Genomic DNA, 246,444 nt, shown 5'->3' on the forward strand with positions numbered 1-246,444 from the left:
TACAAGGCTATAGCATGTAGGCCCAAGACGTAATACAGAAGCCAAACTGAAACTAACCTGTGAAAGTTGAGCAAAATTTGGGTCTTTCAGGCGTGTTCTCCCCTATCTGGTGTAATGCAGCCAAGTGATTTGTCATTATACCATCAAGGAAAGATTGTCAAGGAAGGCCATGTGCCCAAGAAGAAATGACCAAGCATCATGCAAGCTATGACACCTCCTTTGCTCTCTACCAGATACGTCTTCAATAAAGTAGAGATATAAGCCTCTAAGTTGGAAGGATAATGAAAGAAGGAATGCATGAACATCCTGCAATTATAAAATGTTTTAGACCTTTAGTTTAAATTCTTGCATCTGGTATTGTCCATCACCAATGTTACTAAATCCCACTACTTGCTGGCCAATAGTACGAAATCTATAGTAGCGGAGAACGAATGCTTATGGCAAAGAAAATTATTTAATCTTCACAGTTGTGATCAGCAGCCTTGTTGGAGGCCTTGTAAGAAAAATGAGCCACAGAGATACCAACTCAGAAAGAGAGAGAGAGAGAACTGACAAGCCAGACATGAGAAACCATTTTAGACCCTACAACTTCATAATTCAGAACAAGATGTCTGGAATCTTTGAAATATTAGCTTAAAAGCCTAAACACTGTATTCTTTGGTATTTTACTGTTACACACTGAAAAGGCAAACAAACAAGAATTTAAAGAAATACTTAAGGTGGATGCTTTAAACAATGTATAGAACAGTTTCATCATAGCTCTATATGCTAGTTCCAACTGCCAGTAATCACTTCTACAATAAAGTATATATGTACTTACCTGGTGAAAGCATATTCATCTTAATGCAATCTGTTTCCAAATTTTTCACACGTTTTCTTTACCTTGTCCCCGTCTAAATGTTGAAAAATAAAAAAATGGTTTACAGTTTGCAAGTCAGTATATCCCCAGAAATTATTGTCATTGATTTGAAAACTGGTCAGTTGTCAAATATCTGTTCTTATATCTCATCAACAACGGCTTCAATGGTTTGTGGAAACCGTAAATAATAAGGTACTTGGCCAACTATATCAGGTCATCATAGTGTGGCATAATTGAAAGAACAGATCAAGTTTATAATGGCAAACCTAATCATGGAATTGAATTCAGGTAGGCACATTGGATTAATGACAACCCAGAACGACCAATTAGCCTGAAAACCATTCTGTCTGGTTCCTTGACTCCTCCATCTTACATCATTTTCTCAGACAACTATGGCTTTCCTTCATGCAGACAGAAAAGTCAACAGAGTAAAATTTCATCTTCAAATTGTTCAACAGCCAAGTGAGTCTCCTCTTGGTAACCACCAGCATCGACATTTACATCCCAAATACAATTTACAGCAGAACAATCATTCCAAAGCTGCATGTCTGAATATTCATACATATAATATGATAATTATGCATCACATTCAAAACTTTTTACATTTTCTGAGGAAAAAGAGAGCTGCTTTCTCCATGAAAATTGAAATACATTTATATTTTGGAAGACCAAAACCAAAATTACAACAAAAGTTACCTCTATATATATTTTTCTTTATACTATTGTTTATGCTTAGTGCATCAGATTTCCACACAGCAGCCTGACTGGACAAACCCAGAAAACTCATCAGGCACACTGATCTTCTCCAATTTTCCGTTTTGCCCTTCCTTCATTTCCACCATGTACAACCGATGTGGTGCACCTTGATACTCCGACCCGGTGACCAAGACTCGACCCCCAAGCCTAACCCCACATGCTCCGACCCTTACGGCAGGGTCGAGCTCTGCCCAATTCAACAATTTCCCATCTTTGCCAATCCCAACACTCGATCTCGGGCACCGACCTGGTTCCCAAACCCCTTCGACCCGTCTCCATTGCCCCGAATTGAACTCATACACGTCAGAACTCCCGTCAAATTGACCTTGACTCTCCGTTCCGTATCCGCTCACAACCCAGAACTCGTCTTCCCCTGTCACCACACCTTCACACTCGTCTCGCTCCTGACTCAGCTCGCCCAACTGAGTCCACTCGTCCTTTTTCAAATCATAAACCCAGGCGTTTCTCGACGCGTTCTTGTTCTCGTCATGCCCGCCCGCAATACAGACCCGACCCGAACATGCTCCGATTGCAAAGAACGACCTTTTTGCCGGCATATCCTTCCCTTTTCTCCATTGCTGAGTCATGAAATCGTAGATAAAAACATCGGTAACTGGGTCGTAACTCACAGGGTCCCACCCGCCCATGACCACAAGCTTCCCCTCACAGCTTGCCAATTGACAAAACAAAGGCAACCCACTTGAGTAAGTGGGAACCGGGGTGAGTCTATCCCAACTCCGACTCACGGAGTCAAACACAGCAATTCCATAACTCGGTGACTCACCCGGTTTTTTAGGTCCATTCACGATCCCACCACTAAAGGCCTGAACCAAGCAAGCAACTTCCTGGGTGTACCCTAATTTTTTGCGGTGGTAATAAAAATCTTTGCTTCGAAGCAAATCTCGCCATCGGTGACAAACTCGGGAGGCGAGTCGGTGAGCAGTGTAAGGTAACCGACTTATGCACTCAAGACCGAGTTCTTCCGGTAAACCCGGAACCAACTCAGTTGAGAACTCGACACGTTCCATTTTCTCAAGTTTCTAGAAGGTTTTCCCTTTGTTAAAAGCCATGGCAGCATTAGAACCAACCCCTCACCCACTTATTTATAACAGACAGTTGGATAACGGAAACGGCCACCGCTATTCGATTGAACGACACGTGTACTTTCACGGAATATCATATTACTTGAGGAGATATTTTGACTGGTTGTTATGACAGAACGGATAAGTGCAAACCAAGGGATTACACGTGGCATTCTTTCGGTCACCGTGATTTATGTTAGTGGTTCCCATTTTACATTGGATTGAATCTTCTTTCTTGATTGATCAGGTTAATAAGAGATCGACACGTGGTGATGACGGGGAATAAATGTCTCTCGTATATCCTGACGTGACCCCCCTCGATCAACGTGATGAGAACGAATGGATACTGTTTTCATCAGGTTGCATACTTTTTAAGATAACATCATGTCACGTTGTGATTATGTTTAATGATAAGAATTAATTAACCATAATATTTAAATAATTTTTTAAATTACATATGAAATTTTAAATAAATTTTATTTGATTTAATATAAAAATTTAAGTGTTCTTTTTAATGCAACGACAGATTGAAGCCCATTTTCGAGAGGTTTTTTAAATATTAAATCCTAACTTTTATATCATTTTAATGTTGTATATGACTTATATTTCATTAGTCTGAATGTGAGATTAAATCATTTAGTTATACAAATTATTTACGTAAAATTTTAAATTAATTAAATATCAAATTATTACTTTAAAATCAATTAATATACATTTAAAAAAGTATTATAATTAATTCACATGATATTAATATAAGATTGATTTAAAATTACACGAGCATAATGCATATGGATACATAATTAAACCCAATAATTAATTTATTAAAACATCAACTAAATCAAAAATTAAGTTATGAGTTGTAATAAATATGGTTTAACATGTAGTTTTCCAAATTATTTTAATTATAAAAATAATTAAATAATTTGGAAAAGTGTTCCATTAATGGTGGAAAACAAGTGAAATATTGAATAATTCAAAAATAATTGGGTGACATGTTCTTATATTTGACTTAAAAAGCAATCAATTTGCTCCCACTTGTTGCTAATTATGATATGGATTTTTCCACATATTTTTTTCATCTTGTCCAAGATGATTGAACTTCCTGTATAGAAATTTTCCAGTCCCCTGTGTGTTTTTCTTTTCCTTGTCGATATCCAAACCTTATCCTTGACAAAAGTGATAATAAAGCAAAAGAATTGGAGAAAGGATATGGGCTGGCTGCGGACGTTGTGTAACCTTCTAGACTAGGATAACAAAGACATGTTACACTCCAAACCAAGATAAAGACCTGAATGATTCCCCACTCTCTTTTACTGTCAATAAGAGATAGAGTGAGTTTTTTATATATAAACATTGATCTTCCTTTATCTATTAAATATATTTTTTAAATTAAAAATTTGAATCCGTGATAAATGGTATCAATGTAAATATAAAATTACTTTTGATATGGGATCTTCATGAAAAATGCAAAAATTGAAGTAGATCTGGACTGATGAAAGAGTCCCTCTCAGACCAATATAAGAATTCCTCTATCCTCTCCTCTATGGGTAAAAGAGTTTACTCGAAGTAGATTTGAACTAGTTTCAAGGTCCTCTGCTCTATGGGTAGAAAAAAAACAGTACAACGAGAATATTACGTAATTCGATACGTAAACATAAACTTTCTTTCAATCTATTAATTATGCCTTTTCATTTTAAAACATGGGTACGTAGATCATTAAAGTTCAACCATTATTTTTTAAAAAATTAAAAACAAAATCAAACTATTAAAGATAACATTGAAATTCGATCAAACGTCACTTTTCTTGAAATTTCATATTCATATGTTTCTTTGACAATAAGTTTTATGATTCATAAATTCTTACTTTTGTCAAAATCAATCAATTTTCGAACACTTATAAGAAGCAAAGTAACACTTTAATTTTGTATCAAACTCGTTTGAATTTTTTTTTTTATTCAACACTGGTGTCCATTTTCTATCAAATCGAATGAATAATTACAATGACTAAAATCAAGAAAAACCAAGAATAATCAAACCACAAATGAAAGAAAGAGTAAACTTTACATATATTTCTTATATTTATATATATATATATATATATATATTATAATCATTATGCTCTAGAATGTTTCAAATGTAGGAATTGGGGAGTAAGATTTTAACCCAAAGTCATAAATAATATAAAGAACAGAAAAATCAATGCCATGTGCTTAGTGACAGTAGCTTGCGAAGACTAACTCTATGTTTATAATTTCTTTTGTTTTCTATTCCAACAACTAGTCATCACAAATTTTGTCGTGTTGTGTAAATGACCTTTCATTGTGTCCTCATGAAGCCATGAAAGACTACCTTTTTTTTCCTGTGGCTTGTGCCTTTCGGCTAGAAAAAGAACAAATCACATCACACGTACTGCACAAAGGCTAAGTTTATGTCGGTGAATTATGACCGTAAACCGATAATTAAAAATGAATTAAAAAATAATTAATAAATTAGATGTCCAAAATCGAATCAGGACCAATTCGGTTAAGACAAACAACCTTACTGATTAATTAAGCAAGTCTTTTAACTTGAAGAAATGTCTTTATCATTTATATAAGGAATAAAAACAAAAGGGGCCCCCCAAAGCCGTCGCGGAGTGCCTGCCTAACTACTTTAGTCTCCATCTGGGGCCTTTATCCATCACTTTTCTTTTTCAACCTTGTGGGGGAGTAGTCCTTGTAAAAGGAAAATAAAAAAATATCAATTAATAATCCACTGAATGATCATATTCGAGATTTAATTTATTGATTGATATATAATTTTTTATTTAAAAAATAAAATTTGAATTTTATTTTTTTAATTTAAAAAAAAATCCACCAAATGGTCTCATATTGAGCTAAGTTGCTTTCAAAATAGGTCTTCTAGAAGCATTGTAGAGGTGAAGAGGAGGGAAAGTTTACCATATGATTAAAAATAAAAATATAAAAATATAATTAAATGTAATAAAAAAATAATTATTAAATTTTTTTAAAAATATATTGTATCTTTTGACTTTAGGCAAATTGTGTATGTTTTTCATTTTTTTTATTTTATTTTCCCTCTATTTTTGTAAAACATCACTATTAGTGCAATTTTTTTTTTAAAGTATGTTGGCTTTTAATTTTGTACAAGAAATCAAGGGCCACAAATATGACAAAGAATCAAATGGGATTTATTGTAAAGAGAAATATAATTATCAACTATTTTTCTTCATTTATTTTACATTTTGGCTAGCACTTTTTCCATCCCATTTCTGTTTCCACCACTTCTTTAATCTTCATTAGCAATGCTGCTTGTCTGCCTTTTGTGTGTGCGTTTGTGTTTTCCTACCAACAAGTACAAGGAATAATCTACTTGCAATGCTTGGAAGCACCTGCCAAACAATTTCTTGACATGTGCATCAGAACCAAGCAAATGCTGTGCATTTAAGTAATTCATCAAGCCATGAGTACTGGAATCCCCAGAGAAGAACTTACAGCTGCATACTCATTTTCGATGCCCTGATGATGCCATGAGAACCGCCACAGCCACAATGAACATAAACAACATGCTACCGAGCAATATATATGTTCTTCGGGATGATCTTCGGTATTCTCCAAACAAAAGTATGCCCCAAAATGTGCTCACAAGTGGAAGTGCCTGGTATCACCGATCAAGTCTAGATGAATTAAGCAATGAAGCATACAGTAAACATATGAGCAAAGGCACATCTGTTAGCCCAGAAGCCTTGTAAAAGAATCAAGGTATCGATAAATCGTAGATAATTTTCTTATGCTATGAATGAAGATCGATGTCATGTATTTTTATGGTCTTAAAGATGAACAGAAAGTACCTGAACAGCATCTGCTGCTGCATATCCTGCAGCTTGACCTCCCATAAACTGGAGACCATTCCCAAACCCACACAGTAACCCGGCCAAAAAGGCCCAGCCTCTGCCATTCCAGTCATTGAGATAAGCCTTAAATGATGATCTGGGCAAGTCTAATACAGGGCGGTAGAGGAAGGTGATATTTAGGATGAGGGCAAGTACAAAACAGGAGACTGAAAAGTAAAAAAATGCAGTATAGACAACCAACTTGGGAACCCCTTCCTTCAAAGTGTGCCATTGATCATTAGTTGCCAAGTTGAATGCTGGTGAGAAGAGAGAAAAGCAAACACCAGCGAAGAAAGTTATGGCCAGCCCAACGAAAGTGCTCTTCCCAAACACCTGCAAAGCGAGTCAAACCAATTGTTAGAGAAAGATTTATATAGGATATAATATATGCAAGGCATTATGATCTGTCCACTTTAGTTGCCTTATAGTTCACTTGAATAGCTGTCAAATTGTATAGCTTTCCACATTACTACATAAAATTGCAAGAGTAGAGGGACATATTTTTCGCAGTTCTAGACCCTTGAATGAAGAAAGCAGAACCTCCAACCTTAATTGCTCTTCTGTTCTCTAGCTCTACAAGGAAGTCAGCAGTTCCTGCCTTTGCCTTCTCTGTAGTGCCATTCGCATTCTCCAGATCCTTTAATTCTGTTCACTAATAAAAGCAGTCTTAGAAAACGAAGTGAGCACTAAGTAACAAGGTAGGATACTAAAGCCTTGTACCCTTATTTGTAGTTGCCTCTTTTGATGCGGAGGGATATCCGGCCCTGCAAAAAGAACAATTTTGTCGAGCAAAAAGAATATAATTAGTAACTTGTACACAGGCACTAGAGGTTTTAAACATGACAAAGTGTTCTATATGGTTCTTTCACATTACTTATTATAGGATAAAGGACAAGTGAATTCTACTTCAGGTGAGAGTCAAGTATTTGGATTAATGAAGTATTTAATCCTTGGAGATGACACAGTGTAGGCATCTGGGGATGAAATTGACCAGTAGAAGGCTACCATTTGGGCAAAACAACCTAACGGATTAATTTATTCTACTTGGAGCGCACTACACTGACAATCATCTTCTAGACTACAAAAATCTCTAGCTAGGGCAAAACATGATGCACCCTAAGTTGCACATCATCAATGCTTATCCTTCGTTCTTGTGTCAAGACAGAAAACCTCAACTTATCTCATACTCAAAACGCCATTAAGGGTCCTGCTCAACCTTGTCTGCGAGGTGAGCTTTTGCTGATGCAGGACCTTTGCAAACCTTGTTATTAATAAATCATAATGGGCAGAAGTTAGATGGTATAAGCTCAGGCATACAAGCAAACGACATGGGTTAAAAAGGGCATTTGAAACTTGCAAAAGCAAACTGGTTTTGCAAGCCATGATTAGTTTCACTTCTGATTAGATTCATTAGCTTCCATCAAGAACAAAAGCAAAAAGAACTAAAAGAAAGCTGACTGTATGATTAATCACTGGATCCAAAATGCTGCAATGTTTTTGGTCAAATAGTTAAATCATTTAACACATTTAGATATTTATTGAGAAAGAGGCATACTCTCTAAGCTCGATAAGCTTTGCTTTATTATCTGCAGCATTGGACGAGTGAACGGCTGATCCAAGACAAACAGCTATTAAGAAGCAACCGACACCTGGGAAAAGGATTTCAGCTCTATTGATTTTGTCATCCAAGAAATAATTCAAGGTTGTGCCTGTTCAATCAAAACAAAGTAACTATAATTAAGAAATTCAAAAATTAAGTTTTGTTAGCATTCATTAAGAACTTATGCACGCATAGAGACAAAGACCTATAACAACAGTAATGCTTGCGGTGATCACTTCTGTCACTGACAAACCAACAAAAGCCCAAGCATACTGTGTAGACAAATTTCCAAGGCTAAGAACCACCCCACCGGCCATTGCAAACAAAACAGAGGGCCAATTATCCTGCATTAATCACCAATGAAGATTCAAATCCAGTTATAAGCAATAAAATACCTTTGCTAATGATAATCAAGTATGCTGTAAGGCTATATCAATCACATCAGAAATACTCCTTGCCAACTACAAATTTACTTACGAAATGTGCAAAGCTACTAATTCTCTCTCTCTCTCTCTCTAACTCAGACAACATCTTATTATCCATCTCTCTGCTTGAAGATTCGAACTTTATGCTACTACAAACACTGAAATTCCGGATTCTAAGTGATAATAACATGAGGACAATTTGTTCGTTACCTAAACATTTTAAGTTGTCTTTCATCTACCCATTAAGTATTCAATTAAGGGCCATCTATCACTTTAGCTAGGCTACTGAATTTGCAAGTGTCGCTACTATTCACAGTTATATAAATAGTTTTGTCATTATTAGGTAAAGACAGAGGTGAAGGGAACAACAGGGCAATTCATCTTCTGTTATCCGCATTGAATAAAAATCCAACTTTACATTTATATTCAAATAACAGATTTTACCATCTTTTATATATTCAAATATTTAGTTCGATAGTCTAATTTTTTTCTGTTATTGCTACATTCATAGTCTCAATTCCACCCTTAATATGAAGGAAACTCACCTGGGAAAGTTGAGCAATAAAATTTGGCTGCTCTGGACTGCCCTTGCCAATTTCACCAAATGTTAAAGCTATAACTATAGCAGCCAAAAGATTTGTCAGAGTATAATCAAGATAAGTATGTTGAGGAAGCCGACCTCGTCTTTCTAGTAGTGTCATGATCGCAGGCCATGTGCCCAAAAAGAACAGAGCAAGCAGCATGCAGGCTATGGCACCTCCCTTGCTTTCCACCAGATACATTTTCAAGCCACTACAGATAATCCTCTCAGTTGGCACGGAGATCACGGATGCAATGCCTGGAAAATCCTATAACAAAGAAGAAGTCTTGGTATCTTACATAGCCTTTTGTTTGGTCAAATTTAGTAAATTTACTGGCCTGTTAAGCCCTATATGGAATTTCTCTAAAATCAAGGAACCCCAAAACTACACACCAAAGTGAGACTCCAAGCAGCTGGCATTCAATCAAGATAACAAACTATTCGAAAACAAGAATCCTTCATCTAAGCAAGCAGGTAAAAACACAGATATGGAGAGGGCAGTCCACTCAGTAAACGTAGATTGGCCACCACAGAAATGACTGGTTGAGAGCTCATATTTCAGAAAATAAGGCAACAAAATTCCCAGAAAAGAAAAAACCAATTCAGGGAAAGAAATGATATAGAACGTGCAAGCAAAAAGACAGCATAGCCAGCATAGCCTGGGGTAAAATAGATCCAGAACAAGAATTCAAAAGTCAACTGAGCAGAAGTCCCACAGCAAACTCAACATTTTCCGAAGTATAAACATCATATTTCTTCAAAATTACTCACTCACCATATGCAAATAACAGAGCAAAGCAAAGAAGAGAAAAAAAGAATCCTAAACATAGGCAACTAAAAAGTTAAAGGGTACAAAAACAAATAACCAGAAGGAACAAATCCTTGTTACTTGCCATCTCCGGTCGCCCACCACCAAAAGCAACCCTGGAGATACGAAATCATATTAACTAATAAAGAAAAGCCAGTAGGCCACACACAGTCACACATCACAATCAGAAACCCAACAGTCCAAAAAGCTTGGAAAGTATGAATCTCTTACCTTAAACAATTTATTGCGTCAGAAACTTTCAGACAGCTACCGCAAAATGAAGCCTGCAACATTTGCAGACTGAAGGAGACCTTGGAAAAAAAAAAAGAGCAAATAACAAAGAAGCAGAGACGGGTCAACAATGGGAAAAGGCTGTAGTGTGGAATCTTGGAAAGAGATTCTCTTGGATTCAAAGCTCAGTTAAAGCAAATCATGGATCCCTGCACGTTGGTTTTCCATGGTTGGCTGGTGAGCTGAAAGTCAGCCTGTCGTTAGATATTGAATAATTGGTTGGTTTGCGCTGTCCCATGCATTGAATTACAATATTGAATAATATAACATATTCCGTACTTATATTTAAACAATTAATTATTATTTTTTCCATAACATGTGGCATGATTAGGAATTTTTTTATTTCAAGAAATAAAAATTTAAATCTAGTTCTCTGAACGAATATATATACTAATTATTTAGTTAAAATATTTATACGTCAAATTAAGATCAATTAACGAGGATAATTTTATCTCATGCATATGCATTGAATTAGAATATGGAGCAATATAGCATGATCACAAGATCAAAATTTTTTTCTATTTTGAGAAATAAAAATTTAAATCCAATTCTCTAAAAGATGAATATTTATTAATTATTAAATTAAATATTTATATATCAATTAAGAAGATAATTTTGTACTGGTATCCTCGTAAGGATGGAAACATAGTCAACATTGTTGACAAGCTATAGCCTATAGGTTTGATTATCAAGGAAATGTGACAGTGAATATGGAAGTACTTAAATTATCATGTGATTACGGCAACGTGATGGTGCATGCTTTGACAATGACAGAGAAGGGATTGGTGTATGTAAAGGGGGTTCTTGTGATACGGAGAGGAAGCGTTGCAAATAAGTAAAATGATGTGCCAAAAACAGCAAAGAGGAAGATTGAAGCAGTTCCTGAAGTACTAAGTGCTGTGGCAGGTGAAAGACAATAAGAAGAGACTTAAAGAGACTTAGAGAGTACAAGATAATTAGAGAGAGAATTTAGAGAGAAAAGCTCTGAAGTTGAGAATGTGTTAGATTGGAGGGGGAGAAAAGAGTCCCCCAAATAAATTGTGAAGCTCTATATATAGTGCTAAAAGTGGCGATTACATAACAATAGGCTTTAATGTGTCTAATGAATGACATTATTATGAAGAGTATTAATGTAAGTAACCGTTACTGTAATTAGATGTAGTAAGACTTGTTCTCAAGTAAAGGTAATAGAAAAGAAGTTTATAAGAATAGGTACAAAAAAAGAAGCTGTACGAGAATAGGTACAAGAGAATAAGCTGTACATGAATAAGTATACAAGAACAAGGTAAGATGGTAAAACACTTGTACTTCAGGAAAGGGTTAAGAGGAAGACCTCTTAACTACCTCCATATCTGAGTCACCAAGCCAAACTCTCTGGAACATCCCAAGATGAAAGTAACCCATGAACCCTGCCACTTATTCTGAGTTACTTTCACTGTCATCCAAGTGAAGTGATTGTTCTATTCAAAGTGGTTGTTCTACTTGTATTAGTTGTTTCATATGGAGTAATACTTTACTTTTTCTAATTGTTCTGCTTTAAATAGTACTTGAAGTAGCGCTTCACTTATTTTGCTTGAAGTAACACTTCACTTGTTCTGGTTGTTCTCTGTACAACATTATGTTGTAACATAATTCTTTAGAGTAACAGTATTAACCAAAATCTAGTATCTATATTTTGCCCCCTGCATAATAATTCATTGTTAAAAATAATTCTTATATATTAATTTAAAGTATAATTTTTTTTTTGTACTATAACATATTGTACTGTATCACTTTGAACAGTAATACCTTGGGCAGTACTATTTTAGACAGTAATACCTTAGCCAGTAATGCTTTAGGTAGTAACACGTTACTGCCTTGTGTAAGGTGTAATATCAAATTTTTTTTTGTAATGTCAAAATCTTTTGTAATATTTGATTGATTATGCAATAATATTTAATAACTTTCGTAATATTTGATTGTATTTTTTTATGTCAATATCTTTTGTAATATTTTATTGATTATGCAATAATATTTAATATCTTTTTTATAAAAAATCTTGATTCTATTTGTAATATTTTATTGATTATGTAATAATATTGAATATCTTTTTCATAAAAAACCTTGATTCTATGTGACTTATAAATATCAAGTTATTATGAACAATTTTCTTCATTCATATTCAAAGTAAAGCAAAAAAATTTCAGAGTAAAGTCGATTCTTTTGCGAATCTTTTCAAAGAAGTAAGTTTTTCTTCTTCTTGTAATCTTTTTTTTTTTTAATTTTGTTTTCAATTAATTAAATTTAATTGAATTTCTCTTACTTGTTGCCCCCTGCATGAATTTTTTTTTTTTTGAAAATGAGAAAAGGAAATTTTTCATGCATAAGATGAGATTTTATATATATATATATATATATGTTCAAAATATAATTATTAAACAAACAAAATTGAGAATATTGTTTTTTTTTGTTAGATATAATTAAGATCCTTATGAAATTGGATTATTGTAGATAAATTTTAATTGAGCTTAACATTTTAATACTTTTTTTTAATGAATATTTTGACTCAAAAATAATGTTTTAAAATATATATATATATATATATTTGTACTTGTACCTTTAGATGAGAGCCTTCTAATTCATCGGAGGAAAGAAAAAATAAAGAGACTTAGCCTTCGATGGAATATTTTTTTTTAATACATAAGAAGACAAAAAGATGAAGAAGAAGTCCAACTAAAGTTGAAAAAGATATGTAAACAAACTATTCTTTTGTTTGCCCGCCATACACACTTGTGTTATTATTATTTTTTTATTTAATTGATACTTTTTTTTCTTACCTTGAAACTCACAACTGTAACGGCACTTTGTTTTAGAGTTTTCTTTGAAACTCACGGCACAAGCATAAGTGTAAAAGAGGATTAATTTTTTTTTTATTTTGTTGTGTAGCCTTAGAAAAAAGTTAATAAAAAATAAATAAAAGTTAAAATAAAAGGAGCAAACGACTGACTTATCTAATCTTTTTTTTTTTTTTGTCTTTGTTTTGTTGGCAGCAAAAGTTGTAAGTTGTAGTTTTTTTTTTTTTATATATAGAGAAGAGGGCTTTGTACTTTGGAGTAATTTGTCGACATCAAAAGCTGAAAGTTGTGGGGTTTTTCTTTATATATATATATATATATATATATAAAGAAGGGCTTTTTCAACATTGAAAGACACAAAGCTGCAGTATCTTTTTTTTTTTAACATATATATTGTTTTTTAAACATGCTATACTTCAACTTTTTATTTTAGAAGGTTTTTGCTTTGTAACTCGCGGTATGTGCCGCGAGCTTTTTTAAGTAGAGCTCGCGGTATGTGCCTCGAACTCTTTTAAGTAGAGCTCGCGGCATAAACCGCAACCTCTTTTAAGTGAGGTTTTTTTTTTAATTTAATATTATTTTATATTTTATCTTAAATGTTTTTGTTTGTTTTTGGATCGTACAGCTTTTAATCATAGGCTCTTGATTTAATATTTTTTTTAACTATAATTTATTATTTTATTTTTTATATATAATGTTTAATAAAAAATATTAAAATAAAAAAAACAAGAACAAGCTAAAGTGTAGGAAGCCGCATGTCAGCTTTTGATAGAGAAAAACACTAGAATAATGAAACAACTAATAAATAAGCACATAAAAGCTAGTTTGTCTTAAAGTTGCATGCTCTTTCTTGTTTTTTTTCTTTTTTTTATATAATTTGACTTTAATTTTGACTTTTGTAGTGTCTTTTATTTTAGTGCTTTGTAGTGTTTGAGAGCTCCTTTGTACTTGAGAGCTAACGCAAGTCGTGAGCTCTTTTAAGGCCGTGAACTTTTTGAAGTGTGCCGCGAGCTTTCAATTTTGTAATTATTATATATATTTTAAATATTATATATATATATTTAATTTTATTTATTTGTTATTATTATTATTATTATTATTATTATTTAAAGCTGTAAATTTTTTTTTTAAGTTTTACTTATTTATTACATATATTTATTTATATTGCATATAAAAATAATAATAATATCAAAATCTATAATTTTGATAAGTTTTATTGTTTTACTTTGTGGTTGTGATTTTTTTCATGCATAGTAAATAAGTAAAAATAAAAAAATTATTACGTATGTATACTTATCTCTTTTTTAATGATCATGTTTGTAGGCAGCTTTTTCCATCATCCTCTATGCCTAGGACGCGTGTCCCTCCGAAGATCAATTATGGTGAGCCTGGAAGAGTTGCAACAAGGAAGAAAATCACTGCACATAAAAAGAAGAATAGTGATTCCAAATTAGTTGCTCCCAAGAAAATTAGAGTAGGAAAGAGTGGTGAAGTTCCTCCTGTTCTTGAAAATTGGGAAGATGAAATTATTAGAGAAAGAGAAAAAGATCGTTTTTAGGAAGAAGTTCGTGCCAGACAAGTTGACGAACATCCCTCTGAGTCTGTTGGATATGATTGGAATCGTTTATGCTCAGAAGCACCTCCTCATAGAAGAAGTGGTATTCTAGGACCATCTATTCTGAAATTCAGGTTTGAACGTGGTGAGTTTCCCCTTTCTGCTACTAAGTTAGGCTCCAATTCTCAATTTGTTCATGGTTAGGATGAATGGGTAACTAAGGTGTTGAAGAATCCTTCTTATGTTAAACTTTTCTCTTCTGCTATGATACTTGATGCTATACGTATCACTTCCAAGCTCAATATTCGTAGAGAAAAAAAGATAGATGTGTGGCATGCTATTCTTACGAGGTGGAGTACGTTTTCTCATACTATGATTATTGCATGGGAGGAATTTACCTTCACTTTGGAAGATGTACGTGTTCTCTTGGAACTTCCTTGTATAGGAAATGATGATTTTCACTCTATTAAGCTTTCTGAAGAAGAGGTATGTACTCGAGAATTTTTCTTTGATCTACTTAAGAGTCTGAGTAAAACTTCGAAGGTTGCACAATTTTTCAATTGGGTAGGGGTTTTTTATAAAAAGTTTAATGCTAAAGGAATTGAGATTGATTCTCCTGAGTACCCAGACCATAAGCATGAGCTAGTAGCTTTAATAATTTTTTGGTTGGCACGACACGTACTCCCAGGGTGTCCAGATAATGGTATCTCCTCAGCAGTTATTCCTTTAGCAATAAAAATTGTTAAGGGAATACGCTTTCCTCTTGCTCTACTGTATTTAGGATCCCTTTATAAGAGATTAGACTTATACCAACTCAAAATTATTGAGTCAGCTGGGCGTTACAAGGTTTTGACTTATGTGGATGTTTCCTTCATTCAGATGTGCTTATGGGAAAGGTTTGGTACTTGCGCTCCCATGCCTAATGCATATCTTTTTGCATCTTTTTCTGTGAATAACCCTTTATCCATAAACAACTATAAAGCTTGGGCATGGCATGATCGACTACAAAGGGGTAATGTTCTCGAAGTGATGGATGTTACAAAAGAATTCAATCCCAAACCTTATGTGCAGCCTATAAATGGATTTGGTGATCCTACAATTTATTATGACCTTCATCCTCTACAGTCTGGAAGAATGAGCTCACGAGGTATTAACTTTTGTATATGGGTTCATAGTTCCCATTTGCCTTATATGATTGAAAGTTCTAGTTCTGGTGGAGATAGAAACTTGCGTTCTGTTGAAGTGTATTCTCCTTATAGAGTGGCACGTCAATTTGGATTTGATCAACCAGCTCCACCTGACTCCTCTTCGCCTATCAGCTTTTCTTCTTACGTTTCTCCATTTCTCATGACAGGACTTTCACTCAATTCAGATAAACTTAAGAGTTGTACTATCCCAGCTTTTGATAGAGTTGGTATCCATACTTCTGGATGGTTTGCTTATTGGGGAGAATGTATTGGAGAATGGAGATCTTTTACTGTGCCCTTAACTAATCCCACAGCTCGTCTCTACACTCCTCATGTAAGTAACAATGATGCATCATTGCACTTGATTCCTCTTAGAAAGAAGAAATGCATGACTGAAGAAAAAGATACTGTAGTTCCTGCTCCAATTCGTCAAACAAAAGATAAGCATGCCTATCGAAAAGTAAGTTCATTTTTTTTTTCTTTTATATATATATATTTTTTTTATTTCCTCATTTTCATCATTTTTTTTAGGGAGAATTAACTACAAGAGTAGAACTCAATTCAGTTGAAGAGGAAGAAACTTCTGAAGTAGAGACTGAAGAAGAATTATGTGACTTTGAACGTAGTGATGAATCTGATGATGAATCCATTGATGTTGATAAAGTTAAAATTGAGGGTGGGCCAACCCCTTTTGATGATTTCATTGATTTAGATGTTTTATTTCCAAATCATGTTCATAGTTCTACCATGAACCAGGTATAAACATATTGCTATATTACTCTAATTGATGTTGTTCCATTCCCCCCCCCCCCCTTTTTTTTTTTTAAATTAAGATTGTTCTTACTCCCCAGGCTATTCGAGATGAGGTTGTTTCTGACACTGAGACTATTCCTGCTGGTGAAGTTGTTCCTGAGGTTACTCCAAATATTGAGGTTATTCAGGATGTTAGAATTGATACTGATGATGTTAGAGCTATTCCAATGACTCCTCGTGCTTATTCCTCCCCAGTGCCAGAACATAGAGATACAAGTAATGCTTTTAGCACTCAAATAGCACATACTGAACAAAGTGGTAAAAAAGTTGACTTCCATGGTTTTCAAGTTTCACTGGAATATGCGACATACTTAGAACAGATTTTCAACATAGAGGGAGAGTTTTGTAGTACCTCATTTGTAAAGAACGTAGACGTCATTTGCTTAATGATGGACGTATTGGGTAGAGCTTTAGTCATTTCTCATGCTCCATTGATAAGTACTTCACCAGAGGAATTGCAACAGATGTTACAAGATTTCGATGATACTTGTAACTTTGGATTCAAGCTTGAGTGCCTCAATGATTGTAGATCAAAAGCCAAGATTTTTCTCAACAAGTCTTCCTTGGAAGATGAGTTAAAAGACATTGCAGCGAAGATAACTTCATTAAAAAAATGTGAAGCTGAAGTACGAGAACAATTAGATGTATTTGCCAATAATAACTCTTCTCTATGGAATATGTAATTGGTTAGTCTTTTACTTTTCTTTGACTCTTTTTGAAACTCATTTGAGTCAGTACTTTGCTATTGATATATCACATTTCTTTTTCTTTTACAATAATAATAATGCTTCGCTTGTTGCGTACTTATTTACTTTTTGTATCATTGAATGCGGCCGAAAGGTAATTCTCAACTTTTCATCAAGGAGATTAACTCTAACTTGACGTGAAAGAGATTATTTCATCCTTTCAAATAAGCAAACATAAGAGCTGTGGCCAATTTGTGAGTAATAAGGTAAGGCCAAAGATGAACGATGAAGCTTACGGCCAATAACATATTATCATTACAGCCAAATTATGAGCAATAAAGCTAGCGGCTGAAATGTTAATGATTAATTATGGTCAAATATTGAGCGATACAGCTTGCGACCAATAATATTATTGCAACCAAGATATAAGCAATGAAGCTAGCGGATAAATTATAAATAGTAAAACACAGCCAATATAAAAGCGGTGAAGCTGCGGCTAAAATGCCTTTCATTGCGAAAGAGTAAATCATGTATTTTGCATACAACAAAGAGTGGAGTTAGAACCTCATACATGATATTTCTTTATATATTGAAAATTGATCCGTGCAGTGATGGCGTTGTTCTTCGGATTTATCAATTTGCAATATCCACTTTCATTCACCTCATGAACAATATATGGTTTTTCCCATTTTGGCTTGAATTTAGAAGATGGTGTTCATCTTCTAATATGCTCAGCTGCGCGTAACACTAGATCTCCCTCTTCAAAATTCCTCCTTTTCACTAGCTTGCCATAAGCTCTACTCAACCTTCTTTGATAGACTAATAAATTCTTCTTTGCTCTATCTCTTCTTTCTTCTAATGCTTCCAATTCTAACATTCGTAAATTATCATTATCAAGTTCAGCGTCTAGAGCTAATCTTGCAGACGGAACTAGAATTTCAGCAGGTAGCATTGCCTCTGTTCCATATACTAGTGAAAAAGGAGTTACCTTCGTAGGTTCACACTTGAAAGTCCTATATGCCCATAATGCTACTGGAAGTGCATCATGCCACATCTTTGGTTCTTCATGCACCATTCTACTAAGCACTTTAAGTAAAGTCTTGTTAGTAGCTTCAGCTTGACCATTTCCTTTCGGGTAGTAAGGAGTAGACTTCACATAATCCACATCGTAAAGAGCAAGTAATTCCCTTACATTGACATTAATGAACGGAGTACTATTATCTGAAAGAATACGTCTAGGTATGCCGAACTTACAAATGATGCTTTCCTTGATGAAATTTGCCACAGCTGGCCCAGTCGCATTCTTCAAAGAAATAGCTTCCACCCATTTAGTAAAGCACTCTGTTGCTGCTAATATCCAAGTATATCCTTTAGAAGAAGGATTGATTGGTCCAATCAAATCAAACGCCCAAGTATGGAATGGCCATGGAGTAATGATGCTATGAAGTTGTACAGCTGGAGCATGTATATCATTCCCATAAATCTGACACGGATAACACTTCCTTGCATAATTCACTGCAACTGTTTCCATAGTAGGCCAATAATACCCAAGATCCAAAAGCTTCTGATAAAGTTTTCTTCCATCTTCATGCTCTCCACTACTACTTACATGCACTTCTGCTAACAATGGATTGACATCAGCTGGGGAAACACATTTCAATGATGTTCCTGCAAATGAGAGCCTAAATAAGTCATTTCCTTTAAGAAAAAAAACGTTGAGCTCTTCTCTTGAGTTGTCTTGCATCTTGAAAGTTAGCTGGTAAAATTCCATTTTAGAGAAGATCAATATAAGGCCTACGCCAATCACCGGCACTTCCCATAAAATTACACTCTTATACATCTGGTGGTTCAGAACATATAATGCAAGCCTTTTGAAGTTGTAAAGCATCTTTAGACATAGATGGCCAAAAATATCATGTTCTTTGGATTAAGCGATGTAAAGGTGGTCCTTCCTCGCCACACCATTGTTCATGGGCTATTCTCAATCTTTCTTTTGCCTCTTCCTCAGAAACGCATCTTGCGAGAACTCCATTACTTTCTTTGTGGTAAAGTGTACCATGAATCAAAATATAGTGCTTTAAGTGCGAAATAGCAGTAAAACTAGGGTTAAGCAGCTCTTCTATGATGGATTTTCGCCAATCCTCTTCATCATAAATTGGAGGTCGTAATAGCTCACTGGATGGACATGAGATAGTCCTCTTGAGTACAACTATAGGAATACTTCGTTCTTTCTCCAGAATACAAACTTTAGAAGCCAAAGTAGCAAGAGCATCTACATAACGGTTCGTTGTTCTCGGAGTATGTTCACATCTCACCGTTTGAAATTTCTTTAACAAAGACTGAACAATAGTCCTGTAAGAAGCAAGTATTGGTTCTTTCAAAGAAAACTCACCATTAGTCTGCTTTACAATAAGATTAGAATCCCCATGGATGTAAAGATTGCTTATTCCAATTGTTGTTGCCGCATACAACCCTAAAACTAGGGCTTCATACTCAGCTTGATTGTTTATGCATGGGAAATCTAGCTTGAAAGATAACGAGATAGGTTCTCTACTTGACTCAAAAGAGTTTAACTCTAAACATGAAATCAAGAAATTCCCATATTCACTAGGTGCTTCCAAGACACGAAGACCTTTTCCCTCTAAAGAGATGTGACCTCTACTTAAATGAGAGACAACTAATTCACAACTTTGTACCGCAGAGTTATCTTCTCTACTCGGAGGAATAAGAACTATTCCGGCACCTCCTCCAAAATTGTTTGAAGAACCATCAAAGTATAAACTCCACTCCCCTTCTTCTATATTTACTACGCACACTTCTTCATGAAATTCAGCTGGAATGGCATCAGGAATAATCTCTTCAAACTGAGATGGAAAATATGCTAACAAATCTGAAAGTGCTTGAGACTTTATAACTTTTGGCTGAACAACTGATACATCAAATTCTCCCAATAAAAGAAGCCACTTTGCTACTCTTCCAGATAGAACTGGCTTAGAAAGTAAAAACTTGATGGGATCAGACTTTGTCACGATTATGAGCTTGTGTGCCAAGAAATAGTGCCGAAGCTTTTGAGTTGTATAGACTAAAGCAAGACAGTGCTTTTCCATAGGTGGATAATTCAACTCACTTCCGTGTAAGCATCTACTAATGTAGTACACAGGTTTTTCTTCTCCATCCATTTCTTGAACAAGTAAAGCACCAATTGAGTATGGAGTAGAAGTCAAATACAACATCATTGGCTTTCCTTTGATAGGCATGATCATCGTTGCAGGAGAAGTAAGAATCTTTTTAATCTTCTCAAATGCTTGTTGTTGTGGTTCACCCCATATAAATGGAACACCTTTCTTAAGCAAGGCTTGAAAAGGCACAATGATTTCTCCTAAAGCTGGAATGAATCTCCTAATATAAGAGACTTTTTTCAACAAGCTTTTGAGTTGTTTTTGATTCACCGAAGATGGCATAGATTGAATAGCTTTTATTTTTGCAAGATCAACATCTATACCTTTTCTGTGAACCATAAAACCCAAGAATCTTCCAGCTGTTACTCCAAATGCACACTTTAAAGGATTCATGCAAAGATTATACTTTCTACACCGTTCAAATACTTTTTTCAGATCTTCAAAGTGATTACAAGCCTTATTGGATTTCAATACTATATCATCCACATAATCTTCCATACAATCATGCATCAGGTCATGGAAGATAGATGTCATGGCACGTTGATAAGTTGCACCTGCATTCTTTAATCCAAATGGCATTATAGTGTAGTAAAAATTTCCAAATAGAGTTCTAAAAGTTATTTTCTCTGCATCTTCTCGTGCCACTTTATTTGATTGTATCCACTAAACCCATCCATGAAGGAAAATATCTCATAACCAACTGTAGCATCCACTAAAGTATCAATATTAGGAAGAGGAAAATCATCTTTTGGGCATGCCTTGTTCAAATCTCTGAAATCTACACACACCCGAATTGTTCCATTCTTCTTTTTCACTGGAACTACATTTGCTAGCCATGTAGGATAATGTATGGGTTTGATGAATCCAACCTTGAGAAGCTTGTTAATCTCCTCATTTATCTGGCCCTCTATCTCATGATGAAATACACGAGCATGTTGTTTCACTGGCTTGCTTTGTGGAGAAATATGTAACTCGTGAGTAATGAGATTCTCATCCAGTCCAAGCATCTGCTCATAAGTCCAAGCAAACACATCTTCAAATTTTTTTAACAACTCAATTAGCACAACCTTTTGTTCACCAGAAATACTCTTGCTTATAAAGAGTGGCTTACTTGTCTCTCCTACTTCTGCCATATTTATTTCTTCCAACTCATCCCCTTGAGGCTTGGGTTGATCTGAAAGTTGTTCTTTCGTGGGTAATACTTCCTGTACTTTTTTCTTTTATACTTCTACTTGAAAACATGATGGTGATGTATCTAGTGGCTTCCAAAGTTTGGGATCGGGAGAAGATGTTTCCCCAAACCCCGCGTCCCATCATAAGCAATACACAATCTTTCCATCTTCACGTGCATAGGAAGTTACCCCATTAGACTTCTTTTCTTCATTTACTTCTTTGTATGTGGAAGTGTTTTCCCTTCTTCTCTTCCCACCTCGTTCCTTTTTCTTGCCACTACTCTCTGTCTTATTCCCAACATACTTCTCCCATTGTGGAAATGGAACACCGATAGGTCTAACAATAGTTGTTTCTTTATCTGTTGCTAGATCTTCAAAGAAAGAAGCTTCTATATAACTCACCTCATGCCGTTCAAACGGAGCTTTAGTGGCTGGAATGAAAACCTCCTTCTCCTTTCAATATCCCTTAATACATTGATGACGTGAGGAAGAGATGATATTGTGCATATGCAAGAACTTTCTTCCAATTAGAGCATGATAAGCCACATTTGCATCTATAACATGGAAACATGTCTGATCTTGAATCGGCCCCATATTAAAATTCACTGTCACTTGCCCCAAAGTCATAATCTCCTTGTTATCAAAAGAAGTGATGGCCATAGGACGACATAAACTCTTCAAATCCATGTTTACAGCTTTCAAAGTGGATAGAGGTATGAGATTCACAAAGGAACCATCATCAATGAATGTTCTCCTAATAGGATATCCATTGATAGTACTTTCCACATAAAGGGGTTTATTCTGATAAGGATGAGGTGTACACATGTCTGCCTCTGTAAACACAATAGCGTTCTTATATGCACCAACCATCTTCCCCATAGGTCGTCCTACTAAGTTACATTCTCCATACTATTCTCCAGCTATCTGAACTAGGGATATAGCTGCTTCTTTCCTTGCTTTTTTTGAAAACCCAAGTTGGTCAAAGAAATGTCGGAAGCTAAGAGTCTTCATGAGTGAATTAGCAATTGAAGAAGTAACCCTAGTAGCTTCATTTGCATCATTGAATTGGGTGTTTGAAGAGGAAGGGTCATCATGGTGAGCATGAATTATTGCACGTACTTGTCCGCGAGGATTTGGATGAATGGGAAGAGGGTTATTTTGGACTCTGTTATTTCCAATCAATACTTCTCCTGCTTGCACTCGTCGATGGAACATTTTTCGAAGGTTTCAACATTCAGCAAATGGATAATCGACTGTCCGATGATAATCACAGTACCTTGGATTAGCCTTTTCCTCCGCTGTTGGTGGTCGTGGAGTGTAAGGTAAGTTTATCTGTCCATCCCTAACCCATTCTTGGAGAAGAGCTCTCACTCTATCTAAAGGTACTGAAAACGGTGGAGAAGAGTCATTCTCCTCATCTAGCCCTTTCCTAGGGACATCTCTTCTAGGATGTAAATTTACTCGAACTGGACCCCTTCTTTCTCTACCTCTTCCTTGGATGGCATTCACCGTTGGGTTATTCCTTCTACCAAAGCGAGTGAGTCCCTTTTGTCTAAGAACTGTATTATTGGTCCTTCATGCAACTTCCACTAATGTAGCAAAGGTTGGAAGAGGTAGATTCTCCAAGTGTAACCTGTATTCATCAAACATCTCCTGAATACATACTTTTACCAACTCTTTCTCATCATGAGATTCTTGTATGTCTAGCACTCTCTCTCTAAAACATTGGATATACTCCATTAAATCCTCCCTAGACTTTTGAAACTCTCTTCCAAGATCAACGAGAGTAACTTTCTCTTGAGTAGAAAAGAATTTTTCTCCAAACATCCTACACATCTGATTCCAAGATTGAACAGAACCAAAAATGAGATTAACATACCATGTATAAGCCTTCTCAGTGAGAGACTTGGAGAATTCTTTCAACTTCAGGTCATCATCCAATCCAGTTACTCCAAGAGTCTCCACAAATTTCATGACATGTTCACGTGCATCACTAGTCTTCCCATTAAATTGTTTAAACTTAGGGCTAGTATAGTCTTTAGGGTATGGTTTTACAGCTACATTGGCCGGGTAAGGCAACTTGATATCAAACTCAGAAAAATTCAAGCTCTTGTTCTTCTGATCTAACAACTTTTGGAGCTCTTCTAGTGTCACAAATCCTTGAGTAGGAATAGATGGGATTACTGCAGTAGAAGTAGTAGTTAGAGTAACTGCAGTAGTGGTGTTGGTAGGGTTAGGGTTTGTAGTAACTACTACATCAGCTGCACCTTCTCCATTGCCTCCATTGTCCTCAATGTTTGAACTAGATGAGTGACTCCAACAGGTGCACTCTCATTAAGATGCACAAATTGAGCTTGAAAAGTGGTGATAGTAGAGGATGCAAATTGAGATATAGTGTCCATCATTCGCTTATTATTGTCTTCCAAAATTTGCATCCTCTCTTGGGAAGTTTGAATCATTCTCATCAGATCCTGAATGTAGGAAGGAACAGGTGCATCCTGGTTGCCAGTGGAACTCTCCATCTTTTTCGAAAACAAGAAATTTCAGCAGTAAAAGTCTTACTTAATGCAATCACTCCTCCCCAGTGAAGTCACCAAAATGTAAAGGGGGTTCTTGTGATAGGGAGAAGAAGCATTGCAAACAAGTAAAATGATGTGCCAGAGGTGGTAGAGAGGAAGATTGAAGCAGTTCCTGAAGTAATAAGTGTTGTGGCAGGTGGAAGACAATAAAAATAGACTTAAAGAGACTTAAAGAGTACAAGATAATTAGAGAGAGAATTTAGAGAGAGGAGCTTTGAAGTTGAGAATGTGTTAGACTGGAGGGGGAGAAAAGAGTCCCCCCAAATGAATTGTGAGGCTCTATATATAGTGTTAAAAGTGACGGTTACATAACAATAGGCTTTAATGCGCCTAATGAATGACATTATTATGAAGAATATTAATGTAAGTAACCGTTACTGTAATTGGATGTAGTAAGACTTGTTCTCAAGTAAAAGTAATAGAAAAAAGGTTTACAAGAATAGGTATAAGAGAAGAAGCTGTACGAGAATAGGTACAAGAGAATAAGCTGTACATGAATAAGTATACGAGAATAAGGTAAGAGGGTGAAACACTTGTACTTCAGGAAAGGGTTAAGAGGAAGACCACTTAATTACCTCCATATCTAAGCCACCAAGCCAAACTCTCTGGAACATCCCAAGATGAAAGTAACCCATGAACCCTGCCACTTATTCTGAGCTACTTTCACTGTCATCCAAGTGAAGCAGTTATTCTATTCAAAGTGATTGTTCTACTTATATTAGTTGTTCCATATGGAGTAATACTTTACTTTTTCTAATTGTTCTGCTTTAAGTAGTACTTGAAGTAGCACTTCACTTATTCTGCGTGAAGTAACACTTCACTTGTTTTGGTTGTTTTCTGTACAACATTATGTTGTAACATAATTCTTTAGAGTAACAGTATTAACCAAAATCTAGTATCTACAGTGTATATGGTTGGGGCTTTCATGGCTGTTTTGTACCCCAAAAATAAAAAGTAAAAATATTATTGCCAATTTATTTTTTAAAGAATATTCCTAAATATAAATAAATTAGGTAGTTATGGATTGAAAATATTTTAATAATGTATTAAGTAAAAAAAATATTCACAAAATATTAATTAAAAAATATTGACAGATGATAGGGGACGATAATCTTTAATTCTTCGATTATTTCATAAATCGTGATGAACAATACAAGTAATTCGAAGAAAAACCAATGAAGATATTGATAACAGAAACAAAAAGGAAAAGAAAACCACTACACTTTATAGATTAAACCACTGAACAAATGTAAAAGACTATCTACCTTTACTTTCTGCTAACCAAAAGCATTATCAAGAATCCCTCCCATATACTAGTCGAGTAAAAAGGATGATTAACCAAAAAATTTTTTTTTGTTATATTCTATGTTATGTATAAGGTGTATTGACCATTTCACTTCATGGCATTTATTGAAACTTAAGCATCTGACTTTAGTTGCCTCTCCATGGCCACCTGTCGGGACGCATTCTGAAGGAAGTTGCCAAGAAGCCTTTGATCCATAACCATATTGGGAATCTGCAGAACAAAAAATGAGCCAGACTCGCAGAGGAAGACAGTGAGACAAAAGTGAAAAAGATCAAACCTTGTCCCCGAAGAAAATCTTTGTATTATAAGCAATGGCCTCGATGAATTTGAGTTCAAGAAATTCTGGGGTCAGCTTCAACTTGTTTGCTTCAGCTTCTTTCATTACACTGAATAATGGAGAAAAGGGAGCAACATCAACGCCTGTGCATTATTATGTCACATATTTCTTCATCAAAGTTAAAAACAATAGAAGTAATTAAGATGATTTCACCGGTAAAAATCAGCATCTGCTAGACTCTTTTCACGAGCAATGTACATTTGGTTCTCAATTTCCTGCTGCCTCCTAGCACTCTCCTTCTCCATCAGCTTTTGTTCCATCAAGATCTTGCTAACAGTGGCAGTCTTCTCAGCTTCACTAATAGCCATCTTTTTTTGTGTCTCTGACTCTTTTTCAACTACTTTTTGTCTCTCAATAGATATTAATACCTGCGCAACAGCATTATATAGATTGATCATTGATGTAAATCACAAAATTATCAGAAACATACTAAGCAAGCAAAATAGTAACATTATGTATTAGAAGTTACAACTGTTATTTAAAGAAGCATGAGTTGTTGACTGTAATGGAAAACAGAGTATTAGCAGGACACGTGTAATTTTATTAATTATAGGCTTAGATTGTTGTTTTACTAGTTACTTTTACCACATTACTATAATTAGTTAAAAAGTTAGTTGTTAGTTGTTTTCAAAGTTAGTTATCAGCTTGTATAAATATGTCTTGTACTAACTGATTTAGAGAAGTGAAAAATCATTTTTCCTCTCAATTGTCTCTCGAGCTTCCTCAGTTTTCAACTGGTTTATCATGTTTCTATTGATTTTATCATGGTATCAGAGCAATCAGGTTAGGGACTCGAAACTCTCATTATTTCAAAAATCTTGTTACTTGTTTCTGATTTCCAATAGTTCTAGCATCATTCTTGATGAAATTTGCTTGTTGAATCTTGCTAATCATTCTTGTAATTTCTAAGTTTGTGATGGAAGAAAGTACAATCGCAAAGTCTGTTGTTTCTCCCGTTCAAGATCCATTATCACCTTATTTTAAACACCATTTTGATCATCCTAGATTAGTTGTAATTACTCTTTAACTTAGCACAACAAATTATGTTCCATGGAGTAGATCGTTACTTTAGCAATTTTGATTAGGAACAAGTTAGGGTTCTTGAATGGAACTATTGCTAAACCAACTATAACAGATTCATTGTTTGATTCATAGACAAGGTGCAACAATTTAATCGTAGCTTGGTTATTAGAGTCAATAACCCCTCCTATAACTTTTACTGTGTTCTACATGGACTTTGCTGTAGAAATTTGGAGTACTCTGAGACAAAACTTCTTATAACCTGATGACACAAGGGTATGTAACTTGCAATTTACTTTGGGGAATGTGTCTCAAGGAACAAGATCAGTAAATGTTTATTTCATCGAATTAAAGGGGATTTGGAGGAGATGAGGAACTACAGACCACTGCCACAATGTGAATGTGAAAAATGCAATCTTAATTGCTTTAAAAGGTATTCAAATCAATACCAGAAGGATATGGTCTTTAGGTTCCTGATAGTTTGAATGATTCTTACTTTGTTATAAAATCGCAAATAATTTTACTAGATCTTATTCCTACTTTGGATAAGGTATATAGTATGGTGTTGAGGGAAGAAGCACAAAGAAACCTGCTGATACAAGGTCAACTAGTGCTGGATTCTTCTGTTATGGCTGTTGCAACAGATGACAATAAGAGATTCAACAAAGATGTCATTTGTTCTCATTGCATTAAGAATGGCCATTTGAAAGAAAAATGTTATAGGTTAATAGGTTTTCTGAAGGATTTCAAGTTCAACAAAGGAAGAAATGCATACAAGAAAGACAAGTCAGTGAATAATGCTACACTTATGGAGGGAAAACAACCTGCACAAGATAATGAGGTTGCTGGAAATAGCTCCATGTTCCAAATGTCACCCATTATGCATCAAGTCAGCAAGCTGATAAATCTTCTAAATGAGAATGGCATTAATATTGATGATGGTAAGGAAAATCCTACTGTTACTCAACAAGGCAAACATTCTTTTGTCAATTCTACATTTGCAGGTATCATTTTTTGTCTCACTTGCTTCAGTAATTCTAATAATCTTCTTTCCAAATATCGAAATGTGAATGCTTTCATGATTAAACATAATTCTTGGATAGTAGATACAAGGGCAACATATCATATTTCTTATACTTTGAACAATTTTGTTTCTGCTTAGCTTGTGTCTAATTGTTTTGTGCAACTTCCAAATAAGGCTAGAGCTTTAATTTCTCACATTAGGACTACAAACTTACTTCATCTCTCACCTTAAATAATGTCTTATGTCTTCCTAGCTTTAAGTTTAATCTTCTTTCTGTGAGTAAGCTTACTAGTTCAAAAACAAATTGTGTCTGGTTTATTGATGAGATATGTGTTGTTTAGGATCTGAATTCATGCAAGGTGATTGGGGTAGCTAAAGTCATTGCAGGTTTATACTTCATGCAAGTTAATGAGGATGAGCAAGATCTGTCCAAATATAGTTTCAATAAATCATTGATTCTGTCAATGTGACTTCAATTTTCAGTAGCATAGTTACACCTTTTAACTTTGATTTGTGGCATTTTAGATTAGGTCATGCACCTTCAGAAAGAATAAATGTAATTCATGAGCATTGTTCAGAAGTTCAAAGTTCAAAAAATTTGATTTGTGAAGTTTGTCCTATGGCTAAACAAAGAAACTCCATTCCCTATTCATGTGCAAACCACTGTAAATCCATTTGAAATTGTACATGCTGATATATGGGGTCTTTATGAGATACCTACCGTTTCTAATCAAAGGTATTTTCTTACTCTTGTGGATGATTTTACACGTTTTACATGGGTGTTTTTGATGAAATGTAAATTAGATGTTTCAACCATCATCTCTAACTTCCATAATTTCGTCAAAACTCAATTTAATACTTGTATCAAAGTTTTAAGGACAAATAATGGTAAAGAATTTGATCTTATTGAATTCTATGTCAGGACATGTATTGTTCATCATCTAACCTGTGTTGAAACTCCTCAACAAAATGGTAGGGTTGAAAGAAAACATTAACACATCTTAGTAGTAGCTAGAGCTTTACTACATTAGTCTCATGTTCCACTTCATTTTTGGGGACATGCTATCCTTACTACCATTCTTATTATCAATAGAATGCCAAGCAGAATTCTCTATAATTTTACTCCATATGAGCTTTTTTATAGGAAACCTCCATCTTATGCTCATCTTAGAGTTTTTGGCAGCCTATGTTTTGTTTCTACTCTTAGCCAACATAGAAAGAAATTTGATTCGAGGGCTAGTAAATGCATATTTTTAGGCTATCCTAATGGTGTCTAAGGTTATAAGGTTTATGATCTTCTTGCCAACAAGATTCTAATATCTAGGAATGTAGTTTTTCATGAACATGTGTTTCCATTTCAATCATTTGGCACAAATTCTTATGATCATGCATTTTATCAAACACCTCATGTGCATGACATAGATTTTGATTTTTTGGATGTTGTACCTACTTCATTTCCATCTTCCACACCTCCATTTGCTTCGACACGTTCATTGCAATCTTCTACATCCTTAGATAACACAGGAACATCCAATTCAATTGATTCTGCTATAAATTCCAATGAACAGTTTGTTTCTAGCAGAACTATTGACCCTGTAGTTGACTTTTCAGATTCAACCCTTGTTGACAATACTTCCAATCCTAGGAAATATTTAAAGAATACTCGAGTTCTCACTTCAAATTGAAGGACCTTGGAGAAGTTAAATATTTCCTAGGATTGGAAGTAGCTAGATCAACAGAAGGCTTTTCTATTTGTCAAAGGAAATATGTTTTAGATATGCTGGATGAGCATGGTTTTATGGGTGCAAAGCCAGTATCAACACTAATAGATTATAATCATAAACTTGAAAAGGCAACAGATGAAGAGCAATTAACCAATGCTGTTGTTTATCGCCAACTCATTGGGAAGCTTTTATGCTTAACCTTCACAAGGCCAGACATATCCTATGCTGTTCAAACACTTTCTCAGTTTATGAATAAACCAGGGCATATTCATCTCATGGCAGCTTATAGAGTATTAAAGTACTTAAAGGGTTCACCAGGACAAGGAATTCTTTTGAAATCAAAATCTTATTTGCAACTGATTGCATATTCATATAGTGATTAGGTTGCTTGTCCAAATACACGAAGATCAATAACAAGATTCTGTGTTTTTATTGGTGAATCACTGGTAAGTTGGAAGTCTAAGAAGCAATAAGTTATTGCTAGGAGTTCTGTAGAAGCAGAGTATCATTCTATGGCTGCAACCTACTGTGAAGTAATGTGGTTGAAATATTTACTCTCTGATTTTGGCATTGAACATTCTACATCCATAAAGCTCTACACAGACAATCAATCAGCTATTCATATATGTAAAAATCCAGTTTTACATGAGCGAACAAAACATATTGAGATGGATGTTCATTTCATTCGTGATGAGGTAAAATCTGGATTGATTAGCCCCATTCATGTCTCAACAGCATTATAGGTTGCAAATATATTCACAAAGGCTTTACAGCCAAAGGTTTTCCAGAGACTCCTTAACAAGATGAATGTGCATAACATACTCAATTCATCTTGAGGGGGAGTATTAGAAGTTACAGCTATTATTTAAAAAAGTATGAGTTGTTGACTGTAATGGAAAACAGAGTATTAGCAGGACACATGTGATTTTATTATAGGATTAGATTGTTATTTTACTAGTTACTTTTACCATACTACTGTAATTAGGTAAAAAGTTAGTTGTTAGTTGTTTTCAGAGTTAGTTAGAAGCTTGTATAAATACATCTTGTACTAACTGATTCAGAGAAGTGAAAAATCATTTGCCCTCTCAATTGTCTCTCGAGCTTCCTCTTTTTTCAGCTGGTTTATCAGGTTTCTATTGATTTTATCATTATGTGCATTAGAAAGCTATACCTTCGTGCGTTCCTCTTCCATTTGTTCATAATTTCTTCTAATGCTCTCAGGTATGGTGGGCTTTGTAACGCGTACACTAAGAATTTCAATTCCTGGTGCATAGCGTGTGCAATCGCCCTGAAGAGCATCTTTCATCTTTTCATCTATCTGAAACAATCAAAGATATGATTTGGCTGATTAAACTTTAAAAGTTCACTGAACTAATTCTAACTGAAATGAAGAAAAAAATTATTACAAGCACTGGAATGTAAAACAAAGAAAAACGTTTCATGCAGCACAACACCATTGACAACTCAAGGTTATTAAACAACATAAAAAATAAGCTTAAGGTACTTTAACAGCTGAAAAATAAGTCCTATTTTTTTTGAAAAAACAGATAATATCAAACTCCCAAAAAAGAACTCTTCAATGGGCTTAGGATTCTGTGATGCCTTAAGTTGCATCATATATGTCAAAGAAAAATGGCATTCCAGTTTAAATACACTTCATGTATCATGTAGTGCATGGGTGAAAGGAACTGACCACCTCAAGCCTTAGAGAGTATAGTTCAGTTTGCATCCTTTCTTACCTGATCAAACACATCTATATAAACTTGTTGAAGAGTATGAGAGCTGCAAAACTGATTGATCTCATGATGAATCTTGTCATATATCCATGTGTTGTCATAATGAACACCATAGTTGAGCAGCGTCTCATACACATATTCTTTTCGAAGCCGATTGACAACCTAAACAGATGTAAATTCAAGCAAATATCAATGACGGGAAGAAGGTCGGAACTTAAAACTGCTCAACTACTATGAATTAAGAACAGTACAAAACCTCACCTCTATCTTTTCAAAGTTGATCATGACACCCCCTTTAGTACCACAGGGGATATCCCTCACCTAATTTTTTTTAAAAAAAGACATGAGACATTATTATGAATTAAGTCCAAATGATACACCATGTTCACAATATGGGCAAAAAATTTTTACCTGATCTGTTTGAAGGGTAACTAGAACAGGCTCATGCTGGGTTATCAGAGGCATCTTCAAATGGAAACCTGTTTATAGTGTATATATATATATAAGAAAGACTGCACATGCCAGCAACTAGCTATTGTAAAATATAAAAAAGAAAGACCCAATCCTAACCTGGCTCTGTTATTGTCTTTAGAAGAGCACCTCCCCTCCAATACACACCTACATGACCTTCTGGGACTTGATGCAAAATGGATAAGGTATTTTTAATATTTGAAGAAGGAGGAATCATTGCCTGGAAATCTCATTGTTACACCACATGAATTTCGGTACTAAAGTGATTTTTTTAACAAATAATCTTGCAAATTCATTTGAGGTTTCTACAATCTAAGAAGCAAGAATTCTCCAGTTGAAGAGCCTAAAGGAAATTGTTGCCTTTCATATAAACTACTAACATTGATGTTCAGATCATTGTGCAATTCTCAAGAATAAATCAAACTGATTCAAGTCAGGCCTCACCAATCTTAAAAGAAGGAGAATGTTAAAGCAATTATGTTTGTATGAGAAGTGTGCCAAACAAGGAATTCACAAATAATTAGTTAAGTCAAAATTTCTCAAAAAAAAAAGAAAGCTCTAGGCTAAATCAAGCAAGGGCTTGAAAACAGACTTAGTACCAAAAATAAAAGAGCTTAAGATTGTGAAGTGATGTTATATCACGTGGATAAACTTATGTTCACCATGTCAGCTACGGTTGAATGCTTAGTAGAAATAAGTAAATCAACTCAAAAATACATTCAAACTTGATTGAATCAATGAACCGATCAGAATCTAATCAAAAACTCCATAAACTTTTTCCGGCATTTACTTGGATCGATATAGACGAGAGTATACGTATAGAATTAATGCGGAGAGAGAAAGCGGTTACCGAGGAGGCGATAACAATGAAGGCAAAGACGATCACGATGATTGGAAACGAATAAACACTTTGAGCTGGACGAGGCGGAGGCGGTGGCCGTGACGGTGTAGCTGCTTCTCTCTGTTGCTGTGGATCCATGGCGGTTAGAAAAATAACCGTATAGTAAACAAAATGAGAACTGAATTTGATTATTCATAGTATATATATATATATAGGTGAAGCTGCCAATACATGATCAGATTAATGCCGACCGTTGATGGTGCATACGTGGAGAGATGGTAGCTTCGGAACATGGTCATGATATGGGTGAAGACGAAAGCGTTAAGAGCATCAGATTCATGGGATTGGACAGTAATGTTGAATGTTGGTTCCTTTCCTCTCGTAGAAGCACCGAACTTTAGAGGAAAGTTTCGGGGCAAGGAAAGGAAAAAACAATAAAATTTTCTTTGTTATAAAATAATAAGTGATTTTTAATTAATAATAATTTATTTAAATTTTTAAAAATTTTTAAATATTATACTAATAAAGATTTTGAAAATATTTTTTTTACTTAGTCCAAAAAATTGGATAATTCAGATCCCTTTTTCCCTATAAAATGTAAATAAAATTAAAGATGCAAATGAATTAAGTTAATTAAGTTAATTGTGTTCATTTTTTACTTAAATAATAGTCAAGCTCAACTTATTTATTATCAAGTTGAGCTCGATTTAAAGCCGTTTGAGTATAAAATCGAGTTGAAGAATTCAAACTCCTTAAAATTTTTTGGATCTTTTCTCGATTATAAATAATTAAATTTTATCAAATTGAGTTCAAATAGATGTATTATTCATCGAACTAAATTTAAAATAAAAAATAATAATAAAATTAAATCAAACTCAAATATTGTATCGACATTGGATTCGAATCATATTCGTATTTATGTTATTTTGATTTTCCAAATAAAAATAAGAAAGTTCCCAAAAAAAAAAACATAATACCATTCTTTATTCAAAGAATGGAAACGTCCTTCCTTAACCTGCTCCACAACACAAGCACTCAGAAACAACATGGTAGAAGAAAAGGGCTTGGATCCAATTCCAATGACTACTGTATTTGGACCAATAGGAAAGAAGAAAATTTAAGTCGGACCCAGAATTAGGTGGAAACGATTAATGTAATCCAAGGCAATTTCCTTTCTTTTTTTCATGAAGAAAATGTATTAAATTTTGTTCTTTTTCGTTTTTGGTGAAGAAACAGAGGAAAACAGAGGAGATATAGTATTCGCTTGAACTTGCTTCATTTTTGCGCGGGATGTTCCTGGCATTGACCACTACTTAAAAATGGAAATCGTTAATACACGCGCCTTTGACTCGCGTGAGGCAAATGTTCCATTACCAAATCTGTTGAAGTCAGAAGAGTCAAAGGAATGGATTTGGGTTTAAGTTATGACAGTTGGGATTGTTTAAGTGGTTTGATTCATTTGGAGTTGATCTTGATTTTGTCGCCTCTAGTTTTAGTCTACATTGCATGGTTGTCAGTGTGTGTCGGGTATCAGTTACGAGCATGCTCCACCACTCACTTCATAGAGGAGGGTGAAGAAAAATGCCGACACTCACGGCCAGCCCCTTGCGGACGTTGTTTCCAAAACGCAAAACCCAACGGCGGCGCCGATTCACCATTCTGGCGGCGGATGAGTTCCCTCCTTTTCTACCGAAACAAGTGGAACAAATCAAAGACCCGTTTGCTCGAAAACTCGCCACCCGAATCGAGAGACTGCCCGTCAAGGTTAGCTTCTCGGAAAGTACGATTATGAGTAGTTGTGTGAAGCCATTGGTTCAGAGCGAGCAAAGTCCATTGGTTCTCCTCCATGGTTTTGACAGGTCTCTCTCTCTCTCTCCTTTTTTCTTCTTCAAATATACTTAGTTTAGAATTGAAAATCAGATGAAGTTTAATTAGTTTGTATCTGGGATTCACCAATTTTCTTTATTGCTATTCAGTTCTTGTCTAGAATGGAGATACACATATCCATTGCTTGAGGAGGCTGGTTTGGAAACTTGGGCTGTCGACATTCTTGGCTGGGGTTTCTCTAATTTAGGTTTGTTTTGCTTTGTTTGTGTGTTATTGGACCTTCAAACAACTTATGGCTCTGATATTGGTTTCTGTTTTTTCTCCCATTATTTATTTTTATTGCTAGAAAGACTTGGGTCATGTGATGTGCAGTCTAAGCGTGAGCATTTCTACCAGGTACATCTAACATCTTGTTACCTCAAGAATGTTTTCAATTCATCGAATGACATAGGATTAAGCAGTAAGATAATTAACATGGGGTAACGTTATGTAAAAGTGGTAGTTGTATTGAGATTGGAGTTCAAGAATAACATGCAAGATTAATGAGTTTGTTGGTAGCAATGCAAGTGTTAGCATAAAGAATCCAATATGTTGAGACTACACTGGATCTCTGCTATACAGCTTTGGAAGTCATACATCAAAAGGCCGATGACATTTGTTGGACCAAGCCTGGGCGCTGCTGTTGCAGTTGATTTTGCAGTCAACCACCCAGAAGCTGTGAGTGTCTTAGACAACTGTGCTTATGATTTATGCTCCATTAGATTAGTTGGAGAGTAGAGTTATAGTTTGATAAAAAAAATTGCTAATTAAATGCCTCTGATGCTCCATGAAACTCATGACCATTAGTTACTTTCTTTTCAGGTTGAAAATCTTGTTTTGATTGATGCAAGTGTATATGCAGAGGGCACGGGAAACCTAGCAACGCTACCCAGAGCAGCAGCCTATGCTGGGGTTGGTCTTCTTTGCAACTCATAAAAGACTTGAATCTCAATTGTTATAGCAAATCCAAGCTGTTTATAATTGTCTGTGTCATTTGGTTTTCTCCAGTTGAAATGTTTCTAGGACCACTTTGTGTGTTGTGAACAAGCTTTTCCCTTGTTAGAGTGTCAACTAAATTGTTTCGGAATTTCTTTTTGTTCATTGTGTCTCCTCATTAACTGAATCTTTCATCTTTGTGGTAAAGACAACAAAAGGTTTTATTAAACTTCTAGTTTCTGTTGTTTGAAAAATAACAACCATTCTATGCGATACATGCATATACTTTACAACAATTCTTGTTTGTGCCCTTTTTCTCCTTCGGGAGAAGGGGAAGGGCATGCTAAAGAGTTATTAGATTGTACATTAGTGCTATAACCATAGATTTTTGTGAATTAGGCATCTTTATTGAAGAGCTTCCCGCTACGCTTGTATACAATCTTTTTGGCATTTAAGGGTACATCATTCAGCACCAGTTTGGACTGGACTAATGTAAGTTCTCCTTGCAAAATGATGCTAAGCAATGTAATGCTTATTCCTGGAAACTAGAACATTTTAGGATTTTGAAGGTTGAAGAGGAACCTAATACGTATTCCTTTCTTGTAATCCTGTCCAGATTGGTCGTTTGCATTGCCTGTATCCTTGGTGGGAGGATGCAACTGTGAATTTCATGATTAGTGGTGGTTACAATGTCAGCAGACAGATAGATCAGGTCTGTCTATTGGGGCTATTTTGCAGGGATAAATATGAGTATTGACAGGCTCCTAGTATTCAGTTCTATTGTTTAGTTTAATTTCATTTGAGTAAATTTTCAAATCATCTCCAAGAGGGAATGTTGTGCGACAGATATGACATATGACCTTGATATCAAACTGCACTGATGATAGTAATGTAGCCTCCTCTTTTGTCTTGTCATCTTTTCTATAACCCCACTTCAGAAACTACTCTGATACACAATCAAAGAAAAATTCATGAGAACAAATAAAACAGATGGTAGCTCTTGCCAATTTTATTGATTTCCTTATAAGGAGGGAGTCATGTTGGATGTTTCCCAGGTCCTCTAAAGTGTTATATGCATTTGATGAATATGAAAGTAAAGGATATATCTTCGTTTTGAGTTTCGTTAGCAAATGCTTAGCAATCCTTCTGAATAACAAATAAATGACTACAAATCTGCAGGCTTTTCATGCAACTTATGTAAATTTCTTCTACAGGTAAAGCAGAAGACACTTATCATATGGGGTGAGGATGACCAGATTATTAGCAACAAGCTAGGAGTGGTTAGCAACTCAACATTTTGTCAAAATTTTGCTTCATATAGGCATGAGAATACCATAAAGAAGTGGCCAATTCTATTCACTTTTGAGACGTGATTGAGAAATAACACAGTGAAACTCACCCTTGATGCAGTTAGAAAGTTAAAAATGACTTCATTTTTCCAATTGCTTTGATGCAGAGATTGCATTGTGAACTGCCAAATGCAATTATACGCCAGATACCTGATTGTGGTCATCTTCCTCACGTGGAAAAACCAGATTCTGTTGCCAGATTAATCTTGGAATTTGTGCAGGATTACTGCCAAAAAGAGGCTCAGTTTGTCCCTATGTAATGAAGGTGTTTATTCTGTCTCTCTGCTTCAACCATATTTAGCTTGGGTTACCACTGTAATGCTTAACCTGATGCTTACATGCAGTTTTAATGGTCATAACGTTTGTCACTTTTGTATCGGCAAAGATTATGTGAGATGAAAATTTCATCTTAGCCGTTTTGCTTCCTAAGTCATATGGCTTGACAGAAATTGCTGTGTTTTGGCAAAAATCATTGTTCACCTGTGATTTCATTCATGTCATGACCGTTTGCTTGCTTCTATCTAATGGTTGGGTTACCTAAAGAATCGTCCGATATGAAATGCAGTATCTAACAGGCTCGACACCAAAATTCCCTGGGAATCAGATACTCAGAAAAAGGCAAGCACGAGATCAGTTTCTTTTCTTAACCCATTAGGCCTTTTGTCATCACTCCAATTCTTTCAGTGTGCTTGTAACCGAAAGATTGGTAGGTGGTTCACAAGTCACAATCTCAAGCTCCCACCCATGGCCTAGAAAATACATTAATAAATCTACAAATTTTGGCCATGCACGTCAAATGTCCAATAATGCTGCTTCAGGTACAATCACTATCTACCAATTCAACAGAAAACACCAGTCTTACTACTTATTCAGGTACATTCAAACATCCTTTATTTAAAAAACAAATTGGGGTCACTTGGAATGATCAAAAGTGACAGTAGTAGCTGTAGTTTTTAACCAGTAGATGAGAACCCAAATTTTCATTAAATTAAAGAAAAAAAATAGTGGCTCTCTCTAGATATACAGAAAGAAAGAAAAATCTAAAAAAGCAGTGATCAGGTTCTTCTACTACTACTGCAATAGCACTCATATCACTACTCAAAAGGAGGAATCAAATTCCAAAGCATTTTTCACATAGGCCAGGAGGAAAGAAACAAAAAAGAAGGAGAAAAAAAGTCCTAGTGGGGAGTGGGGTCTGATTCTAGTAGATGATCCCTACCTACACCAATGTGAATCAACACTGTCCTGGCAAAATCTCATCCGCCCATCAACAAACCCTACCACTCTCCCCTCCCGTCTCCTTTTTCTACCACCTTCAAATCCAAGACAACCCTACAATCCAAAGGGTCATAACAACAGAGAAGAATAGGTTAGTGTTTCTGAACACAGACACTGCATCACTTGGCTCATTGATGCCTGTGGTTCCTGCTGGGCCAAGGGTGGTGCCACCAAAAACTGTAGGAGTCCCGGTGGTTGTGCCGGTTGTTGTGCCTGTGGTTGTCCCTGTGGTTGGCGTGGTTGAAGGAGTTCCAGTTCCAGTTGATGGAGTGGTACCTGTGCTACTGCAAAATGTAGCAGAAAAAAATAGAATGTTTCAATACTTGACTTTTAAAAAAAGTAGCCCTGAATCTGATGGATTAGATAATTTTTACAAACCCACTAAAGCAAAAAGCAATCATCCAAAGGAAGCAAAATGGAAACATACTAACATGAGAATATAACAGATGTCCAGCTGAGATTTGGGATAAAAAATATTTTGATTTTGATAAGAAAGAAGACAAACAACTTCTGAAATATCAACATCATGACAGCTCACAGATGTATAATGCAGCCAGGCCTCCTTGTAAAGAAATCAAAGAAAAAATGATTCAGCTATTTGGAGGGGGGGCCGGGGGCTAGATCTACCCTTTAATCAATATCTAAGTTATTTAATAAAAATTGACACAGTTGCCGTATTCTGCAAACTGCTTCTTAAAGCAAAAACCAGTTCATATCTACCATGTCGGTTGTACCAAACAGAGAAATCCCAAAGCTAAAACAAAAGAGGAAAAACTTGGAGGAGAGTTTGATTTTTCATCAAAGTGGCAGATTCTAGTTTTGACATGCACAGGTTTATGGAAAAAGGGTTCACTGGAACATATCAGGAGGAAACTTCATTAGATGTGAAAGTGATTTTGAAACCTCACTGCAGAATCAACAATCTAATAAACATACCTTGCGGGAAAGTTACAAGTAGAAGCAACATCTGCAAAACACCAGAAAGAAAAGTTGTACCAAAAAGAAAATCAGGAAATAAATCGAAACAATGAAAGGAATGAGGAAAGAAATACACTAGTATTTAGAAACAGAAGGGATAGGCTCTTGGACTTACTGCTTGGAGGATTGGCACTAACTGTAGCAGTGCCTGAAAAATCACAGCTTCCTGTAACTTGACCTTTTCTTTGGAAATAACTATTGACAGCATAGTTGCAGTGGCCTTTCACAGTGTTGGGATTATAGCAACCACCATTTTGAAGGATTGCAGTACAATCAGCTCCAGCTCCACAAGCATAATCCAGGGTCTTTTGGAGAGCTTGGTCGCCCAACCCATCTTTACATAAGCAATAAGTAGCACCTGTAGAAAGAAAACAGAAACACCCCGAAATCATAAAAAGTTAGCTTCTAACAACACAAGCAAAACCAATCAAAAGCTGAAAAGATTCTCTATGAAAAATGGATTTTCTTTTTGAATTGAAACAAGAAAAACACTCAAAAATATTATCTATGAAAATTCTTTACAATGAAGATGGAAAAAACTTAAATCTTTAAGAAACCATCTGTACATTTCTGAAGCAAATAAGAGAACCCATCTTAGAAATCTTGAGTTATGACAACTCAAAAACCTTACAACAAATCTAGAGTTAAAAAAGGAGAGAAAAAGGAGGGGAAAAATAGAAAGAAAATCACAAAAACCAAGAAGCTTACTTGAATGGCCAGTCATGGCCAGGAAAAGCACTAGCCAAATTAAAAGAGCCATGATTGATGCAAGATTTGGAGGGGAAATTTTGAAGAAATTAACTGACTTTTAAGATAGTTGGTTGAACTTGAAATCAGGAGAGCAGAAAGAAAAAAAAGGACAGAAAGAGAGAGAGAGAGTGTGTGTGTAGAGAAAAGAGAGAATGGAGAACTCTAGACCAAACAAACTACAAGAAGGAAAGTATGACGGTGGGTAGTGAGTGGTGATAGCGGTGATAAGGCACTTTTTATTACACTGAACATTTGTCTTAAAAAACAGCCTGGTATTTATTGGATATTTTAAGTGTTCTGGGGAACTGAGCAAAGCCATTAAAAAAAAAAAGCTTTTTGTCTTTTATTTGACTGTTTTTTCCCAGCTCTTTTATGTATCAATGTGCCATATATTGCATAAGCCCATGCTTTTCCCTCAAACGGTCATAAACTCATGTGAAGGATCAAAACTTAACTTAACCCCCAACCTGGTTTAGGTTGGTTCTGTGAAAAGTGAAGGTGAGGGCTGAGGGGTCCTACCGTTGGGGGACCCTTTTCGCAGATCTTTTATCAATGTACTGTCACCATTACTGTCCTGTTCCTCCTTTTTCAGCTTTATGAGCTTTGATTCTACCTTGTACATTGTACAGAGCTTCCCTGGTTTCTCATCCTCCATGAACTCCCATGGAGCCATGTTTAAGCATAAACTGTTGCTAAATGAAGATAAACATGACCATAGACATATAGTTAGTAAACAGATTAGAAATTTTTCTTGCATTATTGGTGAAGTTCTTGCAAGCTTTTACTACATGGCCCCATCAACATTGATCCTGGTTGATGTATGGAGCAGGCAAAATTTGACACGACAATGATGTTCCACAGGCTTTTTTCTTTTTGCCTAGTAAATTAGGCACATGATTGTTGGGGTTTCAAGACCGTGGAACTAGAACACCAAGCGTCCTAGGATCACATTCATACTCTCTACAAATCTTAAGATTTGTTCCTATGCAAAAAAATAAATTAAATTATTAAATATTGAGGAGTTTTAAAGCTAACTTTTGCATTACAAATTCATTGAATTATATGTCAGCCCTACGTTAGAACCTTTTGACCAAACCACCGTGCCATTTGGCTTTTACCATCAGCACTATCACACGCCACCGCGAGGCCAAGCAATGAAGAAAGATCAAGAAAAAATAAAACTTTACTTGTTCGGTACAAAGGAAAGCGGATGGGAAAAGGAAAATCCAAACGATCTACCTATGACAACGTTTTAATAACTAATAAGTAAAAGAAAAAAAATGTAATCAATTTTCTTATTTTCTTCCCCGAACACACACACACACACACATATATATATATATATATATATATATATATATATTTAATGTAATGAAAAAATAAAAATTGAGAGAAAAAGGCAAAAAAAAAAGGATTTTCCAATCTTTCAATGTAATCTTGTTTTTATTTTTATACTATCAAATATGATAATAACAATCCGATTAATTCAATTTATCATTTTATATTTTTTTTAAAATTTCAAATTATTTAATATAATAATTTAATAAGTACATGTCAGAGAATACACATGAGCGTAACTCGATTAATGCTGATAAGCAATTAGAGTACTTTTAAAATATTGAATTCTTTTAGGTACATGGCTTCAAAATAACGACTCAATTTTCTTTAAATAGAAACATTTATATATGGTATGGTAGTAGGGTACTCTCCATGTTTGGTGAGATTTCAAAGCTTGTGAGCTTCAATGGATTTAACTTTTCATTGAAACATTTGTCTAGGAATCAACCTAGATTATTAATTTCCCTTTGCCATGTGTTGAATCTTTAGACTATGATTTTTTGTTTATTTTTTTATACCTTGTCGGTTATATTATCACCTAATCACGAAATATCATTTCATAAACGTATCAAACAATAATATTATAAATATTATACATTAATAATACATCAAATATAAATCTAACCACTTTTATTATTAGTTCTATGAACAACATTTCTTTCTCTTTTACTTCCATTTTCTTTAAAGTTACAAATTTTTTGTTCCATTTAACAAATTGCACTACTTTTTGTAATCTTATATGTTGCTTTCCATACCCACCTTTAATTGATTTAACTGGAATTACTATGTTGTTTATGATGGGCAAGAAAGTGATTTTGACAAGGTTAGGGGCCCAAATCAATCCTTGATTGAGTTAAAATGAAGTTTTAAAATTGACTTAGTTGCATAACTACTAACATTGGTGAAGAGATTTGCCTTTCGGTTTCCTTTTTCTGATATAATGAAAAATTGTATATGAATATTTGATTCAATGATATAATTTATCGTATATGTATATTAATTTTTTCTTTTTCGAATAAAATAAGTATAAAGAGCCGAAGAACAATTTTTAATCAAAAACATTTTCTTCTTACAGCTTAAAAACTAAATATCGATACCTTGATCTCAATCTCTAAATCAAATGTTCAAATATTAAGTATATTTATTAAAAAGTTATTCATGCATTGGATAAATTTTAATTGCTTTTGATCATGGGTTTTTTGTGTTTAATTTTTTTTGCAATTTGAGATACACTAAAAAGTGACTAACACTTTTTAAAAGAATATAAAAAACCTTTTGAAAAGAAAAAAGACTAACAATTACAGTTTTCATAATGGATAAGAAATCTTTCAAAGGTAAAAAAAAGCTAACACCAACATGCTATTGCTATATGTACTACTTTATTTTATAGAAAAAATAAAAAAAAAAGAAGAAAAATGGTTTTTTTACTATAAAGAAAGTAAAAGTAAAACATAAAAAATCATGAACCTCCAATCTTTGGTTTGCCTTTTATTACCGTCCATATCTTGAATCCTCCAAACAATTATGGTAATGTCTGTTCGAGATATAGTGCTCATATAATGCAATGATTTTGTACAAATCAATTACAAAAAGAGATAAAGGGAAACGTAATTGAATTAAAAACAATTATTATTTTTTATTACCGATGAAAATTCATTAGACTTGAATTACATAACGAGATGTACTTATTTCGCATTTAATAAAATTTTTTGTCTCTTAATTTACTCTCTTTAATTTTATTTTAAAAAAGAGTATCCGAGCTTGATCTTAGGAGTAAAGGATAGACATATCTATCACCGAACCAAATGTTCGGACACAAAAATAAATTAAACCTTAAACTAGTTAGAAAGATTGCCAGAAATAATTCAAAAAAGGTGATAATACTTTATATAGTAGGACCCTTGGGACCTTGGCTAAACAAAGTTATAAAAGGCAGAGAGTTGTTGACTTTTCAACCAGGTGATTACTGCTAATAATGAAGGAATAAGTTGATAATCAACAAGAATTGATGAGGGGGAGGGAAGGGATGGGGAAAATGTTGCCTATGGTTTCATGTAACGGGGGATGGGAAGAAGCAAACAAGCAGGTTCGGTGGGTGCGAAAAGGGGAAAACACTTGGCATGAGGGAGGGAAAAGGGAATGGAAGATGTAATCTTTTGAAGTTTTGGGTGGTTGCTTTTAGCTCACTTTATATGATCAGTCTATAGAAATGTTGATTGGGGCATTGAAATTCCTTACCAGGCCCAAAAGGGAATCATTGGACCAACACAGCACAAAGAAACACTTTTAGCCAGATGCTTTCCACATCTCTCTCTCTCTCTCTCTGGCCTTTGCCTCCCCTTTTCTCTTTCTTTGTGTGTTTTTGTTTCCTAGACAGCATCTCCTTGCCCATCTGCTTTCATTTTGATGAGGTTTTATCAACAAGATTGCCCTTTTGCAGACTGGGGAATCAATCTGCCATTTCAACTAATCAATACAGGTGTTTGGGTCATGAGAATTTGGATAAACAACCTAAATTTGACTCTTTATATCACTGTTTTCTTATATAAAAAAACAAACAAAATCATAGTACACGTAAGTGTCACGGTCCAGAAACTGTTATCAATTATGCGTTAGAGTACGAATTGGGTATTTAAATGTTCATATAATTTTTACTATGAGGTATTTTTTGTGAATCAAAATGGACAATATCTTACAAGTTGGTGTGAACTGTGACAATTAGTATTACATTCAACTCTAAGATACTAATGATGTGTTATTGAGGATAGTGGATCTTTATTGACGTAGGAAAAGATGTCATGGTTTGTATATTGAAGTACGAACTGAGTGTTTGAGTGTTCACATAATCAACTTGTGAGGTTTATTTTGTAAGATAAAATTATGAAATCTAACGAATTAAAATTAATAATACTTTACAAGTTGGTGTGGACCGTGACACTAAGAATTGGTATCTTTTGATTATATATAAATGAGATATTAGAACTTACATAATTTAGCTAACTGCCTTACTAGGGAAGAGATTAACTAATGAAAGAACCTCGAATTAAACAATTCCAAGTACAGAATGCATGGTAGGCTAAAGAGACAGCAAAAATGTTTAAGACACATCAAAACGTGTGCTGATGTATTCTAATAATTTATGAGTGTAGATTATTCCCAGCTTTTCTGCCAATGATTTGGATTTTTAGCTAGGATTCTTAGGGTTGGCTTGTTGAGGCAAAGCTGTACCAACCGACCACACAGCTAAAGCCACTTAAGTTGTCTTTCTAACCAATTTATAACTCCCAAGTGACACAATTATATGATCTGGCTACGTTGATTTTGCCATACAAATTTCATGAGGTTTCTCTTTGTCGGGTACTGGGTTTAACTTTTCAGACAAGGTTACCTTCCAAATTTTGAGACTCAAATCATACATCCAACAGGGCAATCTGATCAACCCCATATCCCAAAATCCAGTCAAGAGTTGTCTCTGATCTAACATTGAACTTAGACAAGCATGCAGTAACAAGAAGGGTTTGATTTTATGAAAAGAATCACGAATCTGCTGACCTGTTCTTACCCCCCATAGTCCCATTTTACAAGTTTTCATCATATAAAAAGAGAAAAGATTGTTGTTATATATCATTATAGCAAACTTGTGTTTATAATATAGTGATTATTATCAGAAGGTTAAGTCTCAGAGGATCATTTTTCAGACTTGGACCAGGGACCAAATAAGGGAATTCACCTTTTTTTGCAAACAAGGACAGAATTGTTTGAGATTCAAGAACAGCTGCTTTATGCCTTTACAAAAAGGTTTTCAGCATCCATTGCATTGAGCTAGCTTCTCTCTGAATTTTGCAAATGAGATTGTATTCCTCCATGATGCTTATGATGATTGGTAAGTGGTTTAACTTATAAATCATTCTTGTAAAGGTATGCATAATTAGTTAAAAAGTTAGTTGTTAGTTGTTTTCAGAGTTAGTTATCAGCTTGTATAAATACGTCTTGTACTAACTGATTTAGAGAAGTGAAAAATCATTTTCCCTCTCAATTGTCTCTCGAGCTTCCTCAGTTTTCAGCTGGTTTATCATGTTTCTATTGATTTTACCATGGTATCAGAGCAATCAGGTTAGGGATTCGAAACTCTCATTATTTCGAAAATCTTGTTACTTGTTTCTGATTTCCAATAGTTCTAGCATCATTCTTGATGAAATTTGCTTGTTGAATCTTGCTAATCATTCTTGTAATTTCTAAGTTTGTGATGGAAGAAAGTACAATTACAAAGTCTGTTGTTTCTCCCGTTCAAGATCCATTATCACCTTATTTTAAACACCATTCTGATCATCCTAGATTAGTTGCAATTACTCTTAAACTTAGCACAACAAATTATGTTCCATGGAGTAGATCGTTGCTTTAGCAATTTCGATTAGGAACAAGTTAGGGTTCTTGAATGGAACTATTGCTAAACCAACTATAACAGATTCATTGTTTGATTCATAGACAAGGTGCAACAATTTAATCGTAGCTTGGTTATTAGAGTCAATAACCCCTCCTATAGCTTCTACTGTGTTCTACATGGACTCTGCTGTAGAAATTTGGAGTACTCTAAGACAAAACTTCTCACAACCTGATGACACAAGGGTATGTAACTTGCAATTTACTTTGGGGAATGTGTCTCAAGGAACAAGATCAGTAAATGTTTATTTCATCGAATTAAAGGGGATTTGGAGGAGATGAGTAACTACATACCACTGCCACAATGTGAATGTGAAAAATGCAATCCTAATTCCTTTAAAAGGTATTCAAATCAATACCAAAAGGATATGGTCTTTAGGTTCCTGAATGGTTTGAATGATTCTTACTTTGCTATAAGATCGCAAATAATTTTACTGGATCTTATTCCTACCTTGGATAAGGTATATAGTATGGTGTTAAGGGAAGAAGCACAAAGAAACTTGCTGATACAAGGTCAACTAGTGTTGGATTCTTCTGTTATGGTTGTTGCAACAGATGACAATAAGAGATTCAACAAAGATGTCATTTGTTCTCATTGCATTAAGAAAGGCCATTTGAAAGAAAAATGTTACAGGTTAATAGGTTTTCTGAAGGATTTCAAGTTCAACAAAGGAAGAAATGCATACAAGAAAGACAAGTCAGTGAATAATGCTACACTTATGGAGGGAAAACAACCTGCACAAGATGATGAGGTTGCTGGAAATAGCTCCATGTTCCAAATGTCACCCATTATGCAGCAAGTCAGCAAGCTGATGAATCTTCTAAATGAGAATGACATTAATATTAATGATGGTAAGGAAAATCTTACTGCTACTCAACAAGGCAAACATTCTTTGGTCAATCTACATTTGCAGGTATCATTTCTGGTCTCACTTGCTTCAGTAATTCTAATAATCTTCATTCCAAATATCAAAATGTGAATGCTTTCATGATTAAACATAATTCTTGGATAGTAGATACAAGGGCAACATATCATATTTCTTATACTTTGAACAATTTTGTTTTTGCTTAGCTTGTGTCTAATTGTTTTGTGCAACTTCCAAATAAGGCTAGAGCTTTAGTTTCTCACATTAGGACTACAAACTTACTTCATCTCTCACCTTGAATAATGTCTTATGTCTTCCTAGCTTTAAGTTTAATCTTCTTTCTTTGAGTAAGCTTACTGGTTCAAAAACAAATTGTGTCTGGTTTATTGATGAGATATGTGTTGTTTAGGATCTGAATTCATGCAAGGTGACTGGGGTAGCTAAAGTCATTGCAGGTTTATACTTCATGCAAGTTAATGAGGATGAGCAAGATCTGTCCAAATATAGTTTCAATAAATCATTGATTCTGTCAATGTGACTTCAATTTTCAGTAGCATAGTTACACCTTTTAACTTTGATTTGTGGCATTTTAGATTAGGTCATGCACCTTCAGAAAGAATAAATGTAATTCATGAGCATTGTTCAGAAGTTCAAAGTTCAAAAAATTTGATTTGTGAAGTTTGTCCTATGGCTAAACAAAGAAACTCCATTCCCTATTCATGTGCAAACCACTGTAAATCCATTTGAAATTGTACATGCTGATATATGGGGTCCTTATGAGATACCTACCGTTTCTAATCAAAGGTATTTTCTTACTCTTGTGGATGATTTTACACGTTTTACATGGGTGTTTTTGATGAAATGTAAATTAGATGTTTCAACCATCATCTCTAACTTCCATAATTTTGTCAAAACTCAATTTAATACTTGTATCAAAGTTTTAAGGACGAATAATGGTAAAGAATTTGATCTTATTGAATTCTATGCCAGGACATGTATTGTTCATTAACTAACCTGTGTTGAAACTCCTCAACAAAATGGTAGGGTTGAAAGAAAACATTAACACATCTTAGTAGTAGCTAGAGCTTTACTACATTAGTCTCATGTTCCACTTCATTTTTGGGGCCATGCTATCCTTACTACCATTCTTATTATCAATAGAATGCCAAGTAGAATTCTCTATAATTTTACTCCATATGAGCTTTTTTATAGGAAACCTCCATCTTATGTTTATCTTAGAGTTTTTGGCAACCTATGTTTTGTTTCTACTCTTAGCCAACATAGAAAGAAATTTGATTCGAGGGCTAGTAAATGCATATTTTTAGGCTATCCTAATGGTGTCTAAGGTTATAAGGTTTATGATCTTCTTGCCAACAAGATTCTAATATCTAGGAATGTAGTTTTTCATGAACATGTGTTTCCATTTCAATCATTTGGCACAAATTCTTATGATCATGCATTTTATCAAACACCTCATGTGCATGACATAGATTTTGATTTTTTGGATGTTGTACCTACTTCATTTCCATCTTCCACACCTCCATTTGCTTCTACACCTTCATTGCAATCTTCTACATCCTTAGACAACACAGGAACATCCAATTCAATTGATTCTGCTATAAATTCCAATGAACAGTTTGTTTCTAGCAGAACTATTGACCCTGTAGTTGACTTTTCAGATTCAACCCTTGTTGACAATACTTCCAATCCTAGGAAATATTTAAAGAATACTCGAGTTCTCACTTCAAATTGAAGGACCTTGGAGAAGTTAAATATTTCCTAGGATTGGAAGTAGCCAGATCAACAGAAGGCTTTTCTATCTGTCAAAGGAAATATGTTTTAGATATGCTGGATGAGCATGGTTTTATGGGTGCAAAGCCAGTATCAACACTAATAGATTATAATCATAAACTTGAAAAGGCAACAGATGAAGAGCAATTAACCAATGCTGTTGTTTATCGCCAACTCATTGGGAAGCTATTATGCTTAACCTTCACAAGGCCAGACATATCCTATGCTGTTCAAACACTTTCTCAGTTTATGGATAAAGCAGGGCATATTCATCTCATGGCAGCTTATAGAGTATTAAAGTACTTAAAGGGTTCACCAGGACAAGGAATTCTTTTGAAATCAAAATCTTATTTGCAACTGATTGCATATTCATATAGTGATTAGGTTGCTTGTCCAAATACACGAAGATCAATAACAGGATTCTGTGTTTTTATTGGTGAATCACTGGTAAGTTGGAAGTCTAAGAAGCAATCAGTTATTGCTAGTTCTGTAGAAGCAGAGTATCATTCTATGGCTGCAACCTACTGTGAAGTAATGTGGTTGAAATATTTACTCTCTGATTTTGGCATTGAACATTCTACATCCATAAAGCTCTACACAGACAATCAATCAGCTATTCATATATGTAAAAATCCAGTTTTACATGAACGAACAAAACATATTGAGATGGATGTTCATTTCATTCGTGATGAGGTAAAATCTGGATTGATTAGCCCCATTCATGTCTCAACAGCATTATAGGTTGCAAATATATTCACAAAGGCTTTACAGCCAAAGGTTTTCCATAAACTCCTTAACAAGATGAATGTGCATAACATACTCAATTCATCTTGAGGGGGAGTATTAGAAGTTACAGCTATTATTTAAAGAAGTATGAGTTGTTGACTGTAATGGAAAACAGAGTATTAGCAGGACACATGTGATTTTGTTATAGGATTAGATTGTTATTTTACTAGTTTCTTTTACCATACTACTGTAATTCGGTAAAAAGTTAGTTGTTAGTTGTTTTCAGAGTTAGTTAGAAGCTTGTATAAATACATCTTGTACTAACTGATTCAGAGAAGTGAAAAATCATTTGCCCTCTCAATTGTCTCTCGAGCTTCCTCTTTTTTCAGCTGGTTTATCATGTTTCTATTGATTTTATCATTATGTGCATTAGAAAGCTATACCTTCGTGCGTTCCTCTTCCATTTGTTCATAATTTCTTCTAATGCTCTCAGGTATGGTGGGCTTTGTAACGCGTACACTAAGAATTTCAATTCCTGGTGCATAGCGTGTGCAATCGCCCTGAAGAGCATCTTTCATCTTTTCATCTATCTGAAACAATCAAAGATATGATTTGGCTGATTAAACTTTAAAAGTTCACTGAACTAATTCTAACTGAAATGAAGAAAAAAATTATTACAAGCACTGGAATGTAAAACAAAGAAAAACGTTTCATGCAGCACAACACCATTGACAACTCAAGGTTATTAAACAACATAAAAAATAAGCTTAAGGTACTTTAACAGGTGAAAAATAAGTCCTATTTTTTTTTAAAAAAAATAATATCAAACTCCCAAAAAAGAACTCTTCAATGGGCTTAGGATTCTGTGATGCCTTAAGTTGCATCATATATGTCAAAGAAAAATGGCATTCCAGTTTAAATACACTTCATGTATCATGTAGTGCATGGGTGAAAGGAACTGACCACCTCAAGCCTTAGAGAGTATAGTTCAGTTTGCATCCTTTCTTACCTGATCAAACACATCTATATAAACTTGTTGAAGAGTATGAGAGCTGCAAAACTGATTGATCTCATGATGAATCTTGTCATATATCCATGTGTTGTCATAATGAACACCATAGTTGAGCAGCGTCTCATACACATATTCTTTTCGAAGCCGATTGACAACCTAAACAGATGTAAATTCAAGCAAATATCAATGACGGGAAGAAGGTCGGAACTTAAAACTGCTCAACTACTATGAATTAAGAACAGTACAAAACCTCACCTCTATCTTTTCAAAGTTGATCATGACACCCCCTTTAGTACCACAGGGGATATCCCTCACCTAATTTTTTTTAAAAAAAGACATGAGACATTATTATGAATTAAGTCCAAATGATACACCATGTTCACAATATGGGCAAAAAATTTTTACCTGATCTGTTTGAAGGGTAACTAGAACAGGCTCATGCTGGGTTATCAGAGGCATCTTCAAATGGAAACCTGTTTATAGTGTATATATATATATAAGAAAGACTGCACATGCCAGCAACTAGCTATTGTAAAATATAAAAAAGAAAGACCCAATCCTAACCTGGCTCTGTTATTGTCTTTAGAAGAGCACCTCCCCTCCAATACACACCTACATGACCTTCTGGGACTTGATGCAAAATGGATAAGGTATTTTTAATATTTGAAGAAGGAGGAATCATTGCCTGGAAATCTCATTGTTACACCACATGAATTTCGGTACTAAAGTGATTTTTTTAACAAATAATCTTGCAAATTCATTTGAGGTTTCTACAATCTAAGAAGCAAGAATTCTCCAGTTGAAGAGCCTAAAGGAAATTGTTGCCTTTCATATAAACTACTAACATTGATGTTCAGATCATTGTGCAATTCTCAAGAATAAATCAAACTGATTCAAGTCAGGCCTCACCAATCTTAAAAGAAGGAGAATGTTAAAGCAATTATGTTTGTATGAGAAGTGTGCCAAACAAGGAATTCACAAATAATTAGTTAAGTCAAAATTTCTCAAAAAATAAAGAAAGCTCTAGGCTAAATCAAGCAAGGGCTTGAAAACAGACTTAGTACCAAAAATAAAAGAGTTTAAGATTGTGAAGTGATGTTATATCACGTGGATGAACTTATGTTCACCATGTCAGCTACGGTTGAATGCTTAGTAGAAATAAGTAAATCAACTCAAAAATACATTCAAACTTGATTGAATCAATGAACCGATCAGAATCTAATCAAAAACTCCATAAACTTTTTCCGGCATTTACTTGGATCGATATAGACGAGAGTATACGTATAGAATTAATGCGGAGAGAGAAAGCGGTTACCGAGGAGGCGATAACAATGAAGGCAAAGACGATCACGATGATTGGAAACGAATAAACACTTTGAGCTGGACGAGGCGGAGGCGGTGGCCGTGACGGTGTAGCTGCTTCTCTCTGTTGCTGTGGATCCATGGCGGTTAGAAAAATAACCGTATAGTAAACAAAATGAGAACTGAATTTGATTATTCATAGTATATATATATATAGGTGAAGTTGCCAATACATGATCAGATTAATGCCGACCGTTGATGGTGCATACGTGGAGAGATGGTAGCTTCGGAACATGGTTATGATATGGGTGAAGACGAAAGCGTTAAGAGCATCAGATTCATGGGATTGGACAGTAGTGTTGAATGTTGGTTCCTTTCCTCTCGTAGAAGCACAGAACTTTAGAGGAAAGTTTCGGGGCAAGGAAAGGAAAAAACAATAAAATTTTCTTTGTTATAAAATGATAAGTGATTTTTAATTAATAATAATTTATTTAAATTTTTTATAAAATTTTTAAATATTATACTAAAAAGATTTTGAAAATATTGTTTTTACTTAATCCAAAAAATTGGATAATTCAGATCTCTTTTTCCCTATAAAATGTAAATAAAATTAAAGATGCAAATGAATTAAGTTAATTAAGTTAATTGTGTTCATTTTTTACTTAAATAATAGTCAAGCTCAACTTATTTATTATCAGGTTGAGCTCGATTTAAAACCGTTTGAGTATAAAATCGAGTTGAAGAATTCAAACTCCTTAAAATTTTTTGGATATTTTTTCGATTATAAATAATTAAATTTTATCAAATTGAGTTCAAATAGATGTATTATTCATCGAACTAAATTTAAAATAAAAAATAATAATAAAATTAAATCAAACTCAAATATTGTATCGACATTGGATTTGAGTCATATTCGTATTTATGTTATTTTGATTTTCCAAATAAAAATAAGAAAGTTCCCAAAAAAAAAAACATAATACCATTCTTTATTCAAAGAATGGAAACGTCCTTCCTTAACCTGCTCCACGACACAAGCACTCAGAAACAACATGGTAGAAGAAAAGGGCTTGGATCCAATTCCAATGACTACTGTATTTGGACCAATAGGAAAGAAGAAAATTTAAGTCGGACCCAGAATTAGGTGGAAACGATTAATGTAATCCAAGGCAATTTCCTTTCCTTTTTTCATGAAGAAAATGTATTAAATTTTGTTCTTTTTCGTTTTTGGTGAAGAAACAGAGGAAAACAGAGGAGATATAGTATTCGTTTGAACTTGCTTCATTTTTGCGCGGGATGTTCCTGGCATTGACCACTACTTAAAAATGGAAATCGTTAATACACGCGCCTTTGACTCGCGTGAGGCAAATGTTCCATTACCAAATCTGTTGAAGTCAGAAGAGTCAAAGGAATGGATTTGGGTTTAAGTTATGACAGTTGGGATTGTTTAAGTGGTTTGATTCATTTGGAGTTGATCTTGATTTTGTCGCCTCTAGTTTTAGTCTACATTGCATGGTTGTCAGTGTGTGTCGGGTATCAGTTACGAGCATGCTCCACCACTCACTTCATTGAGGAGGGTGAAGAAAAATGCTGACCCTCACGGCCAGCCCCTTGCGGACGTTGTTTCCAAAACGCAAAACCCAACGGCGGCGGATGAGTTCCCTCCTTTTCTACCGAAACAAGTGGAACAAATCAAAGACCCGTTTGCTCGAAAACTCGCCACCCGAATCGAGAGACTGTCCGTCAAGGTTAGCTTCTCGGAAAGTACGATTATGAGTAGTTGTGTGAAGCCATTGGTTCAGAGCGAGCAAAGTCCATTGGTTCTCCTCCATGGTTTTGACAGGTTTCTCTCTCTCTCTCTCTCCTTTTTTCTTCTTGAAATATACTTAGTTTAGAATTGAAAATCAGATGAAGTTTAATTAGTTTGTATCTGGGATTCACCAATTTTCTTTATTGCTATTCAGTTCTTGTCTAGAATGGAGATACACATATCCATTGCTTGAGGAGGCTGGTTTGGAAACTTGGGCTGTCGACATTCTTGGCTGGGGTTTCTCTAATTTAGGTTTGTTTTGCTTTGTTTGTGTGTTATTGGACCTTCAAACAACTTATGGCTCTGATATTGGTTTCTGTTTTTTCTCCCATTATTTATTTTTATTGCTAGAAAGACTTGGGTCATGTGATGTGCAGTCTAAGCGTGAGCATTTCTACCAGGTACATCTAACATCTTGTTACCTCAAGAATGTTTTCAATTCATCGAATGACATAGGATTAAGCAGTAAGATAATTAACATGGGGTAACGTTATGTAAAAGTGGTAGTTGTATTGAGATTGGAGTTCAAGAATAACATGCAAGATTAATGAGTTTGTTGGTAGCAATGCAAGGGTTAGCATAAAGAATCCAATATGTTGAGACTACACTGGATCTCTGCTATACAGCTTTGGAAGTCATACATCAAAAGGCCGATGACATTTGTTGGACCAAGCCTGGGCGCTGCTGTTGCAGTTGATTTTGCAGTCAACCACCCAGAAGCTGTGAGTGTCTTAGACAACTGTGCTTATGATTTATGCTCCATTAGATTAGTTGGAGAGTAGAGTTATAGTTTGATAAAAAAAATTGCTAATTAAATGCCTCTGATGCTCCATGAAACTCATGACCATTAGTTACTTTCTTTTCAGGTTGAAAATCTTGTTTTGATTGATGCAAGTGTATATGCAGAGGGCACGGGAAACCTAGCAACGCTACCCAGAGCAGCAGCCTATGCTGGGGTTGGTCTTCTTTGCAACTCATAAAAGACTTGAATCTCAATTGTTATAGCAAATCCAAGCTGTTTATAATTGTCTGTGTCATTTGGTTTTCTCCAGTTGAAATGTTTCTAGGACCACTTTGTGTGTTGTGAACAAGCTTTTCCCTTGTTAGAGTGTCAACTAAATTGTTTCGGAATTTCTTTTTGTTCATTGTGTCTCCTCATTAACTGAATCTTTCATCTTTGTGGTAAAGACAACAAAAGGTTTTATTAAACTTCTAGTTTCTGTTGTTTGAAAAATAACAACCATTCTATGCGATACATGCATATACTTTACAACAATTCTTGTTTGTGCCCTTTTTCTCCTTCGGGAGAAGGGGAAGGGCATGCTAAAGAGTTATTAGATTGTACATTAGTGCTATAACCATAGATTTTTGTGAATTAGGCATCTTTATTGAAGAGCTTCCCGCTACGCTTGTATACAATCTTTTTGGCATTTAAGGGTACATCATTCAGCACCAGTTTGGACTGGACTAATGTAAGTTCTCCTTGCAAAATGATGCTAAGCAATGTAATGCTTATTCCTGGAAACTAGAACATTTTAGGATTTTGAAGGTTGAAGAGGAACCTAATACGTATTCCTTTCTTGTAATCCTGTCCAGATTGGTCGTTTGCATTGCCTGTATCCTTGGTGGGAGGATGCAACTGTGAATTTCATGATTAGTGGTGGTTACAATGTCAGCAGACAGATAGATCAGGTCTGTCTATTGGGGCTATTTTGCAGGGATAAATATGAGTATTGACAGGCTCCTAGTATTCAGTTCTATTGTTTAGTTTAATTTCATTTGAGTAAATTTTCAAATCATCTCCAAGAGGGAATGTTGTGCGACAGATATGACATATGACCTTGATATCAAACTGCACTGATGATAGTAATGTAGCCTCCTCTTTTGTCTTGTCATCTTTTCTATAACCCCACTTCAGAAACTACTCTGATACACAATCAAAGAAAAATTCATGAGAACAAATAAAACAGATGGTAGCTCTTGCCAATTTTATTGATTTCCTTATAAGGAGGGAGTCATGTTGGATGTTTCCCAGGTCCTCTAAAGTGTTATATGCATTTGATGAATATGAAAGTAAAGGATATATCTTCGTTTTGAGTTTCGTTAGCAAATGCTTAGCAATCCTTCTGAATAACAAATAAATGACTACAAATCTGCAGGCTTTTCATGCAACTTATGTAAATTTCTTCTACAGGTAAAGCAGAAGACACTTATCATATGGGGTGAGGATGACCAGATTATTAGCAACAAGCTAGGAGTGGTTAGCAACTCAACATTTTGTCAAAATTTTGCTTCATATAGGCATGAGAATACCATAAAGAAGTGGCCAATTCTATTCACTTTTGAGACGTGATTGAGAAATAACACAGTGAAACTCACCCTTGATGCAGTTAGAAAGTTAAAAATGACTTCATTTTTCCAATTGCTTTGATGCAGAGATTGCATTGTGAACTGCCAAATGCAATTATACGCCAGATACCTGATTGTGGTCATCTTCCTCACGTGGAAAAACCAGATTCTGTTGCCAGATTAATCTTGGAATTTGTGCAGGATTACTGCCAAAAAGAGGCTCAGTTTGTCCCTATGTAATGAAGGTGTTTATTCTGTCTCTCTGCTTCAACCATATTTAGCTTGGGTTACCACTGTAATGCTTAACCTGATGCTTACATGCAGTTTTAATGGTCATAACGTTTGTCACTTTTGTATCGGCAAAGATTATGTGAGATGAAAATTTCATCTTAGCCGTTTTGCTTCCTAAGTCATATGGCTTGACAGAAATTGCTGTGTTTTGGCAAAAATCATTGTTCACCTGTGATTTCATTCATGTCATGACCGTTTGCTTGCTTCTATCTAATGGTTGGGTTACCTAAAGAATCGTCCGATATGAAATGCAGTATCTAACAGGCTCGACACCAAAATTCCCTGGGAATCAGATACTCAGAAAAAGGCAAGCACGAGATCAGTTTCTTTTCTTAACCCATTAGGCCTTTTGTCATCACTCCAATTCTTTCAGTGTGCTTGTAACCGAAAGATTGGTAGGTGGTTCACAAGTCACAATCTCAAGCTCCCACCCATGGCCTAGAAAATACATTAATAAATCTACAAATTTTGGCCATGCACGTCAAATGTCCAATAATGCTGCTTCAGGTACAATCACTATCTACCAATTCAACAGAAAACACCAGTCTTACTACTTATTCAGGTACATTCAAACATCCTTTATTTAAAAAACAAATTGGGGTCACTTGGAATGATCAAAAGTGACAGTAGTAGCTGTAGTTTTTAACCAGTAGATGAGAACCCAAATTTTCATTAAATTAAAGAAAAAAAATAGTGGCTCTCTCTAGATATACAGAAAGAAAGAAAAATCTAAAAAAGCAGTGATCAGGTTCTTCTACTACTACTGCAATAGCACTCATATCACTACTCAAAAGGAGGAATCAAATTCCAAAGCATTTTTCACATAGGCCAGGAGGAAAGAAACAAAAAAGAAGGAGAAAAAAAGTCCTAGTGGGGAGTGGGGTCTGATTCTAGTAGATGATCCCTACCTACACCAATGTGAATCAACACTGTCCTGGCAAAATCTCATCCGCCCATCAACAAACCCTACCACTCTCCCCTCCCGTCTCCTTTTTCTACCACCTTCAAATCCAAGACAACCCTACAATCCAAAGGGTCATAACAACAGAGAAGAATAGGTTAGTGTTTCTGAACACAGACACTGCATCACTTGGCTCATTGATGCCTGTGGTTCCTGCTGGGCCAAGGGTGGTGCCACCAAAAACTGTAGGAGTCCCGGTGGTTGTGCCGGTTGTTGTGCCTGTGGTTGTCCCTGTGGTTGGCGTGGTTGAAGGAGTTCCAGTTCCAGTTGATGGAGTGGTACCTGTGCTACTGCAAAATGTAGCAGAAAAAAATAGAATGTTTCAATACTTGACTTTTAAAAAAAGTAGCCCTGAATCTGATGGATTAGATAATTTTTACAAACCCACTAAAGCAAAAAGCAATCATCCAAAGGAAGCAAAATGGAAACATACTAACATGAGAATATAACAGATGTCCAGCTGAGATTTGGGATAAAAAATATTTTGATTTTGATAAGAAAGAAGACAAACAACTTCTGAAATATCAACATCATGACAGCTCACAGATGTATAATGCAGCCAGGCCTCCTTGTAAAGAAATCAAAGAAAAAATGATTCAGCTATTTGGAGGGGGGGCCGGGGGCTAGATCTACCCTTTAATCAATATCTAAGTTATTTAATAAAAATTGACACAGTTGCCGTATTCTGCAAACTGCTTCTTAAAGCAAAAACCAGTTCATATCTACCATGTCGGTTGTACCAAACAGAGAAATCCCAAAGCTAAAACAAAAGAGGAAAAACTTGGAGGAGAGTTTGATTTTTCATCAAAGTGGCAGATTCTAGTTTTGACATGCACAGGTTTATGGAAAAAGGGTTCACTGGAACATATCAGGAGGAAACTTCATTAGATGTGAAAGTGATTTTGAAACCTCACTGCAGAATCAACAATCTAATAAACATACCTTGCGGGAAAGTTACAAGTAGAAGCAACATCTGCAAAACACCAGAAAGAAAAGTTGTACCAAAAAGAAAATCAGGAAATAAATCGAAACAATGAAAGGAATGAGGAAAGAAATACACTAGTATTTAGAAACAGAAGGGATAGGCTCTTGGACTTACTGCTTGGAGGATTGGCACTAACTGTAGCAGTGCCTGAAAAATCACAGCTTCCTGTAACTTGACCTTTTCTTTGGAAATAACTATTGACAGCATAGTTGCAGTGGCCTTTCACAGTGTTGGGATTATAGCAACCACCATTTTGAAGGATTGCAGTACAATCAGCTCCAGCTCCACAAGCATAATCCAGGGTCTTTTGGAGAGCTTGGTCGCCCAACCCATCTTTACATAAGCAATAAGTAGCACCTGTAGAAAGAAAACAGAAACACCCCGAAATCATAAAAAGTTAGCTTCTAACAACACAAGCAAAACCAATCAAAAGCTGAAAAGATTCTCTATGAAAAATGGATTTTCTTTTTGAATTGAAACAAGAAAAACACTCAAAAATATTATCTATGAAAATTCTTTACAATGAAGATGGAAAAAACTTAAATCTTTAAGAAACCATCTGTACATTTCTGAAGCAAATAAGAGAACCCATCTTAGAAATCTTGAGTTATGACAACTCAAAAACCTTACAACAAATCTAGAGTTAAAAAAGGAGAGAAAAAGGAGGGGAAAAATAGAAAGAAAATCACAAAAACCAAGAAGCTTACTTGAATGGCCAGTCATGGCCAGGAAAAGCACTAGCCAAATTAAAAGAGCCATGATTGATGCAAGATTTGGAGGGGAAATTTTGAAGAAATTAACTGACTTTTAAGATAGTTGGTTGAACTTGAAATCAGGAGAGCAGAAAGAAAAAAAAGGACAGAAAGAGAGAGAGAGAGTGTGTGTGTAGAGAAAAGAGAGAATGGAGAACTCTAGACCAAACAAACTACAAGAAGGAAAGTATGACGGTGGGTAGTGAGTGGTGATAGCGGTGATAAGGCACTTTTTATTACACTGAACATTTGTCTTAAAAAACAGCCTGGTATTTATTGGATATTTTAAGTGTTCTGGGGAACTGAGCAAAGCCATTAAAAAAAAAAAGCTTTTTGTCTTTTATTTGACTGTTTTTTCCCAGCTCTTTTATGTATCAATGTGCCATATATTGCATAAGCCCATGCTTTTCCCTCAAACGGTCATAAACTCATGTGAAGGATCAAAACTTAACTTAACCCCCAACCTGGTTTAGGTTGGTTCTGTGAAAAGTGAAGGTGAGGGCTGAGGGGTCCTACCGTTGGGGGACCCTTTTCGCAGATCTTTTATCAATGTACTGTCACCATTACTGTCCTGTTCCTCCTTTTTCAGCTTTATGAGCTTTGATTCTACCTTGTACATTGTACAGAGCTTCCCTGGTTTCTCATCCTCCATGAACTCCCATGGAGCCATGTTTAAGCATAAACTGTTGCTAAATGAAGATAAACATGACCATAGACATATAGTTAGTAAACAGATTAGAAATTTTTCTTGCATTATTGGTGAAGTTCTTGCAAGCTTTTACTACATGGCCCCATCAACATTGATCCTGGTTGATGTATGGAGCAGGCAAAATTTGACACGACAATGATGTTCCACAGGCTTTTTTCTTTTTGCCTAGTAAATTAGGCACATGATTGTTGGGGTTTCAAGACCGTGGAACTAGAACACCAAGCGTCCTAGGATCACATTCATACTCTCTACAAATCTTAAGATTTGTTCCTATGCAAAAAAATAAATTAAATTATTAAATATTGAGGAGTTTTAAAGCTAACTTTTGCATTACAAATTCATTGAATTATATGTCAGCCCTACGTTAGAACCTTTTGACCAAACCACCGTGCCATTTGGCTTTTACCATCAGCACTATCACACGCCACCGCGAGGCCAAGCAATGAAGAAAGATCAAGAAAAAATAAAACTTTACTTGTTCGGTACAAAGGAAAGCGGATGGGAAAAGGAAAATCCAAACGATCTACCTATGACAACGTTTTAATAACTAATAAGTAAAAGAAAAAAAATGTAATCAATTTTCTTATTTTCTTCCCCGAACACACACACACACACACACATATATATATATATATATATATATATATATATATATATATTTAATGTAATGAAAAAATAAAAATTGAGAGAAAAAGGCAAAAAAAAAAAGGATTTTCCAATCTTTCAATGTAATCTTGTTTTTATTTTTATACTATCAAATATGATAATAACAATCCGATTAATTCAATTTATCATTTTATATTTTTTTTAAAATTTCAAATTATTTAATATAATAATTTAATAAGTACATGTCAGAGAATACACATGAGCGTAACTCGATTAATGCTGATAAGCAATTAGAGTACTTTTAAAATATTGAATTCTTTTAGGTACATGGCTTCAAAATAACGACTCAATTTTCTTTAAATAGAAACATTTATATATGGTATGGTAGTAGGGTACTCTCCATGTTTGGTGAGATTTCAAAGCTTGTGAGCTTCAATGGATTTAACTTTTCATTGAAACATTTGTCTAGGAATCAACCTAGATTATTAATTTCCCTTTGCCATGTGTTGAATCTTTAGACTATGATTTTTTGTTTATTTTTTTATACCTTGTCGGTTATATTATCACCTAATCACGAAATATCATTTCATAAACGTATCAAACAATAATATTATAAATATTATACATTAATAATACATCAAATATAAATCTAACCACTTTTATTATTAGTTCTATGAACAACATTTCTTTCTCTTTTACTTCCATTTTCTTTAAAGTTACAAATTTTTTGTTCCATTTAACAAATTGCACTACTTTTTGTAATCTTATATGTTGCTTTCCATACCCACCTTTAATTGATTTAACTGGAATTACTATGTTGTTTATGATGGGCAAGAAAGTGATTTTGACAAGGTTAGGGGCCCAAATCAATCCTTGATTGAGTTAAAATGAAGTTTTAAAATTGACTTAGTTGCATAACTACTAACATTGGTGAAGAGATTTGCCTTTCGGTTTCCTTTTTCTGATATAATGAAAAATTGTATATGAATATTTGATTCAATGATATAATTTATCGTATATGTATATTAATTTTTTCTTTTTCGAATAAAATAAGTATAAAGAGCCGAAGAACAATTTTTAATCAAAAACATTTTCTTCTTACAGCTTAAAAACTAAATATCGATACCTTGATCTCAATCTCTAAATCAAATGTTCAAATATTAAGTATATTTATTAAAAAGTTATTCATGCATTGGATAAATTTTAATTGCTTTTGATCATGGGTTTTTTGTGTTTAATTTTTTTTGCAATTTGAGATACACTAAAAAGTGACTAACACTTTTTAAAAGAATATAAAAAACCTTTTGAAAAGAAAAAAGACTAACAATTACAGTTTTCATAATGGATAAGAAATCTTTCAAAGGTAAAAAAAAGCTAACACCAACATGCTATTGCTATATGTACTACTTTATTTTATAGAAAAAATAAAAAAAAAAAGAAGAAAAATGGTTTTTTTACTATAAAGAAAGTAAAAGTAAAACATAAAAAATCATGAACCTCCAATCTTTGGTTTGCCTTTTATTACCGTCCATATCTTGAATCCTCCAAACAATTATGGTAATGTCTGTTCGAGATATAGTGCTCATATAATGCAATGATTTTGTACAAATCAATTACAAAAAGAGATAAAGGGAAACGTAATTGAATTAAAAACAATTATTATTTTTTATTACCGATGAAAATTCATTAGACTTGAATTACATAACGAGATGTACTTATTTCGCATTTAATAAAATTTTTTGTCTCTTAATTTACTCTCTTTAATTTTATTTTAAAAAAGAGTATCCGAGCTTGATCTTAGGAGTAAAGGATAGACATATCTATCACCGAACCAAATGTTCGGACACAAAAATAAATTAAACCTTAAACTAGTTAGAAAGATTGCCAGAAATAATTCAAAAAAGGTGATAATACTTTATATAGTAGGACCCTTGGGACCTTGGCTAAACAAAGTTATAAAAGGCAGAGAGTTGTTGACTTTTCAACCAGGTGATTACTGCTAATAATGAAGGAATAAGTTGATAATCAACAAGAATTGATGAGGGGGAGGGAAGGGATGGGGAAAATGTTGCCTATGGTTTCATGTAACGGGGGATGGGAAGAAGCAAACAAGCAGGTTCGGTGGGTGCGAAAAGGGGAAAACACTTGGCATGAGGGAGGGAAAAGGGAATGGAAGATGTAATCTTTTGAAGTTTTGGGTGGTTGCTTTTAGCTCACTTTATATGATCAGTCTATAGAAATGTTGATTGGGGCATTGAAATTCCTTACCAGGCCCAAAAGGGAATCATTGGACCAACACAGCACAAAGAAACACTTTTAGCCAGATGCTTTCCACATCTCTCTCTCTCTCTCTCTGGCCTTTGCCTCCCCTTTTCTCTTTCTTTGTGTGTTTTTGTTTCCTAGACAGCATCTCCTTGCCCATCTGCTTTCATTTTGATGAGGTTTTATCAACAAGATTGCCCTTTTGCAGACTGGGGAATCAATCTGCCATTTCAACTAATCAATACAGGTGTTTGGGTCATGAGAATTTGGATAAACAACCTAAATTTGACTCTTTATATCACTGTTTTCTTATATAAAAAAACAAACAAAATCATAGTACACGTAAGTGTCACGGTCCAGAAACTGTTATCAATTATGCGTTAGAGTACGAATTGGGTATTTAAATGTTCATATAATTTTTACTATGAGGTATTTTTTGTGAGTCAAAATGGATAATATCTTACAAGTTGGTGTAAACTGTGACAATTAGTATTACATTCAACTCTAAAATACTAATGATGTGTTATTGAGGATAGTGGATCTTTATTGACGTAGGAAAAGATGTCATGGTTTGTATATTGAAGTACGAACTGAGTGTTTGAGTGTTCACATAATCAACTTGTGAGGTTTATTTTGTAAGATAAAATTGTGAAAACTAACGAATTAAAATTAATAATACTTTACAAGTTGGTGTGGACCGTGACACTAAGAATTGGTATCTTTTGATTATATATAAATGAGAGATTAGAACTTACATAATTTAGCTAACTGGCTTACTAGGGAAGAGATTAACTAATGAAAGAACCTCGAATTAAATAATTCCAAGTACAGAATGCAGGGTAGGCTAAAGAGACAGCAAAAATGTTTAAGACACATCAAAACGTGTGCTGATGTATTCTAATAATTTATGAGTGTAGATTATTCCCAGCTTTTCTGCCAATGATTTGGATTTTTAGCTAGGATTCTTAGGGTAAGGTTGGCTTGTTGAGGCAAAGCTGTACCAACCGACCACACAGCTAAAGCCACTTAAGTTGTCTTTCTAACCAATTTATAACTCCCAAGTGACACAATTATATGATCTGGCTACGTTGATTTTGTCATACAAATTTCATGAGGTTTCTCTTTGTCGGGTACTGGGTTTAACTTTTCAGACAAGGTTACCTTCCAAATTTTGAGACTCAAATCATACATCCAACAGGGCAATCTGATCAACCCCATATCCCAAAATCCAGTCAAGAGTTGTCTCTGATCTAACATTGAACTTAGACAAGCATGCAGTAACAAGAAGGGTTTGATTTTATGAAAAGAATCACGAATCTGCTGACCTGTTCTTACCCCCCATAGTCCCATTTTACAAGTTTTCATCATATAAAAAGAGAAAAGATTGTTGTTATATATCATTATAGCAAACTTGTGTTTATAATATAGTGATTATTATCAGAAGGTTAAGTCTCAGGGGATCATTTTTCAGACTTGGACCAGGGACCAAATAAGGGAATTCACCTTTTTCTGCAAACAAGGACAGAATTGTTTGAGATTCAAGAACAGCTGCTTTATGCCTTTACAAAAAGGTTTTCAGCATCCATTGCAGTGAGCTAGCTTCTCTCTGAATTTTGCAAATGAGATTGTATTCCTCCATGATGCTTATGATGATTGGTAAGTGGTTTAACATATAAATCATTCAACTCAAACTTATGGAAAGCCATTTATGACTTCAAAATGTGTTTGGATCATTGGAAGGAAAGGGAGAGAAGAGGGAAGGGAAGTGGGGAGATAAGTCCTCTCCCCCTGCATGATAACTATACCTTTAATACTTGGAAGTTAGGCCCTGAAGTGGGAGAGAATGACCAGAAAACTGTATAAAAGACATTCAGAGAAGCTCTACATGCATCTATCGATTATCCATGACAGAAAACAAGTAGAATGATCAAACCAGATATAAAAGGTTTCTTCGCAGACAAAACCTTTAGACGATTATGCATTCATTTTAATGAATATTATGTACAATTTTCAGATTTTCTCCATTGCAAACTCCTCAGTATACAACCTAATCAGCCTAGCTAGTAATATGGTTCTTTAAATACAAGCACATAAATGATGCAACAAATAGCAAAGATTATGACAAAAACATCAAATGTGAGGGCTGTCATTGCTTGATCACTCAGCTCCATGTTCCTCCCACCAAGACGATCAACCATATCGGGTTTCGGTTTGTAGTTTCTCAAGTCTTGCTGGTAAGGGTCTTCTAGCCTTATCCTCAACTTCTCAGCTTTACGGCTTGCAGCCTCTTGAGCAAGCGTCCAATCATAAAAACGACGGCTCTCTTCACTGCTTAAAACATTATAAACCTCTCTTAACTTCATGAACTTTTCTGAAGCAGCTTTTAGAGGAAGTGAAGTTGTGTCTGGATGGTACTCTTTTGACAGCCTCCTGTACGCAGCCTTAACCTCTTCCAAGTCAGCTTCTGCTGACACTCCTAAGAACCTGCATGATCAATATTAATGGGGGTTAGAAGCATAAACTGACCAATTTCAAGTTCCATCAATGGTTGGATAAATACTAACTATTACAATTGAATCCATAGCCAAATTTAGCAGGGTAAAAGGATTAGAGTTTCATAACAGGTAAAAATTGCAGGGGCTCCCCGGGCTTGACTGATGGTAAAATCTTAATGCCTAGGATCATGGTCTTGATCTTGCATTCAAATTGTTATACAACTCAGAAGAAACCAATGTTTCTATCTACCAACTTGTAGTGTTGGTTTTTCTATTCTGTTTTCCAATGAAAAATGGGGGACTGCTGCTATGGAGGAAAATTGAATTTGAAAGATTTAATCAAGAACCATGAAAGTAATGGTTCTGCACATGCTGGAAAATCAGCAGTATACATATTTCTGTTCAGTTTTACCATGCCTTGGAATCAAAATAGAAGTAATTGGCAAAATAACAAGACTCACTGGTAATGAGAATCAGAGGAGTCATTGAGCAAGTCAGCAAACTTCTCACCGAGGAGATTCTTTTGCTGCTCTTCAGCACCTAGCTTCTCCTCGGTTTGCTGTGACTTCGACGAACCTCCAATCCACCCTTCATCTTCATTATCCCAGTGGATTCTCGTATCAACGCCCGGAGGTGCCCTTTGGCGTCCGCTTGGCCCTTGGGACGCAAGCACTCCCAGGCTGCCGCAGTTTGTTCTTCTAGTTCTCGCCCTGATTCCTCTTGCTGCTCCTCCGAGGTCGTGTAGCAGGTGAGTTACGTTATGGGGTTTGACCATGAGAGAATATGAAGCTTGAAGAGCATTGGTGGATGCCATGAGAGAGAGGGGACTGAACTCTTTAAGATTTGGTGGACGTATGAGGAAAGCAAAAAGCCTGCATTGCCCTTCGGCCATTGCCTCAAGTTTTGTGTGGCTTAGAATTGCGGGGTCTATTTTCATTTTGGGCTTTGGGCCTTTTGTTTTGCTACTTCAATTATTAGGACAAAAATCCAAATCTTGATATTTCCCTTTTGTTTTTTAGCTAGTTTGCAGCTAAATAGGTATTCCTCTTTATTTGATTTCTACAGAAATTAAAATAATTTTTTTTATTTTGATGTATTTTATATTAAAATTTGAAAATTTTTTTATCATGTAAATATGCAATGCTTTTTAATACAAAAACATAATAAATTAATAATATTATTAGTAAAAAAAGATAAATACTATCTAATACTAATAGTATCCATTGTATTTGATATTATTTGTTATATATGAGTATCAAGTAAGGGTATTCGAAGATATTCGAATACCAAATATCTAATGGGTTATACTCTAAACAAGTACTAAATTTGTTATTCGCATTTATCTCAAACTTGAATATAAAGATATCGGTAACTTATATTATTGAATTAGATATCTGTAAGTACACAATTTAAAAAATATTTATTGTTATCTCTATTATTTATAAAAACAACTCGTAGATTCAAGATTCAAAATTTGTAAACGAATCTCGTGAATGTTAGTAGGATGATTACTGTATTGGAAAAATAAAATATTGTTAGAAAGAATAAAATACTGATCTAAATCCCTTGTTCAAGCCAAAATGTCTATTTTTATTTAATTTATTTAAAAAAATTTTATAATTAAAAGCTTGTAAACAAAAAAAATTCATAATAAAAAAAAACCCAAATGTTGGGCCACGTATGGGCTTGCTTACAGCCCAGCCCTTAGGGGCCCAATAAAGAGAAGAAGCCTGGGTTTTTAAGCCCAGAATTAGCTTTGGAAGCGAAATCCCTGGGTAAGAAACAAAGGAAGGAAAAATGGCGTCCGTAATATCTTCTTCATCGGCTTTACCAACGCGGTCCCTCGACTCATTCCCGACTCACTCAGAACGCGCCAACAAACTCACTTCTCTCTCGTGGGTCTCTTCATTTCCCAGTACCAACATCTCCATTAACTCGTTCACACTCCCTCCTGCTCCCTCTCTGAACAAGGTATTCTTTTTTCTTTAACATTGTTCTGCTTTGTTCCTGGGAAAGGGATTCGGATGACATAATGGGTTTTTGTTATGTTTAATAACGCTGTTATAACTTTTCTAGGAATGTAAAACTTAGCTGAAATAAAATTGGGTTAGTGACAACATATGATAAACTTGGAAAGATGGAGTTTAAATTTTTTTTTTTTGAAAGATAATGGAGTTTAATTGTTAACTTGATGGCAATGTTGAGGTCGGGTTTGCCTTTGCCTTTAGATTTCAAAACATAGTGTTCTTGGTTTCATCATGTAGCTAAAGATGCATGCTTGATTAATGATTAACGTTGGCTATGTCATTAACTTATTTGTTTAAAATGATGAAAGTTTCCCATGGAGGAGGCAGCGCCAGGGGAAGCTTTAAATTTAGGTTTATAGTTCTAATTCCAGATTTTGTAAAAGGGAAATAAAAGAGCATATTAAGATTTCATTAGTAAATGTAATGAACACTATGATTTGACTCATTACTCTCTGTTCAACTATTGTGGAAATTCAAGAAATCAGAGTTTTTAGTGGTTGAATATCATGATTTTGGGAGTTCAAAGTCTGCTAAAGCTAATTAGTTATTAGTGGCTTGGACTGGACCTATTCAATACATTTGCTTGATAAAAAATTTTAATACTCAACTTTTCTTTTTTTATATTGTAATCTTTTCAATGACGGTCCTTTTGTGGTTTATTAAGTCCAGTTTGCTTGCTGATTTATTACCCAAGATGGTTGCGAGACAAAGTTTTCTGAAGTTGTCCTTGGCAGCAACATACTTTTGTTGAAATTGAAACTCAATGATGTCTTATGAACTTGATAAGAGCTTGCTGGTTTGGAAGGAATCATCTGTTTTCAATCTAGTGAAGAGACATATACTAGGCCATTAAAATTTTATAATGTCTAGAAATAGCAACATTGTCATTTGTCTTGAGTATGCCAAGGCATTGAAGATTTTAAAAGAACTTCTGCATTATGGAATTTTATCTTGAAGCAGATGATGGGTACGCACTGTTAGTGATGTTAAGATCATAAATCTTAATATTTATGCTCTTGAGAAAAATAGTATTATGGTGCTTCTATTTTGATAGGTGAGATGAGACAACATCTTTCTATGTACTTGTTTTGTTGTTTATTAGCTTGGTCAGAGGGGTCAGTTAACTATAAATGTTAAAAGAAAATTCCTAATAATCAAATGTCTTTGAGCTTACGTTTTGTTCAAATTGAGAGCATCAAATTTTCCTCTCATCATTTTCCTAGACATCAGGGTGGAGGGGTTTCATCATTGGATGATTAAAATCTGTAAAATGGTGAACTCATATGCACAATTTGACAAGTTGTTTTCTGTGTAAAGCAGAATGCATTCGACGACAATTTTAGTCATTCTTTTGAATCCACAGGAATCTGTGTACTGTTTAACATTTGACAGATCCCAAATAGTGCGGATTTTAGTTTCCATATTGAAAAGTCTGAAACGTGTTTGCTCTAGTTTTTACTATGATACTAAATTATGATTTCCTGTTGCACATATTCGTTGCATGGATAAGTTACACGATGACACTAACTTCAGGCAGCTAAATCCATTGAGGAAAGAGAAGAGAACATAAGTTATTCTGTTTGACATTTATTTGTAGGGTTCTTTTGTTCAAGCTGCCTGGACCAGGAGATCCCGTGGTGAAGCTGCAAAGCAACCCAACCGGAAATCATGGAAACAAAGGACCGATATGTATATGAGGCCATTTTTACTAAATGTTTTCTTTTCAAAGAAATTTATTCATGCAAAAGTGATGCATCGGGGCACAAGTAAAGTAATATCAGTTGCTACCACTAACGCCAAGGATCTTAGAAACACTTTGCCATCACTCACAGATCATAATGCATGCAGAATAATAGGGAAACTTATTGCTGAGCGATCAAAGGACGCTGATGTCTATGCAATGTCTTATGATCCTAGAAAAGGTGAGCGGATTGAAGGTAAGCTAGGAATAGTTCTTGATACCATTAAGGAGAATGGAATCATATTTGTATGAGCCAACCACACATTGCTGTAACAAATTAATCTGTTGTAATTTGTAAATTAAACCATGGAAATGCAATCAATATTTAGAACATACTTTGCTTTGAGCTTTACTTCCGCGATCTCTCAATATTCAGCATCTTTGATGTTAGAATCATGTTGTGCATTGGAGTATTAAGATATTGAACGATGTGTTGCTTTGGATGGACAAACATTTTATTTAGTATCATGTTCTGAAGATAATGTGTGATGCTATGCTTCTGAAGTTCGCAGAGATCAAATTCCTCTCTTTGTGTTTGGTGGTAAGGATTTGATAAATTCAACAGCAAATTTTGGATTATTAAGTTGGTTCGGTTCCATGAATGCAAAATGTTTCATCTTGTCAATTCATTTTTGTCAGATTGAGATTTGTTGATAAAAACTCTTGTTGCCCATTGAAAGACTTATGAATATCAATGCAAACGCATGATGCTTGAGTGCTGAGGTTTTGCACGAGGATACCCTTTTGTTTTCAGCTCTGGAAGTGTTGTTCCCTTTCCTTCCCATTACTTTGTGTCTCCCTCTCTCCTATTAAGTGGCACTTAAACAATTGCTATGGGACTATATTCTTGTCTTCACCCTTTTTAGGACGTCCTCTCACTCTTCCTCCCGATCCAACCAAAGGCATCAAACAGAAAATGACTATGCCCAAAATGACCACACCAATTGTGGAAAATTTCCAAAATACCACAGATATTTCGAAATTACTATTGTCTCCTGGAAACAAGATAAACCCCTCTTTCGTCATCTCAAAAACCCTAACCAGGAGAGCCCTCTTGCTTCACTGCTTCACTTTGACAGTGAAAAGAAATGGCTTCACGAATGGCGACCTTGACCCGAACCCGGACTCTATTCCGGCTAAACCAAACCAAATCCATTTCCACATACCCTTTCCTCTCTCAGGAACCCCAACTCGCCGAGTCGACTGACTCCACTCAGACTACCCCTTTGACGAAAATTGGGCTTGGATCGGGAATACCAAACCCCGATAGTTTTCAAAAGCCCAACCTAGCCCAATATAAAAACAAATTACACATTTTGATCAATAAAATTATTTGTAGAGTTTAAAAACTCCATTGTCATATATAAAATAATAATCTTTATTTATTTTTTAAATAGAATTTTCATTATCCAGTGCTTATAAAAGGAAATTACTCTTTCAAACTGACAGCTAAGAGCTCATCGATTATTAGTTAACTTGAATCTTGGCGGTGAAGTAAAATTGTCTCATTGAAAATATTAAATTAAAATAAGATAGTGTATTCTTACAAATTTTTTCTTCACTTCTGACCAAACCCATCTTTCATAATCAGAATTTAATACGAATATATATATATATATTGTGAATTCAAACACATTATATGAACTTGTGTTAATAATATTTTAAATAAATTTTATTTATATCTCTTGTGATTTTAACTGACTTTTTGTATAAGAGGAAATAAATTTTTAATCAAATAGCGTAAGAAAAACGTTTATAGACGTTGATACGAAATTCATTAGATTGACTTTTTCTAGCGGAGGAATAATTTTTTAATCAATTGGAAGCTTACTTTACGAATTAAATAGAGAATATAGGATTTGTTTTCCACCGGAGGAAATATTCTTTAATCAAATAATTATACATTATTATTATTATTATTATTATTATATAATATGAAAGTTACGCTCATGTAATTATTCATATAAAGTAACGCGGTACAATTGTTGGCATACGGGGTAGGAAGTTGATTACCTTATTATATAAATAATCAAATGTACATAACTTTCATAATATATAATAATAATAACAATAATAATATTTTATACCAAATGAGTTTACATCTTATGTTAATATCTAAATGCGTTTTTCTTTGACGATTTGATTAAAAATATTATATATTTCCTCCCTTTGAGAAAGTCTTGTACCTATCTTTACAGTGCTTCAGTGATATAATATATAAATTATATATAGCTGAGAAAAAAATATATTTCCTCCCCACCAAGGCGTTGAATAACGGAACTCCTGCACTCACCTATACTTTGACTTCAAAACAAATAATCCAAATTAGCTCCTTACTTTAAAATAAAATATTTTAATATTTTCTTCCTGGCTAAAATTTTCTTACCAATCGAAGGTCATTGTTTTACAATGGCATTAATTCAACTGGAGGAAATATATTTTAATGTAACGATTGAGAACTGGTATTGTGTAGGTACGGATTTCAAACATTATCTAGACCGGGCGAGAGAACCCCTTTCTCACATTCTTCATGACTTACCGCTCTCTTTGCTTATAAAAAGCCAACGCCTCTGTGTTTTGAAAGGCAACTCTGTCTCTCTTTCCCCATAAAAAGCTCCAACTCTTGATCCTTTCCAGATCCTCAGCAAATGGATTTGCGGTTCGGGGTCCCGGCTGTATTAAATTTGACCTTCCTTCTGTTCTTCAGCACCCAACCAGGCCCTGAGATGTGGGGTTGGAATCTCATCATTTCCAAAATTATGGTCCACCAATTTTCATTTCTGGAGTTGGCATTCTTAGTTATCTCCGTGATGTTTCTACTCCTTTTCCTCTTCACCTCGGCTGAAGTCCCTCTAATCCTCCACCCCATTCGCTTCCGGCGTAGCGCTGGGGCTTTCTCTATCGGCTTGACGATATCACTAGTAGCCTCAATCTTCTTCCCACCTTCGCTCTTCTGGCCTGTTTATCTGCTTGTCGTCGTCTTTTCTCCCTGGCACGGCATGTTCTTCGATCTTTTTAAACACTTTCTGGGTTGGTTTTCAGGCACCCTTCAATCAGTTCCCACTTATTTCATCACCATCACCCAGAACGAAGAAAGTTCAACCTCAGCTCCTCTGCAAGTCGACCTTGAGCCTGGACTCGCACACGGCCAGCAGAACTCGGAACATAACGAGTGATGCCCCGCATGGAGTAGTTCTCAGCTCGTTTAAATAAAGTCAGGTGGATTGCTCTAGGTTCATCACAGTGTAATGCTTTTAGAATTACTTAGTTTTTTTCAGCTTGTTCCTTACTCTGTTTCAGTGTTCTGGGGAACTACACACGATTGATGATTTTGATTTGCTTTGGGGAACGCTGAATCTGTTCAGGTTCTCCTTTTTTGTTTTAAAGTCAAGAATGTAATCTAATATTGTTATTGTTATATGTATCTCTCTAATTCGTTTCTTTCAAATTTTCTTCATGCTGTTGCCAGCTTCTGCGGTTTCCGCGAAAAACAGAGCAGAGGTTTTGAATTTTTATTTCTTAAAAAATAAAAAGGGCAAGAAAACAAAAGGAAATTTTGTTTAATTAGATCTGAAACCCAAAAGCCCACTTTCAGGCCCAATTCTAGGTAAAAGGCCCAGAAATGAAAAAACAATTAAACAATTAATAATGAACCTTAACGAGTAGTTGCACAAAACGATGTCGTTTTTAACAGCAACATTTCCACCATGGGATTTGCCAATGTTCTGACATTAAACTTAGATTAGACTCTTAATCTGTTGCAAGATGATCCATTTGAGTAGAGAAATTACTGAATAAATGTCAATTATAAATCTTATCAATCAAACGAGAACTACCATTAAAGGTTATGTGCAAATTCATGACAAAAAAGGAGGTGAAAAGATTACTTGTAACAAGTGTAGGGATTGGTGCTGTGGTTCTCTGGGACTATATTCTTGTCTTCACCCTTTTCAAGGCATCCTCTCACTCTTTTTCCCGACCCAACCGAAGACATCAAACAGAAAATCACTATGCCCAAAATGACCATACCAATCTTGGAAAATTTCCAAATTGCCACTAATATTCCGAAATTACTATTGTCTCCTCGAAACAAGATAACCCCTTCCTCGTCATCTCAAAAAACCTAACCGGAAGAGCTCTCTTGCTTCACTGCGTCACTTTGACAGTGAAAAGAAATGGCTTCACGAATGGCGATCTTGACCCGAACCCGGACTCTATGCCGGCTAAACCAAATCAAATCCATTTCCACATACCCTTTCCTCTCTCAGGAACCCCAACTCGCCGAGTCGACTGACTCCACTCAGACTACCCCTCTCCCTCCCAACCCAGCCTCCGGAAGCCCTCTTTACCACGAGAACTGGCGAAACCCAAACGCGGCCCAAAACTCAACTTCCCTAGCTCAATCCTTGATCCCCCTCGGCTTCCTGGTCCAAGCCCCGGGTCACCGGATTCAGTACTTATCCGAAAATCTCGACGCGCCGGCTTTAATGAACCATTTCGCCGGTTTGATGACTCAGCAACGATGGGCCGACGTGAAAGAGCTTTTCGAGTTCTGGGTTCGATCGCTGGATAAGAATGGGAAGCCCAATAAGCCCGATGTGAATCTTTATAATCATTATTTGAGAGCTAATTTGATGATCGGAGCATCTGCCGGTGATTTGCTTGATTTGGTGGCGCAAATGGATGATTTTGCCATTGTTCCCAATACAGCGTCGTTTAATTTTATCTTAAAGGCCATGAACCAGGCTAAGGAAACTGAAGCTGCTAAGAAGTTGCTTGAACGGTTAGTTATATATATATAGTTCTCTCTTTTAAAGTTTTACTATCTTTTTGTTTTTGTTTTTTCTTTAAGTAGGTTACCCTTAGCTTGAAAGTTTCATAAATATTTCCTTTTTAGTTAGTAAATAGAAGGAAAATTAAAAAAAGTTTTCCCATTTGCTGTTAAAGTTGGTTTCTTTACATTTCGAAAGTAGTCAGCGTGGATTGATTGAGCAGGTATATTAAAATTGTATGGAGAATTTGAATCCTTTAATGCGACTATGATCTGGAGAAAGCTCTTTGGGTACGATCACCTCTGTGCTTTTTACCGTTTTAGGACCTCCATGAAACCAGTAAAACTATTGGAGTTGGAGATAGAGTGGTTGTCTTTGGTTGAGGGTTTGTAGTATTGGTGGATGTTGTACCAAATTTTACTACTCTGGGATGTCTTAGAAGTGGACGAAGATTGCACCTGGGTTATTAAGTGGGACAGAAATGGAGCGGATGCAGGTTTTTTTTTTCTTTTTTTTTTGAAGAATTAGAAACCTTTCTTTCATCAATTTTACTTTCAAGAAGGATCTGCATTCATTTTTTGAATAGAAAATAAGTGCATCCGTCAAACACTGCTTTAACTTTATTGCTTATTTTGGGAATTACTTTCTAAAATATTAGTGATGTTAAATTGGTATTGGAGGTATCACCCTTCACTTTATTGGTATCAGGATGCTGCAGGGTGGAGCAGAATCTTTGCCTGATGATGATTCTTATGACTTGGTTATTGGAATGCTGTTTGAGGCAGAACAGATTGATGCAGCCTTGAAATATGTAGATATGGCCTTAAAATCTGGTTATTTGTTGTCTATGAGAGTATTTACTGAATGTGTGGGGAGCTGTGTTCGCCAAGGCCGGCTTGATACTTTGGCTACTGTTATTGAGAGGTGCAAGGTATATGATTCATTTTGTTGGCACTGATATTGTTTTGTTTAAGGAGGTTGCTTTTTGCTCAATATTTGGTTATGTAACTTTGTTCTCATTGGTCTTATCAGACAAAGGATCAGAATAGAGCTCTTTATCCAAATTGGAATTTGTGCAACTATCTTGCAGAAGTTGCAATGCAAGCGGATAACAGCAAGTTAGCATTTTATGCATTGGAATTCATGGCTAAATGGATTGCTCGGGGTGAAATTGCAAAGCCACCTTTCTTGCTTTCAGTAGATGAAGGATTAATTGTCTCAGCACTTGCAACTGCAGGTAGGACCTACAGTTCAAACCTGTTGGATGCGTCCTGGGCAATCCTACGGCGGTCATTGCGTCAAAAGAAGGTGCCTAGCCCTGAATCTTACCTTGGGAAGATGTATGCTCATGCATCATTGGGGAATCTACAGAAAGCTTTTGGTACACTGCACGAGTTTGAGGCTGCTCACAGGAATTCCATTAATGAAGCAGAAGATTTGTTTTCGCCTTTTACCTCTTTATATCCATTGGTTGTGGCTTGCTCCAAGAAGGGTTTTGAGACTTTGGATTCAGTATGACCTTTTATAATTCAAATTATATACATTCTAATTGATTTTCTATTGCATCAGCTATTATTTAATATTTTTGGTGATTGTGATAGTTCTTAAGAAGAAAAAATTAGTATGAGAAATATCAACAGACATGCAGGCTGCTTTTTCAAATTTGAATAAGTCCAATTTTAAAAATGAATACTAAATAAATATTAAGGAAGTTCCTGAAGCTGCTCCATTGGTTGCTTATTGAGCATTTGAATGAAATATCATTTGTCTTTGTGTTTTCAATCATAGAATATGTGGAAATACATATAACTGTTACTCCATCTTTCTGTTCTTGCAATGTATGCATCCTTGTAGGTCACTCTATCAAAATTTAACACTTATTCGTGTCCTTATTACAACAATTTTTTGCAAGGAGAAATATGTTTGCCTTTCTTTTGAAAAGTAAAGGCTATGCAAGTTTGCACTTATGGCATTCATTTCATCATTGCTTTTTTAAAATTTTACATAGACCTAATCCATATATTCTGCTCATCAAGGAGGTCGTTGCTGATTTTGCAAAATTGAAATATTCTCCCCAGGTATATTATCAACTTGAGAAATTAAGCAGTGCAGACCCTCCATACAAGTCCGTTGCTGCTCTGAATTGTATAATTTTGGGTTGTGGAAACATATGGGACATTGAGCGTGCCTACCAAACGTTTGATGCAATAGGCTCTTCTTTTGGGTTGACCCCTGATATTCATTCATATAATGCTCTAATGTATGCCTTTGGAAAGCTGAAGAAGGTATGTATTTATTACCTCTCTCCCTTGTATGTAAATACTCTTGCAATCTCAAAAAGTGCACCAGTACATGTGGATGCATGCATTAGTTTTTCTTAGCTTGTATGCATGTATCCAGGATATTGTTGGAAAGGCTTGGCTTAATTCTTTGCTTGTCTTTTTCTCTGTTTAATACAACCTTATTTTTTTCTTTGTTGGGCTCATAGCATACTCATGCGAACTAAATTACTCATGGAACCACCCCCTTCCCCCCAACTGAAAGATGTTTTTTGGGATTTAAGCTTTGAATTAGGCCTAATTCTTCCAGTTAATAAATCTTTGCATGGCAGACTTTTGAAGCTTCAAGGGTGTTTGAACACATGCTGAGCTTGGGTGTGAAACCCAATGCTAAGTCATATTCTTTGCTTGTTGATGCTCATCTCATCAATCGAGATCAAAAATCTGCTCTCTCTGCAATTGACGAGATGGTAATTCCATTTTCTCTCTGATGGGTAGAACCTCATGATATCTCTGTAGAAAAAGATTAATGGCCATTCAACGATTCTTTTGGCAGGTGACTGCTGAATTTGTACCCTCCAAAGAAACAGTAAAAAAGGTCAGAAGGCGATGTATACGAGAGATGGACTATGAGAGTGATGATCGAGTTGAGTCCTTGGCAAAGAAGTTCAATATTCAAATGGGCTCAGAAAACCGCAGGGGCATGCTTTTTAATCTTGACTATGGCACTGAATATGCATCAGCATCATAGGTAGGCTCTGCTGTATTATGATATGAATGCTTGCGTGAGAAAGGTCCAGAAAGTTTTGTATGTGTTACTTTGGATTGAGACAGTTTTAATAGTTTATTTATCTACTCTGTTCTTATGGTTATTGAAAACCTTGAATTTTATGCTATAAAAGCTCACTGCTAGTTGGTTTTTTACTCAGTTTCCACTTGATGGCATATGCTTTTGCTGATAAAATTAATCTCTCTTTTCAGATTCAGGTCTAATTTATGTTGGAAATACAAATGATGATTGGGGTTTCACCAAGTTCACATGTTGCACGGTCCAATGAACCCACTTGTCTGTACATTATTTGATTTTTGTCAATTTTGAGCCCTGGCAGGATAACTGTCATGATTGTAGCTTGTGAATTTTTTCCTAGTTTCCCTATCCCCATTTTTTCTTCCTTTATATGCTTTCTGAGGAGTAGGAACAAAATGTTAATCAAAAGATACTCATATGTTGATGAATAAATTATAAATGTAGAACCATCCCAATTATTTAAGGAGCAAAAAGCATGTATTCCTTCATTTTTGTTTCTTTCACCCAATAATTTAATCTAGCCCTCTCGTTTATCTCGCAATTTGCGGTTTAATGATGATGGATGTTGATACTAATTTGCCTGGTGGTACTAGTCTGAAGTCTGAAGGAAAAAAATTAAAAGAAAGCCTCATTGTAGGCTTTTTCTTGTAGCTCATGAAGAGTAAACTAAGATTGTTCAGATTCAGTTCATTGTAAAGGAGTAAATTAAGATTGTTTAGTTCATTCTAGTTTCTACCTAAGACGCATGCTGCTGCAGGTTTAGGAGTGTTTGCCTGCTTAATTGAGTTGCGTTGGTTCCAGTGTCACACCAAGCCTTTCAAAAGTAAGTGGGATGCTTTAATCTTGTATCAGGTAAATAGGGAATTTTGGAAAGCTTATAAGCATAAGCATTGTATATTCTATCAAATTAGCTTTTTGAAAAGGGAGTAATGATTCTCTGACAAAGTGATATCATAGTGGATTCGATTTAGACTTGATTCACACCAGACACCGGCAGCACCTCTGAAGAGCAGATAAATAAGGTGGTCGCCGACTACAAGGGCGTCACCTCGCCGAAGAAATAGGCAGGGTGCTTGCTTTACAGGAAATGGGTGATGATTATGACAGTAATCACAAAGAAATGCAAATGCTGATCTAAATTCGTTTGATGCTTGAGTTCAACTAACTGAAACTCGATTCTCTTCATTATAATTAGTAGCAATGGCATTGCCAACAAAAAAACAAAACAAACATTCCCTTAACGAAAAAAATCAATGGTATTTCTCATTTGAAATATTATTGTTCAATATGGTAAGGTCATTGTCCAATAAAGCCAATCTGGGAAGTTGGGGTCTTTTATTCTTTTTCTCATTCCTTAGTTTGGTAGTCAAAGCATCCCTCTTCAACAAGTTTTATGAGCATAAACTTGGCAATAATTTCCAATTTTCAGTTGTCTTCTTTGTTATTTAAATGTTAGTGGACAGGGCATTGCAGTCCTGTCCATCTCCAGCTTCCTTAGGATGCAGGACTTAAAGCAGCCTTCTGAAAGGGTAGAAAAACAAAAAGAATTGTCAAAAACTTGAGCCTGACTATCCGTTGCAATTAGAGATGATGCAGAAGTTAATAGAAGTTATGGCTGCTCTGTTACAGATCTTACTCTTTTCTGTTCTTCCATGTTTGCCTTGATAAGGGAATAGATGGCGACTCCTGCAATGGCTATTGCAGTACCAATCCCCGTTTGTGTGGAGATCTTATTGCCTGCCATAATTTTTGCAAACATCAGTAAAAACAATGACTGAAATTAACTAGCTTGACCAGTTCGGATGTCAGATCTTCTGGCATGCTTACAATTTGTAGCATTGAACATATCACATACGAGAAAAGCAGGATTAATTACCAAATACTACGATAGAGAAGCCGATAACGAAAACTCTCTTCAATACGTTTCCGACAGCATGTGTAAGGGGTGCAACCCGTTCCAAGGTATTAGTTGCAAGCTGCATTTCTCAGCTCAAAATCTTGTTAGTTCAGGTGAAGTAAAGCTTTGTGGAAAGAGACTCATTCAGAATAAAGGAGCAGTCTAATTAATGTATGATACATACCTGATTGTAGAGATGATAAAACATTCCAATCCAGAATAAGTCAGACAAGAATTTGACTAGACCAACTTTGGCAATGGCATCTCTGAAACCATGTTGCATCAGCTGAGGTCCCTCAATCTGGATGCAGAGAAGATCCATATTAGCTTATGCATAGTGATAACTTGTTTAATCAAAGTGAAAAGTTTGTGCAGATCCTATTGGTTTTCGATCTACTTACAAATATTGCTGGTGGGAGGCAGAAGAAGAGGGCGATTATTGAGATATAAGCATAAACATTTGTGCTATCCATCCCCGTCTGTCAAAAGTCAAAAACTAAAAGATTCAGAATTGGGAGATTAATGGTTGCCAAGCATACTCAGTTTGAAGTAGTTCTGTTCTATTTAGTGACATGAATAGGGTACATATCCGGAAATGCTGCAGTAATAGATATGGAGATTCAAATATAAAGGGAAGGTAAAAGCTCCTTCTCTAACCATTGCTTTCTTTGAATATATGCTTCTATAAGTAAATGCAATGTTTGAAATCATTGCACTAATAAAACCAGTCCAATTGAAAGAAAGTTCAGTCAGTGAGGCCATTGAAACACCTAAAAGGTAGAGTAGAAGGTAACATCAGTTTCAGAAGAGTCGTAAAATGGCTGTTTTACATGACAAGATTTTACAAACAGATTGATTCTTTTTTCCAAGGAAGAGTGAAGAAGTAAAAATGAAGAAGATGGAAGTCCAAAAAAGTTTACCAATAACAACAGGAGCTAGTGAAAGCCATAGGGGCAGGGGAATCTGGTGGCCTAAAACAAACTGAGAAGCTGCAGCGTTAAAGAATGGCTCCAGGGCTGTGGTAAAAACATAAAACAGCAGTTAGGAAGTAGAAATCATGAATTTAGACATGACTTGAAGCTGTTAGGCTACTGATTGAAAGAAGTCAAATAAGTTTAACTAAACAGAAAGTAGCTAGATCAATGAAAATTTTGTCTGTAGTTGTATCTACCTGCTGTTATCTTCAGATATCCATGCAGTAGTTCAAGGTGTTAAGATAGTCATAATCACAGAATTGTAAAACGCACATCCGAGCATTGACAGAAAACATTGCCATCAAGAAGATTACGAAGAGAAGAACTTCTCACGCAGGATTGACCTAATATATTCTGTTAGAACTGTGAATATCTTATAACTTTTATGATATACTCTTAAACTGATTAGTTTGTTACCTCTATTAGAAAGTTAGAATAACCATGGCTGTATACAAGAATGAGAGAATGGCAGTGTGCTAAGTGAAAGATACAAGGTAATTAACTGACACTATGTCTTAAGAGAACATGGATAAGCACACAACAGAGATATATCCCTTATTAGTACAAAGACCTGCTTAATGCTAAAGAAATTACGCTTAGAACTTTGCCTTTTTCACAGATCCTGTTACCTTTAATAGTGTGAGTGAAGGACACAGCAACAGCTGCAAAAGATACATTGGACATCACATGTCCAAGGGCATGGCAGAATGCAACAGGAGTCAATAGCACCAAGAGCTCCTTATCAATTGGCTGGTAACAAGACAGAAACTGTGTTTCTTAGAGGAAAGCCATAGTGTAACATTAGGCAGCAAAGATAGCAACTGAGAAAACTAAGCTTACAGCTCTTTTGGGCAGGCCAACAGCCCAACAGACAAGACAATAAACCACTCCAACTACCAAATGTATAACTGAAACAAAACTGCAAAAAGGGAGAAAGAGAAAGAACTCTCTAGTATTTCAAAAGGCATACAAAACTGCAAAAAATTCTTAATCTAATGATACATCATGATCTTTTACAGAACAAAACTATCGAGCTGGTGTAACTTACTATGGATATGGGAAATAATTGTAGACCTTCTTGTTGAGTATGTTGAAGATTACATTTAAGAAGTACCTGCCCAGATTCGCAAAACAATCAATTTGAAAAGCAATATTCTAGCCAGACAAAATGAAAGATAAAGATGTAAGTTTAATTTGTAGAACCTTTTATCATATTTCCTGGGGACTTAGGAGGCAGGAAAGGCTCTTAGGTTAAGAACCCACAATGAAATACCAGACAATTCATCATGGGAGCAAAAGCACAAAGTCATGCATTCTTGTATGAACTCGACCAATTAAATCCCAAGTCTATAATTATTCTTTAGATTTTCATATCTGTAAAAAGGTTAGAAGAAAAGAAAAGATATAGCTTACCACATAAAGAAGAAGAAACCAGTGACCAAAGCAGGAAATCTCTCTGCAAAACTCTTTGAAGGCTTTGCATACCTGCAGTTAAATGTATGAATGAAAGAAAAGGGGAAAAAAGTCACATAAATTAGCAAAAGCTAAACAAAATAAGAGAAACATCAAAGTCATGTGCCTAACCCATCAGAAATCTCAATTTCACGATCATCAGCATCCGCAGCAGCAGCAGCTGCAGCGACCGGGAACTCAACTTGGCCCCGCCGCCTCAAGGTCTGATTCCAACCAGCCAATGTCAAGGGCTTGCCAGAGAACCCTACAGGAACCCAAGCTTTGTTTTTGTCCGGTAAAGGTGAAAACGCCAGGCTCGAGGCCCTGGAAGAAGCTGATGATCGAGTCTTGAGCAAAAGACAACTCGGCAAAACTTTGTTTGTCGATAAATAAAGAGAAGACAACCGAGAATTTGTTACCAAAGTATGAGCCGCGTTAGTGATTGAAGCCATTTTGAACTCAACAAGCAAAAGAAAAAGGTCAAAAGACAACTATGGAGAAAAGGGTATCGAAAGAGGGTGTTGGTATTGAAGTATAAGGAGAGACAAAGGAGTTGGGACGTTGAAAACAATGGAGTAAACCTACAGCAAGCGGAGAAAACAGAGAGAGAGAGAGAGAGAGAGAGAGACAGAGGTTTCATAGTTTTAATATAATAATTACAACAGGTAAGCTTACATGGAAAGCGTGAAAGCCTAAAATCTAGCCGGTTTGGATTCCATTAACATCATAGGAAGCACCCAATGGAAAGAGAATGAAGAGTAGGAAAAATAATCAAAGAAAAGGAATCTTTCAGCCTGGAGGAAAACTTGAAGGAGAACGTTAGCTCTGATGAGTCAGCATGAAGCTCAAAAATGTAGAAACTGTCGGGAACAAAAGAGATAAAGAAAGGGCAACAAACATGAGTCAGGGTCGTTTTGACTCGTTTTGTCTTTTACCCCAAAAGCTTCCTTCTCAAACTTGAGCAGTTTAGCTGGAGACTGAAAAGCTTTCCTACCCTTCCTTTTCGATACTTCCATGAGCATGTATGCATGACATATCTTAGCCATAACCATTCCCACAATTACTTTTGTCAAACAGTTATGGGCTTATGGAATTTGATGTATGGTAGGTCTTTAATACATTTTTCGAATTCGGCCATGATCATTCATGATGATATGATTAATGAATTACGATAAAAAATTTAATTTCGAATCTTCAATCTATAATATATCAAAAATATAAAAAAATTTAGAGTTCTCTTCATCTTATTTCGGTGAATAAAATCTTTTATTTTATCGAAATTAAAATAAAATTATAGATACTTTTTATATGATCAAATTTGCGTTAAAATGGAAAATTGTATGGGTTATTGTTGTGTGGCAATGGGATTATTTAATAGTGTTACAACTATAATTTGTTAATAGAAACACAAGGTGGAATCTTTGTCAATGGGACTGAATTGAAAGGGAGGCTTTTGCTTTCTCATAGGATGAACTTTCTCTGCTTAAAATAATGAAAAAAAGAAACTAAGCATGTTCAATGACATAAGTCTTCACTTCTTTCTTTATTCTACAACCTTGTCATGTAACAATATTATATATATCTATATATATATATATATTACATGAGATTTTTCTATGATTTATTATTTATAATTAACAGAGAGAATCGGATTATTTCACTTAATTAGATTATAAAATGGATCGTCATTTTGTAAGGACTTTGTTATTATTTCAAACGAATAAAGAAATTATTGAGAATTAGAAGCTTTATTTCGTATAGGTATAAATGTATCTCTAGCCTAATGTCTTTTCTTGGAATTAATCAAATTTATTAATCTTTTTATTTTATAGAAAAGGTTTAAGTGAATTTTATAAATTTTCAAATTAAATCGTCTGAGGGAAGTTATATTCGAAAATCAAAGTCAATAAATTGATAAATTTTATTTATTTCAAGATATTTTCTATTTAATCGCAAACAATTATTGACCGAAAATTATTTTATTTTTCCTAAAATAAAGAAAAAGAGGGAAGATTTTAATTTTAAAAGAGAAAATTATAAATAAGGGTTAGGCGGTGGGCCAAGGTAACGGGCTGAATAATGGGCCAGCCCAGGTATGGAACAAACAAAACAGAATTTGCATGGGAAGTGCATTTCGGATCAAACGAGAAATCCCTAGCCAAAATCGAAAGAAACAATTGTTTTCGATTTCGAGTTTAATCTGGAACAAGAACAAACGGCTGCTTTCGACGTATTATTTGGTAGCGAAATTGTAAAAATTGATCTCGTATGGAAGGTGGAGGTGGAAGAGAGAAAGAAGAGGAACAAGATGGCGTTTCCGTACACTCCCCTTGCAAAGCTCCTCCTTCCTCTGCCTCATCTCTCCCCAAGGTCTCTCTCTGCGTTCTTGTTTTCTGTTCTTTTTTAATATTAACAGTTTTGTTGATGTAATTTTATTATTTTTTTGGTTAATTTTTTTTAAAAAATTTAATAGGAGCAACAACAGGTAGAATTGGAGCTGAGGCTATTGGAAGCACTTGAAATTTATCCTCCCGTCAAATTACGAGGCATGTTTGTGGCATTTTTATTTGTTTGATTCCTTTTTCTTTTTTTAGCTTTGTTTATTAATTGTTTCTATAAGGAAGAAATTTTCTATATTTTAGTGTAAAATTGCATGTTTGCCTAGAAAATAAGGGCAGAGGAAAAGGGATCATTATTTTCCTAGGAAATTAACTGGAAGAGAAAAGAAAAATATAATTTTGTCAGTGAATTCTGAAAGTGATATATTAATGGAAAGGTCATTTTCCAATATGATTGAAATTGTGAATTGCTATAACATGTTGTTCATGCTCGTGAAGAGACTAAGACGTTTTTGGAAGTATAATGGGAGCATCCATTTTGATCTTTCATCGCATTTCTCCATTGTTAACATGTTGATCAATTGAAATGGTGAATTAGATTTCCGCAATGGAACAGTGTTTTTGCTTTTCCCCATATCTACGTATGTTATATACCCCAAGGAAAGTGTCAGGATGGTGGTGTCTCCCCTTAGCGGATTAACATCTCATTACCTTTAGGAAACAGTACAAACTTTTGTTGACAGAATAATTGTATGCCTTGTGTTTGGGTAACATTTGCTCTTTAATTACAATATTTTTGCAGAAAATATGTACTCAGGCTGTCAGTTTGTCTTTTTAACGGGAACAAGTATTGAATCGCTGATAGATAAATAATTAAGCAGAAAATGCCTTTAATAAACTATCTATTGCGTTTTTCCTTGGCAATAGAAGGTGAGCTTTTACATCCATTTTTGATTTGACTGTCTATTCCTTATGGTAGATATAGGAACTAATGGTGCTGACTGCTTGTCATGTTTATTGTTTAGGGATCTATGTTAAGCATCAAGTCACTAGCACTTGTGCTAATTACTTATATACAGTAAAGTAATTGGTGAATTCACACATATATGGCAAAACAACAAGGAGTCCTCAACTTCCTTGTTTGCTCTTTAGAAATTGGTCACTACTTGAGTGCACAACTGTAAATCAAATTTGCTTCCATGCAGGCATGCATCGCCACTTTGTCCTCTATGGTCTGATGGAATTCCTGCGGAGAAGGTTTGTTCTGCCTCCTATTCTTATTGCTCCATATCAATCCCCACTTTTGATGCAAAGATTCTGGTTGGTCTTTATTCACTGTTACACTCTTATCTTTTGCTAAATTTTGTCACAGCCTTGACCGACAATTTTCTCCAGATGAGGTTTTGCAGTTGCTCGATCGTTTCTACAACTTAGAAGTGCTGGTAACTTATTGTTCAAGATTTCATTTTCATGTCCATCAATTAGTTTCTGTTGAAAATGAGTTTTTCCATTAATTTGTGTCTTGGACATTTCCATTATAAATTGATAAATGTCTGAATCGTGATGTGATCTAAAAAAATAATTATATAGTGGGTGGCTGGGTGCCTAGTTTAACCCTTTGTTTTCACTCATTGTGGTTGGATAGAGATATTCACAAGTAAAGCTTGGCTCACATGGTGACCAGAAAAAACATGGAGCAAATTTTTTTTTTGGGGTTTCGAAAAAGAATTGGTAGCTGTTGTTAAGTGTTAATCCTTAATGTTGAATGTTAAGTGTATGTATTCTGCTTTGACTATTGGACAAGTGGTTTTGCTTTCGGGTCATAATCGAGAGGTAGTTGTTGCTCACCTGCTCTTTTGCAAATTTCAGAAGCCAGATGATGAAGAGATGGATATCCTAAGTCACGAGGAAGACTTTTGCTTGCCGCAAAGTTATTTTGTCAAGGAAGAATCGTAGACTCGATTTTGGCATCGGGTATTTGTCCTAGACTCGGGTTCTTTTATATGATCTGATGCTTCCTGCTTGTGATCATGATCCTTGATCATATAAGAGAATATTGTAAAAAAATTAGGTTACTATATTGATGGGATGTATATCGGCTCTAGCATCTTTTGAAAGCTTATTTCTGATGCAATCCTTTCATAAATTTGCTCTTAACCCCCTTTTTCTATTCATTTTTGGGAAAAATGTTTATCTAAATACGAATTAAATGACAGTCATGGTATACATGAACATGCATTCTTCAATAACATTTTGAATGCTAATTTGATTTATTTTCATCAACATTTTACCCTGCAAAACGTTTTAAGTTAAATTACAAGAATCCGAATCAAGAAATTCGTCTTTAATCACGGTGAAAAATCAACTTAAAAAAGGAATTAAAGGTTTTTTGTATAATATTTTCAAAATTTTCTGAATAATTTAAGATAATTTAAATAATTTTTTATTATGTTTTATTAATTTTTTATTTTTATTTTAAATTAAAATAAAATTTTATAATTAAAATAGATTAATTATTATTAATAAAAATATCACATGACGTTACATCTTACATATAATGATTGATTTCACCCAATGAACTTCTGTCAAAGCTTTTCATAAACAAAGTTCGTCATGTGAGAAAATGAGAATACAAAAGATTTATCATTGTAAAATAAAACTGAAAATTTAACCCAAATTAAGCTTAACGGCATTAAATATTGATCTTCATCCGACCTGTTCGTGTTTTCTTTTTTTTTTTTGTTATTATTTGTGCATAAATTAAAATTCTTTCACACACATTTTAATTTTTTACGATAATAATTCACAATCGAAACAACTCTTTCAAAATTTAAATAAGATTTTTAAAAACAAAAATGCGTATATATATATATATGTACGTGTATACTTTCACATTTTCTAAATCATTTTTAACTTTTCAACATTAAAGAAAATAATCTATCAATTTTTGGGGCAAACTTAAAATTTAGCAGGCTGTTATTTCATAAAGCCTCCTTCAATTGATTTAACCTAAGTTTGAGCCATGGAAACTGTGACACAAAATAGCCAAGAAGGCAAGGGGGGAGAGGATACAATTATAAAGCAAAATTTAACAAAACAGCCATAGTTTCAATAAGTTTTTCATATTAGACAACATTAAAATAAAAGCAAAAGCAACAGAAATGGGGGAAAAAAAAAAAAACAACAGTAGTGAAAAGAAAAACATGGTTGGATCAAGAGATCAACTTCATCATCTGGCTTTGCTTGTAGTGAAATTGATCATTAGCATTGTAAAAGGGCTAATAGACTGGTTGATCCAATCCTCTTTGTGAGAAGAGCTATAAGAAGCAGATTCTGCAGAGTGCTAAGAAAACATTGAATTGCCACATGCAGGATCCCAGATTCCTCATTTCTGCAAAAACCAATCAGAGATTTCTTGATGTGAGGAAGGTTAAATGGCAATCAAAATGATAAGCTGCGGAAGAAGAAAATCAGTGCAAGAACTTGCCTCGCCTTTTACCTCAGCTTCTGCAGTAGATTTACCATCTTCACCTTTTACGCTATCTTCACCTGCATTGGTTCATGTAACATCTAAGATTCAATGCTCCCAAGCATGCCAAACTTAGAAATCAACTAAAAGGTTTCATGTTTGAACAGGACAGTGAGGAGAAGATCTAATAATACTCTGTCTATAACATGACAGGATTGCAAGAAATGATGAACAATAAAACAGTGGTACTTCCTGCATTAATATGCCATCATTTACTTTGGTCTTTCTGCTCTTAAAAACTACTTAGCAAGGTGAAGTTCCACAAGATAATGCAGACTGTGCAGTATATAACCAAGTTATTTACTTCAAACTATATAAATACCTCCATCTTCAGGCAAATCAGAAGTCCACAGGGTGAGGTTGTCTCTCAGCAGCTGCATGATTAGGGTGCTATCCTTGTATGACTCTTCACTTAAAGTGTCCAACTCTGAAATTGCCTCATCAAAGGCTTGCTTTGCCAAATGGCAGGCCCTGGAAGTTTCAAATAACAAAATATGTAATGTAAAGGTGTAGCAATTCAGATACTGAAAACCACTTAGACCCTTGAACTAATTATGATAGTTAACATAATTATAGTAATTGTAATACGATTACGATTCTCTCCTAGATCATTAGTCTCCTTGTAACACACACAATTCATAATTCAAGATTTCTCTTCTGCTAACAATGATAGATGTAAAATTTATACCTCTCGGGAGAATTCATTATCTCATAATGAAAGACAGAGAAGTTAAGGGCAAGGCCAAGACGAATTGGGTGAGTTGAAGGAAGATCTGTGTTTGCAGCGGCAGAAGCAGCCTGATAGGTGAAAATAGCAACCAAAAAAAGGCAAACTCAGCTGTGACTGCAGAAGTAAAGAACACCATAATCCAAATACTAGTATGGTCTTATATACCTCATAGCCTTTCAATGACTGCTCAGCAGCCTCTTTCCTCTCCTGATCTGTCTTGAACTCAGCAACATACCGGTAGTAATCACCTTTCCTAAATCCAAATCACAAAACCCATCAAAATTTCCTCAAATAAAAAGTACATAACCTGGAAAAATTGATCAGCAAAAGCATGAAGGAATAATTAAATTAAAACAACGAGGAGAAAGAAGAACTTACATCTTGTAGTAAAAAACAGTGGCTTCACCAGAGTTAGAAGAAGGGATGAGATGCTTGTCAATGATGCCCAAAATGTCAGTGCAGATCTTGGAGAGCTCTTCCTCAACCTTTTGGCGGTACCCTTTGATCAGCTTGACATTCTCTTCATTCCCCTTCGACTCCTCCTTCTGTTCGATCGAAGACATGATCCGCCACGAAGCTCTCCGCGCACCGATCACGTTCTTGTATCCCACGGACAGAAGGTTCCTTTCTTCCACTGTCAGCTCGCAACCGAGTTTCGCTACTTGTTTCATAGTCTCCACCATTTCTGTTTCCCCAAAAATAAAAAAAAAATAAAAAACCCAAAAATCTCAAACGATGAAAAGTTGGAATTCAGATAAAAAAAAATCGAAACCCAATGATTCTTTTTCCTTCGTTGTGATTTACCTTCGTAACGTTCGGCTTGTTCGGCGAGTTTGGCCATGTAAACATGAGTCTCTCTCTCCTTCTCTGTATTAGACATTGTTGATAACAGATTGAAAAGAAGCAAAAAAAAAAAAAAAACACGAACAAAACAGAGCGCTTAAAGGAGAAAGGGACAGAGATTTGAGGAATGGGAGAGGGAAAGGGAGGATGAATTTTTATAGAGGAGAGTGGAAGAAGGAGCAAAGTATGGGGTGAAGGGAAGACCGGATCTGGACCGTTAGTTGAAGAAGGAGCGCGCGATTCGTTATTTCTTTGTTATTTCCTCAAACTTGGATTTATTCAATCCCTTTCTGTCGGGGATTGGGCTTTTTTTGGAAAATTAAATGATGCTCCTCACGTGCTCCTTTGCTTTGGTTTTTTCTTTTTATTATTTTTCATAAATTTATTTAAACTACTTTTTTTTTCTAGTTATTTGATAATAATAATAATAATAATCCTTTGGGTAATTGGTTTATAGAGTTTTCAGTCTATTTTGTTTGTATTAATGTATGAACAATAATACATTGTAATAATTCGAGTCCGAATATCACTAATCTAATAATATTTTGAATCTAAATTATATGATAGTTAAAATTTAAATTCAAGTTATTAACAGTGGTTGACTTAAGGTTTTATATAATTATTAATAATTATATTTATACCTGTTGGAAGATGAGATATTATTTTTACATTTGAATTGAGAAAATGTTTTAAAAGTAACTCCCAAAATAGTATGTTTTTTACTTCAGCGACATGGGGTTGTAGCTCAAATGGTAGAGCGCTCGCTTTGCATGCGAGAGGTACAGGGTTCGATCCCCTGCAACTCCAGGTTACCGAATTTTTCCCAACATCGATTTATTTGTTTGGTTTTTCGGATAAAATCGAAACCTGGTTCCTTCCTGTTCCTCTAACTAAAAATGTTGACAAGGAGATTAAAACCCCTCCTTAAACCTTTGTCTAATTCTCACCTCCGGCTCATAGCCACCGAGTCAACTCACCCACAACTCACTAACCACCCTAACCCTCCCAACCCCATAACCCCAATCAACCAATCAACTCTCCTCAAAGTCTGCACCATCCTCTACCAACAGCAAAACTCACCTGACTCACGCCTCCACTCGTCCCTCTCTTCTTCCAATCCTTCCATCAACCCTGAATTCTTCCTTCAAGTTTGCAACACTCACCCTTACTCATGGCGCCCCATCTACCGTTTCTTTCTCTACACCCGAAAGCTCCCCCACTTCACTCACAACTCCCTCACCTTCAACAAAATGTTGGACGTCATTGGAAAATCCAGAAACATTGAACTTTTCTGGGAAACCTGTCAAGAAATGGGAAAACTCGGTTTGGTCAATGATAAGACTTTCAGGATAGCTTTAAAGACTTTAGCTTCAGCTAGGGAGTTGAAGAAATGCGTGGAGTTTTTCCATTTGATGAATGAGTTTCGGGTTGGGTACAAGCTGGAGACTTTAAATAAGGTGGTGGAAAGTTTGTGTAAAGATAAGTTCGTGGAAGAGGCAAAGTTTGTGACTTTCAAGTTGAAAGAGTGGGTTAAGCCAAATGGGGTTACTTATAAATGGTTGATATGGGGATTCTGTGATGTGGGTGACTTGATTGAGGCTTCAAAGGTTTGGAATTTGATGGTGGATGAAGGACTTGAGCCTGATGTTGAGGCTGTGGAGACGATGATGGAGACATTTTTCAAGACCAACAAGTTTGATGAGGCAATGAAGGCTTTCCAAATGATGAGAGTTGAGAGAATGGATGATTTGGGGCTTTCAAGTTACAGGCTTGTGATCAAATGGATGTGCAAAAGAGGCAAGGTTGAGCAAGCCAATGGGGTGTTCGAGGAAATGCGCCAAAGAGGGATCCAAGCCGATAATCTGACACTGGCTTCGATCATATACGGGCTTCTAGCAAGAGGGAGGATCAGGGAGGCTTACAGGATTGCGGAAGGGATCGAGAAGCCGGATATCAGTGTCTACCATGCACTAATCAAGGGGCTGTTGAGATTGAGGAAGGCAAGTGAAGCAACCCAGGTGTTCAGAGAGATGATAAACAGAGGGTGTGAGCCTATAATGCATACATACATCATGCTATTGCAAGGGCATTTGGGGAAGAGAGGGAGGAAAGGACATGACCCATTGGTGAATTTTGACACAATCTTTGTTGGAGGTTTGGTTAAAGCTGGGAAGACACTAGAGGCAACCAAGTATGTGGAGAGAACAATGAAAGGAGGAATGGAGGTGCCTAGATTTGATTACAATAAGTTCTTACACTACTACTCAAACGAGGAAGGTGTAGCTATGTTTGAGGAGGTGGGGAAGAAATTACGGGAAGTTGGGTTGTTTGATTTGGCTGATATATTGGAGAGATATGGGCAGAAAATGGCCACTAGAGATAAAAGAAGAGAGAGATATGGGCAGTAGAGCAACAAGGAGAACCTTCACAAAGTCATTTCCCCTTTGCTTTTTAAAGGACAACCTTCCTTATCTCTGAGACAAACTTCTTTTCAATGGGGTTCTGATATCTCTTCTCCAAGCTTTGGCCAGCTTTTGGAACACTACTGCATGTGCATAGAGACAGAAGAGAAAGAGACAGAGCTTGTTTTTGATCTATTTGTAATTATCACATTTCGTGGGGAATTGCACAGCAATGCTGGTTCAATACAAAGGATGAGTTCAATATCAAATAATAAAGAAATAAACAAACTCAAAATTAAGACAAAAGTAAAAAAAAAAAAAAATTGGATGAAAGAATTGCTACAAATGCCTTTGACCAAAAAGAAAAGGAAAAAGAAAGAAAAAGGAATTGCAGCTACTTCTGCAGCAAACCTCTTTTCTAATCTACAGCCTCTATCATGCTCCTTGTTTCAGTCAATTGATATCTCAAACCTGTTGAGACTCCAGAACAGTATCTCACGTTATGATGCTGCTGATAGTTCATCCTCTGACAAAATAACTACATCAGTTCCGACACAAAATATTAAATATGGATTATCATTTTAGTTCGAACAGAACAGATAGCTAGTGTCTCTGGAAAAATGCTAACTACATCTGAAAATTGACTTCTGCAATGTGCCAACACCGAGGTTTTATAGGTGGATGCAAAATCATTGGACCAATGATACCATCAAAAACTTGAGAGGATCTAATTGGCTCGGAAGCAAACAAGCAGCTATAAGCATAAATTGGTGAACAAGGCGACTTATCCTGTGGACCTAAAAACCAAATCCAATTCCAATGTCATGAGATATCAACTAATCTAAGGTTCGAACAATATGTGTTATATTTTAATTAGCTGTGCATGCGTGGTTCGGCTAACATTAATTTGTGCATGAATGCATGTGTGAGTTACAGAATGTGTCTTGGTGGGTTAAATAGAGGATTACCAGATCAAAAAAATTGTACACATCCATAGTCATGCGACCTCCAGGTGCTAGATCAGTCATTTTTTCACAAATGGTTTCTGACAAACAAGTAGCCGCTGATCACTACCATTCTGAAGGTCGATCACCCTTGCATCCCATCGTATCTGTGTAGCATGTGCACGTGCCCACTCTATAGCTCCCAATTTATCAGAAAGCACGACCCAACCCTGCAAACAAACATCAAAGCACATATCATGTAGATCAATAGTTGTCCAAGTAATAACTATTTCAGGAAATATTCATTAATACAACAAATTCTATGATGCATGCAAAGAAATGGCATTGTAGGGCATTGATTAAAAGTATTATTTTCGTCCAAACAATCTAACAACCAAAGGAGAGGCATCAGAGGCAATTACTGCTTTAAAATGGAATGAGACAAAAGAGGGGCACTGCATTAACTTTCAAGAAAGAAGAGTAACGATACCTCAGGACGCAGAATTCGATCCATCTCTACAAATAAGTCCATCAAACTGCACCTCTCTGAAGAGAGATGTGAGAGGAGCCCATTCGCATGAAGCATGTCATATGTCCGAGGATATGTTGGGAATGGTTCACACCTGAGAACACCAGACATATCAAATAAGCCAAATTTGTATTCAGCATTTGACAGCTGGTATGAGAATTGAGTTTTCTTGAAAACACAACTTTTGAATGTTCAACTGGAGCATACAAAACCAATAATCAAGTGACCACCTTTTAGACCTCATTCATACTTTTAGACTTTAAAGTTCAGACTCTGAAAGAAAATTTTATCAGTATAGTTGGTAAACCATGTCTTTACATTTTCTTGAGTAACTCAAACAAGTTAGATGCCACTGCCTAAATTGAGCAAATACATCAAATAAGCTTTACAAATTAGTCTCCATTCAGATGACAATTTATATTCAGAAGTTTCTATAAGGATATCATTTAATATCTTGTAGGTTCAGCCTGTACAGAACATTCACACACAATGGCCACTAGTGTTCAAACTTAAAAAATAAACTCAAAAGAGAGAAAACTCTACACTCAGACTCCAAATGTAAATTTTATTAGCAGTCTATTACAGTTAACCATGTCTTTACTTCTAAAAACTTGTGAAGATTTATACCTCAAATAATGATGTCAAAAATTGAACTCCAAACCAGCTTATAACTATCAACTTAAACGAATTACTTTAATGAAGTTAAAAAAAAAACTAACCAGTCGTGCAAAACACCAGGAAAACCTCGGTCAAGGATGAGAGGAAGTGTATTGCGTGCACTAACAGGCACAACATTCATCACCCACACTGATTTCTTTTCCTCCAAGAATGCAGCATTCAAACCCCCATAATGAGCATTCATGTCCATCACATTGCGTACCATATTAAATGGAGGCAATGGGTCTTCATCACCTGGCCTCTTGGGATGGTCAGAAAAAATTAAGGGTGTGAGCAAAGACCAATAGTTTTTTAAAGCTGATTGCCAAACTTGCAAGTCATCAAAGAAATCTTCTGGACTGACACCTGTAAGGATGAATTTACATCAATATACAAGCCAAATAAAGCCGTCTAATACATACACTGTGGATGGAACATTGCTACACAACAGCAAAATGAAAAGGCAGGTGCAGGGAGAAAAGAAATTTTGGGTTGGAAAAATACTTTCCGTGAACTTCAAGCTCTGCAGAGCTCAAATGTGAGCTAGAGGACCTGTTCTGAATGGGAATCCAGCGTTTGCTGGAAGCTCCAATAACACATGGCATCAAGGCCTGATAATAGGGAGCATCACGTCCTTCTTTGCAAAGGGGTACATCATTCTGCTTGCTATATTCAAGAAAAAGAAAGAGAAACATCAGTGCAGGTCTGATAAGTTAAGAGGAAAAAAAAAGTATACAACTAATTCAAAGTAAAAGGAAAATATAACCAAAATATCATTTTACTGAATTGAAAGCCTGTTCAATTATGCAAATGAATTATGAGTTACTCAGAGAAGAGTGAAAATTATCGGTCTATACTCACCGAGAAGTATAGCAATGAGCATCGGCAGTTTTCTGCCAGATGAAAGTCTCATCTTGCTGAGCAATAAGACTCCAACAAATTTTTTCAGTGAATTGTTCCAATGGTGTTAACATGTTTCTTTTCTTCATACCTGTTGCACTTCCCTGTGGCTTACTTGTGGGCGAGGTTAAAATAAAATAACCTCCAGGCTTGAGTAAGCGATCTACTTCTATTAGAAACATCCCCTCTGCTTTACAAAATCATAGTTAGAATGCAAAGCATGGGTAATTTTACGCCAGCTAAACTTGCTACTTAAATTTACTAAATATAGGTGTGAGCATGGATTAAGATCATACATACATCTAACAGTAACACATTAGATGATTCAGGCTACATGCAACTTTTTTTTTTTTTAATATAGTCTTTGTCATCAAAGGGTTTGAAAGAGGAAAATTTCAGCACTCAAATACCTTTCATGGCTAGCAGTTTGTAAATCTCTTTAGGGTTAAAATTATCCAGGAATTATTGCTGTAAACATGGTGCATTGGTGCAAAGCACTACATCTCTCTACCAAACAACTCTATGATGAAACACGGCATAGAGATTATCAATAAAATGTAGACTAAAGCAAGATCTCCCCAAATAACTTTGTACAAGTCAAAACAAAGAGTACTGATAAATAACAGAAAGTAATCCTACTCTTAAAACTCTGAAAATACCTTTCTTGTCCCAAACAATCCCACACTGAGCACAATGAACCATGTCAAATGACAATGATGGATGTGGAAGTTGTCTTGATACGAAATTGCCAATCATTGCTGGAAGACCTCTCTCAAGAGCTAACTGAACTTGGCTTCCAGTTGCCTCATATGCAGCAATACAAAGAGCCATCAATTGTAGTGAAACTAAATGAGCTCCGAAACTTCCAAATCCGCAACCAATATCAAGTACACTGCGGACCTGTAATCAAAGATAGGAGTATTAAATACTGATAGTTTTACTTCCCTTTGAAGACCATACAATATCTTTCTCATACTTGTTAACACTACCATGCTAAAATATTAGCAAATATTTGATTCAAGAAATACCAAACTCTCAAAGCTCATGGTACGCCAAAGGACTAAAAAGAGTAAGAATGTTTTATAAAATGAAATAGAGACTTACACCGGCTTGAAAAAAATCAGAGTCACTTCCCAGTCCCATCATCTCTGCAATCTGACGAGAATAATCTTTAACACCATCAAAAATTAAGCCATCCTCAGAGTGAAAAGCAATTTGATTCTCTTCAAGCAACATCAGTCTAGACAAGTTGTTAAAAGATTAAAAAGGTATATTAGAAAGCTGGTCCTGGTTACAGAATGATCAAAGAAAAATAAATATAAGCTGCTACAACGAACAGACACTAATGAATTCTAAAAGATAAAGTTTGTAGTCAAAGGAGATAAGCCTGATACTTTCTCTACTTTAACAAAGAATTCAAATATTTACTGCATACCTCTTTGTCATGCTTCCAGAGGAAAGAAATTGATCTTTGGTTATCTTCACATTTCCACTCCATATCACATCCCTACCAGCTGGCCAACGGAGTGGAATCTTATAATCCTTAGGAGGGCGAACTAAACACCGCTTTCCTTGCCTTGATGCTTCACAATGTCGATCGAACTCCTCTCCATCTTTAAACCCTACTAACAAATTTGCCGTCACATTGTAACAAGGAACATAATTTTCTCTTTCTTTGGCACAAAGATCAAGCTCCCTTTGGCGACTAGCTCCCAGTGAGAGAGTTCTCAGCTCAAAATAATCGACTGCCGCCTGCTCCTTTAGCCTTCTATAGTTTGTATAAATCTCAGGTACAGGAGTGGAAGTTACAGAGTCAAAGGTATTAGATGATGACGATCCAAAGACTGCAATCAGCGCAAGCACACTAACAAAGCACAATAACAACCAACTGACCGGCGGTCTTGGACCGAAAATGAGGGATAGTTTATTGAGCCAAGGGCTTCTCATGTCCAAAGCTTTAAACAATCGAGGTTTGTAAAACCACTAAATAACCAATCCCTTTAGCTTAAATCTCCAAGAACTGCGAAAACCATAACCTATCATTACATATAAGCTTCTGTATATGTTACCATGAAGCCGGACAAGTCCAACAAGCATTGAAACCACCTCCTCTACACTCCTCTGTTCACCGATCTTTCACCAACCATCACAAGCAACAGAAAGCAAAATAGAACAAAATCCACGTTCACTGTAAATCCACCATAAGCAATATCAAGAAAAATCACAAAAATCAAGCTGAATTTTAATTCCTTATTACGGATCAATTATTCCACCCGAATTGAACGGCCTAAAACCGAATTACCAACTCCTAATCCAAACCATATGGAAAATTTACGCGGTAATTTATCAGAATCCAAACAGAGCCGATCGGAACTCAATTTTGAGTAATGCCGACTCCTCAGTCTCCAGCAAGTGACCAATCGCATCAAGCTGCAAATGATCCAACAAAAGATTAACATTCAAAAGAAGGAAAAAGTTTATAATTCTTTAACGGTCTGTTCGGTTGATGAAATGATTTTCGAATCTAACAAACAGTTATCAAAGCTTAAAACGGAAAATTCACTACACTCCAAATTCAGAATTCCTATTCTTGGAATAAAATGCATCACTTTCCGTATTTAGAATCCTGGAAAAGGAAAGTCAGATCTCAGAAAGGAAACAATACCAGATCAAGATCACTGGAACCAAAAAAAAAAGAAGAAACGCAAGCAAATCAAAATGCGAAAACCATTAAGAAAAAACAGAAGCAATGAGGGTTTACGTGTGGAGCGTAGCGTATACCGGTGGCGATTCACCTTCCGAATTGACAAATGGAGAGAGCGACAGAGCTAATGAGACAGCGAGAGAGAGAGAGAGAAAGAAACAAAGAAAAAAAGAGGCTAATTTTATGGTTAATATAATCAGATCTAAAGGCTCTCACTTTTAGACAGACAAACAGGGAACAGAAATCATTTATTATTGCAAAAAAAGTTATTTTAATTAAATTGATTTAATTAAGCAAAGCAGAGGTTCAGGAATAATTGCGTGCTTTGCAACCCTTTTTATTTTTCTGGTAATAAAAAAAAATAAAAATAAGATCGTGTTTGGTTAATGAACTACGCTACCCCTAGTGAAAAGAGCTGGAATAACAGGTGGCTGATGATTCATCTGTGGGGCCTGGTGGAATAAACGATTCTGATTTTAGCCGTCAAATTAATGGGAATTAACTTTTTCACTTCTTTTAATTGAGCGCTAAATGGAGGCTACTGCCTCGGTTCTCCTCTTGTCTCCAATTATTTTAATCTTCAAGCAATTAAATTAATCAGGGAATTAATTTAATCTAGCCCATAATTAAACTGTCAAACCTTTATTAATGAGTTTTTGGTCTAGTTTTGATACATTAATTACATACACATTTGCTAAATATTTTGATATTTATATACAGTGAGATAGAAATAATGAGACTATTAAATATAAATAAGATTATCGGGATAATCTTTATTTACTAAGAAAAAATATTGGATTTGAATTCTAAAATTATAAGATAGGACGGACAATCTGTATCTTTAAGATTGATTATTCATGATAAGTTGTATTTTTTTGCACATACAATATATATGTGTGTAAGCGCGTGTATTTATCAATGTGCCGTTATTCCTAAAATTACTCTATTTCCTCTCATTCAATAACATTTTAATGTCTCGTATTTTGGTATTTTTCTTCGAACTCTTTAGTAAAGAGTTTCTCATTAAATAAGCTGTACAATTAATATATAGGGTCAGACTTTATGTTAGATTTTAGCCAACTCTTGTACTATACAGGATTTTGTTGATTTCTTTTTCTTGAATGTAACAATTATGTCATGTATAAAGTTTGTTTGACTGCAAGAGTAATTTTTACAGTAATTTCATCTAAAGGGAAAAAAATAGAAGGGTTAGTTGAGTTGGATGGTTCAGCTCCGTTAGATTCCAGGTTGGCCGTAGCAGAACATGAGCTGTGACCCACTGCCATGCCCCAGGAAAAAGTTAAATTCCCCTCATCTAGGGGCAGGGGTTTAGCCCACAGGCCAACCTCAAGTGAAAATATCAGATAGGGTCACTCAAGGTGTCCTTTTCTTCCACCAAATTAGCGTGTGGGAAGTCAAGGAAAGCTCAGTTTTCAGGGGCTGGGTTTCCAATGATTCCGGGTAAAAGTTTACTGTTCCAAAAAATGAGGCTAAATCCTTCATGCCCAAACTGTCAGTCAAAGAATTGGGAGACTTTTTTTTTTTTTTTGACAGAGCAAGCTTTGGGACACTTTGATCATTTCAATGGACTATGGAGCCCACAGCCAGGTGTGGGGGCAAAAGCCTTTCCTCCAACCTACCATGGGGAGAAGCATCAGTTCGTTACTGCAATAATTGGTACTTGTTCAGCAATTTGGGGTAATGGCAGAGAACTTGATCTATAATACCAACAAACTCTGCAACTCATTCAGAAAATTCTAAACTGTAAAAGTAGAACAACTCTTCCATTATAGATGCAAATAACAGTGATGTTCAAGAGTGCATGTGCTCACTAATTAGACACCTAATCATTCTTTTTTGATACAGTTGAAATCAAAGATCAAACACATTAACAGATCCTGTAAAAGTAAATCACTCTCTTTATGACTCTCAATGCCAAGTCTAAAATAATTCTGAGACAATCTAAAATGGTTCTTTAGAGAAAATAACAGTAGAATGTAAATTACTAAAACCTTTGACAACAATAATTAAGGTATAAAAGTAGGGTACTTACCCTCTTTCAAGCAGAAGTTCCTAATTCCCTATTCAGATAGTCTACAAACATCCGTTTTGCACTGTCAGCATCGGATGGCGGAGGTCGCCCACTCAAACTTGTTTGCCCTGTTAACTTGATGAATGTACGTCGTAGCCTACGTAGCTCTGGCAACCCAACTGATCTGGAAATATCGATACTTGGTAAACCTTGGCTGATACAAATACCACCAAGAGGTCCTCCGGTTGCCTGGGATTGTGCTTCCACAATAGCATTAATCACCTCCTGTGTTGCTCTGTCCAACTCGTACAAAGAATTTGCCTCTGAAAACCGCATATTTTGTGTAGCAATGGTCGGCTGTAAAATCTTAACATCCCGTGATTTCGAGTCCACTCTTTTTGTCAAATAAGAAACCACGTCTGCAATGGCATCGGAAGATTTCTCTACTCCATCTTTATGAGGCCACAACTCATACAAAGGTGAATCCCAGCGATTTCTTCTATCTGGTTTCTCAAACCTTCTAGCTAAATCTTCAAATATCGCATCATTATATGCAGCCTCTCCCTTCTCCCTACGCTCTTCATTCCATTTCCTACACTGTGCTTCTTCAACATCACAATATAACACACAGTACCTTATTCCTGCAGCACGGGCCAAACACCATAACTCGTATCTATAACCCTTGATACTGTTCAAAGAATCAACTATAATAATATTATCTCTGGAGACAGATCTATCAACTTCAGACCTGAGCACTCCCCGTAAATTCTTCTCGGCGGGCATATTAGCATAGCTCTGATTGCGATCAAGATGAAACAAAGTTTCATCAATGATCCTAACTGTCTGTTTACATTCTGATTCATTCAGAGCTTCAGATAGACATTTCGCAGCACTAGACTTCCCACTGCAAGGTTGCCCGCAAATTACCACCAATGCCATTTTTTTCTTTCAACAGAAAAATTAGATTCAGACCACCAGTCACTTAGCTGCTGCTGCTCGAAAATTAACTGTTCAGAAATCAAGTAAAACGGTTCAAATCAAGATCCTTTGCCTCAATTGTTCATACGATTTCCTAAAACCGTAACTTTTCTTCAAAGTTTTCAGATTAAGAGATCATTCTTTTGTTCATTCAAAATCAGCCAGCCTTCATAGAATTAAGAAAATCACTGTCGAAATAGTAATGGGTCTCTAACCTATGTAGGTAATGGATAAGAAAAACGAAACTACAACAGCCCAGAAGCAAAGTAGATATATCAAAATACCCAGAAACAACTTACAAAAGTAGTAATTCCAGATAAAAATAAGTAGTCTTATAACAGCCCAACGGTGAGAAAAACAGGGAAAATGAAAGAAAAAAGAAAAAAAAAGTCTCAAAGTGATTATGAAACCTAAAAACCCTAACTAAGAGATGGGAGAAATTACCTTTGCTGAGATTTCAATAGCAGCCAGTGAGGGAAGGAGGGAGGAGAGGAGTCGACTTGGCAGAAATTTGCTGAGTAAGCGAAATTGCCTTTGGAATGAGTATAGAAAGGAAGTCTTTAAAAAACGACGTCGTACGAAATAAGTGGTCTAGCGTAGGACAACAAAGCACAAGCCCAAAGGCAGACGTTTTCTTTTTCCTTTTTTTTTTTCTTTTAATTGGGTTGCTTTATTCCTTTCTTTGTTCTTTTTATAGAGTTATCCTATAGGAAATTACTTTATGCATGAAGAGTAGTGAAGATAATCCGAAATAAGTTGAAAAGCTACATCATCACCTTGGACAGTAGTGAAACTAATCCGACGCCAGTGTCAAGATTCACATATTAATTTAAAGTAAATAAGTAAGATATAAGTGTTTTTATCGACCTGTTAAAATGCAGTGACTTCTAAATATGCATGTACATCCTCACACATAAATGCAGAGATTAAGTATCAAGGTTTTGCAATTATTGTTATAGTAAATCTCAAAGTTGTGAACTTCATTAGTGAAGAACATTAACCATTAAGAGAAAAAAAAAAGTGTAGGACTTGATTCATATGCAGATGACAAAAAAGTAGCTTAGCTTCATGAATTTCCAGCTAAAAAGCCTGTTACTTCACATGAGTACTAGGGGTTTAAACAGTAGCTTCAATATTCTGATTTTATTGAGAAGAATTCACAGGAGTGTCAGTGTTGCTCAGATTAAGGTGTCATATGCAACCTCGAAAGGAATAAGCGAGAATATTTTCATCCAGATTATGACCTGCAAAGCCAATTAAGAATTTAGTAAAATAAATATGCTTTTTGAGAAAACAAAATTCACCTGGCGGAATTCAGTATTGTTAGAGTATATTACCGATAAACACTATCCTGTTCATCTGCTTGTCCTCCTTTCTCCATTGGCGAGCCGGAACAAGCTCATAGATCTCTCTTACAGCCTGTCAAATGTTCAATAACTAATGTTCAGTAAAAGAAATTGACAGCAGCAAAAGTAACTACTCATGACGAAGCAATCAATGGCATGTAACATTGGACAATACCTGCAAAGTATGTAGATGATCAGAGTTTTGAATACTTAAAACCCCTTTGCAGCGATATACATCCAGGCCATATTTCTTATCCCAAAGAATCTCCTCAATCCATAAACGGACCTAAAAGAGAATATCAGGAATTATGAAACAATATAAGTGTAACTTACATGGGAGAAAGAGAATGATTCGGTGAAACAGCTAAATGCATGAAGATATATTCTTCATGTGCAAAAAAAAAAAAAACAGAAAGAAGAGCTGCAAGAGTAATATCGATTGTTGAGTAACCTTAGATTGATGTACTTAAGCAAGCCCATACAATGTGAAACGTTACTTCAAATGGTTAAAGTCATTTGGGAATTTGAGCAAATAAGCATGGTGAGGCTTACATCAAGAAATGGACTCCACCTAAAGCAGTAAAATTATTAAAAGAAAATTATAAATGAATTCAGCTATAGGCTTCTCTCAGCTGTCTGCCTAACATATGAAGCATCATGTATGTAAGCATGCAACATGGTTTATGCAGGCCATCTGTCTAATGCAGTATCATTGGGACAAATGTAATATACGTCTCAGGAGCCGTGAAAGTTGAGTAGATAGGAGCAGATTACAACAACTTGGTAGAGAATGAATCTTGTAAACTGTGTCAAGGAACTACCTTATGAAGATCAACAGCTTCTGTCTGATTGAAGCATAATGTCCGCACACCACTATCATGAAGATCTCTGGAAGGTATGGATTTGCTTTCTTCTAAGAGTGCTTCTAAATGAGTGGCATGCTAAAACCCAAGGAGGAATCAAAAAGAGTAATATCAGTTAAAATAGAGGATTGCAAACTCCATGAAGATGTATACTATGATGACTAATTTTTGTAGGACTAACCTTAGCATCATACGCTTGCCTGTTCAGTATCTGAGACAAGTCTACTTGACACCGAACAGAATGAATGACATTAGCAAGGGAGTTTATGCTATGTATCTCATTCTCCAGTTCCTCTACAGTACCTTCAGACCCCTCTGGAGAAACCAAATCAACCTTGTTAAGAATTACAACATCCTACAAGAGAAAACAAAAAACTTTTAGCAGATATAATTGCTGAACCCATAAAATATCTTTTTTTTTCTTGGTAAGTAACCCAGCAAATATCAAATAAAAAATGAAACAGTGGTCTAGCCAATTGTAAAAGGCTGCAAAGGTTTTGTCTATTGGATGTAGTATATAAGACAAGAGATCAGAATTACCGCAAATGCTATTTGAAGAAATGCTTCAGGAAATGAAGAAGAGTCACGATGACTGTTGAGCTGAAAATGCAGGTTTTTGGCATCTACAACCTATTCAAGTAGCAAAAAAGAAAGGCAGTGAAGAAATATGTTGGCCGTTTTGAGTCATAGAACATATTACTCCAGGACAGAATAACGTATCAATAACTCAAGCTTCACAACATCTAAACTAAATATGACAAAAAGACTGCCATACATAGATAACATGAATTGAAATTTTCATAAGGAAATATGCCTCAAACTACTATGCCACAGATACTACTCAGTTTCTTTGAAGTTATAATAGTGCACTATACACCCATTAATCCCACTATACAGCTCCAAACAATGAATGAAAGAGATGTTACAGCAACAATAGGAGATGCTCATATAGTGACATTGATGTCAACTAACAAAATGAAGGAAATCCTGTACGCTATAATCCATGTCATTCTCAGCGAAATCTAAGTTCAGCAAATTACTTTAATTTTGCCATAATACCACATATATAAGTGATTGATCAATGAGAATGACAGAGCAATTTGAACACTAAAACCCCACAAATAAAAAGACAAGGAGTCTAAATGCCACACAGACAATCCAATGCAATCCAACTTAATTCAATCCATTAAATTTATTCAATCACAATAAATATACTTACAGTAACTATAGAATCAAGCTTGACTGAAGATTCCAGTTGATCATCCAACCAAAGAACTGATGCCAGAGGAGCAGGATTTGCTAACCCTGTGGTCTCTAACAATATATGATCAAGTCTATTAACAGAAAACATTCGCAGGTCATCACATCAAAAAATTGCCCCAATATTGTTACTAATCAAATTTTGTATAAAAAGCATAAAGGACCTCGAAATGGGCAGTCTCACCTTTTTTTCATTTGAACAAGTTGTTCCAGGGCTTGAACCAAACTATGTTTTACAGTGCAACAAACACACCCATTCGCCAGTTCAACCCATTCTTCAACAAGGGCACCACTTTCTCCTTCATTTATCATAGCCCTTTCAACTCCAATCTCTTCACCAAACTCATTCAAAATCACAGCAATCCTTTTCCCATGTTGGGCATTCAATATATAATTAACAAGCTGAAACCAAACCCAAAAAAGCAAAACTATAAGATATGATCAGCTAGAAAAAAAAAAAGGAGAAAATCTTTTGAGGGTTTTGGTTTTATTACAGTGGATTTGCCGGCACCGAGGTAGCCTGTGATGACGGTCACCCCAACTGAAACGTTGTCGTCCTGAGGTTGCTCTGGATTGGATTGAGAAGGTGCTTGGACAGCTTGGTCAATTTGAATAGCAAGAGGTGGCTCTTCTTCGTCGTTAGCCATTTTCTCAGTCCAGCTTTGTTTTCTTTCCTTTTCCGTGTCGAAGAAGGTGGGTGTTAGATTTATTCAATTAAAATATTTTATATTTATTTAATATAAATAATGACACATATTATTTATTTAATGAATTGAATTTGAAAAATATTCCAAATAATTAATTATATGTATTTCTTTTTAATTTTATAATTTTCTTACATGTTGGTTGGTCAGTCTATGCAAATTTTTATTTCAATATTGTTCATTGAATTTTTTTATTTCATTTTTAAGAAAATGTTTTCCTATGACATCATTGTGTATTGCATGTGTTACAAATTCTTCTGTTAAGAGTTTTTATTTGTTTGCCTATATTTACCTACATTAAAATATCTCGTATGTTTTGGATTTTAAATATAGTCCTATGATAAGTGATATCAAAATTTATTTAATTTTTTATTAATGTACGATTTTTCATAAAAAATATCAAAATCGAGATAAGTTTAGATCATGGTAAATCCTTTTTCTTTAAGTGAAATGAATTAGTGTAACGAGGACATTAAAAAAAAATATCACGAATCCATGTCAAGAAGAGATGCAATAAATTTTGAATTTATAAGCAAGAATCTTTCTTTGTGTAATAAATATGTTCTTTGGTTGGAAGTGTGAGTCCGTGACAAATGTAATATACTAGTTCTAAGCTTTTAGTTAATTTTATTTCAACTTTCAATGACTCTAAACTGAATTCAATTGTCAAATCACATATATATATATAATTGAAATTAAGGGCTAAAGAGCTTCTAATTAAACTCTTATCTTTAAAAATAATATATAATTGTTTTATTGTACTTTTGTTTATCTGTACATTTTAATATAGTTTGAAAATTTAGAATTAATAATTGGATCTCATATACAATAATTGATTTTTTATGAATTTTGTTATTTTATGAAAAATTTGATTAAGTAAAAAGTACACTAATATTAAAATTAATCATATTTATATTTTAATTCAAAATCTTTTATTATGGAGACGAACAAACTTATCCTATCTGTAGGGAACCATCTCGTGATGCGTATAGCTCTCTCTCTCCTTCAATAATTACTTGGCATTGTTGCTAAACTGTGTTGCATTGGTTTTAAAGTATAAGCAAAGCTTTTCAACTTGGGAAGATTATTAGAAACAAAACATCAGGTTACTGACTAGGTTTCCAGAGGTAGTAGGGTTTCATTTCTATTTTTAGCAATATCTGCATGTCGTGAAAGAATATTACTTCTTGGTTTAAGTGGTTATGGTTATAAATACTTTTGCATCAAATAAGTAGATATCCGCAAACCTTTGTAATAATCATCAGGGTGACAAGGGATAAGGTGGGTCTAAAAATGAAGTCAAACCCATTCTTGGTATTCACAGTTTAAAGACGGAAATGGAGGGAATCCCAAGCCAATTTGCTAGCTTGTTGCTGGTTTTTGGAGCTATATTGGCCGTGGTATAACAAGGAATTGGCATTGGTCGGCGAGAACAGGTAAAACAAAACATCAAAACAGCCAGAAACGAACATCCCCAGAACAAGAAAAACCAAGATATAAGAAGCTAAGAAGAGGAAATTAAAGCAATAATCCCTCCAGCTGAATGTAAAAGTTTTGTATGGAAACATGCATATGAGGGAAGGCCTTGCTTTGGCTATAGCATTGGTGGTTCTTGGAATTCAGGCAGGCTTGTCAGAGATTAACAGAGCCAGTTTTCCAAAGGGCTTTGTTTTTGGGACTGCCTCTTCTGCATTCCAGGTGGGTCTTTTTTATTACCCTTTTTCAAGACAAATTAAATAAACCCATTGGACTAAGCTTTCCCAGGAATCTGCAAAAGAAGAGCCATGCCTCAACTATTGTTCTTCCAAGTATGGGACTATATATCCATCCTTAATTTTGTTAGAGTTAAAGCATGCATTAATGTTATCGTTTTTGTTCTACACTATGTATTTTGCTTCGTACTGGTTATTAAGTATTTTATGCCAGTGTTTATGAGGTGTCTTAGTGCATGTTCAGGTTAATAACACTTGTCCACTTTCTAAACAGGTGTTAACCATATAATGCTTGTGTATATTATGTGTTTGCTGATTAATGAAGTATCTTCTCTCCTCTATCTCCTGCTCTGTTTTTCTTTCTCTCCACAGAACAGTCTAAACCACTGTTTTATCATTTTCTTTTACTTTCATGTCAAATTTCACAGTGCATGTTTCAGTCTTCACAGTAATGAATCTTTGCAATTATTTTCTTTTTATGGAAATGACAAAATCAACAAGAAGAATTTCTGACCAAGTTCAGTATACTCTCATCAACTACAAATTGTTTGCTGTTGAAATTGATGCCCAATCATGGCAGATTCTCATGCCCAATCTGCTGCACTATCTATTCAAAGAAGTCAAACTAGAAGAATGATAATCACAACTTGACTTGCGTAACCTACTGCTTGAAATATATATGTTCTTTGGTTTTCCAGTATGAGGGAGCAGTGAAGGAGGATGGAAGGGGACCAACTATTTGGGACATTTTTTCACACTCAGGTAATACTTATATCATTTGATTATAATTCATAATTACATAATAACTGGATATTAGCATGTGATTTAATGTTTGCATGTTCCTGCTCTCACTGTCATATGTTCCACCAGTGAAATGATCAAAGAACAAACCTCAATAAATAGACTGGTCTGATCTGACTTGTTGGAAGAAGTAAGGTTTCTGACTTTAACCTGATTCCCTTTCTTCTTTTCCACCAAATGGAATCATTCAATGCTCCGAATAATAAACAATTTTCATTTGCAGTTTGGACCTTAACTTACTGTTTTTATAAAGGGGTTTGCCAATTAATGTACCTTTTGCATGTTCTAACCCTACAAAAACACAATTGACCACTTCCAGTGGCCACATATCAATATTCCACATCTCACATATTGGAGATTTGATACTGCTTTGAGTTTGTCATGTCATGACTCCAAAAAATTGCAGTATATCAAGTAAGACCTGTAATTTTTTGAAGAATCTTGAGTTGTTAAGACAACTTGAGACAACTAGAAACTAAGAAGAAATTACCAATCAAGTCAGATTGTCACAATCTGATGAATCTGCCAATGACGTATGTGAAAGAACAAGATTGCCATGCCAAATCAACAGCTTGACTTACATTGTCTTACAGGGATAATATTCGATGGCACTAATGCTGATGTTGCTGTGGATCAGTACCATCGCTATGCTGTAAGTCTACCCCACGGATGATTTTGTATTGTTCGGCCATTGAAGCGACCAACATGAAATTTGCTCATCAAATACTCTTTTCCAATCATTTTTCGTCTTCCTAAAATTCGAATCACATGTGTTTTTTGTTTTCTGGAAATAGGAAGATGTACAACTTATGAAGGACATGGGGATGGATGCTTATAGATTTTCAATAGCTTGGTCTCGGATATTCCCTAGTAAGTTTGAATTGCTCACTGTTATTCATCATCAGCTAGTGAGTTTGACAAAGTGGTTTGTCAAATTTACTTGTGGTCAAGCTCTATTATGTAAGTGATTAAATGTGAAAATTCTAACAATTTTCCTTGGTACAGATGGTACGGGAGAAATAAATCAGGCAGGTGTTGATCATTACAATAATCTGATCAACGCTTTACTTGCTCAAGGTATTGTTTATGCTGGTTCATACTATATAGGCATCATCATGTTACTGATATGCCAAAGAACAGCCCCCCAAACCTTCCTCTGAAAAGGAAAACCTGGTATATGATCATCAGTCAATGAAAATAATCAAATTTATAACTTAGATCAGGAGTGCATACTTAACTATTTAGCTATATAACTTTATGTGTAGAAGCGTTTTCAATTGGGTGTTATGATGCAGGAATTGAACCATACGTGACCCTTTACCACTGGGATCTTCCTCAAGCATTGGAGGACAAGTACATTGGATGGCTTGATCCACAAATTATGTAAAGAACATTCGTACACTTGAAAATGATTGTCAAAAATTATCTATGCACTCAGGTCTTCTATATTTAGGAGTAATAAACATGGCTTTGGTCATTTGCAGAAAGGACTTTGCTATGTATGCTGAGACATGCTTTGAGAAATTTGGCGACAGGGTGAAGCATTGGATCACATTTAATGAACCTCATACATTTACCATACAAGGCTATTATGTAGGACTTGAAGCACCGGGGCGCTGCTCATCTATCTTGTGCAAGGTTGGAAACTCTTCAACTGAGCCTTACATAGTTGCCCACAACGTTCTCCTTTCTCATGCAACTGTTGCAGACATTTACAGGAAAAATTACAAGGTAAAACTCGGGATACGTTCAGATTAGTTTTGTCTAATTAGAATAAGATACTAGGTAAATAGTTGATTAAATTTCAATTTGAAAGATCCTCAGAACAGATGAAACAGCTGTTTGCTTCACTTTGGAGCATGTCTATGCAGGCAACATCAGTAATTCACATTATCTACAAAAAGAGCTACCATCTAAGATCAATTGTCTCCGTGCAGGATAAACAAAATGGATCAGTTGGGATATCATTGGATGTTAAGTGGTATGAACCAGAGACGAATGCTACAGAAAACATTGAAGCAGCTGAAAGGGCCCAAGATTTTCAGCTTGGCTGGTAACCGCAATCATCTTCATCCTGTGACCATATTAGATTAGGATTAGAATCTGCTGAATATTTAATAAGAGAACTGACTGCTCTTATTTAGCTAGAACTTTGGTTTCATTTTGTTATACTTCTGAGAGTGAGGCCTGCAAATTCTGATCTTTTACTAGGGGTGACGTTACACTATAATTCCTGTAGGTTTCTTGACCCATTGATCTTCGGAGATTATCCAAGCTCAATGAGAAGCAGAGTAGGAAGCCGGCTTCCCAATTTTACTAAATCTGAGTCAGCTCTTCTTAAGGGGTCATTTGATTTTATTGGCATCAATCATTACACTACGTATTACGCAAGGGAAAATGCAACTAATTCACTTGATGATTTACTTAACGACTCTGTAACAGACGCTGATGCCTATACAATACGTAAGTAAACTGTCTTTCCTTCTACAAAAATCCTTTCTTAATCTTGTTTCCTGATCTGGGTTGTATTGTATAGATCATTACAAGAATGGAGATACAGATAGTCATTCTTTAGAATTGATTGTTAGTATTTTGTTGCTATGCTAGCAGCTAACTGAAGATACTGCTTTGTTCTTAATGTATGCAGCTTTCAAAGATGGGAAGCCTATAGGAGATAAGGTATAGAAGTCGAACTTTTGTCTGTTGTTTAAGAACAACTGAGTCTGATAAGACATTCTTCTTACTTGTTAACTTAATCTAATGGCTTGATTTCCCATTAATATTACAATGTGATAACAGATGGTAAATCTGTTGCCATTCTCGTGAAGGCATTGTTCTTGTTGTTCAAGTTTTCTGAAGTTGCATCAAATTGCAGGCAAATTCTATATGGTTATGCATAGTACCCCGTGGCATGAGAAGCCTAATGACATACATCAAGGAGAAGTATGGAAACCCTCTAGTCATTATCACAGAAAATGGTAATGTTTTAAGAGCAAAAGGAAAGTTTATAGCATGTTATATGTACCATAGAGTCTGAGTTCTTCCATGTCTATTCCTTTAACTAGATTAGCTAAGTTTTCCTTCTTGTGCTGTTATCGCAGGTATGGATGACCCAAATAGCCCATTTATCCCCATTGAAGACGCTCTGAAGGATGAGAAAAGAATCAAATACCATACTGATTACTTAACTAACCTGCTAGCTGCTATGGAGTACGTAAGGATACCCTTAATTACATACATCTATCTTCGAATTTAGTTACAAATTCTATGATAATTTCTTGAAGTATAAATATGTAATGGCCCGGGTCCAAATATCTATGACGCAATAAACCATGTGACATTCAAAAGTTTAAGTTCAAATTGTTAGTAGTAATTGACTTACCCTTATATAGGTTTTAATAATTATATTCACATCTAATATTAATACAGTATCACAATCCATCCACTCGAATCCTTGATATCTTTATTAAAGTCACACATCACAATCAAGATCAAAGTTCATTACATAGGATCAAAATCTCATCAGCGCAATGTAAAAACTCATGTTAAGTTGGTAAAGAGAGATATGATCATTTATCTACTTATCACAATGCCAGCATCATGGTTTTGTTATGGCTAATGCAGGGAAGATGGTTGCAATGTCAAAGGGTATTTTGCATGGTCTCTACTGGATAACTGGGAATGGATAGCTGGGTTCAGTTCAAGATTTGGTCTGTATTTTGTGGACTACAATGACAACCTCAAGAGATACCCCAAGGACTCAGTTTCATGGTTCAAGAACTTCCTGGCATCTGCTTAAAAAATTGGAGAAGAAAATGAAAGTCAACTGTACCATTTCTAACAAACACATTGTTGTCATGTCAGCATATAAAACAAAAACAGATAGGTTAATAAAATCAAGCAGCTTTGTATGATCCTTATCAAAATATGATATGGGAATGATATTTGTTTAATGCATACAAGTTCTCCTTCCTTGACAGCTTGAAAAATGGTTGCTGACAAGATTTGTGTTTGCTAGACCAAGAAAAGCAGCCACCATTGAAAGGAAATCAGAAGAAGCCAAACCTTCAAACCCCTTGCAACTTGATAATTAATTAAGAACAATTTTTGCTTTGGATGTTTTCGGGGTTAAAAATTGATGTTTGATGATAAACTTGTCATGTTTTGCATTGCTTCCAAGTTTAAGCATGCTTTGCTTAGAAGGTAAATTATTAGGAACACAAAGATGATTAGTGACTAGATTTTCCAAATGTGTTAAACTAATAGCAACAGCTTTGGGCAATTTGCAGGTACTGGCATCGGTCGATAGATGCAACGTGAAGGAATCCGACTTCTTTGTTCTTGGTTTGTATGTTGGAAAGTTAAATTCCAAACCTTTCACGAATAAAATTGGTTTTATATATCAAAGAAATACCCACGAATTTGATGAAGTTTACTACTAATAGTCATGCTAGATGATAAACATAGTGAGTCCAAAAATGGAGACAAGTTTTCCTATGTGCAACAAATCCAAAGACAGGAAAGGAAAAGAGTCCCTAGGTGCCCAATTTCTAGCGGTTACTGGTTGATTATGGAGTAATCTACTGAGCTTGCCAAAATTGTCAGGGTAGATTCTTACTTTGTGTATTTGATCTGATATGAAATTTTTTATTGTTGTTCGTTAATATTTTAAGATTCTATTTTTCGATGAGAAATAGAATTTGATCGTATATATTTGAGTTATCTTTAAAATTAATTTATAAACATCAAAAGAGTTCAAAATTGTACATAAATATTTGATTCAATAGTAAATATATGTATTTTTTATTTAAAAAATTGAGTTAAATCTTTTTTTTTAGAAAGGAGGCTAAAGCCATACACAACAAAACTTAATACTAATATTACATAAGCTAGATGGTGTTTCTGAGAAGGTGGGATTTTCCTATTCCACAACCGAAATCGACCTGTTTGACCTGTTATCTTCTACTCCACAATCATGCAATAATTTCAGGCAATTGCCTTCATTTCCATATCAAAGTAGCCATTTGGAGAAGGAATTCTTGGTTAAGATTAGCTGATACCATAAACATTTTGAGCATGTTTAAGTGGCCCTGTGGAAAATGTCTGCCACCAAATTGCAGAAAGGGGTATGGGAGTAATCATTTTTGATGATTAGGGTATAGCTTTTCTGGCCAAGAAAAGGGGATCAGTTCACCTTCGGATTCGTTTTCCTCCTTATCCCTCACCCCAATGTGGCCTTTTTTGCCTGGCAAACAGAGATATGGATCATCAGTTTCATGCCACTAATCCCATGACAAAAGAAAAGAAACCATGGAAAAGGCAAATCACAGCACACGCAAAAAACAACTCTTCCCCTCGTTCTTGGTACTATGGTTCAAGAAAGGCATGACGTGACTTAAAAGGACTGCAGAACCAAAAAGAATTTACCCTATATGAACAGAGATTTGCAAAGGGTATCCAACCAAAAGCAAAATCATTATCAGGTTGAACTCAGACCAATGATCCAACAGTCAATGATACCTTAACCAGCAACTTGTTGTAGACTTATCCTAGATTGCTTTCTCACACGCTTTCTGGAACGTGTACTGTTCCAATGGCCAGCTTGGTTATACCCCCCAAATTTATTCCAGGTCAAACAAGGGGAAGACATAAGATAATCAGACAGATTAAATTCAAGAGCAATGTTTTGATTAATTTACAGTGAAATTAATAGTTGTGGGAAAAAGGCATGGTCGGCCAAGAAGATGGATAAAGTAAAACAAACACCAGACAGAGAGCCCAAAAAGGAAACCACCCATATACATACTTAGACAAAACCAAAACAAAAGCAATAGAAGGAAGTGAAGCCAAACCTGTCCATAATGCTATGTAAACAAAACGTGTGAACTAAGGGCTTTGAATTTGCTGCAGGCCACCACCACCATCTCCACCAGCAGCACCACCATCATCTTACTAGCTCCCATCATTTCCTTTTTTTTTTCTACAACCCCATATTTCTTACATTTACCTCACTTAAAGTTTGTAAAGTGCCTCTCTATTCTTTATCCATTTTCCTTTTTGTCAACTTTTCTTTCCTTATAAATAGAACCTAAAATCCAATCTTATTCTAATTCACAACTAAATCTTCCTTATATCTGATCTATCATCCCCCATCGTCAGTTTCTCTTTCTTTCTGTCTTTCTTCCATTGGTGAAAACATGCTGCCGAGAAAAAGCATTGCTTTGGGTATAGTATTGGTGGTTTTGGGGATATTCCAGGCAGGCTTGTCACAGTCACAGAACATTAGCAGGGCCAGTTTCCCAAAGGGCTTTGTTTTTGGAACCGCCTCTTCTTCTTTCCAGGTTGGTTCTTTCCTCTCGTCGTTCTTTGTCCTTTAGCCTAGGATGCTTGCTTAGCAATGGTGTTAATTTAATTTCAAATACTGTAAAAAGAACTTAGTAATTCCACTGCACTAAGCTTTCCTTCAAGTGAAGAAAGCTATGAAATTATTATCTATATCCATTAAATCTGCATCCAAAAATCCTGAAAAGTTTCAATCTTCACGTGACATCAATAACTGAAACTGTTCGAAAAATCAAACACATAAATAATTTCTTTATTTTTTTTTCATTTTATGTAAGTATTCTGTCAAGACCTTAATTTTATTTACAGCATTTAAAAATTTCATCGCTAATATTTATATAAAATACAATAATTTAAAACTTTTTTGAGGTGGTTTTCCTTTTAACATGGTATAGAGAATGAGACCATGAACTTCGTCGAAGAAATAGGGAAGTCCTTGGACTCACCGTTACTTTTCTCCTAAGATATTTGATGTTTTAAAATTTTGTAAACAAACCCCTTGCTTTTGTTATATTTGATAAACAACCCCTATAATTAAGAGAATCTTTGCTCATGCAAGAATTTATCCCAGATGGCCTGCTCTGAACCCAAAAAAAAAAAAAAAGGGTGGAGTATACTATGTGGAGATAAACAAGTCATGTGTCACTTCAGAAGTCAATATTTAGATAATTTCTTTTGTGATATGAAAGGAATAAAAAAATTGAAATGTGTCGCAAAATTAAGATTCCTCTTTGCAATAGCATCTAGGGAGAAATTTCTGGCACAAATTTAGACTAAATGACAAATCATTCGCTAGTTGGGAATTAAATGCCCGAACATGTCACAATCTCAGGCATATTATAAAGTCTTGTGGTGTGCTATGAAAAGTCATATCTTAGTATGTTTGTCTTTTGGGCAGTACGAAGGAGCAGTGAAGGAGGATGGAAGGGGGCCAACTATTTGGGACAAATTCTCACATACTTTTGGTAATAATTAATTTTATCATTTAATTAATTATTAAATTTCATATCAACCATCATTCTATATTCTTATGTCATTTTATGTTTATCTTGTCATATGATTTAATAAGTTACTAGACACACAGTAATTAGCTTGATCATGTGCACAAGTAATATTGGTTGATATTGAATCCAACGGTGATTAAATTTTTATTAAAATTAAATAATTGTTTGAATATAAATACAAACTTAAAATCGTATATAAATACGGTAAAAGATTTTAAAAAATAACCATAGTTGAATTTTTTTTTATTATTTAAACTTAAATAAAACTTTTTTATCTCCAACTCTTGCTTGTCCAAAAGTAATTACTACAGGTTAAAAGTCCTTCGACAGGTCCTCATTTCACATCTCCAATGTCTGAAGATTTGATACTGCTTTGAGCTTGTCATGTCATGTCACGTCTTAAATGGTGCAGTATCTATGAAACAAACATGAAATTCTCATTAAGAACCTCGAATTCTCACCTGGAAGAATCAATCATGTCAAATTGCAGCATTATAATTTATTTGCCAATGGAATATGCGAAAGAACAAGATTGCCAGGCCAATTTAACCATTTGACCTTACAGGGAAGATAATTGATGGTAGTAATGCTGATGTTGCTGTGGATCAGTACCACCGCTATACTGTAAGTCTTTTCACAAATCACAATCGACCCTTCTCCCAACATTCAATTTCCTCACCACTCACTCTTTTCCAAAGGATTTTCCTAAATTCATGAATGACATTGTGATTGAAACAGGAAGATATACGACTTATGAAGGACATGGGGATGGATGCTTACAGGTTTTCAATAGCTTGGTCTCGGATATTCCCTAGTAAGTTTTACATTGTGACACAGTTCTTGGTTTGTCAATTTTACTTGCGTAAGAAGATGGAAATGTGGAAATTTCTACTGACATTTTGCCTTGAAACACAGATGGAACAGGAGAAATAAACCAGGCAGGTGTCGATCATTACAATAATTTGATAAATGCTCTACTTGCCAAAGGTATCCATGATTCCGGTTTATCTTTACTTGGGTCAACTTAGATTTGACATTTAGTTTCTGTAAATAACATGAACTGTAATGCATGATATTCATGTCTGTGTCAAAAAGAAAGAAATCGATATATTGTTCATCAGTCAATATGAAATTGATCAAATTTATGACTTTAGTGGCATCTCATGTTGCATGTTACATATGCAGGTATTGAACCATATGTGACCCTTTACCACTGGGATCTTCCTCAAGCGTTGGAGGATAGATACAATGGATGGCTCAACCCGCAAATTATGTAAATAGAATTCTCAGAATGGAAAAGATCATTGCAAATTATTACCTACATAAATGATTCTCTCACTTTGTTCATTTGCAGAAAGGACTTTGCAATGTTTGCTGAGACATGCTTCCAGATATTTGGTGACAGGGTGAAACACTGGATTACATTTAATGAACCCCATACATTTACTGTTCAAGGCTATGATGTCGGTCTCCAAGCACCAGGACGTTGTTCCATCATTCTTCGCCTTATCTGCAAGGCTGGAAACTCTGCAACCGAGCCTTACATAGTTGCCCACAATGTTCTCCTTTCTCATGCAACCGTTGCAGATATTTACAGGAAAAAGTACAAGGTAAAATTTAGGATACTACGTATCAGATTATTTTTATCAAACGAGACCAGAAACTAGGTAGAAAGTTGCAGATTATTATTTATGCAGGCATCGTGAGCAATTCACATTGTACATAAAATGAGCTAGCACCTATGAGCAATTGACCACTGTGCAGGCAAAACAACATGGATCAGTTGGGGTATCGTTTGATGTTATGTGGTATGAACCAGAGACAAATTCAACAGAAAACACTGAAGCCGCTCAAAGAGCCCAAGATTTTCAGCTTGGCTGGTAACTGCAATCACCATGAATTTTTGCACCCTTAAACTTAGAATTAGAATCCACACTATAAGAGAATTGACAGCTACTAATCAGCTAAAACTTGGGTTTGATTTTGTTGCACTTTTGAAACTGATTGTGGTATCCAATCAAGCTTTCCTGTCATGGTTTTAGAGTTATCTTTTCCTAGGGTGATCTAATGCTTTGATGCCTGCAGGTTTCTGGACCCATTGATCTTTGGAGATTATCCAAGCTCAATGATTAGCAGAGTAGGAAACCGATTGCCAAGGTTTTCAAAAGCTGAGTCCGCTCTTCTTAAGGGGTCTTTGGATTTTGTTGGCATTAATCATTACACTACATATTATGCTAGAGCAAATGCCACTAATGCACTTGGTACTATACTAAATGACTCCATAGCAGACTCTGGTGCCTTTACAGCTCGTAAGTAAACCATGATCCTTCTAATATTGCATAGAAAATTACAAGAAAGGAGATAAAAAGTTATTTAGTTCATCCTTTACAGTTGATTCTACTATTTTCTTGCTATGCTAGCCACTAATTGAGGGTACTGCTTTGTTCTTCATGTATGCAGCTTTCAAAAATGGGAAACCTATAGGAGACAAGGTACAGAAGCTGATTTTTGTTTATTGTTTAGGAACAACTGATTTTGACAGATGTTCTTCTGGTTAAATGAATCTGATGGTTCATTTCCCATTAGTTTAATCATATGGCTGCAGATAGAAAATCTGATGACATATATGTAACTCAAAATTTTATACCAGATTATCCTGTTTGTTTACTTATGTCATATTGCAGGCAAATTCTATATGGTTATACATAGTACCCAGTGGTATGAGAAGCCTAATGAATTACATCAAGGAGAAGTATGGAAACCCTCCAGTCATTATCACAGAAAATGGTAATGTTCTTAAATCTAAAGGGAAGTTTATCTGATGTTAATGTACCATCGAAGTTGAGTTCTTCCAAGTCAATTAAGTTATAGCAACTTCCACTCTTGGATTGCCTTTAACTAGAAGATTAAAATTTTCCTTCCTTTCATATTGATATTGTTATTGCAGGTATGGATGACTCAAATAGCATATTTAACAGCATTAAAGATGCTCTGAAGGATGAGAAGAGAATCAAATACCACAATGATTACTTAACTAACCTGCTAGCTGCTATCAAGTACGTAACAATGCCTTACCGACGTCTATGTTCAAATATTACACATTCAATGATCAGACGTTGAGGTACAAAGAGCCACTTAATCATTTATGACAAATGCAGGGAAGATGGTTGCAATGTTAAAGGGTATTTTGTCTGGTCTCTACTTGATAACTGGGAGTGGGGAGCCGGGTACACATCAAGATTCGGTCTATATTTTGTGGACTACAAGGACAACCTCAAGAGATACGCCAAGGACTCTGTTCAATGGTTCAAGAACTTCCTAGCGTCTGCTTAAAATGGAGAAAAAAAAATTGCAGCTGTACATTTTCGATTTCAAGCCAACACACAGTCACAAATTCTTGTCATAGAATGTGTTGCCACAAAACTGAAAGATGACATTTCAATTTTAAACTATCCTGTGTCTTATGGGAAAATAAAATTCTAGTATGTTTATCAGTGTTTTTCAATCAGAATATCTGTGCTTCGGAAGGCTAGAATAGTCTTCATGATCATTCAAGAGGACCAAGTTTTCATTTATTAAGAGGTGGAGTTTTGAACAATTTCTGACCCTGGAAGTCAAGAGTCATCACAGTTATTCATGCTATTACACAGGTTAACAAGCTTCATGTGCATTCAGTTAAGAAAAGCAGACACCGTTGCCTTTAACTTGGGAATTGGATTCCCTCATAAACGCCACCAAATTTCCAATCACCTGGTGCAACATCATCAGATTGCACCATTTTACCATCACTAGTAGTCACTTGGAAGGACAAGCTTTGCCCGACAACCTGAGCTGCAGTCTGCCAGTTCTGGCCCCAGTTTCGTGACATTTGTATCCATGCTGTGCTTGAACCCTTGATCTTAACGTTTATAACATGACCAGCCCCCCCCACATTGTACACTAGCACCAGTATCCAGTTCGGATTTCCCATAATCTCAATCTTGAGACCACCATATTTCCTGCATGGAACGCGCTTATATATGACGGGAACAATGCCAGCCCTGTAAACAGCAATTCTTCGGAACATTGGTTGGGATAGGTCAAAGTGTCGCCTCGGTGGATTGCACCAATTTCCTTCAGGTTTTCTGTAGTTGGGAGGGCAGAAGTTTGTGGCAGTTACAACGACGGTCTCGTTTAGGCACCACTGTGCGGAGTCGTAGCACCGGATTTCATAGCAGGCTCCGCAGGTTAGACCACCATTGAAGAGAGCTGTGCTTAAGGCCGTTGTTTCAAGGCCATAACCTTGTTCTAGTAGATTGCCATAGCCACAAGCACCCACTATATCCTCATGCATACCACAAATACAAGGGATGATGTTAGTAATATTAGACTAGGAATACTTAGAATCAAAATTCAGAAATGACAACGGATTACAAAACTTACTCATTGTTTCAGTCCCTTGCATGTCTCCATAAAAAGTTGCATGTGCTACATTCCATTCCTGTTCTGCTTGTAAGCTAGCAGTCCTACTGACCAAGCACAAACCCAAGAGCATTATCACACGAATAGACCCCCCACCAGCCATGTAACCTCTCCAGCTTTCTGTTACTTGTTCTTATGCTTGAATGCTTGGGAAGAGTTGGAAATCTGTACTAGGTATAAATAGGCAGGTATGTGAGTAAATGATAAGAGGGAGGAATCTTAAAATTGGAAAAATAAAAATTAATGAAAGTTATCAAAGTGGAAGCCATGCAAGTGTAGTTTGTGTTGATTAATAAGGTTTGGGATTCTGTGTTTGGAATTGTTGGACATGTAAAGATAATCTTTTCGGATTTCCATTTACTGCTGTTGCAACCGATAACTCTGGGGGAAATCAACTTCTTAGTACTGTAAATACAATAATAATTGGACCATTTTTTATCGATTTAAATTTTTATAATAATTGATCATCCCGTTAACATGATATCGGAGTTTTACGGTTTGAATTTCTGAAAAACGCTTCTCTCCTTGTATTATTTTGAGTTGTTCAATGGGTCCGAACAATACTTTAATCTATTTTCAACTTAAACTTATTCACGAGTAAACTTATTAATCATTTGATTATGTCTAACTTACACATGAGAGAGCGTGTTATAACTTAAATATAATAATTGAATCATTTTCAATTGGTTTAAACTTTGTTATTATTTAGAAAAAATAAAATCACTATCTTCTCTTTTACACATAAATTAAAAAAGATTTTTTTTCATGTTTTCTTCAATTTTTTAACACATGTAGTGAATGCTATAAAAGGGTATTATCAATAAAATAACTTATAAATTGACGAAAAATTAATAAAAAAATTGATCAAATTCATAGTAATAGTTGAATAATGGATCCTCCAAAAGGGCCAAGAAAGAAAAATCTTATGGACTGAAAGAGAGAAGGAAAGGGAAACTAGAAATTGGGCCGGGCTGGGTTTCAGGACCAGTTGACCCGATTTTATTGGAAACCCAAACCTAAAAGCGGCCCAACTTAAGGAATTGTGTAAGTAGATAGAATGGAAAGAAAACCAAAGCTTAAACCCTAAACCATACGCTGAACGCCATGGCCACTGTCAGAAGAGTGACAGACGTGTCGCCTCACGAATTGGTCAAGGCTTTCGCTTGCTCATCTCAAACGTTCCGGCAAGGTTGTTTTTCTTTTTATTTTTTTTTCTTTGTCTTTTGTTCCATTAACGTCCTTTTCTAAGTTTGTGGTCCTTTTTAGTACTTTGCTGTCTTGTTGTTGACTCACATGTCTTTTGGAAATTTATGTACAAATTAAATGGGCATGTTATGTTCATGTTGTCTTGTCCTTTTAATGTCTCATTGACTGTTTTATTTATGATTAAAGTTAACCTCTTTGATGAAGATGGCTCCCCTCACATGTTTCTTTTCTTTGGGAATTCTGTAATTTGCAAATGGAAGCATACCCAATATTTATGACTTTGTTGTATATGCAATAACATTGATTGATGATGGTTTTGTTGCATTGCTGTTTTGCTTGTTGCCCATGGTTTAAAACTTGGAAACAATTGTAATGTGTTAATATTTTTCTGCAGATTGAGCTTCCTCCATGGACTGATACTGTCAAGACTGCTAGATTCAAGGAGCTTCCTCCCTATGACCCTGATTGGTACTATGTCAGAGCTGGTTTGTGTCTCATCCCCTTTGTTTTACCAACATCAATTTTGCCTCTTTGTTTTGTTTTTTCTCTCCTGTTGTGCTTATGGTTTTCGTCGCGTTTAATGTGGATATTCCAGCATTTATGGCAAGGAAGATATATCTGAGGCATGGTCTTGGTGTTGGTGCTTTTCGAAGAGCATATGGTGGGAGCAAAGAGGAATGGATGTCCCCCACCCCATTTTTGTAAGAGTAGTGGTGCCATTGCCCGCCACATACTTCAACAATTGCAGAATGTGAACATCATTGACATTGATTCAAAGGGGTAAGTTAGCTTGTCTAGTATGCTTTTTACCTTTTGCTTTTGTCAAAGTATTTTCATTTCTTTGTATTGTGTTTTTGGGAGAATGGTGATGTTGGTGAGTTGTGATCATGCATCCGTTCATTTAAAAATCATGTGATCCCCTGCCTCTCACATCATTAGCCTGGACTTTGAGTAAGCTGTTGTAATTAGTCTTGGATCCATAGCACTATAAGCTGCTTTGCTAACTTTGGACGCATGATGGAAATCTACTGATCCAGGCATCTATAGCACATGCAGTTTGGCTTCCAAAGCAAGTGAACTGAGCAACTTTATTGTACAATTGTTTAAACGGATTTCTTTAATTGAGATGATTTCCGCTTGAAGTTTTTAGTTTGATTCTGATCAACCTTTACCTTTTGCATTTACAGGGGAAGAAGGATCACATCCAATGGCCAGGGAGATCTTGGCCAAGTTGCTGGGCGGATAGTTGTCACCCCTTGATCAATGAGTTGTTGGTAGTTCTACCATACAATGCAACAAATTTTTCGTTTGTTTCTTTTAGATTATCACCAGGTTGAAATTGAATCAATGTAGTTCCATAGTTTTGGAAAACGAGTTGCAATGTCCTAGGTTGAATCAATGCAGTATTTCTTAGAACCCGGGGAAACATTCCTTGCAGACTTATCCTATTCCAACTTTAGTTTAGATTTTCACTGGAATTAGTTGTAACTTAAGTTCTTGACTGCAACTTTCAAAGCTAAATTACCATGGAGTTGCTCGTTTTTGGCATTATATGCACAACTTTAAACCAAAATTTAGAATCTTCTTGGGACGAAAATGATGCAGCAACTTTCGAACAGGGAGCATCTGCCCTAATGGTTGGTTCCCAATCAATTGCAAGGCCAGCCAACCTACAGTTCAAACCTCTCCATTGACCCTTCAAAATTATTAAGTTGCTGATATATTATTGACATCATCAATTGAGTATACGATGAATTAAGAAGATCTCATTTTCACGTATGTTTTGACTTTTTCAACGTCCGTAAAAATTACATAGACAATAAATATGATAAATTTACGTGAATAAAACAAAAAAATGTGCACGAAAATAAGGTCATCTCCTTGAGGCTTTAAACGATATGATACAAAATTTGTAGATGGAGGTCCCTCGAATCACATCAATGGCATGAAAAGTAGTCCTTAAGATAGGAAACAACATTAAAACTAGGCAATTTTCTCTGTCACATTCTCTTCTTTAATATAAACAATATCAACTTTTAGTGTCTTACACGTCTGGCCTTTAAAATAAATTCCAAACACTAAGAATATTCCAACATTTTTGTGCATATTTTTATAGTAATACTAATAATAATAAATATAGGACCATCTCAACCATTATAAAACAATTCAGCTTCATTTCCTTCCATTTGGAGTCTCTAACTGCCATTTAATATATATATATATATATATATATATATATGTTTTCCTTTGTCTTCCATCTCACTCTAACTCTCTACACCCATGTGGACCTTTTATAATTATTTCATACAAAATTCCTTTTCAGTTTCTTTTTGATTAAAGATTAATCTATTATTTTACTTATGATATAAAGTTCAATTAACTCTCAAAAATTATGGGTTTGCTTTTTTTTTTTATTATTGATAATCTAAATTCGTATAATACTTTCATTTTAAGAAATAATATTCAAATTTTCTATTTTAAAAAAAGGGTAAACTCTATTAGATTATTTTGATTATTATAATGTAGATAACTTCTGTGTACACAAAAGATTATATTGTTAGTTTTATCCTTTAATTATAATTTGATCATTTTTTAAATAAAATTAACAGTCTAATCTCGGTGAAAATAAAAATTATTTGTAAGGTATTATTAATAATAATTGGCTTTAACAGAATAAAAAGAAAGCACAACTTGATGCAGGCTTTACATTAGCATAAATTGGTAAGAAACTAAAGAACAATGCTGTGCTTAACCTTGGAAAATTTACGAGGGAGTGTCAAAAGGTAATTAAATTATTGCCATTGCCATTGCCATTGCCATTGCAATTGCCATGTGAGAGCAAAGCTGAACTTTGCGAATGTAACATGCAATATAATAATTACTAATCACTTAACTGGATCTGGGTTTTGTCGTGGTGTGAATTATTGGGTTTTAACCCCCAAAAAGAAAATGAAAATGGTTTAACAAATACTAGTACTGGTCTTGAATAATAATTAATCAATAAAATTCTCTGTATAATTGCTGGTTGTTGAGTGTGCGATTTTGATGGGTTAAGGGAAGGAAAACGTGTAAGAAAATTGTTATAAAAAATGGAATATGGGCCGCTGGAAGAACCTGAGTGGTTGGATCTTGAAGGACATTTAGGTGGGTATATATACAGTGGAAAGGTCTTAGATCCCCTCATTCTTCGCCAGAAGAACTTTTCCCATTGTCCCATTTTCCTCCCCTACCTTTCTTCTTCTTCTTCTTAACCCAGATTTTCTATCTTTTCTCTGTTTGCTTTTTCATCTCCTTCTTCTTTCTTTGATCTAATAGCTGAAGACCCAGAAAGGTAATTTGATCCTCCACTTCTTTCCATTTTGATGGGTTTTGGTTTTTCCTTGTCAACTCTTTTTGGTTTTTATGTTACTTGGGTTTTCGTTAATTGCTGGATCTGTTTTTGTTTACTCTCTTCTTTTTGGTTGGATCTCATTGTGATTGTGAAATTCTTGTTTCCTGTTACGAAGGATTAGTTAATGACTGCATGGTTTGTTTGTTCCGTTTAAATTTTGGATCTGTAGTCTTTTAATGTGCTATTCTTCTGTTGGGAAACTGTAGATCTGATCTCCCTCTTTATTTCATCAAATAATTTTGCTTGTTTTTTTCTTGGAATCAAGCTTTGAAAACCCAACTTTTTTTAATTAAAGGAATTCAATATTGTTTACATGAGAAATAGATCCAGCTAATTGACGTATTGCCGACATGTTTATTTGATGACTATTATGTTCGATTAGTCGTTTAGGGAGCAGTTCTCTTTACAAATCATGTGAGTACATGCTTCAAACCTTGGAATGGAATGAATTTTGGTTGATTTTTGTTTTCTTAAATTGCATGTTTTTATGTTGTAGGATATTAAAAATGGTGAAGATCTGTTGCATTGGAGCTGGGTATGTCGGTGGGCCTACCATGGCTGTCATTGCTCTGAAATGCCCCGAAATTGAAGTGGCTGTTGTGGATATTTCTGTGTCTAGAATTAATGCCTGGAACAGTGATGCACTCCCCATCTACGAGCCAGGTCTCGATGATGTGGTGAAGCAGTGCAGAGGAAAGAACCTTTTCTTTAGCACTGATGTGGAGAAGCATGTTTCCGAGGCTAATATAGTGTTTGTTTCAGTTAACACCCCAACCAAAACTCAAGGTCTTGGAGCTGGAAAAGCCGCTGATCTGACCTACTGGGAGAGTGCTGCTCGTATGATCGCCGATGTATCAAAATCTGACAAGATTGTGGTTGAGAAGTCAACTGTTCCTGTTAAAACAGCTGAGGCAATAGAGAAAATTTTGACCCACAACAGCAAAGGCATCAACTTTCAGATTCTCTCCAACCCTGAATTCCTTGCAGAGGGAACTGCAATTGAGGACCTATTCCAACCTGACCGTGTTCTTATAGGAGGCAGGGAGACCCCAGAAGGTCAAAAGGCTATTGAAGCATTGCGGGATGTTTATGCCCACTGGGTCCCTGTGGACCGGATCATATGCACCAACCTCTGGTCTGCTGAGCTGTCGAAGCTTGCTGCCAATGCCTTCTTGGCACAGAGGATCTCTTCTGTTAATGCCATGTCAGCCTTGTGTGAGGCCACTGGTGCTGATGTGAGCCAAGTGTCTCATGCTGTTGGGAAGGATACAAGAATAGGACCCAAGTTCTTGAATGCTAGCGTGGGTTTTGGGGGATCTTGTTTCCAAAAGGATATTCTGAACTTGGTCTATATTTGTGAGTGCAATGGCCTCCCAGAGGTAGCAAATTACTGGAAACAAGTCATTAAGGTGAATGACTACCAGAAAACTCGCTTTGTGAACAGGATTGTTTCCTCAATGTTTAACACAGTATCAGGGAAGAAGATTGCCATTCTTGGATTTGCTTTCAAGAAGGACACTGGTGACACTAGGGAGACCCCAGCTATTGATGTGTGCAAAGGGCTGTTGGGTGACAAGGCTAGACTGAGCATTTACGACCCTCAAGTCAACGAAGAGCAGATTCAGAGAGATCTTTCAATGAAGAAGTTTGACTGGGACCATCCACTTCATCTTCAGCCAATGAGCCCTAGTTCTATCAAGCAAGTTAGTGTTGTTTGGGACGCCTATGCGGCAACAAAGGATGCTCATGGCATCTGCATTCTGACAGAGTGGGATGAGTTTAAGACCCTTGATTACCAAAAGATTTATGATAACATGCGGAAGCCTGCGTTCGTCTTCGATGGTCGTAACATCGCGGATGTAGCTAAGCTGAGGGAAATTGGGTTCATTGTCTACTCCATTGGCAAGCCCTTGGATCCATGGCTTAAGGACATGCCAGCTGTGGCATAGAAGCATATTGTGGAGCAAGGTGCCGGGTTGGGCTAGAACTGACAATTTTTGAGATACATATAACCCGATCATATTTTTTTTTTCTTTTCCAATTACATTTTGTTTCTTCTAGTTTTAAAATTCTGCTATTTCTGCTTATATTTGGTTACATGACACAGTAGTGTCTGCATCTGTCTTTAGCCAGTGGAATATCTGATTTGTTATTGGCTTAATGTAATAAAACCTTTACCAGTGAATTTTTATACCAGTTATCTCATGCATCATACATGCTTATTGAATTAGAATTTTTCTGAGACTCAAGTAATTTTTTTCCAATGATTGTTGCATGGAGATGTTAGATTTTCCTTGGTCATCAGGCTTTGCTTTCTATATTGCAAGAGTCTAAGTAATTAATGCGACATGTTATTATGTCATAATAAATAACAAAATAGTATATTGATTTGACATTTTTCATTTTTTATGTCTATCAAGATATAAAATGATATATTGATAATTCAATTAATAATAAGAGTTTATTTAATATACTAGCAATCAAAGTAAACTTCACATAAATATAAATCAATCCTTGCATGAAAAAGTTAAAAGAGTTTGTATTCAGTGACCTGTTAATAGTGGGGAAATCCCTTGTCATCCTACTCTTCTACCTTCTTCCCTTTTATCTCAATGCATATGCATGGTGGTGGTGTCAACAAAGATGACCAAACTATAGCTTCAAGCTGTCTTCCCACCCAATAGGTATAATTAGTTTGGTAACAATTATTATTACTCCATCTGTCTTTTTCCCCTTTTTAAAGATGTATCATAATATTATTATTTTTTATATTATAAAAAATTTTAAATTTTAATAGTAAAAATTATTTTAATCTCCATAAAAATAAAAGGATCAAATTGAAAAGAACGAAAATATGAAAGCCACATTGCTTGGAATTAGGAGCAATTGAAGGACTTTCTCATGGTAGATATTAAGTAAGATTGATGCCAATAGAGATTCTATAGCTATAGCCTATTGGAAATGTAATTGTAATATTGTTACAAGGGCCTTTAGGGAATTTCAGTGAGAACCGGACCGGTCTAGCTTATATTTGGGGTATATAAAAATTAACCCAATCCGGGTTTCTCAATTGGACCGCCTCGTGTACAAAAGGCCCCCGAACCGTATCCTCTCTTCCCCTTATCGCCTCTTTACACTCTCCTTTCTCGATCCCCAAATTAACATCGAAATCGATCTCTGATTTTCTTCTAATTTCTTCCTCTAATCTGTAAATCACGTAAATATCTTGTCAATTCTCGTTCTTCTCGTTCGTTCCATCTCTCTTTCTATACCAGCCGTTGATTTATCGCGTTTCTAGGGTTAGGGTTCTTCGATCTCCTCGATCGAGCCCCTTTTGTCCCTCGGTATCTGCTGGATTTTAGTTTTCTCTTCGATTTATGTTGATTTCCTTCTTTGATTTGGTCCAATTTTGTCCGATTGTTCTCGATTCGTTTTCTTTTTAGGCTTTAGATTCGCTCGCTTCGTTAGGGTTCGTCTGTTTCTGTAAATTTTTGAGGGTTTTGGTTATCAACGTTGCGGCGTGGTTGTTTCGAGGAGTTTTGCACCGTGATTGTTTCGTTTCCTTGGCGAATTGGGAATTTAGGGTTAGGGTTTCTTTATAAATTTAGGGCTTCCCCCAGTAGTCAAATTAATAAGGGTAATCGTCTCTCTCTATCGTGAAATTAATTTTAGTGTCTAATTAAGTGCTATTCCTATCTCAATTAAGGGTTCTAGGGCTTTTAATTTGTCCCCGGTTTTTTTCAGCTCCTTTTCAGTAGTTAAAAGTTTCAGTTCAACTCAATTTAGAGGTAATTGACTCTCTATAATTTAAATTTATTATTCTTGTCATTTTTAAGTGGTTAATACACTAATTCTCGCTTTTATCTATCATAATTGTTGATTTATGAACCTTGTTAGCTCACCATGGAAAATGAAATTAGTTAGCTATAAAGGGCATAATACCTTTCTTTTTAGTTTTTTCCCTGTATAGTGAAATGCATGTGCATTATAATTAATTTTGATGTTTATTGTCAATGACTTTTTAATCTTAGCAAACTATTTTTGTTTGAAGCCACTATATTAAACTGAACAAGTTGTTTAATGGAATGGTGCTCGCAAGCACTGTTACATTTCTACTTTTTTAGTCTAAATGAGTTTGAGACTAACTGTCATGTTTATTGCTTGTGTTAAGTGCGCTTTGGCGTATAGCCTAATCTCTAAGGTGCTCTTTTTTTTGGAGGGAGTCTGCTATTGCATGTATAGTACGTTTTACTATGTGTCACTGTGCATTACCTACTAAGCTGTTGAGTACCTTCTCTTCATAATTAATTGCTCGTCCCACAGGTTGTAAATGGGATTTAAGCGTCCTTTTGATGATGAGGAGCTGCAGGAACTTCCTTTCAAGAATCTGAGACAGTTTGACTATAGCAACAAGATGACTCAGTTTGCTGATACTTTTCCTCGTAGTAATACTCCTCAGAAACCTCATATTTCAGGTAATATATTTTTTTGCATTTTTTTATGTGAATGATTCATATTCTACTGCATGGTTTTAATATTGGGTGATCTTCCTATGTGACACAGCAGAAGTTGAGGATGGATTTCGTAAATACCAATGGGATGAAGTATTTGAAACTGATGCTCTTAATGATGTTACACATTTCGTTGACAAGGATTTTGAGACTAGTGCTCCCTTGTCTTTGGTCACGAGCCCTTCTAGTGAGGAAGATACAGGTACTGGGGCAGCAGCTATTTTACCTGTTTCTCCAGAATATTTTGACTTTGATTTGCCTCGAAGAACATTTGCTCCTGTTGAGGATGCCTATTCTTTATTTTTGGATCGGTCTCCTCGAAGACAAGTTCTGCTTGGACCAAATCATCAAGCCAATGTTCCATCGTGGGGTAGGCACGTAAAGAAGTATGAGTTTGCTCAGAGTGATGCATCAGACAGCACTGATAATGACAAAGAAGAGATGATGATGGGGACATGTGTCATTCCAATGCCTGAGTCATATTTGTCTGCTAACAACAGTGGCAAAGTTGGTGCTGGCAGAACTGACTGTAGCTGCCTGGATAGGGGCTCTTTGAGATGTGTGCAACAGCATGTCATGGAGGCACGGGAAAGACTACGAAAATCCCTTGGGCATGAAAAATTTGTGAAGTTGGGGTTTTATGACATGGGAGAGGATGTAGCATATAAATGGAGTGAAGAAGATGAAGAGATATTTCGTGAGGTTGTTTACTCAAATCCTTCATCATTAGGTAAGAAGTTTTGGAAGGACCTGTCAGTGGTGTTCCCATCACGATCCAAGAGGGAGCTTGTCAGCTATTATTTCAATGTCTTCATCCTTCAGAGACGAGCTGTTCAGAATAGATCCAGTATGCTGGACATTGACAGCGATGATGATGAATGGCATGGAAGTCAACAGGCTTATGAAGTTCAAGATTCAGATGAAGATGAAGACTCAGCTATTGAGTCTCTTGCTGATCAGGAAGATCTGGCAAATCGTGAAGGGGAGTGTCTTCAAGATGATGATGATGATGATGATGATGATGATGAAAGTGATGTTGGAGATGGTAGCTGTGCTCTGACAAGAGAGGATTATGGTGTAAATCATTTGTTAGAAGGACATGTTGCCAAGTCATTTGATGAGAGCAGGTTTGATCCCTGTTTTCAACAAACAAACAAGGTTTCGGGAATAGGGGAGGATTTCAATGTTCAAGATGACTCATGCATGTCTTTTGAGTTTCAGCCAAACATGGTTGACTCTCTTAGTGTGATTGACACAAAGGCCAATTCACATGTTAATGGAGTGAAGACTGACAATTGTTTGCGGGGTAGATTAGATGGGTCTAGTGATCTGGCTCACCATGTGTATTTATTTGATTCTTGTGATACGAAAATCTGGGACACAAGGTATCCTACTGCTCCAACAAAAGGTATTGATCTCCAGCCCACATGCAACATTATTGAAGAGATTTTTGGACAAGATACTCGGGACAACAAGACGAGAATTGAATGAGCATCAGATAGTGTCTCTTCGGAAAGTCCTGAACCACTCCCTGAGGGAGGGCTAAGATTTTGGTTTTTGACCTCTTTTTTTTACTTTTTTTCCCTGTAAATCCATTTTTCCAATGTATTTTGCTGCAGCATGTTAAAAGAGCTCTTAATGGGATCTTTCTGCTTTTGTAAATTGCACAGCAGTACAACACTCTTACCTCTTCTTTAGGGTCCAAGGTAGTCTTTTCTTGGATTTTGGGGCTGAAAATTGTTTGAATCTTTCTGTGGATAAGTAACTCAGATCGAATGGCATTGACTTGTATACAGATACTGCTGATAGCTTATACCTGGCTTTTGTATAGATTTATTAACCAAACAATACATTTATGAGAGGCTTTCATGTTCTGTTTTATTCTTCTATACTTTATTTTTTATAAAAGAGAACAAAGGTTGAGGATGGTTCTTGTGTTGTGGTGATCTTCATGTCTTGGTTGTGTTCATGAACGGGTATTGAACTGGTTATAACTAGGCACTGCAGCTTGTTAAACCTTTCCTTATTCTGACTGGTTAAACTGTAACCCCAAAGCAGCTGACTTAATAAGTTCATCGTAGAAGGAAGCTCCAAGCTCTGGCTTCGGTGACAGCTGACTTATACCATCCCCATGGGACATAAAACAGAGACAGAAGCCCAGGCTTGCCCAATAAAAACCTGGTGAGCTTTGGTTTTCAACCCTATGCATTGCCATTGCGTGCAAAATGGGGATAGTGGTGTTGTGTCAAACTGAGTCAGTCAAAAGATATTACTAGGAAAACAACAAAATTAGAATTTAGACATTTCCTAGTCTTCTGAAATCATCCATCAGCGGCACCAAGCCAATACATTCATAGTCATGCCTTCCAAACTGACCACACTTTCCATTGGCCTCATTATCAGTGGAATCCTCTTTCTTATCTCCAAAGTCAAGCTTTCAAAGAGGGTGTTTGACTTTTAAAACCTGTGAAAATTTCTAACTCGGTTTTGACCCATTTCTGTCATCTCCCAATATGATCATATCAGTCACTCCAAAGAATAAAACCGAAAGAAAAAAAATGAACCTAATGCTCCTTCTGTCACCTTGAATCCAACCCCAAGTATTATTATAATCCAATGTGAAAGAAATCTACAACTTGGTAAAAAGGCCAAGAAAAAGGCAAAATTCTCCTCTCTCTCTCTCTCTCTCTCTCTCTCTCTCTCTCTGTCTCTCTTTAATTTCTCTCGCCACCTTTAAAAAGGGTCGAAAGGGATGGTTTAAAATGAGACTTCCATGATCAAACTTTTAGCTATTACTCCCACACCTTGTTGCGGAGCTTAGGCAGAGCAATCAATGGTTGGTCCAGGGGGTGAGCGTCTTAATGAAAAATTTAAACAAGTAGAAACCAAGTCAAGGAAGTTGCATTGCACGACAGACACGGGGAGGGGGTCGAGAGTACTAAATAAAGAAAAGATGAAAATGGATTGTGACATGACATTTGAGACCAATACAAAGGGGATGGCCTTGACTTGATCTTGGATGGGTTATGTTCTGGTAAATTATTATTATTATTATTATTTATTTTTTATATTTAGGGCCTGGCTGAGAAATTGCAGTCTGATATTCTCAAGTGGACTACATTGGGGTTTTTTTTGTTTTTTTTAAGAGTTTGGTGCGATATGGCACAGCTGAGGACAGTATGGTTTCAAAGTACAACATTCCCACTACTCTCCAAACTTTGGATTATCAATTTTCTTCATGGGGTACATAACTTGGGGCAATCATTTTACTATCAAATTTTTCTTTTTCTAGCAAGATATCCCTATTCTTGAATGGATGACAGTCTTTTGGCATTTGGCTTAAGTTAGCCATAATAGATAATGGAAGACAATCAATAGTGATGGCCATGATTTAATGTCTAATGCCTCTCCAATATTATGATGCACAGCCAATTTTTCAATCCAAGATATGCCCCCCTCAAAATTTTTGGAATTTTTAATAATGTCAAAGGTAGCAAAAACATAGAATACCCAACATATAATAGTGCTTAAAAAATGGAAGAAAATTAAAAGAAAAAAAAAAGAAGAGGAGAGAATGGAGAAGAGAGAATAAAGAAAAATGGAAGGGGGGGGAAGGGGGGGCCAGCCACAGTGTAACATCTTTTGCATATACAATGATCCCTTTTAGTGGGGGCGAATGGAGGAAGCTGAAAGCCAAATAACGGTTGGAGATTCTGACCTTTCACTTGTGTGAGCTTGCAAGCAAGACAAAGTAAGGCATAGTTTGGATGTTGCAGCAGCAGCAGGTTCAGTTTTGGTTATGTTGCAATGTAATCAATTTATCTAGTACTCCTCAGTCGTTGGGATCATAAAAAAAAAATAGAAAAGATACCCAGAAATCGTGACCGTCCAATCCATCACCGAACGGTTCTCATTTGAGTACACGTGCTGCCTATCTTTTCTTCCCTTTTTAATCTTTTGCTTCCATGCATGGAATTCTCCTCCAACTACAACACAAAAACAAAGGGGGAGAGAGAGAGAGAGAGAGAGAGAGAGAGAGAAAGAGTCATGGTTTTTGCTTTGATTGTTCTTCTTATACGCCTGTTCATCGCCATCATTAGCGACCCATTTTCTTGAAGTCTTGATTTTTTTCATTTCAAAAGCCATTAAAGTATTTTCTTTTCTTATCTCTGTGCAAAGATTGGAAGGTGTTGAGGTGAAAAAAAATGGGATTTAAAGAGTCTCTTTTCGTGGGTCGGATCTCTTTGTTGTACTTAAAACAAAGAACTGTCACATCTCAACTCCTGATTCTCGTCTGATCATCTCCACTGAAACAAAAGCAAGCAACTTTTTTGATCTGTTTTCTCTGCTTCTTGATCTGGATTTTGATTCTCGTTTCTCTGCTTCTTCACCATTCAAGGTGTCTTCTTGGTCACAGCAATAAGATCATTAAAAATGCAGTATTTTTGAAGATTTGGGGTAAGAAATGAGCTACTGATCCTGTTTGCTTTACTGGGTATTTTTTATTTTTCAGTGATCGACTTCCATTGATTTTTGATGGAACAAAATCAAGAGAAGAAATTTGTTTGCAAGTTTTGCCACAAGAGGTTTCCGTGTGGGAAGTCCTTAGGTGGTCACATAAGGACTCATATGAATAATGAGAATTCTGCTGTAGCAGAGGAAGGAGCAGCTGAACTCACCATAAACAAGCTTCTCTGCAGCAGTAACGCAAGGAACATCGAGAGAGCTGCTGAGCCTGAAGCTGGTGGCCAATCTGGTTATGTCCTTAGGGAGAACCCCAAGAAAACCAAGAGGTTTACTGATTCAGGCAACTCTTCTGTAGTCAAAGAGATGGTTTGTAAAGAATGTGGTAAGGGTTTCCAATCACTGAAAGCTCTTTGTGGTCACATGGCTTGTCACTCAGAGAAAGATAGGGTCTTTCAGAAGTTTGAGGATCATTCAGGTAATAGTGAGAAACAGAAGTTGATAATGGATAGTCAGTCAGATACTGAAACATCAGCTCCAAGTAGGAGGAGGAGATCCAAAAGAATAAGGTACAAGACAATTGGCGTTTACTCTAATAATTCAGTTTCTTTGGCAAATGGTTCTTCATCTGCATCAGAGATAGAGCAAGAACAAGAAGAGGTGGCGATGTGTTTGATGATGCTGTCAAGGGACGCTGGTTGTAAGAAAGGATTGAATTCAGTTGCCGACTCTTCAGATAACAATTCTGTCGTTTTGGAGGCTAAATCATCCTCTATTGATCTGAAGATTACTATTAAGAATGACACGAAATGTGTTTCTAATGGTGGTGACTTTTTGAAGATGAAAATGCCAAGAGACTGCAAGTTGAAATCTGCTAAGTCTGGTCCTTCTTCTGAGAATTCTGATTCTGGGTATTTTACGAACGGTCCCAAGAAGGTGGAATCAGATGTTTCTGTCGATGGGTTTCTCAGGAATGTTGGATTGAAGAAACTTAAGGTGGAGTCCGGATCTGGATTTGAAGACTTTGATGCAAAAATTGGGAAGAGTTCGAGTAATTTCAAATGTATGAAAGCAGAATTTCCAAAGGATTTGGTCAGTGAAGTGGGGGACAATCAAGCAGATAGAGCTTTGACTAAGTATGATTTAAGAAAAAGTGCCAAGAAAGATTATTACAGTCCTGAATTTTTGTGCAACAATTCTCCAAAGGGAAACAAATATGAGTGTTTGACCTGTAACAAGACCTTCGATTCCCACAGGGCTCTTGGAGGACACAGAGCAAGCCACACCAAGGTCAATGACTGCAGTGAGTCGATACATGAGAGCGGTGAAGATAGCTTAGCAAATGATTCTTTTCCAGTTCCAATGACTGATAGCAAAGTTACCAAGTCCTCCCATCATAACAAAAGCCTAAGTACTCCTCGTGGTTCCTCGGGCAATGCTGAGAAAAGATTGGGATCGAAGAAAAACAAAGGACATGAGTGCCCATTCTGCTTCAGGGTTTTCAAGTCAGGCCAAGCTTTAGGAGGTCACAAGAGGTCCCATTTTGTTGGAGGTTCTGAGGACAGAACAGTTGTGATCAAGCAAGACACAGCAGAGATGCCAGGTCTAATTGATCTCAACCTTCCTGCTCCTGTTGAGGAAGATGCAATGGGGAATGCTGGGTTCATGCCATGGTAGATTGGAAGCACCACAAGCATGATTCTTGCTAAATGAGGGAAAATTTTTGGGCATTGGTTCATCATGATGCAAGAGATTTTTTAAGAGTGTATAGACAAGTAAATTTATTTTCTATTTTCTGTTTTCCCTTGGCCTCAGATTCAAGTTGATCTTTGCTAAGGTAAATGTTTCCCCATCTGCTGCTTTTGAACTGTGAAGGGTAGGTTCTCTTGCATTTAAAAGTTGTTTCTTTTTTATTCATCTATATGTTCTTGGATTATATCTTCATTCTTACAACAATTTTCAATTCTTTGTCTATCTAGAGTACACCATTTTCCATGTTAAAAAGTGCTGTACAGCTCTGCTTTACTTCAAATCTGTCAAATAGCTTCTTCTGGGAAGCAAACTCGAAGGGCAAGCAGTGGCTTCTGTTTTTGAACTTACATGATAAAAACTTTTCACTTTAAATCTTTTGATATTGGCAATCATAGTTTGTCCTTGATATAACCCAATCTCACTGTTGCAGTGTAGCTTTAAAAGAATCAAGGACCACCTGCTTTATGGGGAAACATTAAAAATAAAGTGTCATTCTCCTGGAGTGGAAGAGAAGTTTCCTCTCAAAATTTTACATGCCCAAGAACTGTACACTCACATTCAATTGCTCCACACACCCATATTTATACCTGTAAGACAATCCAAGATGAACAGTTAAAAGTGCTTTTGTTTGTTCCCAACTCTCTTTGAAACATACTCTTTACTGCTCTTCTTTCTTTACAACAGAGGAAAGGAGGGGGAGAAAAAGGTTCTCCACCCACATTTCACATTTTGCTCAAATGACCTTGTTTATCACATTGTTCTTCTCCCATAGAATAAATCTTCAAGAATTTTTGGTCAACCCTAAGCCTGTAAAGTAGGCAGCTTACTTCACTTTGTTGCAATGGAAATGTTCCTTTTGTTGAGCTATTGAGAAAGTCCCCTTGGAATATATGGAGTGGTTGGACTTACTCTTGAGTTTGAAGACTTGTTTAGGAGATAATGAATTTTTTTGGAATTATGAGGAATCAAAGCCTGATGGTGCAGTGCAACTTTTTTTGTTATTCAAGAAGAAAATGTGGCTCCAAGGTGGTTGCATTGTCAACTACCATTAAACAAAACAAACCCCCCCGACCTCATTGTCTTGTGCATCTTGTGCTTCCTTTATCTCTCTCTGAATTTTGACAGAGTGGTAGAATTTTTATTATCTTTATTCCAGCACACCATGTCCCTTCTGTTTGTTGCTTATTATATTCTCTTATCCTTTGATTGTGTCTGCTTGAACACACAGAGAGAGAGAGAGAGAGCACTTTATAGTGTTACTTATTATAGCTTGGTGATGGGCTTTGATGGTCTCTTGTTGAATCATGCAGCTACTGATTGAGGCCATTGAAACTTTTGGGTTTCTATGGGAAGCTTCCTCTTTGTTCTGGGTTATGATCCAATCATAGAATGAGCCCATTGGGAAATGATAGAGATCCCAAATTGGAGCTCAAATGGTCATTACCAATTTGATAGAAACATGCTTTGCAGGGTTAAACCATCATCAATCTTCCATTATAAAAAAAGAGAGAGATGTATTTTGTTTTGAATATCTTAATTTTCAACTGATCCTATTTTTAGGTATATTTTGATTTTTTCAACTCAAATATCCGTCATCTCATGAATAGATAGGCGAGATTTGCGTATTAATAAATGTGAATAATTTACATTCGAAGAAAGAAATCCGTGTGAGGAATTACAATCACCCTCAATAATCTCCTAAAACTAGTCTTTTCAACTTCCTATAGTGATCTTAGGGTACTCCTTAACAAAATCCATCACTATAATTTGTCTACATCTATCTCGAATATCCATTTATAGTTATATAATAATCATGTTGTGATAAGGTCTAGTAGTTATTTCACCAAATCCTAATATATAATAATTCTTTTGATGCATAATCAAATCAACATAATATGCAAATAAACCTCAATTATATTTAATAATTCTCTTATAGAAAAACAATATTATGATAATGTTGCGTGCTATCCAGATAATGATTGACCTTAGTAATTACTAGATTTAATCTCTAATCTCTATCTAGGAAGTATAGCGAAGATATCATTACTTAAGTCAATTTGATCTTATCTTAATTTATTTGTGAATCTTATTTGTGCATTTGTTTTTTCGGATATAATTATATAAATATTATCTAATATGAGTGATGGAATTTCGGAAACTCCACGAGTCAATTTATATGATTACTACATGTTTATAAGATAACATTTAAAAAATTAATAAAAAAAATTAGTTACCAATATATATATATATTTTTTTACTTTGCCAAGCTACAATTAAGAAGTTATAGCGTACCACAAGAATGAGCAGTGAACTACTTTTTGGGGTTTGGCCTTCAAAAAGTGGAAGGGTTATGACTGGCTGAGGTTTAGGATTTGGGAAATGGGCCCTCTTGCTACTGACTGATGGTTCAGATTGTGGACCATAGAGATCCAAGCCCCCCTAATCATCAATCAACATGATTGGTGATGATCATCATGGGCTTTGTTTTTGCTGTGGGCCATTGTTGCTCCACTTTTTAAGTTTTGATATGGTTGAAGAAACTCTTCACCATACAAAGACCAAAACCCTAAGTACAATTTGGGGGCTGAAGCACTATCCTACCCGACAAGAAGAGAAAAAAGAAAGGGAGCCGAAGAGGAATTGACACCACCACTTGCAACTTTTGATACAAAATCTAGCCTATGACTGTGAAATCTTAATAATAATAATAATAATAATAATTCAAATGATTTTAATACTAATCTTCCATAATAAATCAAGTTTAAACCTTATTATATGTATACATTAGCATTAAAATCATTTGAATTATTATTTTGTCCTTAGCAAATTCTATGTGCTCCAACTTTTCAATGTTAATTTCATAAAAATCCATTTTGTTTAAAGAGTTTACATATAATGTATCATTAAATGTTAATATTATCAACGAGTTAAAATGTTCCCACTTGATTAATATATCAACGAGTTAAAATGTTGCCACTTGATTAATAAGTAAATTTAAAAACTAATAACCCTAAAAAATAAATACTCATAATTTTAAATATATTTTTGATAAATTGTTAATTTTTTACTTTACACATTTATGAAGTAATAGTGTATAATCACTATATACTTACCGTTCATAAATTATGAATTTTTTTATAAGTCAATTATTTATTTTTGATGAAAAAAATACTAATTGAGTGAAATATTGGATATTAAAAATTTTGATATAAATATTTGATATAAATTATATTAATTTATCATTAGTATAATTATTCAATGAAAATTGGGAGAGAGCAACTGGAGGGAGCGAGAGTCCACCGCATAAAAGTCCAACAAGTGCGAGTGACGCATAACAAACTTCACCTAACTGCCTAACTGCCACCCCGAGGAATCGGCAAAGAGAAAAACCAACGGAATCGCCGAGGGAATAAAAGATCGGGGATCCACCCCCGAACAAAGCGGCGAATAAAGCGCCACTTCCTCTGCCACCGCCATACCGATTTACCGTACGATGATCAGTCTGGGGAAAAGGGAGGGGACATGGGAAATGAGACGCGACACGTGTACGGTGAAGACGGGTCGGATAAGGGTCCGAAAACTACAACACTTGTTAAAAAGGACAGGGAATAATTACCTTCACGCGCGCCCATTGAATTCTCGACAACCACTGCTTCTTTCTCCTTTCCGTAAACAAGATTTCACCCTTTCGGGAAAAAAAATAATAATAATAATAATAAAAAAACTTCAATTATTTGTTTGAAATAAGGCACGTAAGTACATAATCATTCGGAGCCTTTCACTACTCAACTTTCCTATTCATCTACATATCCCTCGATAATAATCTTCAAGGATATACTCAGCCATTGATAATTATATCATCGATTGATAATTTGTTTAAACATGATTATGATTTATGAGAGTTTAAACCATTTGGACAAGATCGAGATTTACTATTGGTTCTTTGATCAGTATCCTATTCAAAGTGAGAAGAGTATATATATCTTTTTAATTTTTTTAAATGACAAGAGTTATCTCTTGATATGTAACTTCAGGCTCACATGTTGATATAAAAAAACAAACTTTGCATTATATTCAAGCTATCTTCATTAATTATAATGTGATTGTGATTGTAATATAATATTATATTATATTCATTTTTTTATTTATCAAATATCGTAATATAATTTTATAATTCACATTACGGAAAACATTAAAAAGATCTCACGGACCAAACACTCTCTTAAATTGCAAGTGTCTTGTTGGCAATAGGTAAAAAATGTTTACTATGTATCTATATAGAAAAAAGGGTGTAATTTACTATAGGGTACAAAGAAAAGGATTAAGTCTATCTTTCCTATCTAACCCTTGAAGATTTTACTTATATATTAAACAGTGTTTAAATGGATTTTAAGTTTTTCTTTTCAGCATGACCAGACGGCAGTCTTCGTATTCTAACAACTACCAATAGATACTGAGTTAAAAATGTTTTTAGCTGTTGGAGTTTAGTGGGTGGGCTAGACATGACAGGGAGAGGATACCTTGGATGAGCGTTACCTCGGAACATGGGGCTAACCGTACTGTTATATTCCTTGATGAATTCATGAAACTAATAAAATCCAAGAATTAATCGTTAATCCCACTATGGGTTTATGGTAAAGACAAAGAAGCTCACGTCCCATTAAAAAAAAAAAAGTCACCCATGGAGTCGTAACGTAACCCTAAAGAGAAAGGGTTAAAGAAAAGAAGGGTTGAGAAAGTGAACTGGGGGGGGGGGGGGGGGGGGGGGTGTAGATTAAAATAAAGGCGTTGTCGGCTGACTGCCTAACTCTGAAGCAACATTGAAAACCACGCAACTGAGCCACAAAAAACAAGTGGCCCAATTTACAGCTCCTTTTTCTTTCTTTCTTTCTTTTTTTTTCCTATTGGTATTATCGATTCCTGACAGTTCTCAGTCACGTACGAACCATGAAGAGCTAGCTAGCCTAAAGAGTGACCACCCAACAACACAAAAAAGAGAAAAAAGGAAAGCAGCAGAACAGATCCAAGATCCGGTTCTTTTCACATTTTTTTTCCTTTATATATATAATAATAAGGAAAAGTAGCAAGTACTAGTTTGGTTCTAGTCTATGAGAGAGATAGTGGACCAGTAGGGGAACCTATAGCGGCTCTAAACTCTCCTCGAAACGTAAAAATAGGGAATTTCATCAATATATTCACATGCATGGAGAACGATATATGATGATATTGATTAGAATTGAAGGCATCAGGTTAGATAAACCTGTTCATGAGAGAGAATGAACTCATGTGAGCAGCAATACCTGATTCATGTTAGTATAACATTGATATTTAAGGAGAGACGTTTGGGAGGGGCGATGTGGTGCAGTGAAAGAGGGTGAGCTCGTCCCAACGCATGTACATCTCCCAAATGGGTCTCTTACGGATTGTGTTTTCCGGTAACGAACTCACTTCTTGGAAAAAATTGCCCTTGGCTTTGGCTCTTCTGATATCCCGGAGATGGTCCTTAGAACCGATCACTGCCTTGCCTGTACACACTGAGAGAAAGGGTTACTATTATTTTATAAAGAAGATGAACATAAACAAAAGAAAAAACAGAAAAAAAAAAATTAAACAGCAAAAAACCCATAAACACTAGCTATGGCATATTACAGTATAATTGGATTCTGTCCTCTTTTATTTATGCTTTGTTCCAAACCGACAGGCGCCTGATATTTTACATAAGGCTAACATCTCAACCATATTCTATCCCTTGACATGCCAAAGAAAAGTTATCATTTTGTTACTACTAACTTTTTTATGCTTTCCTTCATCATTTCCTTACCCCCACAAGTGTTGAACAAAGACCTCCGTGCTTTTTGCTTTTCTTTTTGCTGATAAACAGGCATGTGGTTTTTATTCCCACATGGTCTATAAACCGAAAGCTCTATTTCCTCCTGTAATAATCGGTTGGCATAATCATGTTGACGATGATGGTATATAAAAGAAACCCTTACCTTTCCAGATCAGGCATATATATAACTACAGTATTGGTGCAATCCAGAAACACCCAAAATCAAGCAATGCTTAAAATTAGATTTAGATCCCATAAGCAAACATCTTAACACACCAAAACTAAAGTAATGGAAACCAATTTAACACTCAAACACAAGTAGCACCTGAACTTCTTCCACTTAACCATAAAAAAACCAACTTCCAAATCTCTTGCTGCTGCATATGGTTAATTAGGTAACATAAACGGTTTTTCAAATGTACTTTACTGGTAACCCTTTAGGCTCAACTTTGGTATAACTTTACTAAAGAGAACATCTAAAACATCAATCCAGAAAATTCTACTGGTTATTAAAAGTATTTTCACTACAACTAAAGTTGCAGTCTATCAAGCCCAAGTCTAGAAAGGAATTTCCAAATGCCTGATAAGCATAATTAAGGGGGCAGCATCAAGAGATAAGGCAGTCCACAAGCACTAAATCTGAAGTAATAGTAGCCAACAAAAACTAATGCACCTGACGTTAGTCATGATGTATTGCTGCTAGGAAACACGTATAGGAATCACAAGACTCTGGCCTACCATATCACTATTACATATCAGTATATCCTTCAACATTCAGGGTCGCATTCAGTCCAATATATATAAATACCTTTCAAAAAATAAAGTCCTATATATCATATATTAGCGCTCCGATACATTTAATTGTTCCAAGATAGATTAAGACTGGTCAACAAAAGAGCGTTTATATCTCTTGCTTGTGGGGTTTAATGTCAAGTATTATCCACAGTAGTCCGCTAGCTAGTAGCTAAGAAGGTCTAGTCCTGTCATGGACTCATGGGAGAGGCTGAATTATTGATCAATAACTAAGCTGATAACGAAACTAGTAAAATGCTCACTGCTTAAGCTATCCATATGCAGCCACCTGCTTGAAGAGAAAAAGGTGCATCTGCCTCACGCCGTTCATAATTGACCATTGGATTATAACATCCTGCTTAACTGATAGTTTTGGGTTAAAATAAAAAAAAAAGGTTTAAATACTGTAGTCCTCTCTCTCAACACCCCTCTCCCTCTCTCTCAACAGTCAACACTCAAGAAGCACACACGGAGAAGTGAACAAACACACAAGAAATTCATGCAGGTTAAATGTGTGAAGGAGTTACAGTATATGACGGCATTAAAGTAATTAAAAAATTCGATTTAGTTTCAGGAAGCTATATGCGTACCATTTTTCTTTCTCATCTGTTACGCATTCCAGGAGGCACAATATCCCCAAGTAACCCTTCATCTGTGGGAAGCTGAGGGGTTGGTTCTGGCAGCGCACGAGATCCTCCTACGTCAATGGGTACTTGGTGTGACTGTGTTATGCTTGGAGGAATTTCCCTATGTAACTGTACCCCTGGATAATAAAATTGTGAGATTGCAGGAGTCAATTGACCAGCAAAGGCAGCTTCGTGGCTGATGAGTCCACCACGGGGGAATCCGACACTGTGATGACAGTGTTGACCTTCATATGTAGTAATGACAGTGGTGGGATCTTCAGAGGAACGTTCTACCCTCTTCTTCACTGTGCATTTGCTATTTGTGCAGCGATAGTAGCTCCTGTAAAATATGTGGAGTCAAAATTTGCACAACATTCTTAATATTTTCCTTCCATTAATGAATTTAAGCATCATGATCATTCCTTTCTTTTTTTAAAAACCTACTTTGTAAATTCCTATTACCATGTGCTTTATGAATTTGACATTAGATAATACATGGATAGGTTCAATCTCACATAAAATATGACAAAAGCAAAATATTGATGCAGCTGAAAATTAAGAGTAAATGTTTAAGAAAATAGAGCGTCAAATAAAAAGAGGTGACCTAACATTCAGAGAAAATGCTAATCTGCCATAAAGTCCTAACAATCACATAGTCATGTCAACGTGCATTGAATGGTCACAGCATCAAACTTAAGAAAGTAAGTGGTTTAATATAATCAAAATTCAACTTTCGTTGAAGAAAGGTATTATTAACTCCAGTATAACCATTTGATTTAGGGTATCTTTAGTATATAAACTGATGGAATCTCCCCCTAGCAAAGAAGGTAAAACCCATACACAAACTCCTGGAAGGAAAGTTCACTATAATATTGAAAAGTGAATATGGTGTACAATGTTTTTCACTTTAAAGTTTTAAATTATTTAACAGAAACCAGGCACTGAATCAATTCAAAAAGTGGGTAACATGTCAGTTTTCTCTGATTTAGAAATGGCAACAGACCTAGGGTATGGACTATTTTTAACTGCCTTTTGTCCATATTTCCGCCACCGATAGCCATCTTCAAGATGATCAACTTCACTCTTGGTCACAAATGCAAATCTTGGCTGCCGGATTCGCTTTTGCCCCTTCTTCCTGACCTTACTCCTACAAAAATATCCCACCTACAATTATCACAATGGAAAACAAAATCCTAAAAATTAAGAATATATCATTAAGTTAATGCATGTTTCAATTTGCTACCAAGGTTTAAGGAAAGAGAACAGAAAGACTTAAAGACAGTTCCAAAGAAGAAACTAGAAGTATTAGGTGACAATTACTAGGATATATAATTTGTTTTCCTCAAAGAAGGGAAATCTTTCTAAAATAGGTAATACTAGTAAATGAAGAGCAGAAGAGTGCATATGTAAAAAGTCACCAAAATTAACAAATTGTGGTAAATTTTTTAGAAATTAAAACAACAGAAAAAGGAAGCTGCTATAATTAATATGTCAGGAAGTAGTCAAGCAAATTTCATTGTATATGCACTGAAAGATATTCAAAAGTGAGAACTGTGATTCTTGCAACTGCTTTAGTAGATATCTTCAATGTATATGAAGTACAATACTTGATTATTTCATATACTGCAACCATAAATGATGGTGATGAAATCCAACTAAGTAGATGCTACTAAATATGAAACCCAAACTTCCAGGGAACATATGCAATATGGAAATCCATTATTTTATGAGATATGTTGAATGCCCATTTATTGCAAAAGAGCATTTCATGAATTTAAATGCCTTTTATCAGTTTTTTTTTCAAGAATAATGCATGTCCAAAGCCAGTAAAGTAAGACTATGAAGTGCACTCCCAAGCTCCTAAACAATGGAAAACCCACCTCAGAAATGACACTAAAATCCCACCAACATGAGCAAATTGCAACTCCCATTATGGTTCTGGTAAATGGGAATGGTATTGCTTTATCTGAGGGAATGAATTTAGATCAAAAGACAGACTTCATAAAGAAATGGAAGATGTTTCCTAGATTATGTTACCAAAAGGGGGCTTTTCCGGGCAATATTCTCGCCTTATGCCTTTTATTAACGTAATTAAAACGTAAAAATGAGAACGGAAAGGAGCAAGGGAAGTAGTAAAAAAAAAAAGATTCCTCAAAGCACGCCATTTCCGCCGCAATAACGGCGGTGTTCAAGGCCACTTTTTATTTTTAACCCTATATTACCTTAATTGCACCTATTGTTTCTTAAAATTACAAAACTACCTACAACCCCCCCCCCCCCCCCCAACTTGCATGAATTTGACAGTTTCAGAGCGTACGGACGCCGAAAATTGCACCCGATCTCTCTCGCCCTTTTCCTTCCATACGGAAGGGAAGGCCCTCTATTTAAGCATGACTTTTGACACGGTTAGCTTTATTATAATCTGTCACTTTACCCACCGAAATTGTACTTTAATTACGATTCAGTCCCTCAAAATATCCAAAAAATTAAAGGAAAAAAAGGCATTTTTTTCATGACTTTTTTCTTAAAAAAAGTTCATCATTGGTGATGTGTGTTCACTACTACTCACGGTATCTCGGGCGGTTTCCCGCCGGAGCCCGTAGATTTCTCCGGCGGATCTTCGCTGGAGCTCGACGACACCGACGGATTCGATGTCGACACGTCAGCTGACCCGCTCAGATTCGTCGCCGTCCCCGAACCCGAACCAGCAGCAGCAGCAGCAGCTGCACCAGAGCTCTGTGAGCCGCTAAAGTTTCCCGCCAAATCAGGCCTGGTTGCGGTACGGTCGAGTTCACCGAACCGCTCAATCTCTTCAGCCTGGTCCGGTTGTAAATTCCAGCCAAACTCACTCAGTATACTGCTTTCCCTATCGAAGAAGTAATTGACGCTGTCGGAGACCGGGTCAGGTCCAGGCAGTGTCCAGCTCGAATCGGACGTAAACTCATTCCGTGGATCGGCCCCTTCTTTATCTTCCATCCTTCAAAAGCTTCAGCGAACAAAAGAAAAAAAAAAGAAGAAAAAGAAAATCAAGGATTCAAAGCATCCAAACAGAATCTAAAAGAAACGCGGAGAGAGAAGAAATAAAGAACAAAAAGGGAACAGCAACGGAGAGAGAGAGAGCGCTAGGGTTTGTTTCTGAGGGGCGCGTTTTAGAGTTGGGAAGGGACGCCTAGTTTTTGAAAGCTTTTTGTCCCGTCAATCCAAAGAGAGAGAGTGAGAGAGAGCTGAATAGAACGCGCGAGTAAGTAAGAGAGAGAGAGTAGAGAGGGGGAACAGAGGAAAGGATAAGTTAGAAAAATCGGCGTCAACCGAAAATAGTTACGGGAGGTTGATATTTAAGCAAGGGGAGGGAAGGGGGGAGAGGGAAGGGAGGGAAAGGGTATAGTGAGAGAGAGTGATGGTGTGTGGGCCCCACGCGCATGAATGAAAATAGAGAGATACTTTCCGACATGAGGGAGCACCATGTTTTTTTCCTCTCCAGTGACTCGTGTCTTGTTAATGGGATTTTTATTAAGGGGGGGAAGAGTTTGATTTTTTCCCCCCTTTTTTTTATTAATTTTCTTTTCTTTTTCAATTAATCCTTTTTTTTAAAAAAAAAATTTTTCTTTTAATTCTCCGATGGGTGTTTTCTCTTTTTCTTCTCAATAAGTTAGTTAGTTTTTATAAATTTTTTTCTCATTAAATACTTTTAACTCAAACGATATAATTTTTATTTATAAAATTAAAATCTATTTCATTTCTTTTCCATATAAAATCAGTGAAATTTTTGTCTAGTCCACATAAAGAGATTTAGAAGAGACTTAAACAGCATTGATTGAAGTCATTCATCCCTTAATTTTATACTAGTAAATGTTCCTCTTTCATTTTCTTATGTACACTATTTCTTTCCCTTTATATGATTAAAGATGACATTAAGAGTATCGACTTTAAAAAGTAATGATAGTTAAATTAACTCTGAATTAAACAAAAACAAAGTATGGGTTGACGTCTTAAATGAAAGTTAATTACATGAATTTTTTGAATTTTTTTTTTCCAATTGATCATTAATAAGTATTAATTAATTTTAAAAAATTAAAATATATTTAAACATGCGATATAATACGATGAGAGATATTCTCACTCGATAATATTGAATATTAGACTTTCCTTTCTTTCTTTCTAAAATGAAAGCATCCTATACTTTTTCATTTAGCAGTAAGATATGTAATTTGGCATTAGATTAAGAGATATTTAGTTTAAAAGAGAAGAAGAGAACTTTTGCACAAAGTAAGCAAGTGGCTCGAACCAGACACTTGTATTTTGCATAACGTTATAATAACAAGTGGTGGGCTCTTCCCTTCATGCCTTGACTGTCGACTAGACCATGGAAAACTTTGTTCACAGATTTGTGAACATTCTTGGGGCACATGGCCTTAAGGGCCATGACCAAACCCCTTCGAGAAAAAAAATAATGTCTTATAGTAGGACCCCTTGGCCATGGCTACACAATTATTTCTTCCTTCCTTTTTTTTTAAGGTTCAAGAAAGAACCCATATCACTTCGTAAACTTTAAATAGGTTTGGACCAGCTAGCTCTTGTACAAGAACCACATAAATTGGATGTGCCCAAGTCTTTTTCTTAGTAGGGAAAGGAAATTCTCTAACTAGTAGCATATGATCCACAAAAAATTACTCCACAACATGTAAAATTCAACCAAAAGTTAGCATTGAATAACTAAGGTTTACAAGGATGACAGTTAAGTCATTAGTCTAAATGTACTATCACTTATCCTATCTCGATATATCGTTACAAAAATTTCTCCGTATCAACGTCGATCAATACTTTCTCACCCTTTTTTCAAGATCACTTTAGATTCCTTGAACTACATAATTGTAGGGTTGTATTCAATACATGTTTTCGTCATAATTTAAATTCAATTTTTTTTTTTAAATGAGGGTGTTAAGCTTTGACTAAGCGGAGTAAGATGAATATGAATATATATTGAATTAATTTTGTTAATACAAAATAAACTTTTTTACACCTGATTTCTTTTTTTGTTTTCAACAATCATTTGAGTTTGAGAATAAATTTGACCTGTATGGATAGACCATGAGTTACTTCTAGAGAAAAGGAAACTTAAATTTGGGATATGCCCCTAAATTAAAGAAGGCAAAAAGATGTAAGGCTTGCAGATGTGGTCAGAAAATCAGAGTAGTACTTTGGGCTGAATTAATATCGGTTTCATTAAATTTGTGAATTAATTATTGTCAATATTAGGCCTTTGACCCACCAATAGAAAAAGCAATTTGATCATGTGGATAATAATTCTTTTTAGCAACTTTTTAATTAAATAATTGTACGTACAATTAAGATTTTACAATTTATTTAATAAATCAATATATAATTAAAAAAAAGTCTAACATGATGTAAGCATATGAAACTCGTAACTAATGAAATTTAAACTTGAGATATAAAAATTTCAAAATATTTTTTGCTTGTCATTGATATTAATACAAAATTTTATCTATTTCGTTTTCACAATTAAATCTCGTAAAAATGTGTTGTGCGAATATGATTTTATTAGCAAATAAAATGAGTCAAGTTGATGTAAATTAACCCATTATCTAAATTTAATGTACTAAAAGAGAAAATGTAGAACAAGATCATGAATTCATTAATAAATATTAATGAAAGGATTAAGGAGAGAGAGTTGTTCCTGCTGTCTATACCCCAGCTGTTAGGGAAAAGAAAAAAAAAAAAAAGAACTCTATTGCTGCATACTTGATAATAGTAAAGCTATGAAGAGTCTGGCCCAAGTCCATGCACGATCCCTTCACGTGGATGTGTCTTATCCCCGTGATACCCCGCCCCACAAGCTAAATAAAATCAGTACAATCTAAATTATTGGTAAACTATTGCATCAATCCAAGTACAATTTTCTTTTATTTTTTTGGCTTAATAGTATTCAATAATTTCTAAATAAATTGTTTCAATTTTTCCTTATTTTTTTTCTTTTTTATCACGTTTAACAAGTTTACTAAGATAATGTTGTGGAAATTACACAAGAATCAACAAAGATAAAATCTAGAGAAATTAAGCAAACAAAAAAACACAAGAATTTACGTGGTTCGGCCTTTTACCTACGTCCACGGAGTGAAACTGTTCATCTATTATTGAGAATTTAAAGTATAATAAATTGACCTTTATGGTTCCCAAAACAACCCAAAATCTCTTGCACACTCTTCCTCAATAACCTCCCAATAACACTAACTCAAACCACTCTAGCTCCACCTAGAACAAAAGATAGAATTACAAGATGTTCCCTCTCTAGAGCTCTCAAAGCACTACTTGCTATTCTAAAGCCTAGAAATCCATTTTTATAGTATAAAAGTCTAAAGTAAAATGTGATTAGGATTCGATGTGAAATAAGAAGTTTAAAACCATACAACTACTTAATATTGTATACAAACAAAAATCCTAATCAAATAAGATCTAGAATTCTAGTCAACCTAAAACTCAACAGATAATGTGAAAAACTTTTATCTCCCCTTTCAAAAAGAAATTCAACATATTTTCATACATACATATATATATATATATATATATATATATATATTAAAGTTATATATGATAATTGACAAAAAATCCCTCCTGAATAATAAACAAAAGAAAAATTAAGATACAAGATTGAGTCGAATAGGAGAGGTGTTTTGTGTAGAAACATTCAATTGGGGTTTTGCACACCACAAAAAATTAGATTTTTTCTGACGAAAATTTTTTTTGACAAAATTTTTTATTGAAAAAAATTAAAATTTTGTTTATTGAAAAAAATTAAAATTTTGTTGAAAATTTCCTTTTTCGATGAAAAATTTTGTTGAAAGTTTCATCATTAAATGCACCGTGTTTTTACCGACAAAAAATCCGCTTTTTAAGTTAAGAAATTTCGTTAAGAAAAGGGTATAAAATTGTCAATTGTACACCATAAATTCTGTTGAAAAGAAAAACGAAATTTGCCAATGAAAGTTTTGTCAAAACTTATTTTCAACAGAATTTAGTTGAAAATTATCTACAAGATTGAATTTTTTTCACACTCGATTTACATATGTCACTTCTTGTTAATCATTAAGATTGGACCAAACCGTTTACTTACCTAACGTTAAAGACTTTTACAAGCGAAATGTTCTAACGTAACTTGAATTTAATGATAAATTACCTTTTTTTAAAAAAATTTGAATCGAATCAAAATTTCACTTTTTCTCTTTTATAAAAAATATAATTAAGAATCGACCTGTTTCCAAAATATCTATTTAAACAAAGGGTATGATTTAGTTATTTTAATTACCACAAAATGTTGTATGGATTGGAATCTGTTTGACATTTGTTTATATATGTAATTTGATGTTACAATTCAATAAAGATACATAGGCTTAACTTGATTCTCAAGAAAAAAACACATCACTATCAAATTTTGTCTAGCAAACAAGAATCATGATAAAGGGGAAGGATTGAGTTACGGCATGTTTCCAAAGCATATAGTAATAATAGTATTATTTAATTCTAAGTAAGATCGTGATGACAATTTGGCACAAGCTGGCTGATGGATACAGCCAGAAAACACACGTGTATTTATAAGTTGATGAGGTCCCATGATCTGGCCCCCTCTAAAAGGGGTGACCTCATGGAATCTTCTAAGATTTGAACCATTTGGGTTATTGGATTCGGGGAAAAAGATGAGTGAAAATTCAGATTATCAAAATGGAATTAATGGTTGCTGCAATGCAATGCAAGCAAACCCATGGCGGGACTTTTTCCATTTTGTGATCACAAAGCATGCAAACTCATGTTGGAGGATTGGATTTGAGTGAGATATTGCCTGCCCTTCATCTCTCTTGATTGGTTTCTTTGGCTAGTCTTGGGACTTGTAGGTGTTGTTAAGAAGTATGGGTTTGGATGCTATGATGAAGAAATAAAGATTGCATTGCAAGTGTTGGGTATTGTTTACATTTTGTCATTTGAATTATATATACCAAATTAGTATTACATGATCATTATTTATATACTTTTGTCATTTAAAAAATCGGATAAATTTATAAATCTAATTTGGTTTAATAATAGTTACATCTATTCTTATCCTCAAAGAGTTAAGTTCAAATCTCTTTTTTTCTCAAAAAAAATTATGATATCTCTTGTCTCTGATGTATGACTTTGGACTTTAATTCGATTTAGACATCCTTCTTCTTTCAAAGTTTTTGCATTTATGATGGAACCAATCAGTGAAAATTTGGTATAATTTCATTTTCTTTGTTGTTAGTTTCTATATTTCCATTTTAAATATGATTGATATGGGTGGTGGTTGCGAGGGAGAGATTTGCCCTAATACGAAAAAGAAAAGGATGGCTCACAATTTTGATCCCATGGAGGAGTTTGATGTACATCAACTGCTTGTGGAAAAGTATATGAGATGTTGTGTTTGTTAATACTTTTCTTGATGTTAATGCGTTTGTCGATTTTCTGATTAATTTTGATGTTGATCAAACGAAAATGTATTTTTAATATTTCCAACTTGTTATTTAATTTCAAAATTTTAAGACATATAATGGTTTCATACAAGATAAAAAAAAAATAAAGGCATTACACCTTTTGGTCCCCAACCTATGCAAAATAAGCTTTTAAGTTGGCCGGGGCCCTTGAAGGATAGGAATGCGATATGATTTTGATTGATTTAACTCTATATTGGCTTAAATTCAAAACATAGGACTTAAAAACCCAAAACCAGATTAATTTCCATGATTGATCCAAATTAGCCCTAATACCTAATACCTTAGCATAAATTAAACTTGATAATTTTACTCATGTCGGCAAAGTAGACTTCAATTTTTTTTTTCAAGTGTGTTAAGGATTGGAAAATTGATTCTTTTACATAATCTGATGATGAGGACATTCTATCAAAAGAAATTTTGCTTTGACATTTGAATTGATGCCCACTTTAAAATCAATTAAACTTTCTTTTTTCTCGTCAACTTTGGTTAAATAAAATATTAACATAGATCGGTAGTGGAGCAGAGTCGCACCCTTTATATGAATCAGTACATATAGTTTTTCCAAAAAGCATAAGAATATGTTGCATTACTTAAAACGATCACCTAAGCATCTTCTACTGTGTTAATCTACATAAATGGATATAGAAACAGATTGTCTCGATTTATTAGATTATGGTACGATTACGATATTGTGGGATTACTATTACCATATTAATAATTTGATTTTTTAAATAAATAAAAATAAAAGTGACGGGTATACGATCATTCGTTTGTATTTATATATAATAAATAAGATAGAGATCATGCATTTGATAGTGCCAAGTTGATTCAGTTGCGGTTTCATCTTCAGCATACAAAGTGGTCCCTTAACATCTAAGTTTGGCTCCCACTTCTTTCAATTCTATTATTTGGTTTAGATTTTTTTTTATATATTTTACTCTTTTAAAAAGCAATAATTAAATAAAAAAAAATCACACCTCCTTGTCATAATCATCTTTATTATTAATTAATCATTCGTTAACACTTTTTTTTTAAAAAAAAAATTGAACCTCACGAGCACCTCAGAAATCTTGTTTTCACTCTGATATTTGGTGTTGTCAATTTGGGAGAGATGGGGTCCAAAAGCTACCATTGCTTCCAGCCAAGCTTGGGGATATAGGGGTCGGTCATCAAGGTATTTGCAAAGCAAGGCAATTTTAATATACGTGTGGAGGAAAAGATTAAACAAATGTTTAATTTTCCATTGATATTTTGAATCAAATCAAACATGCTCTTTGCCTATATAATAATTGATCTAGGTGTTGGACCAATTTGCTCCAATCCTGTTTTTGGTATGCTTTTTACTTATATATATGTCTCCTTATCACATGTATAGAGACACACACACACACAAGTCATACATATAAATTTATATACGTAATTGTAGTTGAACCTAGTTTGTTTTGGAGTGAATGAAGCTAACTCGAAATTAAGTTAAATATACTTACAATCTATAGCTTTGAAACATAGAAAATTATTTTTATATGCAATATTTAATTTTCTACAAGTTTCTATAATTAGCAATTAAAGGTTTTTTTATATATGGAAATTTCAACAATGATGTTTATAGAAAGTAACATATCAATTATTGCACAGATGCAATTGTTTTGGGTTGATTTTCAGGTTCTCATACGCAAACTGCACAGGAAGGGGTCTACTGTCTCCCATGTGATGTTCTGCTCTACTAGCATACTTTGGTAATCATCTTTTAAGCAAAGAGATCAATTCTTATACTTTTCTAAAAATAAAATTATTACAAAGATACCACAAGTACTAATATAACTAGAATTTTGACAAAAAAAGATTAGATTGCAATGTTAGGGCATGGGGTTGGTATGTTTCTGATATAAACATCTACATAATGATCAGATTGGAGGAGATATCAGAATCAAACATGATCAGCCTTCACCTTGAAAGGGATTTGTGTTATTTTATCATTTGATTTTCAATGCAATAATGATTGCATTTAGGACCTTCCTAAGATTGGTTTAAGTACTTTAATATAATCTCCCCATGCTATACACATTTTCAGAGAAGGTTGCTGTTTTCATCATTTCTGCAGCTAAAAACTTGAACCCTTTCCAGGAAACAACTACCTTTGTGAATGAAACAAAGATCTTTCTGTTTGTTAATCAATTGTTAATTACTTTAATTAATATAATTAATCAACACCGACACGCTTAGAATTAATATCTAATGCCATCATAATCCCGCGTTAATGAGCATGATTAGTTGCCTGTCAGATGTCTTGTTATGATCCTGAGGAAATTGCACTACTTGCCCCCATTCAGGTGTTCATCAGGTCATATATATATATATTATTTCATATCAATCAGCTCGAAGCTTCCAGTTAAAGATCAAAATAAATCAGAAATTAACAATAAAAAAAAAGCACTTGCAACTGTTAGAAAGTCAGCAGAAAGTATCTTTCCATTACAACTCTTAACTTTACTTGAGATATGATCACAAAGGCATGTGCTGCAGTCATTTGGAAGCATATATATTTCAATGTTTTAATTAGGAAGTATGTGATAATTTATGTTATTAATTTTACCTACAGGAGACAATGAAGGTATGCCCTTAAATGACACCCAAACTGAATTTTCCAAGCTCTTTCAACTTTATCTGTCAATGGCTGACAACCAGAAAATTCACCCTGGTTTTGTGAAAAGAAAGAAAAACAATTGATTAGAAACAATCTTGACTACTGATTTATATGAATCCAGGATAAATCTTGCTGGGAGGAAGTAAGCATACATACACCAAGAGCTTGAAGCTAGTCTCTGAGCCATGCACTTGCCGTCACAGTCAGGTTTTGAGGACCACTTTTTATCTTTTATCTCACTCTCTCCTATCTAGTTGCCAATCATGTTGCAGAATGGCAGTGGTTCCTTCATGACCTGATCAGCTGATCAGAATTTTCAAGTAGTATATATATATATATATATATATATATATATATATATAATATCGGTGGACCAACCCTCCTTTCCTTTTCCTATTTTTGGTTTACCTTCGCTTTCATGAAATGACAGGCGTCACATACAACCCTAATATCCTATTTACAGATGCTGGTTATGATTTTCTCACATATTCCTGCCTACATAAAAAAGCAGATTATGTGCCGACAATCTTACTAAAAATACTGCTAAATTTGGGATTTAAAAGTAATATTTGATCTTAGATTTGAGTTCTTTTGTTTATAATATTAATATTTAAAACTTGGTGGAAGAGTATTTTCGTGTGTTAAATCTAATTATATATAGCATTTGAGGCATCCTTAGTTGCATGATTAAGTTAACATATTTAAAGGGTTTGGTTAACAAATGTTTTTAAAACACAATAACAAGTAATTCAATAATTTTTAATACCCTTTTGACGGTGTAAAATTCGTACTATTAATAATTTTACAAAAATACCCTTTTGACGTTGTAAAATCTGTATTTAAAATTTGGTCGAGAGAGCATTATCTACTGATTAGCAACAAAATCCTAAGGGAAATTTTGGGGGGGGGAGGGGTTAATTAAGGATTAAGAGGCTAACAACGAACAAAGAAATTGCAGCCGACACCAACCTAAATGCATGTTAGTTACCATGATACGATGTAGCAAAAAGTGGGCCATTGGGGGGTTGGGGGTATTATACCAAAACCAGGAGCATTGAATCTGAATAAAATCATCATACAATATTTTCCCTTATTAGTAAATCATGATCATCATTACAAGTAGTGGTGGCAATGCCATGATTCTTGAACAACAACCACGAGAGAAAGGAGAGGTAGTAACCCCCCTCTTAATTCATGAAAGTGACATTCACAGCCAATTTGCTTGCAAAAATACAAAAGAGTTTCATTTGACAGAATCTCAACTGCTCACACTAAGGCAAAGTGAAAGAAAAAATTTTTTTTTGTTGCCAATTGTACTACAGATTCTGCAGGTGCAGATCAGTGAAACATAATCCATATGGTGCATGAACCAGAATGCTTGCTTTGCAAGCGACGACTGTTCTTGGGGTGACCCCCCCTCCCTTTTTTTTTTTTTCCTTTTAACTTTAGCTTTGCATTATTGTTTATAGAGAACCAATCTTAATTAGATAGGTCGCTTTACTATATAAATAAAAATAATGAAATATCTGTATGTCCATGGCTAATGAAGATGGACCACTTTTGTAAACTTTATTTTTGGTGGCGTTTTTCGGATAAGGGATAAGCTCCCATTGGCGTTTTGTTTTGCCTGTTTCCACGCGTTTTGTTTGGGAAGTACTGTCTCTTGCATTTCAAGCAAAGCGCCTTGATCAAACTAGTTCAATAACCCCATTGGCAGTGCTTGAAACACCCAATTATAATAGACTAGGATGCTTCTGATGTTGAGAGGCTGGCCTGTATTATAGCAGTTTAACAGGCTTTCTTGATGCTGTCTACAATTAGGAAAACGAAACTTTTTTCACTGTCAAGTTGCACTTCTAATGCTTATGCTCTGACGTCTCCAACCCCATATATATCAATCACCTAATCGAACTTCAGGCTCGTTGGTATGCTCAAGAGAAAGAGATATTTAGGTTCTGTTAGTGTAGGAGGCACTGTAACAAATCTGGGTTTTAGCTATATTTATTTATTTGCTCAATCAAGATGTATTTGTTTATAGAAATCCATCACAGACCTTAGTCCACTACCATAAGAACAGGTATGGACAATGAAACTTCTGAAACTTTTATAAGCAAAGTGCAGCTGCTTAACCCTTCATGTATATTAATGGATCTAATTAATATTCTTAGTAATTCCTAGTTTATAGTTAATTTGATGATTGAATATGAACATAAAAAGAGAGACATAAGGGGAAAATTAGGATTGTAAATCTTACATTCCATGAAATTTTATGACTACCTTGCATGCTAGAGATGTATGGCCAATCATGGAGGCATCAATCTCTTTTGCCAAGATCAGTTCCTTAAAATATCAGGCTTGACAAGAATTTATGTATTCCTCCCTAGCTAGCTAGGCTGGAAACTTCTAGTGACAAATACTACAAAATCTTATCTTGGGTGGGATCAAGAACTCAAACGCACGCAACTAGTTTTTTAAGGTCAAACTCTCCTCAAAGTTGAGGATTTTCAAAAGCCCAAAGAACAGTTTATGCTTGAACTAGATGCAATCATTATATCACCCGTGTCTCCATTGACTTTTAACTCTCTGCATGCTTGATTTCTTGGAGTGGGAATGGACCAAATTTGGGGTCATTAATTTATACCTAACTTATCAATGAAAAGGAGAGAGAGAGAGAGAGAGGAAATATAGTTTTGGAACATCTAACAAGCAAATAATTAAAGCAAACCAATCTCCAACTTTTTTATCTTCTAAAAAGTGGTGTTAGTTGCATTGCCAAGACTTTTATATTTTAGGGACTCTAGGTCGTAGGTGACTTATTCATGTTTGTGACACTGAGCAGCGAATGAGCTCGAAAGCAACTTTTGAAAAGGAGTTATTCCATATATATATATATATATAAAATAGTATTAGTGATATAATAGTAAATGAGCTCGAAAGCAACTTTATAATACTTTTAAAGGGTATCCTGAGATTAACTTTCACAACAGAAGTGTAGAACATGCAGAAAAGTGTATATGGAAACATATTAGTATTAGTCTTTTCATTAAAAGGACTTCACCTTCAAAGTTTTGCATATGGTTCTTTTGCGGTTAGAATTGTTCGATCGATGAAGCAAATCAACAGGCTTTAGTCTACATCAAACGTCTTCAAAATTTGGAAAAAAAAGGAGATTCTCATGATGCATCTGGTGTAGTGATATCAAATAATACATAAAGTAAAACCCTTTTTAATTGATAAATGTTTGGCGGAGGAGATTGGTTGCTGTCTTGCGGGATGAACAAAGCCTTTAAGAAAGAAATGGGTTGAAGACCGCATTGATCTCTCTTTGTCTGATGGAGACTAGAGATTAAGTCATTAGCAACAGGGAAATCGTGGAGGGTCTGCAAGCTCTCAGTCTCAGGTCCATGGTTAAGAGTTAGATAACAGGAACAGGCTCAGGTACCGTAATGGAATCATGTGCACTAAAACCATATCAATAGTACTGGTTTGTTCCATGATTTCATAATTTTTTCATTGGGGGAGCGGGGTTGGAGTGGGGTGGGTGAGAAATTGCATACATATAGAACCACCAGAATCAGTTCCAATGATTTCTGCCAGGAACTGTTCTTAAATTTGTCCTTAAGAGACATTTTATTTAACCCTAGCACAATATTTTACGTAGCTTAACTCACATAAAATTCTGGTTTCAGCATAAACAACTCATGGTGTTTTACTCAGTTTAGCTGCTAAAATTAAGGTAAGAGCTCCTGTTAGTGCTTCATCTTGCAAGGAAAGACAAGGAAGTAATGAAGGTCTCATTATAAGATCTTAAAAACCCAATGCACATCCTATTATTCCCATTTTTTCTGTTCCTGCAACCTTTTATGAAAACAGAAGGACTCAAGTTATGGCAATTCCAATATTTTTGCAACATCACAAAGGCAGGAGGTCTTTGCAGCTTGTAGTTGCAGTATTGGCGTTTACTGAACCTTGATAAGAATCTTGCTTGCTGTAAATCACTGCGATCAACTGCATATTTTTTGGGAGATCTTGATGATTCCAGGCCTTCCAGCTCTTCTATATAGTGATAGGACTAATTAGCACTATACCATGCTATACTAATAAAAGTACTTAATTCTACACATGGAAAGGCAGAAAGGAGGATGTAGATGGGCTAAACTTGCATTCACCAGGATAACACATAAGTAATCATGGCAGCACAACAGGATCAATCCTCCAGATGTCCCTGGCATAATCATGAATAGTGCGGTCACTGCTGAACTTGTATGAGCCAGCTGTGTTCAAAATCGACATTTTTGTCCATCTCTGTTTAAAAAATGGATCAAATCAGGTCTTGTAGCAATATAAGTATGATGCTGGTCATCATTAATATATATAATCTTACAAATGTATGAGTGAGTGTTATTTTAGACAAAGTTTTACACATTTTCGTTTATGTGTTTAAACAATTATGCACAGGTAAAATTTAAAATTTTATTGAAAAGGAAAAGATTTTCCGACCTAAGATTGCTGAAACTGAGCTAGATTTCGAATTATTGAGGTCCAGGGTCTTGGTATGCAGATTGCTCATTATATAGAATAACCTCAGATGGATCAATATTATGCAATAATTGAACTGGCTGAAAACTACAAAACTGAATTGCTCCCTACCTCTTGGCCTTTTTCCCTTTAGGCAAATCCTGACTGAACAGAGTTAGACTTGCATTATTAGCTTAGACATGTAGGGTACTGATGTTTTATGTGGCAACAAAAGTGTGCACATCCACATCTATGTGTCTGATGCAAGAGTGTTACCACATTGTTGCTTACCTTTTGGTCTCTATATGCCTCGTCAACCTTCTCTTGGCACTCAATGTAACTAGGAAAATCTTTTCCGACAAGGAAATAATCGGGACGACCGTAACCTTCATTTCCTTCCAAGGATCCCATCAGTTTTTCATAGTTGTAGGGACCAAAAACACCACTTCTGACGTATGCTTTCACTTCTTCAAACCTTGGGTCTGGCACAAACTGTGATAAGAGATCAAACAAGATAATAACAGTGATTGCAATAACCACTTCACCGGTTTCTTCTTAAATTCAGGTTATACGTTTTCTGTTATGTGCCTTCAGGTTCATTCCCAGCTTTCCAAAAGCAAAAACCAAAGGAAGGGAACAGGAAAGTAGGGCTGATCTGACTTATTAAGCTCACCTTTCCCTCAGCTCTTTCTTTCCTTAGTCCAGCTATTTCGTGAGCCTTTGCACCAAAGAGAAAGAAGTTATCTTCACCAACCTTTTGCCTTATTTCAACATTAGCTCCATCTAATGTTCCAATTAGGATGCAGCCGTTCATTGCAAACTTCATATTGCTGGTTCCACTAGCCTCCATTCCAGCCGTACTAAACAATTAAAACAATATTTGAGAGACAGAGAGCAATATATATTAATCAGTACCAACCTATTGGTTTCATGATGTATATTGCAAATTGAACAAGAAAAAGTAGTAAGGAGCCCATGATCAGATTACCTTATATGCTGAGATAGCTCACTGCCGGGAATAAGCATTTCGGCCACACTTACATTGTAATCAGGAACAAACACTACCTGACATATAAACACAAAGAAGGAGATCATGATTACAAACAAGGATCGGTTCCCAACATCAAGCAAGCATAGGAGCACTTAGTATGGGCTTTGTCTAATTCAGAAAATTGGATTTCATTTAACATGAAAAAGAAATAAAAAGAAAAAAAGCAATCATTTTGGTATCAATCCAATAGGATTGAGTAATCATGCTTAACTTAGGTAGCAAAATGACAGATGGCTTTCATCATTTAAACTACATGGGCATGAATACAACCCTGTCTTCATCTTATCTGGTATGCAATGGTAAACATTTCTTGCTAACAAAATGATTAGTTCAATTGACTGAAATTGCTTGCCTATGATTCAGAAAAGGAATATATCATGACCGTGAGACATCTTTCTTGATCAATAACTATTATCGGTAAAAATCACACCTTCAGAAGATCTCCTATTTCAGGATCATGGTTTACAGTAGCCCCGACATCTGCGATGAACTTCACTATCCTTTTGGCTTGGATGTATGTAGCAAAAGCTTTTCCTCCAAATATGCATACCCGAGGAACAAAGCATGCTTTTCTTTCCTCATGGCTCATTTCTTTCATTTTCTTATAGCGGTAAACTATTCCCATAATGTTCAATAACTGTCTCATGTATTCATGGATGCGCTTTACCTGCAATTACATCCATAAGGTCGTCTACCATTAATTCATTAGCTTAAAAAGATAATGAAATGGAAGCCACAAATCTTGTTTGGGTTCTTTCTTTTTCATTATTAACGAGTTGTGTGAGCGAGGCTTAGGCAAAACGAAAATGTCGCTCGACTTCCTTTCCATAACATATGTAGCTACAACAGAATGAATAAAAGAAGTAGTCTGAACTAGGAAGAAGTAACCTGCACATCGAACATTGCATCGGGATTGACAATATAGCCAATTTTTTCTCTGAGGAAAGATGCGACCTTAACCTTGTTTCTTCTTTTTGCTTCCCTCCATTCAGATTGAAGATCCTCATTATCAGCAAACTGTGGACAATTCTCATCAGTCCTCTTATCAATATGTATAGAGCTAGCACAACATTTAATGGAAATATAGTATATTCTTTCCTCAAGTGTATATATGAATGTAGGTACTAGTTACATCTGAGAAGATATGTTTCCAGAACACATATAGGAAGAAAATCCTAACAAGGGAAAGGTAACTTGAAAGAGGAAATTCAAACCCAAACTTTATCTAGCTATTAACTAAATGTTGGTCAAGAACCAATGTCTTATTTGTTAGTCTATCAGCTCAGGACAATGGAAATTCCTGCTCTAGTAACTGAGATAATCTAACTGAGGAAGTGAAACTTTATGTGCATGTTTCACATGACTAAGACAAGGGATCCACACTAGATAATATACTTTTCAGCTGACAGATAGGATTGTTAATGAATGAAATATGATTTCCAGATAAAATAAGATGAATCAACTTTCGACACCACTGTTTAGATCCTTCCACATTTCTAGCACCGCTTAACAGACAGCTTTTATGGATCTGATTAGGACATATGCTTTCTTACTATGCAATATATTGGCTACCAAGAATTATAACAAGATGCACAGAAGTTTCTGGTGAAGAAACTATATTTGTTGGAAACTACAAGGAATTAAAACATTTGATTAACTTCAAGTTTGGATATGCCACTGTACCTTACGAAGTATCATCAATTTCTCCGTATTTACAACCCAGTCTTCTGATCCAGTCCACTTAGTTATAACTTTGCTCAAGTCTGGAATGCAAAAGCGAATCCATCTTCTTGGTGTAACCCCATTTGTTTTATTTTGAAATTTCTCAGGCCACAACTGCCAAAAAGCAACATATATGCATATCATAAGTCCTAAAATGAAACCAATGCTTCGGTTTTTCAAAATACATTGAATGGGAGAAGGAAAAGTTTATCCCATTTGAATGGCTACCTTGTAGAATTCATTGAAAACTTCATTTTTCACTATTTCACTATGAATCTCAGCAACACCATTCACTGCATAGCCACCAGCAACGCATAGATTAGCCATTCGGACCGTCTTGGGAAGTTTTGGATCTGGCTCAATTGGTGTCGCCTCATCTTTGTTCTCAATGTCCTGTTCCTCAAGTTGGTCTTCCTCATCAATTGGCTTAGTTTCTTCATCAGAAATATCATCTTCTTCAGTTGAATCAACAACAGAACTTTTTTCTGGTTTAACAAACAATTCAGCTACTGACTGAGGCAACTCAATGTTATCTAGAATTCTCATTTGTTTCAGCTTTTCTTGCAACAGTTCCAGATCCTCTGCGCCATACTCATCAATAATAGTTTGAATCAGCTGATGCACAGAATAAAGAGAGGTGTTAGATTATGTGGAAAAGAATATCTACTCTTCAAGAAAAGGAGAACTTTAGTTTAATCCATACACTAGATATATCTCCTAGAGAGGACCTAAAAATCACCATATTGCCTCTAAAGTTACCTCCTCATCAATCATTCTAATGATCTCAACGTGTCAAGGAAGCAATTTCTGCATTAGCTCCAGACTGCATTTCTCCAGTGCCTCAGGCAGAACTGTATGGTTTGTGTATGCAACAGTTCTGGAGGAGAGGTCATCAACAATATAAATACAATATACTATAACCAGAAACCAATTTAAAGTATCAGAAAATATAGTAGTTCTTTCTAGATATTCCAGATGTTTGCAAGGATGTAAAACTTCATATGATGGATAGCATAAGTCTAATGCAACTTATGGAACACGAACATATAAATACCAGAACAGCTCTTTCAAAACAATGTATAGCATTTAAGTCCATGAGAGTAAGTACCGTTGTGTGATAGTCCAGGCTTGTTCCCAGCTCAAACCCTTCACATCCATTAATATCCGTATCAGCTCTGGAATGCAGAGTGTTGGATGAGTATCATTCATCTGAACTGCAACCTTGTCAGGGAAATTTTCCCAATTCTCAGACTCTCCTGATCTCTTTTCGTAGCATGCAATGATGTCTTGGAGAGAAGCTGAGCATAATGTATATTGTTGCTTCAGTCAAAGAGTCTTCCCCTCAAGTGACTCATCACCAGGGTATAATATGTAGCAAATCTGATCATGATAAAATATTTTACCAATCATGTAAGAGATGTAAACATAATTTTGGAAGCCAGCACAAACTGTGTGATACAAAGCACTCAAATTCAATATAGTTGTCGTGTTTCTGCCACCACCACGACAACGTCTTGGCTTTCAAGTGCATCAGCAGACAACAGCAGGGAGGAATTCACACATTGCACTGTAAAACTAAATTCCAAATGATTATGAATTCAAACCTTTTCAGCATTCTTCATTGCTGCGTATGCTTTGGCATGATCTCCAGCATTGAAAGAACGTAAATCAAACTGATCTGGTGCAACTTTAGTAAACCATAGTCGGAGGTTAACTGTAGTTTTAGTTTTATATCCAGGTATTGGAACATCATAAGCAACAGCCATTACATTTTCTCCTCCAACCCATTGTTTAACTCCTTCAGGCCCTGAAATGACTTCACCATAGAATTTCACAGGGTAGGACACATCATTTCTCACAATTTCCCATGGATTTCCCATCTGCAATATAATTGACATTGATTCAACCATTGAAATCACTGTGTTATTACTAAGAAAACAAACAAAGGTCCTAATGAGACTATTTAGAAATACAAATCAATCTAAGTTTTTCATAATTGAAATTGTTTTAACTCGTAATAAGGATGTAATAAAAGATACCTCAAGCCAATTTTCTGCAACTTCCTGCTGACCATCTTTCGTAATATGCTGTTTGAACAGTCCATATTTGTACCTAAGTCCATATCCCCTAGCAGGGTAATTTAGTGTTGCTAGGGAGTCCAGAAAGCATGAAGCAAGACGTCCTAAGCCACCATTTCCAAGTGCAGCATCTGGTTCCTAGTGCGCAATCAACTGAAAAATTTTAGCAACTTAAAAAAAGGAAATGTGCACACTTAAGAAATTTTCTTAATAGGAATTCCCAATTATAAACAGAAAGAAGAATCCATATATGATGGAATCATCACGAAGGCATCTAACCTCCCTATCTACATCCTCCAAACTGTGTCCCAGCTTCTTCAAAGCTTCTGCATAAGCTCCTGTAAGCTCTAAATTACCTATTGCATTTAGCAAAGCTCTACCCTGCAAGAATGGTGAGGTAAGATGTTTCACAACCAATACAAATTTCATTAGCAGGAAGAAGAAGAAGTAGTTAAATGGAAAACCTGTAGAAACTCCATAGAAAGATAATAAGCCTGCTTTACATTAATTTTCTCATAGTATTCATAAGTAGCATTCCAGTTTATAATAAGTGAATCTCGAACAGTTTCAGCAGTTGCATAAAATGCCTTGGGGAGCTCAAAATGGTCCGGAGAGAAAGATGGTGTGAACTCAGCATGGTATTTAATGCTTGATGCAATGGATGCAGAATCTGGAACAAAGGTATCTAGAGAAGCTGCAGATGAAAGCAACCCACCATGATCAAGACTAAATTGGAAAAAGAAAAAGAAAATCCTCAAAAATACTATTTTAGGAAAGATTTTTACATTTACAATATATTAATTATAAATTTCTTTCCTTAAAAGGGTTCCCTGCCTACTAATATAGAGTAGCAAACAATACCTTGGATTCAATCAAACAACTAAATATCTACTTGGAAAGCAAGAGTTATTAAAAGTAAACCAAACCTTCCCCAGTGACTTGAGCTCCTTTGATGTGCTGCTTTTGGTTGCTAGCAACACTTTTGACAAGGAAATTCCTCCTTGAGAAAGTAAAACGTGAGTTTCTGGGGAAGAAAAGCTTTGAGTTCCTTGCTGTATAGTTGAAATCTATGAAGGTGGAGTGATGAGAACAAGTAGCAGAGAAAGGCAGAGACGCCATTGTTTATGGTTTCCTTATTTCGCTCACTAGTCTCTACCCCCCTTGAAGAGAGAGCGATAAAAAGAGAAGAAAATGAGTGAAAGAGAAAGTGTTGCTTTTTGTCGTCTTATCTTCGTTTTGGCGCCTTCTCTTCTCCCTTTTAAGTCTCTCCCCCTACTACTGTTCCATCCATCTCTCGTTCTCACGTTCTAAACAACGCAAAATTTATAATCATACCTAGTTTAGTTTTTTACATTGTAACCGTTAATTATCATTAATTAAAATATTTACATGATAAATTATACAATACTAATATAATTATATCAATATATCACGTTACTATCTAATATGACATGTTAATATATTAGAATTTACATGATATATATAATAGTATATTAAAAATAATATTACATGATATAAATGATAAGTGACATGATTATATTAATATATTATATTATCATTTAATATGATATATTAATATATCAAAATCAATACTACATAACATAAAAGAAACTATTTTAATAACAGTACTTATAATAAGTTAAGAGAGTCAGATTGTTCTGACAAGAACAAAGATTGAGTTGGGGGAAGCAATTGAAGCATGCACCGTCTGTTGGGAAAAGAGGGCCGTACAAAGGCAAGCAGGAGAATTTGGTCACATGGAGCAGTTGGAGCTAGCTTTGTTGTTGTTCGATGGCCAAAGAGGCGTCCCTGTCCCAATTGTCAAATTCCAATCAAGTGGGGCTTGTCCTAACATAGAGATATTTCCACTTGCAAAAGTGATGCTTCTGAAGAGAAACTTTCACACATCTGTCCTTTTTTTTTTTCATTTAAATTAATTTTGTTTAGTTTTCTTCTCTTTTTTGTGAATTTTATTTTTTTTCTCGATCGTACAAAGATTAAAAAAATAAAATGAGAATAATAATGTGAATTTTTCGAATAACGAAAAAGTTACCTCTATGAATCCAATAAGAATTATATTCTCATACTTTACGAGAATCGCATTCTTATGCAATGATAATCAATGATGATATTTCTATTTTGATTCTCGATCGTCCACCTTTTTCGGGATGTGAATTGTCATTTCCTTTTCATTTGATTGAGAAAATCAACCAATAATTAAAGAGTGAATCAAATTATCATTCATTAGTGAGAATAAATTTTGTTATTCGAATCGAATTGCAACATTGGTCTTGATTTTTTTTATCATTATTAAAAAAAACAAAAACTATCATAATTAACAAATAGTAAAAATTTGTAAAAAAAGAATATTATTTTATTCGATATATAAAAAATTTGAATTTGAGGGTTCGACTATTCATAAATAATACGAAAATAATAAATTAGAATCAAATAAAAAAATGTTAGTACCTCTATTAAGACTAATCATCTTTTTTTTTTTCTGACCTACTGTAATTAAAAAATTATCTTATCTTTTATCTTTTTAAAGAAAATATTTTCTTAATGCAAAGATAATTGATATAATGGCTTAAAGGGTTGGGCCTGACACGGGCCAAATCAAAACCCAATCCCTGTCTCGAGGCTTGGGCTTGGTACGCTACACCATGTACGAACAAAATCTAAAATTAGAAAGGACAGAAAGGAAACAAAACCAATATTTTATACCAAAAAGCGAAAATGAAACAGAAATTCAAATTCCAACGGTTCTCAAGAGGGAGAGCTCCTGCAGTTTTGGAGGTTATTGCAAAGGTGGCTTGCTCTCCTTTTCCGGGGCGCCTCCCATCTGTTTGATCAAAGAGAGAGAGAGGATTACAAGACAACAAATAAACTATAATCAGAAATAAAAAGAAACCCTCTCCTTCTCGTACTTTTCCCCATTTCCTGATAACTTCCCTTTTGCACACAAACCCAAACTTTGCTCTTCCTTCTTGGGTTTGTGTATCAAGTTTTACTCTTCATTTTTGTTCAATTCGAAGTTTTTCTCAGGTACCCTTCCGTTAAATTTGCTTGAATTTGTTGTTTGCTTCTTTAGAAATTCTTTGAATGTGATATAGTCAAGTTATGGGTCCTTTCCTCTTTATTATTTGATCGTGTTCCTTTCAGACTTGGATGGCATTCCCCATAGTTAATCAGCAACTCATTGTTGTTAATTTATTATCTCAGTTTTCAATGCCATGTTTATTTGCCTCATTGTGTTAATGTTAATTGGAGGTTACAATCTCTTGTTTCTCAGGTACCATTTTGTCGAAGAATTGACTTTCAACGTGTACCTGTGGTTTCCTCTCTTGGATTTTAGATTCCTAAACAAGCAATTTTACACTTGACAAAATGTTTGGATTTATGAGACCTAGGCAGAAGTCAGTGGACCCACCAGCTGCTTCTGGTGGTTCCACCCCATTTGATTCTGACACTGAAGATAACAGGAATACTACTACACCTGCTAGAAGAGCTGCTTCTGAGCCTGTGCTATTGGTCCCAGATTTCAATGATGATGACCATGGAAGAAGAAAGCAAACTTCAGCATCCACTAGGCCATCACCGGCAAGAGATCGAGATAGGTACAAGAATGATTTCCGCGACTCTGGAGGATTACAGAACCAGACTATGGAAGACCTGGAGAACTATGCTGTTTACAAGGCTGAGGAGACAACAAGCACTGTTAATAACTGCTTGAAGATTGCTGAGAATATCAGAGAGGATGCTACGAGGACACTTGATACTTTGCATCAACAAGGAGAGCAAATTGAAAGGACCCATGCCATGGCTGTTGACATAGATAAGGATTTAAGTAAGGTCAGTTCTATAGTCTTGTATTTTGCTGCAAGTTTTGTACACAAGAGTCAGCATGAAGGGTAGAAGAAGAATCTGGAGAATATAGTTAAAATAATGGAAATTTTTGAACCTTTAAGCCTGTTTGTCAGGATCATTTTGGAAATTGAAATGACGCAAAGCTCTCTGATCTGCATTGAGATTTTATCATGGTCCGGATGTTAATCATTATTGGCCTCTTTAATTGCCGTTATACCAGATAAAATTTTTTTTTGATATGATGAAGGAGCATGTGTATCTGTTCGTGGTAGGGCTTTAAGTTAATGAAATTGTCTGAGACTTAACATAGAATTTCTATGGCTTAAGCATGTGTTTATGTACAGGAAAGTGTATACTTTTGATGCTTATAAGCTTAGCTATTCATACCTATAAGGCTGTAGGTAAACATGTTGCCTTATATCTTGGTCGATGGGTGATTGATACCTATAGTCTTCTGGTATTTGGATCATATGATGTTATTTGATTCTCTCATATGGAAGGGCAGTCGAGCACTAGATGCAATCAGACGATCAAAAGAGCCAGATTATTCATTGAAAATAACTTGTTATTGTAGTTTAGAAGTCGACTAGCACTTGATGTTCTAAGAGCTTTCATCCTTTTTACACTCAAACCCTCATTTACAATTCATACTGTTGTTTCTTGTGTACTACATTTCCTGTTAACCAGATTCTATAAACTTTGAAATTTTCAGGGTGAGAAGCTTTTGAATAGTCTGGGCGGCATGTTTTCTAAGCCTTGGAAGCCAAAGAAGACCCGAGAAATTGCAGGGCCTGTAGTCACCTCAGGTTTTCTTCATCTCACACAACTTCTTCAGTCCCTTCGTGTACTAATTTATTCAAACATTTTCCATTTATATGGAAGTTGTTAACTGAAATATGGGAATGTTTGAAAGGTAATTAGAATGATTGGTTGTTTATTGCATTGCTTTTGACAGCTAAGTCATCCAAGAAAAGTGAAAACCAGAAGGAGCAGAGAGAAAAGTTGGGTCTGGCTCCTGTACCTAAAGCTAAGCCAGGAAGTAAGACGCCTCCTCCTGAACCAACTAATGCCATACAGAAAGTTGAGGTTAGTCTCTATGATTGTTGAGCTGGGTGTATACTAATTTTTTTAGTAAAAATTCTGCAATTGGGCTATAAGATTAATTGGTGATCTAACACCAGCTTGAGAAGGCAAAGCAAGATGATGCACTCTCAGATCTAAGTAACATCTTGGGTGATCTCAAGGGCATGGCTGTGGAGATGGGATCTGAACTTGACAGGTCTGTTATCTCTCTCTCTTATCATGTCCAAGTACTAGTAAACTTCTGCACTGCTTTAATGGTTTTTAAATGCCTTTCGTATTGCTTGAAAGTCTGCATTTCAGGGTGGCCTTTTTCTTGGAGGGTTTCTCAGAATAATCAAAATAGAAATCTTAGGCATCTAAGTTGTGATAAAGCTAGGCATTTTTCTGACATTCCAGGGTTCATGCTTGTGTTTCTTTTGCGTGGTTACCTCACATACCCAGAACCAGATTAGGTCTTTCCACCCATTCTCAGTTACACTCTTATGTTTTGTGAAATGATTTGGTAAATTGCAGACAAAACAAAGCCCTTGATCATCTTCATGATGATGTGGATGAACTGAACTCTCGAGTGAAAGGTGCCAATCAGCGAGCACGTAATTTGCTTGCCAAGTGAAAGGTTACAGAGCTTTACCAAATTTTGCTTTCGATGCCTGTATTTAGCAGTCTTTAACTAACATTTTCTTTTTTTCCCATTTTTTCCCTCCTATTCGACCAAACATATGCCATTCCTAATTTACTCCATTGGTTTGAATGAAATAACACAAGGTTTTTCTTCAGTCTCCTTCACATATAATCTTCCATTTTGTATTTGCAATCTGTTGGTAGAAACCAAATTACGCCTCTCTCATATTACTTCTGAAAATTGCAATTCAGTTAACCACGAACGAAAAGTCATACATGTTACAATGAAGCGAAATATGTCATGGAATTCTTTAATTCACAACCATTGAGGAAAATGTATAATTTCTACCTGATATGAGATTCAGTATATACATAAATATTTGTCCTTAATTCGACACGACACTGAAAAAATAATACATGTTACAATAAAGTGAAGCATGTCATGGAGTGCTTTACTTCAGAACCATGAGAGAAATTTTGTATGATTACAAAGGTTTAAAGATGTGAAGTACTTTAAGGCACCGCACGGTGTATCCCAGCTTCTTATCCTTGTCAGAATAGCACGAGAGCATCATTGTGAACCACATAACTATGTGTCACTGCAAATAGGTTTGAAATCTAGAAGCTCACATCACCACATCTCCAGCCACTGAATGACGTTTAGCAAAATCTCTTCATGTCTCCTCACTTTTCACGAAAGTCCAGCTCCTTCCTGAGGCAGCTCGTTTCCTAGCATGTGAAACAAAACCAAAAACATAGCCCACAAAACCCCCAAGCACCAAGACACTACCACCCCAGACATAGTGTGAAAATGAGTACTCCATCGCCTCATCCTTAAGGACAGCACCAACTCTACCACTGTCACCATCACCACCATTAAGAACTTGTCCAGATGCTAAAATCTCAACCATGTCATGCACCTCCCCATCATGGTTTCCTACGAAAGAAAGTATAAGCTTCTCTTTTGTAGCAACTAATCTAGTGTACCCAAACTCACCCGTGCGGTACAAAGACCTCTTGGGTTGTGGGTAGACTGGGTCATGTGGATGGTCTGGTCTAGGTTCCCATGTTGGTTGCCAGTCTTGTCCTGCCATCCCAATCACAACATGGACCGGTAATGCCTCCCAGCTCTCTCCTTTTAACCCCATGCTTCCACATGTGAAGTTCTTCAGTGGACAAAACCTCTCGTATCGGTGAACATGGCCCCATAAAGCAAGGGTCACATTGTTTTTCACAAACAAAGGTTCCAAGTGCTCAAGCATTCTCTGCCTCAATGGGGCATCTCTACTTTCATAGCTTGTAGTGTACATTGGTCTATGCCCTTGAACTACAACAAAAGGGGTCTTTGTCCGATCAACTGACTCTAGATCATGCTTCAGAAAATTATATTGGCTGCTTCCAGGGAGGAAATTGGTTTCAGTTGACATGTACACAAAATGAACTGTCCCCATATCAAAAGAGTAGTAAAGGTTTTGGGTAGCTGGAGCACGGGTTCCAGTTGGTTCTGAAGAGTTGCCAGGCATATTAAATCTAAGGCTATAAGGCACCCCACATTCACCACCCCCATCTGTTCCATAAATTGAATTGGACCACTCAGGTCTCCAAGGCTGTGAAGGCCAATCATATTCATGATTACCAATACACACATGATATGGGACCTTGGAGGCAACAGGCTCAATTAGGTTGAAAAATTCATCCCACAACCAAGAGTAGCCTCTTGCATAGCTGATATCCCCAATATGGGAAACAAGAGCAGGCTTGTCACCAAGAGCTTCAAGGTCACGTAGGATCCACTTCATGGTTGATATGCTTTCATCTTGTGTACGACTAAAGGTTAAGTATGGTGTAGCAGTTCCCATGTCTCCAAATAGGAAGGCTAGTGTTTCCTTTGAACTCGCATCCCATGACACAAAACTGCGGGTTGTGCTCCAACCTTTGGAGTCGCTTCCAACCTATCACAAATAACATAGTTTTTCTTTCTTAGAAGGTGAAAAACAGAGTAATTCAAGTTATCATCTAAATTAACTGCTAAAGTTGAATCCAGAGTACACCATGACTTCAAGGAAAAGAATGGTTTTTCATTTTTGCTTAGTCCTAACAAGTAACAAGAATACAATATAATAGAAATTAACAAGATAAATATACAATTTTCGTTTCACATAGACAGATGAATCAACTTGAATGGATAATTTTATGCAACTGTCAAAGAAAATTATAGCCAACCACTTTTAGGCTGAGCAGTAACTAGCCACTTACTGAAATCATTGGTTCAAAGTTCAAATCTAGGCAACCCAACCCTACTCCTTCCTCATGATCAAAAGTAAAGGCTTATCTAAGCTACTAAAGGGCGAAGAAATGGAAAGAAAGCAATTTCATGGTAATGCTACAAAACAATGTAGCTCAACAGTAGGAGCTCAGCATTTTCCCACAACCATATCAAACAATATATTTAGCTATTGAAAATGAACTTTTTTGTTAGTTAGAACACAATCTAGTAGAACATTTCCAAATTTAGCAACAAATATGCCTGCTTTGTTATTTCCAAATGTAAAAGCCATGATTATCAATGCTATAATCAAGTAGAAAAATATGGTAACTGAGCAAAACCAGATTATACCATGATATTAATCTAAAAACAGCATTGACAATCCTTTAATCTCAAAAATAATTAAATTTTACCTGATAATAATATTTGATTCCACCCTTTAAACCCGACATGACAGCATCAAATATCCAACCAGGATCCCTCCACCCAACGCTCTCATTGGCTGGTGCATGACACATGTCTTCCCTCTCATACCTTCCCGCACGTGCCACCGCCACGTCACCTTCCCACTCTCCTTCCTTCTCCCCATACCTCATGTGCCTCTCCTCCGAATCCTCCGCAACGAACATCACCCGCATCTCCCCTTCCCGACCCGTCCACGCCAAGTGGATCTGCTCCGGCCCTCGACCCGACTCGAACCCCACCCTTTCCGATTCGGCCAACAGATGATCCGTGCCCGGGAGGGGATTATGATCCTGATCGTGACGGTCCGGGTTGACCTCGGATTCGGACCATCGGAAGATTCGGAAGGAGTAGTTGGAGCGGAGGGAGGTGAGGGGTAGAGAAATGGAGCCCGACCCAGATTCCCAAGTGGGGGAAGAGGAAAGGAACTTGTAACCGATAAAATTGTCGTGCGATGAATCGGGGGGCGAGTAGAGGCCGAGCCAGTCGAGTTTGGAAGGCGAGTCGATGCCAGACCATTGTATGAGAACATGGTCGCCGGATTTGGACAGGGTTTTGGGGGAGACAGTGAGGATGGGTTTGGATTGGGTTTGGGAGAAAAGCGAGAGGAGGAAGAACAAGAGCAGGACCATGGCGGACAGTGGATGAGAAACGATGAGGATTGCTGGAAGAAAAGAGACCGGCTGAAAGCATGGGCTTTGAATAGTGTTAAAGATAAAGCATACAGTATTGTTTTGGGGAGAATATTCTAATGTTTGGATATTTGCGTGGCATTTTTGCAATAATATTGTGAGTCTTGTATAAGATGTAGACTGCCGAGTTATCCATACTTTTTTATTTCATCAATTTTACCTTATTCTCCCAAAATAATATGCAGTAAGATAGAAAATATTTTTAAATGTTATCAATTTACTAGCATAAGAAACCAGTATACAATAATAATGAATCGAAATCAAAGTGCCACAAATGAAATGATTAATGAAAATTGAGATGGGAACTAGGTTGATTTTTCAAAAGTATTTACTTCTCGTGTTATTTTATCGAGAATAGTTATTAAGTATTTTGTATAAGTAAAAGATAAGAAAGAGGTTGGAGTTCTAACTAAAATTCTTTCGCTTAATAAATACGTTATTTGAATTGGAAGTGTGAGCATGTGACAATTGGTATAAGATTTTTTCAACTTTCATTGTGAGATTTCTTATAAAAGATATTAAAATCGAAGTAAGTTAAGATTAAGATAAGTCTTCAATGTAATAATGAGCGTTGTATAATTAAATGAAATAAAATGTCACGGATCTTATAATACTAAGAGATGGGACGAATTTTAAACTCATAAATAAAAGTCTTTCTCAATTGAATATATATAATTTTTGAACTAAAACTGTTGATACATGACATTGTCACCCACTAAAATCTTAGTGGAAAACAATTTAGAAGTTACAATTTCAAATAAAGATGATGTTGTTTTCATTGGCTACTTTCAATGGTAGATTTAGCTTTGGTTCGGGTTCATTTTTTTTCTAAGGCAGTGATACATATGAGGTAAGGTAGATATTAAAAAGTCACTTAGTCTCTGTAACGATCCAAGTCTAACTACTGACTCAGCAGCTTTTTGGGCCTAAACTAGGTGACCCTCAAAAGTTTAAGCTCAAGTTGCTAGTAGTGGTGGGTTTGGATTGTTATATAGGTCTTAACAATCACATTCATATCTGATGTGGGATGTTGGGTATTACAATCTCATCCACTCAAATCCTTGATGTCTTCATCAAGGCCACACATTACATTCATAGGACCAAGATCTCATCAGAGCAATGTGAAAGCTCACATCATAAAGACTTACATTAGATTGGCGTAAACTTTGAGTCTAAACCACGTGGCCCTCAAAAGCTTAAGTTCAAATTTCTAGTAGTTGTGGACTTTGATTCTTAAATAAGTCTTAAATAAGTCTTAACAATCACATTCACATCAGATGTGAGATGTTGGATATCATAATCTCATCCACTCAAATCATTGATGTCTTCATCAAGGTTACACATCACATCCACGGGATCAAGATCTCACCAGAGCAATGTGAAAGTTCACATCGGACTGGTGCAGACTCTGATACCATTTGTAACGACCCAAGTCCAACCACTGGTCCAGCAGCTTTTTGGGCCTAAACCACGTGACCCTCAAAAGTTCAAGTTCAAGTTGCTAGTAGTGGTGGGTTTAGATTGTTATATAGGTATTAACAATCACATTCACATCAGATATGGGATGTTGGATATTACAGTCTCTCTACATGTATGAGAGATAATTTTTTGTAAATAATGAGTGATAATATTAGAAGGAGACTAAACAGTGCTTAGCAAAAAAACAAATTAAAGATTGAAACTTTAAGGCAAAAGTATCGAAAATAGATTAAATAAAGTATAAAAGAATTGCAAGATAGAGAAAGTTTACCAATTTATAATGATTTGGTCTTCATCTAAATTAGGCCTACTACCTCTTCACAAGTAAATTACTTGTTTAAGCTTAAAGTAAAACGAAGTTAGATCTTATAATTTACTTTTAGCTTGGTAATTTACTTGTTTTTCCAATTGTCATTATGATTATTATTATTATTATTAAGGTAAAATATTTTTAATTTTTTAAATTTTGATTGAAATTATATGAAAGTTCATTAGTTTTTACTCCATCCAAAAAAATATTTTCTGCTTGACACTTAGGTGTAGCCGTTAGTTAACCGTTAATGTTTCCATCAATTTGATGACGTGGTAATAGTAAAAAGATAATTTTAGCATTAATTAATGTTTAAAATTACTATTGTATAATTTTATTAATTAAAGACAAATCTTTTCAAAAAAAATTAATTAAAGAAAAAAAAACCTCACTAAATAGGGAGCACCGAAGCTCCCCTAGGGAGGCCCATGCTCCCTTAAGAAGCCTTGATCGGGCTCCCCTCCCTTGGGAGCTCTGGTTGGTAGGGATGGCAATGAGATTCTATTATAGGGTACCTGAGGATATCCGACCTGATTATATAAGATTAGAGTATCCTATAACCGGGTTTGGGAAGGGTTTGGATACCACCCCTTGGTTACTCGTTATCCAAATCCGATTACCATTTATAAATATTTTATTATTATTTTAATAATTAAATTAAAAATATATATTTTTTACCAATTTTACAAGCAATTCTTTTTATTAAAAACTAACAAACATATCAAAAATATGGTTACTCTAATTATTAATATGATGACATTAATATATTTAAATTAAAAATTATTAAATTATTAATCATGTTTAAATAATATGAATAAAATATCATATTATAAAAGAATATAATTATATATATATATATATGTATACACTTTTAACATAAATATATTTACTTTCTGTTTTATGTTTTAACATTACAAAAATTATGACTTATAAAATTATTAATTATAATATATATATATATATATCATTATTTATAAAAACTTATAACATATATATTTAAAGAAAGCTTTTGATATTATAATAGTTTTGGAACCTAACTATTTTTTTTAATTTCATGAAATTAAGGACAAATCCATATAGTTAATTAAATTAATTCATGAAACTATTATTATTAATTAACTTGTAATGTCTTTCAATATATATAGTTTATATATTGTGTTAATTTATAAGAAATATAATTACTATTATATATATACTAAAATATTTTTAGTATATATATACTTTAAATATAAACATATTTACTTTTTATTTTGTGTTAACATTATAAAATTATAACTTATAAAATTATTAATTATAATATATATAATTTTGTTTATATAAACTTATAATTTATAAACCTAAAGAGAAGTTATGAGATTAGAATAGTTCTGAAATATAATTATTTTTTTTAATTTCATGAAATTAAGAACAAACTCGTATAATTAATTAAATTAATTCATGGAACTATAATTATTAATTAATTTGTAATATCTTTTAATATATATACTTTATATATATATTAAGTTCATTTAGAAGGAATATAATTACAATTATATATATATATATATATATATATATATATATATATATATATGAGCATGTGTGTAAATATATATGTACTTTAAATATAAATATATTTATTTTTTATTTTGTATTAATATTACAAAAATTATAACTTATAAAAGTATTAATTATAATATATATACTTTTGTTTATATAAACTTATAATATATAAATCTAAAGGGAAGTTGTGAGATTAGAATAGTTTGGAAACTTAGTTATTTTTTTTAATTTCTTGTAATTAAGGACAAACCTATATAATTAATTAAATTAATTAATGAAACTATGATTATTAATTGACTTGTAATGTCTTTTAATATATATACTTTATATATATTGGGTTCATTTATAAGAAATATAATTATTATTATATATATTAAAATACTTTTAGTATATATATACATTTTAAATATAAATATATTTACCTTATATTTTGTGTTAACATTACAAAAACTATAACTAATAAATTTATTAATTATGTTATAGATATTTGTTTTTGATTATTTATATTTAAATTTTATTATTTGTGTGTTTGAATTAATTTAATTATTAGTAAATTATATGGAATATATAAGAGAAATATTATTGTATATGGATACGGATTCAGATTCGGATAATTGGGTATCCATGACTAGTATTTTAATAATTTTTTTATATAATCGAGTTTTTAAACAGATTAGAGTAATTATCGAGTTGTGGGGATGTATTAGGGTTAAGGTTAAGGTAGTAATTTTAAAAATATTCAAGCATTTAATAAGGTTTTGATAGTTTATTTTTATAGGGTTCAGGTTCGGGTAGCTCAAAATTAACAAGTACCCTACCCGTTGACATCCCTACCGATCAGTGCTCCCTTTTTTTTGGAGAGTCAGTGTTTTTTTTAATTTTTTTTTTAAAAAATATAATAATAAATTTTAAAATTAATAAAAAAAATATTTTAATTTTTTTAAACTTTTGTTAACGGTGTAGGCATTTTTTGGACAAATTGTTTATTTCAAAAATTGATAAATTCGTTCGGAATTTCGATTAAAACTTAAGGAGGACATTTTATCCTTATTATTATTATTATGCATCAAATATTTCCAGTTAAATTACTGTTAGTTCCAGCAGACTGATCAAACATCCTAACAGTTCTGCCATCAAACTTACCCAAATGTTCATATGGGGGAGTAGAAAGATAAAACTGGGGGAGGGGTTTGCAGAAGGATATATGAAAAGACAGGAGTGGACAATGAATGAAAAGTTCAGACCCTGTTGGCGCCATGTTTCTTCTTCCAACCCATTGATTTCAATTAACATTTATTACTTTGTTTGCTCGAACGACTAATTAACATAGCGGGTGTACCTCCCACCCCAATTTATCTCTGCAGCACCAAAGACCTCGGATATTGTCAGCACCAGGCTTGAACGTGGAGTTAAAACTATCAGGGAACTTAACATGATTCATCAATGTCATACAAAAACCTGTCTGATAGTTTACTGTTTTACAGGGTTTCTAGAATGAGGGGGGGGAGTGGAGGGTAAAAACATGGAGAAAAGGACTTGGCCACAGCTTGGTACCAGTTAAGGACTTTGCAAGGGTTGAATAAGTTAGTAGATTCACAGGGGGGTTCAGAAATTGTGCGGTATCTCAGTTTGGGTAACCGTACACATACAAGAATACGTGACTAATTTGATGAGAAATAATGAAATTTGCCCCCACTCCCCTCCCCTCCCCTCCCCTCCCTCCCTTATCTAGCTTGTTTTCCCTGGTCAATTATATCTTTTCATGTGCGTCTTGCTTTGCATTAAAGCCCTCCCTCCCATCACCATCTTTCCTTCTCTCATCTCACTTCCGCTGTCGACAATCAGGTTTTATCTCTCTTCCGGCCTCCCATTCCCATATCTCACGAAACCGAAGAAGGAAAACAACAAGAACCAACGCCGCCCCGATGACTTGTTACCGCCTTTTGATCTTTATATTTCTCCTCCTCCTCCTCCTCAAACCCTGCACCCCAACTTTGCCGCGGACCTCTCCAAGAAACCGCTTGAACCACCAGGTCCACCGCCACAAGGCCGCCAACTACTACCGTTCTTGTGATTCTTTCTCCCGTACACAGCAACGGTCTCTTTGTTTTCAGCTTCAAAGAATCCACAAAATCCAGCCTAATTTCTTGCCATCATCATTTCCGCAGCCAATACCACCACCGCCACCATCCGAACTCAATGAAATCGATCCAAGATACGGTGTGGAGAAGAGACTTGTCCCCTCAGGGCCCAACCCTCTTCACAACTGATCCTAGCTCCACTCATCATCCCTCTCATTCACCACCGCTTTGTCCATACACCATCTTTTCTACCTAGTAACCTATATTCTCCCCAAGATTTTGCCTTTCTTTGCAATTCTTGTTGCCTTTCCTGCATGGAGCTTCACACGCAGCTGCCCTTTTTTTTTTCATTCTCATTTCCTCCATTGGATAGCGATGGGAAAACAGAAGATGTCAATTCAGCGGCAGCCAGCAGTTATTGCCAAGGAAAAGAACCCAGGCGGCGGCGCCTAGGCTGCTGTGATCGATGCTCAGATTTAGTAATATTATTAGACATTAGCTAATTTCTTGTTCTGTCTTTCACTGTTCTCGTTACAAGACGATTGCCATTTCCGTACTTGTTTTTGGATTTCTATCCTATATATTTTGGGGGGACCAAGGCAGCAAAAACAAGCAAGGAAATGGCGTACCGTTGCTTTTGTTTTAGTTAGTATATGGTTCAAATGAAGGGGAAGGATCGAAGGATAGGGGGGGAGTTGGGATTCAAGAGAAACCCATGAGTTTCATTAATGGACCTTGGAACTACGAAGGAGATAATATTGGTAGCCGTCGGACAAGATGACCTCTCTTTTTGTGGAGTATAGCTTTGGTAATAAATACCTTGATGCTGTCATGTGTTTGTATAACTTGCTTCAATCTATTACTTATATCTATGCTTTTTAATTTTTCTTGCTAGGGGTTTAATTATATACATTTTTCTTGTGAATATTTGTCTTTTCATTTTCTTTTTTCATTCTTCTTGGTTGAATTAGCTATATATCTAATTAAATATTATATTTTTTAAATAAATTTCATCTATTCTTCCCGTGGTTTTAATTTTTTTTGTTTTCTTTAAATTGAAAATTCTCGTGGTTTCAATTTTTTTCATATAACATTTTATTATTTTTTTTCTGATTAGCATATCGTGGATAATTTATATTTAAGTTGTTAATTTTACCTAATAAAATTATAAAATACTCTTTTAAATGTGAACAAACAAGTTAATTTTGAATTAAAATATTTTAATAATTTTATTAAATAAAATTAACCATTTACCTTTCGTGAAATCAGAAATTATTCCCAAAATATTAATCGAGAAAAAAATGATATTCACATGTTGGTAATTATAAAAAAAAACCACAAGGTATTATATAAAAAAAAATTTGACATGCCGAACAATCTTCTAATCTTACACTCTTTAAATTGGTAAGGCTTTTTATCAATTCAGTTACTTAACCAAGCAATTTTAGGAATTAGGCCTTTTACTATAAGTAGGCTGAATTGATTTATTAGGCTGGGGGTAATGGCTAGAAAAAGTTTCATTAAGAAAAATTTATGAATTAATTAAAGAATTATTGTACTACTTTCTTCTAACACGCAAATTAATTAGAGAATCAATTAATGTAATTAAGAAAATTATCTTAGTAATTTTAATTTTCATCTTTTATTAAACAAAATATATGAAACACTATAAAAAAAGAGAAAAAATAAATGTGGAAAGCAAGTGTTTTTTCCATTTCCAAATAGCCATGCACTTAATGCAGTACCGAGAATTTTGGTACAAAGAAAAAAAATAGTTAAAGTTCATAATTTAATGTTAAAAACAATAAAAATAACTGATATAAAAATTAAAATAATATAAAATAAATTAATTAGAATATAACATCAATTCTTATATAACTATTTTATATAAAAGTAAATTTATGTATTTAATGTTTCAAAACAAATTACATTCTATAAACTTGATTCTTTTTTATATTAGAAAATAAGAGGAAGCATGCAACAATATTTACTAAATCGAACATCCAAGTGCTTTAAATTCTTAAATATGATTAAAAAAGTTAAAAAATTTAATTAAAAATAAAATATAAATTGTTTTTAGATAAAATTTTTATGTATTAAAAGAAATATTAATGTATAATGGAGAGTGAACAAAACCGCGCCACATGGGATCCGACCGAACTGCCGACGTTGAAAACTATGTAAGACCGGGCCCACAGTTCGTCTTCTCAACCAATCAGAAAAAAGAAAATTTAAAATAAAAAAAAAGACGGAAGTAGCAGGCTTTCCATTTCCGCGTCTTCCCCGAACGAACTCAAATCCATACTGTCTCCCACCTTCAGCAATCCGTGAAGAAACTCGGATTTCCAATTATTCAGAACTTTCCTTTGAATTCTTTAACTATGGTTTCCCTCTTCAATCTCCAATTCTCGTAAAAAGAAGGGAAAAACAATGACGCGTTTATTGCCCCTGTTCTTCATTTTCTCTCTGTTCTTCAGCCTCTCTTCTTCCAAAACTCTCAAACGCGACGGTGATATCCCTGATTTCCTTGATTAGGATTCTTTTTCTTCTTTGTTTTATTGATTTTTTTTTTTTGTTTTGGGATTTTGGCAGTTAAAGCATTGAACGAAATTAAGGCGTCGTTGGGGTGGAGAGTGGTGTACGCTTGGGTCGGTGACGATCCTTGCGGTGACGGAAACCTGCCGCCTTGGTCTGGCGTCACATGCTCCCTCCAGGGTGACTATAGAGTCGTCACCGAACTGTAATTTTCCTCACTTGGTTTTCAAATTTAATTACATTTATTTGTTTTTCTTATCATTTTATTTATTTTTTGTTCGTTTAATTTTGCAGGGAAGTTTATGCAGTGTCGATCGTCGGGCCATTTCCCATTGCGGTGACGAATTTGCTGGATCTTACACGACTGTACGGTTAATCTTTTAGCTGATCATTAAATTTGTATTTTCAATAAATAATCTCTTTGTTTATTGCATATCGCAGTGATCTGCATAATAACAAGCTGACCGGACCAATCCCGCCTCAAATCGGACGGCTCAAACGTCTTAAAATACTGTATGTTCCCCTTATTTTCTCTTAAAATTATGTGCGTTCTTCAGCTTCATAGCTGGAATCTGAGATTTTGGAATGATGGGTACTTTTTGTTAGGCTTTTTGAACCTTGATTTGATGTCATTCCTTTGCTTTTCTGTTTGTTTGGTTTAGTAATTTGAGGTGGAATAAGCTACAAGATGTACTTCCTGCTGAAATTGGTGAACTTAAGAGTCTAACACATCTGTAAGTAGTACCTGCTTCATTAGTTAGACTGTTGTTCTTTTTTCTTTTTTGATTTCATACTTGTATGGAATTTGTTTGTAGGTATCTGAGCTTCAATAGTTTGAAAGGGGAAATCCCCAAGGAGCTTGCAACTCTACCGGAACTTCGCTATCTATATCTACATCAGAACCGTTTTTCAGGGCGTATTCCAGCAGAGCTAGGCACCTTGCAGAAGCTTCAGCACTTGTAAGATTACTTATCTCCATCAATGCATGATCATATCCGTTGAATTTTTAGGACAGACATCCGATCTAAACATGCCATGTTTTTGTAGGGATGTTGGGAACAATCATTTGGTAGGTACTATAAGACAACTCATACGCATTGATGGTTGCTTCCCATCACTTCGGAACCTGTAAGTTCATTTCAGTTGATGATTCTTGGTTTTTTTTTTTTTCAAACCCTGGGTTATATTGAATGAATGGCTTGTCGCAGTAACTTTTGTTTGAAACTTTTTGGCATGTAGTTACCTGAACGATAATTACTTAACGGGAGGAGTTCCAGCAGAGTTAGCAAGCCTGACAAACTTGGAAATCTTGTAAGTAATAGCGGTTTAACCTTTGGGGATATGTTAAAGAGTGCTCCGGTCTTAACTCTGATTTATCAATTGTTGTATGGGTTACAGGTACCTATCCAACAACAAACTGTCTGGAGTAATACCATCTGAAGTTGCTCATCTCCCTAGGTTGACTTCTTTGTAAGTTTCTTGTTTGATGTTTGTGATACTTTGTATTTCTTCTGGATCTGTCTCAGGTTTTTTAGTTTCAATTTTACATGAATCGAGCTGCCTGGATTTTAGTCTATGTGACTCAAATAGACTCTTCGTTAAAAGCTTGGAGCATCAACATCTGAATTGATGCCTCTTTGTCACTGGGTTTGCCTTATCGTCCAGCTTTCTGAGCTAATTTTGCATTTTGCTGTCATGTTTGCTGGTTGGATCTAAGTGGCATGCTTGCTTCTTTCTTCAATTAAGAAAATTAGGACAGACTACAGCAATCTATTCTATATGCATGTATCTGGAGTCTTGTACACAAAAATGCATGTAGGTTTATGAATTTGTTTCCGTACATGTTCTTATATTTGATCTTATTTGAACTGCAGGTATTTAGATCACAATCAGTTTGCAGGAAGAATTCCTGAAGCACTCTACAAACATCCCTTCTTGAAAGAAATGCAAGTTCTCTTCAGCACTCTTGTTCCTGCAAACTTGCAACTCTTATAACGTCTGTTAATTGACAATTTATTGTACTTTCTTTACAGGTACATCAAAGGAAATTCATTCCGGGCAGGAGTAAACCCAATCGGTGTCCACACCGTCCTGGAACTTACTGACTCGGAGTTCCTAGTTTAGTCAAAAACAGCAATATAGTATTCTTTATTGTTATATCATTTTTGGGAAATTGTGATCATGTTTGCCTTGACGTTGGTTTATCTAGTTCTCTGGCAATGGAAATCTTAATGTTTACCCACTGAAGGAAACTGATAGAAGAAGCAGGTCAAGGTTTCCATTGGTTAAGAGCATACCTTCATTGTTTTCTTTTGATTCTGGGGTAAAACAAGATATCTTAGCTTCTGCCATAAAATAGACATTTTATCATTTGCCCAAGACAAGGAATAGCACTGTCATCACAATAAAGTGACAGTGAAGGGTATGCTGGTAGTTACGGGGGAGTGTCTGAACTTGTCCTATAATAAAAAAAAGCGGGCCAAAATCACCAAAGATGAACTGAGAAGAAGCTCTCAGACAACAAGCTAAACGCATGTTTAGGCCTTTGATATAGAGCAGATCTGAGGTGCATGATTACACAATTCAAAATGACAAGATCTGATCAAAAAATGAAAAGTAGCATTATAGGTGACATTGACATGGATATCACTATACCAGCTATAAGCATATACCTTTGGAGTCAGCTGCGTGAACACTGAATTTTTACCTCAATTTGGCTAACAGGGTAGGAATGTAGTGGTGCACATAGGAACTATTGACTTGGGGGAAAGGAGTATATTGGCATGCCTGGTGCAATCAGCACATGGAAAGTCAGATTGAGATGGCTTTCTCTTCACCAGATAAGAGGATCTCCAAGCATTTATCATCTTTTTTTCTGTAGAATTGTTGAGCCCCTCCTTACCGTCCATTACATTTGATGTGTTGTCCACAAACCACCATTTAACTATGTGAAACTCCTATAAAATAGTGACTCTTAACTGACAACATCCACTTTGGGTCCATAAAAATCTGGAGAACTGTCTGTATAGATTCGTTCACAGATGCAGGTCTATAGACTCTTCATTCAACACCAACATTTGGCTGAAGGTATACCAAAAACAACCAAAAAACTAAGCTGTTGCTGGTGCTTCATTCGTTACATGGTATGCGCAACAGTAACTGGTGCTGCAACGGATAAGGGCTCAAACAGTCAGCCATACTGACTAAATATATATTGTCCTGTAATCCATTTGCTTTTCTAACTTTTCCAAAATCAAGTGTATGTCTTCCATTTGTGGGTGGCTTTTCTCCCCAGCAATAAACTCATGAACTACTCCAATGATCTTGACAGAGCTGCAACCTGGTACCTTATTCACACCTCGGTTTTTCATCATCTGTTTTATTATTTTGGCGTCATAATATTTTCCCGAGGCTGCATAGAGATTTGAGAGCAAAACATACACCCCACTATGATCTTCAAGTTGCATGAGCTTCTCAGCTGCAACCTCAGCCAGTTTGGTTTGTCCATTACTACAGCAGGAACTCAGCAATGCTCTCCAGGCAATGGCTTCATCAGAGGGATTGCTCGAATCAGGCATTCTTTGAATTATTTTATTTGCTTCTTCGAAGAGCCCACCTCGGCTAAGTAGGTCAATTATACACCCAAAATGTTCACTTTTAGGCTCAATGTTGTACACCTTACACATTCTATCCAGTATCGTTAGACCTTCAAATGCCATGCCAGAATAACTACAAGCACTAAAAACAGCAATGAAAGTAATGTCATCAGGCCTCACTCCATCCTTCTCCATTTGCCAAAACAGTTCAAGTGCACTTTCTCCATCTCCATGCATCGCCATCCCAGAAATCATGGCATTCCAGCTTACAACATCTCTTTGCTGCATTCCATCAAACAACTTTTTAGCTATATCCAAATTCCCACATTTTGCATACATATCTAGAAGACAAGTACTCAAACGAAGGCTCAATGGAAATTTTTGTTTACCCAGATACTTATGAATCCAAATTCCGGTATCTAATGCACCTAAATGAGCACAGGCGCAAAGAACACTCACATATATAGCCTCATCAGGCTCTATGTCACTCATCTGCATTAGCCTGAACATATAAAGACCCTCTTTAAAACAATTATTTTTTACATATCCAGAAATCATAGCACCCCAAATTCCTGCATCCTTCACAGAAGCCTCATCAAAAAGCAATCTTGCAGTGTCAATATCACCTATTTTCCCATACCCAGAAATCATAACTGTCCATGAAACAAAATCTGGCCACGGAATCTCATCAAAAATGTACCTTGCTACTTTCACATTATCAAATGCACAGAACATAGCAATCAAAGCATTACCCACAAAAATGTCAAACACAAAACCCAATTTCAAGCAATGACCATAAACCAATTCCCCAAAGTAAAAATATTGCAACTTTGCACAAGCTTTCAACACATAAGGCAGAGTATAATTATCAGGGTGCATGCCCTTATCCAACATGTTATTGTAAAGTTCGATGGTTTTAAAGATTTCACCTTTGAGAAACAAAGCTTTGATCATGGTGTTGCAGATACAAATTGTGGGGTTTTCAATGCGTTGGAAGAGGTTGCAAGCATAGGTAACGCTGCCACGATTTGGGTTTGCGCAGAAAGCTAGAAGCCTGCTTAAAGCAAAGCTGTTGGTGCCAAGACCACACGTGATTGCGTGTGCATGAGCTTGCCTTAGTTGGTTCATGTTCTTGCATCTCTCCAATAGTTTTAGGCATCTCCTGCTACTGCTTGACATGAGTTTGACGACCACCTCCCTTTGCCCGCTAGAAAAAAATGGTAACCATAAGCTGGGGCTTCTTCTCTGCACAGTGTTTATCTAATCACTTGTTCGCCACCGTCGACAGCTTTCGTAGCTCAGTTGGTTAGAGCACCCGTTTAGTAAGCGGGAGGTCTTGAGTTCGACTCTCAACGAAAGCAAGGTAATTTTATTTTTCTCTGCTTGCCTGCATTATCAGCCTTTCTTCTTCCCGGATTCTGGCCGAAGCCTGATGAGAATTTAAATTAGAAAGAAATCATCTTCGCAATTTATGTGCAATATTTCTCCATCCTATTAATAAATATAATTTTTTTAAATTTTTTATTTTAAATGTATATAAATAATTCATAATTAATTTTAAAAAAATTATATTTTATAATACGATATCCAATATTTAAAATTAAAATTTCAATCCACGATTAGTACTTCAACTTAACAATATCCTACAGCAGCAGCTTTTTCTTTCTTTATTCTCCTTGGGTTTGCCATATAAGAGTCCTAAACTAATACTAAAACCAAAGTGATAAGCATTAGTTCAATTTGATTTGCCATGAAACACTCAAGTTCATAGATTCACAGAGATTCTGATTTTTCATTGTCACATAAATATACAGTTCCATTCGACTTGATATGAAACAGTCAGTTTAATAGATTCACTAGATCATAATTTCTTCATTGTTATCAATTTTTAACGGACTCTTACCATATACATATATAAATCCTACCACATCCACTAACATTACTTGTATTAGTTTTTCAGATCCCCCTCCTCCTGTTAGTTTTTCAGATTTTGTGATGATGATGGGTTTCAAAGGTTTAATTTGTTTCATCATCCTTCTTTCATGTCTGTCGTTCTCATCGGCAGAAGACGTGAAAGTTTCCATCAGAGGAGCAACTACAATCGCTAGAACAGATGATAACTTCGTCTGTGCTACGTTAGACTGGTGGCCAACAGAAAAGTGCAACTATAATCAATGTCCCTGGGGAAAAGCTGGACTTTTCAATCTGGTAAATTTATTTATTTATTTATATTTGAGTATGTGTAAATTATATTATTTTAGTTAGAAATCTATAACCTTTTCCTATGATATTATGTCTGTTTGCAGGATTTGGAAAACAAGATTCTAGCAAGTGCAATAAAGGGTGAGTTTTAAATTGCTGGTTTTCATTGTTGATGAGAAATAGTGTTTTTTAGACTAACTGTGGTGAAAACTACTTCCAGCATTCAATCCTTTGAGGGTCAGAATCGGTGGTTCATTGCAAGATCAAGTGGTGTACAAAGTGGGAAACGTTAAGAAGTGCACTCAGTTCAAGAAAGTCGAGGGTGGTTTATTTGGATTCTCCGAAGGGTGCCTACCCATGGAAAGATGGGACGAGCTCAATAACTTGTTCAACCGAACAGGGTATACTAATTTTTTTATTTATACTAATTTATTTTTGTTAAGGTTGAGATCAATAACTAAGTATCTTTATTAATCTCAATTATATTGCAGAGCAAAGATTACATTCGGGTTGAATGCTCTTTTGGGGAGAAATGAGTCCAAAACTGACAAGGGTCTTTGGGTTGGTGATTGGCGTGTGGACAATTCCAGGGATCTGATGAAGTATAATATTGAGAAAGGATACAAAATCGATTCATATGAATTTGGTAACTAAGATTGATTACTACCTGAAGCTTTATATACCCTTTTTTGGTTCAAATTTTGATCAGTAAATTTTGTCAGGGAATGAACTCTGCGGGTCTGGGGTATCTGCAAGGGTTGAGGCTAAGCAGTATGGTAAGGATGTTATAGCACTTAAGAATCTAGTAAGAGAGTTGTACCCAGATCCCAAGACTCAACCCAAGATCTTAGGTCCTGGTGGATTTTATGAAGAGGAATGGTTTAAGACCTTCCTGAAAGTCACAGGACAAGATGTTCTGGATGGAACCACACACCATATCTACAATCTTGGACCTGGTATACATACTGCACTAATTCATTCATGTTTCTATATATATATATATTTATGTATGTATTGTTTATTTCCTTGATTTGAATGATGCATGCAGGTAATGATCCAAGTCTGATTACAAAGATTCAAGATCCATTTTACCTGAGTCAAATTGCTCAGACATTCAAAGATGTTGCAAAGATCGTCGAGAAGTTTGCACCCTGGTCAGAAGCTTGGGTTTCAGAATCAGGTGGTGCTTATAACAGTGGTGGCAAAGATGTGTCCCGTACCTTTGCCAATGGCTTTTGGTGGGTTCCCTTTTGTTTCTCTTAGCCATTAAATTTTCTTCGTCTTGCAGATTAAACAGTTTGCTGATGATTCACTTTTCAAATCTAAAACAGGTATCTAGACCAGCTGGGTATGACATCAAAGTTCAATCACAAGGTTTATTGCAGACAAGCTTTGATTGGTGGCAATTATGCTCTCCTGAACACTACAACATTCGTTCCAAATCCTGATTACTATGGGTCAGTATCCTGAAGATTTCCATAGCTATTTTCATTCTTTTTTTTTTTTTTTGCTAAGTTTAGTTGCATTAGCCTTTCACCATCTGCTGATATTGGTTGGTTTCGTTCCTGCCAGAGCTCTTCTATGGCACCGGCTTATGGGAAGTCGAGTAATCTCTGCAACTCAGGATGTTTCTCCACATCTGCGTGTGTATGCTCATTGTGCAAAACAAAAGGCAAAGCTTACACTTTGATCAAATCTTCGTTTTGTTTACCATAATTTCTGATAGAAAAGTTTGATCAATTCCTGTTCTGTTTGTGTGCTGCAGCCTGGGATTTCCCTACTTTTCATCAACTTGTCAGGCGAGAAATCCTTCGAAGTCACCCTTTCCAACGCCATAGACCTGCAAGTTAAGCCTAACTTCGAGTTCAAAGGCTACGAGAAAAGGGAAGAGTACCATTTGACTCCCGCAGATGGAAACATCCAAAGCGATGTCATGTTGCTGAATGGAAATCCATTGAAGCTCAAGGGTGAATCCGAAATTCCGGAAATGAAACCTACGCGCGTGGATCCTAAGACTGCCATCTCCGTTGCCTCTCACTCCATCGTTTACGTAACTATCAAAGACTTCCATGCTCCAGCCTGTGCTTAATTATTCCACCATATTTGTTTCTTTTTTCTTTTTTCTTTCAGGAATTAGAGTTTTAGGCCTAGTTTTTATATGAACTTTCTAATGTTCACAAAAAATTTTCATTGTTGTTTTATATTTTCTTTTTATTTAGAGTGAAATAAGATTCGGAAAAGTTTTTTTTTACGTATATCATAAAAAAAATCCGAAACAAAAAAATAAAAATATTCTATTGATATAAAATGAAAACCGAAACCGATTTTCTTTTATTAATAAAAATTAAATCAGAGCTATAGTTGCATGAATTTCAAGTTTAAATATCCTTTGGAAAGATAAGGTTTGTAGTAATATAATAATAAATATAAAAGCATATGTATTTATTTGTTATATTTTGATTATAATCATTTTAAGTTATTTTTATTTGATTATAGTTTTCAAGCATAATTATAAATTAATATGAATTTCATCTCTGTTGAATCACTTCTATTAAAATCATTCACTTGACTTAAAATTCTTTATTCATTATATTTCTAAAATTTATCCAATCTGTAAATAAAAGTTTTAATTCCATTCAATCACTATCTTTTAAAAATTTTAAATTTTAAAAAAAAATCACTATCTTTAAAAATATAATTCACTTTGTTCAGAATTCTTTCTTCATTATAAGTCTAAATCATAACCATATTTAACTCTTTATTTTTTGACCCAAAAAAAAAAAAAGCTTGGGCCAAGGAACTACAAACTCTCAATTATTTACATTTCAGACTTTATATTATACATATATATATATATATATTTGAAAATAACATTAATAAATAATATATATTAATTGAAGAATCATGTACAATGCAAACAAATACTGATACCCAAAAAGATTCTTCAGAAACCTTTTGGGAAAAGAAACCTTCCATAAAGGTGTGTAAAAGATGAAATAATATAAATAAATCTGACTATTTAAAGAAACCCAAAAGCATGAAGGGAAAGAATACGTTTCTTGGCTGACTGCACCTTTGAGATCCAATCCGACCTTTGCATGCAAAGCATAATAACCAAACCTTGCTTGCTTTTGTCTTTGCCTATGACTTACCTTAACAATTCTTCCTTCCTCTAGGCTTAAAAGCAAGCAGCAGCAGCAGCAGCAGCAGCAGCCCCCTCCCACACCAATTCTTTGCTCAGAAAACAAGTTTGTGATATTCTGGAGAGAGTCATCTGAAACTGTAATGGAGGTTTTGATTAAGCAGATGAGGTAAAGTTCTACTTTCTCTTTTTGGTAAAGGAATTGGAGTTTCATTATACAGAAAAGCTGATTACACGGGTACTTCTATCTCTCATCCAACATAGGTAAAAGTAACATGTCCCATTTTCTCATTGATTTTTCTCAAATTTTTCGATTGTATCTCGTGAATAACTTTTGTTCTCACGGGTATATAATAAAGTTAGCAAAATACCTTTAATCCAAAGTCAACATATTTATTTTTATTATTTTAGTAGGTAAAATTAACGATCTAGTTTGTTACGAGAATAGAAATTATCCGCAAAATATTAACGGAAAAATAAAAATTATAATGTGTCACATGGAAGAAATTGAAATCACGAAAGGTGTTAATGGAATTTAAACCCTTTTGAAAGTAGAAATCAAATACTATAAGCAATAAATTTCTGCACTGTTTATTAAGACCAATAGCTGATTGAATTCCCCTACTTTTGTTTCTGACATTAGAAATACAGGAATTGCAGTAATCTTGTATAGAAACTTATTGCTTACTGAAGTGCAGAATATAGGGAAAAAGAAAACTAGCTGTGTAGATAAATTTGAGCAGAAGAAGTAAAAAAATATATCTGCTTGGAAACTTGCCTTTCACCGTGTGTAAGATGTTGATGTCCTTAGGGATCTGCTGCCATTTGACTGACCGCTTGTGTCAGGGGACGATTTTCTGGTGCCGGACGAGGAACAATAGGAGAGTCGAGCAGTGTTAGAAACCAAAGGCTACCACCACAAAAAACTCAATCTTTCAAAGGAGGTAGCATTTCATCCTCCATCATCATTTTAGAGAGTTAGACATAAAAGTTGAAGCAACAATGACAGAACAGAATTTTGGGTTTTGCAGAGAAGAGAAACCAGAACTGGTTCCAGAAACAATTTTCTCGCCAAATGATGAGTTGGAATAATGATTCAAACCGTAATACAGAGCAAGTAGTTGCAGTTGCAGCTGCTGCATATGTTATTGAAAAGATTGCAGGATCAAGCATCCATGATCAAAAAAGAAGCAGTGCGGGTCTTGAACCCTCTTTGATCAAGGATAAGAGCATAAGAGAAGGTAAGACATTTTCAATATTGAAACCTTAAATTGTATCTGAAAGATTCTCAGGTAAAGATGCAAAGCGTGAGAAATAGAATCCAGATATCCATGCAACAGAGCATTATAAATTTCTACATGCTGCTGATGCTTAACAAAAAATAAATTGGCAGTTGAAGGTTCAATGAAAGGTTCAGAAAGCGCAGAGAGCAAAGTGCCAGTAACTGACGCCACAGATGGAAAGGCTACTAGACCTGCTCCATCATTTAAAAGAGCTCTTACTTTTGCTGATTACATTGGCAGCACTAGCAGCACAAAACCCAAAAGTAATCAGAAACCAGAAAGTGCAGCACCAAAACCTGATCTCCCTACCAAAAAACCTGAAAGGGCAGCACCAAAACCTGATCTCCCCACCATAAAACCTGTAAGCACAGCACCAAAACCCGATCGTCCCACCATAAAACCTGGAACTACAGCAGCACGACCTGAACAGCCTCCTACCTTTACACCTGCGGCTCCAGTGATAGAAGTGAAAAAACAGAGTGCAGCAATGCCAGAGACAAAAGCAGAGGAATGGGAAAAAGCTGAGATGGCGAAGATCAAAGAACGGTAATCATCCGTTAGCAGCTTATTAAGTACTATCGTATGGTACCAACCAATTAGTAGCAATATATTAAAGCCAGAAGCAACTCAACTTGCATTGAAGCAACAAACGCATTGCCAACATTAAAAAGTCCATCTTCAATTCAACAAGCAATTACTATTATATCATCTTCTTCACTAACAAATAGATTACAGGTATGTGAAGTTAAATAGCACTATACTTGCCTGGGAGGAAAAGAAGAAGAAGAAAGCCACAAACAAGCTCAACAAAGCAAAGGTTGGATTTATTTCCCTTTTTTTTTTCTTTAATTCAAACTAATTCTTAGAAACTAACAGCGTATTTCTTGGGGCAGCAGAGTGAATTGGAGGAAAAGAGAGCACGTGCCTTAACCAAATTTAGGAATGAGATGGAATATATCAAACAAGTGGCAGAAGGAGCAAGAGTGCAGGCAGAGGCAAGGCAAAGAAGTGATGTGCTTAAAGCAAAGGAAAAGGCAAATATAATTAGAACAACAGGAAAAGTTCCAAGGACATGCTTCTGCTGCTGAATGTAAATAATTATGTAGAGTCATAAGTTTTAAGTCACATATGTAAAGATCATTTTCACAACGCTGTGACTAACTCAAGCATGCCAATCACAAGCAGAGACACCAGTAATTGAATAATTTAACACTTGCTTCAATGAGAAATTACTTAAAGGACCTCAAGTAGTTTTACTAAATCTTTCTGCCAATTTATGTTTGGTATGAACATATATGAAGACATATAGTAGCTGATACAGGAAAAATGCACCCGATTGTCCTTAGAGTTTCTTACTCAATCAAATTATATGTTTAGAATGCTAGGAATATGGTGATCAATTGCAGAATGAGTTTTCTCTCATTTTGATTATGAAGGAATTTGAATACTCTCCTTTAGATATTAAGTATGAAAGGAATGGCACATGCAGAAGGTAATAATTAGAGAGCTGAACCATTTCAGTTGTTCATAAGATGCAAGTACTAGATGCGAGCCCAAGCAAAAACCGGGACAACCCCTCCGCCCCTGTTCCTTTGAAATCACCATCAACATGAAGACTGAACCAAAAACTATGCCATTTCTGCATTCTGATACATTTAAAAAACCAGTTAAAAGATAATAGTAAGTAAAGCCATAGAGTCATTATGTTAAATGCTGCAATAAATCATAATAATTCTCAAGGCTAGAAAATCAAGCAACCAGCAAAACCATTTACCTGACCTCTAAATCAAGCATGCAACAATTTGAAGTACCAGATATCTTATATCAATATGCAGTAAGACAATAAAGGCGGAAAAAAAAGAGAGGAAATAAACACCACAATTAACTGCATTATATTCTTTTGGGAACTCCAGCTTGTACAACAGGTGAGCAGCCACTTCAATGGCATCTAATTCAAGGACATGATCACAATTTTAAAAACAAGCCTTGAAGACTTTTTGTAGTCATACTCCATCATTGAAACAATACATTAATCTGAAAGCTTCAGGATGCTAAAAAATCCTGTTACCAGCGACGGAGTTACTAAATTTCAAATAAAAGCATTGGGGAGAGCATTGGAAGAAGGACGAGGCCGGCTTAGGGATTACACCATTAGATGAATTCATCTGGAGATTGAAGTCATCCGGAGCCATAAATCCCTCAGACCTTTGAAGTGAGAATGCAGCATCTCATGAGGTTATTTCTCTTACCAGCCTATCCAACATAGGGAATGCAAAGTACAGTACCAAGAAAGATGGGATGGCGAAAACAACTGTCACCAGCAAGTAGAGTACTAAGATAACAGCACTCGCCGGTATTACAAAGAAGACAATTAGAAGGAATATGATGACCAATGGGAACTTGGATGTAAAGTGAATGAAGAAATCCAACGATTTATGAAGTGAGAAATGATGCCTCTCCACATTATTTCTGCCATCATTATCTTGAGAACTGAGTTGTCCAGGACGATGAGTATATGACCCTCTCCTAAAGACACCACTGGTCGCTTGATTTCCAAGCATTAGATTACATCTCGGAGAGCCAACCGGTTGATTGTATCCAGATGAAGTTCTCCTCCCAAGGCCATACCTATCCCCATTTAAGCTCTCAATCATCCATAGAAGGAAGAAATTCTTGCGAGGGAACTTGAGATTCCCCTTATAAACCAGCCGGAGCGATATCAAGTGGCACCACGGGCAAGAAATGAACAAAGGGATCTTGATTTGCTGAGTGGGGAGTTTCAAAACAGCAGGCTGAAGCCCCAAGATACAATTTTGGCAAAGGGTGTGACCACACCATAAGACGTAAGGCACATTCTCAACAATGTTGAAAGATTCCCAACAAATCGGGCATTCCAACCCTTCCTCTCTACTACCATTTGAGCACACCTCATCGTCCGAACACTCGGAACAAGCTCTATCCGCTTCTTTTGTACTCTTTAACCCAATGCTTGCAATGGCATTAGAAGCAAAACCCCACATCGTGACAGAACAATAAAACACAAATAAATCAATAACCACTGCAGCTAACTCTTAACTACTTAGACGGGAAAATCTGGGTCGTTTTCCAATCAGCAATAACTGTACCAAACCTTAAAAACAAAAAAAAAAATGATGATTTCCAAGAAAGGGAGTCAATCATTCAAATATCTTACAATTCTTGATTCTTAAACATAATTATGCTCATACAATGCAAAATTAAATGTCTGGAAGTGGGCAAGGTACATAGGGAAAAAAAAGGACAGAGATTGGAATCTCGAAGACAATGGGAAGCTGGTGGAGGGAAAAAAACAGAAGCGAAATCGCATAACAAATGGAAGAAGATTTACCTTAAAAGTTAGCTGAATTTGAGGAGAAAGGAAAAGGGTGGGGACCGTCGGGAGCAGAGAAGAGATCCAAAGAGAAAAGAAGAGAAAAAGGATTTCGGATTTCCCTCTGTCTCTGTCTCTGTCTCTCTCTTTCTCTCTCTGTTCTTCCTCGACGAGTTCGGGGAATTTACCCCATACTCTGTTTATAAATAAAAACCAACCTGTGGTCCGAACGGCAACAGTACAGCGTGTATAGCGCTTCAAAACGCCGTCGTTTAACTCTGCCATGGTTTTTTCCTTATAAAAATAAAAAACTTTTATTAAAGAAAAAGAAAATAATCTAATTATTCTAAGAATTAAAATTGTATTTACTCAAAGAAATGAGCATTTAAATCTATTTTTTTAAAATAAAAATATTATACTTATCATTAAATTAAATATTTATCTTTTATTAATTTACAAATAAAAATAATATTTACAGTACCCAGAACTCATGCAATTGTTTGGTCACAAGGATTCTTGCATCAAATGCTAGATTGTTGGTCATGGCATTCCACAGAACCTTGAGTAGTTCAACAATTATTTCTACCATTGTTGTTGTTGAGAATTTCATGGAATAAAAAGATAAATCGATTTTTATCTTGTTTTGCAATGCTCCCACAATTCTTGCCTGTTATTTCTTTATTCTCTTTAAGGAGCACCATGACTTCAATTTCCCATCTCCACCCTAATCCCACCCAACTCTTAATTACCACTGGAGTTAAGCTCTAATGGTTTAATTAGTTTTAAATCAAAACCATAAATCTTGGAAGGAATGAGTTAAGCTCTTGAATTACCACTTGATTTCAATTTTGGAAGGAAAGAGTATATACTATAACAGGTTCTTTCTGCTCAGATTTCTAGCGAAGGTTTTCATGTTTTGGCAAGAGCCAGGTTTGCAAAACCAGTAGACCTTGCTCCTCGGTCCTCAAGGAGAGTTCAGGACTACTACAAAGGTTTTAATCAGACTGTTAGGTTTGCGAAATGAAAATAAAAAAATAAAAAAATTCTTCTGTGAGAATGTAAAAATTGACATTATATTAATTTCTTTTTAATTTTTCAAGTTCCAACCACTCACATTATCGGATAGACTTGAACCAAGAGTTAATGGATTGATGAAAAGAAACTATTTAATCACTATTCTTTAAAAGTCCATTTGGATCTATACCAGATTTTCAATACTGAATTGCAATTGAACAACAAAAATTGGGTAATATTCACTTAAGATTATTGCAGTAGACAGACAGATTTGGCAGAATTCTAAATCACTTATAGCTGCATATTATACAGACTAATTTGCATAGAGCATACAGCAAGAAAGAAAGGGGAAAAAAAGAGAGGAAAACCAATCATTACAGCTTGCTCAACTACAGGGTTGATCAGTGTTTCTTCAAGAAACCTTGAGCCATCTTCAAGTAATCCCCATAGCCGCCACTTGCAGAATCCTGGTGGCCATGACCATGACCACCGCTGGCATGGGGCTCCGATTGTTTCTCAGGTTTGGTCGAGTGGGCAGAATGAGTGGTGTTGGGGGTTGAATGGGAAGAGTGGTACTGGTGCAGGTAATTCTCAGCCTTGTCAACATACTTACCAACGCCCTTCTCCTGATCCAGCTTGCCGTAGTGCGAGGCAGCACCAAACAGATCAGCGGCTGCACCGGCAACCTTTCCCTTGTCAACCTTATCGCTTTCATGGTGCAGTGAGTTCTTCGCTGCCTCCGCCACCAACTTAGCACTAGAGAGGAGCTCAGAGGAAGATTTTGGGGGGTGCTTCTCGTGGTGAGAGGTTGGTTTATTGTGAGGAGCTGACTCCATTGAAAGGATAGCTTCAGGAACAGGTGTAGCAATAATTGTGATAGAGGAGGATTGGCGATGATATCTCCTTTTTATCCCTAGTGGATGTATAGATGGCTGGTTGTTCCTTTAGGCATAGAAAATTAGACCATTGACCCTCGATGCAGGGAACCTTCCTTGCGGTGTCGGCTACGCGTTACCTTTCCTAGTAAAGACTAAACAGGATTCTTGCTTATTCTTGGTTACTTGATTTCTATTTGTCAAATCAAATTGTGAAATACGCGCTTAAAAATATATAAAAACAAATAGTAGGAAGTATTCTGGAAGAGGTGGGGATGGATTCAACCTTAGGTCATATTCTGAATTGATTCATACTAACAGTTAATCAGACAGATTTTTTTGTCAGACTGGGGACCAAATCCCTACCTTATCTGCTAGACTTTGTCCAAGTGAGAAAAGGCAGTAGGCCAAGAGTCCATTTAATCACCATTGTCCATGGCAAATATTGAAATTGAACATAAACAGGGTAACATTTATTTAAAGATTTGTGCAATAGATTAGCAGAATTCTCACTACTAACTTATTGCTTCATATTACATAGATTCGGATGGAGTCATAGACCATACAGCATAGGAGAAAGGCAAAAGAAAACAGATTAAAAGCCATCAACAGTGAACACAGCTCGGTGAACTACTACAAGACGAAATCAGTTTTACTTGAAGAAACCCTGAGCAACCTTGACGTAATCCCCAACGCCAGCGCTTCCAGAATCCTTGCCATCACCACCGCTTGCATGCGGCTCTGACTTTGCAGGCTCAGGGTTGGTCGGGGTGTCAGACTTTTTGGTGCCCGGGGTCGCTCCGGAAGACTCGTATTGGTGCAGGTAATTCTCTGCCTTATCAACATATTGTCCAATTCCCTTCTCCTGATCCAGTTTGCCATAGCCTTTGGCAGCACCTAGAAGATCAGCAGCTGCACCAGCAACCTTCCCCTTGTCAACCTTGTCGCTTTCATTGCTGAATGTGGATTTTGCTGCCCCGGCTACCACCTTAGCACTAGAGAACAGTTCAGAGGAAGTTGGGGTACGGTCTTTCTCTGACGCCATTGTTAAGTCTGGGAGAGCTCTAGCAAAAAGTTTATCAGTGACCAGGATATCGAAGATGTGATCATATCTCCTTTCTATCCAAGCGGATTTAAAGAAGCTCTTGACTTGCTAGGATAAACTATGGACCCACTTCAAAGTGTCGGTAACACGTGTTCGTGTCTTGGTTCCATGGCTGCCACGCATTGCCCTTTGCCTTTGTCAGTTTTGAGAGTCTTGATTGGCCTCACCATCGATATTTTTTCTCTGGCGCTTGGCTTCAGTATGATATCCAACCAAAGCTGTCGACGGAGCAATCCTATCCTGTAAAAAAGCTTGATATTTTCAAGTGCTCTGTCAATTGTCAACTGTCACATTGTCATCCCTTCCTCTCTCTCTCTCTCTCTCTCTACGGTCGCTGTCTGTGACTCGTGTCTATCCCGTGTAAGGTGCTCAACAATTAACATGCCCTCACGATTCGAGCAAAAAGTCTTAACGACTCGATAGGCATTTAATGGGAAGATTGGTGCTTACTGGTTAAAAGTTAAGAGTTAGACGACTACTCCGACAGGGCAATTTTACTCTGGCACTGGCATTCGATTAATACCCTATCTTTGTTAGTTAGTAGTTCCTATCTTTTTAGTCACTTCTAACTATGTAATGGGTATTATCCAAATCGTTTATATAAGATTAGAATAGTTTATAAACACGTGGAGGTTGAATATAGTTAATAATTTTTATATAGATATTAAAATGTCTTCTATAATTACTTGATTTACATAAATATAATAATTAGGCTTGAGAGGTTAAAAGATGACAACATCCACATGATACTGCTCAGCAGGATGACCACATTCTGTCACCGTGCAGTTTTCTCAAAACCCTTGCATTAAAAAGGGGGAACCAACCCTGGCAGAGAGCAACCCATTCTCAATTCTTAATACCAAAAGCCAGCCAGCCAGCCAGCCAACCTGCCTGCAGCCAGATGGTTTACCACGAAGGGGTGCCACCTAAGAACCCAGGCGGTTTGGCCTGAGCTAGGCCTTTGCCAAGCTGCTATGAAAAGGAAGGCTGAATGCTAATGCAGCCAGCAGCAACCGGTTGTGTTCTCAGGTCACCCCTTCGCGGTACTTCTATCTTCGCTTTTGTTTCTCACTGAATCACCATGCTTATGGCTACATTTTCGCAATAGAAGTACTTGTGTCCGAGTCCATTACCCCCTCTTCAAAACGTTAATCTGCCGAGGTATGCATTGTCTTCTCTTAAATCACTCATTGTGGGACGCTGAATTTGATATTTAATAAAAATTGATATATCATTAAATTAACTTAAAAATTCACTTTTTCATTTTTTTTAAATTAAAAAATATATATGAATCCATTTTTTCAAGGATGACAACGATATTACGAGATATTTTTTATATATTGGTAATTTAATTTGCTAACAATGTGATATGAATATAGATTTTGTTAAAAATTTAATATCTTATTTGTATTCTATCCATTTTGACATTTTATTCAAGTTGCAGGATATAAACAATTTTTTTTTGTTTTTTGTTCTTAAGAAAACACAAAAAATAGCTTATTTCATATAAAATTAGTACGACCCACTATAATTTAACATCTTTTTTCCAATTGAGTGACATCAAATTGTTATTGGAGCTATTTTATTGAGTGGGATTTTTTTAAAATATTTTTTGAATTTAATTTTTTTATTTAAGGGAAAAAAAATATAATTGATTGTCACAATAATTGCATTTTGGAATATTAAAATTATATATAAGAAAAAAAGATTAATGTAAATTAAAGTTTTAAGACAATTTTAATGCTGTTGATTAATTAGGCTTCAACTCTTTTTCTTTTTTCTTTTTTTAAATTTAAAATGCATTTAACTATTATTTTAAACTGAAGTGCGGTGAGTCACAGTCGGTGAGAGGCGCACCACCGCTCACCGAATCTAAAATCCCCAAAACCCTCGAAGCAAACCCCTAAATCCGCAATTCGTCCGTACAATCCTCACCATAGATATGGAAATCGATCCTCCAAAGAAACAAGAAGATCCCCAAATCAAAGATAAAGACCTCTTCAAAGCGGCGGAGACCGGCGATTCTTCCACATTCAAATCCCTTTCGCAAGACCAGCTCTCCAACTCTCTTAAACTCCGAAATGAAGACGGTCGGTCTCTCCTTCACGTCGCTGCCTCCTCCGCCCACCCCGAGGTAAGTCTATACTCTTTCTCTCCTAAATTTTCTTTTTTTTTTTTGGAAATATTTGTTAATGTGAATGGAATCAATTACGTTAGGTGATGAAAATACTCTCAGCTGCTGCTGATGAATCAGTTCTGAATAGTTCCGATGAGGAAGGCTGGGCCCCGATTCACTCCGCCGCGAGCATTGGTAATTTGGAAATTATGGAAATTCTGTTGAGCAAAGGTTAGAGACTTTTCACGTTCATCCTAATGTACTAATTCGTTAATCTTATTCTGAATTCATTTGTGCATATATGTACTTAAATTGATTAAGATTCTTCTACCTGAGTTTAGGGAAAAATTTTACTATGCTGTAAATTTGGTTGTCAAGGATGATAATTGGGCATAAGTCGGTTGTTATGATTCTTGTCTCAAGTGTGGGAATTTTTTCGTCTAGCTGATGATGTTTATCACTTTCTTTCAATTTACCTTTGTGAAGGAGCGAATGTTAATTTGAAAAATGACGGTGGCCGCACGGCTCTCCACTATGCTGCTAGCAAGGGACGGTTGAAGATTGCTGAGCTTCTGATCTCGCACGGTGCAAAGATTAATTCGAAGGACAAGGCTTGTAACTTCACACACAAATCGTTTTGCCTTATATAGGCGCTGTATTTTTTCTTTTTTCTTTTGCTTCTCATTTCTCGAGCAGTATTTTCATTATAACTTCCATTTCACATGCTGATAATGTGATTCAATGCAGGTAGGATGCACCCCATTGCACAGGGCAGCTAGCACCGGAAACTCAGCATTATGTGAATTCCTAATTGAGGAAGGAGCAGAAGTTGATGCTGAAGACAGAGCTGGCCAAACTCCTCTTATGAATGCGGTCATTTGTCAGAACAAGGAGGTACTTTCTTTGAACTTTAAGAAACATAAGTTTGAAGCTTGCTGACTATGCTCCCCATTCCGGCTCATTAACCTCATCTATTTTTCATTTTCTTTTCATTAGTGTTACATTTGACATAACTGCTAGTAATGCACAATTTAGACTAGTTAGTTTTAAGCTACTATACTGAGTTACATTACTGTTAAATAGTGAGTTAAGATGGGGAACATCTTACAAAACGTTGTTGACTTTTGGAATTTTTTTCCTGTCAAATTATATTTGTTTGGTTGACAGGTAGCCCTCCTTCTTATAAGACATGGAGCAGATGTGGACATAGAGGACAAGGAAGGATACACTGTGTTTGGCCGAGCTTCAGATGATTTTAGACCGAAATTGGTTGATGCTGCCAAGGCTATGCTTGAAGGATGAATGACTCTTGGCAGGTGGCTGGAGTGTGATGTGCTCATTAAAAGTAAATTTCTGGACAAATTGCACAAATAACGGACAAAAAGAAAGCACTCTCGAACTTTATTTTGTTTTTATCAATCCATCTTGTGAAGAATCTATTGGAGCATTGAAACAGGAGTTTGCTTTAGATTTATTAGGTGAAGGATCAATGTGCTGCATATTTTCAACTAGATTTCTGTCCCTCCCCAACCTGCCCTTCTTTCACAGTGCGCTGCTGCTGGTTTTGACTATGGAGCAGTCTCTCTCTCTCTCTCTTGTTTTCTTCTCTATAGCCTCAAATCTGTCAGTAAGTAGTACGTTCCTTTCCGTTTGGTTTGAAGGAAAAGAAAACAGAGAAAGTACAGAGGGAACCATTGCCAAGGTGGTGATAAGCTCTAGACATGCAGGAGATGGTGGGGAGAACAAGGGTGTAAGTGACGTCTGACCCATTTATACTTAACCCAGATTGAGTTATTTGTCGACCTATCTAGGACATAGCTTTATATTTGGATTTCTTCACAACTAGGTGGAGAGGAAAGAGAGTGCTGGCTTTCATGAGCTTAAGTCAGCTATGCTTATTACCAGTTTTGTAAGAATTTTTGTAATAGTTTTTCTGTATGCTTGAAAGTTAAAACTGTGTCTCCATTCGGTACTAGCAGATCCTTAACACGTTCAAACTACCTAAGGCTGTGTAAGCTGTAAGGTAAACGTAAATATAATAATCTCCATTTTCCCTGTGATGATTCAAGAAAGTTAGTTGGTTATATTTTATTGTCCTTGGATTAGAGAATCAAAGGATATAATAATAATCCCACGTTATAAGAAGAAGCGATGAACACCCACTCTCTCCGCTAGTCCAGGCTACAGCTTTGCAATTTCCATACTCTCTAAAGATGTCGAACTCCGATGGTATCCAATCCTGTCTTCATGTAGCTCTCTTACCTAGCTCTGGCATGGGTCATCTGATACCTTTCCTTCGACTTGCTGCCTCGTTTCTCCGCTGCCATTGCCAACTCACTTTGATCACCACAGACCCTGTGGTCTCCCTGGCTGAATCTCAACTCATCTCTCGTTTCCTCTCTGCGTTTCCTCCAGTTACTGAAAAGAAGTTTACACTCCTCCCTCTTGATCCAGCCACGGCCAATTCCACCGACCCTTTTACGCTCCAATGGGAGACTATTCGCCGGTCAGCACATCTTCTGTCTCCTCTCATCTCCTCTCTATCTCCACCTCTCTCATTTATCGTCACTGATATAACCTTGATGTCCTCTGTCATTCCAATCAGTGCAAACCTGTGTCTCCCTAACTACATGCTCTTCACATCGTCAGCCAGAATGTTCTCCCTTTTGGCATACTTCCCTTCAACCAAGACTGCTGATGGTTCTTTTCAGTTTGGCAATGTCATTGAAATTCCAGGCATTCCACCAATACCCAGATCATCACTGCCTCCTGTACTTTTAAACTCAAACAGTCTATTTGCCAAAATTTTTTCAGAAAACAGTCAGACGATCACTAAATTGAACGGGGTTTTGATCAACACCTTTGAAGGGCTAGAAAAACAAGCTCTAGATATGCTTAATAGTGCAAAAGGGTTGCCGCCAGTGTTCCCTATCGGACCTCTTCTGCGCTGTGAGTTTGAGGGAGCAGAATCTCTTGCCACTTTGAAGTGGCTTGACGATCAAAAGGAAGGGTCGGTACTATATGTTGGCTTCGGAAGTAGGACAACCACGTCAAAGGAGCAAATAAAAGAGATCGGGATGGGGCTACTCTTGAGTGGATGTAAATTCTTGTGGGTGGTGAGGACTAAGATACTTGACAAAGAGGAAGAAGAGGGTTTGGATGAGATACTGGGGTATGAACTAATGCAGAGGATCAAGAGTAGTAATAATGGTTTGGTCGTAAAAGAATGGGTGAATCAATGTGAAATACTAAGTCACAAGGCTGTGGGTGGTTTCCTGAGCCATTGCGGGTGGAATTCGGTGGTGGAGGCTGCCCTGAATGGAGTGCCTATGCTGGCATGTCCACAACGTCAGTTTGGGGATCAGAGGATTAATCTAGAGGTGGTTGAAGCCGCGGGATGGGTCCTGTGTGTGAAGAGTTCGGGGTGGGGTGAGGATGTTTTGTTGAAGGGAGAGGAGATTGGGGAGAAAATTAAAGAACTCATGGCCAGTGAATCAGTAAAACTGGAAGCCGCAAGAATTGGTCAAGAGGCAAGGAAGGCCGCTGGGTTTGGTGGAAGTTGCAAGGATTCGCTCAAGAAACTTTTGCAGAGCTGGAACAAGGCGCACTGAGAGATTCATGGATTCATTTCTCTGATAGCAGCTTCGTGCCAGCTATTCTCTGTTTAGTGTTCTCATATATGTTTTATTACCACTTGTTTGTGCCATATGTAGTCTTGTTGTAGGTTGCAACTGGCTTTGTTTTACCGGCAGGTGGCCATTCCGACAACAGCTGTTTATAATTTAATTAATAAGATATTATTTCTATGGCAATCAAAATCTCTCAGACGTGACCTCGATTTCCTCTCTCTCTCTCTCTCCCTCATTCCAGTCACCTGAAATCTGTCTCCCTACCTTCATTTTCCATTACTGTACGTGTCCAGGGCTGATGATGGTTCTTTACAGTTCGGTGATGTGATCTATGTTCCAGGCATTGATCCATTACTACCAAGATCATCACCTGCTCCACCACTGTTAAACTCGAACAGTCATTGCAAAAGTTTTCTGAGAAGACAGTCCCAATCTCTTGAAACTCAATGGGGTGCTGCTGCTCAACACGTTTGAAGGGCTGGAAAATTAAAATTATTGCAAAAGTTTTCAAGGCTATGCTTGAAGGATGAATGACTCATGGCAGGTGGCTGGAGTGTGATGTGCTCATTAAAAGTAAATTTCTGGACAAATTGCACAAATTACGGACAAAAAGAGAACACTCTTGAACTTTATTTTGTTTTTATCAATCCATCATGTGAAGAATCTATTGGAGCATTGAAACAGGAGTTTGCTTTAGATTTATTAGGTGAAGGATCAATGTGCTGCATATTTTCAACTAGATTCTGTCCCTCCCCAACCTGCCCTTCTTTCACAGTGCGCTGCTGCTGGTTTTGACCATGGAGCAGTCTTTCTCTCTCTTGTTTTCTTCTCTATAGCCTCAAATCTGTCAGTAAGTAGTATGTTCCTTTCTGTTTGGTTGGAAGGAAAAGAAAAGAGAGAAAGTACAGGGAGAACCATAGCCAAGGTGGTGATAAGCTCTAGACATGCAGGATATGGTGGGGGAAAAAATGGTGTAAATAACGTCTGACCCATTCATACTTAACCCAAATTGAGTTATTTGTCGACCTATCTAGGACAGCTTTATATTTGGATTTCTTCACAACTAGGTGGAGAGGAAAGAGAGTGCTGGCTTTCATGAGCTTAAGTCAGCTATGCTTATTTCCAGTTTTGTAAGAATTTTTGTTGTACGTTTTTTGTATGCTTGAAAGTTAAAAACTGTGTCTCCATTCGGTACTAGCAGATCCGTAACACGTTCCAACTACTTAAGGCTGTGCAAGGTAAACGTAAATATAATAATCTCCATTTTCCCTGTGATGATTCAAGAAAGTTGGTTATATTTTATTGTCCTTGGATTAGAGAATCAAAGGACATAATAGTAATCCCACGTTATAAGAAGAAACGATGAACACCCACTCTCTCCACTAATCCAAGCTACAGCTTTGCAATTTCCGTACTCCGTAAAGATGTCGAACTCCTATGTTATCCAATCCTGTCTTCATGTAGCTCTCTTACCTAGCTCTGGCATGGGTCATCTGATACCTTTCCTTCGACTTGCTGCCTCGTTTCTCCGCTACCATTGTCAACTCACTTTGATCACCTCAGACCCTGTGGTCCCCCTAGCTGAATCTCAACTCATCTCTCGTTTCCTCTCTACCTTTTCTCAAGTTACTGAAAAGAAGTCTACTCTCCTCCCTCTTGATCCAGCCACGACCAATTCCGCTGACCCTTTTACACTCCAGTGGGAAAAGTATTCGCCGGTCAGCACATCTTCTCTCTCCTCTCATCTCCTCGCTATCTCCACCTCTGTCATTTATCGTCACCGATATATCCTTGCAGTCCTCTATCATTCCAATCACTGCAAACCTGTGACGCCCTAACTACATACTCTTCGTGTCATCAGCCAGAATGTTCTCCTTTTTGGCATACTTTCCTTCAACCAAGACTGATGATGGTTCTTTTCAATTTGGCAATGCCATTGAAATTCCTGGCATTCCAGCAATACCCAGATCATCACTGCCTCCTGTACTTTTAAACTCAAACAGTCTATTTGCCAAAAAAATTTCAGAAAACAGTCAGACTATCACTAAAGTGAACGGGGTTTTGATCAGCAAATATGAAGGGCTAGAAAAACAAGTTCTAGATATGCTTAATAGTGCAAAAGGGTTGCCGCCAGTGTTCCCCGTTGGACCTCTTCTGCCCTGTGAGTTCGAGGGACCAGAATCTCTCGCCACTTTGAAGTGGCTTGAGGATCAATAGAAAGGGTCAGTACTATATGTTGTAGGACAGCCACGTCAAAGGAGCAAATAAGAGAGATAGCGATGGGACTAGTCGTGAGTGGGTGTAAACTGTTGCGGGTGGCGAGGACTAAGATAGTTGACAAAGAGGAAGAAGAAGGTTTGGACAAGATACTGGAGCATGAACTCATGCAGAGGATCAAGAGTAGTAATAACGGTTTGGTCGTAAAAGAATGGGTGAATCAATGTGAAATACTAAGTCATAAGGCTGTGGGTTGGTTCATGAGCCATTGCGGGTGGAATTAGGTCGTGGAGGCTGCCTTGAATGGTGTGCCTTTGCTGGCATGTCCAAAACGTATGTTCGGGGATCAGAGGATTGATGTGAAGGTGATTGAAGCGCTCGGATGGGGCCTGTGTGTGAAGAGATGGGGGTGGGGTGAGGATGTTGTGTTGAAAGGAGAGTAGATCGGTGAAATAATCAGACAACTTGTGGTGAGTGAATAATTAAAACTGGGAGCTGCAACAATCAGTCAAGCGGCAAGGAAGGCTTTATGTTCTCATTTCTTTTCCCCTCTTTTTATTAAAAGATCTTCAATTTTTTTTCATTATCTAATTGAATTATTTATCTTTTGATTTTTTTTTTAAACTTTGTGTTTTTTCATTCTTTTTTAATTTTCTTTTTTTTTCAAGATTTTTTAATTTTTTTTCCACGTTATGCTAACTTTTTAAAATATTTTTTAGATTAAACAATCGTTAATTTTTATTTAATAGTAAATAAAAGTTTTTATTTAAAAAAAATAAATTATACAATTAATCTATATACTCTGATAAAGTGATGGATTTAGATTTTGCATAATCATTTGTAAAATTTAAATATATGTACATTTTAAAATTGACAATAACAATTCAATAATTATCAATATTAAATTTTTTTTATTATTTATGCTGATTATATAACGTTGAATATGATGTATCAATGATGATATAATATTTTTTAATACTCTTTTTACTACTTTAATTTATGAAGTACAAAAATTTAATTTTTCTTTATTTCATTATATTCTTATCCTAAATCATAAAAGCCTATTCATATTTTGATCTATTTCTTTTTTAATTCTATTTAAAATTATTAATTCACGTTAAATAATTTTATGTCCATACTTATAAAATTCGTTTTAATGCTTAATCAGGTCCTGGGAACACTACTATTAGACTGTGCCTCCGTTCAGGCGATGTAAGGTAAAAGTAAATATAATAGCCACCATTTTCACCGTTTTGGCTTTATTTTACTGTGCTGGGGTTAGAAAAAAATAAGGAGCCTATAAAAATCCCACTTTATGAGAAAAGATGAACACCCACTCTCTTCCGCTCATCTAAGCTACAGCATTGCAATCACAGTACGCCCTAGAACATGTCAAACGCCGATGTTATCCACGCCCGTATTCATGTAGCTCTCTTCCCTAGCTCTGGCATGGGTCACCTGACACCTTTCCTTCGATTTGCTGCCGCACTTCTCCGCTGCCATTGTCAACTCACTTTGATCACCACAGACCCTGTGGTCTCCCTGGCTGAATCTCAACTCATCTCTCGTTTCCTCTCTGCCTTTCCTCAAGTTACTGAAAAGAAGATTACTCTCCTCCCTCTTGATCCAGCCACGATCAATTCCGCCGACCCTTTTACACTCCAATGGGAAACTATTCGCCGGTCAGCACATCTTCTCTCTCCTCTCATCTCCTCGCTATCTCCACCTCTCTCATTTATCGTCACCGATATATCCTTGCAGTCCTCTATCATTCCAATCACTGCAAATCTGCGTCTCCCTAACTACATACTCTTTATATCATCAGCCAGAATGTTCTCCCTTTTGGCATACTTTCCTTCAACCAAGACTGATGATGGTTCTTTTCAATTTGGCAATGTCATTATAATTCCTGGCATTCCACCAATACCCAGATCATCACTGCCTCCTGTACTTTTAAACTCAAACAGTCCATTTGCTAAAAATTTTTCAGAAGGTAGTCAGACTATCACTAAAGTGAACGGGGTTTTGATCAACACCTTTGATGGGCTAGAAAAACAAGCTCTAGATATGCTTAATACTGTAAAAGGGTTGCCGCCAGTGTTCCCCGTCGGACCCCTTCTGCCCTGTGAGTTTGAGGGACCAGAATCTCTTGCCACTTTGAAGTGGCTTGAGGATCAAAAGGAAGGGTCAGTACTATTTGTTTGCTTCGGAAGTAGGACAGCCACGTCAAAGGAGCAAATAAGAGAGATCGGGATGGGGCTACTCTTGAGTGGATGTAAATTCTTGTGGGTGGTGAGGATTAAGATATTTGACAAAGAGGAAGAAGAGGGTTTGGATGAGATACTGGGGTATGAACTAATGCAGAGGATCAAGAGTAGTAATAATGGTTTGGTCGTAAAAGAATGGGTGAATCAATGTGAAATACTAAGTCACAAGGCTGTGGGTGGTTTCTTGAGCCATTGCGGGTGGAATTCGGTGGTGGAGGCTGCCCTGAATGGAGTGCCTATGCTGGCATGTCCACAACGTCAGTTTGGGGATCAGAGGATTAATCTAGAGGTGGTTGAAGCCGCGGGATGGGTCCTGTGTGTGAAGAGTTCGGGGTGGGGTGAGGATGTTTTGTTGAAGGGAGAGGAGATTGGGGAGAAAATTAAAGAACTCATGGCCAGTGAATCAGTAAAACTGGAAGCCGCAAGAATTGGTCAAGAGGCAAGGAAGGCCGCTGGGGTTGGTGGAAGTTGCGAGGATTCGCTCAAGAAACTTTTGCAGAGCTGGAACAAGGCACACTGAGAGATTCATGGATTCATTTCTCTGATAGCTAGCAGCTTCGTGCCAGCTATTCTCTGTTTAGTGTTCTCATATATGTTTTATTACCACTTGTTTGTGCCATATGTAGTCTTGTTGTAGGTTGCAACTGGCTTTGTTTTACAGGCAGGTGGCCATTCCGACAACAGCTGTTTATAATCTAATTAATAAGATATTATTTCTATGGCAATCAAAATCTCTCAGACGTGACCTCGATTTCCTCTCTCTCTCTCTCCCTCATTCCAGTCACTTGAAATCTGTCTCCCTACCTTCATTTTCCATTACTGTACGTGTCCAGGGCTGATGATGGTTCTTTACAGTTCGGTGATGTGATCTATGTTCCAGGCATTGATCCATTACTACCAAGATCATCACCTGCTCCACCACTGTTAAACTCGAACAGTCATTGCAAAAGTTTTCTGAGAAGACAGTCCCAATCTCTTGAAACTCAATGGGGTGCTGCTGCTCAACACGTTTGAAGGGCTGGAAAAACAAACATTCTCTAGAGAAGCCTACTCAGAAATGCTAGGTGAAGAACAGAGAATTTCGTTGAAGCATCTCTAATTATAATTATATTTTAATCAATAATATGAATGTTCTTACAACTACCAAGACTAGATATTAAATTTTACAACTAATTATATACATCCATGATCGTGTAGCAACTACTATATTATTAACTTTTGCATTGAGTTCACTTCCATGATTTGTCATGTTTCAAAGGTATAGCATGGGCCACGTGTTTCAGAATTCGAATGATTACTATATGAACCACGTACCCTACTTTTCGTAGTGCATTAAGACACTGGCTAGTGCATCTGCAGCCAGGCAACTAAAGAACAGGGAGGGGCCTGGTTTATCAGGGTTGTACTGACTCGAGGGCCCGGCTAGTTGAACACTAGCATGGCTTTACCGTTCACTGCTGGCCCTTTACATTAAAACAGACACCAAACTTGGCGGTGCAATTTCTAGGAATAGGCACAAAAAACAAAAATCTAAAGGTTTTAAAATGGATGCTGAAAGATATAAATCCAAAGACCTGAAGAAAAGAATACTGTGAAAGTTCAAACAAGCTTACTTCATGCAGCATTTAACAACCAAATGGAAATACAAACAACATGCTTCAAATTCTAGTTAATCAAGACAGTTTTGAACATCTACTGTTTACCATATTCGTTCTTCATAGTTGTCTGTTTTTTTTGTTCCTTGTGTTCATGGACTTACTCAAGCTATGTTCACTACTTTTGGTATACAGTTTGCTTGAACTTGTGTTGTTGCTGGTAAGTAGAAGCAAATGCTTCCAACTGTGTCCTGCCCCCCATCCCCCCGGCAACTGCTTGAGGCGACATCAGCAAAATCCTGACCAACCATTTTTGTTGCAATGACTTTTAGGTTTTTTTTCTTAGTCAAATGAAATTTGTATTAAAATAATGGAAACTACAGTGTAAAATCAGCCCATATATGAGGGTCAAGGCCAGGATATACAATCAAGGTATAGTACCATTAAACAAAAGATTCTCCTATTGGTGCTTAATTAGTTCCGCAAAACAATGCAAACGTTTTAAACAAATCAAAATATTAACATAAAATAAAAGGCAACATCTCAATTTAATAAAAACATCAAAAGTTACCATTGTGCTGAAAATGTCATATTACTTTTAACTCCAAACTTCATTAGGAAATTTGTAAAATAATTTCCTTTTCATAAAGAATGGGTAAAGGACACCATACCTAGTGAAAGAACAAGTGCATCAACCTCGTTAAATAAATGCCAATTGTCCCATGGCCTCGTATCAATGTTAATCACCTACGATAAAGCATTCTTGGAGTCAGATTCAATAATCAACTTAGAATTTACAAAGGAGGAACGGGAGAAAAGAAGCAGTGCATGGAGAATGGCCATAAACTCTACAAAGTTGGAATCTTGGATGTCAAGTTTTTCAAAATTAAAATTAATAAATGTGTTGATTATATTTTTAATTAAAAAAAATATTAAAAAATTTTGATTATAAAAACATAATTAAAAATTTTACATCTCAAAATGTTAGAAGAATAAAATTTTAATAAAAATTATTATTTAAATATTTTGATTTAAAACATTTGAAGATATTGAGCCACTTTGTATTAACGCCATCACCTGCTCGCACCGGAACATAAATCGCAATCTAGTAAGAAAGAATATTGCGAATCAGTCTCGTTTTTTGTTGTTAAAAACCGATTCATTATAAGCAAACCACAAGGTCCAAAAGTAGACAGCATAAACTATCATCTACTGCTTGTGTGTCATCTGCCAAGGCTCAACCAACCCAAGATTGCAAAAACAATAAACCATGACATGCCCCAGCAAGAAGGTTCGTTGGCTTGCTGTTTTGGCTGACGAGTAGATCAATTAAGGAGCCGGTCCCCATTCATTCATTGATTCCCAGTCCTTGACAACTGTCGATCTGATGACTTGTTAATTATTTGTACCAAGATTTTCTTCCCCCAAAAGTTTTGAACCTCACAACATACCAAATTTGTACTACGATTTTCTTCCCCCAAAAGTTTTAAACCCCACAACATATCAAAAACAATCCTCAGTTCCTCACCCATTTTCTCCACTCAATTTCCAGGCTTGAGCTTCCCAATTTCCAGGCTTAGTTAACATGTCGAACTCTGACGGTATGCACTCCCATCGTCATGTTGCTCTCCTCCCCAGCTCTGGCATGGGTCACCTGCTGCCTTTCCTTCGGCTTGCTGGGTCTCTTATCAGCCAACGATGTCAGGTCACGTTAATCACCACACACCCCATAGTCTCCTTGGCTGAATCTCAACTTATCTCTGCTTTCCTCTCCGCCTTTCCTCAAGTTTCTGAAAAGAAGTTCACGCTTCTCCCTCTTGACCCGTTAACTGCCAATTGCAATGACCCTTTTAAGCTCCAGTGGGAAACTATTCGCCGATCAGCGCACCTCCTCTCTCCTCTCCTCTCCTCGCTATCTCCGCCCCTCTCCTTTATCATCACTGATATGACCCTGATGTCTTCTGTAGTTTCAGTCACCGCTAATCTCTGTCTCCCTAACTACATCCTCTTCACAACATCAGCCAGAATGTTCTCCCTCTTCGCATACTTCCCTTCGATTGCTGAGTCGAAGACCGACGGTGGTTCCTCTCGGTTCGGTGATGAAATTAGAGTTCCAGGCCTTGGTTCACCAATCCCTGTGTCGTCACTTCCTTCAACACTCTTAGACTTAAACAGCTTCTTTACGAAAAATTTCTCAGACAACAGTCGAAGTATCAAGAATGTCAATGGAGTCTTGATCAACTCTTTTGAAGGGCTCGAAAAGCAATCTCTGGAGATGCTTACTGTTGGAAAAGCAATGGAAGGATTGCCTCCAGTGTTTCCTGTCGGACCTTTACTGCCCTTAGAGTTTGAAGGGCAATCTTCTTTTTCACCATTGAAGTGGCTTGAGGGTCAAAAGGAAAGGTCGGTAGTTTATGTCAGCTTTGGCAGTAGGACACCTATGTCAAAGGAGCAAATAAGAGAGTTAGGGACCGGGCTGGTACTAAGTGGATATAAATTCGTTTGGGTGGTGAAGAGTAAGGTAGTTGACAAAGAGGAAGACGAGAGCTTGGATGAGATTCTTGGGCAGGAGCTGAAAGAGAAGGTCATGAACAATGGATTGGTTGTAAAAGAATGGGTGAATCAGTGGAAGATACTGAGTCACAAAGCTGTCGGTGGATTTATAAGCCACTGCGGATGGAACTCGGTGGTGGAGGCTGCTTGGCATGGAGTTCCTGTGCTTGGATGGCCACAACATGGGGACCAGATGATCAATGCAGAAGTGATAGAGGGAGGTGGATGGGGGCTGTGCATGAAGAGTTGGGGATGGGTTTCTGACATTGTGGTGAAAGGAGAGGAGATTGGGGACAGAATTAAAGAGCTGATGGGGAGTGAAACGTTGAAATCGACGGCTGCAAGAATCAGTGAAGAGGCTAGACAGGCTGTTGGGGTTGGTGGAAGCTGCGAGAACATGTTGAAGGAACTTTTCCAGAGCTGGAAGAAGACAGAACAGGATGGCATAATTAATTAGCAGCTTGGTGGCAGCTTCTCTGTCTACTGTTTTTAGATTAATAACCAAGTCCATTAAATGTTAATTAAGGAGTAATTACCATGAAAATCTGTAGCTTTTCCTTTTGGATCCTATTATCTCTTCTTTTCCATCTCAAGTATTGATTAATAAGCAAATTTGATGGCAGATTTTGACTGAGGAAATCGAATATGTCACTAGAGACAAAGAATACCTTAAGATAATGTCATTAATACTAAATTTATAAAGTTAATATCAACCGCACATTGTTTTTTGCCTCCTCTTATCCCCCCAACGCCTATCGATTAGAGAGAGAGAGAGAGGCCTGCAGCCCAACAATGACTTGCTTAACAGCCTCCTCTCTGCCAAGCACCCTCTTCCCAATCTGTCAAAACCCCATTTACCTTCATAAAAGAACCTCAACCAGGTGCAGTAAAAACCTGAAAACTTCTTCTTCTTCTTCGTCTTGTTTACCATTGAATCGGGTGCTACACAAGTCTCTTCTTCCTTTGGCTGCTTCAGTTACGATCTTCCTCTCTCCAGCTCCAGGTAGATAGAGTCAGCCCCTATTTGTTCTGTTTATCATCTGAGTTAATGTTGGGTTAGTTATTTCATGGCTTCAGCTATTGAGTTGAGCAGTAGGCTGAGTTGGGTTGTCTTTCTTTTGCAAGTTGAATGACACTGCAATGTTACATCTGCGTGGAATTCAACAAATTTCATGGTTGTAGAAATTAAAGATATAATAGAAAATGATCACTTGAGCTTCTGGTTTTTCCTTTTGGCAGCTAAAGCTGGATTCCTGTCAGGATTCTCTGGAATAGAATCAGTTCCTGGTCCTCAATTACCTCAAATTGACTTCTTAAATCGACTCAACGGTTTGATTCTCTCTAATTTTTTACTAATACTGTGATTCTGTGCCTTGAGTTCAAGTTTTATGAGACGCAATGGCCTTTCATTATGCAGAAGAAAACCAGAAGAAGTACGCTGAAGCTGATGAAAGATTCAAGTCATCCCCCTTGCTCAAGCAGCTGTTAGAGCGGTCAAAGCAGAACAAAGAAATGTAATTCAACATTAACCCTTTTGACTTGAGCTATTTCTCTTATTATAATAATGTAGATTTTTACACTTGCCATTGCTGTAAACATAAAGTTCACCTCTAGCAAGACCCATTGTATCAAACAGGCTAGTTTGAGAATTGCAACAATGCCTACAATACCTCTGCTTGATGTGAGCTAATGTCCCTAACCTGAGGCAGAAAATTTTTACTGCATCAAACCAAAATTTTCCAATAAATAAGTATCTACAATGTACTGTCCTTAGGTAAAGTTTAGCTTTGAGTGGTTGGGGAGTTGCAGGTTGAGACTTTGAGGTTATTTCCATCAGTTACAGTGTTAACGCATTTGATTGTGATGTTTTTTTCTGCAATGTGGTAATTTCCAGGAACAGGCAGGAAACTCTAGACAAGTACTGCCTACGTGGGGCAGAGTGGGGTGTAGGGGATTGCTCAGTGGAGGCAATGTCGCCCGAAGAGAAAGAAAGCTTCATCGCCATGTTGAAGCAGAAGTCTGGAGTAAAATGAATGGAGGGTGTTCAGGTCAATGCCTCCCCTTAGACTAAGAGTAGAAGCAAATCCCAACATGGCAAGAACCCTTTTTGCCCTCCATTTCTTAGACAAAGTAAACATGTAATGGTGTTGGTTACAGGCATTTTGGTGAGGTAAGATGAAAGCCATGCTTGGATTGAAATGGCATGCTTCTTAAGCGTGTCTGGATGAGTACTTGTCTCAAATCTTTTGTAGCTTGAAGTTTTCCCTTTTAATGGAAAGAAACAGTTGCTTATAAGCTTTATGTGTGATGCTTGTAATCCAACCCTAAAAGACAGCAAATCAATGGTTAAATAACTTCACAAATGAGGAACTGGATGAATGCTTCCTCATGATTAAATTAATCAAATAATTTACCAATTGCATGCTTATATAAATAAAGAAAATCGTTGATTACGCGATGATGATCAAGTTTTTAAACTTTATAAACACGGTTAAAAAGGACCGACACATGTATAAAATAATTCATTAAGTTTATATCAAACTTATGCTTATCGAGATAGCTAAGACTTTATTGTTTAAAATTTTAAATTTATTATAAAGTTTTTTTGACATTTAAACTTTGTCTAATCAAGTTTGAATATAATTTGATTAATTCTGTTGAGAAATTTTATATCAAATTAACTAATTTTTTTTAAAAAAATAATCGAACAAATAAAAAATCAAGTATCGATCGATTAATTATTAATTAAATCAAATAGATTAATTTGATTGGTAATCGAATTAATGGAAAATTTCAAATTCAAGCTCAATTTTTTTACTTTTATATTTTCTATACTAATTAAAAAGAAAATAAATTTAAATTATACAATCCTAACAAAATCATAAACTTAATAACATTCAAATTTTCTAACACCTTAATAAAAATATACTGAAATACACACCTTTATGCTTATAATCTTAAATCGGTTCATTCGGGTAATCTAAATAACCCATTAAGTTAATTAATTGAATATGATCATTTTCGAGTTAATCAAACCGTTTTAACCAAATTTATTCAATTCCTATAATTAATTCAATTTTAATCGAAATTTACTCGCCCGTGACAAAAATTTAACTTGACAGCATAAAAGTATAAAAGAGAGGGCCTTAAACGGAATATACCGAAAGTTGGAGGGCCTCCTGACATCATAGTCAAAACTGAAAGAAAAAGACAATCAAGTATAGTTTTGTTTTTTTCCACTCAAATCCATTTCTGGCCAAAATGAGCACCGCAACCGCCAGCTCATCGACCCAGCAATAGTAGTTGTAATTTCCTCATTTATAGAAATAGAAATTAAAACCCAAAATCAAATTGAAGATCAATTTTGATTCCCAAGCTTCTCAATTTCAGGTACGTTCGTTAATCCATCTCTGAATTTTGATGGGTTTCTTTGAATTTTGATTTTTTTTGGTCAATTGTTTTGTTTTAAACGAAAGCTCGGAGTATTGGGTTTTCCAACACGTAATTGCTTAATTTTTTTAAGCTTAATTTGGTTGTTGTTGCTAATTTTTTATAGGAATTTGTTTAATTCCGGCATTTCGCGTATAAGGAATTATGGATTTCAGTTTTCTAGCTTATTCATGTATGTTTGTGGTGTCAAATCAAGGTGATTTGAGAATTGGGGAATTTTTGAGAAGTCGGTTTTGGTGATTGATATCTCAATAGGTTAAAAAGTCTTGAAATTTGTTGATGATCATTGATAAAAACTCTCCTTCTTTTGGTTCAAATATAGATTCTATTCTGATAATTTTTGTTATTTTGAGGTGGGGATCGTGTGAATTACCTTTTGTTTTTTTTTTCATTATATAATTCATTATTTATTTTGTTTGGTTGAAGTTTGAGTTACTAAAGGACTTGTGATTCACTATTGGTAGGGACTCTGATTGGGAGTTGGGACAATGTATCGGACAGTGGCTACAGCCACGACCAGGGGGGGAGTCCCAACTGATAATGGGGACTCTGTTGTGACCTTGGATCAAGTCCCACGATGGATTGATGCGGAGTATAGGTCTTCTTTGGAGGATGAGAATGAAGATCCTTCGTTTTCGAATTCGTTTTTCCCTGACCCGTTAACATCTCCTGGGGAGGAGAGTAGTAGCAATGGGATGGTATCAAGGTTTCCTGTTGATCATGAAATAAACTCAAAGATATATTTGTGGAGGGGACAGCCGTGGAACCTTGAGGTTGATGCTGTTGTTAACTCTACAAATGAGGTAAGCACCAAGTTTCCCAACCTTATTTGATTTGTAGAGATGCAAAATATTTTGAAGAACCACATCAATTGCTTTATCGTTGGTTATGGACAACCTTGCATTTTTCACACTTACACATGTACGTTATGTGGTTAAGCCAATATGGAAAGGAAATGATGAGAAAAAAGACTTCTAGTAACATTGGAACTGTACTGAATTTCTATTGAGGATTGAAGTGATAAAGAAAAGGACTGAGTTTTAAGGAGGCTTGATTGGTTTTCCAATGGATAGTTAAAATTGACCTGCATGTGCTTTACAATTTTATTCAAAATCTTTGAACTGAACTGAGCTGAGATTTTTTTTTGTTCCCACACTTGAGTATATTTTAAAATTAATTTATGCTTGTGTATTTTCATTTTATCTACCCTTAAGGACTTGAACTTTCTTCTTTGTATATCTAACAATGTGGAAAAAGCTTTGTATATCTAACAATGTGGAAAAAGTTGTAAAATTGTTGAGCTTTTTACTTAACCTTTGTGCTAACTTGAGCGGGTAAGTTTGATACTTAATGTGCAGATATGAGGAATTTGGTTAACGTTTTGATCCCATTAAGGATCAAAGTTCCTCAGCTAAAAACATATCATTATTTAAAGATGTAAATATTCTGATATGTTATTTGCATGCTTGATTGCAGAACTTGGATGAAGCACACAGTAGTCATGGTTTGCATGCAGCAGCTGGGCCTGGTCTTGCAGAAGAATGCTCAACACTGGTATGCTCAACATTAATCAGGAAGAAATTATATGAGAACTTTTTCCATGGATACACTTCATGATCTGTTGCACCATTTGATAGTTCCGTTCTAAGCTTTTTTTAGTGTGTGAAAAAGCTTTGTGATTATGAAGCATGCTGTTGGAAATAAGTAAACCTAAAGCAAGAATGACTTAATGTACCTTTTATGGACAGGGTGGATGCAGGACAGGGATGGCCAAAGTTACTAATGCATATGATCTTCCTGCTAGGTGAGTATGTTCACATACTTCTGTAACTTAGACTGTATAGAGACAATGGTTTGCAAGGATATTATCTGACACTTGCATCTGTTGCACTTCAATAAAGTGCTCTGTAAATCTGACTGATAATTATCTTTCAAAAAAAAATCAGAATGATAATTTCTTTTTGTTTATAGTCGAGATGTAATGCTTTCCTATAATTCTTTTAACTGTTTCATTTGCCTTTGTTTTTCATTTGTTTATAATTTATTGTAGAAGACTGAGGAATATAATAGCTTGATGTCATCATTTTGTTTTAATCGTGCATTGATCAGTTTTGTGATCATGCTGCATGAGCAGTGGTTCATACCTCTCGTTTGAGCAGCTGTGATGACTTGCTTGTTATATTCCTTATTTTTGAATCCATTTGGTTCAGTTTGCACTGAAAGTGTTATAGTTAAATTATAGTCATGAAATCTTGTCTTGACTGAAAACTGATGGTTTTATGTATCATATTGTTAGGAGAGTTATCCATACTGTTGGTCCCAAGTATGCAGTAAAGTATCACACTGCTGCTGAAAATGCTCTGAGTCATTGCTATCGATCTTGCCTTGAACTTCTCATTGATAATGGTCTTCGGAGGTTTGATATTGCAGATGCTATACACTGTATTTCTTGAATTTGTTTACTATTCTGTTGTTTTGTGGAGTAAGATAATTACTATCCTTGACATGTATGAATGCAGTATTGCTATGGGCTGTATATACACAGAGGCTAAAAACTATCCCCGTGAACCAGCTGCACATGTGGCTATAAGTGAGAAAATTTCCTACGCGTTACTGCTATTTTTGGCTTCTGTTGATATTTTGTGAACTAAAATATCTGGAATTTCAAAGTTTTTCTTTTTGGTATTACTTTTTGCAACTTTGATTTCATTATTCTAATGCTGTTATTACAGAAAGTGGTGAATTAAAATGCAAGGAAATTTTGAAATGTTTTTCTTATGAAATGAACAAGAACAATAATATAAGATGTTATATTTTGAATATTTGCAATGGATCCGATGCCATTTGTGCCTCTAATTTTCCTAAGTTGACTGTTTCAATGTGCTATTGGAATACAATGTTCTTGGAGCCATTGACTTTTGTGGACTGTTCTTTACCTTTTAAAACCATTTAATTGACAATACATGTCATCTGAAATTTTCATCACTAATACATGGTTTTTACAGGGGTGAAATTTCTTTAAAAAAAGAAAGAACGCTATCTGTTTGCATTTACAACCTTTTTTTCATATTAATATGTTATTGAAAGTGTTTTGGAGGTTGAATGTTTCTGGATTCAAACTTTTTCCTGTTCTTCAGGGACTGTTCGGCGATTTCTTGAAAAGCAGAAAGATAAAATTACTGCTGTCGTTTTTTGTACTAGCACATCACCTGATACTGAGATCTATAAGAGGTAATCGTACTATTTTTATTCATTTCTACTACCTTGCAAAGATGGCTTGCTTATTTAGATGCATTGTCATGATGCCTTCATTTCTTCTTACTTTTTTTTCTTTTTTTAAGAATGCATTGTTATGAGGTATTTTTTTTCTTCGTTTTCCTTTCATTTAAAATGCTATAGGTCTGAGGTGTCGTCTCATTTAATACTGTAAATTGTAGATTGCTTCCGCTTTACTTTCCTCGAGATAAGCATGAGGAGGAGGTGGCCATGTCCAAGCTTCCTGCTGATGTTGGGGATGAGAATGGTGAGACTATCATAGATGAGCGTAAAATCAGAATAAAGCCATTGCCGAAAAAGGCCATCCCAAAGCCTCCCCAAGCTCCAGTTGAACTCCCTGTTAGTGATGTAGGTTTGGTACGAAGGTCAGTAACTCTATTTCATGATAAAAGTCTTTATCATTTTTATACTTTTTTATATTCACTTCTTGGTCGTAGATTGATCAATAAATGCATCATAATGTGAAGATATTGGAATGTAGGTGTGCCTATAGCACAACCTTGTGAATTTGTTGGTTTGATATGCTGTTTTTCCAAAAAAGTATTGTTTAATATATCTAAGTGACTAAGTGCTTTTCACAGAGTAATAAATCAAAACTTCAGATTCCATTCCAGCATTTTCTTGTGATAGTGAGTTTAACTTATAACCAGAGTAGTTTTTGATTCAATATTTTGGATTCCTTTGAGCATATTTCTTGCTTTGGGCGAGTACTACTTGCAACCATAGTTGTCTTTAAGATATTTGAAGCCTCTCTATTTCTCTCGTAGCCACTGACTCACACCTACACTTGCTCATGCATTTGTGTACTTGAACACATTTAAAAGCTATGCACTTTATGGAGGGTGGTTTTTAATGAAATATGCTTTGCCTGTCCATATTTAAAAGTTATGCACCTTATGAAGGGTGGTTTTTAATGAAATATGCTTTGCCTGTCCACATTAAAAGCTATGCACCTTATAAAGGGTGGTTTTTAATGAAATATGAATTGCTTTCCCTATCATTTCTGGAGATTATGCATTTCACCATTTTATTTGATCTCTCTATCTTGCACACATATGAGCACGCATGTAGACTCATGAATACTCACATAATAGCCACATGCTTTAGTGAGGTTGGTTTTAAATCTCTTGGATGAAATATGTCCCTGATGGCTCTTCCTTTTCTAGAAATTATGCAGTTCTTTCATATTTGTTGCCGTATGTGGATGTCTGCATCTTGCTATATGCTTTGATCATATATGAGATATGCATTATTCCAGCTTTGTAGATTTTTTGGGTTTTGACTTTAGAGAAAGATATTATAAAAGCAAGAAGTAAAACTTGTTACTTTTTTACTTATTATGTCTAGTTGCTAGATAGTTATGTTTGGCGAAGTGTAACAAACTATTGCTTCTCTGAGTTTCCATGTAGTTTCATGTATTTGCTCTCTTCCAATTATCGTGGTTCTGTTTTAATTATGCTAAATGATCGCTGCCTATTTGAATTTCTAGTCATCAAACGACTATTGGATGATTGTTACTCTTTCAGGAATTCAAATTACTTAGATACATATTTGGATCCCGCTTTCATGTCCTTGATCAAAGATCCAGATCAGAGACGCCAGGAACAATGGAAAAAAAATGCTCAAGCACAAGGTGGTTGGAACTGTGCTAAGATGCTTGGATTTGGTGACCTTGGTGGGCCTCCATTATCAGCTGCTGAAGAATACTCACTTCACTCTAGATACCTCGCTAAGGCAAATTCTCTTAATCTTTCTGAAATTGCAGAGATGAAAATTGTGTAAGTGTATCGTGCAGATGTCCTTTAACTTTTTCCTATCTTGAGTTAGCATTCTGTTTTATTATATTTCATTATTTTTGAGAATCATTTGGTCAAAATTTTCGTTTCCATTGAATAATTTGGGTGTCCCTGTAGTGTTAGTGTTTCTAGGATATTATACACTATATAAACAGCTGAAGTCGTCAGACTGTTTACTCTTTACTCTCCCTTACCTTCTTCTGAATTTCCGATTTTTATTTGTTGGCTTTGCTAACTGTATGTGGGACCATGTTTTGTTTATAGTATGAGACTCATTAATTCCATACATGCTTGGATTGGTCCTGGTCTGAATATAATGTTTAGTTAGTTTATTTGTTTTATGTCAGTTACCGCGGGGGAGTGGACAGTGAAGGTCACCCTGTTATGGTTGTTGTTGGAGCACATTTTCTGCTGCGGTGTCTTGAGCTTGAACGTTTTATTCTCTATGTTATAAAGGTATTAGCTAACTGGTTGGTTCATTTGGACTTCTAAAATTCCAGACACAGTCTCATTGATTGCACATCATTTTACATTGCTTGATTTTGGGAAAATTTTTGTGGTTATGGATGCCTAAAAGCATATTTGTATTCAAAACTGGCCTTTTGAGCTAATATCATCTTTTGATTTTTATTCAGGAATTTGAACCCTTAATGCAGAAGCCTTATACTATTGTATACTTTCACTCTGCAGCATCTTTACAAATGTAAGTATTGTATGGTTTGCAGAATTTTGGTGAAATTTTATGCACTTCAAAGCAACTACAGGGGGTAAACGGTTGGGGGTGGGGGGGTTGGTGTTGGGGGTGTTGGTTAAATGTTTGGATTCTTTAAGTGGAAGGTTTTAGACCTTTTTCTTCTGATAGCAATAGTTCCCCTTATATGTTATTAGCTCATAACCATTGCTTTTATAAGCAATGAATTCTCAATGCATTTCTTTAGGGTCATTAATAAAAATTTTACAGGGTAGCTGGGTCCTACGGGAACTTCCAGCATAAAAAAGGGAAAAGCCCCATTTCTTTAGGGTCATCAGTAGCATGGCTGTTGGTTATCATGCTTTTCCCGGTGGGAAAGTTTATTTTGATCTGATTGTCAAAGATTAACATATATTAAAACAGTGCCACCATTCAGAGAAGAAACAGTGATGCTATTGGAAAATTGAACTTGCTGTACAACTGCATGTGATTTTATTAAACAATGATCCATAATTTCTTTTACACTTGTGACAGCTGGTCAATTTTTATGCTTCTCATACAAGTCATTCTGTGAAATTGCATATAAAATTTTTGGGTACCAGAGGATTTCCTAGACGTTGATAGCAGTAACAGATAATGGCTCGTAGGCAATTGCATAGTTAAAGCAGTGAAAACAAGCAAAAAAGTTGTGCCTTTGCAAAAGAATCTAGATTTGGAAATTTCCATTTTAATCAATACAAAATGATCTTGGTACAACACCATTATATAACCAAGATTGTCTTTGTATGCACTTTCAGAATTCAATTTGTTTTTTATCCTTCGCTGCTCATGTTACATTTTTCTCTTTCTGGAATAACCAGCCAACCAGACTTAGGATGGATGAGAAGATTACAGCAAATACTTGGTCGGAAGCACCAACGTAACCTGCATGTATGCAGCTCAACTATTCCATATAATCTGAATATACATTTACAGTCGTAGTTTTGATCCTCTTTCTTGTTTGGTATAGGCAATATATGTTCTTCATCCTACCTTTCACTTGAAGGCTGCAATTTTTGCTCTGCAAATGTTCGTGGACAATGTGGTATGTCTTAATGGTTTCTCATCAAATGATTTACCTGTCTAGGAATTTTGCTGTAACTTGATGTTCTCGGAATTTATCTATAGGTGTGGAAGAAAGTGGTATATGCTGATAGGCTTCTGCAGCTATTCAGATATGTTCCTCGTGAGCAATTGACCATCCCCGATTTCGTTTTTCAGTTGAGTGCTCTAGTTTAATCTAATTATTATTTCAAATGAAACATGCCACCGTTTCTAATCTGTAGGCAAGGGGCATTCTTCTGCAGTGTTATAATTGCATCAATGCAATTCTGTTATTCAACAGTTTGCCTTATTAAGCTTATTAATATGTTGAATGCTCAAGACATAGAACGATAACTGAGAGTAGGATAAGAAAGTTGATTCCATTCTTTTTTGTTGATATGATCATTGCAGGCACGATTTAGAAGTGAATGGCGGAAAGGGTCTTATCGTGGACCCCAGAACGAAATATGTATACCATCGACCATAGACATTTAAATATAGAGTTTCACCAGTTGGAAAAGAGCCACTGATTCTTGTTTTGATTTCTCTTCAACTGTATTTTCTAGGCAGGGTGGGGGGTTTGTATTTGGTGGTTGTTTATCGTGTAGAAATAGTCAAATTCTTAATTTATTGAGCAATGATATGTTTGTTTTATGACGAGGAAAAGTAATATTCTTTCTCTCTTGTATCATCGTAAATGATTTGTTAATAATATTTCAGGGTGATCTGAGCTTTCGATTGAAAGTTGTGCAGTTGGCTTTGTTACAATGTGTTATTTATTCTCTCAATCATCATCATCATGATTTCCTGATGATCATTCTAGGATCTTTCTGAGTTCGTTTTAACCTTTGTTCTGGAATAATGAGTGTACATTCTGCCCTTAAAAGCTCATCAGACAGATTTGAATTGGATATTGGAAAAAGAAATTTCAAGTTCTTACCATTGAAATAAGATATCGGAAATAAAATCAAAGTTCATTGGATGAATACATTCGAGTATTTGATTTATTATTTGGTATATGATTTTTTTTATTTAAAGAAAAACAGAATTTGAATTAGATATATAAAAAAATGAAATTTCAAAGTTCTAACAGAATTTGGAGAACAAGGAATGGATTAATGTGGGCTGTGGCCCAATCGGCCCAAATAACACTACATGGTCCAAAAGAATTCCACGTGTCAGGACTTTGTTGAATAACACACTCAACTCCCTAATCCAGACTGCATATGATTTTGAGTTTTTGACCCCCATAAAATTTTGATATTTTCGTTTCTTTCCCCTTTAGTTTTAGTTTCGTTCACCTGTGTCCCTCTGTTTCCCGTCTACTCTGAAACTAATCGATGATAATTTTAATCTCTCTTGCATCTCTCTTTTTTGTCATAAGATACTGATATTTGATTCCAGAATTTCCTTTTTCTTACTCGTCGGCGACTTTCCGGTGGTTTCTATCATAAAAGGAAAATGGTGCAGAGCCTTTCATTGAGCACCTTAACAACCTCCGGAACCACGGCTGTTTATGGGTCAGAGGTGGTGGGGAGGCGACATTATGAGATAGTTGGGAAAGCCCATGTGAAATCTGGGATTGGTAGACAATCTCTCTGGCATGGGTATGTATCAAGTTTTTACTTTAAAGGCAACCCCAGTTTGTTAAGGAAAAGAAATTTGCGGGTTAAAGCCGGTTGGCCATTTAAAGGAGGTGATCAGGAGTTGGGTGCAAGCTCAGAGCGTAGTGAGACTGCTAATGAGGATATATTGATTTTCTTTTTCCAGCTGGACTTGGCTACGCAAGTGCAGGTTTTGATGTCAGCTTCTTATTTTTAGGATAGGACTTTACTGTCTTTTCTTTCATGGGCAAATTGTTTCCACTTATCTTTCAGTTTATGGGGTTGCTTGTGTATTTTGGATTTGCAGCGTGCTTTGAATTTGGAAGAGTATGAAATTGCCCAGCAACTTAGAAACAAGCTTACTGAGGTTTGTCCTGACATCTTTCACCCCAGGGGCCTCTATAACAAATTGCTGGATCCTTTTTTTATGCTTGGCCATCAACTATTGAAGAAATGATTAGTCTGGCAGAAACTTTCATTTTTCTTTTTAACCCATTGCATGCATAATTTATTTATTTACTGGAATTGATTAAGGAAATGATATTGTTGCTGCAGAGGATCATTTTCATTCAAACTTTACACTACGATGTCATAACATCATGAATTTATGTATGCTTGGTTGCCACAATGTGTACCCAAGTCTCTTCATGATAAATGGAGTTGGCAGATGTGTTTGCGGTGTGTTTATTAACAGGTATTCCCCTTTTAAGGTTGAAGCAGAAATACTTAAGCAGAAAGAAGCTAAAAGAGGATTGTCCTCAAAGAGTGAAGCCCAAGATAAGGCTATAAGTATAGTGCGTCTACGGTGAGTCTCACATTTACTTATCTGCATTTCTTCTTAGGGTGCATATAATTGATTTTTGAGAAAAAGTGTTCATTGTGACTTATTTTCTTTGTAATTTGCTCCCTTGGTTCATTTGGGGTGCTTTAGATTATTGATTTTATTTGTTTCACTTCAGTGGAGACCTGCAGAATGCAATTGAGACTGAGAATTATGCTTTGGCAGCTAAATTACGGGATGACATTTCCAAACTTGAGGCAGAATCTTTGGCTGCATCTGCAAAAGCATTGGCATATGAAAATGCGCAATATGCATTTCGTTTGGGACAGAAAGTTCAGCATAAAATTTTTGGTATATAATCAATATGATTTCCTCTACATTATTTGGACTTTCTTTTTCCTCCTTATGTAGTTCTTGTCCTTCCCTTTCCCCTAAATTCCAAATGCAGATGGTAGTATTGGGAATTGACTTCTTTGTCGTTTTTAATTTAATAACTCCGGTTTCATTCTGTTAAAGCATCAGGACTTGACATGATAGCAAATTGCTATGGTTTTTGTACTCACTCAGTCCTCAGGGAGGGGGGGTGAGGGGGGGGACAGAGAGAAGATGGGGGGTAGGGAGAGGACAACACTGTAGAGCCTTTACATCTATCTGGATTTCCTATGACTGGCATTAATACAAGGTTTTTGTCCTCTTTTTAACTGTCTTTCGCCTGCTTGTTTATCTCATTCAGGTTATCGAGCTGTAGTTTGTGGGATGGATCCAGTGTGCTGTGAATCAAGTTCATGGATGGAAACTGCACAGGTTGAAAAGTTGTCTCGTGGTTCTAATCAGCCATTTTATCAGGTTTGATTAATACTACTTTTATAGTTCATCTGGAGTGGGTTGGTATAATTTTTCCTATGTTTTGCAATGGACTACCTTTTGTTTTGCTATGACCGTATTTATATGATGCTGAAACCAATAGAACATAGTATAAACATCATTACTGTAACCATTAGCATTGGATCAGCAAAATCCAGGCAGGTCTTAGTTGTGCTTGCTTTAAATTATAGATGCAAGGAACAGATATGATCAAACTCTAAACTCTGCTAACTTCCCTTTGCCTATAACCTAGTCCATTATCATTTAAGTTTTAGATGTTATACATATGACCTTTAGTGCTTTTCTGTTTTGACTATTTAATCAAGTAACCTGTGAGCCTTTGCTACAATTGTCCCTATCAAAAGTTCATTTCCTTAGGGTGTGTCAGTGCATAGTGCCATTAGTGAGGTCATTCCAGCATTTGAGGATGTATTGATACCAACAATATTTACATGATGTATTGGTTTAATACCAGGAGGATTTAATTTCAAAAAATAAAGTTGTGAGATGATTTTTTTAAAAAAAAATGAGAAAAGAAAAATAAAGAATCTTATTTAAATGTTACAGTATCTAAAAAAAGTTAATATTATTCAGCTTGTTTCTTAAAAAGTCTACTAAATAAGAGCTTTATATACTATAGTGAGAAGGAAGAACATGCTTTCAAGTAGTATCAGGTCATGGCAGTATGGGCAATTTTTCTTATGTAATAGCTATAGCATCATCTGCCACTGAAGAGGGGGGTTGACAGACTGCTAGTTCATAGAGATTTAATGAGGTTCTCTGTTGTTTGCCAGGTCTTGGTTGATGTATATGCAGACCCCAATCTACTAGTGGCATATGGTAAACCATTGCAGTTCTGCTGTTTGCTCAATTCCTTCTGATATTGATTACCTTGTCTCTTTTGTTATTCGAAATCAGTATTATCTCCATTTGCATTTTTTTTACTTCCATCATGTCAGGATCCTGAGCTGTAGTCTTTTCCCATAGTTCTTACCTCCCAAAGTAAATTCTATGCTGGATATGTTTGGATTTGTAGTAATTTTATACAAGTTATCTTGCTAATGCACTGGTGAACTCAATAAATGTTTTCCTATGCTGCAGTTCCTGAGGAGAATCTTTTAGCCCCTGAACAACCAGACTTGGTGAGTGGAATTGTCATTATGCAACATGGTACTCGATAATATCCTCTTGGATTCACTCTGGCTTCCAATATCCAATGTGCAGAGAAGGTTTGATCATCCCTATATATCTTTTCTGTTCTACGGGATGGATGCAGCTGGAGATTTCATTCCCATCAAACAGCTTCGTGAGAAGTACAACCGCCCCCGACATGAAATTCCCCTCAATCCAGAAGGCGATGAAGGTGGAGGCATCACAGGAAATAAGGGCTGATTTTCCTTGGTAGTTTTTAGCATGGCATTCCTCGCCAGAACTGCCATGAAGCATGTATATGGCACTCTTCTCATGTATAGCCAAACCAATGTATCTTTCCTTTCCTTCTTTTTGGTTCCTCTAAAAGGAAAACTGATGCCTTCTAATCAGTATGTAGATAATCATCAAGTAAACCTCTTGCTGAAATCAGAGATTTTCAGGCATTTTCATTGGTTTTTCACTCTTTACAGTTTATATATAAATTTATCCAAGGTTTCCCTGATATTGACAGTATTTTAATTTGAGCTGGCATCCATTCAACACAAGTTAGAAGTTAAAAAATTTGGGCTAGAGTAACATTATAGTGTTTCTTTATAGTGATATTATATGAAAATATAGTCAAATTTATCTTTTTTTATTTTTAAAAATTAAATTAAAGAGCAAAACATATTGGGATTTATAAATTTTCAAAGAGAGAATAAAGAGGAAATTATTTTGATTAATAGAACCATGTAATATAAAATAACAGTTGATTAAATGTTATTAATCAAATTTTATTTTTTATTTTATATTACATAATATTAATATATCATAATAAATAATAAAGTGATATATATATATATATAGTATGATGATATGATCATGTAGTAGTATTCATAGATTCAATTCCTTTTAGATATCTGGTTCTCTAAATGGGCCAAGACCAAAACCCATTGACCCACTCTACTGTATAGCCTTGGCACCAGTTTCTCTTTTCTTGTCCAGTCTCTCTCGCTCTGTTTCCCTTGCTGAGCTAAAGGTACAGTCAGTTCCTTTCTGCAATGACCACCCTTTACATGCCCTTATTCAGATCATGTACCAAGCTTAGATCACTAACTCAACTCCATGCCTACCTTTTAGTCGCCGGGCTTCACCGTGACCCACTCCCTTCCACCAAGCTCATTGAATCTTATGCCCAAATGGGTTCCTTACGATCTTCAAAACTTGTTTTCAAAAACTTCCCAAACCCAGATTCTTTCATGTGGGGTGTTCTGATAAAATGCTCTGTTTGGAACAACTTATTTCAAGAAGCCATTTTTCTCTACCAAACCATGATGAAAAACAACCAAGCCCAGATCAGTAGTTTTATATTTCCTTCTGTTTTGGGGGCTTGTTCTGGTTTTGGTGATCTGGGCACTGGTGGAATGGTCCATGGGACCATAATAAAAAATGGGCTTGATGAAGATTCTGTAATTCAGACTTCACTTCTTTGCATGTATGGTGAAATGGGGTGCTTAAGTTATGCTAAGAAAGTGTTTGATGAAATGCCAATTAGAGACTTGGTTTCGTGGAGTTCGATTATTTTGAGCTATGTCGAGAACGGGAAGGCAAGTGAAGGATTGGAGATGTTTCGTTTAATGGTCTTGGAAGGTATTAAACCGGACTGGGTAACAATGCTTAGTGTAGCTGAGGCTTGTGGTGAGTTGGGACTTCTGAAATTAGCAAGGTTGGTGCATGGTTATATAGTAAACAGGAAGATTGAAAGTGACGGTTCATTGGCTAACTCTCTTGTTACAATGTATAGCAAATGTGGCGACCTGGGTAGTGCACAGAGGATCTTTCTAAATGTAACTAACAGGAGTACTACATTGTCGACAGCAATGATTTCCAGCTATAATAGAAGTGGTAGGTTTATAGACGCGATAGAAGCTTTTGTTGATATGTTAGACGCTCGTGTGGAACCCAATGCAGTAACCATGATGAGTGTTTTAGGTTCTTATGCAGGGTTAGGTTGGCTTAGAGAAGGGAAGTTGGTTCATTGTTACATTATCAGGAAAGAAATGGATCCTGAGTATGATATTTTAGGGCCAGCTCTCATTGAACTATATGCAGAATGTGGAAAGTTGAACTATAGTGAGAAGGTTCTTCAGAGTGTTGCAGGAAGAAATATTGTGTCATGGAATATGCTCATATCAATTTATAGTCAGAAAGGGCTGTTAACAGAGGCATTGGTACTGTTTGTGCAGATGCAGACCAGGGGATTGATGCCTGACACGTTTAGCCTTGCAAGTTCTCTCTCAGCTTGTGCAGGTGGAGGTTTACTGCAATTTGGAGATCAGATACATGCTCATATTATCACGAGAGGCCTCTCAGATAAGTTTGTCCAGAATTCGCTAATTGATATGTACTCAAAATGTGGTTTAACAGAATTAGCATATATGATATTTGATAAGATCAAAGAGAAAAGTGTCATAACATGGAACTCCATGATTTGCGGATTTTCTCAAAATGGTAATTCAGTAGAGGCAATTAGCCTCTTTGATCAAGTGTACTTGAACGGTCTTGAGATGAATGATGTCACCTTCTTAAGTGTACTTCAAGCATGCTCCAATTTGGGATATCTTGAGAAGGGAAAATGGCTTCACCACAAGCTCCTTACATACGGTGTGAGGACAAATCTCTATATTGATACAGCTTTAACTGACATGTATGCTAAGTGTGGAGACCTTCGAACAGCCCAAAGAGTTTTTGATAGTATGTCAGATAAAAGTGTGGTATCGTGGAGTGTCATGATTGCTGGATATGGAGCACATGGTAGGGTAAATGCTTCCATCTCACTCTTCAATCAAATGGTGGAATCAAGTGTAAGACCTAATCAGGTTACCTTCATGAACATTCTTTCAGCTTGTAGTCATGCAGGATCCATGGAAGATGGAAAATCTTATTTTAACTCGATGAGGGATTTCGGTGTTGAGCCTAACTCAGAACACTACGCGTGTATGGTCGACCTTCTAAGTCGTGGTGGTGATCTGAATGAAGCATATAGAATCATCAATTCGATGCCATTTCCTGCAGATGCAAGCATTTGGAGTGCCCTGCTTAATGGTTGTCGAATCCACCACAGGATAGACATGATCAAAACCATTGAAAAAGACCTTTTAGATATTAATACAGATGATACTGGATACTACACCTTGTTATCAAACGTATATGGTGAGGAAGGAAACTGGAAGGAATTTGGGAAAGTGAGATCAGCAATGAAAGGCATAGGTCTTAGGAAGGTTCCTGGCTATAGCACAATTGAGCTTGATAAGAGAGTTTATAGATTTAGTGTTGGAGATACTTCACTTCTGCAAACTGAGGAAAGTCTCTGTTTTTTGGAAAATTTCCAAAATTTGGCTCAAGAATATATTTGTAATTTCGAAAACAGTAATTCAATGCTTGACAGTGTCATAATTTCCAAGGATATTTACTCACAACAAGAAGTTAGCAATTGTACTTGGAATAATCAAATACCAGTTGATAACTACACAAGTCATCTCATAGATCTTTGAATTCTTTAAGAAAAATTAACTCAAGAATCAAGCACAGAGCAATTGCTGTGCACCTAAGTTGTTACGCTGTTACAGATAATTTGAACTTTGTACAGAGAATCGGTAAACTAATACCAGATGTTTTGACATGTATCAGCACTTCCTTTACAGGTAACATAGCTATGAAGCAAGCTTATTAAGTAAACCTAAGCTGTTCAGATGATCTGCATTCTCCAACCAAAAGAATCAAAAGACTTACTACATTTGGAAAAACCTACTTGAGTAGATCATCTCACCCTACCTCCATAGATCAAGCTCTGTATTATACATAATTGGCAATGGGTACAGCATGATTCCTGTAGATTGTTCAGTTATACAGTGAAACCAGGATAGGTGCTACATGAGATGTAAAGATGATCCCTTCTGTATTCTTCTGTGCATTCTATATAAGATTATATTATCAAGTGAAAGGGCTTAAGGCCAACCCTGGGTCACTACTCAAAAAACTACACAAAGAAAGAACTATGGGATGGAAAAGTCACCTCAAGAATGGTTCTAACCCTGTGAGAACTGAACATAATTCCAGATTTGTGCATCACTGGAATCAACACTCGTTGCATTATAGGAGTCCCACCTATTTAACACACGGTCACAAGGACCTTCTTGCACACTGCACCACCATCTCAGTGATAGATTATTGATGTTGCATATCGTCTCAAGTTCCCTCTTGTTAAGATGTATACAGAGATCCATGGGTGCAGCAATACAAAACAATTTTACAAGCTTGACAACTGCTGATACAACAAGCTCTTCATGGTCATGTTTAGAGGAGTAAAATTCCAGAAAGTTATCCACAATGAATCTTCCAACAATCATCTCCCCTATCAGTTCTTTAATTTTGGGCCATGAGTTTCAGTGCCTAAATCTAAGACAAATGTATCCATGAAGATCCAAGCTAATTGAAATCAGTACTCAGGACATTTTCAACTTGAACCAGGCACAAGTTCTGGGCAAGTTTCTAATGCAAACCAACATCCAGAATTCAACCTGTCCTTAAGAGAACCTTACATTCATCTTCATAAATTCAATTCAGTTCCTGATTGCCTCCATTTTTTCAGTAAGATCCTACGGACTCCAAACATGCATGTAAAAGACTAAGCAAGACATGCTACTCTAGAATATGAAAGGTCTTTATAAGTATCCATCTCTGTGATGCTACAAGCAGGGTCCTTGCTCAATCCTCTATGCTTCATCAACTCTCTCACCTGATTAACCTGAGTCCATCTTCCATCCGAGGCATACAAGTTAGAAATAAGCACATAATAACAACCTCTATCAGGATGTAAATCTAGCATTTTCTTGATAGCCACCTCTCCAAGATCAAACCTTGAATGGAGTCCACATCCATGAAGAAAAGCTCCAAACAAGCTAAGGTCTGGTTGAATAGGCAATTTGTCAATAAAGTCCCAGGCTTCTTCAAGCCTTCCAGCACGGGCCAACATATCAACCATGCATGCATAATGCTTCATAGAAGGGACAAAGTTATAGTCCTGGCACATCGAATTAAAATATTTCCATCCTTCCCCAAGACTCCCTGTATGGCCACAAGCAGATAAAATGGTTGTGAAGATTACTTCATTTGGCTCCACATTTTCCTTAACCATATCATTAAAAAGTGCAAGGGACCCACTACTGTCCCCTTGAATTCCATAACCACCAATCATTGCACTCCATGTGACAGTGTTTTTCTCTCCCATACTGTCAAATATGGCACGCGCAGATTTAGAATCCCCACTTTTGGCATAGAAATTCAAAACTGCAGTGCCAACATAAACACTAGATGATAATAGGCCACCTTTTGTAGAGTAAGCATGAAGAGAAGAACCAACTTGGAGAGCACCAAGTGAAGCACAGGCTGAGAAGATGCTTACCACTGTGACTGCATCAGGTGATACAGATTTTGACCTCATTTGATGAAACAGTTCAAAGGCTTCATATGCAGACCCATTTTGTGAATAACCAGAAATGATTGAATTCCAGGCAATTATATTCTTATCTGAGACTGTCTCAAATATGTACCTAGCATCTCCAATCATTCCGCACTTGGCATACATGTCCACCAGAGCATTTATGACTGTTGAATCCTTAAGTCCGAGCTGAATCCCCAGAGCATGAACTAACCTTCCAAAACTCAAATTGCTCAACTGCGCACATGCTGAAAGCAAACTTGCAATGGTAACGGCATTGGGCAATATCCCAAACCATTTCTTATCAATAAACAACTTCAAAGCCTCATCAGGAAATCCACTCTGAGAATATCCAACAATCATTGCTGTCCATGAGACAAGATCAACAGAAGAAAGCTCATCAAATACAGAACGAGCATCTCTTATGCTGCCACACTTAACATACATATCTAAAAGAGTAGTCACCGAGTAGGAATTAAGTTCAATACCATTCTTAATAACATATCCATGTACCCATTTCCCCTGATGTAAAGCCCCTAACTTTCCGCAAGCAGTCACCAAGCTCCCTAACGTGAATTCATTACCCTCAACCATTGCTTCTCTCATCCTATTAAACAAAACCAACGCGTCTTCAGCACAATCATTTTGTACATACCCTGCAATCATCGAAGTCCACGAAACCACATTTCTATCAATAATTTCACTAAAAACCTTACGAGAACATTCAATTTCTCCACATTTAGCGTACATATCAACAAGACCAGTTTGAACAAAACTATCAGGATTCCCTGCCTTCACAATCTGGCAATGCACTTTCCGCCCTTCATCAATATCCCGCATTTCGCTACACGCCTTCAACACAACCGAAAAGACAACATTATCGCACATTCTAACACTCATTCTCATACGAGCGTAAAACCCAATAATCTCCATACACAAATCATTCAAAAAGTACCATCTGATCATCACTTTCCAGGAATAAAAATCTGGGTCAGGAATTTGATCAAACATTAACCGGGCACAACCAATGTGCCCAAACAAACCGTACAGGCTAACCAATTTGGTGTCACATAAAAGATCACCTTTAATGCCATTTATAACGAACAAGGCGTGGACTTTCTTGAGAGAATCGATGTTTCTGCAAAGACCCAGAAGAGCAAAACACGGGTTTAAAGAAATCGAGTGCATTGAAGCTAAAGTTCGGTCCATCGAAGGGTATTCCAAAGGATGGTCGGTAGTGTAAGAAAGACATGTCAATTGAAAGCAAGGCTTCCTCCTAGTAAGAGAAACAAAACCTTGCCTATGAAAGAAAGTGAGAAGCCTTTTCATCATTTTATATGAGTTTAAGCTTCCTAGTCAAGCCCTGCCGCCATTTTTGTGATATGGCTTGGTTTTCTCAGCTATGGTTCGGTAGTTTATTTACAGTAATCAGGGTTACTAGCTTTCTAGTAGGCTTAAGAGACGTTTAGCTTCCTTAATCTATGATTTGTTTCTCCGAAAAGAACAGTCTTTGAAACCATTTTGTCCGTGCAAAGTGTGTGCTCGGTCGGACACACAAGACAATTCATTTGTATTCCCCTTTTTGCCCTCCTTCTTGAGTGCAAGAAAGGGAGATTATTCAATTTGTATTATTCTTGTAATAAATAAAACTTTTCTTTTCAGAAATATTTTTATTCTGTATTTTTATTATAAATGTTCAATGAGATAAAGGGTAATAATTGAATTTGAAAACCCATATAATTTTGTTTTTAAATATTTAAAAAATATCAAAATGATTTTCTAATTTAAATTTCTTTTTTAAAATTTTATTACTTATTTTATCTTATTGACCCTATTATATGATAAATAAATCTTACACAGATACAATTTATACCTGTCCCATCATTAATATGCAAAGGTAAAAATTTTTAAAAATTTAAAATTATGAGGATTTAATTTTAAAAAATTTTCAATTTTTAAAGTTATTTATTAACAAAATGATAATATTTAATTAAATAATAATATATAATATTTATCCATCAATATTCAATAATTCATCAAATATAAACCCAATTTGATAAGACAAAAGAAATATTTAATAATATAAAGTTTCTAAACATTAGATTATTACATTGGCATGTGGATCCCCCATGCTGAAAGTCAGATTATGCTTTAGAAAATCATTATTGGTCATTATCACACCAATAAAGAAAGTTCAAATCTTAAAAGGGGGGGGGTTATCAGAAAAGGGTAAACAAACAAGTGGACTAAAACATAATATTTAACTAATTTTTTATTAAGAAAAGAAAAGGCCCAAAAAGAAGAAATAAAGAAAAAATGGGGGCCACATTGCAAATAGAAAGCAAAGAAGACCCAGAAATAAGAATAATATAAAAGAAAGGACAGATAAGGAAGAGTAGCACTCAAAAGGAAAGGACAGGTTTGGGGTGAGATATATAATAATAAATAAAATAGGAGATTGGAATTGATAGGTGAAAGGTGATTGGGGGAGAGAGTATCTAAAGGCAAGGGGAAGGCATTTTGGAGAAGTTGACTATGACCACAGAGATTTGTACAACCGAATCAACTCAGACACCGACACGGACGCTTCTGCTTTCTGCTTTTCTGCTGCCCCTTCAGCTTAAGCTGCGTACAAAAAGTTAGATCTTCTCATTCCCCCCACCCATTCCCTCCCCCCACGCGCCCTTTCTTCCCGTGTTCCCCACTCTCTCCCCTCTTTTTTTCTTTTTTATAAAAATAAGTTGATAAAAAGTTTAAAATTTTTAAATACGAATTTAATGATATATGAATTATTATTCGTTTTTAAGAAAATACTTTTGTAGTTTTATTTTAAAATTTTCAAATTCAAATCTTAAGATAAATAAGATAATATTTTATAAAATACGAAAATATTACGATATTCTAAGTAATTTTACGTTATAATGATTATAATTACAACAAGCAATGGAATAGGAACAATGGGTTTTTGCTTTTTTCTTTGAATTATTATTGAAATAGAGAAAATCAAGGACTGTAGATGGTGAGTGGTGGGGCAACTAAAAGAAACTACAAGTGGGACTAGTTTCAGCTGAGAGGTATCCCATAGTATCTACAAGAGGACAGGCAATGAATTAAAGCCAGCTTCTTTGGAATTCAGAAGCAAACATTGCAACAGACAAATCACACGTTCTATCCTTTGTGTAAACTCACATGTACTCATTCACTCTTCCAAATCATTTTAATCCAGTGAATCCAGGATTCCGCCCCACTTGTTCTTACTCAAACACTTTCCTCTTCTTCTTTTGTATAACTTCCATACACAACATACCAAAATTTTCTCAAATCAGAAATCACCCAAATCCCAAAGTAGTTGGGATATTTTACCCTTTTCCATTCCTGGGAACAGTCTCATTGTCAACATTCAAACTGTACCAGGAATCAAAACATTTCTACTACATGTTTTATACGATAATTCAGTCTTCAATGGAGGATGGACCGTTGTGATTGCATCAACTGTTACGTGATTAAAACTGGAGGGTCAACAAGGGTTGCATTGCCCTTAACGTGAGTTACATTATCATGGTGAAAAGAAGCCTGTAACTTAATGTTTCTATTAGGAAAATATTAACCAGACTAAGCAGCTACAAGCACGGGCGTTGCTTAGAATCTGCACTAAAACACAAGGAGAGCTCTTACGGTTTTCACAAACTGAAGGAATGCTGTCATATATCTTGGAAGAAATCATGCAACATTATTTATGAATAATACAAGTTGTTCGTAACCACCCAAAGACAGCCAACCAAGTGTAGCCAAATTTCAGGCTAAGAAATGTACAAAGGCAATCCCCAAGGATCATGATAACCTCACTTCTCAAAGCCGATGAAGCAACAATGTCCTAGTTCCCTCTATAGTATCCTCAATTAATACATTAAAGCCTGTTCTTGTAATTAGGTTAATGCAAGAGATGGAGGATTACCTGCGGGACATCTTTGCCTGCGAGGCCGTCTAGTTGTCTTTCCCCATCCGGTAAGGCTTCTATCCTCCAGCCCCACTTCAATATTATTTAGCTGCTGCATCAATGGCGCGCAAGTTGTGGCAGCTGCCAAAGCAGGAGAGGGGCTAGTTACTGACCGTCGCCTCCCCCTGCCACACCCATTTCTAGTAGAGTTTCTTCTTGTCAATCCTGAATGCCATGAATGACCTGTTGCTCTCATAAGCCCTCCAAATGTCTGAAGATCTTCTGTTACCTCATGCCTTGATAGGGAAGCAAGGCCTGGAAGGATGTCCCTTTGGAAGTCCCTCCGCTGCCTTCCCCGCCTTCCCTGGCCCTTTCGAGTTCTAGGTGTTAGCAAAGAGGTAGTTCCTGTTTCTTCCACTTTAAAGTTTTCAGGAACTAGAGGCTTGGGCATATAATCCTCTTCCTTGGTTTCTTCTAAATTCAGAATCATTGATTCAAAGTAATCAATCTCTTCTGAGGAAGATTCATCTCGATCCCCATCTTTACCTCTCAAAAGAGCCTCAAACTTGCTCTCAAGATCCTCACCAAAAGAGGAAATCGTCTCGACAAACCAATTAAGGGGGTCTGTCATAGAAGTTTCAGATGAATAGCGATTGACATCATCAAAATGACTGTACTCACCAGATGATGAGATGGCAACTATTGCCTCAGCTGCACTCTTGATAAGTTCATCCTGCAGGAAGTCATCTTTGCTTTGTGCTGATTGCAAGGGTAATTCGCGTGCCTTTTCCAGTAATTCTTCTCCATGAATGACATCTTCAGGCTCAGGAACTAGTGGAGCTTCCAAATCTATCCCTCCAGTCATCTTCACACAGGTAATTGGAACAGAGGCTACAAAAGAAGCTTCATCCTCAGTAACACAGGAGTTCAAGTCAATTTGATGTCTGAAACTTGATAATTTTGTATCTGGTTCCTTCTCTGTGGCTGAATCCTCTGCAACAACGTCTTGGCTCACATCAGGAACATTCACATCACATGGTAAGTTAATATCAAGTAACCTATTTCTCCCCTTATTTTCTGCTTCACCTTCAGATGGTTGAGGAACAGACACATAGGGGGAGGTGTAAGATGACTCATTCTTAGAAACATAAGGCTTATCAAAAATGGGAATCCCTAGAATCTTTTTATTATGCAGGCATTCACTTATTTCACTTCTGCTGGCCTCGACATTATTGGAGAATGAAACTGACTTCATATTCTGTGTAAAAATTTGACTGAAACAATTTCCAGTCTCATTTTTATTAGTTGAATGCTTTGGAGAGGACTGGGAGAAGCTCAACTCTCCAACATTCAAATCCCTTCCTGCACTTGTGGCCTCATTCTTACAAGCAGGCTTGGCTCGTAGCCATGGCAACCCTGGAAGACGGTCCTCATGCTTTCTTCCTCCGTCTATTTGAGGACCCCGTTGCGAGACTGGCTCATTAGATGAACTGTTTGAAAGCACCACATTCAAATTCACATCATTTGTAGACTTCATATCAACACTATTTGAGCAGTTGTATGGCTTAGTCGAACCATGAGTAGGGAATTGCTCAGAGGCCCCCTTACTATCATTACTACAGTTCAGATATTCATAACTGATTGAAGGGAAGCGAATTCCAGTTTCCTTGGACGCAGATGAGGATCCATAATAAAAACCATTTCGATTAGGCAATTCACTTCCAAAACCTGGGTTAAGTCTAGAATTGCTACTCACCTGCCACTTCTCACCAAAAATCCCATTGCTCTGGGGTGATATCACAGAACTCTTACTAAAAGGACCAGATGAATTCAAATATGGGGGAGTCTGAACTGATATTGACTTCTGGCTTAAGCTACTGGAAGGCTTTTCCCAAGAAGAAACTGAATGAGACCATGGCTTTACCATATCAGAAGAAGCAAATGGATTCAAACTAGGTACATTAGAAGTCATGATTGACTCTGGATGACTGTTATTGGAGATTTCACGATTTCTTTCAGGAACTTCTAAACAATGGAGCATTCTGTCTCTTGAGAGATCTGCCTTGCTTTGATCGGTTAGCAAAAAGGTTGGAGGATCATGAGCTTTGTCAAAAAGAACCTGTGCCTGCTGGGAAGATACAGGCAACTTCTCCGGCTGAAAACCTTGAGAAACAGACATAGAGTTGCTTTTTGTGTGCCCTGCAAACCAAGACAATATTGACATGAGAATAATCAAAAATACATGTAAAATTACAATAGGACAATCCAAATATCAGTTGTAAGCAAGGTAGTACAAGACTCTGTGTCTAGCACAATAAAGGAAAGACAACACCACATAATTTATTTTCTTCAATACAAGCATACTTAATCACAAAAATGGAAATGTGACTGTCCATTATCATCTGCATAAGATGGGGCATAGAAACCATACTAATACCAACCAGCCAAAGAAGATAATACAAGACTTAACAGATAACAAGTAAAAAAAGAACTTGTAAAAAAAAGAACATAATGCAAGTTCAGTAGTCACAAGTGAGCATTACCTGCTTCAAACACATGGGAAAAGAATCCTCTAGCATTTCCATTGTTCTCAAAATGTATTGTATTTATGGACCTGTTATCACTTTGGTGATGAAAATTCACAGAAATGCCTTTAGGCAAACCAAGAAGCTCTTGCTTTGGTTTTGCAGGCAGTTCACGGCCTCCATGATAGGGGTCATGGCCTAGAAGTTCAGGATATGCAGAACCATTTGTTTCTTCAATCTGAACAGGCTCATTCAAGTCGGCCAAACTATTTGTGCCCCTCAAACATTGATCAGATCTTGAAGCATCTCCTTGTTGACCAGTCTTCCCAACATCACCATGAAGTAGCTTTCCACCACTCTCAGGTCCAATTTTCCCATTTCCATTCGGAAGATAACTTGACATGCCAGATGCTGTGTCATCCCTGAACTGTTCTGCTTCTTCAGTATCAATGTATTCATCTGCCGGAAGTTGAAGATCAAACATTTTCCTTCTCACTTTCGTGGGTCTGCACTCCAGCACCTCAACATCCTTTGAATTACCTCCATTTTGAGGCTGAAAAGGACCAGCCTGGATGCTGCTTCCTTTCACCGAACTCAGAGGAGAATGACTATCTGCAACACCAGATATAGATGGTCTAGCACAAACAGAGTTTGCCACAGGGAAGCTGGGGATATGCCATTTGTGAGGATCTTCAGTTGTAATTTGGGAGGCTAAGGGGCTTGATGATAATGACGGTTCAATAGGAATCCGACTTTTTTGTAATTCTTTCTTTTTAATTTCATCCATCAAGTCCCTTTGTATTCTGTACAAGCGATGGAGCTCAGACACCTAGATGAAGGCAGAGAACTCAGATACTTAAATGTCTACAAATAAAGTGGAGTATATAAACAAGCAACACTCAACTTCATTGAACATGCCAGGTGAAGCCAACGTAAAATAAATTAAATACACACATACAAACACTAGAGACTTTATTACCTGATTCTTAAATATAGCCTCATGCTCAAGCATCGTTCGCTTCAATGCATCCTTATCATAACCAGGATATGCATCCGCAATGGCCCTTGGGAAAAAGCCATTGTAATACTGACCATTAGTCAAGGTTTTATCCCCATAATAAAGTGGCCAGCTACAACTGTTAGAATCCTCGTTGAGATCCCTCATTGAGTAATATCCTGGCAAATAGCTTTTAGACTGCACTTTTGTTCCCATTCCTGGAATCAATAAACAAGTCTTAGTAATTTGACATATAATGAACAATCATAACTACAAAAATCTTAACAGTTAATTGCCAAACCAAATTACTTGCAGTGTTATCCATTGACAATATTAATCAGACCAGACAAACCATAGATAATAGATACACAGATATATCAAAAAAAGCAAATTTTCTCTAGATTCTCTAAGTATAAAAGCAATATAAAAAAAAGGGAAGAGAATCCTTCTGACAAAGATGCATTGTGCAAAAGACCTTGGAAGATGGTCATTGGAAAAGGAGGACACCATTGCACTGCAAATGCAGGGATCCTATTCTACCACAAAACAAACAAAAATAACATGAATTACAAGCAATTATGAGTCCATTTCATGCACCACTGTAATCAACATAAACCTCAGTTTCCCAGAACCCGGACTAAGGTGACACATGTGAAAATACTATAACATCTATATTAAGGCCAACAAAGCCAGGGAAAAGGTGGCATTGCTTGTGGTGCTTGTGCCAGGGATCAACTTAATTCCTGAGTTGGTAAGCACTCAATAATAAGCAAAGCAAGCTGAAGTTGATGAGTGGAGAACTGGAAGGTGATATGAATACAAGGGCCTGAATAATATATCCACCAAGAAATTCACTCCTAGAGGAAGAAAATTTCTGTCTTTGCAAACTCGTTAATAAATCCTTAAGTAAAATGTGAATACACAGAAAGAAAAATCTACAAGTCGTCAAATTTCAGGAAACCTGACAATGGCAACACATGCATCATGTTCACTTCATTTTCACATGTCTATCATTTTTCTCATTCTTTGCAGTCTATCATCTTCTTTCTAATTTCCTTGTCACATAAATTCTTTTGCTTATTTCTCATTCCATGGCTAGCACTATTTTCCCCATCTGCAAACACTCGAATCCCACAAATCAATTAAAAAGATTCAATCTCATTTTCCTTTACCTAGTTTCCTGAGCCAGTAAGAATTTGTCCATCCTCTAGACAGAATAACCGCATGTGAGACAATTGTCTCTCATGAACTTCAACCCTATTTTCAAGTGCACCCCTACCAAGGATAGCAAATGTAAATCCAACAGGCCTTGCCCACCAATAATCCAAAAAAGGTAGAGGAACAATAAAAGAAAATCTAGACCAACTTCATCACACCTGATTATGTTGCCCTCTCAAACTTGATCACCTATGATTTCCATCTAAAACACAGTTCAGTCCAGAATTTTCAGACATGACAAGAAGAACAGAAACCCATGCCCGATTCCATGAACCTTCTAACAGATAGCCACCAGAATGCTGTTATCAGTCTGACTAAAAAGTTGCTACCTTGTTGAATCATCGGTGAAGTTGCAAAATGAAAAATCACATATGGATTCAAATTCTTCTGCCAACAAAGATTGTACATATTATATGGTGTTATTCCTGAACCACCTAGTTACATATTTTATGCATGCCTATCTTTAGAATGCACAACTGTCAGTGCACTATCTTACAGCATATGACCACATTTCTCTACTGTCAGGTAACAGGCTATAGAAGTACTTGAAATGAACCGAAGTACAAAAAAGGTGAGCATCCAGGCAGAGGTGAGAGATATATATCCTGTTAAAGTAGGTTTGAAAAATGTTTGATTGATGAAATGAAGGTTAAGTTTAATAATACCTGAATTTAGACAAGTTCTTTGCATTGAAGGAGAAGAAAGACAGTTTGGTAAAAATCAAGACTTATCCATGATCAAAAGAGTTTAAAGAAAGAGGGAGGGACGTGGGAAGATAGAGAAAATCATAATATCAACTTCCCTTAAGTACCCTATGCTAAAACCCATGTACAACGCATATGTTGAGGATTATTCCATCAACAAAAATCTAATAGCGGCAAGAAAAGAAAAAACAAAGAAGTAGGAACTTTGAACCACCTTTAACTTCAAAGAGAGAAACTCAGTGGACTTCTTGCTGTCAGTGGTTTGACAACTAATTTAAGAACTAAGAACTTCAACCATAATTGAATAATCAAAATAGTGAAATAAAGATAATTTAGAATGCATGTCACCAAATATATTTATAGCATTATTATATTCTGGTAAAAACCACTGCCCAACAGTTCATGCTAAAATGAGAGATCACTACTTCACATCCAACAACTATTGCTTAATTCCCCTAAGATTCACACTGTTGTTTAACGGTAGAAAAATAGTTGACCTGAACTGCATTCCAGATTGCCAACTAATACCTTGTCAAAGCAACAAATATTATTGAATGGACTCACATAAAAATGACTAGTGAACAAAATTTAACATGTGATATGGCTGAAGGTCTAGGTCATATTCCTGGTTAATGTGTAAATTCAACAGCAACTCAAGGGAATATCCTGAACCACCACAAGAATAAAGGGCACAATCACCTAACATGGCAGAGTAAATGGCTTGTTACCAAAGAATCACAATATTGAAGAAAAACACCCTCATGGATGCTAGCCCAAATTTCAAATAATGCATGTGACAAACAGCAGCGCGTCAACTTAAAAAAGCAAGGAGCAATAATTCTGTAAATATAGCAATTAACCCAAGGAATCATCACACTTTTCTTTGGTAGAATATCTCCATACACTAAATAGTTCCTATACATTGTTTCAGCTTAACTGTGAAAAATTTGCCCTATTATCAATGGCAAAGTAGCAAAATCATAAACTCATAACTAATGCCACCAAAAGCAGACACATAAAACCAAGATTTAGAAGTACAATGTAAGCCACAACATCATCAATTAATCACCACACCCACTTCTTACATGTTGAAAATTCCCAGATACAGACAAAATTTTGCAGAAAAAGGTCCTGATAAAGCAGGAAAGTTAGGAACCCTATGATCAAGAAAGTAAAATCCTTTACTATTTATGAAGAAAGGAGAAAATAAGAAGCTAAATTAGTATGCAAAGTTAATAAAGTAGATCCCACATAACTAATACCTAAATTAATATGGCATATTAGCATATATTAACAGCTGAACATATCATTACAAAAGCTATGATCATCCATCAAATCAAAAATACCATCAATCCCAATCCAGAAACCACAAAATAGAAGCTAAAGGAAAAATTCACAAATAAATGAAGAAAAAAAAGAGAAGCTACAGTTAAGAGTACAGGTTTAATTAACTCAATTACAAAGCCACTATAACCCCACGATTTATCAGACTCAAAGAAAAAAACTAGGCAAAAAAAGAATAAATAAGTAAATAAAGAAAATAAAGAAAACCCAATTAACCAAATCATAAGATAATAATAAATAAAATATCTATAAGTCAAATTACTAGAAAGTGAAAAAGAACAAATTTTACCTCAGACCCACATCCTCTAATCACCTCTCCTTCAAGATTCTCCTATGGATTTAGCTGCTATACTTCCCCATCATAGATAATTCACAGCTTCCAAACTTCCCAGAGTATCAACAAAGATTAAAGCTTTACAACAACAACAAAAAATACACAGTAATAAATACAGCTAGAACAACAAAGTGGGTGTTTTGTTAACACCATTAAAGAAGCTTAGATCGTCATCAGGTTGAAGGAAAAAAAGCAGGAGATTTCGATCTACTGGGCCACTCTTTTCTCTCTCTCTCTCTCTCTGTCTCTCTCTTTCTATTCCCTCTCTCTCTCTTAAACTAAAAAGAAAGAATATTGTTGAAGTTCTAATTTTTATTTTTGTTCCTAGAGAGAGAAGGTTGAGAAGAAGAAAAAAAAAAAAGAAAAGTTTATTGCTTTGCGGTGGTTTAGAGAGAGAAAGAGAGAGATCCCAGATAAGAAATCTTCACACAAACAAACGACCTTCTAAGAACAGTGACATGAAATTTGTCAACATCCGGTCTCTTTTTATTCTCTGCTTTTTCTTCACTTCTCTCTCTCTCTCTCTCTCTCCTCGCACATTTCTTTTTTTCTTCTCTCAAAACTTATTATTTTTCTCCCCTTGGGGTTTTGAGGAACTATAAAAGAAATGGGCATTTCTAGATTCTCTCCACCTTCCTTGCTTTTGGCACAGATATTTAACAAAAATTAATATAAACCCATTATTTATTAAGGCCTAGTTTGGCATTAAAACATCTTAATCTAGATTTTTAACCCCATTGATCCCAATTAAACTCGACTTATTACCATCAAGCAAACACAACTCCATTGAAATGTCAAAATTAGCATACCATTTTACCACGTCAAGAACCAGAATTAGTGCAACAAGAAAGCCTGAAAAGAATGAACAAAACAAAATCTCCTAATCCAGTGGGTACTGGCAATTAATCAGACCTAATTTACATTGAAAATTTTCCGTTTTAAGCAGTGTTTAATTGGCTAATGCAGCAGACAACAAGTGGGGCCCCCTGATACTGTGTGAAGGATGAGGTTTCTTGAGGCTTAGGAGAGAGAGAGAGAGAGTTCCACTAATAAATGCCCGCCAGTATGGGACATATTACGAGATTAGGTTTCTTTCGATACTGCCGTAGTTGTGGTCGATTTTCATTGGCTGATCCTCTGCGCCTTTAACAGCGAAAGGCTAATTTGTGGGTACTGTTTACTAAGTCATGAGTTATTGTTGTTGTACTACTACTTTTCTTTTTTTATTATTATTTATTTATTTATTTAAAAAATAAATAAAAACCCAAAATAAAAAAAGAAAGCGAATTGTTTGCAATCTAACACGTGGCATCTTTTTGCAGGATATCTTTCAGATTATCATGGGATGTGGCCAAGAACAGAGAGAGAGAGCCAATCCCTAGAATGTTTACAAAGAAATAAAAACCCTTAGATTTTATTTTCTTGCGTTTCCATTTTAAGTGGTTCTAAACATAAATACGTCTTCACGTTGAAAAGGAGAGTCAATTATTTTACTCATAATAATAATAATAATTTTAACACATAATAAGAATTTAAATACAAAATTTGAATCTTACATATGAGTCCGATTCATCATTAATAATAATCTCAAATATAAGTTTTTAATAAAATATAATACATCTCGAATCTGTTCATTTTGTATATTAAAAAGAATATAAATAATATCTGCAAAGTAGAGAATTTTGTAATATAAAATGACGATGAGACTACATAAGTAAAATTTAAATACATATACATATGATATAATTTTTTTTTACGTCAACACATATATCATTGTATTCATTATTTTGGTATGTAATTATATGTTTTTTACATTACATGTAAAAAAAGTGCTGTCACATATCAAATATTTAATGGCAAATACTATATTTGTCAATGTGAAATTTATGTTTCCTTTTGATTCCTTAATCATCAAGTTCAATTTTGCTCATTGATCATTACTTGCTCTTGTTTTTTGTATAGAGCAATCATATACCTTTCAAATGACCTTATCAATTGGGCATTTTGAGTAAAGAAAAGAAGAAAATTAAGGTGGGAGAGAAGAGCCTGTTTAAACCCTCTCAAAATTTTACTTTATATTATTAAAGGAAAATAAAACTTTGATTTTATACATAATAATAATAATAATTAATTTGGTATCCTTGCATAGAATTTTGCTGACCCAAAAATAGAAATAAAAAGAATGGGGTTAAGGAAGCTTCATCCCCTTTCTCGGGTGAGTCTTAATTTGACTTAGATCAATGTTAAACAAGATAAAACAATATACTTTCACATATTTCCACCTACTTTTTCTTTTTCTCTTTTTTCCCCCTTTATTTTGTTTTTTGTTTGGCAGTGAATTTGACATTGTCTGCATTGAAGAGCAAAATTGAGTTATGCACTATGTATATAATATGCAGGGTAATTTATTTGGAATGTACTCAATGAAATGTATCCACAAGAAAATGTAGGGGAATTGCTATACAGTTCTTATCATTTTACCACCAAATCAATTCACTTCATTTATTGAGTACTTGCATCAGAGAGAAAAGAAGGAAACCCCAATATCTGATTTTGGGTATGTTTGAATTTAACTAGAAAAGAAAATTCCAGTTAGATTTTTATGCTTTATTCAACTGTTGATTATATGAAATCTGATATATATGCACATCCCAAAGCTTGAACTCATGTCTCAGATGTGCCTTGAAGATACGTTGCTTGTGTTTATATGGTAAAAGAATAAAATTGCTCAAGCTCTAAGAGGCATCCTCGCAACAATTAATAGAGAAATTAAGAGAAAATATTTTATAAATTTAAATATAGATATTATATATAATAATAATAATAGTTTTTTTTTATTTACATATACATACCGATAAAATTTCGAGTTTTTATAAATGGAATATTTTGTGGATAAAACCCATAATTTATGTCTCCGCACACAAGCATTAAGATAATTAGCAAATTAAAATTGGGAGTTGAGATTAGCATAGATTGAGTAATTAGTTGTTGATCAAACATTTTAATTGAAAACATTAATCTTAACAGCTAGTATATGATTCCTTTTTAAATCAATTATAATCATAGTGATTACTATTCCTTAATTGATGAAGAAAAATGATGTGCCACATTGTCCAGGTGCATGCTTATTGACTTGTATAACCCCTCTCAATAAAATTAAATCATTTAGATTTTTCACAGATTATAAGAGTAATTATAACAATCTTTTTTTCCTCTCTTGAAAAGAGGAGGAAAGGATAATAACAAAATACACTCATTTGCCAATTTTTCCTTATTATTTTACATTTTATCATCTTTTAGCTATCGGTTTAAAATAATGTATTGGTTTAGTGTATGAATTATTGTTGCATTATATATATATGAGACTATTAGATTAATCCTAATTGCAATTGATAAGAGTTTTAATTAATTAAAAAATAATACTGATTCAATATGAGATAAATTAATAAACCATATACGATAATTTATTGATCGAACCGGTTAATATATAAAATTAATAACTAATAGCTAGGCTTGATCAGAAATAAAAACCCTTTTATTAGCTTAAATTAGTTGCATATATGTGATTTAAATGATGGTACGTATGGTCACAAAATTTCCATAGCCAACTCCCCACACCATCTTCTGTGGCGGCACACCAACATTTATCTGCTGCAAACCCAGAGCTGACAAAAATTAACATGACTTGCGCATGGGCACAAACACAATTAATGCCATTATCCCTTTTTCCAATTTCCTTTCTTTTAATCTTTGGACCCAAATAAATATAGTACTATATAGTATTTAATAAATTGTGGATACCAAGTGACCAACACCACCTCCACAAGAGACAATACAGTACGATTCATTTGGGTGTAAGTGACGGTCCTAATTCTATTTAGCTTTGAAGTCATGAGCATTGATGGAATAATTAATGAAATGATTCAATTTTTCCAATGAGCAGGACAAAATTAAAAGCTCGATAACCTCGTAATTCTTTTTATATATGTATCTAAAAAATAAAATATGAATCAAATTAAAACATTTGATAATTGAATTACAAAATTAGAAATTCTATAATTGAAGATTGCGTGTTGAATTATTCTTTGGGTGTTGAATTGTTCGGGGAATAAAGTAAGAGATTGAATTAGACAAGAAAGCAAATCAACATAGTTGGTTTGAAATTTAATTGTCGTAAAGACTCATTTTAAATATGTATTCAAGAAATAAAACACGTAAAAATTTAATGTTTAAAGTTATTAAATTTTAAAATTTAAATTAAAAGATTTCATGATTGAATTATGAAGACGGATTGTTGAATTATACTTTGGGTATTGGGGCGGAAAAGTTGCAAAGATTTTGTTTTTTATCTCAATCGAACATGGTTGGTTCGAGGTTTAGCTGCCATAACAATTCAGGGCAGATAGGATCTGAAAACAATGTGGCCCAAGTCATTATCAGGCAATTAATCAAAGGAAAAAAACGTTATACAGCAACGAATATAATGAATTGCGAGTCAAGTAAGTTTTGTAATGATTCGAGAGACCCAGCCCCCCTCAGATATTTATTTTATTTTATTTTATTTACAATTCTGTGAAGGTTAGACCTTAATCTTAATGTGGTCCCCCAAATGCTTTGCATTTGTCATTTTCATGGAAAATGTGTGAAGCTTTCTAAAGTCTTAACTAGTGGGAAGATTTAGCTAACTAGATGTTAAGGGTCCCACCCCAAGGCTTTATGTCCCACAAAAGTTTGATTGACTTAAAAATCTGAGGGGGGTCTCCTTTTGCAGTCGTTTGATTTTGGGTCACATTACAATCATTTCATTCATGCAATAGGGATCATCACTTCAGACATGTAATTAACAACTACTCTGCTGTGTCCTGAACCAATTCGACCCATAACTTTACCTTCATTATGAAGCCAAGGGTAATGCTGATATTTACGTATTTAATTATTCCAACATTGAACCAATTTTTATCTTTTCTATGATACGTTTGACGAGATAATACCATTGGGATTCATCATTGGACCGTCTTAGAATGCCAAACACTATCTTGCAACGAAAAAAAAAATCATGTTAAATCAAGTATTGATTGTTAATATTTGATGATTTTGTCTAGTAATAGTGTTTAATAGCACTAGGAAGGATAGCAAATATTCCATCAAAGAATGGGATTGAGCTTTTCTTTTTATGATTAAGATAAGAGCAAGTTGGGAGAGAAGTCATTAGATAGTGGGAATGATGAAAACGAAGCTGTGGAGCATCTAATCAGCTGAGCATGTTTTGTTTGAATAAATAAAATAGTTTATTCTAACAGCTTTTCTGGGTGAAACTTTTGTTTAACAGAAACTACACAAAATACTGTAGATTGTAAAGCTAGTAGGCCTTTACTTTTTCCTTCTACAATTAAAGCTTAGACACTTTGGGCTGTCACCTGTAAGTTTCCCTTTTTACCTTAATTATGACTTACACTACTAATTCCTCCAAAACCCCACCCAAAAAATAAATCAAATCAACATGAAAGGGAGAAGGAATCAAATTAGGGATGGGGGCTTAATCATGAGAAATATGAGATTGGGTTAAAATTATTTGGTATAATTTTTTAAAAAGTTATTGAACTATTTAAGAAAATTTAAATAATTACTATTCTTTGACTGCACTGAATTAAATTTATATATTTTTATTTTAAGTTAAATTAGTCTTTTGGAGTAATTATTATTAACTAAAGTGGTATTCGTCATTTTATACTCACATAGCAATAACATGAAAGATAAAAATTTTTCATGATCATGTCATCATATCACATCAATATATCATGTCATTATTTATATGATATGTCAACATATTACATCAACGTCACGTGTTATAAGATAATAAGTGATAGTTTGATTAATAACAATTAGTCAAAGTGTTTATTTCACTTAAAATAAAAGTATAAAAACTTTATTAAATGTAATAAAAAATAAAAATTTATTTGAATTCTTTTTTATATTTCAAGAATTTTTTTAGATATTACATCAAATTAGTTACTATAAGTTAAAAGTGATATGCTAATTAATGCTAATAAATGTCCAATTTTGTTTCCAATTTTAAAGCCTCCCACGCTATACACACATTCAAAAGAGAGTTTAGATTCTAAAAGTTTCATTATTTTTGTCGCATGCTCAAAAGATGAAAAGAACAAGAGAGATGTTTATTCCCAATTTCAGAATTTAAAGATCAACATCATGTATGATTCGATTGAACTAAGGCATCTGAAAGCATATCAATATTTATTCCTTTTTAAAGTGTGAAAATCAGATTTGGGTCATTTAGGGCTTTCTCATCTCAAAAAAGAGATGATAATACTCTAAATAGAATCAATCTCCCTTTAAAGTTAACTTAGCATTTACACAACTATATACCTTTCTTTGAGCTTGGCCTTGCCTTGACCCTTATTGGCTTTTCTTGAATGTATATGCAATTATGCATGCATGGTATAATATAGGAGATTAATTATGATCTTTATAAATTAATTTTCACTAAAGTAAATGCAAATTGATTTATACTCTTTTTTTTAATATAATAGGAAAGCAATATATGCTTGAATTCATGTTTTTTTTTTC

General features: G+C 35.7%; 43 protein-coding genes, 3 long non-coding RNA genes, 2 other non-coding genes and 6 pseudogenes across 72 annotated transcripts; 28 read left to right on the plus strand and 26 right to left on the minus strand.

Moving 5' to 3' along the window:
* Nucleotides 1-1,388: 1,388 nt before the first annotated feature.
* Nucleotides 1,389-2,704, minus strand: LOC18610260 (F-box/kelch-repeat protein At1g15670-like). The gene has a single exon (XM_018116228.2). The coding sequence runs from the start codon at nucleotides 2,641-2,643 to the stop codon at nucleotides 1,600-1,602; it is 1,044 nt and encodes a 347-aa protein (XP_017971717.2). The 5' UTR covers nucleotides 2,644-2,704; the 3' UTR covers nucleotides 1,389-1,599.
* Nucleotides 2,705-5,167: 2,463 nt separating this feature from the next.
* On the minus strand, nucleotides 5,168-10,522 carry LOC18610261 (ureide permease 1-like). 7 transcript variants are annotated; one of them, XM_088803952.1, is made up of 10 exons: nucleotides 10,234-10,522; nucleotides 10,061-10,118; nucleotides 9,160-9,462; nucleotides 8,395-8,533; nucleotides 8,145-8,298; nucleotides 7,310-7,353; nucleotides 7,137-7,234; nucleotides 6,548-6,922; nucleotides 6,192-6,354; nucleotides 5,168-5,411 (listed from the first exon to the last, which is right to left on the minus strand). In XM_088803952.1, exons 1-9 carry the CDS (start codon nucleotides 10,293-10,295, stop codon nucleotides 6,202-6,204), a joined length of 1,386 nt encoding a protein of 461 aa, XP_088660078.1. In that variant the 5' UTR covers nucleotides 10,296-10,522; the 3' UTR covers nucleotides 5,168-5,411; nucleotides 6,192-6,201. The 7 variants fall into 7 exon arrangements, with proteins under 7 accessions (XP_088660078.1, XP_017971895.2, XP_017971896.2 ...); XM_018116406.2 differs by lacking the exon at nucleotides 5,168-5,411 and adding an exon at nucleotides 5,867-6,088; XM_018116407.2 differs by lacking the exon at nucleotides 5,168-5,411 and having other exon boundaries at nucleotides 5,867-6,354; nucleotides 10,088-10,118.
* A 14,917-nt stretch (nucleotides 10,523-25,439) lies between these two features.
* LOC18610263 (SPFH/Band 7/PHB domain-containing membrane-associated protein family) lies at nucleotides 25,440-33,115 on the minus strand. Of its 2 annotated transcripts, XM_088803215.1 has the most exons (10): nucleotides 32,989-33,115; nucleotides 32,767-32,883; nucleotides 32,016-32,136; nucleotides 31,857-31,924; nucleotides 31,707-31,766; nucleotides 31,449-31,607; nucleotides 30,881-31,027; nucleotides 26,095-26,309; nucleotides 25,882-25,990; nucleotides 25,440-25,814 (listed from the first exon to the last, which is right to left on the minus strand). In XM_088803215.1, exons 3-10 carry the CDS (start codon nucleotides 32,131-32,133, stop codon nucleotides 25,716-25,718), a joined length of 975 nt encoding a protein of 324 aa, XP_088659341.1. In that variant the 5' UTR covers nucleotides 32,134-32,136; nucleotides 32,767-32,883; nucleotides 32,989-33,115; the 3' UTR covers nucleotides 25,440-25,715. The 2 variants fall into 2 exon arrangements, with proteins under 2 accessions (XP_088659341.1, XP_017971146.2); XM_018115657.2 differs by lacking the exon at nucleotides 32,989-33,115 and having other exon boundaries at nucleotides 32,767-32,908.
* A 1,103-nt stretch (nucleotides 33,116-34,218) lies between these two features.
* LOC18610264 (alpha/beta hydrolase domain-containing protein VTE7) lies at nucleotides 34,219-37,357 on the plus strand. Of its 3 annotated transcripts, XM_007045820.3 has the most exons (9): nucleotides 34,222-34,616; nucleotides 34,734-34,831; nucleotides 34,931-34,980; nucleotides 35,206-35,301; nucleotides 35,446-35,535; nucleotides 35,959-36,051; nucleotides 36,176-36,271; nucleotides 36,774-36,839; nucleotides 37,016-37,357. In XM_007045820.3, the coding sequence occupies exons 1-9, from the start codon at nucleotides 34,339-34,341 to the stop codon at nucleotides 37,166-37,168; spliced, it is 1,020 nt and encodes a 339-aa protein (XP_007045882.2). In that variant the 5' UTR covers nucleotides 34,222-34,338; the 3' UTR covers nucleotides 37,169-37,357. The 3 variants fall into 3 exon arrangements, with proteins under 3 accessions (XP_088659342.1, XP_007045883.2, XP_007045882.2); XM_088803216.1 differs by lacking the exon at nucleotides 35,959-36,051 and having other exon boundaries at nucleotides 34,219-34,616; XM_007045821.3 differs by lacking the exons at nucleotides 35,959-36,051; nucleotides 36,176-36,271 and having other exon boundaries at nucleotides 34,219-34,616.
* A 389-nt stretch (nucleotides 37,358-37,746) lies between these two features.
* On the minus strand, nucleotides 37,747-40,164 carry LOC18610265 (PLASMODESMATA CALLOSE-BINDING PROTEIN 2-like). Its single transcript, XM_007045822.3, has 4 exons — nucleotides 39,873-40,164; nucleotides 39,280-39,522; nucleotides 39,123-39,153; nucleotides 37,747-38,470 (listed from the first exon to the last, which is right to left on the minus strand). Exons 1-4 carry the CDS (start codon nucleotides 39,922-39,924, stop codon nucleotides 38,224-38,226), a joined length of 573 nt encoding a protein of 190 aa, XP_007045884.3. The 5' UTR covers nucleotides 39,925-40,164; the 3' UTR covers nucleotides 37,747-38,223.
* Nucleotides 40,165-49,349: 9,185 nt separating this feature from the next.
* On the minus strand, nucleotides 49,350-51,544 carry LOC148764381 (uncharacterized). Its single transcript, XM_088803282.1, has 6 exons — nucleotides 51,403-51,544; nucleotides 50,652-50,772; nucleotides 50,493-50,560; nucleotides 50,343-50,402; nucleotides 50,085-50,243; nucleotides 49,350-49,665 (listed from the first exon to the last, which is right to left on the minus strand). The coding sequence occupies exons 1-6, from the start codon at nucleotides 51,529-51,531 to the stop codon at nucleotides 49,513-49,515; spliced, it is 690 nt and encodes a 229-aa protein (XP_088659408.1). The 5' UTR covers nucleotides 51,532-51,544; the 3' UTR covers nucleotides 49,350-49,512.
* A 1,473-nt stretch (nucleotides 51,545-53,017) lies between these two features.
* LOC148764382 (alpha/beta hydrolase domain-containing protein VTE7-like) lies at nucleotides 53,018-55,974 on the plus strand. 2 transcript variants are annotated; one of them, XM_088803280.1, is made up of 9 exons: nucleotides 53,025-53,229; nucleotides 53,351-53,448; nucleotides 53,548-53,597; nucleotides 53,823-53,918; nucleotides 54,063-54,152; nucleotides 54,576-54,668; nucleotides 54,793-54,888; nucleotides 55,391-55,456; nucleotides 55,633-55,974. In XM_088803280.1, exons 1-9 carry the CDS (start codon nucleotides 53,159-53,161, stop codon nucleotides 55,783-55,785), a joined length of 813 nt encoding a protein of 270 aa, XP_088659406.1. In that variant the 5' UTR covers nucleotides 53,025-53,158; the 3' UTR covers nucleotides 55,786-55,974. The 2 variants fall into 2 exon arrangements, with proteins under 2 accessions (XP_088659407.1, XP_088659406.1); XM_088803281.1 differs by lacking the exon at nucleotides 54,576-54,668 and having other exon boundaries at nucleotides 53,018-53,229.
* A 389-nt stretch (nucleotides 55,975-56,363) lies between these two features.
* On the minus strand, nucleotides 56,364-58,781 carry LOC148764383 (PLASMODESMATA CALLOSE-BINDING PROTEIN 2-like). The gene is made up of 4 exons (XM_088803283.1): nucleotides 58,490-58,781; nucleotides 57,897-58,139; nucleotides 57,740-57,770; nucleotides 56,364-57,087 (listed from the first exon to the last, which is right to left on the minus strand). The coding sequence occupies exons 1-4, from the start codon at nucleotides 58,539-58,541 to the stop codon at nucleotides 56,841-56,843; spliced, it is 573 nt and encodes a 190-aa protein (XP_088659409.1). The 5' UTR covers nucleotides 58,542-58,781; the 3' UTR covers nucleotides 56,364-56,840.
* A 5,276-nt stretch (nucleotides 58,782-64,057) lies between these two features.
* Nucleotides 64,058-65,476, minus strand: NDHT (Chaperone DnaJ-domain superfamily protein). The gene is made up of 2 exons (XM_007045823.3): nucleotides 65,068-65,476; nucleotides 64,058-64,595 (listed from the first exon to the last, which is right to left on the minus strand). The coding sequence occupies exons 1-2, from the start codon at nucleotides 65,418-65,420 to the stop codon at nucleotides 64,172-64,174; spliced, it is 777 nt and encodes a 258-aa protein (XP_007045885.3). The 5' UTR covers nucleotides 65,421-65,476; the 3' UTR covers nucleotides 64,058-64,171.
* Nucleotides 65,477-66,372: 896 nt separating this feature from the next.
* LOC18610267 (uncharacterized) lies at nucleotides 66,373-68,726 on the plus strand. Its single transcript, XM_007045824.3, has 2 exons — nucleotides 66,373-66,577; nucleotides 68,231-68,726. The coding sequence occupies exons 1-2, from the start codon at nucleotides 66,404-66,406 to the stop codon at nucleotides 68,624-68,626; spliced, it is 570 nt and encodes a 189-aa protein (XP_007045886.3). The 5' UTR covers nucleotides 66,373-66,403; the 3' UTR covers nucleotides 68,627-68,726.
* Nucleotides 68,727-72,346: 3,620 nt separating this feature from the next.
* On the plus strand, nucleotides 72,347-76,721 carry LOC18610270 (Tetratricopeptide repeat (TPR)-like superfamily protein). Its single transcript, XM_007045827.3, has 7 exons — nucleotides 72,347-73,157; nucleotides 73,855-74,077; nucleotides 74,179-74,658; nucleotides 75,225-75,431; nucleotides 75,758-75,895; nucleotides 75,982-76,176; nucleotides 76,407-76,721. The coding sequence occupies exons 1-6, from the start codon at nucleotides 72,550-72,552 to the stop codon at nucleotides 76,174-76,176; spliced, it is 1,851 nt and encodes a 616-aa protein (XP_007045889.3). The 5' UTR covers nucleotides 72,347-72,549; the 3' UTR covers nucleotides 76,407-76,721.
* A 668-nt stretch (nucleotides 76,722-77,389) lies between these two features.
* On the minus strand, nucleotides 77,390-81,447 carry LOC18610271 (triose phosphate/phosphate translocator, chloroplastic-like). Its single transcript, XM_007045829.3, has 12 exons — nucleotides 80,689-81,447; nucleotides 80,518-80,589; nucleotides 80,153-80,218; nucleotides 79,945-80,023; nucleotides 79,734-79,854; nucleotides 79,051-79,146; nucleotides 78,788-78,900; nucleotides 78,532-78,609; nucleotides 78,315-78,431; nucleotides 78,110-78,209; nucleotides 77,870-77,970; nucleotides 77,390-77,754 (listed from the first exon to the last, which is right to left on the minus strand). Exons 1-12 carry the CDS (start codon nucleotides 81,006-81,008, stop codon nucleotides 77,728-77,730), a joined length of 1,290 nt encoding a protein of 429 aa, XP_007045891.3. The 5' UTR covers nucleotides 81,009-81,447; the 3' UTR covers nucleotides 77,390-77,727.
* A 1,232-nt stretch (nucleotides 81,448-82,679) lies between these two features.
* LOC18610272 (chromatin modification-like protein) lies at nucleotides 82,680-85,052 on the plus strand. The gene is made up of 5 exons (XM_007045830.3): nucleotides 82,680-82,926; nucleotides 83,030-83,102; nucleotides 84,101-84,152; nucleotides 84,268-84,337; nucleotides 84,765-85,052. Exons 1-5 carry the CDS (start codon nucleotides 82,825-82,827, stop codon nucleotides 84,849-84,851), a joined length of 384 nt encoding a protein of 127 aa, XP_007045892.3. The 5' UTR covers nucleotides 82,680-82,824; the 3' UTR covers nucleotides 84,852-85,052.
* Nucleotides 85,053-85,927: 875 nt separating this feature from the next.
* GRF12 (general regulatory factor 12) lies at nucleotides 85,928-88,242 on the minus strand. 2 transcript variants are annotated; one of them, XM_007045832.3, is made up of 7 exons: nucleotides 87,959-88,242; nucleotides 87,533-87,839; nucleotides 87,320-87,407; nucleotides 87,113-87,222; nucleotides 86,747-86,895; nucleotides 86,395-86,444; nucleotides 85,928-86,286 (listed from the first exon to the last, which is right to left on the minus strand). In XM_007045832.3, exons 1-7 carry the CDS (start codon nucleotides 88,032-88,034, stop codon nucleotides 86,281-86,283), a joined length of 786 nt encoding a protein of 261 aa, XP_007045894.1. In that variant the 5' UTR covers nucleotides 88,035-88,242; the 3' UTR covers nucleotides 85,928-86,280. The 2 variants fall into 2 exon arrangements, with proteins under 2 accessions (XP_007045894.1, XP_017971117.1); XM_018115628.2 differs by having other exon boundaries at nucleotides 86,383-86,444.
* Nucleotides 88,243-88,731: 489 nt separating this feature from the next.
* On the plus strand, nucleotides 88,732-88,804 carry TRNAA-UGC (transfer RNA alanine (anticodon UGC)). The gene has a single exon. It is a non-coding gene; the product is annotated as a tRNA-Ala (tRNA).
* Nucleotides 88,805-88,839: 35 nt separating this feature from the next.
* On the plus strand, nucleotides 88,840-90,649 carry LOC18610274 (Pentatricopeptide repeat (PPR) superfamily protein). The gene has a single exon (XM_007045833.3). It carries the CDS (start codon nucleotides 88,894-88,896, stop codon nucleotides 90,403-90,405), a length of 1,512 nt encoding a protein of 503 aa, XP_007045895.3. The 5' UTR covers nucleotides 88,840-88,893; the 3' UTR covers nucleotides 90,406-90,649.
* On the minus strand, nucleotides 90,581-96,350 carry LOC18610275 (putative methyltransferase PMT5). Its single transcript, XM_088803491.1, has 11 exons — nucleotides 96,191-96,350; nucleotides 95,765-95,859; nucleotides 94,865-95,617; nucleotides 94,534-94,669; nucleotides 94,089-94,329; nucleotides 93,391-93,616; nucleotides 93,037-93,195; nucleotides 92,592-92,894; nucleotides 91,834-91,966; nucleotides 91,368-91,573; nucleotides 90,581-90,925 (listed from the first exon to the last, which is right to left on the minus strand). Exons 3-10 carry the CDS (start codon nucleotides 95,374-95,376, stop codon nucleotides 91,424-91,426), a joined length of 1,860 nt encoding a protein of 619 aa, XP_088659617.1. The 5' UTR covers nucleotides 95,377-95,617; nucleotides 95,765-95,859; nucleotides 96,191-96,350; the 3' UTR covers nucleotides 90,581-90,925; nucleotides 91,368-91,423.
* A 1,538-nt stretch (nucleotides 96,351-97,888) lies between these two features.
* Nucleotides 97,889-99,745, minus strand: LOC108660935 (KTI12-like, chromatin associated protein). The gene is made up of 2 exons (XM_018115475.2): nucleotides 99,588-99,745; nucleotides 97,889-99,172 (listed from the first exon to the last, which is right to left on the minus strand). The coding sequence occupies exon 2, from the start codon at nucleotides 99,102-99,104 to the stop codon at nucleotides 98,193-98,195; it is 912 nt and encodes a 303-aa protein (XP_017970964.2). The 5' UTR covers nucleotides 99,105-99,172; nucleotides 99,588-99,745; the 3' UTR covers nucleotides 97,889-98,192.
* Nucleotides 99,746-100,069: 324 nt separating this feature from the next.
* Nucleotides 100,070-103,312, minus strand: LOC18610276 (Cobalamin biosynthesis CobW-like protein). Its single transcript, XM_018115474.2, has 9 exons — nucleotides 103,107-103,312; nucleotides 102,797-103,014; nucleotides 102,572-102,686; nucleotides 101,893-101,982; nucleotides 101,534-101,707; nucleotides 101,311-101,430; nucleotides 100,665-100,775; nucleotides 100,481-100,562; nucleotides 100,070-100,387 (listed from the first exon to the last, which is right to left on the minus strand). Exons 1-9 carry the CDS (start codon nucleotides 103,257-103,259, stop codon nucleotides 100,335-100,337), a joined length of 1,116 nt encoding a protein of 371 aa, XP_017970963.2. The 5' UTR covers nucleotides 103,260-103,312; the 3' UTR covers nucleotides 100,070-100,334.
* Nucleotides 103,313-104,349: 1,037 nt separating this feature from the next.
* Nucleotides 104,350-109,818, plus strand: LOC18610277 (beta-glucosidase 40-like). 3 transcript variants are annotated; one of them, XM_018115473.2, is made up of 13 exons: nucleotides 104,350-105,014; nucleotides 105,727-105,790; nucleotides 106,423-106,481; nucleotides 106,624-106,699; nucleotides 106,835-106,906; nucleotides 107,125-107,212; nucleotides 107,314-107,560; nucleotides 107,767-107,882; nucleotides 108,069-108,292; nucleotides 108,477-108,508; nucleotides 108,705-108,807; nucleotides 108,931-109,039; nucleotides 109,454-109,818. In XM_018115473.2, the coding sequence occupies exons 1-13, from the start codon at nucleotides 104,883-104,885 to the stop codon at nucleotides 109,626-109,628; spliced, it is 1,497 nt and encodes a 498-aa protein (XP_017970962.2). In that variant the 5' UTR covers nucleotides 104,350-104,882; the 3' UTR covers nucleotides 109,629-109,818. The 3 variants fall into 3 exon arrangements, with proteins under 3 accessions (XP_017970962.2, XP_088660068.1, XP_088660069.1); XM_088803942.1 differs by having other exon boundaries at nucleotides 108,931-109,043; nucleotides 109,454-109,650; XM_088803943.1 differs by having other exon boundaries at nucleotides 104,943-105,014; nucleotides 105,899-106,481.
* A 798-nt stretch (nucleotides 109,819-110,616) lies between these two features.
* Nucleotides 110,617-111,821, minus strand: LOC148764384 (uncharacterized). Its single transcript, XR_016024751.1, has 2 exons — nucleotides 111,682-111,821; nucleotides 110,617-111,074 (listed from the first exon to the last, which is right to left on the minus strand). It is a non-coding gene; the product is annotated as an uncharacterized LOC148764384 (long non-coding RNA).
* A 205-nt stretch (nucleotides 111,822-112,026) lies between these two features.
* On the plus strand, nucleotides 112,027-116,680 carry BGLU40 (beta glucosidase 40). The gene is made up of 13 exons (XM_007045845.3): nucleotides 112,027-112,170; nucleotides 113,070-113,136; nucleotides 113,741-113,799; nucleotides 113,914-113,989; nucleotides 114,091-114,162; nucleotides 114,361-114,448; nucleotides 114,530-114,785; nucleotides 114,940-115,055; nucleotides 115,261-115,484; nucleotides 115,636-115,667; nucleotides 115,860-115,962; nucleotides 116,123-116,231; nucleotides 116,334-116,680. Exons 1-13 carry the CDS (start codon nucleotides 112,027-112,029, stop codon nucleotides 116,506-116,508), a joined length of 1,521 nt encoding a protein of 506 aa, XP_007045907.3. The 3' UTR covers nucleotides 116,509-116,680.
* Nucleotides 116,681-116,875: 195 nt separating this feature from the next.
* LOC18610280 (expansin-A1 pseudogene) lies at nucleotides 116,876-117,541 on the minus strand (annotated as a pseudogene).
* Nucleotides 117,542-118,740: 1,199 nt separating this feature from the next.
* Nucleotides 118,741-120,393, plus strand: LOC18610281 (small ribosomal subunit protein eS19x-like; annotated as a pseudogene). The gene is made up of 4 exons (XR_016024676.1): nucleotides 118,741-118,825; nucleotides 119,237-119,327; nucleotides 119,438-119,622; nucleotides 120,030-120,393. The product of XR_016024676.1 is annotated as a small ribosomal subunit protein eS19x-like (transcript).
* A 1,631-nt stretch (nucleotides 120,394-122,024) lies between these two features.
* On the plus strand, nucleotides 122,025-124,466 carry UGD1 (UDP-glucose dehydrogenase 1). The gene is made up of 2 exons (XM_007045849.3): nucleotides 122,025-122,173; nucleotides 122,730-124,466. The coding sequence occupies exon 2, from the start codon at nucleotides 122,740-122,742 to the stop codon at nucleotides 124,180-124,182; it is 1,443 nt and encodes a 480-aa protein (XP_007045911.1). The 5' UTR covers nucleotides 122,025-122,173; nucleotides 122,730-122,739; the 3' UTR covers nucleotides 124,183-124,466.
* Nucleotides 124,467-125,316: 850 nt separating this feature from the next.
* Nucleotides 125,317-128,557, plus strand: LOC18610283 (ELM2 domain protein). 2 transcript variants are annotated; one of them, XM_007045851.3, is made up of 4 exons: nucleotides 125,317-125,870; nucleotides 125,978-126,021; nucleotides 126,557-126,708; nucleotides 126,797-128,557. In XM_007045851.3, exons 3-4 carry the CDS (start codon nucleotides 126,564-126,566, stop codon nucleotides 128,233-128,235), a joined length of 1,584 nt encoding a protein of 527 aa, XP_007045913.3. In that variant the 5' UTR covers nucleotides 125,317-125,870; nucleotides 125,978-126,021; nucleotides 126,557-126,563; the 3' UTR covers nucleotides 128,236-128,557. The 2 variants fall into 2 exon arrangements, with proteins under 2 accessions (XP_007045913.3, XP_017971049.2); XM_018115560.2 differs by having other exon boundaries at nucleotides 125,317-126,021; nucleotides 126,800-128,557.
* A 2,160-nt stretch (nucleotides 128,558-130,717) lies between these two features.
* LOC18610284 (C2H2-like zinc finger protein) lies at nucleotides 130,718-133,171 on the plus strand. The gene is made up of 2 exons (XM_088804063.1): nucleotides 130,718-131,143; nucleotides 131,258-133,171. The coding sequence occupies exon 2, from the start codon at nucleotides 131,281-131,283 to the stop codon at nucleotides 132,883-132,885; it is 1,605 nt and encodes a 534-aa protein (XP_088660189.1). The 5' UTR covers nucleotides 130,718-131,143; nucleotides 131,258-131,280; the 3' UTR covers nucleotides 132,886-133,171.
* Nucleotides 133,172-136,186: 3,015 nt separating this feature from the next.
* Nucleotides 136,187-137,711, minus strand: LOC148764385 (uncharacterized). The gene is made up of 2 exons (XR_016024649.1): nucleotides 136,577-137,711; nucleotides 136,187-136,462 (listed from the first exon to the last, which is right to left on the minus strand). It is a non-coding gene; the product is annotated as an uncharacterized LOC148764385 (long non-coding RNA).
* A 453-nt stretch (nucleotides 137,712-138,164) lies between these two features.
* On the minus strand, nucleotides 138,165-143,532 carry WRKY57 (WRKY DNA-binding protein 57). Of its 2 annotated transcripts, none has more exons than XM_007045854.3 (4): nucleotides 142,778-143,532; nucleotides 141,212-141,355; nucleotides 140,173-140,548; nucleotides 138,165-138,494 (listed from the first exon to the last, which is right to left on the minus strand). In XM_007045854.3, the coding sequence occupies exons 1-3, from the start codon at nucleotides 143,182-143,184 to the stop codon at nucleotides 140,185-140,187; spliced, it is 915 nt and encodes a 304-aa protein (XP_007045916.3). In that variant the 5' UTR covers nucleotides 143,185-143,532; the 3' UTR covers nucleotides 138,165-138,494; nucleotides 140,173-140,184. The 2 variants fall into 2 exon arrangements, with proteins under 2 accessions (XP_007045916.3, XP_007045917.3); XM_007045855.3 differs by having other exon boundaries at nucleotides 138,165-138,485; nucleotides 142,778-143,531.
* Nucleotides 143,533-155,154: 11,622 nt separating this feature from the next.
* On the minus strand, nucleotides 155,155-159,912 carry LOC18610288 (alpha-1,4 glucan phosphorylase L-2 isozyme, chloroplastic/amyloplastic-like). 2 transcript variants are annotated; one of them, XM_018116465.2, is made up of 10 exons: nucleotides 159,771-159,912; nucleotides 159,422-159,539; nucleotides 158,891-159,277; nucleotides 158,624-158,776; nucleotides 157,829-157,957; nucleotides 157,371-157,607; nucleotides 156,878-156,954; nucleotides 156,563-156,749; nucleotides 156,181-156,381; nucleotides 155,155-155,676 (listed from the first exon to the last, which is right to left on the minus strand). In XM_018116465.2, exons 2-10 carry the CDS (start codon nucleotides 159,434-159,436, stop codon nucleotides 155,560-155,562), a joined length of 1,503 nt encoding a protein of 500 aa, XP_017971954.2. In that variant the 5' UTR covers nucleotides 159,437-159,539; nucleotides 159,771-159,912; the 3' UTR covers nucleotides 155,155-155,559. The 2 variants fall into 2 exon arrangements, with proteins under 2 accessions (XP_017971954.2, XP_088659397.1); XM_088803271.1 differs by lacking the exons at nucleotides 159,422-159,539; nucleotides 159,771-159,912.
* On the minus strand, nucleotides 159,903-161,975 carry LOC148764386 (alpha-1,4 glucan phosphorylase L-2 isozyme, chloroplastic/amyloplastic-like). The gene is made up of 6 exons (XM_088803272.1): nucleotides 161,667-161,975; nucleotides 161,205-161,434; nucleotides 161,020-161,121; nucleotides 160,702-160,878; nucleotides 160,267-160,542; nucleotides 159,903-160,042 (listed from the first exon to the last, which is right to left on the minus strand). Exons 1-6 carry the CDS (start codon nucleotides 161,857-161,859, stop codon nucleotides 159,989-159,991), a joined length of 1,032 nt encoding a protein of 343 aa, XP_088659398.1. The 5' UTR covers nucleotides 161,860-161,975; the 3' UTR covers nucleotides 159,903-159,988.
* A 1,527-nt stretch (nucleotides 161,976-163,502) lies between these two features.
* On the plus strand, nucleotides 163,503-166,460 carry SNAP30 (soluble N-ethylmaleimide-sensitive factor adaptor protein 30). Its single transcript, XM_007045860.3, has 6 exons — nucleotides 163,503-163,785; nucleotides 164,033-164,592; nucleotides 165,320-165,413; nucleotides 165,563-165,693; nucleotides 165,789-165,886; nucleotides 166,204-166,460. Exons 2-6 carry the CDS (start codon nucleotides 164,128-164,130, stop codon nucleotides 166,301-166,303), a joined length of 888 nt encoding a protein of 295 aa, XP_007045922.3. The 5' UTR covers nucleotides 163,503-163,785; nucleotides 164,033-164,127; the 3' UTR covers nucleotides 166,304-166,460.
* Nucleotides 166,461-166,636: 176 nt separating this feature from the next.
* On the minus strand, nucleotides 166,637-169,760 carry LOC18610290 (putative inactive purple acid phosphatase 2). Its single transcript, XM_007045861.3, has 2 exons — nucleotides 168,991-169,760; nucleotides 166,637-168,263 (listed from the first exon to the last, which is right to left on the minus strand). The coding sequence occupies exons 1-2, from the start codon at nucleotides 169,669-169,671 to the stop codon at nucleotides 166,986-166,988; spliced, it is 1,959 nt and encodes a 652-aa protein (XP_007045923.3). The 5' UTR covers nucleotides 169,672-169,760; the 3' UTR covers nucleotides 166,637-166,985.
* A 5,031-nt stretch (nucleotides 169,761-174,791) lies between these two features.
* CLE10 (CLAVATA3/ESR-RELATED 10) lies at nucleotides 174,792-176,037 on the plus strand. Its single transcript, XM_007045862.3, has one exon. It carries the CDS (start codon nucleotides 174,988-174,990, stop codon nucleotides 175,330-175,332), a length of 345 nt encoding a protein of 114 aa, XP_007045924.2. The 5' UTR covers nucleotides 174,792-174,987; the 3' UTR covers nucleotides 175,333-176,037.
* Nucleotides 176,038-177,391: 1,354 nt separating this feature from the next.
* Nucleotides 177,392-179,930, plus strand: LOC18610292 (uncharacterized). The gene is made up of 11 exons (XM_007045863.3): nucleotides 177,392-177,652; nucleotides 177,736-177,883; nucleotides 177,973-178,044; nucleotides 178,120-178,191; nucleotides 178,341-178,412; nucleotides 178,494-178,637; nucleotides 178,726-178,806; nucleotides 178,918-178,989; nucleotides 179,077-179,148; nucleotides 179,553-179,624; nucleotides 179,712-179,930. The coding sequence occupies exons 1-11, from the start codon at nucleotides 177,574-177,576 to the stop codon at nucleotides 179,800-179,802; spliced, it is 975 nt and encodes a 324-aa protein (XP_007045925.3). The 5' UTR covers nucleotides 177,392-177,573; the 3' UTR covers nucleotides 179,803-179,930.
* A 91-nt stretch (nucleotides 179,931-180,021) lies between these two features.
* Nucleotides 180,022-182,725, minus strand: LOC18610293 (pentatricopeptide repeat-containing protein At5g66520-like). Of its 2 annotated transcripts, none has more exons than XM_088803869.1 (2): nucleotides 181,734-182,725; nucleotides 180,022-181,556 (listed from the first exon to the last, which is right to left on the minus strand). In XM_088803869.1, the coding sequence occupies exons 1-2, from the start codon at nucleotides 182,451-182,453 to the stop codon at nucleotides 180,882-180,884; spliced, it is 1,395 nt and encodes a 464-aa protein (XP_088659995.1). In that variant the 5' UTR covers nucleotides 182,454-182,725; the 3' UTR covers nucleotides 180,022-180,881. The 2 variants fall into 2 exon arrangements, 1 of the variants encoding a protein (XP_088659995.1); XR_016024705.1 differs by having other exon boundaries at nucleotides 181,421-181,556; nucleotides 182,204-182,345.
* Nucleotides 182,562-182,635, plus strand: TRNAT-AGU (transfer RNA threonine (anticodon AGU)). Its single transcript has one exon. It is a non-coding gene; the product is annotated as a tRNA-Thr (tRNA).
* A 550-nt stretch (nucleotides 182,726-183,275) lies between the features above and the next one.
* Nucleotides 183,276-185,565, plus strand: LOC18610294 (heparanase-like protein 2). Its single transcript, XM_018115058.2, has 9 exons — nucleotides 183,276-183,482; nucleotides 183,581-183,617; nucleotides 183,697-183,877; nucleotides 183,968-184,122; nucleotides 184,199-184,432; nucleotides 184,525-184,714; nucleotides 184,808-184,933; nucleotides 185,049-185,148; nucleotides 185,242-185,565. The coding sequence occupies exons 1-9, from the start codon at nucleotides 183,276-183,278 to the stop codon at nucleotides 185,563-185,565; spliced, it is 1,554 nt and encodes a 517-aa protein (XP_017970547.2).
* Nucleotides 185,566-186,666: 1,101 nt separating this feature from the next.
* Nucleotides 186,667-189,142, plus strand: LOC18610295 (Remorin family protein). 4 transcript variants are annotated; one of them, XM_088803752.1, is made up of 6 exons: nucleotides 186,667-186,787; nucleotides 187,430-187,562; nucleotides 187,650-187,859; nucleotides 188,012-188,447; nucleotides 188,637-188,718; nucleotides 188,795-189,142. In XM_088803752.1, exons 3-6 carry the CDS (start codon nucleotides 187,694-187,696, stop codon nucleotides 188,987-188,989), a joined length of 879 nt encoding a protein of 292 aa, XP_088659878.1. In that variant the 5' UTR covers nucleotides 186,667-186,787; nucleotides 187,430-187,562; nucleotides 187,650-187,693; the 3' UTR covers nucleotides 188,990-189,142. The 4 variants fall into 4 exon arrangements, with proteins under 4 accessions (XP_088659878.1, XP_088659876.1, XP_088659877.1 ...); XM_088803750.1 differs by having other exon boundaries at nucleotides 186,698-186,787; nucleotides 187,465-187,562; XM_088803751.1 differs by having other exon boundaries at nucleotides 186,698-186,787; nucleotides 187,465-187,562; nucleotides 188,798-189,142.
* A 628-nt stretch (nucleotides 189,143-189,770) lies between these two features.
* On the minus strand, nucleotides 189,771-191,527 carry LOC18610296 (RING/U-box superfamily protein). The gene is made up of 2 exons (XM_018115065.2): nucleotides 191,269-191,527; nucleotides 189,771-191,031 (listed from the first exon to the last, which is right to left on the minus strand). The coding sequence occupies exon 2, from the start codon at nucleotides 190,919-190,921 to the stop codon at nucleotides 190,130-190,132; it is 792 nt and encodes a 263-aa protein (XP_017970554.2). The 5' UTR covers nucleotides 190,922-191,031; nucleotides 191,269-191,527; the 3' UTR covers nucleotides 189,771-190,129.
* A 951-nt stretch (nucleotides 191,528-192,478) lies between these two features.
* LOC18610297 (nodulin-related protein 1 pseudogene) lies at nucleotides 192,479-193,265 on the minus strand (annotated as a pseudogene). Its single transcript, XR_016024611.1, has one exon. The product of XR_016024611.1 is annotated as a nodulin-related protein 1 pseudogene (transcript).
* Nucleotides 193,266-193,590: 325 nt separating this feature from the next.
* On the minus strand, nucleotides 193,591-194,261 carry LOC18610298 (nodulin-related protein 1-like). Its single transcript, XM_018115067.2, has one exon. It carries the CDS (start codon nucleotides 194,182-194,184, stop codon nucleotides 193,792-193,794), a length of 393 nt encoding a protein of 130 aa, XP_017970556.1. The 5' UTR covers nucleotides 194,185-194,261; the 3' UTR covers nucleotides 193,591-193,791.
* Nucleotides 194,262-196,057: 1,796 nt separating this feature from the next.
* On the plus strand, nucleotides 196,058-197,668 carry LOC18610299 (Ankyrin repeat family protein). The gene is made up of 5 exons (XM_088803814.1): nucleotides 196,058-196,378; nucleotides 196,462-196,591; nucleotides 196,847-196,975; nucleotides 197,112-197,254; nucleotides 197,528-197,668. Coding segments are annotated over exons 1-4 (453 nt in total). The 5' UTR covers nucleotides 196,058-196,186; the 3' UTR covers nucleotides 197,114-197,254; nucleotides 197,528-197,668.
* An 824-nt stretch (nucleotides 197,669-198,492) lies between these two features.
* Nucleotides 198,493-200,178, plus strand: LOC18610301 (UDP-glycosyltransferase 708G1-like). Its single transcript, XM_007045874.3, has one exon. It carries the CDS (start codon nucleotides 198,574-198,576, stop codon nucleotides 199,969-199,971), a length of 1,398 nt encoding a protein of 465 aa, XP_007045936.3. The 5' UTR covers nucleotides 198,493-198,573; the 3' UTR covers nucleotides 199,972-200,178.
* Nucleotides 200,179-200,325: 147 nt separating this feature from the next.
* LOC18610302 (UDP-glycosyltransferase 708G1 pseudogene) lies at nucleotides 200,326-202,749 on the plus strand (annotated as a pseudogene).
* Nucleotides 202,750-203,520: 771 nt separating this feature from the next.
* Nucleotides 203,521-205,204, plus strand: LOC18610303 (UDP-glycosyltransferase 708G1 pseudogene; annotated as a pseudogene). Its single transcript, XR_016024675.1, has one exon. The product of XR_016024675.1 is annotated as a UDP-glycosyltransferase 708G1 pseudogene (transcript).
* A 2,042-nt stretch (nucleotides 205,205-207,246) lies between these two features.
* On the plus strand, nucleotides 207,247-209,189 carry LOC18610304 (UDP-glycosyltransferase 708G1 pseudogene; annotated as a pseudogene).
* A 154-nt stretch (nucleotides 209,190-209,343) lies between these two features.
* LOC18610305 (uncharacterized) lies at nucleotides 209,344-210,916 on the plus strand. The gene is made up of 4 exons (XM_007045883.3): nucleotides 209,344-209,624; nucleotides 209,861-209,950; nucleotides 210,039-210,135; nucleotides 210,516-210,916. The coding sequence occupies exons 1-4, from the start codon at nucleotides 209,414-209,416 to the stop codon at nucleotides 210,652-210,654; spliced, it is 537 nt and encodes a 178-aa protein (XP_007045945.1). The 5' UTR covers nucleotides 209,344-209,413; the 3' UTR covers nucleotides 210,655-210,916.
* Nucleotides 210,917-211,869: 953 nt separating this feature from the next.
* On the plus strand, nucleotides 211,870-219,583 carry LOC18610306 (appr-1-p processing enzyme family protein). Its single transcript, XM_007045886.3, has 15 exons — nucleotides 211,870-212,011; nucleotides 212,536-212,874; nucleotides 213,548-213,625; nucleotides 213,820-213,875; nucleotides 214,368-214,487; nucleotides 214,591-214,661; nucleotides 215,209-215,302; nucleotides 215,509-215,712; nucleotides 216,874-217,125; nucleotides 217,491-217,599; nucleotides 217,779-217,846; nucleotides 218,695-218,764; nucleotides 218,844-218,918; nucleotides 219,002-219,093; nucleotides 219,329-219,583. The coding sequence occupies exons 2-15, from the start codon at nucleotides 212,560-212,562 to the stop codon at nucleotides 219,402-219,404; spliced, it is 1,680 nt and encodes a 559-aa protein (XP_007045948.3). The 5' UTR covers nucleotides 211,870-212,011; nucleotides 212,536-212,559; the 3' UTR covers nucleotides 219,405-219,583.
* Nucleotides 219,584-220,162: 579 nt separating this feature from the next.
* Nucleotides 220,163-223,761, plus strand: LOC18610307 (uvrB/uvrC motif-containing protein). Its single transcript, XM_007045888.3, has 8 exons — nucleotides 220,163-220,711; nucleotides 220,829-220,888; nucleotides 221,232-221,326; nucleotides 221,481-221,653; nucleotides 222,036-222,148; nucleotides 222,961-223,006; nucleotides 223,268-223,308; nucleotides 223,391-223,761. The coding sequence occupies exons 1-8, from the start codon at nucleotides 220,379-220,381 to the stop codon at nucleotides 223,556-223,558; spliced, it is 1,029 nt and encodes a 342-aa protein (XP_007045950.3). The 5' UTR covers nucleotides 220,163-220,378; the 3' UTR covers nucleotides 223,559-223,761.
* Nucleotides 223,762-224,285: 524 nt separating this feature from the next.
* On the plus strand, nucleotides 224,286-227,035 carry LOC18610308 (Tetratricopeptide repeat (TPR)-like superfamily protein). Its single transcript, XM_088803861.1, has 2 exons — nucleotides 224,286-226,111; nucleotides 226,202-227,035. The coding sequence occupies exons 1-2, from the start codon at nucleotides 224,359-224,361 to the stop codon at nucleotides 226,849-226,851; spliced, it is 2,403 nt and encodes an 800-aa protein (XP_088659987.1). The 5' UTR covers nucleotides 224,286-224,358; the 3' UTR covers nucleotides 226,852-227,035.
* A 101-nt stretch (nucleotides 227,036-227,136) lies between these two features.
* On the minus strand, nucleotides 227,137-230,365 carry LOC18610309 (Pentatricopeptide repeat (PPR) superfamily protein). 2 transcript variants are annotated; one of them, XM_088803862.1, is made up of 2 exons: nucleotides 229,286-230,365; nucleotides 227,137-229,162 (listed from the first exon to the last, which is right to left on the minus strand). In XM_088803862.1, exons 1-2 carry the CDS (start codon nucleotides 230,127-230,129, stop codon nucleotides 227,985-227,987), a joined length of 2,022 nt encoding a protein of 673 aa, XP_088659988.1. In that variant the 5' UTR covers nucleotides 230,130-230,365; the 3' UTR covers nucleotides 227,137-227,984. The 2 variants fall into 2 exon arrangements, with proteins under 2 accessions (XP_088659988.1, XP_017970546.2); XM_018115057.2 differs by having other exon boundaries at nucleotides 227,137-230,365.
* A 2,109-nt stretch (nucleotides 230,366-232,474) lies between these two features.
* LOC18610310 (uncharacterized) lies at nucleotides 232,475-240,252 on the minus strand. The gene is made up of 4 exons (XM_007045895.3): nucleotides 239,812-240,252; nucleotides 236,239-236,474; nucleotides 235,278-236,088; nucleotides 232,475-234,933 (listed from the first exon to the last, which is right to left on the minus strand). Exons 2-4 carry the CDS (start codon nucleotides 236,470-236,472, stop codon nucleotides 232,724-232,726), a joined length of 3,255 nt encoding a protein of 1,084 aa, XP_007045957.1. The 5' UTR covers nucleotides 236,473-236,474; nucleotides 239,812-240,252; the 3' UTR covers nucleotides 232,475-232,723.
* On the minus strand, nucleotides 237,298-238,582 carry LOC148764387 (uncharacterized). The gene is made up of 2 exons (XR_016024727.1): nucleotides 237,633-238,582; nucleotides 237,298-237,531 (listed from the first exon to the last, which is right to left on the minus strand). It is a non-coding gene; the product is annotated as an uncharacterized LOC148764387 (long non-coding RNA).
* Nucleotides 240,253-246,444: the final 6,192 nt, after the last annotated feature.

This window comes from Theobroma cacao, chromosome 2 (assembly GCF_053813885.1).
Source record: "Theobroma cacao isolate CCN51 chromosome 2, ASM5381388v1, whole genome shotgun sequence".
Classification (NCBI taxonomy): domain Eukaryota; kingdom Viridiplantae; phylum Streptophyta; class Magnoliopsida; order Malvales; family Malvaceae; genus Theobroma; species Theobroma cacao.

Excerpts from the sequence above, each read along its gene's own strand:
- LOC18610260 (XM_018116228.2), bottom strand. The coding sequence starts at position 2,643 with ATGGAACGTGTCGAGTTCTCAACTGAGTTGGTTCCGGGTTTACCGGAA.
- LOC18610261 (XM_088803952.1), bottom strand. The coding sequence starts at position 10,295 with ATGTTGCAGGCTTCATTTTGCGGTAGCTGTCTGAAAGTTTCTGACGCA. Across the intron at positions 10,119-10,233 it reads GACGCAATAAATTGTTTAAG|GGTTGCTTTTGGTGGTGGGC; the intron begins GTAAGAGATTCA and ends TCGTATCTCCAG. Across the intron at positions 6,923-7,136 it reads AGAACAGAAGAGCAATTAAG|GTGTTTGGGAAGAGCACTTT; the intron begins GTTGGAGGTTCT and ends CTCGCTTTGCAG.
- LOC18610263 (XM_018115657.2), bottom strand. The coding sequence starts at position 32,895 with ATGGATCCACAGCAACAGAGAGAAGCAGCTACACCGTCACGGCCACCG. Across the intron at positions 31,608-31,706 it reads TCAACTTTGAAAAGATAGAG|GTTGTCAATCGGCTTCGAAA; the intron begins GTGAGGTTTTGT and ends ACATCTGTTTAG. Across the intron at positions 25,815-25,881 it reads AGATTTTCTTCGGGGACAAG|ATTCCCAATATGGTTATGGA; the intron begins GTTTGATCTTTT and ends TTTGTTCTGCAG.
- LOC18610264 (XM_007045820.3), top strand. The coding sequence starts at position 34,339 with ATGCCGACACTCACGGCCAGCCCCTTGCGGACGTTGTTTCCAAAACGC. Across the intron at positions 34,832-34,930 it reads CTGGGGTTTCTCTAATTTAG|AAAGACTTGGGTCATGTGAT; the intron begins GTTTGTTTTGCT and ends TTTTATTGCTAG. Across the intron at positions 35,536-35,958 it reads GAGCAGCAGCCTATGCTGGG|GCATCTTTATTGAAGAGCTT; the intron begins GTTGGTCTTCTT and ends TTTGTGAATTAG.
- LOC18610265 (XM_007045822.3), bottom strand. The coding sequence starts at position 39,924 with ATGGCTCTTTTAATTTGGCTAGTGCTTTTCCTGGCCATGACTGGCCAT. Across the intron at positions 39,523-39,872 it reads GGCCATGACTGGCCATTCAA|GTGCTACTTATTGCTTATGT; the intron begins GTAAGCTTCTTG and ends TTCTTTCTACAG. Across the intron at positions 39,154-39,279 it reads TAGTGCCAATCCTCCAAGCA|ATGTTGCTTCTACTTGTAAC; the intron begins GTAAGTCCAAGA and ends GGTGTTTTGCAG.
- LOC148764381 (XM_088803282.1), bottom strand. The coding sequence starts at position 51,531 with ATGGATCCACAGCAACAGAGAGAAGCAGCTACACCGTCACGGCCACCG. Across the intron at positions 50,403-50,492 it reads TTACCCTTCAAACAGATCAG|GTGAGGGATATCCCCTGTGG; the intron begins GTAAAAATTTTT and ends AAAAAAAATTAG. Across the intron at positions 50,244-50,342 it reads TCAACTTTGAAAAGATAGAG|GTTGTCAATCGGCTTCGAAA; the intron begins GTGAGGTTTTGT and ends ACATCTGTTTAG.
- LOC148764382 (XM_088803280.1), top strand. The coding sequence starts at position 53,159 with ATGAGTAGTTGTGTGAAGCCATTGGTTCAGAGCGAGCAAAGTCCATTG. Across the intron at positions 54,153-54,575 it reads GAGCAGCAGCCTATGCTGGG|GCATCTTTATTGAAGAGCTT; the intron begins GTTGGTCTTCTT and ends TTTGTGAATTAG. Across the intron at positions 54,889-55,390 it reads TCAGCAGACAGATAGATCAG|GTAAAGCAGAAGACACTTAT; the intron begins GTCTGTCTATTG and ends TTTCTTCTACAG.
- LOC148764383 (XM_088803283.1), bottom strand. The coding sequence starts at position 58,541 with ATGGCTCTTTTAATTTGGCTAGTGCTTTTCCTGGCCATGACTGGCCAT. Across the intron at positions 57,771-57,896 it reads TAGTGCCAATCCTCCAAGCA|ATGTTGCTTCTACTTGTAAC; the intron begins GTAAGTCCAAGA and ends GGTGTTTTGCAG. Across the intron at positions 57,088-57,739 it reads ACTTGTAACTTTCCCGCAAG|TAGCACAGGTACCACTCCAT; the intron begins GTATGTTTATTA and ends TACATTTTGCAG.
- NDHT (XM_007045823.3), bottom strand. The coding sequence starts at position 65,420 with ATGGCATCCACCAATGCTCTTCAAGCTTCATATTCTCTCATGGTCAAA. Across the intron at positions 64,596-65,067 it reads TCCTCTGATTCTCATTACCA|GTTCTTAGGAGTGTCAGCAG; the intron begins GTGAGTCTTGTT and ends TTGATCATGCAG.
- LOC18610267 (XM_007045824.3), top strand. The coding sequence starts at position 66,404 with ATGGCGTCCGTAATATCTTCTTCATCGGCTTTACCAACGCGGTCCCTC. Across the intron at positions 66,578-68,230 it reads CTGCTCCCTCTCTGAACAAG|GGTTCTTTTGTTCAAGCTGC; the intron begins GTATTCTTTTTT and ends ATTTATTTGTAG.
- LOC18610270 (XM_007045827.3), top strand. The coding sequence starts at position 72,550 with ATGGCTTCACGAATGGCGATCTTGACCCGAACCCGGACTCTATGCCGG. Across the intron at positions 74,078-74,178 it reads CTGTTATTGAGAGGTGCAAG|ACAAAGGATCAGAATAGAGC; the intron begins GTATATGATTCA and ends TGGTCTTATCAG. Across the intron at positions 75,432-75,757 it reads CCTTTGGAAAGCTGAAGAAG|ACTTTTGAAGCTTCAAGGGT; the intron begins GTATGTATTTAT and ends TTTGCATGGCAG.
- LOC18610271 (XM_007045829.3), bottom strand. The coding sequence starts at position 81,008 with ATGGCTTCAATCACTAACGCGGCTCATACTTTGGTAACAAATTCTCGG. Across the intron at positions 80,024-80,152 it reads AATTATTTCCCATATCCATA|TTTTGTTTCAGTTATACATT; the intron begins GTAAGTTACACC and ends CCCTTTTTGCAG. Across the intron at positions 78,901-79,050 it reads ACTAGCTCCTGTTGTTATTG|GTGTTTCAATGGCCTCACTG; the intron begins GTAAACTTTTTT and ends TCTACCTTTTAG.
- LOC18610272 (XM_007045830.3), top strand. The coding sequence starts at position 82,825 with ATGGAAGGTGGAGGTGGAAGAGAGAAAGAAGAGGAACAAGATGGCGTT. Across the intron at positions 83,103-84,100 it reads TCCTCCCGTCAAATTACGAG|GCATGCATCGCCACTTTGTC; the intron begins GCATGTTTGTGG and ends GCTTCCATGCAG. Across the intron at positions 84,153-84,267 it reads ATGGAATTCCTGCGGAGAAG|CCTTGACCGACAATTTTCTC; the intron begins GTTTGTTCTGCC and ends ATTTTGTCACAG.
- GRF12 (XM_018115628.2), bottom strand. The coding sequence starts at position 88,034 with ATGTCTAATACAGAGAAGGAGAGAGAGACTCATGTTTACATGGCCAAA. Across the intron at positions 87,840-87,958 it reads ACAAGCCGAACGTTACGAAG|AAATGGTGGAGACTATGAAA; the intron begins GTAAATCACAAC and ends TTGGGGAAACAG. Across the intron at positions 86,445-86,746 it reads TGATTTGCCTGAAGATGGAG|GTGAAGATAGCGTAAAAGGT; the intron begins GTATTTATATAG and ends GAACCAATGCAG.
- LOC18610274 (XM_007045833.3), top strand. The coding sequence starts at position 88,894 with ATGTTGACAAGGAGATTAAAACCCCTCCTTAAACCTTTGTCTAATTCT.
- LOC18610275 (XM_088803491.1), bottom strand. The coding sequence starts at position 95,376 with ATGAGAAGCCCTTGGCTCAATAAACTATCCCTCATTTTCGGTCCAAGA. Across the intron at positions 94,670-94,864 it reads TCTGGAAGCATGACAAAGAG|ACTGATGTTGCTTGAAGAGA; the intron begins GTATGCAGTAAA and ends CAACTTGTCTAG. Across the intron at positions 91,967-92,591 it reads CCTGGTGTTTTGCACGACTG|GTGTGAACCATTCCCAACAT; the intron begins GTTAGTTTTTTT and ends TGGTGTTCTCAG.
- LOC108660935 (XM_018115475.2), bottom strand. The coding sequence starts at position 99,104 with ATGGCATTGGTGGTAATTTGCGGGCAACCTTGCAGTGGGAAGTCTAGT.
- LOC18610276 (XM_018115474.2), bottom strand. The coding sequence starts at position 103,259 with ATGGCTAACGACGAAGAAGAGCCACCTCTTGCTATTCAAATTGACCAA. Across the intron at positions 103,015-103,106 it reads TCGGTGCCGGCAAATCCACT|CTTGTTAATTATATATTGAA; the intron begins GTAATAAAACCA and ends GTTTGGTTTCAG. Across the intron at positions 102,687-102,796 it reads CTTGTTCAAATGAAAAAAAG|ACTTGATCATATATTGTTAG; the intron begins GTGAGACTGCCC and ends TTCTGTTAATAG.
- LOC18610277 (XM_018115473.2), top strand. The coding sequence starts at position 104,883 with ATGCATATGAGGGAAGGCCTTGCTTTGGCTATAGCATTGGTGGTTCTT. Across the intron at positions 106,907-107,124 it reads CAACGCTTTACTTGCTCAAG|GAATTGAACCATACGTGACC; the intron begins GTATTGTTTATG and ends GTTATGATGCAG. Across the intron at positions 108,293-108,476 it reads CGCTGATGCCTATACAATAC|CTTTCAAAGATGGGAAGCCT; the intron begins GTAAGTAAACTG and ends TAATGTATGCAG.
- BGLU40 (XM_007045845.3), top strand. The coding sequence starts at position 112,027 with ATGCTGCCGAGAAAAAGCATTGCTTTGGGTATAGTATTGGTGGTTTTG. Across the intron at positions 115,056-115,260 it reads CAAGATTTTCAGCTTGGCTG|GTTTCTGGACCCATTGATCT; the intron begins GTAACTGCAATC and ends TGATGCCTGCAG. Across the intron at positions 116,232-116,333 it reads AACCTGCTAGCTGCTATCAA|GGAAGATGGTTGCAATGTTA; the intron begins GTACGTAACAAT and ends TGACAAATGCAG.
- UGD1 (XM_007045849.3), top strand. The coding sequence starts at position 122,740 with ATGGTGAAGATCTGTTGCATTGGAGCTGGGTATGTCGGTGGGCCTACC.
- LOC18610283 (XM_007045851.3), top strand. The coding sequence starts at position 126,564 with ATGGGATTTAAGCGTCCTTTTGATGATGAGGAGCTGCAGGAACTTCCT. Across the intron at positions 126,709-126,796 it reads TCAGAAACCTCATATTTCAG|CAGAAGTTGAGGATGGATTT; the intron begins GTAATATATTTT and ends TATGTGACACAG.
- LOC18610284 (XM_088804063.1), top strand. The coding sequence starts at position 131,281 with ATGGAACAAAATCAAGAGAAGAAATTTGTTTGCAAGTTTTGCCACAAG.
- WRKY57 (XM_007045854.3), bottom strand. The coding sequence starts at position 143,184 with ATGGAAGATAAAGAAGGGGCCGATCCACGGAATGAGTTTACGTCCGAT. Across the intron at positions 141,356-142,777 it reads GGGAAACCGCCCGAGATACC|GAGTAAGGTCAGGAAGAAGG; the intron begins GTGAGTAGTAGT and ends ATATTTTTGTAG. Across the intron at positions 140,549-141,211 it reads AAAAATAGTCCATACCCTAG|GAGCTACTATCGCTGCACAA; the intron begins GTCTGTTGCCAT and ends CATATTTTACAG.
- LOC18610288 (XM_018116465.2), bottom strand. Across the intron at positions 158,777-158,890 it reads TTTTCAATGAATTCTACAAG|TTGTGGCCTGAGAAATTTCA; the intron begins GTAGCCATTCAA and ends GCTTTTTGGCAG. Across the intron at positions 155,677-156,180 it reads AGGCATATAGAGACCAAAAG|AGATGGACAAAAATGTCGAT; the intron begins GTAAGCAACAAT and ends TTTTTTAAACAG.
- LOC148764386 (XM_088803272.1), bottom strand. The coding sequence starts at position 161,859 with ATGGCGTCTCTGCCTTTCTCTGCTACTTGTTCTCATCACTCCACCTTC. Across the intron at positions 161,435-161,666 it reads AGCTCAAGTCACTGGGGAAG|CTTCTCTAGATACCTTTGTT; the intron begins GTTTGGTTTACT and ends TTTCATCTGCAG. Across the intron at positions 161,122-161,204 it reads TTTCTATGGAGTTTCTACAG|GGTAGAGCTTTGCTAAATGC; the intron begins GTTTTCCATTTA and ends CCATTCTTGCAG.
- SNAP30 (XM_007045860.3), top strand. The coding sequence starts at position 164,128 with ATGTTTGGATTTATGAGACCTAGGCAGAAGTCAGTGGACCCACCAGCT. Across the intron at positions 164,593-165,319 it reads TAGATAAGGATTTAAGTAAG|GGTGAGAAGCTTTTGAATAG; the intron begins GTCAGTTCTATA and ends TGAAATTTTCAG. Across the intron at positions 165,414-165,562 it reads AGGGCCTGTAGTCACCTCAG|CTAAGTCATCCAAGAAAAGT; the intron begins GTTTTCTTCATC and ends TGCTTTTGACAG.
- LOC18610290 (XM_007045861.3), bottom strand. The coding sequence starts at position 169,671 with ATGGTCCTGCTCTTGTTCTTCCTCCTCTCGCTTTTCTCCCAAACCCAA. Across the intron at positions 168,264-168,990 it reads GAATCAAATATTATTATCAG|GTTGGAAGCGACTCCAAAGG; the intron begins GTAAAATTTAAT and ends TATTTGTGATAG.
- CLE10 (XM_007045862.3), top strand. The coding sequence starts at position 174,988 with ATGACTTGTTACCGCCTTTTGATCTTTATATTTCTCCTCCTCCTCCTC.
- LOC18610292 (XM_007045863.3), top strand. The coding sequence starts at position 177,574 with ATGACGCGTTTATTGCCCCTGTTCTTCATTTTCTCTCTGTTCTTCAGC. Across the intron at positions 178,638-178,725 it reads TTGCAGAAGCTTCAGCACTT|GGATGTTGGGAACAATCATT; the intron begins GTAAGATTACTT and ends ATGTTTTTGTAG. Across the intron at positions 178,990-179,076 it reads CTGACAAACTTGGAAATCTT|GTACCTATCCAACAACAAAC; the intron begins GTAAGTAATAGC and ends TATGGGTTACAG.
- LOC18610293 (XM_088803869.1), bottom strand. The coding sequence starts at position 182,453 with ATGTCAAGCAGTAGCAGGAGATGCCTAAAACTATTGGAGAGATGCAAG. Across the intron at positions 181,557-181,733 it reads AGCCTGATGAGGCTATATAT|CAAAGAGATGTTGTAAGCTG; the intron begins GTGAGTGTTCTT and ends GATGGAATGCAG.
- LOC18610294 (XM_018115058.2), top strand. The coding sequence starts at position 183,276 with ATGGGTTTCAAAGGTTTAATTTGTTTCATCATCCTTCTTTCATGTCTG. Across the intron at positions 183,618-183,696 it reads TCTAGCAAGTGCAATAAAGG|CATTCAATCCTTTGAGGGTC; the intron begins GTGAGTTTTAAA and ends AACTACTTCCAG. Across the intron at positions 185,149-185,241 it reads CTCATTGTGCAAAACAAAAG|CCTGGGATTTCCCTACTTTT; the intron begins GCAAAGCTTACA and ends TGTGTGCTGCAG.
- LOC18610295 (XM_088803750.1), top strand. The coding sequence starts at position 186,762 with ATGGAGGTTTTGATTAAGCAGATGAG. Across the intron at positions 186,788-187,464 it reads GTTTTGATTAAGCAGATGAG|GGGACGATTTTCTGGTGCCG; the intron begins GTAAAGTTCTAC and ends CGCTTGTGTCAG. Across the intron at positions 188,719-188,794 it reads ACAAGCTCAACAAAGCAAAG|CAGAGTGAATTGGAGGAAAA; the intron begins GTTGGATTTATT and ends TTCTTGGGGCAG.
- LOC18610296 (XM_018115065.2), bottom strand. The coding sequence starts at position 190,921 with ATGTGGGGTTTTGCTTCTAATGCCATTGCAAGCATTGGGTTAAAGAGT.
- LOC18610298 (XM_018115067.2), bottom strand. The coding sequence starts at position 194,184 with ATGGCGTCAGAGAAAGACCGTACCCCAACTTCCTCTGAACTGTTCTCT.
- LOC18610299 (XM_088803814.1), top strand. The coding sequence starts at position 196,187 with ATGGAAATCGATCCTCCAAAGAAACAAGAAGATCCCCAAATCAAAGAT. Across the intron at positions 196,379-196,461 it reads CCTCCTCCGCCCACCCCGAG|GTGATGAAAATACTCTCAGC; the intron begins GTAAGTCTATAC and ends CAATTACGTTAG. Across the intron at positions 196,592-196,846 it reads GGAAATTCTGTTGAGCAAAG|GAGCGAATGTTAATTTGAAA; the intron begins GTTAGAGACTTT and ends ACCTTTGTGAAG.
- LOC18610301 (XM_007045874.3), top strand. The coding sequence starts at position 198,574 with ATGTCGAACTCCGATGGTATCCAATCCTGTCTTCATGTAGCTCTCTTA.
- LOC18610305 (XM_007045883.3), top strand. The coding sequence starts at position 209,414 with ATGACTTGCTTAACAGCCTCCTCTCTGCCAAGCACCCTCTTCCCAATC. Across the intron at positions 209,625-209,860 it reads CTTCCTCTCTCCAGCTCCAG|CTAAAGCTGGATTCCTGTCA; the intron begins GTAGATAGAGTC and ends TCCTTTTGGCAG. Across the intron at positions 209,951-210,038 it reads CTTCTTAAATCGACTCAACG|AAGAAAACCAGAAGAAGTAC; the intron begins GTTTGATTCTCT and ends TTCATTATGCAG.
- LOC18610306 (XM_007045886.3), top strand. The coding sequence starts at position 212,560 with ATGTATCGGACAGTGGCTACAGCCACGACCAGGGGGGGAGTCCCAACT. Across the intron at positions 213,626-213,819 it reads CAGAAGAATGCTCAACACTG|GGTGGATGCAGGACAGGGAT; the intron begins GTATGCTCAACA and ends TTTTATGGACAG. Across the intron at positions 217,600-217,778 it reads TTATTCTCTATGTTATAAAG|GAATTTGAACCCTTAATGCA; the intron begins GTATTAGCTAAC and ends ATTTTTATTCAG.
- LOC18610307 (XM_007045888.3), top strand. The coding sequence starts at position 220,379 with ATGGTGCAGAGCCTTTCATTGAGCACCTTAACAACCTCCGGAACCACG. Across the intron at positions 220,889-221,231 it reads TTAGAAACAAGCTTACTGAG|GTTGAAGCAGAAATACTTAA; the intron begins GTTTGTCCTGAC and ends TCCCCTTTTAAG. Across the intron at positions 221,327-221,480 it reads ATAAGTATAGTGCGTCTACG|TGGAGACCTGCAGAATGCAA; the intron begins GTGAGTCTCACA and ends GTTTCACTTCAG.
- LOC18610308 (XM_088803861.1), top strand. The coding sequence starts at position 224,359 with ATGACCACCCTTTACATGCCCTTATTCAGATCATGTACCAAGCTTAGA. Across the intron at positions 226,112-226,201 it reads TGCTGGATATGGAGCACATG|CTTGTAGTCATGCAGGATCC; the intron begins GTAGGGTAAATG and ends ACATTCTTTCAG.
- LOC18610309 (XM_018115057.2), bottom strand. The coding sequence starts at position 230,129 with ATGATGAAAAGGCTTCTCACTTTCTTTCATAGGCAAGGTTTTGTTTCT.
- LOC18610310 (XM_007045895.3), bottom strand. The coding sequence starts at position 236,472 with ATGGGAACAAAAGTGCAGTCTAAAAGCTATTTGCCAGGATATTACTCA. Across the intron at positions 236,089-236,238 it reads AGGCTATATTTAAGAATCAG|GTGTCTGAGCTCCATCGCTT; the intron begins GTAATAAAGTCT and ends GCCTTCATCTAG. Across the intron at positions 234,934-235,277 it reads TTCCCATGTGTTTGAAGCAG|GGCACACAAAAAGCAACTCT; the intron begins GTAATGCTCACT and ends CTTGGTTTGCAG.